The 219061-nt window shown below is 44.9% G+C and overlaps 5 protein-coding genes, 1 long non-coding RNA gene and 1 pseudogene across 36 annotated transcripts; 3 read left to right on the top strand and 4 right to left on the bottom strand.

Moving 5' to 3' along the window:
- Positions 1-3405: 3405 nt before the first annotated feature.
- PRKAR1A (protein kinase cAMP-dependent type I regulatory subunit alpha) lies at positions 3406-22765 on the bottom strand. 2 transcript variants are annotated; one of them, XM_070483499.1, is made up of 12 exons: positions 22374-22765; positions 21986-22191; positions 18942-19115; positions 13808-13978; positions 12676-12767; positions 12404-12465; positions 11246-11292; positions 10382-10540; positions 9060-9120; positions 7541-7662; positions 6247-6328; positions 3406-5896 (listed from the first exon to the last, which is right to left on the bottom strand). In XM_070483499.1, exons 3-12 carry the CDS (start codon positions 19107-19109, stop codon positions 5724-5726), a joined length of 1137 nt encoding a protein of 378 aa, XP_070339600.1. In that variant the 5' UTR covers positions 19110-19115; positions 21986-22191; positions 22374-22765; the 3' UTR covers positions 3406-5723. The 2 variants fall into 2 exon arrangements, with proteins under 2 accessions (XP_070339600.1, XP_014703157.1); XM_014847671.3 differs by lacking the exon at positions 21986-22191 and having other exon boundaries at positions 22374-22724.
- A 12660-nt stretch (positions 22766-35425) lies between these two features.
- LOC139040074 (uncharacterized) lies at positions 35426-53845 on the bottom strand. Of its 2 annotated transcripts, none has more exons than XR_011493907.1 (3): positions 53464-53843; positions 53082-53235; positions 35426-38878 (listed from the first exon to the last, which is right to left on the bottom strand). It is a non-coding gene; the product is annotated as an uncharacterized lncRNA (long non-coding RNA). The 2 variants fall into 2 exon arrangements; XR_011493908.1 differs by lacking the exon at positions 35426-38878 and adding an exon at positions 43447-45160 and having other exon boundaries at positions 53464-53845.
- On the top strand, positions 45174-53074 carry LOC139040073 (AMSH-like protease pseudogene; annotated as a pseudogene).
- A 5339-nt stretch (positions 53846-59184) lies between the features above and the next one.
- Positions 59185-91762, top strand: WIPI1 (WD repeat domain, phosphoinositide interacting 1). 4 transcript variants are annotated; one of them, XR_011493906.1, is made up of 13 exons: positions 59185-59378; positions 63197-63279; positions 64884-65053; positions 69136-69232; positions 79265-79362; positions 80045-80137; positions 80842-80912; positions 81519-81626; positions 85896-86060; positions 86817-86924; positions 87581-87699; positions 88174-88597; positions 91233-91762. XR_011493906.1 is itself a non-coding variant. In XM_014847668.3 (13 exons), the coding sequence occupies exons 1-13, from the start codon at positions 59299-59301 to the stop codon at positions 91278-91280; spliced, it is 1341 nt and encodes a 446-aa protein (XP_014703154.1). In that variant the 5' UTR covers positions 59186-59298; the 3' UTR covers positions 91281-91762. The 4 variants fall into 4 exon arrangements, 3 of the variants coding, with proteins under 3 accessions (XP_014703153.1, XP_070339591.1, XP_014703154.1); XM_014847668.3 differs by having other exon boundaries at positions 59186-59378; positions 88174-88274; XM_014847667.3 differs by lacking the exon at positions 88174-88597.
- Positions 90923-200283, bottom strand: ARSG (arylsulfatase G). Of its 9 annotated transcripts, XM_044745612.2 has the most exons (13): positions 199989-200283; positions 161366-161631; positions 160893-160980; positions 139494-139681; positions 136635-136682; positions 134565-134676; positions 131842-131979; positions 123500-123696; positions 122485-122565; positions 112084-112192; positions 105568-105688; positions 100487-100577; positions 90923-92784 (listed from the first exon to the last, which is right to left on the bottom strand). In XM_044745612.2, exons 2-13 carry the CDS (start codon positions 161406-161408, stop codon positions 92471-92473), a joined length of 1530 nt encoding a protein of 509 aa, XP_044601547.1. In that variant the 5' UTR covers positions 161409-161631; positions 199989-200283; the 3' UTR covers positions 90923-92470. The 9 variants fall into 9 exon arrangements, 8 of the variants coding, with proteins under 8 accessions (XP_044601547.1, XP_070339584.1, XP_070339586.1 ...); XM_070483483.1 differs by lacking the exon at positions 136635-136682 and having other exon boundaries at positions 199989-200251; XM_070483485.1 differs by lacking the exons at positions 161366-161631; positions 199989-200283 and adding an exon at positions 101936-101957 and having other exon boundaries at positions 160893-161249.
- On the top strand, positions 177162-195696 carry SLC16A6 (solute carrier family 16 member 6). 3 transcript variants are annotated; one of them, XM_014847665.3, is made up of 6 exons: positions 177162-177304; positions 184012-184250; positions 186451-186594; positions 189133-189261; positions 191788-192603; positions 193491-195696. In XM_014847665.3, the coding sequence occupies exons 2-6, from the start codon at positions 184019-184021 to the stop codon at positions 193739-193741; spliced, it is 1572 nt and encodes a 523-aa protein (XP_014703151.2). In that variant the 5' UTR covers positions 177162-177304; positions 184012-184018; the 3' UTR covers positions 193742-195696. The 3 variants fall into 3 exon arrangements, with proteins under 3 accessions (XP_014703151.2, XP_070339589.1, XP_070339588.1); XM_070483488.1 differs by lacking the exon at positions 177162-177304 and adding an exon at positions 177705-177726; XM_070483487.1 differs by lacking the exon at positions 177162-177304 and adding an exon at positions 183776-183913.
- Positions 200284-202139: 1856 nt separating the features above from the next.
- AMZ2 (archaelysin family metallopeptidase 2) lies at positions 202140-210630 on the bottom strand. 16 transcript variants are annotated; one of them, XM_014847655.3, is made up of 9 exons: positions 209998-210164; positions 209478-209575; positions 209083-209172; positions 208263-208545; positions 207765-207938; positions 207560-207688; positions 204669-204832; positions 203349-203525; positions 202140-202392 (listed from the first exon to the last, which is right to left on the bottom strand). In XM_014847655.3, exons 4-9 carry the CDS (start codon positions 208543-208545, stop codon positions 202213-202215), a joined length of 1107 nt encoding a protein of 368 aa, XP_014703141.1. In that variant the 5' UTR covers positions 209083-209172; positions 209478-209575; positions 209998-210164; the 3' UTR covers positions 202140-202212. The 16 variants fall into 16 exon arrangements, with proteins under 16 accessions (XP_014703141.1, XP_044601556.1, XP_044601553.1 ...); XM_044745621.2 differs by having other exon boundaries at positions 210053-210163; XM_044745618.2 differs by having other exon boundaries at positions 210047-210157.
- Positions 210631-219061: the final 8431 nt, after the last annotated feature.

Genomic DNA, 219061 nt, shown 5'->3' with positions numbered 1-219061 from the left:
AGTTTACTTTCTCAGCCTCCCTTAAAAGTGGACATATCAGGGATTCCATCTCCTCAACCGTCTCCCAACTGACTTGCTGACATTAAACTCCTTTAATAGGAGACTTTGTTTCTTATCCCATAATTCATGACTGAAAACACAAATGACAGAAATGTACTCATACTACGCAGTGACTGAGTCAGTCAACAATTAAAAATTCCTCATTTCATCAGATCAACTTTCCTGATAAAGGCCAGAGGCCAGAGGGCGGTAGAAAAAAGTTGTCACTAAAGAAGGTACAAGGTCAAGAACTAGAGATGTCATCCAAGAGTTCCGCACTGTGTCCAAAGACAGCCTCAATAGGTTCAACAAGGGGTGCCACCCTGGCACCCCACATTATTGGGACAGTGCCCCTGAACCTTATGTCTCCATGACAGTGACATCACTATCATTCACTGAGCTCCTACCATGTGCAAGATTGTACACACAGGTTGCCAATCCTCCTGAACACAGATAAACTCCCCCACATCCGATGTAAGGCTCAGAAAACCTAACTACAATCACACAACTGAAGGATTCAAACCTACTGCAAAGTGTTCTTTCCACGGTAACACAAAAACTCAATAGTATCTCAACCAATTTATTTTTCTTATATTTGTTTGCTTAAAAGAAATCAACTCCTTTAAAGAGGAACCTTAATCAGACTTCTGTTACAAAGGTGACTCTACCACAGCTCAGGGCTTCCCAAGTCATGAACTGATTCTCCTCTTTCAGGCCAGGATTTCCCTTTGGAGGACGGACTCGGTAATTACACACAGAGGAATGGAAGAAAAATATTCAGGCAAAGGCATTCAAAGAATAGCACAAATCAGTCTGGGACTTGCGAATTGCAGAGCCTCAGGAAAGTGAGTTACAGCTCCATCTCAAACCCAGCTATTTCCAGGACAACAGACTGGTTTTCAAATGGCCTAGTAATAAAAATGTTGCTGTATTTTACAAACAGAGAGTAACAGAACTGAGTCTGACCACAATATGTGGAGTACCTAGATACCTAACTATTCATTTTAATATTCCATTAACTTTTCACTAATAACAAAATTAAGACTCTATCATTTGTTGAAAATACCAGAAAACAAGATTCCACTCTTAGAACTATCAAGTTCTTCCAACGTTTTCATTTTGGGCCACTGTTAAACTTCCCATCACATAAAAATTCTCCTGTCTCCATGTAAGAACTTTTCACGTTACTACAGACAGCAAACTAAACACTGAAAGGGAACTGTATGGTATTCGAGTTTGTGAATGGGGTTTAGAGGAAATCCTTTTAGCCTTCTCAAAGGTGAGGACGACAATTTGAGTTGAAGACTAAAAAATACAGTTGATTCTCTTATTTGTGATAGTTTTATAAAGTCACCATGGACACTGAATTAGCGGATACTGAAGCGTTTGTTCCTAGAGGAAATACAGAGTTAAGTTCCTGTGAGCCTCTGGTTATATTTTTGTTAACCAACTAATACATAATCTTGCTTCATGCATGAAGGTGTGTTAAAGACACCTTATTTAATATGTATTGTTAATTCAATAACATTGAACTCCTGGGCAAACAGTACTGTAACTCACGCCTGAAAGAAGCTGATCAGATACACTTATTTTCCCCATAAGGCAGACCACAGCCTTCTTGCCCGTAGGAACCCTAGCGAATACTTCAGCACTACATTTGAGGGCCATTTTAACAGTGAAATCACCAACAAACAGCACAAAAATGCAAAAAGTGGCACTAAAGAGACCATGAAGAGGACATCTGATTACAGTATGAGAGCCAAAAGAAGGCAAAGCATTCGAACTCAGCTGGGCACAGAGAATTTGAAGACTCAAATTCTTCACCACTCCACTCGTCACAGAACAACTGTGAGAGGGCTGCAAATGTTGATTTTGGGGTTACAAATTTGCAAACACAGCACCCATGATTAATGAGGATCACTGTAACTCATTTTGAAATTAACAAAGATGGTAAAAAAGCTCTCCATCTAGTGGTGACTTTTAAAATCACAAAGCCACTGAAGTCACAGCTCTGAACTTAGGTCAATAAACAAATTTTAACTTTGTATGTACACAACAACACTGATTTCTATTTAAAGCTCCAGAGGGTAAGAAGGGAGAGATTTAGGATTCCCCCCTTTTTAACTCTCCTATCAATAGCCTTTACTGAGAGCTATTTTGAGAGAGACTTTGGGGGACACATTAAAGGGTGATGTAGTCATTGCTTCTCAATAATTGTTTTAGCTCATCTAGAAATACACTGCCAGAGCCTTAAGAAAATACTAAGAAGGTTCAGCTATTAATCTGTGGTTGGAGATAAAGCAGTATTAAGAAAACCGAGAGAGGGCAGGCCCCATGGCACAGTGGTTAAGTTCAGCATGCTCCACTTAAGCAGCCCAGATTTGCAGGTTCAGATCCTACACTGCTTGTCAGCCATGCTGTGGCAGCAACCCACAAATAAAGTGGAGGAAGACTTGTACGTGCTACCTCAGGGCTAATCCTCCTCAAAAAAGAAAAAGCAACGGGAGATTCAATAGAGCATGGCTGAAATCAATGACTGGAGGAAATAAAACCATTTTTTAAAAAAAGGAAAGAAATAAAACTGACATCATGCTACTTCAAGTTTAAAATGTCAATATTTAAGTCATGAAGAAACAAAAAACGATTCTATATGAGCAAATGTTTTAGAGGGAGAATTAAACTATAAGCAGTACAGTCAAGAGTAACTAAAGAAACAAAATTTTCTTCAGTTATATTCTGTTGTGACTCTAAAGGTTCCAACTCTGATGGGTTGAGGGAAGACTACTGAATGAGGACAAGGTGCATGTGTTATCAAGCAGCACAAATTAAAGAATGCTCTAGAATACAACATATCTCCAACTTCATTGGATGTAAAGAAATTAATACCAATACACTAATGAGTACAACTTAATTATTTCACTGCTCAGAAATGAGGAACATCAGAAATAAGACTTTATATACACAAAATATACAAGCATACCTAAATATCTAAATGCATCTGTTAAACTTAAACCAAAGAATATGGTGACAAAGAAATGATGTTCCCCCGTTAAGCCTGGGAAAGTTCCAAGGCCAGTGAACCAGTTTGTCTTCAATAAAAAGGAAATCTTTGCCTTTTGATTTAATCTTTTCCTTCCATTACTCAGTAAACAGATCTGCCACATCTCAATTACCCTTTAAGCAAGGTTTTCAGATTCATTCTTCGACAAACCAGCATGGAAAACACTGAAAACAAACATTTTGCTCTTGCAAAATACTGATCCTATAATTCACTTTCTATTTTCATTCTTGCCCACCAGATTATGAGATTCTGGGGGAGAGGAAGAAGGAGAGAAAGAAAGGAGAAAGGGAAGAAAAACTGATTCATTTAAGAATTTAAATTAATTTTTTTTATTACTTGACCTACCGTTAAGACAATCTATAACAAAAAGAATAGAGTATATTAGCACACAGAGTATAATCAGACTAGTAACCAGGAAACAACACAAAATGGTCCTTTGGCCATCTATACTTTCTACAGCAACAGATCTCAAAAATTCACTTACCAAGCCCAGAAATAATGACTTCTAAAGCTCTGGATATCAACTCAGACAAATTACGCCAATTGTGATTTCTCACATATACTCAGATTGCACAAAGATAAAGCTTTAAATGTGGTAATTTTTAAATTTAGACTTAAAATTTCTTAGATTAAAAACTACAAAAGGGAGTAAACAGCAAGCCAAATGATTTAAGAGGAAAACTCATTTAGAAAGCATTATACGTATCTAAATATACAAGAACATAATTATATACATATATGAAACTGTGCAAATTTATGGCATTCTAAATAATTCATTTAGGTACAGTTTGGCATTTAAACAAAGATCAAATCAAGCTTTAAGCTAACGAGAACATAATTTTTATTTTTAACTTTTTAAATATAAAAAGGTAGCTAAACACAAAATACAGATCAGAAAACCCTCATCTAATGTAGATTTTGAAAAATAAAAAATTTGTAATAAGGTGGCTTTCTATCCCACAATAATGTAAATAAAACCTCTTCCCCAGATTTATACTTCAAAGTTAGTTACAACCTAAAAACTGTTCATATCTATGAAAAGAAAACCTACCATGACCAATTTAAATTGCCTGGGAAAGAGTAGGAGACGGGATTCATAATGAGAGCCAATTGCACACAGATGGAAAAATGCTTGCAGTCACTCCCAAGTATAACTCTACCTTATATATAAACCACAATGAAAAGAAAAGTGCCCAGATTATGGAACTGTGAAATTTTGCTTAAAAAAATAATAAAAATAAATGGTTGGGTGTCATTGGTGCACATGGAATAATGTAACACATAAGGTTGATAAGGCTGGAAAATACTGAAATACAGTTAAGACTCAAAACACAAGTTTACTTTAAAAAAACAAAAAAGTTTGCCAGAGAAATAAATGCTTGATAGGAAAGCAGAACTTTCAGCAGGATGGCCTTTTAGACCAATTTGAAACAACACAGACACATCCTACCCTACCTCCTGCAGCACACCGTAAGTTCTAGCTGATGTACAAAGGAAGGAAAAAAGTTAAACCGAAGTAAAAAAAAAAAAACCCTCAAATCTCATGCCCCAATGAATTTAGTGGGGCAAAGTTCCCAACACTGAACTTTGTCCACCGGGCATTTCTCCCTTTAGCAACATCACCTCCATCTTTCTGTTATGACATTTGTTCCATCTATTCTATCTATCCCCAGCACATCCAATCTCCTTGATCAGTATTTAATGAGCACAGATTATCCTGCAGTCAACTGAAAGATGCACATTAACCAAAAGCTCCAAGTTAACAATCAAGAGTGTAGACCTCAAATTCTCATTCTCAATTCAGCATCTATAGTCAATATTTGGCACTAGCTGGATAAATAAAGGTCTACTCAGAATTTGTGAGCTGAGGCAGATGCAGTTAAATCATAATCCAATATTTGCAGCCTATGATTTTGGTTTCAAAAGGCAGGTGTACACAGCCACACCTAAACATTATTTTAGAATTGGAGAGGGAACATTAACAACATGATATAAACAAAACCAGGCAAATTTGCTCAACAAAAATTCTAGTTGAAAAGAAAAAACTGAACAGATCATATCCACCTGATAATTAGCAAAAATGGGCATTTTTCCACCTTTCAACTAGTTTAAACACAGGCAGATGTCTTTCTACTATACTAAGATTTTTCTACATCCATTTTTTTCTAATCCTTAGAGCTTAATGAGAAACCATTTATTCTATAAAGAAATACAGCACATATGGCCACAGTCTGAAATATGCTTATGATAACTGGGAAATTATGTCACTTAAGAAAAATCTTGCACTGTTACATCATTACTCTATGGTAATTCGTTTGGTGCAGGGATCTGCCCTCACCAAAAAGCATGGCACGCATGGCCCTGGCTGAACACTAACACTGCACAAAGAGAAGCAGTAACAGCAAAGTCTCCAGAGAACTCTTTCTATTTATTTAACTGTGTATGAGCATTTAGTTAATGCTCCAAATTAAAAACGGTGCAATAAAAGCAACTTTTAATATAAACAGACAAGAAGCTGCGATGCCAGTGGCCACGTGGCGCTGCAAACAGAGAAAATAAAGCAGTCTGCATGAGTGAAGCATGGACTGGGGAGAGGAGAAAGGGGAGGCACAGGAGGCAGACTTTAGACAGACAGTGACACGAAACTGTTGTACTGCTGGATGTTTCGTTTGAGGATATCTGAGCACGGGCCAAGAACACGTTCAAATCTAGGTCGGTCCAGCTTAACACACTTCAAAGGGCCACGAGCGACCACCGTGGCAGCACGAGGACGATTCATCAGTAGTGCAATTTCACCTGGAGAAGGGAAAGGAGAAGGGTAAGAGTTGGCTAACTCTGTGGGAAACGCTGTTTTGGAGGCGCCCTCCTGAGAAAAAAAGAGAACATAAGTCTTGATTCCTCTTAACAACTTAGTACAGGCCAATCACATCTACACTTCGGAAGAAACAACTCAGATATGAGACAATCAATAACTTAATTATTAACCGAGTAGAGGTCAAAATCTCACACTATTTCTCTGAGAGCCAAAAATGATGGCAATTAAAAAACAAAATTCAGAAGAAAAGACAAAATTATGGAAGACGACAATATCTCACAGAGAGGTGACTTAAAGCAACTATGTATTTACTGTAAGGAAATCCACATACCAAAGTAATCAGAAGGCCCCAATCTTCCCACTTCAACAAACTCTTCATTTTCTGACCGACGCTGCAGCACAGCAGCAGAACCCTATGATAAAATCAGCAAAAAACTAATAAATAAATACTTTCAAATCCAGGGATGGCATTTTAAATATCCTATGCAATTTTAGCTACTTTGCAAAAAAAAAAGTATTCGGCAGTTATTTCAAATCCTCTGTGTCCATATGACAAAAGGTGACTGAAACGAGTCACTACATGAGCTTCAATTCCTATTTACCCAGCAGCCCATTATGGGTTCTTCTCATCAAGCCAAGGTACTTAAAGAGTTCAGACTCGTCAAACTTCAGCTGGAGAGCCAAATCCAAGCTCACTGCCTTGTTTTTGTAAATAAAATCCTATAGGAACACCACACTATTTACACACTGTCTATGGCTGCTTTTGTACTATGACCACAGAAGTGAGTCTTCAGCACAGAAACCCTACAGCTCATAAAGCCTAAATTACTTACCATCTGGCCCTTTACAGAAAGAGTCCCATGATCCCCGGTTTAAATAAAACCAATTAGCATCTACTGAGCCTCATTCACAAAAAATCTGCTATTTGAGTCTGCATAGCAGATAAAAGTATCTGCTATATATTTCCATAGACTGTGAAGATATAAAACATAGTAACTTTTAGAATTTAAATAATCACCTTTGGTCCTGTTTGCCAAACAGCCTAAAACACATGATTTTAACAAGGATGGTGCAGAACCATAATAGTTTGTTATGCTAAATGGTTGAGTTTTGTCTGGCTTGCATGATAAGGATTAATTTTAATTAATTTGAGTAGGTCAAAATTTGGCTTTTATTTCATGAATAGCCCTTCCAGAATTCAGACTCAAACTCATTTAAAATGTGGTGGCCTGGCAAAAAACCAAACAACAGTAGTTCAAAGTGAAACACAATTTTTAAATAAAACTGTCACGTATTTTTAAAAACTAAAGCTATAGGGGCTGGCCCCGTGGCCGAGTGGTTAAGTTCGCGCGCTCCGCTGCAGGCGGCCCAGTGTTTCGTTGGTTCGAATCCTGGGCGCGGACATGGCACTGCTCATCAGACCACGCTGAGGCAGCCTCCCACATGCCACAACTAGGAGAACCCACAACGAAGAATACACAACTATGTACCAGGGGGCTTTGGGGAGAAAAAGGAAAAAATAAAATCTTTAAAAAAAAAAAAACTAAAGCTATACATCAGAATTACCCCCTTTTTCTCTCTTACGATGTACAACTTTTTAAAGTATCAAATGCAGAGTTCTTTACCTCTAAAATAATGAAGAACTCATCCCCTGGTTCTCCCTGCACCACAATCTTCTGCCCATCTTCAAACTGGACCGGTTCCAATGCATCGGCTACCGTGAGACGTTCCCACTTGTCCAGAGATTCTGGAAGGCAAGAAGCAAAAGAATTTCTCTACGTTATTTGGTGTTGCTAAAAATGCCAAAACAAAAAGTATAAAGACAGTCAACCAACTAGCCATGCCAATTCAATACTCTAGCAGTGTCTCAGATTAAACACAGCACCTTTCTTCAATTACCTCTAGTCTCAGCAAGATGCTCCTACTATCCACGATAACCCTTTGATCCTCACTTCAGTAGCCCAGTGGCCAGGTTAATTTATACCAACTGTACCCAACGGTAAACGAATAAAAAAATGCAATTGTTAAGTACTCCTAAAGACTATCATCAATGCAAACCAAACCTACAATTACAGGGCCCAAAAGTAACAGTGTCACCATCCATATTATTCCAGAGGTTCGGAGAAATAACTGATCTATGAATGGAATTTATTTATGAAACCCACAAGAAGAATAGAAAATAACTTTTGTTCCCAAACGCCAAATGAGCACCCAAGACACTAAACAAAAGTAACCATTTTAGAGAAAGGACAAATAAAGGGGGAAAAGTCAATTCACTAAAACAAAACAATGGCAGAGGACTATTATCTTATAAAAATTGCCATTTCTGGGGCCGGCCCCGTGGCCAAGTGGTTAAGTTCACGCGCTCCGCTGCAGGCGGCCCAAGTGTTTCGTCAGTTCGAATCCTGGGTGCGTACATGGCACCGCTCATGGAGTCACACCGAGGTGGCATCCCACGTGCCACAACTAGAAGAACCCACAACTAAGAATATACAACTATGTATCGGGGGGCTTTGGGGAGAAAAAGGGAAAAAATAAAATCTTAAAAAAAAAAAAATTGCCATTTCCCCTCCCAATGAAGAACAGGTTGTAACAATGTCTCTAACTCCACATAATAAAACATATAGAAATATCTCCAATTAATCTGCTTTGTTCTAAATTTCAAAAAACTTGTGGCATTTTTTCAGAGGAAGCAGCAAATGACACCTGATCTTTCTACAGAGGAAATGCACTCCTGGAAATACTCATTTTCATAAACCAATAAACTCACTGATGGACCAAGAAAGACAGAAGTCACAGGGTGAATAACTGTGACTGTCCATAGTCAAAAGAAGGACACTTCTAGCCTTTTGCTCTCTCCAGGAGGAATGAATAGCACATGATTCCAGAAAGCTTTTCCCAGGTCCAATCATTTCTAATTAAGACATCTGTCATATACTAGGCAAATTCAACACACTTGAAAATTATTTCTAACTTAGTCAAACTTCAACTCTATCAAATAAAAATTCCATGTGTTTTCACTACTGTTAACAAAAAGACGATGAGGTGATAACTAGAGCAGTTTTTATGAAATACAATAGAGTTTCCTTAACTATCGTTAACACTTCAATTTAACAATTCTCCATGCAGTTTTCCAAAACTTACCTAAAATAGACACTTTACTAAGAAACTCCTCATACATCTTCCGCTTTCTCAGTGTGCTTCCCTAAAAATGAAAAAAGTAACAAAAATCATCTCTCAAAAATGTGTACTTATCACATAATGTTGTGAAATAATAAATATTAAGTTTCAAGTAAATAAAAAAAAGAGAAGTCAAAGCTTGCTGCTGCTGCTTCTTAATATGTGATTACTTTTCTTCATTTGAAGATGGTAAGGCCCTCTCTTCAGCTCAATAAAAAGCTCTTACCAACTCCTAAAAGGAATACAAGGTATATGGCCAAAGAAGGGTCCTAGCACCAATTAGTGAAATGTCAAATAAGCAAATGATCAGTTCTCAAAAAAAAAAAAAACAACCCAGTAATATATATGTGATTATAGCTGAATATGTATTTCCAGCTGAATATTTTTCCAGCCTGGGGTCCTGCCCCACCACCCCAATCCTCCACTAAAGAAATATAACTGCTACCACAAGACCCAAAAATAAAAACAAAAAAAAGTGCCAAAGCCCCAAACTTAACCAAGTTGTCATATCCAGAAAGTTAATTAAATATATACGGGGGAAAGAGAGGGAGAAACACACAGTCCTCTATAGTAAACATGCCTTACAAAGTAAACTGCCTTGGCAATTTATATACTTATAAATATTTTTATACATACATGCATACACACACCCCCCCAAATACAGAAAATTTTCAAAGTACATCCAACTGCATAGTATCAAATCACCAGACATGCACTGCAAAAATTTAAGAAAATCATTCAAGATGACTAATGCCATTAGCTGGAACGTAAACATCCAAAGCTACTCTATAAATCTGTCACAAAGTTCTCAAAAAGTCTGACTTTAAGAGCAGAATGTTCCAATGGTTTTATTATTTTGTTTATTCGTTTACTGGGAGGGGACATGACATGTGCATCACTGATAACTCACTTTCAGTTTAGGGAAGCTGCTTCTGAATGGCCTTAAATAACTTTATGCACTTAGAAGCAGTACCTATCAGGCTATCTGTGATGTGCAACAATTAGGTAAGTGAAGATGTGCCTATGAGCAAATGGAGAGACTGCCAAATATGAGCTGACCATTACATACAGGCCACATTTGTTTCCCATGTTATTTCTGGCCAAATCTTTGTTCTAAAAGATCACTATCTCAAATGGCATAATAAAATGTGCTACACTGGACTTAATGCAAAGCATTCAATCACTAAAAGCAAGAAATATTATCATTTTAATTTGGTGCTGTTCTTCAAACATTAGCGTCACAGACTGGAATTCCAAATCACACTCCAAAAACCATGGTGTCTTACCATAAGGATTCTTCTATAGCTGTCTCGGTCGATGCCCCACAATTTCACATTTGTCTTTGCCTTGACAGTGGCTGCCCTCGGTGTTCCATAAATCAAAGCAAGTTCTCCAAAGCTCCCTCCTTCCCCAACACTGGTTGCCCATTCATTATTGACATAGACCTAAAATGCAAGTGACATAAGAGAATTGGTTTTTTCTACATACACAAATACGTGTATTAAAAACCCTCAAACATTTTTAAAGGGTCAGAATCCTGAACTTTGTTTAAAAACAAAGAATCTATTACGTTTTCAGTACACTGCAAAATAGCTGACTTCTGACAATGAGTTAAATAAGTTTAGAGTGTCTGTGATTTACCTGGTTTAATATCTGATAAGAAAAAGGTACTCTGTAAGGATGATCAGGGCAAAAAGGGTGAACTAAGCATTAACAACAACCATATACATTTACAGAGCACTGTGCTAAGCATTTTACCTGCATAAGGCACTGAGTTTCCTAATAATCCTATGAGAACAATGCTATTATTATCCCCATTTCATTTGTAAACAAAACTTACAGCATCAAGAAAGCTGTACCAAGTCTCATAGCTAATGGTTGGGTCAAGACTCTCCCTCACATCTGTTTTACTCCACAGCATACATGCACACCTTAATCACTACTCCAGCAAAAGTTTTTAACAATATGTATGGCTAAAGAAATTACTTTTAAAAAAAAGTTTCCCTGTCATTAAAATATCTGGCAAAAGGTGGTAATGGAATTTGACATACAAGGGCTCTGATAGCACTTCAGAAACTCCTAGAAATAATAAATATCAGTACACTGACTTTTAAAATTATCAACATATTTCTGCTATTATTAAATCTTACATCCATCTCCCCTTGATCAATCACATAGAAGTTATCTCCTTCATCACCTAAAAGAGAGGAGAGTAAAAAAAGTTAGAAGCATATTAATAAAATTAACACAAATCAAAACTACCAAAAGAATATAAAATAATAAACTTATTTTATAGAAGTGCTGTGAGGGAAGAGTATGTTATAAATTAACATAATCTTTCAGAAAAAAAATCCAGCAATATATTTTGAAAGTCATCAGACTGATCAATTTTTTAGTCATCTCATAGTGAAGAATACCTCTGAAAAACAAAACAAAACAAAGCCACATGTGTACAAGGTACTAACTGCTACATCACCTATAACACCAGACAAGAAACAACTCAAATAGTAAGCAACAAAGTATCAGACTGTCACTAAATAGAGGAATATATGGATCATGAAGACCCATGAAAATATCAAGAGTGAAGAAGGCAAAAAGGGGGGTTACCCAAAAGATTAGATCCACGTTAGTCTTCGTAGACAACGAGGTAAGAATCAGCAGAAGGCACAGAACCTCATAAATAGATGGGCTATACAATGAAGAATCTAAGTGCTTTGCTTATTTCCTACTTTATAAATGGTTAATAATCAATGTAAAAGATATACGAAATACACATGGTTCTCACATTACATACAATATTGAAAATAAAAACGCAGGAATTTCCTTTAAGAGTTACTATAAACAAAACTGTATTGATGTTAGGGACGTATTAGTCCCTTAGAGAGAGAGTACCTTTCAGCTCCAAGGATTTTACTTTAAAAAAAAAAAAAAGGAAAATCCAACAGTATAACAGAAGGAAAATGTAGGCTGAAAGGGGAAAACAAACCTCAATAAAAAAAATCTGGGGCTGACCCCATGGCCCAGCAGTTAAGTTTGCACATTCTGCTTCGGCCCCCCAGGGTTCACCAGTTCGGATCCCGGGTGCAGACCTATGCACTGCTTGTCAAGCCACACTGTGGTAGGTGTCCCATATATAAAGTAGAGGAAGATGGGCATGGATGTTAGCTCAGGGCCAAAGTTCCTCAGCAAAAAAGAGGCAAACTGGCAGCAAGTGTTAGCTCAGGGCTAAACTTCCTCAAAAACAAAAAAAATCCTACAGTTTCCTCTCCCATAATAATACTGCATGCCAGAGAAGCAGCAGCCCTTACCTTGCTGAATGACAGTCTCTCCAGCAATAAAGGAAACAGGAAACATAGCATCAAAAATATCACTGCAAGGGAGAAAAGGGCCCGTGTTACATTTCATGAGCCTCTTTTACAGATTTCAAACATTTACCTTAGAATTAAAGCTCCCAGATTTTCAGTGTGGATCGTCATCAGGTGAACGATTAGTCAGAGCCTTAAAACTTGCAACAACGATGAGACCAGATTGGGACCACGGCCATACTGGAAAAACAGTATAACACAGAACCGGTACCTACCTCCTCTCATTATCATCAAGATGTGAAAACAGCACATTCTTTTCAATGGCTTTGGCTAAAGCAGCCATTGTCTTATAATCTTTTGGTATAACCTGGAAAAGAACAGAAGATCAAACGACAATCCATAAACCAAAAACATTTCATGTTTGGAATCTGCAATTCAATTAAATGTCAAGTTACATTAATGTATTTAAACAAAACTGCTTTGAGTTAAATATTTTCAACACAACACACTTGTACTATCTTTGATCTACAAAGAACTCAACAAATATTGACTGACTAATCCCTTTGCCTACAACCAGACCTGTATTTAAAGGCTGGTATTTGATTCCTAGTCAACAACTAAAGAAGTAAATCAAAAACACCTTGACCAAGGTCATTATTCTGAAGCAAAACTAAGCATTTTATGACAGTCATTTTTAATCTTTATTCTTTTTTATTTTTTTGGCAGAGAAGGATTTGCCCTGAAGTAACATCTGTTGCCAATTTTCCTTGTTTTTCTCCTTTTGTCCCCAAAGCCCCTGAGTGCATGGTTGTATATCTTAGTTGTAAGTCCTTCCAGTTCTTCTGTGTGAGCCACCACCATAGCATGGCAACTGCCAGAAGGGTGGTGTGGCTCCATGACCAGGAAGTGAACCCAGGCCCTGAACTTTAACCACTAGACCATCAGGGCTGGCCCAACAAGCCCTTTGCCGGGACAATTCTCTTCCCCCTCAGGCTAATAGCATAATTCAAAATGGCAAGCTGGTTCTAAGGAAGAGCCAATTAGGATGAATGAAGTTTACAGGATTAAAGGTTAAAAGTTACAACGTGAATTACAGGATGTCAAAAAATGGACACTATGATTCAAGAGAAAAAGGAGTACCGCCTGCTTCTTCTACTGCAAAACAACAACATGGAAAAGAAAACCCCCAAATGCAATTATGCACTGTTTTATACTCACTATTAAGTTACTTCCTCTGATGGCATGTTACTACAGAAACCTGCTCCGTGGTACCCAAGAACTGTACAGGACGGAGTCTGAGCCATCCTGTTTGTGTAACCATTCAAAACAGTGCATGCACTCATCCAAGGCGACGAGATGACTACCGCATGAGTCCCGAAAACATTTCCCCAGTGTTTGGATACCAACCTTTCTAACGTAGGATGCAGCATCTTCCTCCGTGTAGACTTCAGCACTGATAGCACCTCGTCGCCTCCGGCCCTTAACCACTGGGTTGGGTGGAGGAGGAGAGATTTCATCCTCCCTTGAGTCTGCACGGGTGCCTGCTTTCTGCAGATTCTGAATCTGTTTTGCCTCCTCCTGAAAAAAATTATAGGTTTACAAAATGAGCTCCCTCAGCATCTAAAGCTGGTATTCTCATATTCCAATGACAGTCCATCTCAGTCACTTCACATCTCTTCCTCTATTACCAATGTAAAAGTTAAGAGGAAAAGGCCAATTCCAAACAGGAAAAAATGGGAGAAACAAATTTGCAAAGAAACACTCTGAAGGACAGTAACAGATAATAGATATTACACTTATTAATGAACAAAAACCATTAGTACAAGGACACGTAACATGCAAGTAAAAAATCAGATACTCAATATAATAATACATGGAAAACAATTTACATTGCACACAACAGTAATAAACTGCAAAATAGAATCCTGGGGACTGAGATTTTTTTGTATGCTGTTACAGATAGCATGAGACTCTCTGCTCCCCAAAAGAAGGTGATTTAGGAATAACCACCCAGGCACAGCAGAGAGCTTCAAGAATGTCTGGACTACTGGGCTATTTCATTAATGGAGGAAATATTCTCTGGATCTGCCACGCCAAGCCTACCCTAAGCAAGGAGAATATGAAAACCAACAGGAGAGAGTCCTGAGCCTGTGCAATTCATACTCTAGCTGGAGTCTCAGACATAAATAATGAAACAATGTGACAGTCACCAAGAATTCAAATAAGTTCAGATCTGACAATACTTCTCCCAGCAGACCTAAAAGTATTCTTTATTACTATCAGGGTTGACACTCCAAGTTAAAACAAGAAAAACTTTATCTGCTTTTAAAAACTTATTAAACCAATTCTACAAAAACTGAATGAACATTTTAACATTCTTATTTTTCAGATCTAGGGCCTTAAAAAGAAATTCCTCTCAGGTCTGCAGTAAAAAATGAGTTGTTATGCCCAACGTAAAACAAAGAGGAAAAAAACAAGAACATGTTATCTACTACTTTCTCATTCATGTGATTCATTCTCCATTATTTTTCTAAACCATCTTTCAAATCTAAACAAATTTTTAGCATTTACTGATTATTTCAGAAAGTTTTTTGATAAAAAATTAAAGAGATGCCTTTTTCTCCTGCATGGTACTCAGCTTGGCTTTTGGCATCAAGACAAATAAAAGAACTATATATATGTAGCAAGAAAAAGTCTAAAGCGATAACCATCAAGGTATTAGAAGTATTATTTCTATTAGAACCATGCCTGATTTTTTTTTTCTTTTTTGGAGGGAGGGGTTGGCTTTATTTTCCTCATTTCTCTGGATTTGCTCATTTTCAACTAAGAAAAAAACACAATAAAAAATATAACAAAAAAACCTTTAATATATTTGTATATTTAATTACAAATGAATTTACCTCGGCTGAATAATCTAGTAATTCTACTTCCAGGAATTTATTCTAAGATGTGCATATAGGTAAAATTACCTATATACAACGTTATTCATAACATATCATTGTTTTTAATAGTAAAACACTGGAAGCAATCAAAATGGTGATTAAATAAATTACAGCATAGCAATACAACGGAACGCCATGCACATACTGGAAAAGACCAGAAAGCTCTCTGATATATGAATTTGCCTGTAAATTTCCATACATTATCTGTAGAATACAGCCTGCATTCAAGGAACAGGAGGAGTGGGAAGAAAACTTTTTATTGTTATACCTTTTTGTACCTGCAGAATTTTGAAGCATGTGCAAATTTGTAACCAATTTAAAATATATATATATTTTTTAGAAAATGCACTAATTTTGGGGCTGGCCCCGTGGCCGAGTGGTTAAGTTCGCGCACTCCGCTGCAGGCGGCCCAGTGTTTCGTTGGTTCGAATCCTGGGCGCGGACATGGCACTGCTCATCAAACCACGCTGAGGCAGCATCCCACATGCCACAACTAGAAGGACCCACAACGAAGAATATGCAACTATGTACTGGGGGGCTTTGGGGAGAAAAAGGAAAAAAATAAAATCTTAAAAAAAAAAAAAAGAAAATGCACTAATTTTCATTCTAGTAATTCCAATAATGAGTAAGGTTTTCCCACTCCATATTAACACAGAACTTTAAAACTGAAGACTCCTCAAAGTTCGAAGTTTAAGAGTACAAATGAAAACACAAATTCTACCCCCAAACTTGTCACTGGCATTTCACAAAAATTTCAAAAGAAATTCACAAATGACATCGCATTTAGAACTGTATTCTATCCAACTAAATTTTTAAGATAATTTTGAAGTACCAAAAGCATTTCAATTTTAACAATGTTTCACGGGTTCTGGTCTTTAACAGCAAACAGATATAACCTAATCTTAACAACTCAGAGCCATTATTGAGATCATGGATTTCGAATATGTATTATGATACATTTTTTAATCCTTTTTCTTGCTATTGTGATTCTGCTGTCAGTCTCCTCCCTCTTAGTTCTCTCTCATTAAAACAAAAACCAAAAAAACCCGAAAACCCCTCCCAGTCTACTTACTGTTTAACAGCATTATGCTCTAGAGTTTTAAGTTCAGATTCTGTCCCCCTCACTTACTTAACATGTTTCCAACAATTACTTGTTCCCTCCCTGCCCTTATTCCACTCTTCCCTCTAGGCTAAGTAAACTTCCCACCCCACTGACTTGGGGCTTGGCCATATGACCTGCTTTGGCCACGGAACCTAAATGGACACGCCATACTATGTCTGCTTGTATGGTTTGGCTCTGTCCGCCTTGAGCACCTGATCCTTCCCTGCCTTGAGAACAGCATGGTGCACATAGTGCCTACTCCTTCCACTCAGCCCCAGAACAAGTCATATGGAGTCAAGAAGACAAGACGGGCTGAGGCCAGAAGAGCCTCCAATGACTGAGGAATAAGGCTTTTGTAGTAAGCCACTGAAATTTGGGGGTGGTATGCTGCTGCAACACAGGCTAACTACACTCCATGACCACAGTCGAGTTCCTTAAGTTCTCTTAGTTTTACCTGCTACCTCTGTAAAATGGTGGTCATCACCTACCTCATACATTTGAAATAACAAGAATGTATATATGTAAAGTGCTTCACACAGTACCTGGCACACAGGAGACACTCAATAGTCGTAGCTATTAAAATTCCTCTGATCTATCAGACAGGCAAGGTTCTAATAAATACATGCATAAAAGATGACTCAAATACCAAATGACAGTCTGAAGTAAAATGCAGAAGCTTTCAAGGACTGACTGTGAGAGGTTTTTTTGGCATATTTCTTACTGAGTAGTTGAGGGTACCAGAAACATGAACCTTGGTTAACATAGGGAAGCAGGTGACAAGAACATGACTGCATATTTTCAGACATACAAACCTAATACCTCATGTAGAGAACAATGACCTGTTGAAAATCTAGTTACTTCAAAGTCCAGATATCTATAATCAACCCTGGCTAAAGGAATTACGCAAGTGAACAAAGACCTCTGAATTACAGGAAAAAGTGTGTTAAGCTGTGATGTTTATTAAGAGGTAAAGAAGCCAACGCACATTAAATCTAAAAATCCCATCTGCAAAGAAAGTTTGATTTCTTGCTTCCCCCCTCGGTTAGAGCACAGGCTCTGAAACCAGCACCACGCATGCAATGCTCCCTATAAAAAGAGACACACTTAATGTCTCACCAACTTCATCCCATCTGACGGCTTCTACTGATGTCCAAAGAGAAAGAGGGATCGCCTTACAATGACCCATTTCAGAACCAGATCTCCAGGAACGCACTTTATTTCAAAACAGGGAACGCCCACATCAGCCTGGCTCTACAATATTTCACTAACTATTTAGAATTGCTTAAATAAGACAAAACTGCGCTTTCTACCACAATTCCAAGCCAGCAAGGCTACATTCATAGGGACTGGTTAGTCTTTAGTTGTTTGTTGTTGCTGTTTTTAATTATTCTAATCAAGGTACTAAACATCAATTTTAACAAATAGCTTTTCAAAAACACAGTAGAAAACGCTTGATCAATGAGCCACCCCAACATTTTTTAAATCTTAGTATAAACAGATTGTTACTAATAAATTATGCTGATTAAGAAACTGTCCAAACCAGTGTGATATAGTACAAATATTTCTATTACATATTAGATAATTAATGATCATACACCTAAGAAAGGCCCCTGTTGGTTTAGAATCATTATGAACCAATCAAACTTCAATATACATAAGAAAATCTGTAAATTTATCTCACTGACTTACAGAAGCAAATCAAACTACTCAAAACATTTACCAATCCAGACTTTCTCCTTCACCATTTCCTGAGGGAAATTAACTGAAACAGCATCCTTGACGCAAACAGCATTTTGCTTAGAAAAGCGTATGCCACTGCTTAGGCCACACATACACGCAATGAGGATGAACGACAAAGAATAAAAACTGGATTAATTTTTTTCAGGAGGAAACAAGTCCTGACCAAAACTGAACATAAAGCAAAATCCTGACAAGCATCAATCTTGATATCTCTGCCCAGAGTGGATTCATCTGAGACACATCCTCCAGGAAAACAGACGTTACTAACTCAGAACTTCTGACCTATCCGTCACAAGCTAGACTCAAATGGCTCACTACATTGGTTTTAAAAGGTGGGATAAGGCTTACAAAGTTTACTGTCTTTGTTGAAGAGAAAAGCATTAACTGCTTTCCAGTACTGCAGAATTTCTCATTTGATAGAACTGCTACACTACTTCTGATCAATTGTACCTAGTCAGTTATCTTATCTGGTCAGTTTTATCTATTAATTAAAACAGTTATAAGGAACCATGTTTACAAACTCTCTGTTAGCCAAGAAACTCAGCATACACATCCGTTTTCTGATAAATTCTACTGACCACAAAGTTAAAAATTACTACAAATGCCTTAACTGCATTTCTTTTTTGAAATTCTATTCTAGACGTCTTACTTGGTCAGAATTCCTTTTCTTTCAAAAGACACAAATTAGCAACACTCTACAGCATTACATTTAACAACAGTCAGGGTCACCTCATCATCTCCCCACGTTTATTTTTACCTTCTCCAGCCTCTCAAAGTACTCCCTGAGGAACGCCATGGGTCTCTCGGGTCGCGCAGTGCACAGCTGCACAATAGAATCCTTGAGCAGCGCCTGAATGTTGTGCTTCTGGACATAGAGCTCACACTCCCGGAGGCTGCGCTCCTCCTCAGTGCTGCCAGACGCCATGGTGCTCTACGAGGGAAAAACATATGCCTGAGAAAGCTATTTATGAACAGAAAATGCCAATTTGGTCTTCGACTTAACAAATTCACAACGATTTTCTTCTCTAAGTAGATTTTTTTTAAATAAGGACATAGGGCCTAGGGAATAAAATATGTAGAGAAATAGCATTCTTCCAAAGAAGTGTTTCATTTAGCTCCGGCTGAAGGATCTAGGTTCTGCAGGCAGCAACAGGGAGAGGCAATAACCTCAGCTCCTGGGAGGAAGTAGGAGCCACTATCCCCTGCAGAGGCGGGCTGCTGAGGAGTCAGGCCCTTGAGGGAATTTCATTCAGTTCTGCCCCTGCAAAAGAAATCACGATCACGTGGGAAGTGTGTAAATGGTAAATAGGACAGAGAATTACAAGGGCACACAAGTGCTCTAAGTGAAAGCAAGTGAGCACAACAAAGAACATCTGACATTCCCTATCTGTAACTCCTACCCCAGGGGAGTGTTCTCCAGTCTCCCAGCAAACCACTGAAGCAAAGGATCTGCTTAGCCAACTACTAGCATAATCAAAAATTTTGAAAACACATAAGGAACCTCAGATAAGTTTTAAAAGCAATCTTTTATTCCAGATTCCAGCCCTAAATGATAACACACTTACCCACTGGTAAGAGGGAAAATCCTTAAAAGAAAACAAAAACAAAAACCCTTGCCAAGTAAATGATAAAAGATTTGGAGAGGAAAATGTCACAGCATTTTCTTCATCTGGACAGGAAAATGTTAAAACATTAAGTTTTAAACTTACATGACGATTCAATAGATAAACTGCATTTAATGAATTTTAGAGGGTTCAAACTACCTTCCAGTGAAGCAAAATAAATAGATATATAATAATGAGAGGCTAACCGTACCCTGGAATTTAAAGTTTAGTAATTTAACGACAGAGTCACAAACTGTTTTCCTTCCAACTCCTAATTCCTGTACTAAGCAATTACGATTAGAAGATAAAATCTCTTCAAATCGAGGTGCCCTCCACTCTGCAAATGAATTCAATACTAATCCGACTTTTCAGAATACAATGCACACAAAACCGAAGTGAAACTTTCAATTTAAAAGGGGAGAGAGAGAAATACCCGAGTAAGAGCTAGTGTGTTACACTGTTACTCATTTTGTTTTGACAACTTTCATGACAAAGGTCAATAACGAGTAGACTAATTAACAGACCGTGAGAAAGTGTGTAGCTCCCTGACACGCACATAAATTAGAGGCAAGGAGAAAGAATTATGCTGTTATTCCAGAAATAAACGCTCAAGAAAAAAGTTCATTAACTTTAGGATGCATTTCTATCAGCCACTTTTCCAAGTCAACCATATGAACTCAGAACCCACTTCAGTAGAATTTTCTGCATTTCAAATAGCACGGAAGGCCCCCAAAAACACTAAGTCAGATCTTTTATGCTTCAAAACATTCAGACATATTTCAGGACTATCAATACATGTATTCAACTGATCAGAGAAATCATTCAAAGATCAGGTCTTTGGCTGATAAAAATTAGCAGTGGGTCGAAGAGATGAAACTGGTTTTCTGTCTTAAACGATGTCTTAAAAAGACCAAAAAGACGACACTGGTAATAAAGTAGCATGTTAACGAAAATGCCTCAAGATTAATGCAGTCACTATATAAACCACTGAATAGCCAAATTTCATGGTCTTCATATTTTTAATCTAATGTACCTAGATTCTGTACTTGTAGTTTTTAAGAGCCCAATAATTTAGCTTCTTCCCCTCAAAATTATTCGACTACTTTAAGACTTCCAATGCATTGTTTCTACTCATAAGAAAACACTCAGATTCTTTCTCTCGGGAATTCAGTTGTGATAAAATTCAGTTTGAAAAGGATTACACGCGAGGAAATATTTAAAACACTGAGAAACTTGCTGATTCAGACCGCAGCCCCTCAGACCAGCCAGGAACATTTCCTTGCGGTCATCGTGAGGAAGCGTTAGCTTTCTATCCTCTGCTGAAAAGACCAATCTCTGGGGAATCCCTCGCATAGTTCAGTCGTTTGGCATCGCACCTGCCCTGAGCGGGAGGGGTTAACAGGTACCGCATAATTTTCGAGATAAAGGACAAGAAAGTGCCCTTCATTTCGCTTATGCCACAGTCAAGGCCACAAAATGAAGAAGGGAGGCCGATCCTTCATCCTACGCTAGTCGGAAGGCCACAGTGGTGGCCACGGCCCCAGAGAGAGAAAAAAATCTGGAAAGGAGGTGAAAGGAGACAAAAGGAAATTTCTGAACCAGGCTAATAAGATCATCGTGGGGGCGAGATGGGGGGTGAGTAATCTCGGGAAGGAGAGGGAAGGCAGGCGATTGCTGGACATGATACGGAGGAGACAGCAGAGAGGAAAACAAAAACTGCTGGGTCTCAAGATCAGCCAGAAACGCTAGGGGAAGCGATGGCGGATTCCGGTAAAATCGAGAGATCGTCCTTCAGAAAGAGTGGGAGGGCGAGCGAGGAGGCCGCGGCGCGCGGGGGCGGAGGCGGCGGGGGCGCGAAGGCCGAGCAGAGCGGCCGAGGGCCGGGGGCCCGGGCGCCGCGGAGTGGGGGAAGCGCGCAGCGGAGGAGGAGGGGGCGGGGCGGCCGGGAAGCCTCGCACCCGAGCGGACGCCCCGGCGGCCTGGGCCACCTCGGAGGTGCAGACTCGGGGCCGGGGGCGCGGCCGGGGGCGTGAGGCCTGCGGGGAGGCGCGGGCCGGGGCCAGGGAGGGGCAGGGGGTGCGGCCGTTCGCCTGCAGGTCGCTCCCCGTGGCGCCATCTTGGATCGGTCCAGCGCCTCCAAACGGGCGGCGGGGCGGCGAAGCTCGCCGCGCCGGGGCCCTCGGTCCACCCCACTCACCTGGGGACGGGCGGCGGCGGGCACGGGGCTTAGGGTCCGAGGCTGCGACCGGCTGAGCTCTTCCAGCGTTTCCCTCCCAGCTCAGCTCCACTCTGCGATAGCTGCTCCGCGGCGGCTCCACCGGAAACGACCTGGCCGCAGCCAATCAGCGCTCGGCTGCTGACGTCAATGCGCCTCGCTCTGGCCAGAGCCGTCGCCTTGGCAACCTTAAAGGCGCAGCCGCAGCAGTTCTTCCCCCGCTCCTCTTCCTCCTCGAATCTTTCTCCTCCTGCTCTTGTTTCCGCCTTACCTGGTCCCTTATCCGCAGCCCTTGCTTCAGTCCCGCTCTTCTTTCCCCACTCTCTCCAGCCCGGTGCTTCCCTCCTTCTGTTCACCTGACTCTCCTTACCTGTTCCTCTCTGGATGCCTCAGGTCCCCTTTAGTCTTCCTCTGCTCTTCGCTCGCTCTCCGCGCGGCTATCGAGAGCTCCCCTGTCTCCTCCGCTCCTCTCTCCTCCCCACTCTCACTCCTGGCTCGCTCGCCGCCTCTGCCTTTTCTCCCTCCCTTCAACCCCCACCCCCCACCCGTGCCGACCCACGTGGGGCGTCTCGGATGACAGGTGGGCGACTCCGCCCCGTGGCCCCTGCAAGGGGAGGACGCGGGGCCGGGGAGGGGAGATTCCTGCCGTTTCCAGACCCCGGAGGAGGCGGCGGCCCCGGCGGATCTGCGGCAGCTGCGCCGCGGGCCGAGAGCCGGCGGATGCCCGGGATGCGCACGCCCGGCTGTGCATCCTGTGCCCGGCCAGCGCCGCGCGGGCCTCTGCGCTCGGGCCCGCCATCCGGTCCAGGAAATCTGAGCCATGCCAAGTGTTTGCTTGGCAGACCGAGCTGCTCTCCCCTCCGGGGGTGCTGTCGTCAAAGGAGGCCACACGGTCCTTGTGGGCACAAGGCACGGGAAAGGATTTTGCAGGGTCCGAGAGAGGGCTCAGTCCTTCTAGAACCTGAAATGCTCCCATCATCACGCCTGAGCCCTCATGGTGAGAAGTACAAAGCGTGCAGGTTGGCATAAACCCTTTGTGACCACACAAGAAATCTCAACTGCCCTCAAAAACTGCCCTGGTCAGGGATGACTGAGGGAAAAAAGGCGGCTTCTTTACTGCTTCAGCCATTTTTTTCCATCAGAGTATCTGCCCGTGCAGGAAGAAAGGGGAAGCAGGGGACAGTTTTAGGCATACAAAGTCGCTAAATGAAGAAAGGAGGACGGTATCCTTGTGTCTGGCTGGCATCTGCTATACTTGCATGGTATATAGCTCTAGAGCTGTATGTGTAAAATACACAATGGATTTGGCACTTAATACAAAACATATATATACAATCTCAATAATTATGTATTGTTTCCAGGTTGAAATGGTAACATTTTGAATTTATTCGGTTAAATAGGATTAAAATTAATTTAGCGTTTGTTTTTTACTTTTTTAACATAGCTATTAGAAAAATTTTCATGACATATATGGCTGGTGTTGTATTTCTCTTGGACAGCACTGCCCTAGGAGGCCCACTGCTCCCCTAAATCCACCAGTATGAGGGTCCTGCTCACCAGAGTGTTTCTTTTATTTAGTACTCGTTAGCCTCTGCTTTCTGAAAGTCAGAGGAAGTATAGGCAACATCAGAATCGCTGATTAGGCCCACAAGAGGAGAATGCGGGAGGGTAGTTTCCCCTCCCACCAACTCCTCCCCAGGGATAGGAGGAATGGGGATTAAAGACAGAGCCTCAGTCATATAGGATTTCACCCCTCTCAGTACACAGGTCTAATAAACTGAACCCTAAGCTGGCAAGCAGGGGAAGGAATTCGATAGCACTGAGTACGCCCGGTCGTGTTCTGAGAAGAAAACACTGCCGTCAGATAAATCTGAGTTTGGTTTCAGGCTCTGCCATCTCCGGTAATTGAGTTAATCTCCATGAGCCTCAGTTTCTTCAATCGTAAAAGGATAAGCAGGGCTCTGTTAAAATTAACTAGTAAAGATAATAATGACAAAGACGTATACAGTACTTATATGTTCCTGGCGCTGCTCGAAGTCCTTTTGACATGATAATTAGTTTAATCTCATAACTCTGTGGCATAAGTATTATTATTATTGTTATTGTTACAGAAGGAAAATGAGGCACGATGAGTTAAGTGATGTGCCCAAGGCTGTACAGTTAGTGTGGCTCACATCTAGGCAGTGATCTTTAATCACTCACTTTCCTATGCAGCATAGTATATATAAATAAAGTGCCCAACACCGTGTGGGATGCAATAAATAAATGTTTACTTCCCAAATCTCCCTCTTCCTAAAGAGCCACGCAAACTACAAAGTTAAGACTGAGTTGTACCATGTCCAGCCATTAGTGTTACCTTCCTAAGGCAATCAAGACACTTGGAATAAGGAAACAAACTGGTGACATTGAGCCCAGTGCTTTGAATGACAGCTGCTTCCTTGCCTTAGCAAGGGTGTGTGTCCCCATTCAGCTGCATTTAGGCGCCAGTCCAGCCACGGGCCTGTTTCCTGTGTCAGTCGCGCTCAGCCTTGTTCTAGCTGCCAAATCCTCATATGCTGGGGCTTTAAAAGACAAAAAGGGAAATGGGCAGGAGATAGTTGAGCCTGGGGAAGAGTTCACTGAGACAGCTGTTCTGAAAAACCAAACAGCCTCAGTGGTTTCCAAATGGTGTGAATGCTCTTTCACTATCACCCTGCGCTGTGAGAACAACAACTTGTAAATTACATTTCAGAAATGACAGTTGTTCCACTGTCATTTCTGTGTGGCTTCTCCTTCTCCAGAGCCCTTCTGCCCTTGCTTCCAAGGTCTCTTGTCCTTTCCTTTGGCCTGTGTCCTTAAAAAGCTCAAGAAGTAGGTTTCTAGGATAGTGGGGTTGTAAGTAAATTTTTCTCCTTAAAACAAAATTCCTCAATTGCTGTTAACGATGTTTGCGAAACAATAGCAATCTTAAAGCAAAATAAACATCAGTGGTGCATTTAGGAAGCAGAAGTAGAACTAAGAGAGTCAATACATAAAAGGGAGGAATACTTTGGTGGCCCATTCTTAGTGTTCCTTATGCCTGAGGTTTCCATTGGCTAAGGACAAATCCACATATTTCAGGTTTCCAACGAGAGGCTTCTAGACCACCAGCACCTCTTTGTGATGTGCAATGGTGCTGAGTATTGATGCTTCCCATGGAACCCAAAGCTGTGGTTTCAAACATAACCCAGTTCCAGCAAGCGTTGAAATGCCAAAAGTCTTCCTACTTTTTTCACTGGCAAATGCTTATCTAAACTGGGAATGAGTGTTTTCCTTGAGCATTAGTTGAAACTATTAACCATGAAACAGAAGTGTGGCAATCTTGGGTCTAATAAAAATATCTTCATCCAAAATAGCGTATTTAAATCCAAATGTTCAACAGGAGAGATAGAGTTGTATTAGTCAGATTCTCCAGAGAAACAGAACCAATAGAATGTGTATCGAGAGAGGGAGAGAAAGATTTACTTTAAGGAATTGGCTTTCATCATTGTAGAGGCTGGCAAGACCAAAATCTGGAGGGCAGGCCGATAGGCTAGAGACCCAAGGAAGAGTAGATGTTGCAGCCTGGAGTCTGAAGGCAGTCTGGAGGCAGAACTCCTTCCTCAGGGAACCTCAATCTTTTCTGTTAAGGCCTTCAACTGATTGGATGAGGCCCACCCATTAGGAAGAGTACTTCACTCAAAATCTACTGATTTAAAAGTTAATTACATCCAAAAAGCACTTTCAACAACATCTAGATTACTGTCTGACTAAAAACTGGATATCAGGGCCTAGCCAAGTTGACACATAAAATTAGTCATTACAAACAAGTCAAGCCCAGATATTTGTATGACTTGCCTCTAAATATTCTCCCTCTGATATCAGTTTCCTATGCCTACACTATTTTTAACTAACGCTCACCTTAAATCAGTAGGTTATGGATTTGAGGCTTTAAAAAACCAGCGACGGGTCTGTCACCCACACAGACGTTTTGAGTGTGTTGATTAAAATCAGGAACTTTGATTCTATCAAAATAACTAAGACAACAGATCTTGTTAGTGTAGCCCCCTGTTAGTATTTTACTGACCCTGTATCTATACCTCTTCCAAGAAATCTTAATTAAAAAAATTTTTTGGGGGGGTGTCATATTCACCATTGGGAAGTTCATGCAAACAATGGGCTTTCTCCCCAGAAAATGTGCCCAAGCAGACACACATGTGATATTTATCATCTGATTTCAGGGGTCTCACAGATCCTGAAGCCCACCTCTTCATGGATCCCAGGTTCAGAAGCCTTTAAAAATGTTTCCTGAGCCTCCACACAGCAGATACCAGGAGCCGGGGATGCAGAGATGAATGAGTCATGGTCCTGCCCTCAGAAACTCACAGTCTTAGGAGGATGGCAAGAACATGGGTGCTTCTACAGGAAGGCCAAACTATAGGGGGGAGGGAGGTCGAGGGGCACTGAAGGGGTAGGTAACCTGGCTTGGGAGGTCACAGAAGGCCACCCAGAAGAGGGGCTGGGACCAGTAGAACCCTGTCTGAGTCTTGCCTGGTCTTTCCAGTAAAGAAAACGGATGGGCAAGAGACAGCATGGCTCTTTAGAGAAAATATTTTTCAGGATTGCTGAAGGATAAGATGAGCGATGGTGAGGTGAAGCTGGAGGAGTGCCAATGGCCTGATGCAGAAGGGCTGTCTAAGCCTTAGGCTGGGGGTTGGCAGGGTTTTTTTCTGTAAAGGGCCAGAGAGTAAATGTTTTAGACTTTTTGGGTGATCTGGCCACTGTGGCAACTTCTCAACTTGGCCATTGCAGCACAAAACCAGCCATAGATAGTATGGACATGAATGGTGTGGATGTGTTCCCAAAACACTTTAGAAACACTGAAATTTGAAATTGATATTCTTTTTAAATTCATAGACGTTATTTTTTGAGCAGTTTTAGGTCTGCAAAAAACTGAGCAGAAAGTACGGAGAGTTCCCAGACACCACCTCACTCCCGCCTATCCTACATTTTCCCCTATTATTATTGTGGTACATTTGTTGCAACTGATGAGCCAATATTGCTGTACTGTTATTAACCAGGTGCATAGTTTACCTTAGGGTTCGCTCTTGGTATTTGACCTTCTACAGATTTTGAAAAATGTATAATGACAGGTATCATAGAGAATACTTTCATATAGAATAGTTTCAGTGCCCTAAAAACCCACTGTGTTCCACCGGCTTGTCCCCACTTCCTTCCCCAAGCTGCTGGCAACCACTGATCTTTTTACTCTCCCCATAGTTTTTTGCCTTTTCTAGAATGTCGTATAGTTGGAATCACACAGTACGTAGTCTTTTTATACTGGCTTCTTTCACCTGGTTTTACACATTTAAGATTCTTCCATGTCTTTTCATGACTTGATAGCTCATTTCATTTTAGCACTGAATAATATTCCATTGTGTGGATGGACCACAGTTTTTTTTTTATCCATTCACCTACTGCAGGACGTCTTAGTTACTTCCAAGTTTTAGCAATTATGAATAAAGCTGCCATAAACGTGTGTGTGCCGATGTTTATGTGGAGCTAAGTTTTCAATTTCTTTGGGTAAATACCAAGCATCACGATTGCTAGATCATACAGTAAGAGTATGTTTAGTTTTGTAGAAAACTGTCTTCCAAAGTGGCTGTAGCATTTTGCACCCCCACCAGCAGTGAATGACAGTTCCTGTTGCTCCACGTCATCACTAGCATTTGATGGTGTCAGTGTTTTGGATTTGAAGCATTCTATTACATGTTTAGTGATCTCTCATTGCTGTTTTAATTTGCAATGCCCTAATAGCCTATGACATTGAGGAACTTTTTATATGTTTTTTTTGCCACCTATACATCATCTGGATGAGATATCTGTTAAGATCTTTCGCCCATTTTTAATTGGGTTGTTTATTTTCTTGTTGAGTTTTAAGAGTTCCTTGTATATTTTGGATAAAGTTCATATAATTTTCGCATGTCACATTGTTTTGATTTTTTTCAACAATTTAAAAATATGAAAAATTATTCTTAACTTGTGGTTTGTACAAAAGCAGGTGGGAAGCCAGATTCAACCCACAGATCATAGCTTAACAACCACTGCCTTAAAATTTTGGATTTTTTTCCTTAGAGCCATCGGGGATTCATTGAATGGTCACATGCAAGGAGGAGACATGACCAAGCACACACCTTATCCTCTGCCTATAATCAAGCAAAGACAGGAGTGGGGAGTGTGAGGGAGGCTGGAGCGGGACAATTGTTAGGAGTTTGTCACAATGATCCAGGTGAGGTGTGGTGATGGCTTAAACTAAAAAAGCTTTAATGCAGATGAATAGAGCTGGGCAGATTCAAGAAACATTAAGGAAACAGGAGTGACAGAACCTAGGGATTGATGTGGAGGATACTGAGGAGAGGGGACTGAAGGATAATACCTAGTTTTCTGACTCCAACAATGAATTAATGCTGCTGCTATTCACTGATGCAGAGAATACAGCAGGAGAGCAAGATAGGATGGTGCTGGGTTCAGTTTGGAACGTGTGAAGTTTGAGGACCCATGGGACATCCATGAGGAACTGTCCAGTTGCTTGCTGGTTGGAAGTTCAGGAGAGAGCTAAGGGCTTTGAAATCATTAGCTTATTAATTACAGAGCCATGGGAGTGAATGAAATCCCTTCCGGTAGAGGGTGTTGAGAGAGAAGAAAAGGGAAGAAGGAAGATGGCTGAGTGCAGAACCATGAGGAGGGCCAAGAATGAGAGGATAAAGGGAAGAAGGGAACAAAAGGAACATTTAGAAAGCAGACAGCAAGCCAGGAGAGAATGGGGGTCGTAGAAGCCAAGGAAGGAAGTGTTTTAAGGAGACAGATACAACCAAGAGATGGAGCAAGACATGAAGAGTTGGGGCAATTCACAACCCAGGTGGGATCTGGAATCCAAGATGACATTTCTGATCTGTCATCAAAGGGGGAGATATGCTCAGAGGTGTTTCTCTGCATGGACTTATTAGCATTGACCAGCTAGCAAGAGATTAGAGAATAAATAATCACAAAGCTGCCAGGCTGCTTAATTTCATTTGAAACTTGTATCAAAAGGCACAGGGAAAATATACAGAATGTTAAGGCTGCATTGTTTTCATTAACTGCTTTTCTATTCACATTGCATGAGTGAATCCTAAATAGTGTCCTTACCCAATCACTTCCACAGTGTGATTATGAGTGTTGTCCCCAGTTGACACATTCCGCAAGTCTGGTTCTCATGCCTTCCCAGAAGTTCTATGAGTTACCCAATATGCGTTCAATAAATTCCTTTTCTATTTAGATCATCTACGGTTTATTTCTTTGCTTACATATAAGAATTCTGGCTTATATAAGTCCGTTACCCTGTCTTGGAAAATAACAATACAAAAATCTCTGGGGTCATGTTTGAATAATTAGGAAATGACCTACTAGTTAATGTGTAGTCTTCATGTCAAAGACCCATAAGAGAGTGACCATGGTCACACAGTCAAAAGTCACACCTGTGCCCAGACTGGCTGGCCACACTTTAACCAACCTTGATCCACCCTGCCTTAAGGTGGCCGCCCAGAGCAGGGTGCTCTGATCAGTGGCCATCACTTATAACTCTGCACTTTCTAGCACAGTGGTCATCTCAACTGTAGAGGGGACCAACACAAAAAATTCTCCTTTGCAAGCTGAAGGAAAGTATAGAAAAATTTCCAACACATATACTAAGAAACCCTGTGTGCTTTTCCCACCTCGAAATAAACATCCCATATGCAATAGTTTTAATGTTGGTTATTGGTAAGCCTTAATGAGCAGCTCTGTTGGCTGGCTCTTCTGGACTGAATCCTGACTTGCTGCCCCAGCCCTGCCTGCTCCTAGATTTGGATCCCAGGATGGAATTCAATTCAGTGTCCCACTTCTGAACGTTTCCTTATCCCGTATTGCTGAATTGGTCTTATCTACTCATATCCCTCTCCTTTCTCTCTCTCTTGCCTCCATGACACCTCTGCCCTCTGAACTGAGTTTGGCGTTCTGGATTTGCAGCTGGCCTCCTGGCCATGACCCCAGGTTCTCACAGACCTTTCCTATCCTCCAATCCCCTTGATGCAGTCCAAGGTCCTGTCCCACATTCCCTTACTCTTCCCCATTATTCTACCATCCATCAATAGTATCGATCGTTCTTCAGCCCTAGTCCAGCATATCAGGTGTTAGCGTTTTCTGCAAAGCACAAATTCCTGTACCTCTCTCATATTTGATTCTGAGGAAGGCTGGTGTGTCTTGTTGGTTACCAGCTAAAGTGGCGCCACCAAGTGGCAAGAGTATAAACAGAGTTTAGAATTCACTCCAGCTTTGAAATTATGCAGCCAGGACTTTACATCAGCTTATTTCAGACTTACATAATTCTAACACCTACATTTTTTGTCTACCCTGTGCCTTGACGTGACCAAGGCAATCATCCATTCATCCAATAACAGTTTAATGTGTTCTTACTCTACCAGGAACTATGATAGTCCGTACAAGGGTGTGCCAAACACAGTCCCTGGTCTCTGGGGGAAAAGACAGAAAAATATACATGGGGGAGGGAGAGTGGAGAGCAGGCAGAGAAGGCTTCCCAGAGGAAGTGGCATCTAAACTGAGTTAAAAAGAATGAAGAAGAGTTGGTGAATAGGGGCAAGGAACACTTTTCAGACAGAGGAAACATGTGCAAAACACCTAGAGGGAAGATGCTGAAGGGCATTTGGGGAACTGCAAGTAACTCGGACACATGGAACCAGAGACTGCAGGAGGGGAAGTGGCAAAAGATGAGTCAGAAGAGTTTATAACAATAAGTCCAACACACATGTAGAGTTCTTACTGTGTGCAAGGAACTGTTCCCATGTTTTCCATTTGTTAACTCAGCCAATCCTCGCCACAGCCTACTGAGGTAGGTCCTACTGTTATTCCCATTTTACAAGTGAGGAGTCTGAGGCATAGAGAAGTTGAGTAATTTGCCTAAGTCATGTCGTTAGGAAGAGGTAGAGCTGGGGTGTGAGCCGGGACCTTCAGCCAAGCTCATGAGCTTGGAAGAGGGCGACTGAAGACCTTCAAGGAGGAGAGGAATCTGGTCATGGTGTGCTTTAGAAAGATTATAGGATGCCAGCGTATTCTCTGATGCCAGCAACAAGAGTGAAACCAAGGATGTTTGGGAGTTAACACTTGAAGAACATGCCAACAGACATCAGAACCAGTCCAGGAAGCAAGGGGGCACAGCAGCATGGGATGGAATTACGGTCAACTGCCAGGTTTCCAAGAACTGAGTGGGGAGCTGCGGGGATGCCAACCAAGGCTCCAGGAGAAAAGGGCATGAGGATTGCACCTGGCTGGCTCAGGGCTATTTCTTCAAGGTGGAAACATCCATATCCATGACCCTGCTTGAGCCTCCGCTACCTATTGCCTGACACTCACTTATCTTTTCAGACTGACCTCTTATCTTTTCAGACTTATCTTCCCACATTCACCCCAGATCCTCACCCAAGTGGAACCTACTTTGTTATTTACACCCAGACACATCACAAAAGGACTGAAGGAGCATTACAATAAATAAGCATATAATGAAATTAAGTTAAAACATGAGTAAGAATAAAGACTAAGACCAGAAAAAAACAATAATTAGAGCAGAAATCAAGCTTGGGTGGGAGAGGGGAAGAGGAAACACAAATATTCAAGCTGTAAGGTTCTCCTACTGTTGTGATAGTTAAGCTCAAGTGTGACACTAAGCTTCCAATCAAAGCAAAAAGGGAGACAAGGTCATTTACATGGCTGTTATTGATAGAAAAGAGGAAGTGCGCCCGTCTGTCAAGAAAACTTTTGTGGCTCTTGGCTAGTGAAGTTCTGACACACTGGACTGCTCTCCAATCCCTTAACAACCCCCTACATTCCCAACGCCACACCTTTGTCTCCTCGCTTGTAAACCCATGGCTATCAGTCAAAATCCTGCCCAAAGGTCAAAGCCCAGCTTAAGACATTTGGCACTCATGAAGATCTCTCTCTCCTCCCTAGTCAGATGTCCTTCCCTCATTTATTTCCCTGGCTTGTTTTCACTTCTTTCATAGCACTCATCACATTCTGTTATATTTTATAATTCAACGTGTATGTCTTATCTTTCTGAGACAATATAACTTAGAGGTTACAGTGACAGCTCTGGAGTCAACCTACCTAGGTTCCGCCTCTGCCACTCACTAGCTATGTGATCTTAGGCAAGTCACTTAATCTCTCTAAGCCTCAGTTTCCTCATCTGTAAAATGGGAATTCTAAGAGTGTCCTCCTGGTTCTCTTAGCATGGTTCCTGGCACCTGGTGAATTATCACATCATTATTAGCATCTTCATAATCTTCATCTCTTCTAGTACAGAGATGTCCAATGCAGTAGCCACTAGCCACAGGCGGATCTTTAAATTGAAATCAGTTACAATTAAATAAAATGTATAAGTCAGTTCCTCAGTGGCACTAGCCTCCTTTCAAGTGCCACATGTGGCTAGTGGCTACTAACAGGACAGAGAACATTTCCAATATCACAAAACTTCTATTGGACAGTGCACGTCTAGAGTAAGGATCAGCATTTTTCTTCTGTAAAGGGCCAGATAGTAATTGTTTTAGACTTTGCAGCCATGTAGTCTCTGTCACAACTGCTCAACTGCACCAATGTAGCATGAAAGCAGCATAGACAATGCATAAATGAATGTGTGGCTGTGTTCCATAAAACTTTATTTATGGACACAAAACTGAATCTTTATGATGTTCACATTTCACAAAATAGTATTCGAGTTGTTTTTAACCACTTAAAAACATAAAAATCATTCTTAGCTTGCAAGCTGTACAAAAATAGTCAGTGGACCGTAGTTTGCTGAACCCTCCTCTGTAGTATGTAAGCTCCTTCTGGATAAATTTCCCATCTTATTCATAGCTCTATATCCTGGAATACCTATTATTGAGTGCCTACTATGTAGCAGGCTTCTGTTATGCTTTGGGGGAGAGTCCTGCATATGTCACAAGCTCCGTCTTGTAAGAACTCACAGACTATAGTCAGCAGAAATAATGGCCCCCACAGATGTCCACATGCTACTCCCCAGAACCTGTGATGTGCTGTTTTATATAGCAAAGAAGAATTAAGGTTGCACATGGAACTCAGGTTGCTGATCAGATGACCTTAGGATAGGGAGATTATCCTGGATTGTCTAGGTGGTCCCAGTGTAACCACAAAAGTCCTTAGATATGGAAGAGGGAGGCAGAATAGCCAGTGTCAGAGCAATGCGACGTGAGAAAAACTCGACCAGCCATTGCTGGCTTTGAAGATGGAAGAGAGTCACAAGGCAAGGAGTATGGGCAGCCTCTAGACAACGTAAAAAGCAAGAAAGTAAATTCTTCCCTGGAGCCTCCGGAAAGGAATGCAGCCCTGCCAACAGCTTGATTTGAGCCTACTGAGACCTATTTAGGACCTCCCAAACTCCAGGTAATAAATCTGTGTTGTTTCAAGGCACTAAATTTGTGGCAATTTGTTACAGTGGCAATAGGAAATGAATACACAGACTAACAGAAGAGATAGACAAAAGAACAAATGTGACAAGCAGATGAGTACAACAGACACAGGTACAATGTACAACATGAACACAAAAGAGAAGATATGGAACACTATGGGAATAGGGGGTAGAGAAGAAGTAAGCCTTTCTAGAAGCACCATGGGAACCAGATTTTGAAAGATGAGCAGGAATCTAACAGGGAGATGGAGGCGTTGGCAGTGTGGGAGAGAGGTGAGGACAGAGGGAGGAGAGTACGGATGAGATGGGGCAGGCCAGGCAATAGGAATAAATGAGAAAAGAGGCCCAGCAGCTAAGCGGAATCAGACAGTGTTTGTCCTTCTGAGACTGGCTTATTTCACTTAGCATGTCAAATTCCACTTATATGAGGCATCTAAAATAGTCAAACTCATAGAAGCAGAGAATAGAATGGCGGTTGCCAGAGGCCGGGGTAGGGGGAAATGGAGAGTTGTTGCTCAATGGGTATAAAGCTTCAGTTATGCAAGATAAGTAAGTTCTAGAGATCTGCTGTACAACACTGTGCCTAGAATTAACAATGCAATATTTTGCATTTAAAAATTTGATAAGAGGGTAGATCTCATGTTAAGCATTCTCACCACACACACACACACACACACACACAAAGGGACACAAGGAAACTTTTGGAAGTGATAGATGTTTGTTACCTTGATTGTAGTGATAGCACCACAGACATGTGCATAGTCCAAACTCATCAAATTGTATATATTAAGCATGTGTAATTTTTCTATATATCAATTATACCTCAATAAAGCTGTTAAAAAAAAAAAGAAGGGGCTAGCCTGGTGGCATAGTGGTTGGGTTTGCAGGTTTGGATCCCAGGGGCAGACCTGCACACCGCTCATCAAGCCATGCTGTGGTGGTGTCCCACATACAAAATAGAGCAAGACTTGCACAGATGTTAGCTCAGCAACAATCTTCCTCCAGCAAAAGGAGAAAGATTGGCAACAGATGTTAGTTCAGGGCCAATCTTCCTCACCAAAAAAAAAAAAAAAAACGAGGCTCAGCATGGACAGTGGCACAGAGGGTAAAGACCATAGTGGGTTCAGGAACCTATAACAAGTCTGAGATTACAGGAGAACACAGTAGGTGGAGAAGGGTAAGAGATGAGGGTCAAGGTAGGACCAAATCTGGGAGGACCTCAGCCCTGCTGAGACTCTTTTCTTTGTCTACTGGAATTCCAGTTATTTATCTCGAGCTAGCAAATGAACCCAATGCTTACAGCAACAATCATTGTGTCTCATGATTTTGTGGATCAGGAATTTTGGTAGGACTCAGCTGGGTGATTCTTCTGCTCCATAATGTTGACTGAGGTCACCGGGTGGTATTCAGCTGGAAGATGGGCTGGGCGAGGATTTGGATGGCTTCACTCACGTGTCTGCTGTCATGGTGGGGAGGGCAGAAAGACTGTTCCCTGCTGGGGCTGGTGACTGGAGCATTTGCAGTGTGGGAGTCTCAAGGTGACAGACTTCTTCCATGATGGCCCAGAGTGCCCAGAGAAAGCGTCCCAAGAAAGCCAGGCAAAAGCTGCATGGCTCTTTATGACCTTACCTTGAAGTCCCAGAATATCATTCCTGCCACATTCTCTTGGTCAAACACGTGGCTTCAGCCAGCCCAGATCCAAAGGAAAAGCCTTGAAGCTGATCTCAAGATAGAAGGAGTGTTAAAGCTCCTTGGCCTTCTTTACTCTGCCACCACTAGAAACAGAGAGCCAAACTATGTGGTTTGTTTGCTTTTTTTTACGTTTTTAATATGGAAAAATACAAAAAAGAACATTAAAAATCACCCATAATCCCACCACCCAGAAACTATCACATAACATCATGAAGAATTTTCTTTCAATATTTTTGATGCTCTGTCCTTTCAGACTCTCCATGTATTTTTGTACTTTTCCACTGAAAGACTTTAAATAGGAAATTGACATTATTACATGTGCATGTTGAAAAATGACTTTGGCGTCAGTGTGGAGAACAGTTTGGCAGGGAGACAGATTGAGCAGCTATGGCTGTGATGGTGCAGTGACCCTCCAAGGCTTGGCTGCAGAAGATCGGAGAGGGCGTAGGGAGCAGTTCAACTATTCCAGGAGCTTCTCCCCACTTAGTTTTTTTGGTATGGATAATTTAATTTTTAAAAATATTGTATCAAGTGTTTTGCAAATACAACTTCAAGACAAGCTCAATCCAGTGTCAACGAAAATAATCCATAACCAATCTATAAATGAAAATTTGGGTGAGTTTATTCTGAGCTTAAATCTTAGGATTATAACCCGGGAGAGTCTTTCCACAAAGGAAAAGAGCACTCCAAAGAAGTGGGGGTACATAGGGCGGTTATATACCCTCAAAGAGGGTGTTTCACATATGATTGAAATGTCCCTCCCACAATAGTCACAAGATTGCCCTGTCTGCACAGCGCTTGATGGACACAGCAGGTAGTGGGTCTGCTATCTTCGTGGGCGTAGCAGGAGGCAAGTCTATTGCCTCGAGCTGGGCGGTCACAGGTGAGCACAGCAATCAGTTCCTAGCCTAAGGAAAGATGCTTAATCCTTAAGGAGACGCCAATGTTGGGAGGGGGAGGGAAGTTGCACCTTTGTCTCAAGGGCCATTTGCTCTTGCCATAGGGAATCTCTAAAGCAGATATACAATGCATGCTCAACGGCCTCGGTCAGGCCCTTTTGGAAAGACAAGGTCAGGCCGAATTAGGTTTACACCAAAACGGCTTCCTCATATATTCCAATATATCCTATTACTTGCCATTTTTATTTGACACCAGAAACAGGCTGGAACAAGAGCCATCTGAAAGTTTATTTCTCATTCACATTACATGTCCACAGGTGGCCTGAAATTTGGTTCCATATTGTCTTCACACCAGACTTCCGGTTTAAGAAATGACCTCTTTCTAGAACATTGTAGCAGAGGGAAAGAATATCAGAGAAGCACTTGCTGGCTCTTCAAGTGCTGGGGAGGAAGGACACACATCAGTTTCTCTTGCATTTCATTGAGCAAAGCAGATCACAGGCCAACGAGGTTGTACATGGGGCAGAGAAGACTTGCAATGTCCTACAAGCCCCTCTGATCTGGCCACTACCAGCCTCCGATCTCAGCCCTGATCTCTCCTGGTCACACATTACTCCAGGGACACTGATATCCTTGCTGTTGCTCAAACAAGCCAGGGCCACCTCCACCTCAGGGCAGGCTGTTTCCTCCACCTGAAACCCTGACTTCCCCAGACAGCCTCAGGGCTCGCTGCCCCACCTCTCTCAGGTCTGGGCTCAAATGACACCTGATTGTTTTGTTTCAAATTGCAGCCTTCCTCCCACCTCCAATGCCAGCCCCCATGCTGCCATTTACTCCCTGTTTATCACCATCTGACATAGTATATATATTTTACTTGTTTGTTTATTTCCTCTCTCTCTCCCTCCCTCTCTCTCTTTCTCTCTCTCTCTTTCTCTCTCTCTCTCTCACACACACACACACACACAAATGTAAGCTTCATGAGAGCAAGGTTTCTGTTTTGTTGTTCACTGTTGTGCCTCCAATACTTGGAAGAGTAGTCTGGCACATAGAAGGTGCAAAAAAATCTTTGAGCCAGTGATGAATAAGTGAATACTAGAAAGATTATTAGCACAGGAGAAAGTCAGAAAATGTCGACTTAAGTTATAACTATATGCCTCTCACTACATAGCATCATGTCGGGCCAAATAAATATTGATTAACTAATTTAGTGGCCTTCGTTTGAAGACTCTAGAATGTAAAAGTGTACCTGGAGGTAAAGTTTATTTGCCAGCAGTCAAATTATAGGTAGTTTTAATTATCTATATTTTCTGATTTTTATTAATAAAACAATATTTTGAGCTCTCATTGTGTGCCTAGCACATATGTATGTCCATGCATGTCTTATGAAATCCACACAACCTCAGCTCTGGGAGGTAACTAGCATTAATGTACCCATCAACACTTGGGTACCTGAGATGTATTGGATGAGTGACTTCTGTAAAGTAAAACAGCTAGTCAGCAGTGGGACCAGAGTTTTTCAAACTTGTTTGGTTCCAGAGCAAAAGCACAGCCACACCATGTTGCTACTTTCCACAGTGAGTATAATTTATTTTTATAATATGGACAGGAAAGGGGAAAGGTTATTCAAAAGAAGAACAAAGAAAAGAAGAAGAAAGAGGAAGAGGAGAAGGAGGGGGGAGGGAGAAAGAGGAGAAGGAAAGGAAGAGAGAAGAATCTCCTTATAATCAAGAACTTGTGTGTCCTGACACTATAGCAGAATTCAGCCCAGTGATTTTCAGAGAACAATCCCCTGGAAAGCCATTCATGCTTTCAGACTCCATAATCATGCCGATTTTAAAAACTCTCCTGGGCTCTTCTCTGCCTAGGCCAAACATCAGTCTGACTAATGTGAAATTGATTGCAAAGTTGGCTGGCTCCTGAGAGAATCTTTTCTTTCATTTTGATCAACCAACAGTTCACTGAATCACTGAACATGCTATGAGCCATAAGACTTGATTATTGAGCTTCAAGTATGTTTCTTTAGAGTCAATGGAATGAACACAATTTTTTCAAATGAAGAAAATGTAGCTCTTCAGGCTTTGCAAGAATAATTGGAATGTTTCCTCGTTTATTCACCATGAACCTTCATCTCCAAACGCTGTGGATGCAAAAGGAAGTCTCTTCCTCTGTGGTTCAGCATTATTACCATTTTAAAAACATGAGGAGGGAAGTAGGAGAGTTTCAAAGGTCGTATTTCCAGAGTAAAAGATCAAAGGTCAAAATAACAAACGGTCACTAAAAGGGAAATATTTTTAGAAGGCTTAACTGACTAGAAGTAACAGATGTCTTCTCCTTTTTACTTTGTCCTCTCTCTTTTACAAAGCAAAGCTACGGCTGTATTATTACAGTCCAATCCCAGGACAGGGAGTGACTTGGAAGTCTAGGAGAAGATGCTTGTACAGCAACAGCTGGTTGTAGAGGTCGCTCAGCATTCAACTCTTTGTGAAAGTAAAGTCAATCACAGTCTTCCACTCTCCATCTGTGTGGAGCTTACCTTTAATTCTAGACAAATAGTACTATGTGCACAAACTACTGCCTTTTTCAGGATTTCTCCAAGATGATTTGGTGGGTAAAATAATCTAATTAGCAGAAAGGCAGCCCATAGTCTGCCCTTGAATCCAGCAACTCGTAGAAGTTCAGGTTGATCGTCGAGGCCTTGGTAAACAGATACATCTGTGATGTCTTTATCTCAGGTGTCTCTTACAAACTAGTCTGCTAATTTGTTGGGCTTTGCTGTTGTGGTAGAAAATCAACATATTTTAAAGTGAATAGAGCAAATATAACTTTGCCTTGAACAATTAAATTTAACATTGTCCAGTGAATCATCACATTTATTTTCATGACGAATTCAGGGACATTTTCTTAGTTTGAACGTCCCCAGGATCTGAGACTTCACCTACGCTCTGCTTGCTTTCTGCATCGTAGTGGAGGACGCTATTCTGTTTATCAGCCCTTCCCTGGTAAGTTTGATGGGCTTCCAAAACTGACCCAAATAGAGCATCCTCAATCTGATAAAGGGCATCTATGAAAAACTTATGGCTGGCGCATAGTGAATGCTCAATAAATATCAACTATTACTATTTTTATACATAAGTTTTAAATTGAATGCAGTCAAAACTGTCAGTCTCTTTCTTTATGGCTTCATCCTGCTGACTGCAGCTCATCTTTCAAAATTCGACTCAAACATCTTGAATACTTCTGTGCTCCCCTGGCAGCCTGTGCCTCGCCCACTGGAGCACACAGCACTTGCCATGCTGTCATGACCCATTTCCTCGTCTGGCTCTGGCTCTACCCTCTCAACTATAAACTCCTTGAAGGTAGAGCTTTCCTTCCATTTTGTACCCCAGAACCTAGAACAGCGCCTAGCACATACTGAGCACTCAATTCACATCCATCTCCTTTCTTTTAATCTTCATGGCTTAGCTTAAGTTCCACCTCATCCAAGAAGTTTTCCCTGTCAACTCAAGCTTCCACTGGGGTTTTTTTTTTCCAGTTTTATTGAGATATGATTGACAAATGAAAAATTGTAATACTTAAGTTACACAATGCGATGTTTTGATGTAAGTATACCTTTTGTAATGATTACCACAATCAAGCTAATTAATATATCTGTCACCTTACATAGTTACCACTGGTGTATATGTGTGTGTGTGTGTGTGTGTGTGTGTGTGTGTGGAGCCATTAGTTTTTATATGTTCCAATCATCTTTGTATCACCAGTGCCCAGCACATATTAGGTGTTTAAGTAATATCACGTGAATAAATGAATGAATGGCTGACTGGATGAGTAACTGTGAAGATGGAAGAATGATAAAGAGGAAAATCTCTGGCTATCATCACCTGGAAATTTTGAATCAAATACCACAATTTTTTAATGACTAGCTAAGCTCTCTAAGAAGAAAGGGAACCCTCAGGAGCCAAAAACATGGCACAGGCAGATAGAAATCACAAACGAATAGGACACTGAAACCAGACCTACAGGGGGGTGAGCCAAGGCTGTGAGTGGGTAGGGAGAGACATGGTTATTAAACCTGGTAAATGACAGGTTTAGATTTTATTGCCTACATAGACATAGGACATGAAACCTTAGACCTACATGAGGCAGAGAATTGACACTAATATCCCCTCATAAAAGCAGAGTCTTTGAAGGTCTACCCTGCAGTAAAAGAGTGGGGAACTACCCAATAGCTCAGGAAGACAAAGAAGCTTGTCTTTGTCTGAGTTCTTGGTAAGACAGAAAATCTCCCCTGAGAAACTGAAACCTCAAGCCTGTAATGCAAGTGGTTTCTGGCCTCAAGTGTATAGTAGCTGGGTTATCTGGGAACCCTTGAACTGCATAAATTAACATTTAAAGAAGTCCCAGGATCTTGACATCTCTGGCGTAAATTAATGTAGCCACTATGGAAAAGAATATGGAGGTTCCTCAAAAAATTAAAAATAGAACTATTATATGATCCAGCAATTCCACTTCTGGGTATTTATTCAAAGGAAATGAAAACTCTAACTCAAAAAAGTATATGCACCCCTATCTTCATTGTAGCATTATTCACAATAGCCAAGACATGGAAGCAATCTAAGTGTCCATCAATAGATGAATGGATAAAGAAGATGTGGTATATATATACAATGGAATATTATTCGGCCATAAAAAAGAAGAAATTTTGCCATTTGCAACAACATGGATGGACCTTGAGGGCATTTTGCTAAGTGAAATGTCAGACAGAGAAAAACAAATACTGCAAGTAACGTATGATCTCACTTACCTGTGAAAACTTAAGAAAAAGAAAAAAAGAACTCATAGATACAGAGAACAGGTTGGTGGTTTCCGGGGGGGGGGGGGTGCTGGGGGTGGGGGAGACTGGGCAAAATGGGTAAACAGGGTCAAAAAGGACAATCTCCAGTTATAAAATAAATAAGTCATGGAAATGTAATGTACAGCATGGTGACTATAGTTAATGATACTGTATTCCATACTTGACAGTTGTTAAGAGATTGTATCTTAAAAGTTCTTGTCATAAAAAAATTTTAACTATGTGGTGATGAATGTTTACTAGACTTATTGTGGCGATCATTTTGCAGTATATACAAATATTGAATCATTATGTTATGTACCAGAAACTAATGTAATGTTATATGTCAATTATTTCTCAATAAAAAAAAGACAAGAGGTATACCTAAAATGACACTAAAAAGTTGAAAGCAAAAAATGGAAAAAGATATATTAGGTAAATACTAGCCAAAAGAAAGCTAATATAGCTATATTAATATTGGAAATAAAACGTAGTATTCAAGACAAAACGGTATTAGGAATAAAGAGAGATATTATGTAATGATAAAAGAGCAATACTCTAGGAAGCTGTAATGATTCTGTACATATTCGTACCTAACCACATGGCCGAAAATATATGTAACAGTGCAACAAAGACATGAAGGACCTACAAATAAACGTAACAAGAAGCATGCCAGACCCACATGGAGAAAACTAGGAATACCACTGAAGGACTCAAAAGAAGTTTTGAACAAATGGAAAGGCATATCACTGTTTGGGACATCACAACAGTGTTGATGTCCCCTATGTACATTTGTAAATTTAACTAATAAATAATACAAAGCCTTATATTTTGTTTTATGCTTTGTTTGATTTTGTTTTGCAAAAGCAAACAAACTAATTCTAAGACTCATATGGGGAAAAAGTGTATAATTTAGAACAGTCTGGAAAATAATGAGGAGGCACTGCCCCTTGAGATATCAATATATTACAAAGCATGGCATATGAATACACACACACACAAATCAAGGGTTCAAAATACAAAGTATCAAAATAGACTCCAACATATATAGGAATTTTGCTTATAATAAAGACGGCATTTCAAATAGATGAGGGGAAAATGAATTATTCAATAAATGATTTGACACAATTGGCAAGTCACCCAGAAAAAACAAGATGTTCATACCTTTGACCTATCATAGGAATTTTTTCTCCAGATACACACAAGACAAATATAGGTGCAGGAATATTTATTGGAAACACTACAAATACCCATTAATGGGAGTAGTTAAGTAATATATAAAATATAAAGAGGATATAACAATATATAATGATATATAATATATAAAGATTTTTTTCTCACAATGGAAAAAGCAGCCATTCACAAGATGAGCCAACTCTAGGTGTTCTAAAACAGTGAGAGTTTTTGCTGACCATCTCTAAAAGATTAAAAACGAGGTAGAGAAAAGAGAATATATACTATGGTAACATCCTTGTTAAATAAGAAGAAAAGGAGAAAGACAGACAGACAGACAGACATCTCTGGAAGGATTCACAAGAAACTGGTAAAAGCAGTTGTCCCAGGTGAGGGAAGTTGGGTGGTCACAGCCCAGAGGAGGGACAAAGACTTACTTTTCACTATATGCCTTTCAGTACATTTAAATTTTGAATCATGTGCATATATTATCTATTCCAAAAAAATATCTTTTATAATTAAGAAAAGGGGGGAATGGAGATTTCTACTCATCTCAATGTGACAGACTAGATATCCTGAAATCCTTCTGGCTACAAATGCCTGGTAATGCTGAGTGGAATATGGGAGCAACAACTCAGGGCCACAGTGAGCGATTTTTGATATACTGTCTGGTAGAATTTGTTCAGTGAAGAAGCTCAAAATATTAGCAAGTAGAGACAAGGTTTGAACAATGTAATTTAAAAGCTTGATCCAATGGATATATGGAGAGGGCTCTGCACCAACAATTAGCGCACTCGCATTATTTTTAAATGCTATAGAACATTTACCAGAATAGATCAGGCCATACACACACAAATGCATTAGGCTACAAGGTAGGCGTCAACAAGATCAAGCAACCCGGAAAATTGACATCACATCACCATGTTCTCTGCAAAATTTGAAATCAACTTTAAAAAGATAGCGGCAACAACAACACAAACTTGACATGTTAGAAATTTTAAAATATTCCTTAAGAAAAAAAAATATATATATATAGAAGAGACTGTAATGGAAATTAGAAAATGTTTAGAGGGGCTGGCCCCGTGGCCAAGTGGTTAAGTTCGCACACTCCACTTTGGCAGCCCAGGGTTTCGCTGGTTTGGATCCTGGGCGTGGACATGGCACGGCTCACCAAGCCATGCTGAGGTGGCGTCCCACATGCCACAACTAGAAGGACCCACAACTAAAATATACAACTACATACTTGGGGGATTTGGGAAGAATAAGCAGGAAAAAAAAAAAAAGATTGGCAACTGTTGTTAGCTCAGGTGCCAATCTTTAAAAAAAGGAAAGTGTTCAGACCTAAGCAACAATGAAAAGAATATGAACTGAAATGGCTGGGCTGAAGCTAATGCAAGATTTCAAGGAAATGTTTTATGCTGTGCACATCCTTTTGTTACCTGCTTTATTTGCTCAATATTATGTTTCTTGAAATTTTATTGACGCGTGAAGATTTAATTCATCCATTTAACTGCTGTGTAGAGACAAAGGGCAGATAGATCTCACTCCAAGGAAATCCTTGCTATGTTTCTGCATTAAATATGCTATTTGCTAGAAGTTTTTGGTATTGAGTTAAGGAAGTTCCCGTCTATTCCCAGAGGGCTGAGGATTTTTATCATGAATGAATTCGAATTCGTCAATCCACTAACAGATCGACTGAGAAGACTGAGCTTTCCCTCTTCATCCATTAATATGTTAAAATTGCATTGAATGTATTAATTGATTTTTGAATGTTAAACTATACTTTCATTATAGAAATAAATCCAATTTAGATTTTAGAATTCTTTTAAAGACATTTTTAAAATGTTTTATTTACTTATTTAAGCAAATAGGAAAATGGGGGGGGGTGAGGCGTTGATTTTGAATGTTGGTGTTCTTTGGTTTTTGTTTGATGAGCTGATTGAGAAATCTTGATGCAGAGCGGCGAGAGACACCACCTGACATCCTGCTCTGTGGACCATTCATCATGTGGCCGGAGGTGGCTCTGCCGGCTGCTGCCAGCCTTCTCACTATGGGTGACATCAGGCCACCGGAGATCAAGCAGGTCCTGGGGCACTGCTGTCCAAGTCACCTAGCCCTTGACTCCTCCTGTGCACGTACGGGATGTCCAACACAGGAAATAGCTTTCTGTCGGCATCCTCTTCATTCGTTAGGAAGCACACTTCATCTTTTTAAAAACAGCCACAAAATGACAGCTGACTCCCTACCTGTCCAAAGACTTAGCCCCAAGAGAAACCAGAGCGGATCTGACTTAATGCTCTAAATTTGGAAATTCACCAGGCTTAGCATTTTTCAGCTGAATTGAAGATGCTAACCTATATAAAGCCAGTATAATGTAAACTGAATATAAAAATATATTTAATGGCTTTAGAAAGATTAGCAAGAATCAAAACATTACCAATGAGTAACTGAGTACTGAGATTGTAAGTCAATATGCATTTCTTTCTCGAAGAGTTCCTTTTCTCGTTAAGTGTTAAAATTAAACAATTTAGTACCTGCACGTGTTTAAAAAGCCAAACAGTGGCAAATTCTACAAATAAAGAGTAACTTCCTTCCTACTCCATTTCCCCAGTCCCCAAGGTTTTGGGAATGGGAAGAAAACTGGAAATTACCATTTTCAGTTTCTCTCGATCTTCCCAGAAATCAACAAAGCATATCCAAGAGAGATAAGTCAATCAATTGGTAGATTGACAGATAGATCAGCAGCTAGGTCAAGAGTTCTGTCTCTTTACACTAATCAGTTCTGTATAAGTCTGAATTTAAGTACAAATGTAAATTTGTAGCGTGACATTTTTTTTTTATGATTTTATTTTTTCCTTTTTCTCTCCAAAGCCCCCCCAGTACATAGTTGTAGCTTCTTCGTTGTGGGTCCTTCTAGTTGTGGTATGTGGGACGCTGCCCCAGCGTGGTTTGATGAGCAGTGCCATGTCCGCGCCCAGGATTCGAACCAAGGAAACACTGGGCCGCCTGCAGCAGAGCGCACGAACTTGACCACTCGGCCACGGGGCCAGCCCCTGTAGAGTGACATTTTTAATATTTCTTCTAACGTCTCCTATAATTTGTAGAGATCATACAAGAAACCAAAACTTGCATCCACAGAATAATCCTTCTCAAAATTAAAAATTATTTACAGTCTGGCATTCTCCAAGAGCAGTGGACATCACTTTCAATTATATCGATTAAAAATGAAGTTGCTAAAAGTATCAAATTTGATGACATAATAAGTGAATTTGCAGAAAAGTGAGCCAGAAAAACCTAATGATCGATCAAGATATCACATTAACAAATTATTGTTATATAAAATTGTGATACTAAAATGTTATTTTTTGCAATTTGTAAGTTTATGCTGAAACTCATGTATCTCTTATCCCCATTTTGTTTTATAAGTAATGAAACATTTTTAAAGGAAAAAGCTTTATATTTTAGTGCCTTTAACAGCACTTGTTCCTGCTTTTTGAACAAGGGACACTGCATTTCCATTTTGCACTGGGCCCCATAAATTACACAGCTGGCTCTAGTTGGAAGTTCTTGGGAGTTTGGCCTGTGCCCCCTAGAATGTGGGAGGAAAAGATGTGAACACAGAACCCAGTGCCTGCTTCCTACCAGAAGAGAGTATAGCAGTGGGGGAGTTTCTACTTCAGCCATGCTAAGGTGAGGATTCATGAGCTCCTGGAGTAACAGAGGCTGGAGGAGTTATCAAAGCTGGAGCCACTGTGAAGGGCCCCACCTGTCACCTGCCAGAGCAGCGGAAAAAAGTGGCAGAGGATGGGCATTAGGGAAGAAGATGAGGAGGAGAGCCACAAGATGTCTGCCAAAGAGCACATCACCCAAATCTGGAACCAGGCCATGCAAAGGGTCCCATGAGAGCCCTCTGAATAACCTCAAATGGGGCCCATGAGAGGCCTAGGCATTTGGAGACATTTGGAGAGCCACTCTAATGGGAAAGTGTTAGGCAGAAAAGAACTACAGGGGTGTCACTGACGAGTGTCACCCTTTACCTTGTAGGGGAGGAAGACATTTCCTTCACCCACTCTAGGTCCTTCTGGCCAGGCTACGAATTAAAGTGATGTGAGACAGAATAACAGGAGAAAATCAAACATAGCTTTATAACATGTATACATGGGAGAGACTCAGGCAAACTGAGTGACTTGCCAAAAGGGTAGAGGCTCTCATCTTAAATACTATCTTCAGCTAAAGACAAAGGAGGATGTTGGGGGTTGGGGAAGTCAGTTATGGTAGATTACCAGAAAAGGCACGGTAAATAAGAATAAGGTTATTATGCAGATTTAAGTCCTTGCCTTCTCCATTGATAAGAGTTTCTAGAGATAAGGTCATCCCCTCTTCTTCCTGGTACAGAGGGGTGACACTTTTAAAGATGGAGATTTCCCTTAAAAACATAAATGTCTCTTACAAAGGGTAAGTAAATTCTACTTTTCAGAGTTCCTCTCATGTCTGCAGTTTTTCAAAGTGACCAGCCCAAAATAATCCTCATGCCAAAGAGGCACATTTTGGGGTGGACAATTCCAATCCCCCACAACCTGCTACTTCCCTGTTTGGCCCCAACTTAGAAGATGGAAGGAGGAGTGGGAAGGAAGAGATGGGGAAAGAGGAAAAGAAGAGCTCAGAGGTTTTGAATTGGCTGTGAGAGGGAAGTTTTCTACTCTCTGGAAGGACTTGAAAAGTTAGGATATCTTCCCATACCACACCTCAAAGTGTACATATGGAGGAGGAAGAGACTGTAATTATAAAAATGTAATCTATCTCCTGTTTGTCCCTCCACTGAGTTCATGGAAGAAACTAGTTACATGTTCATATTAATACACACATGTTTTAATAGAAATAGACCTAGTGCTAACTTATTTTTTCATATAACAATATATCTTAGAGAGGGTTCTATGTCAGTACTAACAGAGCTAGTTGGAAGAGATGGGTAATAAACATGTAAACAAATAAAAAAAGAAGATAATTTCAGCTTGTGATACTACTTTGAAGGAAATACATAAGCTAATGTGTTAAGAATCCCTGGGGGTGGAAGGAATTGGGCTATGTGGTACTGGGAAATTAAACACCCAGGTTAAGAGGACCTAAGAATCTATACTATGTTCATGGATTGCGAAAAAAGAAGAATGGAAAGTCACAGGCTACCATGCAAACAGTCAAGGCACAAAATGGTGCAAAATAGGTGATCGTTGTCCTTGGTGTGTGGGATAAATCTCTTTTTAAAAAATAACTCTTCCACCATTCCCTAGGAGTTGCTGAAACAGGATTCTCTCAAGGGCTCAGGAGAAAGAGATCTCATCAGGAATGCCAGCGCAAGTGCGTGTTGATGTGCTCGGGGATGAAAGTCAGAGGCAGGCAGAGCATTCCAGAGAGGGAGGTCAGACAAGGGTCATCTGTAGATAGAGGCTGACTTAAACCACCATCTGCAGGACAGCCCCCTGGGGAGAAAGCGGGGAGAGAGAAGAACTGAGGGCCTAAGACATCGCCACTTTAAATACTTTAAGATATGTCTTGCCCACTTGATATCTTTCCTAAAGGTTCTTAAATAGCCTCTGGAACTAAAGTTTCATAAAAAATTAGAAACCCACCAAAGAACGTTTCTGACCTCAGAGAAATAATGAAAAGTCTAAATCACATCCATCTCAGACATGCGGCAGTGAAAACTGTCAGTCATGTTTTTGGAAAACATGCTAGCTTTTTATTCCTTGTGCTTATTTGCAACCAATAAGGGAAAATAGGAGATCATGTAGATAATAGGTACCGAAATAAACTGTGCATTCAGTTTTAGCCAATGAGCACTTGCCAGTTCGCATTTCCATTTATAACAGAGGTTCTCACTCATCAGCAATGTGTGACTGACTTAGAGCTGCTGCAGCCAGCTCAGCCCACAAGCCAGCCTCCTTTCTGATAGTGTTCCTAAAATTAAAGGAATACTCAAAACATCAAACCAGGACATTTCATTCCAGTTCTTCACCAACTGGCACATTTTCCATTACGTGTAGTAATACTTCCTCTCATGGCTTCAGCTACAACTTCTTCACCAGTGATTCTGGATCTCTCTCTCAATCCGATTTATCTACCCTATGCCCAGGATACAGATATCAACTGCCTTGGAGGCATTTCCTCTTTCATGTCAGACAGTATGTTCACAGTCAAAGGAACCAAAGGTTCTCGTTTCCAAAGCTGTTTGTGTTTCTGTATCAGCTGTGTGATGGGCCCCACTCTCCACACTAACAAGAAACCTGCATAGTTGATAACTGCTTGCCGAACAGAAGCTGGGGTGCAATTATGCCCCAGTATATCTGAAAAACTAGTGGCGCATCAAGGAGTTTTAGCTAGAAGAATGAAAGATAAAAATGGAAAGAACAAGCCGGAGAGGGCAGCCCAGGGTCTGCTTCAGAAACTGATCCTGTAAGGAAGTAGAATTTGCCACCTCAAGATGTGTCTCTTTGGCATGAGGATTATTTGGGGCTGGTTATTTTTTTAAAAACTGCGAACACAGGAGAAGCTCTGCAAACCAAGCAGAAGTTACCCTTTGTAAGAGACATTTACTTTGTAAGAGAAATCTCCATTTGTAAAGATGTCTCCTTCTCTGTAGAGGAAGAGGGGAATGACCTTATTTCTAGAAACTCTTATCAATGCGGAAGGCAGGGGCTTAAATCTACATAATAACCGTATTCTTGTTTACTGTTCCTTTTCTGGTAATCTCCCATAAGTGACTCACCCTAACCCCAACATCTTCCTTTGTCGTTAGCTGAAAATGGCATTTAAGGTGGCAGCTTTGGCCATTCTGGAAGTTACTCAGTTTTCCTGGATTTCTCCCATGTATACATGTTATCAAACTTTGTTTGATTTTCTCCTGTTATTCTCTCATGCCAATTTAATTCTTAGACCAGCCAGAAGGACCTAGAGGGTAGCGGAATTCTCTTCCTCCCCTACAATCCCTTGACCAATCTCCTTGGACTCACATTGTGTTGAAGCTGAACAAATTTCTATATGATGCCAAGCTTTGTTGCCTAGGTGTCAGAGTGTGACACAGAACGGGAGTGGGAGTCTTGAGAATATAGCAAGACTTTGGCTCAGTGAGAGCACTGGGGGACCCAGCACTACTTGGATGTCCCCAGAGTTTGCCACTTTGCAGGCACGGCATAAAACTTCAGTGTTCTTCACACCCACGGGGATGGCTATACCAATTTTAAAACACAAAACCAAAAAATAACGAGTGTTGGCAGGGACATGGAGAAATTGGAACCCTTGCACATTGCCATGGGAATGTAGAATCATTCTGTTTCTGTGGAAAACAGTTTTGCAGTTATTCAAAAAGTTAAACATAGAATTATCTTATAACTCAGTCATTCCGGTTCTAGGTATATGCTCAAGAGAGTTGAAAACAGGTACTCAAATAATTATATGTACACACATGCTCATAGTAGCACTATTCACAACAGCCAAGAGGTGGAAACAACCCAAATGTCCATCAGCTGATGAACTGATAAATGAGTTACGGTATATACATTCAATGGAATATTATTCACCCATAAAAAGAAACAAAATACTGATACACGTTACAACACGGATGAGCCTTGAAAGCATTATGCTAAGTGAAAGAAGCCAGACACAAAAAGTCACATATTGTGTAAACCCATTTGTATGAAATATCCAGAATATGTAAATCTATAGAAACAGAAAGCAGAACGGTGGGAGCTGGGAGTGGTGAGGAATGGGCTACCATTTAGACACCACTGAGGAATGAGAAGTAACTGCTTAATGGGTACAGGGTTTTCTTTCGGAGTGATGGGGATGCTTTGGAGCTGGATAGAGGTGATGGTTACACAATAATGTGAATGTACTAAATGTCACTGAAGTGCTCATCTTAAAAAGGTTCATTTTGGAGCTCCCGAGTGGGAGAACATGTGGAGGAGCTGAGAGAGTGGCGTGTGGAGAGGGCATGGAAACTCTGCACCCCTTCCCGCGTGCCTTGCCCTATGCATCTCTTCCATCTGGCTGTTCAGGAGTTATAGCCTTTTATAGTAAACCTGTAATCTGATTCTTATGGTCCACTGTATTTCTGGTTAGATTGAAATAGCATGGTGAAGGAATTGAGAAGAAACAGTGAACACCTTTATGTTGCAGACAAAACAACATGAAGCGGCCATTTACCGCCAGTTCATCGGCTCTTTGAGATACAGAGTAGAAACGGAGAGGACGGCAGCTGTATATTTGGAAGAAGGAAACTTGGAAATGCCTTTTTTCTTTATAATCAACCTATACCTTGTTTGTAGAAAAGCTTCCCAGCCATCAAAATTACCAGCAGTGTGCAGTACCTGAAAAGCAGGATATTATGGAGAAACTGAAAGAGATTGCATTCCTAAGGACAGATGAATTGAAGAAGGAAACATAACATGAAATACCCAGAAGATTTGCAAGCAAAATCAAATTTAAAGCCGAAATTCTCAAAAAACTGGAGCATCAGAGATTGAGGGAGACAGAAGGGATGCAGATCGTTCAAATGGGCCAGTAGCAGCTGAGTGGGAGCAGTTTCTGTTTTTCAAAGATCAACTTAAGAAGCAAGAATTAGCCTGAGGTCAGATGCAAGGCCAGGAGCCTCCAGCGCTCTTGGACCGCTGTGTCCTGCTATTCCACACACCAGAACAATTCCTTGCTGAATGTATTTGCAGATCAGCCCAACAAAAGTGATGCAATCACTTATGCTAGCCACTCTCCTCCTGTAAATATGGCCTTAAAAGCAGCTACTACTCCAAATGCTGTTCGGAATTTAGTGGTTAAAGTGCTGCGATGTGTAGTTTTTATCAAAAGATCTTGGCCGCAAACTTCTGCAGCAGGCAGAATCTAATACAGTGAGAGGAACAGAAACCCATGAAATATTCTGTGGAAAACTCATGCATAATGAATTCACTATTACCCACATAATTGCGCCAAAGCAGTCTGCAGAACTTGACTGCTGCGACATGGAGAATGTAGAAGAGTTATGCCATGTTCAGGATCAACACAATCTCCTCGCTCTGGGATGAATCCCTGACCTAAACTGCCTTCTTATCCAGAGTCGGTCTTCACACTGTTCCTATCAGCTCACATCACCCGAGGCTATTGACATTGTTTGTTAATGAAAGCATAAAGACATTGGCATGTTCAGGCTCACCAGTGCTGGCATGCTTGAGATTTCCTCTTGTAAAAAGAAGGGCTTTCATCCGCATGCCAAGGACTCCAGGCTGTTCAGCATATGCAAACACGGGTTGGTAAAACACAGAAAGATAATTGTTCCGGACTGAGGTGATATCTCCCGAAATCTACTCTTCGACACGTGGTTGCTAAATTTTCTTAAGATGTTTCCAGAAATGACTGATATTTTATATTTATACGTTTTAGATCAGAAAGTTTGATATTTATTGCTCTTGCACATTTTGAAGTTTTGTTTTTGGGTTGCTCTGTTTTAAGAGAGGTCACAGTGGTGTTAAATCAATACCTATTAATGTACCCACATACTACGACCAGATAATACATGGTGCTGCAAACAAACAAAAGGTGAATTTTATATGAATTTCACCTCCATAAAAAAATTGTTCAGTGTAATTCACCACATTAACATAAAGTCAGAGGCAACATAAATGATCATTTCAATGAAAGCAGAAAAGTATTGGGAACAAAACACTTAGGTGTCACCACAGCGGACACCAGCAGTCCTGGCATTAATGAAGCCTCATCCTCAAGGGCCTCCAGGGGCAGGAACAAACATGCACGTGCTCATACCCAAAAAGGCAGGTCCCTGCACGTGTGAGGCATTTCCAAGGACTTCCAGTCATTCCTGGGGAAGGCTTTGAAGGGAACGGGGTGTCCTAGTGAAGGTAGGGGTGAGACCCAGGGAAATTTGGAGAACTGATGACACAACCTCATTTCCACTAAGAAGTCAGCGAGGCCTGAGGAAACTAGTTACACTCGACAGCCACTCTACATGTTGACCTGTTTCTTCCCGTTCCCACATCTAATAGGTCCATGAGTCTATAGCTTCCACCCCCATGCCCCAGCCATCACCTGAGTTCAGGTCTAATAATCTCCACCCTCCCACCTCGTCTCTGCCTCTACTTACCCACCTCTCCTCTGCATCCTCTACTTCCACTGCCACCACGGGCTTTCTAAGAGGCAAGTCTATCTAGTGGATTGCCATTGCTTACGTGCTTGCTACAACTCAAGAGTGCTGAGGAAATACACATGATTTTGCCTAGAACCAAACTGGTTTTTCTCCGGACATCTGCACCTTGCCTGAAAAATCCAGGGAGGCCCAGGGCGGGAGGGAAGGGCAAGAAGCCCCAACCAAACCAAGTGGGCCCACGGCCAAATGTTCAGCCAAAAATATTAGCATCAGGAGGGACTAGACAAACAAGATCAATTTATAAAAATAATGCACACCTCCTATTTTAAAAACAAAATCCAGTCCTCACCCCTTTCGATGATCATACGCTGTTTTCTAATTGGTACACAAAACATTTTAGGTGGGGTGCAATGTCTCAGCTTTAGATTCACAGAATTTTATAATAGGAAGTAATCATTTTGTCCAGCTTTTCTTAAACTTTGTTCTACAAAACACTCATGGCTGATGACAATTATAAGTAAAGATCACCAGCTTCAGCCAATCAATGTTAGCTTTATTAACTTCCTGCAGCGAGGCACTGTGAACACCCAGTGAACCATGGGGTGTCTCAGTAAGAGGCTGTGGGAAGGGGCTTTTTGTCAGGTTTGAGTTTGTGCTGAGTGATTCTAAGGCGGGAAGGGTAAGAGAAACTGGAATCAAGCCAGGGTTGGATCTGGACATGAAGCAGGCGGTTTGATCATCGAGTATCTCAGAAATCTTAGTTCAGGAGATGGGAGGAATGGGGACAGTCTAGGGGAGGCACTGACAAGAAAGAATCAGTCACTCACTGTTAGTCATTCTGCAGCTGTGGTGTGGCGTTGGGAAAAACACTATTTTCTGTTGGCCTTGCGCTGGCCCTGTTTATGACCGTCGGGAACTTCACAGTCAGCTTATCAGGGCTGATTCACTCTCTCAGATCCGACAAGAAGTTAGTGGGTGTTCCTGGAAGAAAGAGATGAAAATAAGCCTGGAAGGTACTCATTAAACAATGTTAAATAAATATAATTCTGGGCTTTCTGGAGCTTTTAATGTGCTAAAGTGAATTTTGAATCTCCCCAAGACACCATCAGTTTATTCTCAACACAGCTGCCTGAGTGATTCTATTCAAATATAAGCCAAAACGTCCAGTGGTTTCTCATCCCTCCCACCCCGCAGCATTACCATTCTGACCTCTTTTCCTATTTATTCTGCCCCCTCCTCTCTCTGGTCCAGCCACCTGGCCTCCTCCGTGTTTCACAGGCGCTTGTGTTCCTTCAGCCAGGAATGCCGTTCCCCACACTGCTGCATAACCTGCTCCTTCCTCTCCTTCAGGTCGTTCAAGTGCAAGCTTCCAGTGAGGACTTCCCTGCCCACTCTCTATAAAACCTACCCTGCCCCCAACACTTCCGAATGCCCTTTCATTATTCTTTCTTCTTAGCACTCGTCGCCAGCTAAGATACTGTCCATTTTATTGTCCCCGTTTATGGTCTCTCTGCGCATGTGGGCTGGGATGTTTATTTATTTTCTCCCACGGTGCCGCCCCGGGACCTGGAACTACGGCAGGTGCATAAAAGGCACGTGATACAAACTTGTCAAATGAGTGACTAAGCAAACCCCTTCCAAACTTCTCCCCGAGCAGAGGAAGTGGTGAGGGAGGCCTCTGTGTTTTCCACGTATAGACAGTAAAGAGGTTGTGGAAGAACACATGGGGAGCCTGGGGGACGACCCTGCCAGGGCGTAAGGATCAGCTCTCCTATCTTCTCACTCCAGCCTGAATAATTACCGCAGATCACTAGATGGCACTGTTCACCAAGAATCGCGGGATTCTGCTCACTCTCCCAGGCTCCCCTATGGCCTTTAAAATCACTGATCCCAGAGATGAAAAATTCCAAGGAATAGTTACTACTCCCTATGCCATGGCTCTAGATCGGGAGGAAACCCGGAGTCTACAGCACCACTATCAATTGGCCACCCCCAACCATGAGCACAGGTTAACCCTTTGCTTGGGAGCAAAAGATGTTTTTAAACACTTCTAGTAGTACCCCTGGCAAATGTAAGAAAGCTTTGGCCCCCGTTGAAAAGCTGCAGGACTCCCCACTGGACTTGACCTTGGCCTTCTGGGCACAGTGCTGCCACTTTTGCTCTACCCTTGCATCCCTGTCCCTTTGTAGGATAGAGTACAGGTTAAGATGCCAATTCTATTTCTAGCCTTGAGCCACAGCAGTCTGAGAGGCAGCATGGAATGGCAACCTGGAAATCTGGTGGAGGGGACTGAGTGCAAACTACATCTCCATCACAAACTGCCCTGGGACCTTTAGCAACTTATCCAATCTCTCTCAACCTTGGTTTACACAGCTGTGTAATGGGGATAAAATCTCCTGGACAGGACAGACGTAGTGAGCATTCAATGAGAAGATGTATGAGGCTTCAAGCCAAGCTTTCTATAGAGTTTTGTTTTCTATTTCTATCACCTACATATATACTCTAACACCAAAGTCAGGGTGATTGGCTGGCCTGATTAACCCTTCTCTGTCATCTTGGCTGGTCTTAAGATGTTCCAGGGAACAAAAATTCCGTGATTGAACCTTTCTACATGGTCTTCAATAATAGACCCTTAGCTCCAGGTCTGTCTGCAAATGCACACATGGAACGCTAACGTCTTCATGAATCTCAGCCCATCAGCAAGTATTTGTGGAGAATTTGTGATTTGCCTTGGTGTTTTAGGAAGATAATTCTGGAAGCAAAAATGAGACAGACGGGGGAGAAGATGAAGACGAAGACATCAGTTCACTCTTTAGTGAAATATCATTGTTTCTTACTCTTGAGAGGAAATATATAAGCCAAGGAATATTAGAATGGTTGTTGGGTTTTGCTCCCTGCCCTCCTTTTTTAATCAAGAAAGCCAGAAATAATGGTTCCTCTCTGGGGACACATAATAGGGACTGTTCATGCACTGCCACCACACTCTTCCACACAGACGGTGCCTATGATTAGTAACAAAAAAGCCCAGATGTGTCTGCTGCCCAGCCATACCTCTGGCTGGGGACTTTCTGTTTGCCAACTCAATCATCTCCTTTTCCAGAAATCACCCTACAGTTCAACCCCTCCCCTCCTACTCTAGAACCATCTAGCTGGCTCCTTGAGCTTCCTGCGCATTGTGACACATCATCCTTCCTTCTCCCCAACCCCTAAGTCTTACCTATTCTATATTGTCCCCAGAACCATGCTCCTTTACTCTTTTCTCAAAGTTCTACCATACACTTGTCCATTATGACTCTCCTCTTTCCCAGGTCATGTTCTGAGTGTGTTGAAACATATCAGAGAAGAAAAAGGAGATTGTTTCCTGTGACTTGATTTTATAAAAATAGAATGGCTTTTATAAAAAGAAGAGGACAAGAGTGGTATTTTCTCACCTAGTAGTTACTCTAATTATAGACAGTTGGGTGTTATGGGCAACCATATTGGGTGACATGAAGGTTGCATCAGACAGGACGTCTCATTTCCAACTTCCCCTGTTAATGCCCTGTGCGTGCCCTAATCACCATTTTAAAATTACAACCTCATTGTTACACAAATAGGAAGCCTTCCCATTAGCTGAATTGTGGCCTGCCACTTTGTATTACCAAGGATGCTTGATTCCCAGAGCTCGGCTTTATTCTTCCAGATTTCGTTGATTTACTGTTTCCCTAGAAATAATGGACATTTTGTCTGGGAAAACATAGACACTTAGGAATTTCAACTGGAAGAAGGAGAGAAAGCTGAAATCTTGTTCCCAGTGTGGTAAAGTGCTGTGTTCCCTCCTTGCTCCAGATATCCTTTACTTCTGTTATTTCACATTGCAATTTCCGTTCCAAGAACATGGAAGGACTAGGATGCCATAAGCCCAACATTCAAATCAGGAGTTTCCTCTCCCATAGAATGATCAGCTTGACATGAAATGAATTTAGACCTCTGAACTGATTTATAACCTTTTCCTTGGCTTTTTATACAAATGGACTTCTGAGAATTCTTTGTTCCAGGGTGGAGCCTCTCAAAGAGTCTGCTCATGCCTCTAACAGAGGTCACAAACTGGCCCTCCACAAACCACATCCAGCCAGCTGATGTATTTAGTTTGGCCCACATCGTGTTTTTTAAAAGTAAGAATTAGTTGTCAACATTTTAACTTTTTACATAAAAATAGAGGTTTATATAAAATAAAAATAGATTTCTACAAATATAAATTTATATAAAAATACAGATTTCAGTATTGTCTTGGGAAAAATAAAACCAGGGGAGGCAGCCCTGGGACGTTATTTCCACATGGGTAGTGGTGGATGGTGGACCATTAACCCAGAAAGAAACATACAAGAGGGATCATTCACAGGAAGGGTAGAGCTGGGAAGATGATCTGTTTTCTCCCTGCCTACATCTCTAGGTCTGAAACAGTTTCAATGAGCATTCACTTCTGCCACCTTAACATGTCTGAAACTAAATGCATCTTCCTAAATACCTGGCCAAACATCCGGTTTCTGAAAACAGTGCAAAGGACTTCCCCTTTCCTAACCATGGAATCAGCTTTGACTCTTCCCTCTTCTTCCCCGCCACGCCCCCTCCCCATCGGCCACCGTACCCTGTGGTTTATTCTCTCAAAACTCCACCGAGCAAGAAGATATCTACCAGCCACATGAGCACTTAAAATGTGGCTAGTACAAATTGAGATAGGCTGTAAGTGAGAAAAACACACTGGGTTTTAAATACTTATGCTAAAAAAATAATAGTCGAAACTAGTGGATTAATAATTTTACATTGATTACCTATTAAAATGCTATTTTTGACATGGTTTAAATATATTATTAAAATTAATTTGCCCATTTCTTTTTACCTTTTTTAACGTGGCTTCTAGAAAATTTAAAATTACATTTGGAGTTCATATCTGTGGCTCACATTATCTTTCTATTGGACAGCATTGCCTCAAAATATTTCCTGGTGTGACGTGATCGAGGTGCTAATTATCACTACAGTGGCAATCATATTACAATATATAAATGTATCAAATAAATATGTTGTAAACCTTAAATTTACACAAAGTTGTATGTCAAATACATTTCAATAAAAAAGAATCTCTCTTGGGTTTGTCCTAACATCTCTGGCATTGCTGCCATCCAATAATGTAGTGTCTCACCTCCCTTCACTCCTTGAATTTCACATTAGTATAGGCTTTCCCTCCTTCTAATCTGTTCTGCACACCCTGACCGAGCTTATCTGCTTAAAACGTTGCTTTTATCTTAAAACACTCCTACTCAAAAACTAACACCAGCTCCCAACTCTACCCCACAAAGTCCAAACCCTTGGCTGTAACAACTTCCACTTTAAAAACCTTATTGTGCACTTTATGAAATTCTCCCAACCACCTAACACCTAGCATGCCAGACCATTGGCTTTCTAAACAGAATAGAAAGGACTGCGGCATTTGGCTGAGCTGGGAGTGGGGAGGAGAAGCACTTTTGATCTGAAAGGTTACAAAAACGATGCAGTTAAAGCAACCAGACAGCAGCTCTTCTCACCAGAGATGGTTTATACAACACTCCACAACCAAGTGAAGAATAATCAACATCTGTTCATCTATGAGCTGAACTATTTTTACATCAGTTTAGAGAATGAATAATAGCAGTGAGAGAAGAAACTGTTATATTTGCATTTCAGAAAACCAAAACTGAAAATCCAACCAGAAAAGCTGAAGTAAAATAGTCCTCATCACTCATCCATTGTAGGTCCAAGTTTCCTATATACATATATATAGCCTTGTCACAAAATAGATAAATTTGAATTACGCCAATTTGAAATGCTGTGGTATAAAATAATTAAAATATCATTTCAACTCAAAATTTGAAAAGCATGAATTAAAAACTCATCAGGAATTATATAAATCCAAAGCTAACAGAGCTACTGATTCATCAGCTGTGTGGGTAAGTCTCCATGGCAACATGCATTTAGCTTGGGCAGAGAGACTCTTGTCAGGATTCATCCCAAACTGTGGGAGTTTTGAATTGTGTTGTCTTCAAGACTTCATCCCTTTCATAAAGCCATCATCCTATACACATGTTCTTTTATTTTTTCAGTTACAGATCAAACAGGGTTTGCCAAACACTGTCTAGCAGAGTCATTGGGTGCACGGGTCTTGAAAGGAGACAAATCCACATTCTACTATTTATTGTGTTATTGTAGACAGATTGTAGCAGTTCCAAGCTTCACTTGCCGATTCTTTAAATTGGGCATAATTATACTTTCCCTATAAAGTTTTATAAGAATTCAATGAGATAATACACACAGTTAATACAGTGCTTGGCATGTAGTAAGAGTTCTCAAAGGCAGGGCAATTGTAAAGATAACTTCCTATCTGGCCTATGCATCCTTGTTTTAGAAACTTTTCTCAAAGTAGCTTGAAGACTCTATAAAAGGGTGGGGCTCCGGTGTCTAACGCTTCCTACTAAACTCTGTAGGTTGAATAGAAGGTCACACATGACGGGGCTTTGGGTGGGGTGGTAACGAGCGCGTCTGCCTGTCCCGTTTCTGCGGCAGCCGCGACTCAGATGCAGGATTGGAGCTAGCACGTCCGGGCCAAGCTGCACTCGTGCTTCCCTTCTCTGGCTTCGCCGGGCAGCTGAGGCAATGAAAACACCACCACGTGGCCTGCAGCGTCTGCGTCACGCGCCTTCGCCCAATGGTGAGTCGCGTCACGGAGCTGGGGGCGGGTCGCCAGCAGGGAGGTTCCGCCCACAGCCGTCGCCAATTGGCCAAGGGAGCGCCGCCGGCAGGGGTTCATGGCCAATAGCGGCCGGCGGTGGGGGCCCCGCCCTCTAGGCTGCTCAGCTCCGTGGGGGCTAGCAGGAGGGGCGGGGCGGAGCGAGGAGGGGTGGAGCGAAGCGGGGACGGGGCGGGGCTAGGGCGGAGGGGGGCCGGCGACCCGGCCCGCGGAGCCGGCGCCAGCGGGCTGCTGAGGTGGCTGTCGCCGGCTCGGAGTTGCGGCTTCCCCGGGTCGAGTCGCCGATGGAAGCCGAGGCCGCGGATAGCCCCCCGGGCGGGGTCAAGGCGGCGCTCAGCTGCTTCTCTTTCAACCAGGACTGCACGTAAGCCGCAGCGCCAACCGGGCCGGGAGGTTGGGGACAAAAATGTCGCGACCAGGGGTGTTGTCCTGTCGGCAACTTGTAGCAAGAGGCGCGGGCCGACGCCCCAAGAGGCCGTCGACGGGACAGCCGATGGCTACCCCGACGGGTTCGGGTCTTGGGAGCCCCCCGCTCCTTCCCCCTCCCCAGCCCCCACCCCCGGTGCCGGCGGAGAGCCAGGAGGGCCGGTCGAGGGTGAAGGGAGGGAGTTAGCAAGGGGAGTGGGGCTGGAGAAGGTTAAGGAAGAGGGGGAAGGGACGAGTGACCAAAGTGGGGGTCTGGGGAAGGAGGGGCAGTGACCAAAACAAAGGAAATGGGAAGGGAGGGGGAAGTTGCCAGTTGACCCAAGACGAGGTAGATGGGGCCCAGGAAGATGGGAGTACAGGAAAAACTTTCCCATTTGTCCTTGAGCATCTCAACGTGGCATTTGGGCAGGGCCTCGGACAAAGAGGCAGCCTATCCCCGCGGCCTACCCAGGGCCGGCCCCTGTCCCAGCCCCAGCGCTGGGCATCTCGCCTGCCCGCTCTGGATGTCAGAAACCTTTCCATTGCTCTCAGCGTGTTGTCACATAGCCCACTCAGCGAGGCAGAGTCTCCTTCTTGGAGTCCAAGAGCCCTTTGCCGGGCCCAGGCTGCCTTCTTCGAGAAGCGTGAGCTCCACCCTGTTGCTTTTTGAGTGACTTTTTAATGTTTCACCTTGATGTTCACATTTGGACTTTGGCCAGAGAGCTCGCAGTTACTGAACTGTGTTTCAGACATCTGGAAGATTCCGTCGCTGAGAAGCCTGTTTCCTTCTCTCTTTTGGAATTGTGGGACGCCAGCCCTGGGGAACCCTATGGAATAATCTGTTTGGAATGTGCACCCAGAGCATCAGGCAGGGATGACCACTTCCCAGTTTCCCACTTCCTGATGTACCAGTTTCTCTTGTGTTCCTTGTTTGAAGTCGGCTTCAGACTTTGGCTGCCAGGGACTGGGCTATGCTAATATTGAACATTCGGTCGTGTAATTAAGGCCATCATGTACCATAAGCAACTCTGGCTTCCATTCCTTTTGTGTTTCTGTTTAAAAACACCCTATGCCAAACAATATGCCTTTGTTCAAAAAAAAAAAAACTGTGTAATCGGATAGCTGGACAGCTTAGTTTGATGAGTGACTTTCAGGCTTTCCTTGACTGCAACCCACAATGAGAAATACGTGTAGCAACATTGCCCGGTATCCATATCGTATAATATCACTGAAAAGCTATTCACAAAATGGTGTTTACCTTTGTTATATGCAAAACCCTCTGATATTTTCTATTTCCTTTCCTTTAAAGCTGTTTGTGACTCACTGAATTGTTTTTAGGATCCACTCATGGGTTGAGACCCAAAGTTGACAAAAATGATGGTCTAGATAAAATTCTGATGTTTTGTAAGAAACATTTTGCAAGAGGGGCTGGCTGTTGAAATGCCTGGGTGTTTTCCTTCCCAACTGAACACAGGTTAAGGAGGGGAGGGGAGTTGGTTTGCTTACTGATAGTAAATGTTGTAAATTCTGCTTTATTAGTTTTTTTTAAGTGCTGTTAATTTTCACTCTAGTTAAGTCCTAGGTTTCTGTAGCAATTGGATAAGAATGTTATTTTCAAAACCGTAGGGTGCTTTGAAAGTTAATTTCCTTAGTCCCTACTGTCAGTTCTGTTTTCTTGGATGAAGGTTCTGCTGGGCAGCTCTGTCTCACCTATAAATAAAAGTTTTTGTCACAGCCAGTTGCTTTGCATCACAGAGGACATGACATTGGATTTTAAAGTAAGGCAAGCCCCTTACTGAATCCATTTAGGAATATCAGTGTGTCTTTTTCTATAAGTGTAGGCTGAGTTTGGGAGCCAGGATTTCTGCAGAAGGTGAATGAAGACAGCTAAACCTCGCCAGTCTCCTTCACTCACACTTCGTGCTTGGCACTGTGCTAAACACTCTCAGTACATTTTTTCATTTGATTGGTGATATGTATTTGTCCCAAACGCTATTTCTGTGAGAGGTAATGAGAATTTTTTTTTTCTTCAGAAAGGCCTTATGGATAAAATGAGGTCTAAGTCTGAATCCCTTGATTCAGTCTTTGGTAGCCATTGATCAATCATTCAAAACATAATAGTGATCACGCCACCATTTTCTCACATATAAAATTCTTCTGTTCCAGGAGCAAGGCTTATGTTTGAAAATTACCTTAAATTGCCAGCTCTTTTGCTTAATAAGACTCTAGTTACAGTATTTTTTCCCCTTGCAAGCTTTCGAGACCTCGGTTTATAACTAAATGCATTGATATTTATGTGAAAAGTTTAAAGATAGTCATTCCTACAGAGTATATTTTGAAGTTTTAAGAGGCTGCAGTGCCTTTCCAGTGCAGTTTGTCATCACTGACGCTGTGGTTCGGGATGCCAAACCCAGTTCTAAGTGCACTGCTGCTCTTATGCAAATATCTGCCACACCAGCTTAGCCGCTCAGCAGACTGGAGAAGCAGCTACCTCGCTGAGGAAAAGTTGACTGTAGTCGCCTCTCCCTGTGTCCCAGAGAAGAACTAACGTTTGGGTAGAAAAAAAAGATCCCAGGGAAATCATGTGACCTTCTCTTTTTTAGGCTAGTGAAACCAGAGCTCTGGTGACCAAAGGTTGTGGCAGTAAGCTGCTTATTTTAGCATATGCTTTCCTGTGAAGAACAAATCTCAGCTTTTCATATATTTGTTTTAAATGAGGAAGTTGGACTAATTTTTAGTCCCACAGGGACCATTTCAAAGTCCATTATCTCCGACATCCATTTTCCCAGGATGGAAATGCTCAGGGTCAGAGTTCTTCTTCTGAGTGTGCTCTGTGTAAGAGTTGTTCATCACTTAGGTGTGGGGGGCAAAGAAGGAGAGAGCCAGACAGGGATGCCAAGCCGCTGAACAAAATTGACTCGCTGATTTCATCCTGAGGCCAGGGAAACCTGGGTTCACACTCTGTCTTCATCTATTGGTTGAAAAGTGAAAAGTTAAGAAAACAAGATTTTTTTTTTTAGCCCACATTGTCTCAGATAAGTGTTTCGTTTGGTCTTATTTGTTGGTTGTGATGCTAGCTTTGTGGAACAGAGAATAAAGCAGAGTTCTCAACTCTGGCTGCACACTAGAATACTTGAACTTGAAAAAAAAAATCCAATTAAATAAAAAGCTCAGGGTTGGGTGAGCAGGGGTAGACGGTCATGAGTATTTTTTGAAAACTTTCCAAGTGAGTCTAATGTTCCTCTAGGGATGAGAGCTACTGATATGAAGTAGCCAGGATATTTTCATGGAAGCGATGAAAGGAAACATGTATTAAATTTTACCTACTATGATTGTGTATTTTCTAAGCCAAAAAAAGTCATCAAGAAAATAAAAAATAATTTACCTCTGGGTAAACTACCTCTCAAACAACCAAAAGACCCCTAACTATGTTTGGGGTGGCGCTATAATGAATATGGTTAAACTTTCTATTTTTCCTATTTCTGTCCATTTGAGAACGCATGGGCTCTAGTAGGTTTGACATTTCCTTTGATGATAGAGCCCATACATTTTCGGGTCTCTTAGCCATTTCACGTCTTTGACCTTTTCCTTTTACAGTACCTGCCCACCTGACAAGACATGCCTCGCCAGTTAGAAAGTTATCAAGCATCAAAGCTCCTGAGGGTGTGTGTTTGTCCCCTCTGAGGCCAGATGGAAAGAGGGTGTCTGTCTTCAGGCAGCTTTGTGGTTAGAAGATAGTACCTGTTGTCATTGCCATGCTGTCGTTATCTTCCACAGATCCCTAGCAATTGGAACCAAAGCCGGTTATAAGCTGTTTTCTTTGAGTTCCGTGGAGCAACTGGACCAAGTCCATGGCAGCAGTAAGTGTGTGTGTGTGTGAGAGATCTCAGGGACACCAAATCCTTCCTCTAGACTTTAATCTGTGGTGCTCCAGAACTTTCTGCGTGTCCCTCCCTTAACCGTCAAATTTGAGGAGTCAGTATTTTTTAGATTTGAATACAAATCCTTGCCTCCGCTTGCTTTAAAAAAACCACAGCAAAGCACTTAATAAGATTTGGCAATAGCTTAGGTAACATTTTCTTTTTGTATTAAGAAATCCTTTGTTTGAAACCCTATTGTTGATACTTTTTCATATGCTTTTTTCACAGTCATCAATTTTTATAATTGTCAAGCCAAAAAGGTCACTTATGGCATTATATTGGCACTGTAGAATATTGGTAACATTCATTCAGTCATGGAAGTATTTCCTTTGTTTTAATAAAGCAACACCATTCCATTTGCATAGTCTGTACCAAAGGTGTTAAAGTACTTCTAGTGAATATTTTTAAAAATTTAGTTTAGGAATGTGACTCTTATTTTCTCACGGTAATAATTTATGCCATCATATAGTGATGAATACACAATTTGTGGATTTCCTGGAAAGAAAGTGTTTTGGTAAATAATATATTGGGTTCCTAATTTATTTGTAAGATTTTTTTATTAGATCATTTTCGTGAATATTTTGTTCTGTATCTGTCCTATGTTGTTCCCTATGGGACTTTCCCAAGCACAAAAAAGGCACATATATGGAAAGAATGTTCTCAGAAGGACATGAGGCCTCCACCTGTGAGTGCTCAGGAGCCTTACTAATATACCATCTTCCTGAGTTCCAGAGTACTTCCCCGGTCATAACACGGATGTCCAGATTGTTTTCAACAGGAAAGGGATTCCAGAGAGGGTCAAGGAGCACAGCAAAAAGGGGAGGGGGGGACAGATTTAACTATGTCACTGCCACCCCCCATGGCAGTACCTGTATCTCCCAGGGACAAGAAGGATTCTGAAAGCAGAGGCTCCCAACAGTCACTCCTTTGAAACCTCCCAGAGAGGCCAGCCCTGATGGGTTGGTGGTTAAAGTTCAGCACTCTCCCCACCCAGATGGCCCAGTTTTGCTTCCAGGTCATGGAACCCTACCACCTGTCTATTAGTTGCCATGCTGTGGCAGTGGCTCACGTAGAAGAACCAGAAGGACTTACAACTGGGATATACTACCATGCCCTGGGTGCTTTAGGGGAAAAAGTTAAATTAAATTAAAAAATTTTTTTAAAAAAAGAAACCTCTCACAGAGAAAGGGTAGATTGAGGTTGTCCAAACCTTCCGAGTACGTTTTACAGAGCCAACAGTGGCACCCTAGGGCCTTGGAGGGGTGATTCCACCACACAGACAGCATCCAGGAAAGCTCTGGAAATCTGACTTTGTGTTCTAGTCACTAGCATTTTCTTTACTTGAGATATTTTAAAGGGCTTTGGAATTGCTACCTTGGGAAACGGTTAAAGCTTCACTGTAGAGGAAAAAAAATCATGGCAAACTCATGTTGGTGGAGGGCGCACAGTCAGCAAGACCAAGAGAACATTGACTAACTGGCGTAAGCTGCGCTCAGTGTGGAGGAGCCTGAGATCCGCGTAACCTCGGCTGCTTTCCCTCCCAGACGAAATCCCAGATGTCTACATCGTGGAGCGCCTTTTCTCCAGCAGCCTGGTGGTGGTGGTGAGTCATACAAAGCCGCGTCAGATGAACGTCTATCACTTCAAGAAAGGCACAGAGATCTGTAATTACAGCTACTCCAGCAACATCTTGTCCATAAGGCTGAACCGGCAGGTAAGCAGGGGAAATCCCTCCAGGTTGCAAGGCCTCTCCTCATTGGAAACAAAGAAAAAGATGAATATCTCGAAAGACGAGTGTGTCTACAACAAGCATCAAATTCCAAAGGGGATTTTAGCGCTCAGGTCTAGTATTATGGGGCTATCGTAAAGAGAGTCTACTCTCTTTATAGTTTCAGTGGCTTTTCCTCCCTGGTCCTTCTGCCTCGTGCTCTTTCTTGAATGTCGGTCAATGGCTAGGGAAGCCCTCTCCCCTGGTGCAGGCTGGGCAGAACTCTGGCTCTGGAACTGTCCCTCTGAGCTGTTTCAGGGGCTCCTTAAACCAGAGGGATGCCTCTCCGGTTTGGGCCCCAGACGGTGGCATCCATTGCAGACTGGCAGTAATGCCTCTCAGAATGAAACTTCTGCAGATAAAGTGTGGCCTCCCGGGTAAGTTCTGAAGCCAGTCAGTAAAATTGTCCCTTCTCTTGCTGTTATGTGGGCTTTCCCAGTGGGCCGGTACTCAGTTGCGTGCTTTCCCTTTTCTTTCTCCCAGCTAACCCTTGAAGATTTTTTCTTGTAGTGTTTTCCTTGGCGAAGGAAGAATTATTCTTATCTCAACGATGCAATATATTCTCTTTAAAAATATAATTTCTTGTTAAATAAGTATTTGGGGTATTAGCAGAGTTGCCCTTAAATATTCTGTGAGGACGGGGACTCTTGTCTGTTCTGTTCAGTCCTGTAAGACCTGGTAGATAAGACAGTCCCTGGTAGGAAAACACTCAATAAATATGTTTCCTGACTGCCTGTAACAAACAGATAGATCCTTTATATGACACACAGCTCTATCTATTCAATTAAATATTCCCAGGATGGTAGAGGTCATTGCATTCATGAGGACAATGTTTTCTTCTTTCTTTGTGCCTGAATTATTCAGTGCTAATTAATTTTTTTAACAAATGAGACAAAGTGCTTTCTTAAGTTTGTGAGCAGGAAGAGATTCTTCCCTCTTCGAGTTGATCCACTGTTTTGGTTGACTGTCCACTGTGGAAGTCTCCACAGAGAGGGTGACAGGAAATAGCCTGAGAAATAGAAGATGGGGATTTTTAAGCGAGGAGTAAAGAAGAAAATTAACCCAGGTTCTTGGCAAGGAAAGGAAAGGGAGTTTGAGAGTTTTTGACTTGAAGGCTTTTAAGCTCAATTGCTGGCTCAGGTGCTCTCTGTGAAGTCTTCGTGGCACATTAAATTCCATTGCAGAACTTTTTATCTTTGCATATAGTTAGTCACCAGGATGTGAAAATTAAATATCCTTTTTTGGCACCCGATTGACTTTTTCAGATTGTTTGGGTGAATGTTCTGTAAAGATCACAACCCTCAAGTAGTTATCTATGGTATTTAATTATATAATTTCTCTCTTACTCTCTAATATTTTCATTAGCAAATGGGACAAGGAAGGATTATTCAAGTGTCTGAGTCTGTTAACCTTCAGATGCCACCCTCGCCTCAGTATAACACTCATTAACTTTCAGGTTCTTCTCCCCTATCTTCTAAGAACATTCATGCGCCTAGAACTCCTCAGCAATTAATGGCCAAGCTATTCGGAACCCAGATGGAACAGGTCTCTCTTTCTTTGGCATTTCTTATTCTAAGATCATTCAGAACAGGTCTGGAAAATGTTTTGGGTTCGCTCTTCTTAAAACCTTACAGCTTGGGCCTTAACAACTTTTGGTTTAGGCAACTGCTGCAGCCCCTCCCTGCCAGTAGGGGTCCTGTGGTACTCCGGGCTCTTCCACCCAGCCATGGAGGAGATGAAAAGAGGGCCAAGGCAGGCCAGCCTGTTCTGTGGTGTCTCTGCTTCACCAGGCCTTCAGGCAGCTCCTGTTCCTTTTTAAAGAACAGGAAAAAACTAAAGGTTCGTGCAGGAAGTTATGTGGAAAGAAAAATCGCTATTTTCCTCTAAATATATAGAAAGGAAGAACACTTATTCATGGTGATATTTTTCATTATTAGTTGATGGTATTCCCCTTGTACTTAATTGAGGAAATGTATTTTATGGAATAAAGACAGTAAACCCAATGTATTTCGATATGTAAACTTTTGCAGTCTTCGCCCGTCTGTTCTCAACCTCCATCTGGATGACAAGGGCCCCTCAGAGCAGATGTGGCATCTACAACTAGCCTCTGAAGCTAAATCGGAATCTGTGGTGCTCGAGGACAGACACTGTAAATATTTTTTAGAACTGATAAAAAGAGTTATTACTTATAATACCTAGAAAAGTCGATGAGAACCAGAGTGACAGAAAGAGCTGAGTTGAAGGCCAGCCCATGATTCTGCTAAGATGGAGACTGGTTGTTCAAGGAGGAAGTTCCCAGGGTCATGCTCATCCTCAGAGGCATGCTCTCCCTTGAACTTAAGACCAAGAACCTCCTCTTTCCCTCTGAATGTTTTGTCTGTTTTCCTCCCATTTAATTCTTGTCTGCAGCCAGCACGGGGCAACCTGAAATTTGGCTGAATGGGCCACAGAGCAGATGGTGCTGTTAGAGCTGGTGGGAAAAGATGCAGACGAGGTCAGACAAGCTAGATGTAGATGCTGGTCCTGCCAGAGACATATGTTGAGGACCTGCTATTCTGGGGGTTGGGTGTGGGGCTGGGAGGGGTCACAAGAGGTTATCAGAAACCCAAGAACATAAACAAGCGTAGAGTAATATAGTCTAATCCATAGTAAGTGCTGGCAAGGGGCAAAGGGACCAGGCAAGTCAGAGAATACATATTTCATGGAGAAATACTAATACTTGTCATCACTTTTGAGACCCTGTTAGAGTTTGTTGCTCCTCAGAGCAGCCTCAGACCTGTGGCCACAGAGCCTTAATTAAAATTGAGAAAGGTGTTTCAATTTTATTTTTCTGCTTGGTTAAAGTGACAGTCTCCGTTTCTCTGAGCTGTGGGGCATCTTCCTGGGAAAACAGTAGGGCAGGCTTTTCCCAGGAGGAGAGCCTGCTGCTTTTTCGTAGTATTTTTAGGTACCTCCCTTTCCAAGTATTGTTCCTTGGGATAAAAACGTCTGGCTCAAAAGCGTCACAATCACCTGGGGCACTTGTTGTCCAACCTCCTGAACCGGTATCTCCCAAACCAGAATCTCCGGGGAGGTCCAGGCCTTGGCCTTAGGTGGTTGGGTGCTCATCAAAGTCTGGGAGCCACCAGCCTGGAGGGAGCCGAGTCAGGCATGTAGGCAGTAGGCGGCTGCCCAGAGGAAGGAAGGAGCTACCAGACCGAAAATTCCTTCCCAGCAGCTCCTCTCTGGTAACCAGCATCTGCACTTGTACTGAGCTACGCATTCCCTTCCTTTATGCATGCAGCGCGTTAACCCGGTGTCCTGTTTCCACTTGGGAGAGCACATGGCCATTGGGAAGAGGCTGTAAAGCTGACACTTCATTTGAAGAGGAAGAGAAGGGAGGGGGTGGGGAAGAGGAGCTGAGCACAGCGGAGCTGCAGGGGACGGCAGGCCCTGGAATGGGGTGTTCCTACCAGGGCTGGAGGCTTCTTGAATTCTCTTTACCAGGGCTGCAGAAAATGGGCAAAAGTGCGTCTGGAGGAGAGTGAGTGGAATGAAGTTAAAGCTGGTAATTATTTGGAGAGGAGTAAAACATAAGATTGGGTGATACAGAGAGAGCAAAGAAGCCCACATCTGTACACGAGGGAGACTTTGTTATGAACGTTGAAGGGAGCCTGTCAGACGGGAGTAAGGGACCAAAAAGCTTACCGGAAAGTGTCTGAAATGGCAAAGGGGGTCTGTTCAGGAAGTGTTCAGGTCCCTGTTCTAAGGAGAGGGGACAGTACAAAAAAAATAGAAACCTCAATTTCTAAATGAAATTTCTTAAGATCTTGTATTCTGTGCTTCTGTTCAGGTGGGTAATGATGTATATGTGTGCATGTGAGTGCATGCACATGTGCCTAACCATAATCTTCAAATGGACCCTCAGATTCTTCCTCCTTTAGGTTTAGAATCAAATTAAGACTCTCATGAAAGGCAAGTGATTTCAATTTGGTTGGTCCCTTTGCGAGGACTCAGTCCGGTAGATTGACGAGTCTGTGTGATTACAGAGGCTGCTGGTGTGCCTGGAGGAGTCCATTTACATTCACAACATTAAAGACATGAAGCTGCTGAAGACGATCCTGGATGTTCCTGCAAACCCAACAGGTGAGCTCCCAAAACAGGATTGATACCCCCAAATCTCATATCCAGGCACCCCTTTCATGAGCTGCATTTCTACCTACATTGAAACCTGAAGCGGTATTTATGCTTTACAAGTCTTACTGGTGGTTACCTCGAGGCTTTTTCTTAACGGCGGCAGATTCCAATTATATTAGGCTGTGTATCCTACAGGAGAGCTGTGTGGCCCTCATTGCAGCCTGTGAGAAACCCCTTTCATCTGGGACTTATTCTCAGCAAATGTGTCAAGGCGTTTAAGGTAGGCGTGTAGGAGATTTCATGCATCTGATATTAGAAGGTGTATACCCCTAATTATTTTTGGTGGTTGTTTAGTACAGAGTAGGTGTAATAATTAGAAGCAGGTTTTGACTTGGTGTGTCCACATGATTAGGAGAAAGACAATCCCAACCGTAAGGAGTGTGTTTGTTTACATTACAAAGAAATCTCTCTACTTGGATGATACGCTAGGATATTGAACTTGACTAAATTCTCGGGATGTAACCCTGTTTAATAAGTTTCCCATTTAAGAATGGGGATAGTTTGGATTTGTTAGACTGAAGTCGCAGATGATGATGTTTTATGAATTCTGGCTCTAGAAGTAAACGAGAAAAGTCCCTCGTTGTGTGGTAGGTGGGGAGTCGTCAAACCAGAACAATCTGTGTATCTAATGAGTCAGGTTAATATTTGTAAATCGTATTCCAATTTAGTGTCATTAAATGACTGCTGTAGTTTACTGCCACTTCCTAATTCTTTGACTTTCACTCAATTTCAAGATCTGTGCAGCCCAACCCAAGTCACCTGGACTCTTTGTGTCTCAGTGTCCTTATCTGTAAAATAAGATAATAATACCCGTCTCAAGGATCAGCTGAGAGTTAAACCAGGGAGTGTTTGTGAGAGTGACCAGCCCATGGCCTGCCGTGCAGTAAACATCTCCTCTGCCTCATTTCCTCCTTTCCATCTCAGTTGTGTAGATGGCCATTTGTTGTTGACTCAGTGCTTGAAAACTTCAGCCATGACAAAATATTTTTAAAAAACAACGCCATTGAGGCCGTTATAAAGTTCTGTGAGATAAGGACTTTTAAGCATATTTTACTAAATGAAGGATCTATGAGTCGTAAGTTTTTTGTTTTAGGAATGAGAGGTTGAACTAATCTGGAAAAGCATTTATTGAAGACCTACTGTGTGCGTGGTACCATAGTGGGCACTGTCAGGATCAGATATGGCAACGCATACCAGGAACCCAGAATCTGGCCACACTAGTTCCTTGAACCGGTGTGTTCTCTGTGACAGTACGAGACAAATGCTTGTACTGGGAGCAAAAGCAGCCTTGGGTAGGGCTAGGATCCGGTGTGGGACGTGGGGTACAGACAGTTGGAGTCTGATAGGGCGGGAGAGGAGCTTCAGAATGTGAGCAGAGCTCTGGGAGAGGTGGGGCTGAGCTGGACTTAGGTGGATTTGGAGAGGGGATGTGCCAGGCAGACGAGAGCTCAAAGCTGCCTTTGGCTCTCCATTTCTTTGAAAAGACAGGAGTTGGGCATAGTCACTGCCCTCTCCAGCAGAAAGACTGTTTGTCAGCGGAGTGGTCAGCTGTGCTCACTCCCAGAGTCACACACCCAGCCTGGTCAGGCTGGGGGACTTCAGGACTAGGCCTCTTCCTCCTGTGAAAAGTGAAGTTTCTCCCCATCTACTCTTTTTTGTTTTTTGAGGAAGATTAGCCCTGAGCTAACATCTGCTGCCAATCCTCCTCTTTTTGCTGAGGAAGACTGGCCCTGAGTTAACATCCGTGCCCATCTTCCTCTACTTTATATGTGGATGCCTGCCACAGCATGGCTTGCCAAGTGGTGCTATGTCCACACCCGGAATCCAAACTGGTGAACCCCAGGCTGCTGAAGCAGAACGTGCACACTTAACCACTGCGCCACCGGGCCAGCCCCTCTCCCCATCTGCTCTTAATTTTTAGCAAGTATAGCTTTTTTCCTTAGCTCAGAAAACTCACGTTTGCCTCACGGTTAGCAGTTTAAACAGGGAGAAAAGACTTTGAAAGCATGGGGCTGTTTGTACTTTATGTTAGAGAGAATGTGTATTGTTTGTAAAGGGAATAATTTTCTCAAGAAAAATTAAAAACAATGGGAGGTGTTTTCTCTGTCTCAGATAAACATTATAAATGGATTCAGGGCCAGATTTAGCTTTTCCTCCTGAAAGGCCACGAGTGGGTTAAAGACCAGAATGTGTCTTATTACACCTTTGGCGATCTTTGGAGAGTCAGCCCAAGACCTTTTCACATCCTGAAATTTATAATTATCATCTCAACTTTCTTCTTCAGTGAAATGGAGATGATCGTTTTTACCCCACCAAGCTATTATGGGAGGATGAACTGAGGGCATGGAGTGAGCGAGAGCACAGCACGTCTGCCCTGCACACGCGGGCATCTGCTAGGTTCACCCACCAGCCCAGCTCCAGCCCAAAGGCAGCTTCACACCCACCGGTCAAAGTCACGCTGCAGTGACATGACCAGTTCCTCACTCAAGAGCTTCAGTGGCCTCTGAGCTGTCAAAACCATGACCATCAAATCCTCAGAGGTCGGGAGTCTCCTTTATTTGTTCTCATTCTGTAATATATTTTCTGAACAAAAAAGATAAGACAGAAACTCTGGTTCTTGGTATTATAAATCTCTTAATGGGTACACAGGGAGATAGAATCACTTGTGTAATTGGCTTGAGCACACAAATTCTGAATGTATTTTGACCTAGTGAACCACAAATAAATGATATAAACAGAGTTCTACCATCGCTTTGTGCTCAGTAGCTAATACGGCTGTAAATTTCCTTCCTGTTGTCTGTATTTGTGTCTTGCCCATTCGTGTTGGGTCAAAGATTGCAGGCTGTTTCCTTTAAAGGGTTTGGCCAGACGGGGCTTGAAGTTAATTTCCTGCTAGCACAGCAGTCTGTGCACTGAGCAGTTGAGGGTGGAAATCTCCCTAAAAATTCTGCCAACCGCGGAACTTGGGCATGCCGTAGATCCTGCAGCCTTTTATGGAATATGGAGGGAGCAGGCTATACCACACAGCAATGTGTGTACTAGAGCAAAGTCAGATGTATTCCTCAGCGAGGGCTTTCTGAAATGGTAATACAGGTGGGGTAAAAGGCTCTCATCCTCAGTAGTGTAGAGCATTGGCAAGCACAAAGAAGATTTCTCGGTTTGAAAGTTGGAAAGCACATTCTGAGACATTCTTCAGCCCAGAGGGAGCCGCATTGATAAATCCCCCTTAACTTGCTTTAAGGTTGACGGGAGGATGATTTAGAATCACGGGCCTTCCTTCCAGTTCCAGCTGATAATGCCACTGGTTCTTGAATCGACAGCACACACTTCTTCTCCAGCTGTGGAAGAATTACAGCCAAACAATTTCAGTGAAATGGTAGCTGACAACGATTTATGAAAATGTGTGTCAGTTGTAAAACAAGTCCAAAAACCGTATCAATACCTGACTCCCACATAGAAAAAAGATTGGAATAAAATATGCTCAAATATTGAGGATAGTGAAAAGCCTCTGGGTTTTACAGTGATGGGTGATTTTTATTCTCTTTCTTTATGCTTTCTGGGCTCTGCAAATTTTTTACATTATCACTTTTATATTATAAAATAATATCAAAGAAAAGGCTTTGTGTGACACCTAGGACAGAAACAGAAAGCTAGTAGAATGGTTATATCTAAGCCTGAAGCAAACTCTTCACACTTTCCTGGGGGGCTTCACAAGAAGTGAAGAAGCATTCTTATAGCTAGGTGGATTTGTCTGAGAATTAGACCGTTAGAAATCGACGGAACTCATGTTAAGCATTTCTGGGGACTTGCATTAAGTCTGTGTGTAGGATCCCTTGGTTGAATTCAGATAGGTTGGCAGAGGTGCAAGGCCAGAGGCAAAACTGTCAAATTAGCGGCTATATGTCGGAGTATTCTGTCCGAGCCGTTATCCTTTGTCCCTTTCTTATTAGAATCTCGTGTCGTGTCATTCTCCATTAGGTATTACAGAAAGTGCCATGTTAGCTGAAGAAGTTGAAGTCTTTCCTCCTTTCTGTGATATTTACATATTAACAAAAAACTCTGATGGTCACCTCACACCTATTAGAATGGCTGTTATCAAAAAGACAAGAAATAACAAGTTTTGGTGAGGATGTGGAGAAAAGGGACGAACACTTCCCGCTGTTGGTGGGAATGTAAATTGGTGCAGCCACTATGGAAAACTATATGGGGGTTCCTCAAAAAATTAAAAATAGAACTACCATATGATCCAGTAGTTCCACTTCTGGGTATTTATCTGAAGAGAACAAAAACACTAGCTCAAAAAGATGTCCATGTCCCCGTGTTCATCGCAGCATTATTCACAATAGCCAAGATCTGGAAACAACCTAAGTGTCCATCAATGGATGAGTGGATAAAGAAAATGTGGTATAAATATACAATGGAGTATTACTTAGCCATAAAAAAGGAAAGATCTTGCCATTGCAACAACATGGATGGACCTTAAGGGCATTATGCTAAGTGAAATAAGTCAAACACAGAAAGACAAATACTGTATGATCTCACTTATATGTGAAATTGTTAAAAAGAAGGAAAGAAAGAAAGAACTACAGAGAAGAGATTGATGGTTGCCAGAGGCAGGGAGTTGGGGGTGGGCAAAATGGGTAAAGGGAGTCAAAAGGTACAAACTCCCAGCAATGAAATAAAGTCATCTTGGGGATGTAACGTACAGCGTGGTGACTATAGGCGATAATACTGTATTGCATATTTGAAAGTTGCTAAGAGAGTAGATCTTAAAAGATCTTGTCACAAGAAAAAAATTTTGTAACTATGTATGATGACGGATGTTAACTAGACATTTTGGTAGTCATTTCGCAATATATGCAAATATCCAATCATTATGTTGTGCATCTGAAAATAATATAATGTTATATGTCAATTAGACCTCAATTGAAAAAAAAACCCTGGAGGGCAATGGGAAAGAATTGTCCAAGCCTCCTGCTCAGAGTCCCAGCTTTCCCTGCCCCAAAGATGGGCCCGATACTCTCAGATAGAAGAGGCACATGAAGACGGGCGGCTTGGAATGTTGAAGCTGGAAAGAAACCCAGATCACCGTAGCCCCCTCATTTCGCGGGTAGGAAATGGGCCTGAAAAGGCCACGAATAACTCAGCCAGAGAATAGTAGATGGCAGACCTGGGTCTTGAGCCCATATCATCAGCCTGTCTCTGCCAGATAAGTATTCTTAAAACACTGCCTTTCTTTCCTAACAGTTTTATTGAGATGCAATTCACATGCCCTGTGATTCACCCATTTAATGTGCACGATTCAGTAGCTTCTAGTATATTCAAAGAGTTGTGTCATCATCACCACAATCAATTTTAGAACATTTTCATCACCCTAGAAAGAAACCCCATACCTCTTAACCATCACCCCCTCTGCCTCCAGCCCTAGGCAACCCTTACCTGCCTCCTGTCTCTATAGATTTATTTATTCTGGACATTTCGTATAAGTAAAATTCTATAATACGTGATCTTTTGTGACCGGTTTCTTTCACTTAGATAATATTTTAAAGATTCATGCATGTTGTAGTGTGTATCAGTACTCATTTCTTTTTATTGTCTAATAATATTCCGTTGTAAGGAGATATCGCATTTTATCTATCCATTCATCACTTGATGGACATTTTGGTTATTTCTACTTTTTGACCATTATGAATCATGTTGCTTTGAATATTTGTATACAAGGTTTTATGTGGTTATGTGTTTTCATTTCTCTTGGGCATATACCTGGGGGTGGAATTTTTGGGTTATAGAGAAGTCTATATTTAACCTTTTGAGGAACTGCTAGGCTGTTTTCCAAAGCACCGCCCCATGTGACGTGCCCAGCAGCAGTGTATGAGGGTTCCGGTTATCTGTCTTTGTGATTATGGACATCCTGGTGGGTGTGAAGTGGTATCTCTTTGTGGTTTTGATTAACTCTGCTCTTTTTAATCATATGTACTCAGAAGCCTTCAGCAGTTACCCGCTGCATTTGTAAGATCTTAACTCTTTGGTTTGGTGCGTCCTTCCCCAGCTGCCACATTCTATCTTAACATCCTTTCTGCTAACCACTCCTGTGGGAACCCACCGTGCAATCTCCTGATTGTCTTCCCTCCCCCATTTCTCAAGGCCAGATGCCTTCTGCCTGCCTAGCTGCTTTTTTTTTTTTTTGTACTTTTCAATATTTAGCTTTTTTAAAAAAAAATTCTTTATTGTGGTCTAAATAATTTATAACGTTGTGAAATTCCAGTTGTACATTAATATTTGTCAGACACCATATAAATGTGCCCCTGCACCCCTTGTGCCCACCCTCCTCCCCCTTCCCCCTGGTAACCACTAAATTGTTCTCTTTGTCTGTAAGTTTGTTTATCTTCCACATATGAGTGAAATCGTATGGTGTTTGTCTTTCTCTGTCTGGCTTATTTCGCTTAACATGATGCCCTCCAGGTCAATCCATGTGGCTGCTAATGGAATGATTATGGCTAAGTAGTATTCCATTGTATATATATACCACATCTTCTGTATCCAATCATCAGTTGCTGGGCACTAGGGTTGCTTCCACATCTTGCCTATTATGAGTAATGCTGCAATGAACATAGGGGCACATAAGTCTCTGTATTGTTGATTTCAAGTTCTTTGGATAAATACCCAGTAGTGGGATAGTTGGGTCGTATGTATTTCTATTTTTAATTTTTTGAGAAATCTCCATACCGTTTTCCAAAGTGGCTGCACCAGTTTGTATTCACACCAGCAGTGGATGAGGGTTCTCTTTTCTCCACATCCTCTCCAACATTTATTATTTTTTGTCTTGGTGATTATAGCCATTCTAATGAGCATAAGATGATATCTAAGTGTAGTTTTGACTTGCATCTCCCTAATGATTAGTGATGTTGAGCATCTTTTCATGTGCCTATTGGCCATCTGTGCATCTTCTTTGGAAAAATGTCTGTTCATATCCTCTGCCCACTTTTTGATTGGGTTGTTTATTTTTTTGTAGTTCAGTTGTGTTAGTTCTTTATATATTATGGAGATTAACCCCTGATTGGATATATGATTTGCAAATATTTTCTCCTAGTTAGTAGGTTGTTTTTCATTTTGATCTTGGTTTCCTTTGTCTTCCAGAAGCTCTTTAATCTGATGAAGTCCAACTTGTTTATTTTTTCTTTTGTATCCCTTGTCTGAGTGGACATTGTATTTGTAAAGACCATTTTAAGGCTTATGTGAAAGAGTGTATTGACTATATTTTCTTCCAGAAGTTTTATGGTTTCAGGTCTTACCTTCAAGTCTTTGATCCATTTTGAGTCGGTTTTTATGTATGGTCTACTTTCATTCTTTTGTGTGTGGCTCTCCAGTTTTCCCAGCACCATTTATTAAAGAGGCTTTCCTTTGTCCATTGTATGTTCTTGGCTTCTTTGTCAAAGATGTGTGGTTTTATTTCTGGGCTTTCAGTTCTGTTCCATTGATTTGTGTGCCTGTTTTTGTACCAGTACCATGCTGTTTTGATTACTATAGCTTTCTAATGTGTTTTGAAGTCAGGGATTGTGATGCCAACTGCTTTGTTCTTTTTTCTCAGGATAGCTTTAGCTATTTGGGGTCTTTTGTTGCCCCATATGAATTTTAGGATTCTTTGTTCTATTTCTGTGAAGAATGTCATTGGGATTCTGATTGGGATTGTGCCGAGTCTGTAGATTGCTTTAGGTAGAGTGGACATTTTAACTATGTTTATTCTTCCAATCCATGTACATGGAATGTCTTTCCATTTCTTTATGTCATTCTCGATTTCTTTCAACAATGTCTAATAGTTTTCCTTGTATAGGTCTTTCATCTCCTTGGTTAAATTTATTCCTAGATATTTTATTCTTTTTGTTGTGATTGTAAATGGGGTTGTATTCTTAAGTTCTTGTTCTGTTAGTTCGTTATTAGAGTATAGAAATGCCAGTGATTTTTCTAAGTTGACTTTGTGTCCTGCAACTTTGCTATAGTTGTTGATTATTTCTAACAGTTTTCTGATGGATTCTTCAGGGTTTTCTATATATGAAATCATGTCGTCTGCAAATAGTGAGAGTTTCACTTCTTCACTGCCTATTTGGATTCCTTTTATTTCTTTTTCCTGCCTAATTGCTCTGGCCAAAACCTCTAGTACTATGTTGAATAAGAGTGGTGAGAGTGGGCACCCTTGTCTTGTTCCTGTTCTCAGAGGGATGGCTTTCAGTTTTTCCCCATTGAGTGTAATGTTGGCTGTGGTTTTGTCATATATGGTCTTTATTATGTTGAGGCATTTTCCTTCTATACCCATTTTATTGAGAGTTTTTATCATGAATGGGTGTTGGATCTTCTCAAATGCTTTCTCTGCATGTATGGAGATGATCATGTGATTTTTCTTCCTCCTTTTGTTAATGTGGTGTATCTATCACATTGATTGATTTGCCAATGTTGAACCATCCCTGTGTCCCTGTTATGAATCCCACTTGATCATGGTGTATGATCTTTTTAAAGTATTGCTGTATTCGGTTTGCCAATATTTTGTTGAGGATTTTTGCATCTGTGTTCATCAGAGATACTGGCCTGTAATTTTCCTTCTTTGTGTTGTCCTCGTCTGGCTTTTGGATCAGGGTGATGTCGGCCACATAGAATGTATTAGGAGTATTTCCATCTTCCTCAATTTTTTGGAATAGTTTGAGAAGAATAGGTAAGAAAATTGTCTTGCCTAGCTGTTCTTGAAATCACATTTGGATTGCAAAGAACTCAAATGAGATGGGGAATTGGGTTCCAAGAGCAAAACTGGGAAGATATGAGTGGTCTCTTCTAAGGCTGGAGCCCAGGGTGACCTTGTACAGGCAAGAGGTTGCAGGGTGCCAGATCCTGCAGGTAAGGGCGCCGGGCTCTGTCCCTTTCCCCCACAGGTCTGTGTGGCGAGTAATAAGAGCACAGCCAGAGCAGGAGTTAGGACCTTGGTTCCAATTCTCAACATTTGATTTTTTTTCTCAGCTCTTCCTCCCAGCAGATTAGGTAGAGTACATTTTTGCCTGATCTAAAGTTTTTCTTATACTTTTATAAGAAACCCATTTAACATACTAACTTGTAATGAAGATGTCAGTCACCTTTTTATTTAAAAACATGTGTCTCTGACCTAAACATGTAGTTCCTGTTCTGATAATGCTTTTGGTTCTGGTAATTCCTTGAATTCACTTCTATCCTGGACATTTCTATTAATCTAAACCATTGTTGTGAAAATCATTTACATAAATGCTAATGGGATTTTCCCCTTGGAAATAAAAATAGCTTATGTTAGTTCAATGGTTTGATTGGCTATTTACTCTTCCAGAATATTGTCGAAACATCTTAAATCCAAAATGTCCTCTTTCTTTCCTTTGTGTCAGTGGCAGACACACCATGTTAACTGCAGGTGAAGCCTTGAAATGAACTTCCACCTCTGGAGGCGCCCGTTGCCCTTATCAAGGCAGGACATTGGCTCAGAATTGAGCGATTTCTCAATAGGTCCTCACCCCCACCCCCCACCTCCTCTTCTCCAACTTGAAATGACTGGCCAAGTGTATTTAATCACCTGCAGAAGGGCAAACACACACTGCCCTTTCACAGTAGGAAGATTTTTTTCAGTTAGGAGTCGATCCTCTTATAGCCCTTAAAGGTAATGGAATCGGAAGAGAAGCAGATGTTGTTTCAGAGCTCTGGGTAAAATGTGAAAAAGAACATTTTCAGTATTCTAAATTCTCATTGCTTAGCTGTGGAGAGAACGTGGGCAGTGTCAAATCATGAAGTTTTCCCCTGTGAATTTACTTTATAGGAGTCTTTGATTAGAACAATCAACTGAAAGTCAATGTCTGCAAAGCCGTTCCTCCCCTCACCAGTAGGTGGCACTGTGGCTGTACTGTTTTCAGATGCCCTTTCCAAGCACGCTCTCTCCCACGGACACTGGCTTTTCATCTGCTCTTTATTCTTTGCCAGGTCTGTGTGCCCTCTCCATCAACCATTCCAATTCTTACGTGGCCTACCCTGGAAGCCTGACTACAGGCGAGATTGTGCTTTACGATGGACACTCCCTGGTAAGTTGACAGTGACCCTCACCAACCCAGCTCACCTGCTTGGCTGTGTGGTCAGTGGCAGGCGATGAGCAGGCGCTGCCACAGTGGGGTGAGGTGCGGAGGCGGAAGCAACAGTGCGGAGTTTGTTCTGGCCACAGCGGTTGTGTGGAGGAGAAGGTAATGATATTTGCCATCATTGCCATCAGTCAACATAACCATGAGGCAGCATGCCAGGCCAGGGCAGACATCTGCAGCATCATGGAAACTTGCCAGCTGGTGGCCTGATGTTGGACTGAATGTGTCATGCTGTGCCATGTCCCGGCATGTGACAGTGTGCAGCTGTTTCACATTTCTTGTCCTCTGCTCTCCGAGGCTTCACAGAGCGGAGCACATTGCTGCAGGAAGTGCCCAAAGATGCGTGCGTGAAGAGCCACAATGACTTCACTCTGCATTGGGCAAACTGTTGGTTGTCCATCTTCCCGAGGGCAGGAGAAGGGATAGAAACAGAGAGGCCCTTGAAGCAGAATCTAGAAATACCAGAAAACAATGTACAGCTTCTATGTAAATGGTCTGGTGGAAAGAGAGAGACAGGGAAGCTGGCAAATGAGGGAGAGTGTCTTGTAAGAAAAGAGGAAGGAGAGGGAGGTGAAATCCATCTTCCCTCTTCCCAGCATCAGTACCCGTTTCCCCTTTTTACCAACAGAAAACCGTCTGCACTATTGCTGCCCACGAGGGGACACTGGCTGCCATCACCTTCAACGCCTCAGGCTCCAAACTAGCGAGCGCATCTGAAAAGGTGAGTGGGCTCCGGGGCATCCTCGTGGGCTCTCCTCCTGTCGGGGTTTGCTGGATGGCTCCCGCAGTGCCAAAGACCTGATGGAAGGAGACTGGTGACACAAGGACTGACTGGTCTCTGGGCCCACTCAGAATTCATTTCAGAGGGAGAATTTGGCCCTACCTGTTGTGATACAGTGATGCATTTATTAATTCTTCACGTCGAAGGCCTGTGTTGTGCAAGATACAAGATACTTTGCCCAAAAACTTAAAGTCCTATTAGAAATGTGCATGCAGATCCTCATAGGTAGAGATAGATGCTGCATTTCGTGAACATGGTCTAAACAAAATGCTTTGCTGTTTAGCAGAAGAGATTGATCCCTTCTGACTAGAATAATTGAGGGAGATGATAAAGTTGAGTTTCAAATGCCGTGAAAAACAGGTGTCCTTTGGCAGGCAGAGACTGAATATTCTAGGAAGCCGGAGCAGTCTGAGGAGCACTCACAGAGCCTCAGGCTAGGGTGGGATGAAAAGGGAGCAGAGAGTGTTTAAAACACATTCCAAGAATTACTTCTATGGCGCATATACAAACAAGAAGGTCTCTATGCTTAACACTTGGTGTTTCCTCTTCAGAGACAGATATTCTGAACCAAGCTCCTCTCTAAAGGGACATGTCCTGTGCGAAGCCATTCATGGTATGAAATGTCCACCTGCTTTCTTTTCCAGGGCACTGTCATCCGGGTGTTCTCTGTACCTGATGGGCAAAAGCTCTATGAGTTTCGGAGAGGAATGAAAAGGTCTGTGTTCACTGTAAACCCATTTTAAAGTACCCACAGAAGTCCTGCAGTGGACAGCTGGCCGCCATCTAGGGAGAGGCCGAGGGTGGCTCTGTGCCCTCCACTCCCCCGGAGGAGGTATAACTGTCCTTTCTCAGGTAATTGCCTTGGAGGCCCCCACGTAGTGCATAGTACACCTGAGAAGGTAGACACCATTTTAACACAGCGTTCAGCCATGAGAGTCTTTTTTTGATGTGTGCACGGGCAGCCGGCAAAGGAGAAATGAGCGAGTGAGGGAGTCACAATCCAAAAGTAATTTCTGATCCCCTTCCATGGAAATAAAAAAGTGTCATGGTCTGAGATCCTATTGGCTGTAGGGTTTGCAGCTAGAAAACTTCCCCACTGACAGGAAGGAGCAATGCTGTGTTTCTTCTCACCCGAGACCGTGACCCTCTGTGGGTCCTTCCAATGTTAATTCCTAAATATGAATGACACAATGTTAAAGGGATTTTAGAATACTAGACTCTTCAGGATACGTGTAGTTTTCTTGCAAAGCTGATTTTTGGACTATAAGGAAGTTACCCTCATTTTCCTGCCTCACTCGTCCGTATGTTGCTGTGTTTCTAGGTATGTGACAATCAGCTCTCTAGTTTTCAGTATGGACTCACAGTTCCTCTGCGCCTCCAGCAACACCGAGACCGTGCACATCTTCAAGCTGGAGCACCTCACCAACAAGTAAGTACAGCGCCAGACGCAAAATACTCATTAGACGAAAGGAATCAGGTCCGGGTTATTCTGCACTGCTGACCACTGCCAGCATAAGTGATTTCTTCTCTTTGTGAATGCCATAAACTTGGCTGTACTGGTTATGCCTTCACCAGAGTGGTGAGTGGGTGTTGGTGTTAGTGGTGAGTGGGTGTTAGTGGTGTGTGGATGTTAGTGGTGTAATGCATGGAAGCACAAAATCTGGTGCCACCCTCCTGAGTTTGCACCGCAGCTCTGCCCCTTATGAGCTGCGAGGCCTCGGGCAGATAATTTAATCTTTCTGTGCTTCAGTTTCCTCATCTGTGAAACAATAATCATTGTGGACGCATCTGAGGCCTGTTGTGAGGATGAAGTGACCTCCTTGACCTCAAGCATTCAGTGTAGTGCTTGGCACGTAGGACCCACCGAGGAGTGTTGGCCAGTCTAGCCGTAAGTGCAGCAGTGTAGTCATCCTCACTGTTACCCCCTCCACCGGGTGCTCAGTGCCCGTGGCTGTAACTGCGGTGGGAGTGGAATGAGGGTCGGCCGTATGAAGCATGGGTGAGATTGTCCAGTCGATTGCCATGCCTGCTGTAATAAATTACCACAGACGTAATGGCTTGAAACAGCACCCAGCTATGATCTCACAGTTCTGTAGATCGGTGGTCCAGGACAGTGTGGCTGAGTTCTCCGCTCAGGGTCTCATGAGGCGGAAATCCAAGTGTCAGCTGGCTGCGTTCTCATCTGGAGCTCAGAGTCCTCTTCCAAATCCTTCCTGTTTTTGGCAAGAACACAGGTCCTTGCCATGTAGCAGTGAAGCCCCCGCTTCCTCGCTGGCTCTCAGCTCTGAGAGGCGGCTGCATCCCTTCTCACTTAGCCTTCAAACCAGCAAGTCACATTGATTCCTTCTCATGCTTCGATGTCTCCGCTTGCCCTTCTGCCACTAGTTGGAGAAAGCTCTCTGCCTTTAAGGCTCTTGTGATCAGATTAAGGCCACCTGGATAATCCCCCCACCTACCGTCATCTGGGCCGTATAACACAGCACAGTCTCAGGACTGCTGTCTCATCTCCGTCACAGGTTCCAGGGACCAGGGCGCGGAATCTTGGGGCCATCCCTAGAAACGCTGCCTGCCATTGGTGTGTGAGCACTAGTTTATAGTGTTAAGTACCCGCTAGGTGCGTGCCATTGTCCACTCTTGGAGACATCTTATACTAGAAAGTGGTGAAACTTTCCAGAAGAATTCTCCTCCCATGCCATCATCCATGGCAGTGTCACCCTGCCCAGCCCTCCTCCCAAGGTCAAGATCCTGCTTCTAGTAGCACAGTAGATGGCTCACGCCTTCTCAGGCGACTTCAGATACCTCATGTCTCCTGACACTTCTCTTTAGTGTCATTATAGGAAATGGAAACGTGAAGAGTACTGATGAGCTCAGTTACACTCAGAAAACAGGCGATAGAGTCAGCAATAGCAACACTTGTACGTTGACAGAGCGCTTCACAGTTCATAGAGCATCTCAGACACTTCCTCCCCGCATCCCCTCAACATTCCTAGAAGCAGGAGAGTGGGAGTTTCATAAATGGGGAAACAGGTCCAGAGAAGTTCAGAGTCTTGCTCAAAGCCAGGCTCTGTCTCCACATCCAGGGTCTACATGTCAGTGCCACATTTTATGCCCCCGCCAGGCTTCCAGAGCCGCTCCAGAGTGGACGTGTCCCAAGGACATACTCCTGTGCCGGGTTCACAGTTGTACCAAGAAAGACCCATCTTCTGGGATGGAAGAAATTCTTCTCCTCATAATATGGTAGAACTTTCATGAGAAAAACACTTTTTCCACCTAATTCGTATGATACAGTACCCAGGCTCTGTCACGTATGTATTCGTGTGTGTCTGACATGGTATCCAGCCTCTGTCCCCCCACTTCTGAAACTCCATCCAAGGGCACCAGCGTCCAAGTCCCTGTGCCCTGGATTTTTCGGTCCCAGTTCTGACTTCCCTCCATAAGCTGGCAGAACACTCTCTCTCGGGAGACCTTGTCCCCCGCTGGTGTTTGAACACTAGGAACTGCTCCCTTCTCGCTCCTCAGTTTTGCTGGAACCCTTCAAATGTCCATCCCTCTTTATATGTATCCCAAAGCCTATTGTTTTCCCTGTAGTTCTTACTCTGCACATTTTCCCCAAAGATTATATCTGTTTTCTAGACTTTTCTGTAACTTCTCAGACAGCTTCTAAAACTTAAGCCCTCATCTCTTCTGGAGCTTGAATCCATCATCCGCTGTGGTGGGCTGGAGCACTGGAGGGTGGCTGAACTTTTAAGATAGCCTTTGGTCCCGAGTTCTGCAATGGAGTGATCCCAAACCACCACTTTAGTCGTCTCCATCTAACTTTATTATTGGTGCTTAAGAGAGGAAATTGCCACTTGAACCCATTTCCCTCTCCAGGCTCTCCTGTTTCTGTCAGTGATCTCAGAAAACCAGGAACAAAACCTCCAAGTCGCTCTTGACTCTGCCCTCAGCGGTCCATGAAGTGTTAATGCGTCCTGTATAAGGTGGCTCACATTTGCCTCCCCTGTCCCATTTCTCAGGCCACTGCCCTTAACCAAGTCTTTAACATCTCTTGTCTGGTCCACCTCATTAGTCTCACTCCTTCTAGTCTCTTCTTACCCATCCATCCTATATCTTCTCATTGGACTAATCTTCTGAAAATCTTCTTTGAACATGACCCTTCTTCCTCAGACACCTTTATTCTCCTTTGTCCTTGGGAATAAAGTCCCAGATCCTCCAGCCTGGCACTCAAGGCTTCTCTTGCTCCACCTTATCTGCTGCTGTGGGCTCCCTGCCTCTTCCACCTCAGCCAGACCAGCCTGGCTGTGACTCCCGGTTGCATTGCTCATCTGCGTCCCCCTCTGAAGTGCCCTTGTCCCGCCCCCACCCCAGGCCCTGAGTCAGACCTACCTTCAAAGCCCAGCTCAGCGGCCACCACCCCCAGGACCTCTTCAATCACACCAGCCTTAGAGACACCATCTTGTAAAATAGCATTTGCCGCGTGCCAGATGCTATGGGAGGCCCTTGCTGTACGTTCCCTCTTAGTTCTCACAGGGAGTGACTGTGGTTATTTCTGCTTTCCAGATGAGGAAATGGGAACTGAGAGCGAAGGATGCTCACCCCCCACTCCCTCCCCTGTGGAACTGGAGTAGCATTGCCTGTGTCCTTTATGTGGCATCTTACGTTAACTGCTCATTTTCTCTTTTTATTTATTTGGACTATGTCTTCACCTTGAACTCAGGACCTGGATATTATACCTCTTTGTAAATCCCTCCCCTGCTTAGCACAGAGCTCTTGGGCAGGCAGTAAGGTACGTGTCACCACGCTCAGGGTCACAGAGTGATGGTCGTATGCCTAGAAGGGCCTGTCATCTTCATATGAGAACATCGAGGCCCAGAGAGGTTTGTCGAAAGACCACCTAGCCAGTTGGTAGCAGTGAGACATAAACCCCAGAGCTTCTGAGCTGCGGTGTGTGTTCCCCGCCGGGACCTGGTCTCGTAGACAGGCGGCCTCTCAGCGGGTGCTCTGGGAGCGCGTGTGGCCGCCCTCGTCCTCAATGTGCTGCCCACTGTGAGGAGCACAGAGGCAGGTGTGTGTGCCCTGTCCATCTCCGCGTCTCTCTCGCACAGAGCAGTCACCCGCTTTGTCTGACGGAGTTGCTAGGATGAACTGTGATGACTGCAGGGGGCGCACCAGGTCCCTTTGAATTGTCTCCAGCACTATGAATCGCTGGGGACCTGGGTGGCTCCAGGACTGTAATCAGTGCCTCCCAGAGTGTCTGCCCAGAGGCCTGCTTCCCCCTCAGTCTGGCTGGGCAGCCTTAACGCTGAGATCAGTCTGTTCTGCCGTGAGCCCAGGACAAGGCTCGAGCTTATTTTACAGAGTCCAGATACCGATTCCGTCACATTCTCTACCCTAGCCCCGTTTAGAAATCTAGAAATCAGACTAATGATCAGACACAGCTTTTTTAATGTAGGAAAGCAGTAGCATTGGGTACCTCTTAACAGCTTGCAATGGCTCTTTGGAAGGACAAACAAGCCCTTGACGCCCTTTTGGTATTGCCAGAATGATATGTCCCGAGTTGTTCTAGGTGGGCAGAACATTATGCTACGGCACAGTTTCTCCCTGTTGCGCCGAGTACAGCTCACAGCGTTCAGATGTGTGGATGTTGGATCCATGCCGGTGCCTGCAGCTCATCCTGGCCTATGCATTGCTCCCCCAGTCGACCAGAAGAGCCTTCGACCTGGAGTGGCTACATGGGAAAGATGTTCATGGCTGCTTCCAACTACCTCCCCGCCCAGGTGACAGACATGATGAACCAGGACAGGGCCTTTGCCACCGGGCGTTTGAATTTCTCTGGGCAGAAGAATATCTGCACCCTCTCCACGTACGTATGGGACCACCCACCCTCAACAAGCACAAACTTCCACAAACTCAATTCCCAAAGCACAAAATCCCCAAAGACGAGAAAAGAAAGAAAAGAGAAGATGGCCAGGAAGGGTGAGCAACAGCCTGCAGTCTCCCCGTCAGCTGGTTACCGTCCTGTCTGATTGAAATCTGTGTTCTCAGGGGCAGCTGGAAGCTGGTGTGGGCGTTTCAACCTCTGGTTACAGTGGCACTGTCTTGAAGACAGTTTCTATGTTTATGTAATTATGTGAAAAGGTTCTAGTTCCAGAGTCTAGGTTCAGACGCCTATTAACAGAGTTAACAGAAATTTTATCTAAGAAATTGAACATTTGAAAAATGTTATAAAACTAGCCAGCCAAGATGGTGAGCCAATTTTGCCCTTTTTCCCTTTCTGTCACTGTTAAAAGCAGACACACATAAGATAGAGACTACGTCCCATTCAGGGGAGCTAATGTTTCTGCCGGCAGTAGCTTTTCTCAGAGTAATAGTGTACACAGACATCATTTTATCTCATCCACATAATTATGTTCAGAGACAAGGAATAATCCTCAAGGTAGATCGCTGGGTCAGAATGCAAAGAAAGGCCAGAAGCCCAGACTCTGGGGTCAGCGGGCTCAGTGTCTGTTGATGGCAGGAGAAGTTGGTGACAGCCAGGGTGAGCGCAGTTGTGTCATTTGAAACTGGTCCATTACCCATCTTTGTTGTAATCACAGCGCGTGTTTCCTTTGGCTCTTAGGATCCAGAAATTGCCAAGGCTGTTAGTTGCATCCTCCGATGGACACCTTTATGTCTACAATTTGGACCCTCAGGACGGAGGAGAGTGTGTCTTAATCAAGACCCACAGGTGAAGAGACCAGTTTTCAAACAGACAGCCTTCAGGAGCTGGTTGTGTAGAGTTGTCACTTGGCCAAGAACAATGACAAACTTTAGTGCTCTTGCTTTCCATTCTTCTTCACGGGCAGTCTCGGTGGCAGACCTCTGGCGGGCATCTGCTCTGTGTTGGGTTTGCCGTCAGGCGTCCTCACCCCGCTGTATGCTTCTGGGAAAGCGCCAGGATGAATAACATGCAAAACGCAATGTCTTCCTGCTCGGCCTTTCCTCCTGGTACAGGTCCTCTTACATGATGGGTGCTCAAAACTGTTTACTGAATTGAATGAAAAAGTTCTCTTGATTTCTGTGACCAAGTGCAGGGCGACCTCTTCCTGCTCCTGACAGGACACCCTGAGCTGCCCTCGCCCATGGAGCTCCCCTTGAGCGCGTGTCTTAGTGTCCTTGCCAGAGTGTTCCGGGAAGAGCAAAGGGCCAGTGTGTGTTTATTAAATGTAAGAGAAAGGAGTGGTTGTGGACTTGCGTGATTGACCCTGGCAGTTTCAGCGCTGAGAGGTCTGTACTTTAAGCTCAAGTGGCCAAGTGCGAGCTTCCTGGTGCTTTTCCTTTGAAAGTGTCCTGGATTTGTGATGATCTCCTTTTTCTCTTTCCCTTCTTAATTGCTGCAATTAGCTTGCTTGGCTCAGGAACCACAGAAGAGAATAAAGAAAATGACCTCAGACCTTCATTACCTCAGTCTTATGCAGCAACGGTAGCCAGACCAAGCACATCTTCAGCTTCCACGGTGCCAGGTGAGCGGAGGTACGGGGCTTCCGGGGGCGCTTTGAGGGGACATGTCTAACAGCAACCCTCTTCTCCCTCCACTGTTCTCTGGGATGCAGCACTGTCCCTGAACCAATTTTTTCCTCTCAGGTGAGGCCCTGGGAATAGTCTTTGAACTCAGGCCCCTAACCTGGCAGGCAGAGCACAGAACGGTCATTTCCCTAACAAGTAGCTCAACCCTTTGCCTCGCTGAGATTTTGCAAACAGGTGCAGAGCGTTAGGCGCCTGGGGTGGAAGGGTGGGTGAGACCAGCCCACCCGTCTCTCATGCTGAGACCACAAATGGTGGGGATTTGCCTCACCTGAAGCCCAGCCTCTCCAGTCGAAAGGCGAAGGCAGCCTCCGTGGTTTCCCCGGCTTCGCCCTTTCTCTGCGGTCCTGCCCTGGGTCACGGCGTAAGAACCGACCATGCGGCTTCTCTCAGGTCTCATTCTTGGTTTCCAGGTTATTCTGAGGATGGCGGGGCGCTCCGAGGAGAGGTTATTCCTGAACATGAGTTTGCGACGGGACCAGTGCGTCTTGATGATGAGAATGAATTTCCCCCTGTGAGCATTAGGAATCCTTAAAAGAGCGGCTCAGTCTGTGTGCTTGGAAGGACACCTTCGCCTCGGGCAAGAGGCGAGGTCTCTCTCCCTGTTATCTGGTCTATAACAACTAGTCCTCCTCTCTCACGGTCAGAAAGCCGTAGAATGTTTATTGTGCTGTGTGCTTCAGACCCTACCGGCTAGTCTTTAGGTGTTGTGCTAGACCCGACAGCACTGGAATAACTGAATCCTAATCCAGGGAGTCTCGGTGGCCTCGTTACACTCAAGAGGCCTGGAATCCTTGACCTTGCTTCTTTAGAAGCACTGTCTTTGCTGCTCAGAAGGTAGGAACTCATGTCTGTGTAACTCCTATTTTCCTGAGGCTCCTAAGGAGGCTCCTGCAGAATGCAGAAGCCCCGTCCTTGGGCTAAAGATGATAATCTAACAGGGCTGGGCCGCTTCACTCTGCAGGCAAGCTGGACACTCACCCCCACCTCCGGCCCTGACCGGACAGACCCCAGCTCCCCTGCAGCTGCAGGCAGTCGTTAATTAAGAGCCTAACAGCTGCGCAGAGAGCGGGAGCGGTGGTCAAAAGGTCCCCCAGACACCTTGAGCTCAGTGTCCCAGCATCCTGCCTCAGCTGTTCTGGCAGCGAGGGTCCCCAGGGTTGGCTGGGTGCTAGTCCTGGTTTCTTCCAGCATCCCTGCCTGAAGAGAAGATTCTCTCCCTGGGTGGCTGCCAGCGCCTCCTTAGCTTCTAATTCTTCAAGCTTCCACTTAGAGCAACATATAGACCCCTCTTGTGAGCTTCAGTTAGAGAACAGCCCAGACAGTCAACCTGAAGTCATTTAGAGATGGAAGCAGTGTTAGGGCCAAGACCTGGAGAGTCAACAGAGTGAGTGACCCTCCTGGAGCAAGGAGGAGTAGCCATGTGGGTATTGCCTCCATGCCCATTATGTCTTGGTGGATAACGTTTTTCTCTTGACTGTTATTTTGTATCAGTTGAGATTCCATTTGCAAGAGGATGGATGCAGGTCTGACTTCTTTCTTGCATAGATGTGTGGGACAATCCAGTAAGTGTAGTCAGCTGAAAAAAAAAGCTATCGTGGGGCCCTTTGTGCAGAACTGGAGGGCTGGGTTTGTGATTTCCCATAAAGCCTCTGTGGAGTGCAGGTTGAGATTTCCATTTCTGGCTTTTAACAAGCAGATTGCCAAATATGATGCTAACAAGGAAGTTTACATTTTAGGGGTGGAGAGCAGTGGTTCTTAAAAATACTAATTATGAATATAAAAGCATCCATTTGCTTGCTGCCCCCACCCCCCCACCCCCACCGAGAAACCAGTTGTTTTGCCTTTGGGTTCTCATGCCCCGGCTAGCCATAAAGGGAGTTTTTCTGTCCCTCCAAAGTTGCTGGTTATTTACCTGAAGTTGCATCTTCCAGGAACCAGAGCAAGTCACATGCAGTGGGGATAAATGTGACTGTCAAGGTTTAGAGCGTTCACTCATTAGGTTCCATTTCAGTAATTTTGGTAAATGTCTGTGACTGCTATAAAAGGTTATTAGATTATTAATTAGATCCTTAATGGTAATCACAGTAAACCTCACAACCTCTTATATTTACAGAATTAGGGTACTACTTCGGATATTGGCATTCAGGACATGGTTCCTTGCCAAACAAAACCTGTATAAAATAATAGGTACACTGTGTAGATCGTTTGTTTGCAGTGAAAAAAAAATTGGAGATGCTTAAGAACTAGTGCTGAAGCTTGTCAAGAGGCCCGTTCGCCTGTACGCTGCCAGGAAGCTGGGAATGAGCCAGCCGTTCTATCTCCCACTTAAGGACCAGATGAGTAAGAGTTGGTTTAAATTGCATCAGGGATTTTTATTTATACACGAGGAAGGCTTCCTGCTACTGAGAGTGTTGATATCCAGAATGGTTGTTAGACCCTAGGGCCAGTGGTCGGCATCACGGAGGCCATCAGACCCTGGCTCTGCCCTCGAGCCTGCAGGTAGTCAGGGAGGAGAGGGCTGTGCTCCTACGAGATACCAGCCTGGTAGCAGGTGGGCTTCTCCATCTCACTGCACGAGGGTCAGAGGTGTGAGTGCTACTGGGATCCTCTCTCAACATGGCCCATCTCAGTCATGCTCTTACTGGCGATAAGGTTCAACTGGAGATGCCAGACAACATCCCCTCTCTGCCTTCATGCTGGATCACCATGCCTATTACAAATATTTGCCCCGAATTCACATCTCTAGCCACACTCCTTAAAAACTTCCCAGATTGTGAAAGGATCTTGGAGTCTCAGCTTTGTTAAAATCACTTCTCTCATAGTTATAAACATGGGCTTGCTGCATAATCTCATGAGAGGCTCCCTGGGCCTTCGCCTTAAGAACATGGGTCATCACTAGTGGTCTTTTAAAAATAAATATATATATATATATATGTATATATATACTGACACTTCCTGGATAGGATCACTCTTATCTCCTTGGGATTTACTTTGCCCTATGAACAATGAAAGAAAAAAGAATTGATCATTTCTGGTACCTTAGAAAGATGCTGTATTCAGGAGGGTGAGTAGCTTTTGTTTCAGTAACAAGCCAGCCTTTACATTTTCTGACACCAGCCTTACTCTTGTGAGCAAGAGAAAGGGAATTGGGACCAAGGGTATTGTCTGACTTTTTTAATAGTGACTCAGCAGTCTGTGTTTACAAGTAAGATGAGCCCTTTTAAAAAACACACATATATATAAAAATACACACACACATATTTTATATATAGTCAATATTTTCTGAAACTGTGCCATACTCATCTATGCCTAAATAAGGTGGGTGAATTTTCTGTGGCCATGTGTGAGGGTCAGTCTGTGGACAACCTCCCCCTGCCGACCCCACGCGGGCACAGATCTGTTGATAATGCAGCCTGCCTAACAGCCTCTTCCTGGAAAGAGTAAGGCCATTCTGTTTTGATTTCGGTAGATAATCTTGTGCCGTGGAAGTCAGAAGGGCAAAACGAAGCTGTCATGATGAGAAGCACACCTCAGAAATCAGGACATCCCATATCAGGTGGTTTTGGAGAAAACAAGGAAGGTGGAAGAATGGAGTGCGATTGTGTGCGCAGAATTGGGGGGCAGGAATGCCAGGCGCCGCCTGCTTAAGCCCCGGGACAAGGTTCATGGCTCAGCAAGGCCTCCTCAACCCTGGTTCCCAGTGGGGGCGGGAGACTCTGCATACACATCCTGCTATTTAAAATATGTTACAGTTGTAGTGTCAATGCTAACTAACCATATTGGACTATAACCGGAATTTTATATTAAAAAGGGCATCCTTTTTAAATGTATGCTGTGTAAAAATGTACTTATAGGAAAATCTCTTGAAAATGTATTTCTTGTATGTTACATACACCGAGAGACGGTTTTAGCCAGGCAAAGTATTTTTGCAGTGATTGGAATAAATCATTTATTACCTTTGAGTCCCATTTAGGACACTAATAAAATCATGGCAATGCATTTTTGACGCTTTAAAAATTTATTTCTTCATGGCTTTAGGAAGCAGGAAGAACTCCTAAAATCTTTAAAATACAGCCATTTTACCTTAGAAAGGGAGTGAGGGGCGGCAAGTAGGGCCATGGACTTCTCTATGGGCTCTTCGCTCTGAGACCTGGAAACAGATCTGACTGTCTTGTCAACACCCCTGCTACTCAAGGCGGCCCTGGGAGCTTCCTAGAAACAGAGACCCTCAGGCCCCACCCCAGACCTACTGAGTCAGAATCTGCATTGTCACAAGATCCCAGGTGATTTTTATGCGTATTAAAGATGGGGAAGCCCTGCTCTGGATACCAGTTGTAATGAGTCTGTGCTAAAATGGCCAGCAAAGCTTGGTATTTGGAAAAAACCCTAACATGTATCGTGTGCCTGCTCTGCTTCAGGCAGTGTACCAGGCGTCTTCACGTATTGCCTTATGTCATCCTCAAAATCATCTTGCAAGTTATGTTAAATAATTGCCCAAGTTCAAATGCTAGGCCTTGAACCTGGTCTGACCCAAAGCCCGTGTGCTCTCCATTACAGCTGGGCACAGCTATTCTCTCAAGCCAGCATGCAGAAGGGACAGTGGGGGGGTGTGCAAAGTGGTGGCTTCAAAACAAAATCCTGAGACTTAGTTTCAAAGCATAACTGTGAAGAGGGTAAAACTGAAGTTGAGGTGTGAACTTGCCCATCTCATTTCCAGATATTTCTGCTTGTAGAAAAATCGGTCTGTTCCGTGGCGTGGCAGCGGCAGGCAACTTGGTAGGGGTTACAGCAGGGAATGACAGAAGGATCCTGAGTGTAATCTGCCCTGGAGATGTTGTCGTCAGCAATGTCTCGAAGGACGTCTGCAAGAACCTCCCTGACCTTGGGCAGTACGCGCTGGTATTCGGCACTGCCTCTCTCCAGAGGCACACCTTCTGCAATGTCATTTTCTAGATTAAAAATAAGAGGAGGCTCATGATGCTGCTCAGGCCCAGTGCTCCCATCACAGGCTTTGGCTCCACCTAGAGAGAGGATGACAAGAAATACCCTGTTAAACCCAACTTTGGCCCTGTGTTGGAAAGAGGAGAACTGTGATTGATTATCAATTAATTCAGCCCTTGAATATTCAAATCATGGCTCGCCCTGTCAAAGAAATTACCTTGAGAATCTATAGGCTCATTCCAGTGATGTCCCTGTTGTCAGAATGATCTGGAACTTCTCCTTGGACTTGCCTTCAGAGCCAGTAGAACATGTATTCAAATATCTTTCATCTTTGCCCTTTGGGAGTAAATTTAATGTTTTTTGACACTTGATTTCATGAATACCAAAGATATTCAATTTGGTGAATTAGGCAAGAAGGCAAAGTGAGTAATTTCACTTTGGGTTGAAGTTGAGATTATTGTATGAATTAGAATCTGGCTATTAAGGCAGTCCTAAAAGAAGAGTGACAAAAATGTCTGGAGTGATGGCAGCATCCTTGGCTGTTACTGATTCAGATGACGTTTTTTTTTTTGCCTTTTCCATAAAAATAAATAGTAAGATATCTGACAGAAGTTAATATAATATAATTGAATAAACAAAAGGAATTAAGGTAAAGGATAGCCCTCGGAAATACAGGAGTTCCTAGACACGTCTTTTGCATCTGAGCTTCTCAGCAGCCAAACATGTGTGAGGTAGAATCTTATCAGTTGCTGGGGGGTTGGCAGAGCTTTTTCTGGCTCCCCCTACAGGGGACCCTGTATGATGGAATGCTCAAGGGCTGTGTGATTAGTATGGTCCAACTGACGACTTCTGCTCACACCTGAGACTACCAGATGAAAGCATAATCCCGAAGGGCAGTTCAGTAAGGGCAAACCCACGGGGCCGAAGCCATGCTGAGGATGCAGCTTTCCTTCTGGTCCAATCTGAACAGAAATAAGATGTGAAATACGGAGTGAGCAGAATGGGTAGATCGCACAGCCTTTAGGGAGCCCTCCGTGAATGGTCCTCCTATGACTGAGATTCAGGTTGTTTACAAGAGAGGAAGAGTTAGTGCCGTTGCCTAGAGCTTGGAGTTGAATTCGGCTCTTCTTCATTGCCAAGAAAGGGCGGTGACATGAGGTTTGGCAATTAGTCAAGCGAAGGTTGGGATTGACTCCTCTCATAAAAATTAAAGACTCCCACTTAAGGGAATAGTGGAGTAGCTTACAGAGAACTAGCCCTTCTATAGATAACAATTATAAATTCTAGGCAACATACTAAAAAAAGAAAAACAACTAATTGAAGGCACTAGAAAATAACCAACGCAGGCAGGAAGTGAAAGGGATTTGATGCTTGAAAGAAGAAAGCTACACTGGGTTGGGTCCGTGTTTAAAAGTTTTTTTCCCTGGGGACGCCCCCAGTCTGTCCAGCGCGGAGCAGCCCAAGGAGAAGGCTGTGGTCTCTTTGGCTTGAGATGTCAGGGGACCGTGTTCAGGGCTCCACCACCCATGAAAATTGGTGGGTGAAATCCTGGGAAGGAGGGAGCCAGAGAGGGGAAGCCTCAAAAATCTGAGAATAAAGTCCCTTCAAATCCTTGGCTCACCCCTGAACTGTGCACACACAAGGGAGACAGATCCTAGCAACAGCTAGAAGTCTGACTGGTTCAGCAGACATTTCTGTGCTCCCCACTGCAGGGGAGGGAGAGTTTAGAGTATGAATTCTATTAAGTTAGAAAGGTTTGATAAACACTTCCTATTTTCCATTGAAGTACCAAAAGGTTCACGCTGGGAGTAAAGACAATAAGACAATGTCCCAAAACTAAGGCATTTACCCAAGATTAAGAACAAAATCTGAAAGAGCCAGTTCTGACAAAGTATAAAACCAAACTTCCACAAGTTTAAGGGGATTAGCTAGTAATTAACTGCCCATGAGAACAAACAATCAATGCTCTTCGGATAACAGAAGTCAGAATCTTTGCAATGCAGCATCCATAATGTCCAGGTTTTAAAAACTAAATAGGAAACTTCCAGTTTCTGATCCAGCACGCAAGGAGCTTGGAAGTCATCACTGCATCCTAACAAATAAAAATCTAAACAAACTGAAAAATCAACAACTCTTCTTAAAATTGTCAGAGAAGTAAAGTTACAGGGCAAACCACTGCTCCCAAAATTGGAGAGACAGACAGGTGAAAACAGAGAATCACAACATACTAGAGCAAAACCCATGAGCAGACACCTCCAGGGACCAGCACCCTTGTGGGGAAAGCTGAACTGTAAATGACAAACTGCTGGAGACTCAGTGTGGACAAGTCTGAGAGTTAAAAACCCCATGGGGGACGGAGAGGCAGTCATTTCTGAGATGGAAATTCTAAGAAAGAATCAAAAACAAATGCTAGTGCTCAAAAACACTATAAGAGAAATAAGAATAAGAATGCCTTTGATGGGCTCATTAGTAGAATGGACATGGCTGAGGAAGTAATCTCTGAGCTTCAGGATATCTCCAAAGAAGCTTCCAAAATTAAAAAGCAAGGAGAAAGAAAGACTGAAAGAAACAGAACAGAATATCCAAGAACTGTGGGACAACTATAAAAAGTGTAATAAATGTGTAATGGGAATGCCAGAAGGAGAAGAAAAAGAGAAAGGAACAGAAGAAATATGTGAAACAATGATAACTGAGATTTTCCCCAAATTCATGTCAGACACCAAACTGCAGATTAAGAAAGCTCAGAGAACACCAAGCAGGGTAACACCTGTGAAAGACACTGTCAAGAGAATGAGAAGGCAAGCCACAGACTAGAAGAAAATATTTGCAAAGACATATCTCAGAAAGGACTGTTATCCAAAATATACAAAGAACTGTTAAAACTCAACAATGAGAACATGGACAACCCAATTAAAAAGTGGGCAAAAGACCTGAAAAGATACCTCGTCAAAGAAGATATACACTTAGAAAACAAGCATATGAAAGGATGCTCAACACCATATGTCATTAGGTAGTTGCAAATTAAAACAATACCCAATTACCACTACACACCTATTAGAGTGGCCAGAATCAAAAACACTAACACCACCAAATGCTGGGGAGGATGTGGAGCAACAGAACTGTCACTCACTGCTGGTGGGAATGCAAAGTAGCACAGCCACTTTGGAAGACAGTTTGGTGGTTTCTTACAAAATTAAACATACTCTTCCCATATGATTCGCAAATTGCACTCCGTGGTATTTACCCAAATTAGTTAAAAACGTATGTCTACACAAAGACTTGCACATGGATGTTTATTGCATAACTGTCAAAATGTGTTCATAAGTCTGAAAACTTGGAAGCAACCAAGATGTCTTTCAGTGGGTAAATGGGTAAATAAACGGTGCTACATCGAGACAATAGAATATTATTCAGCACTAAAAAAAAGCTATCAAGCCCTGAAAAGACATGGAGAATAAATGCTGTGTTAGTCAGCACAGGCTGCCATAAAAAAAAATCATAGAAAATGACAGACCAGTATCCCTTATGAATATATATATATAGATAGATAGATAGATAGATAGATATATTAGATGCAAAAAACCTCAACAAATACTAGCAAACTGAATTGAGCAGCACATAGAAAGGATTATACACCATGACCAAGTGGGATTTACCCCAGGGATGCAAGGTTGGTTCAACATATGAAAATCAATGTAAAACAATGTATATTAATAGGATAATGGACAAAAAAAAAAATGATCATCTCCAAAGTGCAGAAAAAGCATTTAACAAAATCCAGCACTCTGCCATCAGATAAACACTCAACAAACTTGGAATAGAAAGAAACTTCCTCAATCTGATAAAAGGTATCTACGAAAAACCCATAGCTAACATCATACTTAGTGGTGAAAGACTGAAAGCTTTCCCTCTAAGATAGGAACAAGAGAAGGAAGTCCTCTCTCACTACTTTTTTCGGTATTGTACCCAAGAAATTAGGCAAGAACAAGAAACAAAAGGCATCCAAATTGGGAAGGAAAACTACCTCAGGGCTGCCACAACAGATGAAAATTGGTGGATGAAATCCTGGGAAGGAGGGAGCTGGAGACTAGAAGCTTCATAATCTGAGAATAAGCTCCCTTCAGATCCTTAGCAGACCCCTGAACTGTGCATGCACAGGGGAGGCAGATTCCAGCAACAGCTAGAAATCTTTGTAGATTTGTAAATGAAATGATCTTATATAGAGAAAAGCAAATGGACAAAACTCCCCAATTAAAAACCAGGGACTGTCAGAGTCAGCCCTGATGGCCTAGTGGTTAAAGTTCAGTGCACTCTGCTTCGGCAGCCCGGGTTCAGTTCCCGGGTGCAGAACCGCACCACTTGTCTGTCAGTAGCCATGCTGTGGTGGTGGCTCACAGAGAAGAACTAGAAGCACCTACACCTAGTATACACAACTATGCACTAGGGCTTTGGGGGGGGGGGGAAGAAGAAAGAAGAGGAAGATGGGCTACAGATGTTAGCTCAGAGTGACTCCTTCCCTGAAAAACAAAAACAACAACAAAAACAAAAAAGCAGAGACTGTCAAATGGGATGAAGTAGCAAGAGTCCAATCTATGCTGTCTACCACAGACTCATTTTAAATACACAAACAAATGAGTTGAAAGTAAAAGGAAGAAAATAGATACATCAGGCAAACAGTAAGCCTAAGAAACTGTGACTGTTAGTATCACACAAACTACACTTCAAGACATGGAGTAAGGAGATAACAAGGGACATTTCGTAAGGATAAAGAGTCCATTTTTAAGGAAGACAAAACTAAAGGGAAACATAGACAATCTACACCCTAGATGGAGATTCTAACACCTCTCTCTCAATAACTGGTAGAACAAATAACAAAAAGTCAGGAAAAATAGAGATGATTTGAACAGCTATCAACCACCTCCATCTAATTGACATGAATGGAACATCAGACTCAAGAAGTGCAGAATACACATTTGCTTCAGTTCCACATGATATTTTTTACCAAAACAGACCATATGCAAAGCCATAAAATAAATCTCAGTAAATTTCAAAAGATTGAAACCTTCCAGGATCTACTTTCTGACAACAATAAAATTGAATTAGAAATTACAAAGATAAGGTATCTAGAAAGACCCCCAAAATTTGGAAATTAAGCAACACATTTCCAAATAACCTATAGGTCAAGGAAGAAATTAGAAGGGACATTAGAAAATATTTCCAACTAAATAATAAAACATGTCCAAATTTGTGAGATGCAGATAAAGCAATACTTAGAAAATTGTAGCTGTAATTGCTTATATTTGAATATAAGAAAAGTTTGAAATTAATATCTAAATGTTCACTTCAGGAAACTAAAATAAAGAGGGTAAATTAAACTCAAAGTAAGGAAAGAATTAATAGAAATAAAGCAGAAATCGTAACAGAAAAGAATAAAGGAAATGAACAAAGCCGAAAGGTGGTTCATTAAAAATTTTAACAAAAGGATAATGGAGAATAATATGAACAGTTTTATGCCAAAAAATTTGACAACTCAGATGAAATGACAACTTATTTGAAAAACACAATTTGCCAAAGTTGATACAAGAAGAAATAGAAAATCTGAAGAGCCCCATACCTATTAAAGAAATTAAATTTATAAGCAAGAACTTTTCCACTAAGAAATCTCCAGGCCCAAATAGTTTCACAGATGAGTTCAATCAAACACGAAAAAAATAATACCAACCTGACACAGAACCTTCCAGAAAAGAGAGGAGAAGGGAACACTTCCCGACTTAATTTACAAGGTCAGCAAAACCCTGATACCAAACCCTGACACAGACACTACAAGAAAGGAAAATTATAGATAAAATCCTAGCAAATTAAATCCAGCGATATATAGAAAGAATAATACATCACAACTAACTGGGGTTTATCCAGGAATGTAAAGTTGACTTACTATTTGAAAATCAATCTGTGTAATTCACAGCATTAAGAGGGTACTTACACAGGTATATACATTTATAAAAACTCATAGAATTGTACAGTTTAGATCTGTGACTTTGTGTGTAAAGTTTGCCTTAATTAATTAAAAAAAAATCAGTAAGATACCTTAATTCTAGGCCACACATGAAAACAGACTAGTTGCCTTTTAAGGCCACTCCTAGTTCACGACCATAAAAGCAGGTCCTCATCATAAGACACACATCTTCCTCTAATCTAATGCAGTAGATGTCAACTCATCTACTTATCCAAAAGCAGTTTTAAGTAATTAGGATGCAGATTTTCCAAGGGTGGGGGGAGGAGGAATCAGAGCATGTCCGTGTTTCATCCTATTCACAATTTTCCTCCCATCTGTTGAGGTTTCCGCCTTCCCCACCCTGACTCTCCAGGGAGTTGGTGACTCCTCAGAAGAACAGACCTCCCCTGGGTATTATAATTCCAGCCTGATTGTGATCATTTTAAACAGTCCTATTACTTCATAGTAACATTTAAATTCCAATATTGCGGTGCCAAGGGCTTTCTGGCAGGGTTGTGACTTCTGAAATTAACTCAGCCTGGAGAAACCATACCTCTTAGATAGTGTAATGTAAGGACTGTAATCTAGAAACGTTCCATCTGAAAACACAACAAATATCTGACTGGTTTGCATTTTAGGTTTTGGAGAATCAAAGACTGTTGTGGCATTTTTAATATCCCTCAAGTTCTGAATTCAAAGAACTTGTTTTTATGCCCCATTTTCCTCGGGATCAGTTATTCACACTCGGGGAAAATAATCTGTGTTCTTTATTATATAATTCTTTGGAAAGCTCTAACATTAAATAACTGAAACAAACTGGGATCTGCATCAGGTCCTAGATTTGGGGAGGGGTGTTATTTTTTGTTTTTGATTCATTAAAAAAAATGTTCGGGTTCCTACTAGATGCAGGACACTGTGCCGCGTACTTCAAGACAATAAAGATAAACGAGTTTACCGAGCTCTGAGACTGGAGAGCTTAAATCTAGCAGAGGAAATAAAAGTTGTACATAAATGACTGGCATATGTGGCACAATGTGATAAATATCAGAGTTCTCCACATCCTACCCGGCTGGGAAGATGAGAGGGAGATTTCTGATCAAGCTGGCATTTGATTTGAGGCCTTAACAGGTGAGAGGACTTCAATATGGAAGCCAAGGAAGAGGGCCGTTGCTCTTGGAGGACTAAGACCGGAACAGTAGATGGACCCAGGATGGAGGAGTCTGAATTCAATTGGCAGCAAGAAATCATTGGAAGAGTTGAAGACCATCCTGATCCAGTATCTCATTTCTAAAATATACATTTAAGATGGTCACAGACTGAAGCCAGAAGCAGGGAGACTTCTGTCGGTTGGCTAAATAGACCTCTGAAGTCTATTTTCTGAAACAGTCTATTGTCAACTAAATTACACTTTAAGATATCTCTAAGCTTCCATTTAATGTTCAGCCAAACTGGCATTTAAAGCATAACAATGGAATGAAACATCCTTCATGTGAAAAAGAGCTATGTAAACGTGCTGAACGAAGTCTGAGCTTGCTGGAGATTTAGGCAAAGAGTAGAAAGACGTTGTTTGTGCATTTGTGGGTGTGGAGGGCCTGTGCTGGGCCCTTGGATGCTGGGAGCTTCCGCTGGACCTGGGTTTTGTGAGCGGCACTGTCAGCGTTGCTGAGAGCTCCCCAAAGGAGGGCAGTCCACACTCATTACTGAAGGCCTGAGTGAGAGTCTAGGTGGAGTAGGGACCAGGGGCCACCATCCAAGTGTGCGAGCAGGGGGGCACCTCCCAAACTCACCAGTGATGTAGAAAGCCTTGTAGTGCTCCAGGCGGACAGTCTGAAGCTCTCCATACTCTCCGGCTGCCCCGCTGTTGGGATGAAACAGCACCTGGGAAAGGGTGGCAGGGCTTACTACTATGAAACCATGCTAGATGTCCCCTGGAAGGCATCATTTTCTTTGTCATGGTCCTGCTTCTCCACCACCCTCACTATCCTGGTCCCCAGGCCTCCCCGACCCCAAACACTGACAGACACAGGCCTGTAGTCCACACTAGCCATCTCCCAGCAGCGTTTGAAATAGCTATTTTGCTATTGTGGGGGATCAGAATTAGCCACCCCCAAATGTGTCTCTTTGCCTTGATTATTCTTAAGAACAAAAGACTCTGAAAGAAATTTTAACCTTCCCCCGCACTGCCTAAAGGAATTTAAGATAGAAGGCCTGTTCCAGGAAGGAGCTAATACCATAAGATAACATTGTCTACAGCCAGCCCAGAAATCTCTTGTTTAACAAACATTTGCATTTCCATCTCCATGTAAATTGCCTTTCTCCCCTTTGAAGCCCCAAACCACTAACCCCAACATCCTCCTTTGTCTTTAGCTGAAAATGGTATTTAAGGTGGCAGTTTGGGCCATTCTGTCGAGTTGCTCAGTTTTCCTGGGTTTCTCCCATGTATACATGTTATAAAGCTTTGTTTGATTTTCTCCTGTTATTCTGTCTCATGTCAGTTTAATTCTTAGTCCAGCCAGAAGGACCCAGAGGATAGAGGAACTGTATTCCTCCCCGAGACTAGTTAATTAATCTGAGTGGGTTACAGCTCTGTTCAGATTCCTAGGCCCAGGACCAGCTCCATAATTTGCAGGCTCCAATGCAAAATGAGAACAAGAAAAGCCTTGTCCCAAAATTAAGAATTTCAAGACAGCCACAGCACGTGCACTGTAAACCAAGCACAGTGTCCTTCTAAGTGTGGAGTGGTCACACACCCAGGAGGCCACCCCTGCCTGGGCCCCACTCCTCTGGTTCAAGATAGGACCTGGGAACCTGCGTCTTCTACAAAAATTCCCAGGGATTCCGATGCAGGTGATCCTCAGATCTCTTCGAAAAATGGCTTCTTCAGCATCCCGTCAATTTTCTAACTCTCACTTGAGCAAAGATGGCATGAGAAGCATCCTTGAGAGGACAGCTCAGTGTGATTTCTCCAGAACTGGGCACAGCCCAACCTCTCAACATAGATGCCCTCACCTTTGACTCACTCCTACTCCGCTCAGACTGAGGAAATCCTTCCTCATCAGGTCATCGACGAAAGAAGCACTCTACAAAATGGAAACACTTAATTGAGGGTTCCCAAGGGAAGGATTTGGTAGAAAATAAATGACCATCGTCCTTGGTAGGTTGGTGGGTTTGGGCTGGAAGCGTGAGACTGCCCTGGTATGAATCATGACTGATATATATTGCTGGAAAGCACTTACGTGATTCAGAGTTTCCATGGGGCTAAAAAAAAAAATGAGAAACATCTGTCGGAGCAGTAAACAGCTGTCCCCCAAGTTTCCCAGCTCTGAAAGGACGCTGCCAAGGGCGGGGCTCCTCCCACACCTGCCGCTTCCGTGCTCTCGTGACAATCCCTGCAAGTTCCCCAGCCAGCGTGATGACAGCAGGCTCCTTCCAAACAGGAAAAGAAGTCGTAACTCAAAACGCTCACTTCTTCCAGCCCTGCAGGAAGCCAAGCCTCTCACCGCGGGAGGCTGTTTTGTTTCCTTCTAGAGAGGGCAGGAAGTGGGAGATTTGGAAAGCCTATTGTCAACTGATCTATGATGCACTCAGACCCCCAGAAGGTGGGAGTCAAGGTCCGCTGGTTCAGATCATTGACATTATGTGAGTCTCCATAACAGAAATCCCATAAGGGTGGGCTGCCACATTCAGGATATTTATGCACTGTTACCAGAGGCAACTTCCAAACTCCAGGAGGAAGCAAAACCTCGGGATGGCTCGCTCTCAGAAGTGTGGATGGATTTTGGAGAACTCGTATACGACTTTTTTTTTTTTCTTCCCTTGGAGCAGACTGATGATGGCGTTCTTGTTTATATCAACATAGGAAGGAGGTTGGCAAATTTACGCATGAATCACAGCTGAAGACATTTCCTCTCCAGAGGACTTCCGGTCCGAATTTCAAAGATAACTTTATCTTCTGCAAACATGTTGCACCTTCCAGGCTGCCTTTCTTACCTGTTGACTCTGTCTTATTTTGTTTTGCTTTTTTAAGTAGGCCAGCGTCTCCTTACATTAGGCCCTGGAGGCTGGTGCTTAGGTAGCATCCCCAGGAGGGCCCTCCCGCCCCATCAGGTGGGGGTGCACAGCTCTCAGTCTCCAAAAGGCTTGCCAGCCACTCCGGATGGCATCTTTCACCACTAGGGGCCTCCCTAAGAGAAGTGATCAGTGTTCCAGAGACTAAAACCCAGCTTCAGTTTCCTCAACGTATGGCCTGCAAGGGTGTGCCAAGCATTTTATGACCCACAGCAGCCGCAGACTGGTTTGGGCTGGGCAGCTGCAGAGCCATTTAGGAAGCCTTCCCTTTGCTGACAGTTTTTGGACCTGGTCCTGGCAACCTGGGGCTGAGATAGGACTTGACCAGTGGTGACAACCTCCAGCTTCCATGTGGGAGTCAGGCAAGCACAAAATGGGACATATGGTGCCAGGCTGTGCACCCTCTCCTTCCCGGCTCCCCTCTCCCTCCTTGGCTGCCCTCATTGCCTAGACACGGACCTATCTGGATCAGAAGCAGAAGTCTCAGCAGATGCAAGAACGTGCAGCATGGCATCAGCTGCTGTGGGTTTTGCACAGCACAGACATGATGTCCCTTGCTGTCGATAAAGTGGGTAGTGAGCAGACCATCCAGCAGGAAAACCAAGAGCCCATTATTTGCCTTGGAACCTCTCAGCATAGGGCCTGGGGAGGTTGCCAGAGACTACGTTGCTCTAGATTGCTTTAGCTCTTCAACTTTCGGTTACTTCATTTGCAAGATAGGGAAGAACCCAGTTGCTGAGAAGTATTTGCATACTGTTTCTGGATCACCACCTAGGAGTTACTTTGAGCTTCTTGAAACTGGAATGGTTTTCTAAACCGACCCATATTAGAATCCTGTAAGCCCAGGACATCTAAGAGTGAAGACAAATTGTTGACAAATACATGCGTGCACATGTATGTATGTGTGTCGATACTCATGGGTCTATGCGTGCGCATCTCTATAGTCGCTTGTATTTTTACCTCCTGGCCTCCCTTCAGCAAATTCGAGGCGATTTACTCTTGTCTCTTTAGTGGCTGACCAAAAAAGACCAAGGACAGATTCAGGGCCAACCACTACCTCTGTTGCCCTCAAACTCCAAATAGTCTATCTCAAGCATCTTTACTAACATTGCAGGAATCTGGTGCTCGGGGAGGCTGGGTGTGACCCACAGGTGCCAGCTCTAAACTGCTTTCACTCTTGACGATTACCATCAGCAGCTTCCGGCAAGCAGTAAGTTATAGCTGTTTCCTTCTGGCCCATGGGGTGTGGTTAGGGAGCAAATGAGCCCAGCTGCAGCTGCGTTACCACACATCATATGTCCCCATGAAAACCCCACATGGTGTTGTGGATTGTATCTGGTCCTTCTACCTGGTTCCTGGGCCCAACCCCTTTGGGCACTAGACCGATGGCTATTAAGCCCTGAAGATGGGGCCTCTCTGAGTGTGCAGAAGGCTGCAACTAGAGAAAGAGCGCTCTCCCATCTGAGAACGGAAGTCAGCTCACGAAGGGACCGGTTTCCACCGGCGGACCGACAACGTCAAGGAGACCGCAGTCCTTGAAGCACTTCCTGGTGACCCCAATTATTCTATTAGTAGCTATGGTAATAAACACTCAGGAGCACCTCTCCACTGACGTCTTCGATAACCCCCCAGGGTGACATACTGCAAACTTCCAGCCTGGAGGCGGAAACCATCTTCCTGCTTGGCTGTTGCTCCCGAGTAAGGCTCGGCCTGGAAGGGTCTGCAGCTCTAGAGGGTCAGATATTCTGGCAAGAAGCACTCCTTCTTCAGAGGACATTCCAGACATCGTCTGACAGCCCCTAGAAACTACACGAGTGCTCACAGAAGCACTGATGGCCCACTCAGGACCAGGGTGCTGGTTTGCTGGGACTGGCAGAGAGGGAAGGGCAGCTTCAGTAACCGCCACAGTACCTTTGAGCAGCACTTGAGTCACTTCCATGTGACCCTCGGTAAAGACATAAATAGACTCTTTGATGTGTGAGTCCTTAACTGAGAAGCCATGTATTCACAGGGCCTTACAAAGGGGGCCCTGGGTTCCGCCAGCCTCCTTCCCTCCTCCCACTTCCTCTTCCTTTTGGCAAAAGGAAAACACACGGAAATGACAGGGAAAGGCCATCAGGCCTGACATTTCCTGGCTGTTGCTGCCATTAAGGGCTTCAAAGCATATGAAGAGGGGACAATGGGATGCTGGGAGGCAGAAGCCCAAGCTAGTGCAGGGGCTGGAGAGTCGTGTGTGTGCTGAGCCCTCCAGAAGCTGGGGAACGTCCCTTCTTTCACTCATTTGTTTATTCATTCATTTATTCATCCAGTTTGCAGTTACTGCAAGCTGGCTGGATGCCAGGCACAGTGTTAGGTGCACTGAGAATTCGGTGGTAAGACCCATACCCTCAGGAAGCTTCTAGTGGGGGAGCCTCACAACACATATGGCACAGACACTGGTCAGCCATCTCATCTAAGAAAAGTGTGCCAGGAGCATACATTTTGTCAGAAAATTAAATATTTGTGAGAAAAAAACCCATACGTTATAGGGAATAAGCATCAATGTACACCCGCCCTAAGCCAAATTGTTAAATATAAATGTGGATTGACAAACTGGATTAATTATAGGGGAAGAGGAGGAGGGGGGTGGAAAGAGAGGTTCATCTCTAAGGAGTCACCCTTGAGGTTTCTCAAACTGGATCTTCAGCAGCCACTTGCATGTATCTTCTGAGGATGCTTGCTCACACAAATGCTCCCAGATGAGAGGTGGCAGGCCAACTTCGTGGAGAGCCCAGGCAGGGCACATACCTCTTCCACTTACCCGGTGCCCAGTCTGCAACCCACCAAAGAGCACCTCAGAGGCATCCAGACCATCAAAGTGCCGGCCTTGGGGCAGGCTGGCCCCAGCCAGAGCCACCACCGTGGGGAAGATATCCAGCACACTGCAGGAAGAACAAGACAGCGTTGGCCCCAGCTGTTCCCAGACTCTCTCCCTGACCATGCTGTGGTCAAGACCCACCTGAACCAGCCCAGACTGAGCACCAACAGCCTCTCGTATGGTCTGCCCCCTCTGCCTGCCTGTCCTTCCTTCAGGTTCCACCTGGATTTCTGCTCCTACAAAAGGCGAATGGCTCGGTGGTTCAGCACCCAGCTTCTGCGGCCGGGTGTTGCCTGGGCTCAAATCCCAGTGCTGTCATCTATCTGGCTTCTCAGTGCCTCAGACTTCTCTTCTCTAAAGTGGGCTTGATAATAACAGTGCCCACCTCACAGCATGGTCGTGCGGATAAAACACACAGTAAGGCATGTAGAAGAAAGCCAACAGGCAGAAAGGGCCCTTTGGATGTTTGTGTTATAATCATTCACAGAGACACCCATCTAAGAACTAAGGATTTCTACCTGCCACCAACCAGGCCACAGTCACTCGCTGAGAGGGAACAGTGTTCAACAGGTGCCTGCAAGAGAATGTTCACTTCATTTTTCTTTCCCTGGGTCTCTGTGTCACAAATACCTAGTCTTTGTTTAGAATGCCATGATATGTGAAACATTCCACTCCTTTATTTTAGCTCTTTTTTCCCATTAAAAGTGGTAAATGTTTATGGTAGGGGGAAAAAAAATAGGACATCCAGAAATATAAAAGCGAAAACAATGCACAAATAGTCCATCACCCAAAGGCAAGCACTGTTAACCTTTCGGTGGAGTTTGTTAATGTGATTTTTTTTTAAGTCATGTGCTACAAGTTTTACCCTGCTGTAGGGCACATCTCCCTCCAGGCTGCTGTGTTCGTGTCAGAAAAAACTCTTCCGCATGCACAGATGGGCCGCCCTGTCAACAGAGCTGTTTATCTGAGGGCCAGGCCAACTGAGAGCGAGTGGGACTTGATGGAGCCAGGAGCACAGGGGCACGCTGGGGGTGCACTTCCCCAGGAAAGAGGCCCTGGTTCGCTGAGACAGGGCCCAGCAGCAAACTTCAGACTCACTCCTGGGGAGGCCCTAAGGGCCACACCTCCTCTTTCCCCACCACAGGTCTGGGGAGGGGCTTTCCACCCTTCAAGACGGGCTGCAGGAGGGACCTGTCATTCGACCTGTCATGGGGCCCCTCTCCTCTCTCCTGGCCTCCTTCTGCTCTCCAGGACTCGGCTATGACCCCAGGCGGAATCTATCCTCTGACCACAGTACAGAGTGTTTCTGGTTTGCCTTTGGCTTTCACAGTCCACATAGCTGGTGGTTTATCTCTGAGATACGCGCTCCAGGAGCTGGCATCCCGCACTGATGCCGAGTCGAGAAGTGCAGAGTAAGCACTTGCAGGGTACAGCACAGTCCAGAAAGCTGTCCGGAGTCCAAGGTTCCTGCCACAAATCGGGCAGCATGGGGGGCTACAGTTCAGTCCCAAAGGCCATGGTGGTTGGGGCTGTTTGTTTGAGCTTTCTCGAAATTGCGTCCCTAAGAGAGACTGGCGTCACAGATGAGTCAAATCAATGAGCCAGAAAAACAGGATCTGCGTTAGATTTGGGAATATATGATCTACTTTCTTTTTCCATCTTATTTTTTTCCCCCTCTATCATGAGGCTTAGCATCCTAATTACATAGCACTGAGTCTAATGTTCACGGAACCCCAGTGTCTCAGGATTTGGCAGGAACTTCAGAGGTACCTAGTCCACCCAGAGCACAAGGAAAACCTCTGGCCCGTGAGAAAAGCTTCAGCATCTCTGGTGACTTGCCAATCCAGCACTGATTGCCAAGCTTGGGCTATGAAAAAGTCCTTCCTTGTGTAATCGAGGAAGCTAAGCCCCTGAGGTTAACCCTGGAAGACGGAGATCCTCCCCAGCACACACAGTCCCGGTGCCATCCCAGGGCCGGGCCCCCAGCCGAGGTGTGAACTTGCAGAAAGCAGTGCTTCTACTGGCTACCGAAGGGACCCCAGCTGCTCCAAACCTCAAATCTCACCTAAGAAACGGGTCCTGGGAGTCTTGGAAACCTTGGAGAAAGAGACAACCCAAAAATCTACATCTTCAAGTTTCCCCAGGGCTACATTCTGACTTTGGCGGACTTGGGTAGTTGGCCTTCGTGGGCCCCTTGCTCCATACAAAATATTAAAAATTATATTTCGCAACTGCATTGACATAATGATGAATATATAGAAAGACTATATGAAACCATTTTCTTCAGCCTAAAAGTTCTTTTCTTTTCTTCTGGTTTTAAAAGAAAATAAAAATCTCATGAGCCCCTAAATTTAAGTTTCCTGGGCCCGGGCACGATGCCTCACCGACCTGACAGAAAAATCAGCCCTGGCTTCTGTAAGGAGGAAACCCCACTTCACTGGGCCTTTTGATTACAAGAAGGGCAGCCAAGAGCCTGCTCATGGAAGGAGAGACTGAGGGAACCCTGTGCAATGACACAAGGGGCAGCCATCACTGTGGGCAGGAGACATCTTTGCAGGTTCTGTTGCCCATGTGAAAATATTTTCTTTTTGCTTAATATGGCTTCAGCCAGCCCAGGGCGCTGAAGGTCGTTCAGAAGAAGTGCATGGATTTGTGTTCTTATCCAAAGAGTGGCCAAAGGAACCTGGGTGCAGAGAGGAGGGAGGATGCAGGAGAGCCGTGCCCCGGTGGGGGGCCGTGCCCCGGGCGAGTGGGGGAGGCTGAAAGTCCGCACGGGGGCTGTCCCAGCAGAACAGCCTGGACCTCAGGACACATTGATGGGAACTGAGATCTTGTGCTGGCTCTGCTGGGGTGCTGTGCATCCTAGGGCAAAGGAAGGGTGTTTCCTAGAAGCGGGGGACATTCTATCTGGGAAGAAGGCGGATGTGATCTGAAGACGGGAAGTGAGAAAGGTGAGGGGTTGCTAGAGGAAGGATTGGGGGTGCATGGGCCTGGACACAGCAGAGGCTTTTCCCCTCCCTGTCTGGAGTGAGGGTGGGGAAAGCGGAACTTCCTCCAGACCATGGAAGAGTGGGAACTGTCCCCGGGACGTGGGGAGCAGTTCGTTTTTAGCATTTAGGTGTCAGTTTCTTCCTGCATTGTAGTCCCCTCTTGTTACCCTGGGAGAAGCTGCGTACCCACCCCTTCCTGGCCTAAGCCCCGCTGCAGGGGTTTGAGAGGCTGCAGTCTCCCCCAGAACTCCCCTCAGGTCCCTCTTAAAGGCCAGCAGGGCACAGCAGCACAGTTTTCAGGGAGCACAGGGGTCCCAGAGCATCAGGAACGCCCAAGAGCAAAGTGTGCACGTCTGGTACAGAGCAGGGTGTAGCCAGGAGCAGGGGTGGGTGTGAGACCACCTCCCATCTCCCCCTACCCCGCCACCACTGCCAGGTACAGGGAAGAGGGGGGCTCTTTGAAAGGGGACTTGTGGGTAAACTCTGCCTAGGGGGTGACACCTAAACCACAGGACACCAACATGAACATAGCATCCTTGTAGCTTCTATTTCCGGGACTTGGTTCTGTGCCTCAAGGCAGTAAAGAACCAGCCGAATCCGCCTTCCACATTCTGACTGCCTTTTGGATCGGAAAAGAGCCACGAGGCACCCCTGGGGGATCAACTCTGCTGGCTAAAGAGCAGCTATGACTGCTTTTCAAAAGAGATTGTTTCAAGTCCTTCAGACCAAACCATCCTGGTCACCCCGTACTGGCCCCGTAATCTCCACAAGAGAGGTCCTCTGTTCTGAACAAAGACGGGGGGTCCCAGCTCCGATGCAGAGCAGACTGTTCACCTTTCTGGCTAAGAGAAATCACGTTAAAGTGGTGGTTCTCAACCAGCGTGAGTTTGTCCTCCCGGGGGACATCTGGCACTGCCTGGAGACATTTGGGTTGTCAAAACTTGGCGGGGGGGCACTATTGGCATCTAGTGGGTAGAGGCCAGGGATGCTACCGAACATCCTGCAGTGCACAGGACAGTCCCCACAACAAAGAAGGATCTGGCCCCAAATGCCAACAGTGCCAAGGTTGAGAAACCCTACTTTAGAGTTTTAGGTTCAAACCACTAGGCTGTTTTCACACGTGCTGCCAAAGCCCGGCCGTCCTGAAGGTATGCTAGCTCCTCTCCACCAGGAGCCTTCTGACTGGTTTGCTTATTACTATGTCCCAGTCCCTACAGCAGCGCTGGACCCAGAGTTGAACACAACAATAGATATTTGTTGAATAAATGAATTTCCCCCACTCTGCAGTTGTGTCACTGGGCTTCGGGGTCAGGGCATGTGCAACACCTTCCTTTGATCTTATTACGTCACATGGGTGCGCACCAAAATATTAACACTGAGTGTCTCCAAAAGGTCACCAATGGCATTAGTGTGGATCCCGTCTCCCCTGCCCCTCCAACACACTTTTTACTTATCTGTATTCGTGTGAGTACTTATATCAACTTCTCTACTTTCTGATGCCCATAATTCCTCAGGGTCATCAGAACACAGGCTTAAGGGACTCTCGCCTTAGCTCTGAGTGGCTTAAGGAAGTTATCTCTGACCCGGAAGAAGACGTATATCCCTCTGAGGAATAAAGTACTAGAATAGGTGGTAAGCACTTTGGGAGGGAGTGCCTGGTGGGGCTTCCAAGAACGTGAAGCATTTGCATGAGTTTCTTGAAAATGGATCGTAAGGCCATTCTCCTGAGAGCTGACCCTGAAGGAGTCGTGGAAAGGGGCAGTTGACACACAGTAGCCTGTCCTGGCAGTAAGGACACTCCACCTAAGTTTCCTTTACATGAATTCATGTGGGGAAACAGCAAGAGGGTGAACTCTATGGAGACAAACTGTCCTGCTACAATCGAGAGTAATTTATATGCCAAAAAATATCCACGAGGTGCTGATATGGTATATCGGTATTGTCCTGGTAAAATTTCAGGGGCCCTCAAGCAAATACTACCTGTACCAAGACTCGCTTCCTTCAGTCACCAAACTATTCCCTAAGTCAGTTGTCACCTCTGAGCCCTAAATTATCCACGAGATGATGCAATTTCACCACAGCGCCGTAGCTGACTGTAGGCGCAAACGGTTCTCAAATGAGAAGTGCGTGCCTGGTTGTCAGTGATGTAACTTGAGAGATGGCCGAGGTATTTGTGCATGTGCGGCCCAGCCCGTGAACACTTGGCCTGACTGCACCAAGTCAGCCCCATAAAAAGCAGCCCGCCTGGCCCTCTTCCCAGCCAGCCTGACATCACAGACTCCAGCACGCGCTGTTGTTGTCACACCTGCTGGCACCCCCTGACAGCACACTGCCCCCTCCTGATTGTACAGGGCTGACCTGGAGTCCTGGGGGCCCACAGGCTGTCAAGGACAGTGCCTGCCCACGCCTCCTTGGCCATCAGAGCTGTTTATCCTTCCTTTCCCCTCGGCTTCAGCCTCTCCCATCCTTCCCACCCGGGCTGGGGATGCGGGAGGGAACCAGCGCAGCTTGCTGTCCTCTCCAAGGCTGTGTTCTTTAAGCTAGAACCCATTCAGCTAAGGGTGAGGAACCTTTGGAACTAGTAAATCGGTCTTTAACCAGACCAAAACCTCTCTGAGTACGTGAGCAAGCACCAGCTCCTATGGAGGGTCCCCTTGTCAGTGAATACAGGGGCAAAACCATGGAGAAGAAGTCCTCATCAGAACTCATGAGAAGTCCCCATTATAAGTCATGGGTACATAGCTGCATGGCGTTGCTTTCAGAAGGGCACACCACAGCCAAGATCTGTGCCAAGGAGATGGCCTCCTGGATGTGCCTGAATAAGGATGTAAGAGTGATGGTGAGATATTATCACATTTACAGTTGTCCTCCTAGTAAAGAAAGCACCCCATGACTCACCTCATTCTAGAAGCTTCATTGCCAGAGGTAGGAAGAATGTCCTCACCTAAGCATTCATTCTTTCCTTCCTGGAGTGGTGGGGCCGCCTCCCTGCTCCCTCCCTTCCATAGCAAGTGGACATTTAGATTTCTTTCTTGGGGCTGTGTGGCTGCCAGGGACATGCCTATCCCCAAGGATAGAAAAATTACGGCGCAAATGATCTATTCTCTCCCGTCAGCTTGCCCCAGCCTAAAGGGGAGATGCTGCTGCTGCTCTCTCTGCTGCTTGCTCTTCAGTGGGCACTGCCACGACTCAGTAATGAGGGCCGTGAAACAAGCCCAGTCCCCTCTGCCCTCGGACATTAACCCACAGGAGGGTCTGAAGAGTCCCAACCACACTCTTGCTTTAACTGGCACACGGAACTGCCTCCAGGTGGATCCACGCTGCTATAGTCAGAGTTTTGGAAGAATCTGAGAACAAAGTCAGGCAAAGTCAGGCAGTGGATGAGCTTCCCGAGGTCTCTAGCCACTCGAGCGCCCATGACTTTTCTCGCTCTAAACCCCAAAATCTCAAGGTAGGTGGGGTCTTATACCTTAACAAGGCGGTGCTGGTGACATTGACGGGGATTCTGCCAGGCCAGTAAGCCAGAGCTGGGACCCGGTGTCCTCCTTCCCAGGTGGTCTGCTTGGCTGGACTTCCCCCTGTGCAAGGAGGAGAGGCAGTTGGTAACTTTAACAGTGGTACCTCAGAACTTCTTTCCATGTAAGAGCTAGTCTCGGGGACAACAGTCCCTCTCCAAGAGGACTGTCTAAGAGTTTCCCATAATTCCAACAAAGGAACGACTTCTTTTAGTAAGCAGCTATTTTTATTCAATTAGCTAATGTCTTTCAACACGTGCTTTTGTGTTACTGGATTCAACCTATGTAAGTAGTCGCCTCAGTCACTCTCTATTGAATCGCATCAATTTGCTTTCTTCATGACACTTAACACTTTAAATCGTCTGCTTGCTTTATTGACTTGCTTATGGTTCATATCCCCTCCAGGAGACTCCATCGGTCTTGTGCACCCAATTCGTGGGTGCTTAATAAATATTTGTTGAGTAAATGAATTTATCTTCCTACTCATCATAATGTGACTGTTCAGGATGAAAAAATACAATTATTTAAAAACAGAGAAAAGCAGAAACTTGCCCAGCTATTTGATCTGCCCAACGCCCAACAACTGATCTGGCCTGGATTTTATTGTATTTTGTTCTGCTTTGCTTTGCTTTGTTTTTCCTTGAACTAATAAATTGTTCTGATGTTGTGGAGACAGCGTTAGTAATAGCTCTGACCTCTTGCCTCTTGCGGGGAGGTAAGAACAATCTATGTGCAATCTATGAATTTCCACTTTGGTAATTAAAGGAATTATTTTTGTAACCACTAAGTCCAAAGTGACCACCAGTATAATGATGACCAGCGGGGTGGAAGAGATGAGGTCATGCTTTATGGAAACATCCTGAATACATGTTGTGTTGAATTAACCATGACCATCCCCACCACTCCCACACACATCCCACCCTCATCCGAGTGGAGCCAAGGATTCCACAAAGTTAGCGTGTGGAAAGCCCTTCCAAGGCAAACGCTGGATGTGGCTCACACATACTGTGGTCATTCAACTTCCCAAGTTTGGCTGGTGCGAATAATGAAAGCAATGATGATGAGAGGGAGGGGGCAGAAGACCAAGGCTTCTGTCGCTCTGCGCTCACACTGCAGCAAACGGAACCTTTGATGTCCCTGGCCCGGCACACCACACCGGAAATGCTCAGCGTTCTTGAGATTTTCTCCTAGCCAGCTTTGGAGTCCCCCAAGTGTTGAAGTAAGAAACAAAACAGCTCACGTCGTATGGACTGTTTATGTTTAAGGGTGTGGGGCTCTCGAAACCAAGTGGAGTTGTTCAGGCTGAATGGGAAGCTCTTTGACCTGGCCCAAGATTTCTCAAATACATTCTTCACATTGAGAGCCACACCTCCCATAAAGACATACAGAGCCCACTCCCAATTATTCACGCACATGGAACAGAATCCAGAACTGCAGCAAGCATAAAACGCACTCTCATGTGGCTTTGGAATGCATGACTTATGCTTCAGCTTAAGGCCAAAGAGCAGGGAGGAAGCATCCACGACTGCACATGCTGGGGCTCTGAAGATCGTTCCTGCCCCAGGAGGGCATTTGTCTTGAAGCTTGGGGGATGGGCGGGCGAAAATACGGAGTCCGTTTGTTTGCATGTCCACGGTGCACAGAATTCAAACGGACTTGCTTAGCCTTTGAGGCCAGATGCTAAGGAAAGGTGAAGGCTTCAGTTCTAAGAAACAAGCCAATAGTTCTGACGATCAACCAGAAGGCAGGAGCTGGGTGCCTGCGCTGCGGTAGGCAATGGGCACCGAGTCAGCACACAGGATTTGGTCTCTGCCTCCAGGATGTTTCCAGAAGGGTACACTAGCCCCTAATTAATAAATTTGCTAATTGGTCCTCACCACTAAGGGGTCTGCTCATTTGTCACAGTCTCTTGTGTTGCTCTTTTTCAGAAGATTAACTTTCCTAATTTGTTTTTCAGAGAAAAATATTCCAACGTGTTCGCCTTATTTCAGAAGTGGGTTGAAAGCTGGAGGGGCTGGGAGGCATTCAGTCCGTTATAAAATGTGTATATGTCAACAGAGCAGAGAGTCCCATGCGGAGATTCAGGAATTAGGATAAAGAGAGGAAAAAGTTGGCTGAGAGAAGCCCTCAGTGTGGCCACTTGAGGGGCAGTCCCCCCTCTGTTGTCAAGAGCGGCCAGCTGGTAGTGGCTGCACTGTCGGTTCTTGCTTTGACGGACAGACACAATTACATATTCCAGCCATACCCACAGACCTTGGACTCTGAAGGAATTCCTCTTAAGAGTCCAGAGAGGGGGTAAACAATTATAAAAAATGTATTTCCCACAGCCTGGACACTGTCTCACTCCAAATCCCATGCCATTGCTTAGGGTGGACAAATGTTAAAAGATTCAACTAGCATCCTCTGTGGATCCCCAGGGTTGACGCTCGACAATCAAGTGTCTGATTATCAGAAAGCCCTAACAGTGTTCACTGTGGTTTTTCTGCACCAGCAAAGGCTCAATCCCAGAACAGCTGTATTCCCCCATACTCTTCAATGATACCCGCTCCTACTAATGGACACTCACCCCAAGTTAAACATCATGACAGTAACAACAGTATCTCCTATTTAGTGAGCCCTTCCTAAGCACCAGGTTAAGTACTCCTAAGCATGATGCTAAGTACTTCCCGGCATTGTCACATTTAATCCTTATGACGACCTTGCGAGCTAGACACTAGTATCCCCATTTTTCAAATGAAGAAGCTGAAGCTCAGAGAGGTTAAGTAATTTATCCAAGGTCACCCAGCTAGCAAATGGTAGAGTCAGGTCTAACTACACAGCCAGCACTCTCACCCATTAAAACTTCTAGGACAGCGGTCCCCATTCCTGAATGCGTATTAGAATCACTAGGGAAACTTTTAAAAAATATCCATGCCGAGGTCGCTTCCCCAGAGATTGTGGTTTAATTGGTCTAGGATGGAACCTGGACGTCAATATCTTCTAAAGCTCTCTTGGTGATTTAATGTGGAGAGGACCCATTCTACAGGAAGGGGGTCGAGAAGAAAGATCAGGAAGTGGACACAACGAATTTCAAAACTAAATATAGCCTCCATGCTTTTTAACCACAGGTTTTATATCGCCCACACCTTTATACCCTAATGCCATTGGATCATAAATGTGAATCTCTAAGTTATAGTAAGAACAATAGACAAGTCCCTAAATGAAACTTCTATGCACTTGTTTATTTCAAAAGCTATTTGTCAGTTTAGATAAACCTCAATACTTTGATCAGCGGCCCTGGCACATGAAAAGTGTTGGTTGCATTTGGCTTTCTGTTGAGAAATGCATGTCTTCTGGTCATGAGAATGCATTTCAATGCACTTGTGGTTAGTTATGACTCTAATTAAGGCAGAACCTCTTACTTAAAGCAATAAATATTTAGCTTCCGCAACCAAAATATAAACAGAATCATGATTCATGAATTTGCTTACTTGTTCTTGCCCTGCCGCGGAAGTGAAATGGCATTCCGTGATGCATCAAGACAGGGCAGACGGAGGAAGACTCCCCCCGGCCTACGCTTAGGAATAGCGGTTTTCCCCGGAAAGGACTAAAGGCCATGTTGCACTGAGTCAGAAGGGCAGTGCAGCTAAAGAGGAGGTTGGCAAAATTCTTGGTACCAAAGAACCCCCAGGAGAACTCCCAGAGACTCTGATCTAATGAGTCTAGGGTGCAGCTCTGATTCGAATGCCAACGGCCTGAGGACCAGAGTTTGAGACAGAGTAGCAAGGTAAGCAGGAGGACGCCCAGGGAGCCAGGCAGGTCTCAATGCCAGCTCCAGTGTCCTCCTCTGCATCGTGCGGCCCTGAGCAAAATTCCTAACCTCTCCCAGTCTCCATCTCCTGTGAAGGAGAAAAATGATTGTACTCATCTCATGGGGCTGTGGGGAAAGTTACCTAAGATAATGTATAGAAAGTTCCAAGCAGAGTCCTTCCGCATAGTGCCTGCCACAGAAGTACCCAACGAGTGCAATCAAAAAAACCCAAAGTCCCCTACAGACAGAAAAGAGTAGAATTTGCAACCTGGCAGCCCACACACTGAATTCAGCCCTCTGGCAGTTTGGCTTGGCATGCATGGGTTTTGGGTTTGTTTTTTTTTTAAGTAATTTTGAATGTAATGAGATAGGGCCCTTTCTCCAGCCTATTGAATCCCTAGCACGGCCCACCACTGATGAAGACGAGCATTTGTTCACTCACGTTACCTGCCTGGCCCACGAAGGCTTTTGTGTTTGCGACCCGGATAGAAGAACACGGCTGTCTGAGGAGTGCACATTCTATAACCTTCTAAAGAAGCAGGCTTCGTTTCTAAATATAAATACGTGCCCTTGCCAAACGATGCCCGCCGTGCATACTAGTTTTCTAGAAATACAAGGCAGTCAGGCCTCTGTTTGAACCAAAGACTCTGGCTGGCCTGGAGTGGCCTTGAGTGCGGTGATGGGGACATTCCAAGCCTGGTGGCCAAAGGCCCGGAAGGACACACAATTCGACTTCCACTGGGTCCCCACCAGCTGGCCCTGCCCCCAGCCAGGGCCAACAGCCAACATCCCTTGTCCATCCCTCCCTCACCCAACCCCATCTCTGACCTTTCTCTGCCCCACCCCCTACCCTAAATTGGACAGAAGGCCCAGGATGCGGAGCCCACTTCCCAGTGGGAAAGGTTATGCAACAACCTGATAGCATCAAATTACGAACAGCCAAGGTCTCCTAGAAGCTGAGGATGCCAAGTTCAACAGAATGTTTCCTCATCACCAAGGGGGAGGAAGGAACAGTTCTGCTCTTCAAATAAAACAAGAAAAGATTTTCCAGACAGAGGAGCAGTCAGTTAGGGGACAAACAAGGTGTTGGTTCTGTCCCGGGTAGGAAATGGGTCTGGAGTGGGGAGGGGAGGGACGGGGGCTCTGAGCCAGGCCTGTGCTCAGGCTGCAGCCTCCATATCAGCAGTAGGCACGCACCTCCTGTCCTCTTCTCCTCTTCGGATGGGAGGAGGCACAGCTGCTCTGCTCTGCCCCCCACCCCCAGGTCAGTTTCGTCTCACCCCTGCAGGGTGCAAGCCAAGCCCAGTGAGCATCCTCACTCCAGCACGGGGTGAAAAGATGACTCCAGGAGACGCTGCCTCATCCCATCAGCTGAGCAAGGCGGCTTGGCCAGGAAAGGAAAGGGAAGACAAGGAGGGGGGCCTGGGGGCCCCGGGAACAGGGGAAGGCAGCACGTGGCCTGACGTAGCAGGCTGGCTGTGGGGAGAAAGACGCAGGGCTCTGGGTACTGTTTGTCCTACTCCGTTGCGAAAACATTGACTGTCTTCTCTCTTTCATCTGCTCTCGACACTGGCCCCCTTACAGCAGGATGTGCAGGCATTGCATCCCCCTATGAGGGATATGGACGAGGAGGAGCAGGTGGTCCAGAGGGACCCCAGCCTGCCGTGACCCAAGCACCTGGCCACACTGCTTCCACACAGGGCTCTGCCTTCGCAGATCCCCCAGCGCGTTCCGGGCAGAGAGGAGAGGGAAGGCTGAGGAATAGTTGAAAGGAAGCAGGTTTGGAGCATGAGGAGGGGGAAGCGTTTACCCCAAGGCAAAGCTGGCCTTCAGGATCTCCTGAGAAAAGAAGAGAATGGCATCCAGCCCTCGCACACCACAAATTCAAGTGCTGTGCCCCACAGATACCACATCAAGCAGCAACGTCTGTGCAAGGCCTTGTCCAAAAAGAGTGTTCTCTTGAGATGACGGAAATCCAGCTTCAGAGCGAGGTTCCTGAGACAGAGGCCCAGAACGCTCATAAAGTCATCCACGTGTTATTGAAGAGGCCCGACTCCTGAGCAGGGAAATCTCTTTCGGGGCATCTTCCGCTCCCCTTCCAGTTCTCCCCTTTGTGGAGTGTCTCCAGTTCATTTCAGCTGGGAGTAAAGAAATGGGGTTTCGAGGGGGTTACTAGAGGCCAAACCAGCAAGGCTCGGTGCCTCCTGGATCCCAGGGGATCCTCCAACAGTTCAGGAAAGGGTCCACCACCCCACAGCACAGAGAAGGAAACTGGGCTGCAAGCGGGGAGGACCCGGCAGGCTCCAGGTCCTGAGCCGTGTCGAGATTCAAACCCTGCCTGGCCCTCCAAAGCCACTAGCTCTTTCCGCCTCCCTGTCTGAATTTAGAAAGATTCAGACTGTCACTGGGCTAAGGACATTTTGCTTGACAACCAGGCAGTCCAAAGAAGCAAGACAGGGCTTTCCAGATGGCGAGCAGGCTGTCGGTGTAATAAGGAGTGAGTAATAACAATCACGTGGGTCAAGAGGAATGAACTGGTGGTGGTCAAACCATGTGGCCCCCTCGGTCCATGGCTGGCCTCGGGAGAGCCCTCACCCTGCTCAGCCTCAGTTTCCTCATTTGGCCAAGAGGCTGGCTGGAATAAAGACCACTGAGGTCTCCTCCAACCCTGCCATTTGTGGGATGCTGGGATATTCCTGGAGATTCCACCACTCGCTTCTGTCATTTGCCGTCTTTGGCTCAGTGGAAGTGAGTTGAGTCCCAGCCCCTCTCTCTCCTCTCAGCCCCACAAATGTTAGAGGGGTCTTTTAAAGTTGAACAATGTGCCGGGAGAGTGGGAAATGGGGAGCTAGTGTTTAAAAGGTGCGTGGTTTTCTTTTGGGGTGATGAAAACGTTTGGGAACTCAGCAGAGGTGATAGTTGCCCAACATGGTGGATGTGCTAAATGCCACTGAATTGTACGATTTTAAATGGTGGATTTTACATTACGTGAATTTCACCCCAATTTTGAATAATGTCACTCTCACTCTTAAAAATCCTTCCATGATTCCATATTTCTTTAGAATTAAGGCCAAGAGTGTTTGCCTGAAAGAAAGGCCCTTTGAACGCTAGCCTCGGCTCTCCCTTCTGCCTCATCTCTCTGCTCAACCTGCTCCCACGAGCTCTGGACACAGACAGCCAGGCAGCTCCTGCTCTCTGTTTTTCCCTTTCTTGCCCAGGCTACGCAGAACCTCCTCCCCAGCAAATCCTGGCTGCCTCCTACTCATTCTTCAAAACTCAGACCACTAAGGAAGCCTTCTGCTCCCCCTCCCACGTGGGTGAGATGCCCCTGTGCTCCCCTCTACCACAGGCTTCTCACTTGTATTATAATCAGCTGCTTACATGTTTGCTCCCAGCACTGTCCAAGAGAACTTTCTGCCATGATGGAAATGTTCTATATTTGCACTATCCAACATGGTAACCACCAGCCGATGTGGCTTCTGAGCCCTTGAAGTGTGGCTAGTGTGACTAAGGAACTGAATTTTAATTTAATTTCAATATAAATAGTCCTGTGTGACTAGTGCCTGGTGTATCAGACAGTAGATAGACCAGTGGCTCTCACATTTTAATCTGTATTACAATCTTCTGAAGGACTTGTTACAACACAGACTGCCAGGACCGGTCCCCAGAGTTTCTGATTCAGTGAGTCTGGGGTAAGGCCCTAGAATTTGCATTGCTAACAAGTTCTCAGGTGGTGCTAATGCTGCTGGTCCTGGGGACACACCTTGATAAGCCCTGGCCTAGATCTGAAAGTTCTAGACTCAGATGACTCTAGACTCAAATGGTCTAGATGTGGATCTTCTAAATTGGTGGTTCTCAAAGTGTGGGCCCTGGACCAGCCGCATGAGCATCATCTAGGAGTTTGTAAGAAACGCAATATCTCCAACACCATCCCAGATTTCTGGGTCAGAACTGTGGTTTAGCCAGATCCCCAGGGGACTATCTGCACAGTAAAGTCTGAAAAGCACTGCTCTAGACTGTCATTCCTCAAAGCCAGGGGCTTGGTTGATCCTTGTGTCCCCGGCATTGAACACACTTCCCGGCAATTGTAGTTGCTCAACAAATGGAACAAAAGGAGAGATAGAGGTTGCCCAGTCAGTAAATGTGTTTCTCATAAGGTAAAGTTCTTCCATCGAAGAATGGGGTCCCAGGCCACATCCTTAAACCTGATTCACTGTTTCAAAACTGCCTCGTAAGGGGGAAAGAGACAAGATAAGGTAGGTCCTGAGATAAGGGAGTAGAGGTCATCTTCTTAGGGAGCAGAAAGCTCCCCACAGAGCCGCTCACTCACGGATCTTTATCCCCTCATCCTTGGTCTCCATGCCTTCTGGACTTTGACCCTTGAGAGTTCTGATTCTAGGCTCTTCCAGGCTTTTCAACTGAGCATTGAAGATGGCAGCCTGGCCCAAGGGTATCCCAGGTACAGGAAGAGGAATTATAATCAGCTAATGCACAAAACCACTCCCAGCTCACACTTGATTTCTCTAGGCTGCTGTCGCAGGTTTCAGACACATTTCTACCCAGCTCCAATCTTAGCACCTCTTCCTGACCCAACTCTCCAGGCGCCAGAACTAAACTGCGGCGTTCTTGATCTGGAGGGAACCAAAGAAATTGATAGAGAGAGAGAAGCACCGCGAGCTTGAGAGATGAAGTCATCTGGTCACTGCGTGGGTTGAGTGGAGGTGGCACCCAGTTTTCCCGACTCCCAACTCAAACCTCCGGACACGCAAGACGTGGCTCCAGTCCCAGCAGCCACTCACTTGTAAAGTTCTCAAGGGATCTGATCCAAGGGACACCAGGTTAAAAGTCGACAAATAAAAATGGTCGGCACTTTTTTCTCACCATGAGCTACAAGATGCGTCGATGTCCCAGTTTCTAGGTAACTACAAACATTCTGCCAGACTAATATGAAAAGGGGTTTGAGCACCTGAGCACCATCCTTTCACCTGGAGACAGTGGGCACCAGAGCTCAGGAGCAAGCTGGACCACAGGGAAAACCCAGCTCCAAGGGGTCATCTTGCCAAGCCCACCTCTGAACCCTTTGGATACAAGCACCTCCTAAAAAATTTATTTTCTTTTTCTTTTTTTTTTTTTTTTGAGGAAGGTTATCCCTGAGCTAACATCTGCTGCCAATCCTCCACTTTTTGCTGAGGAAGACTGGCCCTGAGCTAACATCCATGCCCATCTTCCTCTACTTTATATTTGGGACGCCTGCCACAGCATGGCGTGCCAACTGGTGCCGTGTGGGCACCTGGGATCCGAACCGGCGAACCCTGGGCCGTCGAAGCAGAATGTCACACTTAACCACTGTGCCATTGGGCTGGCCCCATATTTTAATTTTTTAGGATACAAATAATACCAGTTTGTTGTGGAAAAAATCACACTTAAACCCTCTCTCCCCTTCCCAGCGTAATTACTGCTAATCCATTGTTTATTGCCTCTCAAGATTTTTCTGAAAATAAGTATGCTTATTTTTATATAATAAAATCATAGTTTACACATTGTTTTGCAACCTGCTTTATTCGCTGAAAAGCATTTAATGTAAATGTTTCCAGGTCAATAATACACATCATTTCAGTGGTTCCTTAGCATTTCTTTAAATAAATGTATCATAATTTCCTTAACGCTCCTCTCTTGCTGGACGCTTGAGTTATGTTCAACTGTTTTTTTTTAAACCTACTGGAATGAGCATTATTTCACATACATCATTATGCACCTGGTGAATTATTTCTTTAAGACAAATTCTTAGAGGAGGAACTGATACATTAACGAGCATGCATGTTTTTCAAGCCTTTTGTCCAGATTGCCGAATGGCCTCCCGCATGGCTGCTCTCTCACAAAGTGTGGTCCTTGTGGGGTAACTGTCCCAGAGCAGATGGGCACTGGCCTAGGGGACCGAGGATGTTTAAATAGAGGGGGGCAGTATGGGGTCGTGGGGAGATCACCAACTTTAACTTTGGTAGCAAGCTTGGCTCCATCCTCACAAACTGTGTGACCTTGGACAAGTTACTTAACCTCTCTGAGCCTCTGTCTTTCCTCATCTATAAATGGAGTTATTACTACCTCCCACCTTTCGTGATTATAAGGTCTAGAGATCACATACATAGGAACCTTGCATAGCTGTGCAGTAAGCATTTCTTGAATGAATGAAATGAATTAATGGTTAGATAGATAGAGGGATGACTTTTCAAAGAAAGGAAGGAGGAAGAGCAGAGCAGCGGGATGAAAGAAAAGGCAAAGCATATTTGTTGGAAGGTCTGTGATTGGCTTTTCAGGGAGAGGGCTGGTCCCTTGCGGCAGGCCTGGGAGAGAAGGAGAGAAAGGGATGGTCTTGCTCCACAGAAACCCTCTCTGCCCCAATTTCTTTCTTCTTTGGGAGTTGGCGGCTGGTGAGTAACTTGTCCCTGTTTCACATTGATGCCCCGACGGCCTGGATACAAGTTGGTCCTCCCAGAGGAAGAACCTCACTCCCCAGCCCAGGCTCGGCACCCACAGCGGATGCACCAACCCCAGCAGTGCCCCCTACCTTGATGACTTTGCCACGATCCAGTGAAGGGACCCACGCTGCCTGCCAGCTCACACTTCTGAGCCCACGGGCCGTTGTCTCCTTGAAACCAAAAGAAGCAACAGGTAATGGTCAACAGGCTGGTGGACATCTCCGCCAATTCTCTCTCTGGCCCAAATCCTTGTGTACAGCAGGGGACTGGCTAGAAGAGGGGCTTGTGAAAACAAACGTGATCCCCCCTCTCGAAGAGCTCCCGCTTCCATGAGGCCAGCCTCTGCTGGGCCTTCAGAGAGGGAGGCCCCGGCTTGAGGTTCTTGTCTTACAGGCTTTTGCCTTTTTATATAGTTTTGGCAAGCCCATCACGTGTCATCAGCCCAGCAGCTACTTACTGCGCACCTATGACGCGCCCAGCGCTTCGCGTATATTCTCTCACTATCCTCCCCTTGCTGTGGAATGGATTCTAGCACAGCTCAGTTTTGCAGATGAGGAAACAGAGGCTCAGAGAGGTTAAAGGAAATTTGCCAACAGTAGCATATAGATTCGAACCCAGGTCTCCACTGTCCTCATTCCAGACAGGGACCTGAGACCCACAAAGCCTGTGTGGGCCCTTTAAATGGCTCTCTAGTTCAGCTCCACTCAGCCAAAAGAGGTGACCCGGTGAGCCAGGGCAAACAGAGTCTTTGGGACCAGGGAGGAAGGTGAAGAGGGAATCTTTGAACTGCCCTAGGACCATGTAGGTTCACAAGGTCAGAGTCATTCATTAACAATTAGGAGCAATACCCAGCTGGCCCTAATCAATACACAAGGGGCCGGCAGGGGACCTCTCTCACTGTGCAGACCTTTCCAGCAGCTCAGGCTTGGAGGCCTCAATGGACAGGTGCTCAGCATTCAAACCAAAAAACACTAGCCAGTCCCCAGGTTCAAAGCAAGCCCCTGCCCTGATAAGGAGGATCACTTGGCGAGACTCTGCTCTTCAGGGAGCGTGCGCAGGGTTATCCATTAGATCTGTTAGGCTGGCTGGGTTTTACTACTTAACCTGTAAACCAGAGGAATGTGTTTTCTTTTGCTATGCGGTCGACTTTGTCCTTGATCTGGCCCACCAGGCTGTCCATCTCCCGGAGACCTGCCCCATATGGCCTTTGGCTCCGTGGGTCCGCTGATAGCTGGGTCCTGGACAATGGCACGTGCATGTGGGCCAGGCCCACATAGAGCAGGAAGGGTCTTCCACTGGCACTGAAACAAGAGAGCCAAGAAGTCACTCTCCAGAAGATTCTCCTGGCTTGTCCAGTGTCTCTGCGGCTCTCCCTTGCCGCAGAGAAAACCCCCAGAACACCTGCTGCCCATGTGCTCAGGAAGTACACATCTGTCCCCAACCTTCCAAGGAAATGTGGAGATAATCTGGTTAGCAAGTAAAAACTAAGAGTAATTGTAATCATCGTTACTGTCCTCCAACATTCACTGAAAGCTTATTAAATGCGACTCATGTTGTCTAAATCCATCCTCATAATAACCCCCAAGTTCACTTTTCAGAGGAGGCATCAGAGGCTTAGGGGAGACGAAAGGACTTGTCTAAGTTTCTGCAGTTAGTAAGTGACAGAGGCTGGATCGAAACTCAGAGCTGGCCAAGAGCAAAGCCCTTGCTCTTAACTGCTGCCCGCTAAACCCAATGCAAACATATTTTTGGAATCTTATCTGCTATTTTGCAGCATCCAGGCCATCATATCCATTTCCCAGCCTCGCCCTTTCTAAGACATGAATGGATGACTCAAACTGACCACAGGGAATTCCAAGGACGCACACGGCCACCCAGGAACATCTAGATCAAGGCTCTATTTGAGGCCCAGGCACCTGGCTATCCCTTTTCGAACCCTGAAGAGCCCTCTGGAAGGCAAGGGGGAGCCGACTGGGCGACCTCTGCTTCCTGTCTGTCCCCCACTCCCATTCCCAGGCAAAGACAGGATCAAGGGCAGCTGCAGACCACAAGCTTCCCCTCCTGAAGCAGCAGGGCCCTCGTGGCGCCCCTCCCCCTATACCACACCCCTGGGGTCTTTCAGAGGACACAGCAAGGCTGAGGGGAGAGCTCAGTCAAGTTTGCATGGAGTGGTGATGGAGCGCGGCTCTTTCTACACCAGTTCCCCCAGAGATTGGACTTCCAAACTGGCTCCCATGTGCTTAGCTTGCCTGAGCTACATCGCCCCACATCAAGTTCTGAGTCCTCCCAGCCTCAGCTCTGCATCAAGCCACGCCTTGGAGTGCTCCCAGCTTCCTGACTCCCGGGGTCCCAGGGTTGGGACTGTGCCTGCACTCAGCTCTCTTTGACAGACGTAAAACCTAGGACACAAGTCCCAAGACAGGGGCCTGTCCTTCCCCATTTTAATCAACAGTTTCTCTGCAACATTTCTAGAGTGGTGGCGCCCAGTGCAGTAGCCATGAGTCATGGTGGTTATTTAGATTTCGATTAATGAGAATTGAATAAAATTAAGAATTCAGTGTCTCAGATGCTACAACATGGATGAGCCTTGAAGACATCACTCTGAAATAAGCCAGTCACCGAAGGACAAACGTTGAATGAGTCCACTTACAGGCGGTACCTAGAGTGTCACCTTCTAGCGACAGAAAGTGGAATGGTACATAGCCAGGGACTGGGAGAGGGGAAAATGGGGAGCTGGTGTTTCACGAGTATAGAGTTTCAATTTGGGAAGACGACAAAGTTCTGGAGATGGATGGTTGTGATGGTTGCAGAACAAGGTGAATGTACTTAAAGCCACAGAACTGTACACTTAAAAAGAGAAATTTGATGTTTGTATATTTTACAACTATACATATAATAATATAATAGAAATATAAATTAACATAATTACCTATTATATGTATTACATATATAAATTCAGTGTCTCAGTTGCCCTAGCCACATTTCAAATGCTCAGCAGCCACGGGTGGCTGGTGGGTACCGTCTTAGCACAGATAGAGAGCACTTTCATCCTTGCAAAGAGTTCTGTTGGGTGGTGCTGATTTAGAGTGTCTGTTGCCTGTTCTCCCAAAGACGATCATGTATAGTTGTGTAGGCTGTGTCCTGCACGAGGACATCCTGCTGAGAGAGTGAATAGGGGCTTAATTCCAGCCCACAATCCACTGGCCGAGCTGGGCACCCTGGCACAGATCAGTGCCCACCCAGAGGGCGCGCCTTTTTCTAATTTGCAGGTAGATCCCATATTGCAATGGCATGCTGGATAGAGCTGGCTCAAATTTCAGGAATTTTGCCAGCCGGTTGTTAAACACAGCCATCATTAAAATTTAAATTATATAAACTTACAATTAAATAAATTCTATAAGAAACAAAGGCAATACATTCTCACGATTTATCACATCCTAATTATTCTGCTGTATTTTACCATTATCTATGCTCTTGGGGTTATTTTACATCAATTGTACCTGTGTGGTGGAAATGCCCCATGATGGCGTGCTACTGCACACCTCTTCCCAACTCCACATTCAGTGACATCTCCTGGGTGGCCTGAAATCAGCCACAGTGAAAGTATTTACACCATGGAAACGAGCAGGGCTTTCTTCTGGGATTGCTGGTTGTTAAACATTTACCAGCTCACCATGACATATAGGCTGGGGGGAGGGTGGTCCCTTCTCCCCATCTTTGTCCCAGCTCCATCATCATCCTCCAAATTCCCACCCATTAGCAAAGTTCCGTTAGCTCCTTGGGACAGAGGCTGAAAGACACGTGCACTGGTGAGAGAAGGTGGCGTGGACTGATGAAACGCACAGGCTTTGCAGACGTATTCAAATGCCTGGAATTTTTATTTCATGGTTATGCCACCCTGGGCAATTAACTTAACCCCTGTCTTCTATACAGTGGAGACAATTATGCCTCCCTGACAAAGTTGTGATTATTAACTGCCCATGGTAAGCATTTAAAAAACAGTAGCCTTTTCATTAATAATAATGAATAATACATGCTAGCAATAGTAAGGATACATGGTACCCAGGGATGTACCCCCTTCTCCGCACCCTGATGCCATGCTAGAATTCAGAGTGATGGCATCATGCACATACTGGCTCCTGGGGGGCATCTATCCCCCAAGCCACCCCTTCGTTATGCTCCTGTGCTGAACGAAAATAAAGAGTGGAGGAGATCTGGTGCTTTCCAAAAAAAGGGCTGATTATAAGACAGTATGATTCTATTTTTGCTAAAAAAAAAAATACATATGTTTATACACCAGCACAGAATGATGCTAGAAGAAAACGCTACCAAAGGGTGTGGCATTTAGGATGATATTTTTCTGTTTGCTTATCTCTGTTTTCAGAGATTTCTAAAGGGAAGACATATTATATGTGTGGCCACACGAGAGGAGCGGTGAGCAGAGAGGAAGAAAAGAAGTAAGATGCCGGAGAAGACATTCCAGAAGAGAGAAGATGGGGCAGGGCATGGAGGTGTGCTCAGGATTAAGACCTGGGGGCAGCTAAGTGCGGAGAAAATCCCCCGATCTGAAATGGGAAATGGCAGGTGAGGGGCGCCCCGCTCTTATGAAAGGTCCCCAGTAGGCGCCTGCCCAGAGGGAGCCCGGCCCGGAGGTGGAGGCAGGGCTTCCCTCTAGCAGGGAGGAGTGGCACCTGCCTAGCGGGTTCCCAGCTCCTGGCCCTCTTGGCGTCCCCTGGGGTTGAACGGACAAGGAGTCTCTCTAGAATGGACCGCTGCAGCAGCCACGTGCCCCCACATCTCACCATCTCCCTCTGGGCCTCCGGGTTACAGACAACCATCTCAAACTCAGTTGCCTGTTTAGAAACCCACCAGGCCTTCATGCAGCCTGTGGTCTCAGTCCAAACCCTGCACCCAGTATACGAGGCCTTCCCAGCCCCGGTCCCGTCCAGCTTTGCGTTCCTTCCCCCACAGCGGCTCCGACGTGCCAGCTACCCAAACACCTCACCTCCTGCCTTCCTGCACTGCTCATGCTATTCCTCTCCTGGCAGTAACCTCCCTGGTGTCTTGCCTAAAAACACTGAATGAATTCTTAAGATCCAGCTTAAAAGCCACAACATCCTCCTCTGCATCCAGGCCATGGATGGTCTCCTCCTCCCTTCCCCACAGGATTGATCGGTGTGGATCATACAAACTCCCTAAGCCAGCGTTTTACGTATCTGTTTCCCCACTAGCCTGGGAGCCACTCAAAAGCAAGGACAGATCTAATTTCATGTCTGTATCCCCAGCGCAAACTGGCTCATCTTTGGGGCTAGATAAAGTAATTCACTCAGTCAATGAATATTTATTAAGCTCTAAGTAGGCCCCAGGCACTCGGGACAGAGCGATGAACACGATAAATATGATTGCCACCTTCTTGGAGCCTAACATCCAAATGGAAACAGGAGAGAGAAAAACGCAACCAAAATAGCAATCAGATAGTTATCTACAAACTGAGTATAGGTGACGGAGGAGAAACACATACAGGGTGGTGTGGAAGGGTACGACAGGGGAACCAAACGGGGTTTGGGGTGAGGAGGGAAGCAAGAGATCCCTGAGACAGTGAGGCTGAAGGACGCGGGGCTATAGGTGAGCTGTGCGCGGTGGCCATTCAAGGCAGACAACAGCATGGGGAGAAGACATTCGGTCCCATTGCCTAACCCTTCATCAGTTCCTTCGTGTCCTCGCCCATTACTCACCCGAACATTCAAATAGGAGAAAGAAGGGCACGGGGGTGAGCACGTCTTAGAGCTGAACCTGGAGCCCTGAGGCAGACGGCAGGTTGGTGGGTGTTAGTTGGGAGCTGGGTGAGGGAGCCAAGGAGGGGCAGCCCCTCAGGGGAGAGCAATAGAGTCCAGTAGAAGAGGGAAGAGAGACCCTAATGCGGGTCTTAGGCTCCAGCCCAGGAAGACAGGGCTTGTTTGTCATCTGTGCATCTCTAAGACCTAATACTTTTTTTTTTTTTTTAAGATTTTATTTTTTTCCTTTTTCTCCCCAAAGCCCCCGGGTACACAGTTGTGTACTTTTTCAGTTGTGGATCCTTCCAGCTGCGGCACGCAGGATGCCAGCTCAGCATGGCCTGATGAGCGGTGTCATATCCGTGTCCAGGATCAAAACAGGCGAAACCCCAGGCTGCCGAAGCAGAGCGTGTGAACTCAACCACTCGGCCACAGGGCCAGCCCCTCTAAGATCTAACTCTGAATGATGAATGCCCTGCAGTATTGGCCATGCACTCTGATTTCAAATACTCTGAGCCACTGCTCATGCCTATGCCCAATATAGTCATCCTTGTCAAACCTTATATCCTCTATTTAGCTTTAGTGTACAATCCCAGACCCTGTAAGGAGCAGAGGGCTAGCCAGCTGTGACCCAGGAACCCAGGCCATCTGCTCTCTCCTTTTTTGCCAATTTAGAGCTTTTCCTCCTGCTTAAAACCCCAAATCAAGGGCACAGTCTTGTGGTTCAGTGGTTAAAGTTTCACAATCTCCACTTTGGTGGCCCAGGTTCGTGGGTTCAGATCCCAGGCGCAGATCTACTCCACTCACCAGCCATGCTGTAGTGGCGTTCCATATATTAAAAAAAGTAGAGGAAGATTGGCACAGATGTCAGCTCAGGGCTAGCCTTCCTCAAGCGAAAAAAAAAGAGGAGGCCAGCGGTATAGTGGTATAGCGGTTAAGTTCGCACACTCTACTTCGGCAGCCTGGGGTTGGCTGGTTTGGATCACGGGCATGGACCTACACACCACTCATTAACCCATGCTGTGGCAGCGTCCCACATAGAAAATAGAGGAAGATTGGCACAGATGTTAGCTCAGCGACAATCTTCCTCAGCAAAAAAAAAGAGGAATATTGGCAACAGATGTTAGCTCAGTGCAAATCTTCCTCAGCAAAAAGAAAAAAAAAAATCAAGGATTAGCTTTCAGCATCACTGCTAGGTTAAGGGTCTAAATTCAAGTAAAGACCCAAGTAAAAACTTTCAAAGAAGTCCTGGGGGTGCCCCTTGCCAAGAAGCAGGAAAACAAAATTCAAGGGACCCCTGGTATTTCTGACAAACAGGTCCAGGAAGGGGGAGGGACTCGCCTGGGGGCGGGGCTCAGGAGGAGGAAGGAGCAGGGCTGGGGGCCTTTTCTGCTGACTTTTGAAAATCCGAGATGAATGGGCAAGTCAGATCCTAAAGAAACAGCATGCCTGAGGATTATTTTCTGTAAAGTTAAAAGGCAACAGGGGTCATGTCACTGTTCACTTAATAATTAGTTAATCAATTAGCAAACTCTTCACCCTTTTCATCTGATAAGGAGATTGTTCATTGATTTGTTTATCTTTTAACCAATTAACTAACTGGGGGATGAGCAGAACCATCCCCACTTCAGAGCCAGTGTTCTGGGGACAGTCCCTCGTGCCCAGCAGGCTGCCACCCTTCCTCTGAGAACACTGTGCTGTTCATGGCACTGCGAGAGCAGGAGTGGACTGTCCGCACCAGCCGTGGAGCATCACCTGTCACAGGATGCAGGAAAGGAGAGGGAAGACAAGGAGCGGGGCCTGGAACTATCTTGAAGCTCCAGGGAGTAGAGAAATGCTCGACTCTCCGGACCAGAGAAGAGACTTTGCCCTTTCCATATCAGCCATCTGAGAAAAGCCGGAGTTCTCAGAAAGCCCTGAAAAACTGGTCAGATGCAATCTCCGAAGCCCCAAGGGGCTGTTCTTGAGATTTAAGCCTTAAGTTGGTTTTATGATCAAGAACACATCGTAAATGGGTCTGCTACATTGCCGCCTCTCCCCTCCCTGCTGCCCTTCTCTCCAGAAAAGTCCAACGTGGTTGAGTAAGGGGTGGGGGGACTCGTGCACATTTGAGGAGCTGATGTGGTCGGTCATCCACAGACGGAGTCCATTTTTAATCCTGCAGAAGGCGACAGGCTCGCAGCACATTTTTTCCTGCCCACTTAGGCTGGGGCTGTGGAGACACCAAAGGACCTACTGGAAATTTCCAATGTCCTTGAGGAGTGTGCAATCTTAGGGGAGAGATGAGACCGGCAGATGTGAGCTCATTAAAAGACAGCACAAGGGCAGTTGTGAAGGGTCAGGACAAGGCCTGAGGCGGCTGGGGAGGGGAGATGGTGTGTTTGCACATGTGCGTGCATGTGCTTGCATACCATGCATGATCTATGCATGTGCACCTGAGTGTGCACCATTTGCGAGGTGTCTGCTTCCTAATACCCACTCTCTGCCCCAACCTGACAGAGGATGCAAACCAGCAGCCCTCACACACGCACAGCTGGGTAGAGACACACTGTGGCTTGGTTCTGTTTTTCGCTTTCTGTTATTTTTAATTGGTCGTTTCTAACATTTAAAGATCAGGAGATTTCACACCAGAGCCAGGCATCCTGTCTCTCGTGTGAAACGGAAAGAGCTGATAGTCCAGGCTCCCATTCCCATAAAGAAGCAGGAGCTAGGGAGCAGCTGCCCCCTTAGATGGGGCATGTGCTTTCAAGTTCACCAGAGGCTCCACCACTCCCTAATACCTTACACTCCACCTGCTTCCCTCTTTAAGGCTGCCTACCTGGGCTCTTTGGATGCTAGAATTTGTAACCAATGTGGGTAACACTGATCAACAATGTGGTCCCCAAAGATGCAGGGTCTAGTGCCTGGAATCTGGGAGTGTTACCTTAATGGCAAAAGCAACTTTGCAGATGCAACTAAGTTAAGGATCTTGAGATAGGGAGATTATCTTGGATTCTCCATGTAGACCCTAAATGTAACCACAAACATCCTTATAAGAGCGTGGCAGAGGGCGATTTCACTACAGAAGAGGAGAAGGCAAGGGGGCAATAGAAGTAGAGACTAGAACGATGCAGCCATAAACCAAGGAATGCCAGCAGCCACCAGAAGCTGGAAGAGGCAAGAAACGATTTTTCACTTGGAGCCTCCGAAAGGAAACAGCCCTGCAGACACCTTGATTTTAGCCCCATGAGACTCATTGCAGAAGTCTGAACTCCAGATCTGGAGGAGAATAAATTGCTCTTGTTTTAGCCAATAAGTTGGTAGTAAGTTTGTTACAGCAGCAATAAGAAATGAACATACCCCGCCAACTAACAAATTCAACAAAAGCCTTGAGTGTCCAGTATACAGTGGGCAGGCCCTGCTCCCAGGGAGCTTATACCCTAGTAGGAGAGGACAAAATGATGCTGACAGTAGAGCATGATCTGAGCAGGGATATGGGTGAGCCTCAGCATCTTGGGGAACACAGCTGAGGAACTTCTGACCCAAGCCTAGAGATTCCCGGGGGACTGTTTCCAGGCTTATTTCCAGGAGACGTGCGTACATCCATCTCTGCTGGGCAACGGAACTTTGCCACGGCTTTGAGGAGTGATGAGGCCAGGGGGCAGGGCAGGTTGGGGGCCCGGGCCTCCTTACCTGGCATGCTGAATGAACTGGGTAGCTTTCTCAGCATACTTCCGTGCAAGGCCGCTCAGGTTCACGGGCTGCTCCACGATGTTGAGGTTTTCATAGAGAGGAAGGGCCACGTCAGTGTAACAGGCCCTCTCAAGGTTCCTGTGCAGAAAGCACAGACGGCAGAGCATTCATTTCCATGACCTAAGTAGTCATGGAGCAGAACAAAATGCTTTAATGCAGCGAGACTCATAAAAGCAAAATACTGAATAGCCTGGCCCCAAATGATCTGTCCAGTCTGCTGTTTCCTCCAAGAGTAAAACCAATATAATACCTTCAACCACTCCCTTTGAGTAGATGCTTACCCTCCTTGGACAAGCCTAGCCATTCTGGAAAGGTGACAAAGACTTTCGGGAACAAGGGACATCATTACTCCCCTCATGCTGGGAGAAAAACTCAGGTCTAAACAACCAATTACTCAAGCAGCGTGGCACAGCCAATCAGTAGCCCCATAGCTTGCTTTTTCCACTGACCTCCCTAACGACGACTTCTGTCTATGGGATGCAACTCTTGATATTTTCCTAAGTCAACAATCGGGACTTCATGTGACAAGATGTCTGACAATAGGACAGATGGCCAGGAGCAATTTTAAAATTTCAAACCATGTTTGGAAAATTTGGAGAAACTTGAGCAGTTGGAAAAAGTGAAGGTCAAACCAATTCTATCTCCTGGGAAAAGCAAACTCAGCCCTTGAGCTTACAGATCGAAATGAACCTGACACATGAGTGCCCATCAATGTGGCTGAGGAATGACTCTGGCCATGATCTTGGGCAAATTGCCTGAGCTCTCAGAGCCTGACTTTCCTTATCCGAAACATGGGGTACCCATGCCCCCTTACAGGTATTGAGAGGACTAAATGAAACGACAAATGGCTAGTGCTTTGCACACTGCTCGGTATACTAGGAACTGAATAAAAACTCAAGCCCTCTGTCCTAGGTGCCACAGAGAACCAGGAGAGAAGCTGAGAGCAACGGAGACAGAAGCAAGGTAACAGGAGGCCTCGCACGTACACAAACTGTCCTCATGGTGCAGGGAGGGACTTGGGAGCACACGAAAACTCTCTGTCACCCCTATATACACACAAGTTCAGAATGGAAGCTCAGGAGACAAGGTCAGACTGGGGTAGGTCATCACCAAAGACCGCAATTTTTTTAAAAAAGAAAAAGAGTTTCTCTGTGCTGGGCAACACAGTGCTAATCTCATCATTTGTGTCAAATTTTTCAGCTTTTTAAGATCTCGTTGAGACTCCACCACCATTTACATTCTCTCCCTGTTTCCCTCCTAAGCCAACCTGTTTTTTCTATTCAATTTAATGTGGATTTAAGAGGAACTGGTTGACATCTGGCATACCGTGATGTGGCCAGGTGTGACCACAGGTGGGACCCCCCCAGGCCCCAGTGGGCAAGGAGGGCAGCGAGATGTTCTGTAGCCTCACTTCTCACACGGCAACGTGCACGGGAATCATCTGAGCATCTTGTTACAATGCAGCCCTTGGCGGTGGCCTCTGAACTTTTGCATTTCTATCAAGTGCCCAGATGATCCCACACTGCAGGTGCAGCAAGCACACTTTGAGTAGCCAGGATGTAGAGGACATGGACTCTGGACTCAGAGAGATCCAGGTCGGAATCTCTATCCCTGCTTCCCAGCTCCATGTATCCTGGGCAACAAGGTCAGCCTCCTAGCTGTAAAATCAGAATCAAGACCAGCCTCACACAGTGGTTGTGTGAATTGCGAGGAAGTACATACAGCGCCTAGAATATAACAACTTCTCAATAAATGGCCGTCGTTATATGAACGATTGTGTTATTAATGAGCCAGCTGAGACTCACCATCCCCTAGTGGCTCAGACATCTGTAACCTTATAAATAACCTCAGCGCACAGTCTGAGCAAAGCAGAGCACCTGGTTTGTGTTGTTTTATATCCTGAATAAGCTTTCTTACCTTTTTCTGATAATAAATGCATTGCATTCTCATTACAAAATATTTGGAAAATACAATGAGAAAGAAAAAAATGACAATCCCTTAGTCCCACAACCAGAGAGAATGAACCATTGTTATCATTTTGGCACGTTCCCTTTGAGTCCCTCTCGAAGGGGCCGTAAAGGTATAGATACAGAGGGAGTTAAGGTCACACTGATGATTTGTTTCCGGCTTTTGTCACTTACTATTATATCATGAGCATTTTCCCATTTCATTGAATATGTTTTTAAAACATCCTGTTTAGCGCCTACATGGCATTCCAAGGTCGGAATGAAGGCTTATTTGTTGGGGTAGTGGGTGACACTTGCAAGGAGCCCTGTGCACTTTCTCTCTCTCTCTCTCCCTCCTTGTATCCAATGTCTGGGCCGGGTGAGTGGTCCAGCAGCAAGGCCAGCAGCCAGAGGAGGAGAGAGGCCCACCTGTGCAAGACCTTGGCAACACCAGGCTCTCCCCAGCTGAGCTAAACAGTCCAAGGAACCTGGAAAATTCCCATAAAAGAATTTTGTTGACCTCATCTTGGTAAAAGTTTTCTTGCACTCCATGCAAACAATGCATTTAAATTTGCACTGAATGCACACTCTATCTTTTTTGGTGTCTTAACTGTGCCCTATCAGACCCCCTATTTACTCCTATTTACTCCTGATGGACACACTCTAAGGACTTCACCTGGCTCTGGAGCCCACAGCCAACGCCTTGGATAGCATTACCTTGATGATCTATCGCCTGGTGGACATGCTGGACAAGGAGGGAGGTTGTAGCCCGGGGTATCTGTGCAACCCATATCATGGCTGTAGGGAATTCCAAAGTAGTAATCAAAACCTGGAAGAAAAGCAACTGGTTAGCACCCCCACTTGGCTGCTGTTCTGTGAGCCTGCATTCTTACATGCAGGACAAAAATTTAATTTTCCATGATTTAATACTGCAGTGCTATGGAGTATGTAATTAAAAGAGGATTTGATTAATATCCCTTTGTAGTATGCAAAGAAAACACTTCACTGGGTTCTGGCTGTAAGACTAGATTTGCAATCTTGTGATTAGAGTTAACCCAGAGTGGGGAGAAGCAGAGAAAATCAATGAACAGCTACCAACCCCAGTGCAATTATAGACACATTCAGTAAATATTAGGTGAAAATTTACTATATGCAAGATACTTGAAGGGGTAAAAGAATAAACTCTGCCCTCAAAAGACTTCCCATCTGAAGGGGAGATAAGATATATAGGTTAAGCTATAAGAGATGATGTAGGAAGGGTTTGGAGGAGAAGCCATGAGGCTGATGGAGAAGCAGGCCAGTGCGCCATGGAGGAGGTGCAACAGGCAGGAGGGAGGAGGAGTGAACTTGGAGACAGGAATCAAGAAACCTCGGAGGGTCCAAGCCAGAAGGCTTTTAGGGACTGGCTGGTCCAGGGACAGCAAATGTATGCAAGGTGCTCTCTCTTCCCATTTGCCACTCCCTTCCCACTCCCATGGCAGACACGACAAATCCAAAATGGCACCACTTCCTGCTGAGCAGGACCCAGTCTCAAGATTCCCCCAGCACAGAATTCTAGGAATATGCTCTCAAGGTGTCAACAGTCAGATCTAGCGAAACCCCGCATGAGTCAAGTGAGAAAACTGAAGACCAGGGAGGAAAAATGAATTCCGGAGTAATTTTTAGTTAGTGGAAAAGCCAAGTCTTCACTTCCTCCATCTGCCATTTTTTCAAAAGCACACGTGGAAGATGCCATGGAAGCCCAGCTGGGAAGTAGGCACAAGGGAGGAGAGGGGGAGAAGGAGCACCACAGGGAGGCAGGACTTGGAGAGGATGTCAGCTGACAAGGCTGCTAGTGGGAGGCAGGGGCTGAAGGCTTGGTCCAGGCCAATTCTCTGTAAGTCATTCTCCAACTGCAAAACCCTTCAGGTACATGCCTTCCCCCAGATCTAGAACAGAGCACTGAAGCCCTTTTCCACAGAGGCAGAGAGAGATACTGGGGTTGGGGAAGGGAGAAGTCTGCAAAATATCCAGAGAACCACCTTTTAGGCAAAGGTCACCCATTTGCTTATAAAACGGCGGGAGCAGGAGGGAGGCACACACAGGGTAGGGGCAGGGAGAAGCCACAGAAGTTGACATAAGGATAAAGTGCTTTTAAGAGAAAGGCCACGGATTCCCATATGGAATGGAAGAGACAGGCCAGGGAGGGAGACCAGTGGCACAAACTATAGCTTTGAAAAACCACCGATAATTCAGTGAATTGGACATTCAGAGAACTCACCAATCAGCCAATTGATTTTCAGAGAATTGGTTCAGACATCTTAATCTTGCCCTATTCCCCAAGGCCAGAGAGTCAGAAGTCTGAGGCAGTAAACAGCTGCAGGAAGAAGCCAAGAGGGAGCATCTCCCGTTTGGGTTTGTGGCCAGGTTCCCTGCTTCAGTGAACCCATCAGACAATTTTTACTTCTTATTACACTAGACATGTCTGGACCTCATGGGGGCCAAATGTTCCCTGAGCCATGAAGAACTGGCTCAGGGAGAACATGGGCTCACAATGGGGGAGCCAGAAGGGCAGGCAGGCACCAAGGAGGGGGGCAGGGGCAGGTAAGGTGCCAGGCGAGAGGGATGTGAAATCAGAGGGAGCCCGGGGCACCCCAAATGCAAACAAGTGACCCTATGAACCAAGAAGTCCTAACTTAGGCGGGATGTCCCCCCAGGGCAGGATGGCTTCAACATTAATGGAGTCCTTTTACACAGAGATCCTTATTTTCTGTTTCCCAGGTAACAAATCCCCCAAAGAATTCTTACCACGGAAGTTGGGGTGATAAGAGCCGTGGTGCCCAAGATGCCATTTGCCTGCAGGAAAACAAGAGAGAGACTTTCAGAGGAGTCCCTGTGGGGGCTCCCAGCCCCTCTAGGCAGCTGATCACACACTCAGTCCTCCATCAGCCTTGCCCTTAATGAAGGACAAGTAAAGAGAAGCTGTGATATGGTGTGCAAACCTAGCCTTGCTCTCTGAGACCGAAAGGGAGTCCACAGGGAGACAGAAAGCAAGCAAGGATGACTCAGGACCCACACAGGAAAGCCTGCAGTGAAAGGGGAAGACAGGCCATTCCTGGAGGCCCAGAGAAGCCAGCACGCTAACCTTCGGCCCTTCAACAAGGGTTCAGTGCCCACAGCAACCCCACCTAGCCCACTGGGGTGGCCCAGGGTGCAGGCGCAGGCCCCGGACAGTCTCCAAGATGCCCAGTTCCTGCCCCATCTCCTCATCTTCCTCTCTGGCCAACATCAGCAGCCTTCAGAGGCTGAGCAAGAGACCACCTCCCCACTAGAGTTCAAGGCCAGAAAACAAGGAAACTCCGACACCGGCTGCTCCTCGCTCTATCAAAGTGTTCCATTGGGGGGAATAATTGGGCAATGGGTGGTGAGAGCTCTGCCAATGGTGGAACTCTCTGACCTGCTAATTCCGCTCTAAGGAGTAAAGACCCCAGGGAATCACCCACAAGGCAAGGGAGCAAGGAAAAGAATGTGGCACAAAGATCTGAAGTGGCAGCACTAGGCAACACAGAGGAGAGAAATCCACAGGCAACCCCAAGAGCACAACTAAGTAAATTATTTTATGTGGCCTCAATAAAACACTTCCACACTCTCTTTTAAAGATGGATGCATGTAGTAAAAATAAACACTCGGTGACCGTAGGTGAAGAGTATATGGTGTCTATTATTTCCTCTTGCAGCTGCTCCAAAGGTTTGAAAAAATATGTAATAAAAAGTTGAGGGAAACGGATTAAGCGTTATGAGGAATGTTTGGATTATGCATTACACGGAAATAGAAGATTCTATTGAAATTTTAAAATTATAACAACTATAATAAATGTGTAAAATTATATTACCTGCAAATATAAAATAACATGAAGGGGAAAAAGGAGGACCAAGTGGTATGCACGCAACTGGGTGGAAACACATTAACGTGGATCACGATCGGCAGGAAGCTGTGAGTGGTGTACGTGGACTTGATGCTCCTGCAGGATTTTGATTTTTCCTATAAGCGTGCTTATAGGAAATTCAGAATCTCAGCAAGTGGATGTGTAAACACCCTCACCGGGACACGCCAAAGGGGCAACTAACGAGTAGTGATGGGGGAGGGGAGCAGCTAAGCACTTCATCTGCAATCAATTGCCTCCTTGGAGTTTAAAGGCGTGAAGAGGGAGGGAAGAGCAGATCAAATCCAGCTCAAGAAGAACCCAGCCCCCTGCTGCAGCAGGAAGTTTTAGAGTCAGAGAGCCAAACCCTTCCTGGCTGTGAGCATTACATGGATGACTGTAATGGGGCTAGTAATGCCACTCAGCCCATAGTGGGAGTGTCGCAATAATTAATACCTCAGGGTATGGAGACAAAGGGATTGAAAAGTAGAGAAAGCTTGGGCCTTAATTGGTACTTCCCCCTACCAACTGGGGCTTGCCCTCCTGGGACAATGAATGCCACACTTCAGTTTGACCTAGTGTAGAAGTATGTCAGGATCCTTGATCCAGAGGAGGAGGCAGGGCCAACATCACAAATGCCAGCCTCCTAGAGGCTAAGACGGGCTCTCCAAGCGCCATCCAATTTGTCAGCACACCCTCCCTTGCCACTTCATGAATGGTGGAGGGAGACAGGAATCCCACTGGACTCAGCTCTTGGAGAGTCAGAATAACAAGCACAGGCAGCCTAAGGATGCTGCAGGGACCGCTGGGTTGTCTCGGCCTCTGGAGGGGAGACAGGTGGTGCAGCAAAGCATAAAAGCCCGTCCAGGTCTGGCCTCCACCCGCTCCAGGCTAGGCAACAGTGAATGAGTCTCTTCGCCATCTGAAATTGTTTTCTCACCTAGACAATGGGGGAAACCGTAATCTCAGAAGGCATCACCATACCCTGATGCAAATAAACTCAGCCCAGTGTCTGGCACCAAATAAATGCAGAGCAAGAGGTCCCTACAAAAATTTAAAAGGAAAGGAAGCTGTTGGACAGTGTGGCAGACACTGCTGTTTGCCTACCCTACACCCATGTCCCCACTTATCTGGCTAATAGAACCTTAGTTTTGTTCAGGGAGTCAAGGACCCGTGCCCAAGTCCAAATCAACCATAATCAGGACCCCAGTTTCCCAGCCTTCCTTGCAGTGAGGGGTGGCCATGTGACCCAGCTCCACCAATAAGATTTAAGTGCATTTCTGCTGGGGGGAGGGGAAGTGTCTGAGAAAAGATCTCTTTCCTGGTAAAAGTGAACAGATAAGGTTGGCACTGCCTCTCCTCTCTTTTTCCTTCCTTGAGCCAATTTATAGTGAATGGTACTGAAACTGCTACACTGCAATCTACAGGTAATAAGCACGAGGACAGAAGCCAGCGTAGTAAGATCAGCAGAGCAGAAAGAGAGAACAAGCCAATGACAGCAGTCACTTACCTCTAAGCTTGTTATGATGGGAGGAAAATATCTCCACGTACGATTTAGTCCACTGTTAGGTCTTTTCAATTGCTTATCGCTGAAAGCATTCCTAACTTATACAGCAAGAAGTAAACGAGAAAGCAGACATAGCAGAAGAGGGGGCAGCTCGTTGAGGCTACACAAACATGAAGCAGCCATCACAGTAAATGCAGCGGGGGAGTTGGCGGTCTGGGCTGTGGGGCTCCAGTGTTACCTATCATCGCAGTGACATAGCCAGCCTGCTTCAGCACCTCCGCCAAGGTGGTCTCATTGAGTGGAAGGCCCCCCACAGAGGTGACTGCGAAGTTGTGCGTGACTCCATGGCGAAGGCCCAGCCGGCCGGTGAGCAGGGAGGCCCGGGATGGTGAGCAGGTGGAGGCGGCGGTGTGGAAATCCACAAACCTGCGGCAAAGGAAAGTGATCAGGGTCCCTCCAACCACGGGAAGCCAAACGGAAAGAAAATTCAATTCCCACCCAGTCCCTGGGATTCCAGCACTGGAAAAAAACTTCAAAGTTCACCCAGTCACAGGACAGGTAAGGTAAGAGGAAATGCCACTAATCCATGGGCACACTGCTAATTCAAACTGATTTAATCCAACACATTTAGTCGATCCTCTTTATCTGAAGATTTCATGTTTTGAATTCACTTACTCACTATAATTTATTTGTAGTCCCCAAATCAATACTCGTAGCTCTTAAGTGGTCGTTCAGGGACTCAGGCAGACCCTCCAAGGAGTTGCCCTCCGTGCACGATCCCAGCTGAAGTTGAACAAGGCGACCTCTGTTTCGGCTCTCACACTGTAAGCAAGTGTCTTCCTTTTCAGTCTATTTAGTGCCATAGTTTTTGCATTTTTTGCCCTTTCTGTTGGGGATTTCGCTGTTTAAAATGCCCGCCAAGCATAGTGCTGAAGGGCTGGCTAGTGTTCCCAAGTTCAAGAAGGCTGTGAGGTGCCTTACAGAGAAAATACACACGTTAGAGAAGCTTCGCTAGGGAATGAGTTCCAGCGCTGTTGGCCGTGAGTTCAATGTTAATGAATCAGAAGTATATTTTAAAGAGCATGTCTTTAAACAGACACACACATGAAACAAGGTTCTGGACTGATCCATTGAGGAAAATGGTGCGACCAGAGGCTCACAGGAGCCTAACCCTGTATTTCCCCTAGAAGCAGTGGCTCCATGTTCCCTAATTCAGTGTTATCGTGACTTTGTAGAACATGGTGACCGCCAATAACAAGAACTGACTGTACCTATCATGCATTACCGTACGTTCAGCCTTTTTTCGCACACTATGGGGAAATAGAAACGGAGTCTAGTAATTTTCCTACCCTCAAGGAACATTATTAAACCTAATGTCACTAATAATGGGACAATCTGATCTAGTGTGTCTCCTGGTGGGATGCAATATGAAGTTCGTAACATCAAGGACTCTTGCGAAAAACATTTAACCTGAATCTAATCAGACCTCTGGACTTAATTTCCAGGTTACAGGAAATATAGCTAATAGAAGAACAAATTAAATGACACCATGCGGAAATAATTTAACAAACCAGGATCCAGACATTCTACAAGACAACTGCTCTGGCTCTTCAAAAAGTCAATATCTGAGGGAAAAATGGGGTGGAGGGGGATATCCTACATTGAAGGAAACTAAAGAAACAACCCAATATAATGCATGATCCTTGATTGGATCCCAGTTCAAACACACTAACACCACATTTGGGGGGTTAATTAAGGAAATTTAATACAGACTAGATATATAAGATGATAGTAAGTGGTTATTTTTCATTTTTTTGATTATGGCCACATGAAAGAATATTTTTATCCTTTTTTTCTTCCAGTTTTATTTAGATATAATTGACATCTAACATTGTATATAAGGTGTATAACATAATGATTTGCTATATGTGTATGTTGGGAAATGATCACCACAATAAGTTTAGTTAACATCCATCACCTCACATAGTTACAAAATTTTTTCTTATAAGGAGAACTTTTAAGATCTACTCTCTTAGCAACTTTCACAGATGTAGTACAATGTTCTTAACTACAGTCACCAAGCTGTACATTACAGCCCCAGACTTATTCATCTTATAACTGGAAGTTTGTGCCTTTTGACCATCTTTACCCATTTTGCCCACTCTCCCACCCACCATCTTTGGCAACCACAAATCTATTCTCTGTTTCTGCTTTTTTTTTTTTTTAGATTCCACATATAAGTGAGATCATACGGTGTTAGTCTTTCTCTGTCTGATTTATTTCACCAAGTGCAGTGTGCTCAAGGTCCATCCATGGTGTCACCAATGGCAAGATTTAATTCTTTTTTTATGGCTGAATAATGTTCCATGATATATAGTGTATATTACATTTTTATTACATTAATAATATATTTTATTATATTAAAAATGTATTTTACTACATTAAGAATATTTTATGAGAATATTTTAAGAGATGCATGCTATAGTATTTATAATAAAAGGTCATGATGTCCGCACCCTTCAAATGATTCAGGAAAAAAGATTATAGATAGAGAAAATATAAGCAAAAATGTCAAAATGTTAATGGTTGAGTATATGCGTGTTTATTTGACTAGACTTTTCATTTTCCTTTATGTTTGAGTTCTTTTTTTTTTTTTTTTGAGGAAGATTAGCCCTGAGCTAACATCCACCGCCAATCCTCCTCTTTTTTCTGAGGAAGACTGGCCCTGAGCTAAGATCTGTGCCCATTTTCCTCTACTTTATAGGTGGGATGCCTGCCACAGCATGGCTTGATAAGCAGTGCGTAGGTCTGCTCCCGGGATCCAAACTGGTAAACCCAGGCCACCGAAGCAGAGTGAGCGAATTTAAACTGCTATGCCATCGAGCCGGCCCTTCTGTTTGAGATTTTTAATATTGAAAAGGTTAAGAAGGATGGTAGTCCGGAGTTTGGAATGAGCAGGGCAGTGGCCAGGGGCCATGCTGGAGGAGAGGCAGGGGTGGCTAAGATAGAGCAAGGCATCTCGAAACCGTATGTGTCCAGGCTGCCCAGGAGTCCAGCGGGCAAGCTCAGCCACGACCCTGGGCAGAGGGAAACCTGATGTCCAGGAGGATAAGGGACTGGCCCACAGCCACAGGGTCAGCCGGGGAGAACAGTCGCCATGCCTCTCTCTTCCCTGTATAATCTGTCCTCCCACACAGCCAGGGGGGCTCTCAAGTGTTCCTCTGACCACTGCTTATCACCCTAAAATGACTGCCCTGAGTACTCGGAAACCCTGCTCCCCCACGGCCCACCTTTTGGGCCCCTCGCGCCCTCCCCAGCTCAGGCGGCGGGCACTGGGGTCCTCTTTCAGTTCCACACCCATGCCAAGTTCCTTCCCAGCCAGGCCTCTGCACCGGCCAGGCCTCTGCCGGGCACACCCGCCATGATCTTTACATGGGCTTTCCTCACCCCTCAGGTCTCCCCGCATGGAGGCCCCCTCTGTCCTCCTCTAATCAGGGTAGGTATTTGGTAGCACGGATGCCAGCCTGAATTACCTTCTTTATTTTTGAGTTCATCCATTTCGGATCTTCCTCCCTCCACCAGAACACAAGGAGGGCTCGCCTGTGCTGTCCACGGCTGACCTCGGGCTCCCACACCAGGGCTCTATAAATAGAGTGGGGAGCAGAGGGGAGGGAAGTGGCAGGGGGTGGGGAGAGGAGTCTCCCTCCCAGTCACTTCATCTGAAAACGTAACCAAACCCCAAAATAACCGTCACTGGGCAGTGTGATGAAGCAGGGACGGCAGCAGTGGTTTCCTTGAGCTCATTCACCAAGAGCAGCATCTTTTCAATGGTTTTAAAGATAACATGCTAATGTGGAAGTTGCATGCATAAGTGTCATGATGTGGAGTGTCATGAAGAGATGTGACATCAGGGATCCAGTGTGAAAGCAAGGGGAGAAGGTCGCGGAGGGCAGGTTGTGTTTGAACACACCCTCTGCAGAGCCTGCCACCACCACAGCTCACGCTGGTCACCACCTGCCGTACAGCCTCAGGCCTCGGCCGTAACCCCCGATGCGGACGGTGGCAGCTCCCAGAGCCCACTGACAGCACCTCTGAACTGGGCCCAGCCATGTCCCCAGACAGCCTGGCCATGGCAGTGCTGGCTCAAGGGCTAAGACCAGTCGAGGGACATGTACTTGTTGTCTGTGCCCTCACAGAGGCCAGCCCAGAAGAGGAAAATGGGGAAACATACGCAGATCCCTGTTTCTCTGTGCAAGCAACTCTGGCCAAAGCGCAGGGCCGAGGGCACGGAACGATATTCGAAAGGGCCTCCAGCGGCAAGTCACTTACACAACCTCTCTCTGGCCACCAGGACTGCCTGTAAACTAAGGTCCCAGGAGTTTCTAATGCTCTCAGACCCTCGGAGACAGCGAGCAGGGCCCAGAGCCTCTGCCCTTTACTATGACTTTGGGGGTGGCCCTGGAGGACAATGAGGTCTGCAAAGTGACACAGAGGATTCCTTTCTTTTCTTGCTTCTTTCTTCTTTTTTCTTTTTCTTTCTTTTTTTTTTTTCCCCAAGATTTGTCTCAATCCTAGAGATCATCAGGAAAAAATATTTTAAAACCTTACAGACTAATTACCATATGACCCAGCCACTCCAGAATGCTTGATCTCATGGGGGTCTGCCTGAAGACAGGAGCCTTGAGGTCTCTTGAGCAAGCATTGCCATGCTTCCAGAATTCACACTTCTGGAAAAAGAGTCTCCACCGAGCTTCCTCATCTCCCATATCCTCAGCCCACGTCCGCTGGTTCCCGGGGTCCACTCCACAGAACCCGCCCATTCAGAGAGCTCTCTTCCTCCAGAAACCTTGCTCCTTTGCCCTCCAAGAGGCCTGTCTTCATCCTTCTGCCTCCTGACGGCTCCTCTTCTACCTCCATTGTGGGCTCGTCTCCTTCGTCCACCTCTAAGATATTGGAGGAGCCCAGAGCCCCCTCCCCAGTCCACACCCTCTTCTAGCCCTTACATGCCCTCTGGGAAGTCTCATACAGTCCCTCTGCCTCAACCAATGCCTGAAAGCTAACGACTCCCAAATCTGGATTCCCAGCTCAGACTTCCTGCAGTGCTCCACGCCTTTACCCGAACCCCTCCTGGGCGCCTCCACCTGGCACCGTGACGCAGTAATCCAGGGCTGAGCTCACTATCTTCACCTCCCAAACGTGCTCCCATCTGCCACCTTGCTGAGTGGCACCACCAGACACCCCATCACTCCAGCAGAAAACCCCAAGCCCTGCCTGGACTCTTCACTCCTGCTCACTCCTCACGTCAAACTGGTCACTAAGTTCTATCGATTCTGTCTCCTAAATAGCTTCCAGATCTGTCCCCTCTCCGATACCCATTGTCACTGCCTCAGTAGAGGCCCTGGGGAGTTAAGAGTCAAAATTATTACAAGGGGTTGGTCTTCCTGCCACCCCACACCGTCCGCCATGCTAATGCAGAGGTCTTTCTACAAAGCAGATCTGATCTCACCAATCCCTTACTGAAAAACACGACCTCTCTCTGCCTGCTTCTCTGGGCTCATCTGCCTCCCCACCCTCCCACAGCCTACGCTCAACACACCATATTCCTCCCATAGTGCTGTGCCTTTGCACATGCTGTACCCACCACTGGGAGCCTCCTACCATCCTACCTTATCATGATTGACAACTCCCAGCTGTCTCAAGACCTAGCTCAAATGTTCAAATGTTGCCCCCCTATGCCATCTTCCCTGACTCTCCCCTCCCCTAGCCATCTACAACCATCCCCCCTCACCGATGCCTGAATAGAATCAGGGCCCCCTCTTCTCTACGTAATTACATAGCCTTTGGCATATTCTTTACAACAGTGAACTGTAATTCTTTGTGTTCATGCTCAGGACAGCTTGAAGATGGCCGTAATTGCTCAAGATCCTTGACATGCCTTCCATTGAGAGGTGGGATCTGAGTCCCCTCCCTTTGACTCTACGTCGGCTTCGATCACTAGAACAATGTGGAAGTGACACTGTGCCAGTGTCTGGGCTCAGGCCTTACGAGTCTGGCAGCTTCTGCTCCTCCCTTGAAATACTCTGTGAGCTGCTGTACAAAAACTCAGGCTACACCAAGATTGTCCTGCAGGTGCTCCAGCCGATGATCCCCAGCAAAGGCCATCCGCATCCAGATGTGAGACCTGTGAGTGAGGCCACTGCGGATCTCTCAGCCCTCCTATTTGCTTGCTGAATTTCACAGAGTGACCTTAGTCAACATGATATGGCAAAGAAGAATTGCCCAAGCAAGGGATGCCTGAATTCCTGACCCACGAAATCATGAGACAGGAAAAAATGGTTGTTGTAAGCTCCTACCTTTGGGGGTAGTTTGCTACTCAGCAACACACAACCAGAGTGATGTCTGTCTCTCTCACTAGGCAACACTTGGGTCACCATTAACTCCCCTGACCAGCACAGAGTGGGCGCTACCTAAGGTGTGCTGCATGGATGACGCCACTGTCCTCTTTGCTTTCATACAACATAACAAGTCTTGCTAAAGAAACCTAGGCCTCAGTCCTAGAAGATGGGTAAATTCCCTGACACCATTTCTCAAGGTGACAAACAGCAAAGAAGGGACGTCATCAGGGAGCAGTGACATGGCACTGGAAGATCCCAGCGCTGCTGATCTGGAAGCGCTAGCCCCAAAGCCGCACTCTCCAAAGCAGACTGTGCGATGCCTCCATCTGACAGAATGAGGGCAGGGAAGGTGCTGGGTGAAGCCTCGCTCCCGGCCTCCGGGGGGGCCTCTGGGATGCCCAGCTCTGGCTTCTCGCCCCCGCCAGCACTTTCTTCCTGACCCTGAGTTCCGCAGGGCTAGAAGAAGCACTGGCAGCCTTCCTTCTCTCAATCACTGGGTGCCTGGGGGACTTTCCCAGGCACAGCTTCTCTCAAAGCATTGCCACCTGCCAGACACACTGGGGCAGTAGGTTGTCAAACTGCTGGGGCAAAATCCAGGGCCCTGGATGTTGCAAGGAGCTGGCAAATGCTACCCTTAGAATTCCAAACTGAGTTCCACCTCGGTGCGCACACTTTTGCTTCCAAGACAAACATTCATCTCTAGGCAGCCTTTTCTGTTCTCTTCCTCCTGAGACTAAAGTACAAGGACCCTCTTAGCCTACACTCCTAAATTTCCTTATAATAATTCTTATTACTATCACAGCTAATGCTTACAAAGCACTTCCACAATCCAGGCTCTTCTCCAAGTGCTTTACATATGTGAAGTCATGAGCATCTCTTGCCCCCGGATTCATTCTGGTTTGAATTTGTAGTTCTGTATGGGCGGACCCAAACTTGCTGGCGTCATCTCTTTATCCACCACAGCAGGAGCAGCTGCGCAATTTTCAGGGCCCAATGCAAAATACAAATGCAGAGGTCCTCATTCAAAAATTACCAAGCAATTCAAGATAGCAACAGCAGAGCATAAAACCACCATTGACACCGTGCTCTGGAGGTGAGCAGTGCACAATCCACCCACCTGTTTGTGGCAGCCCTGCTCCCCGTTTACAATTCCTGTTCCCAATTCTTCCTCCTCCCATTTTCCGTGGGTCAGCCAAAGTAATATTAAAAATTGTTTATCAGCTAATATCAATTCCTGGCTGGAAACCCTCTAATGGGTTCTCATTGCAAGCTAAGTAAATCCAAAGTCATTATCACGGTCTACAGGCCCTCCATCAGTGCTTCCCAGCCCGGGAGCTGGAACTCACAGATAGGGCTAAATGGGGCATAGGTTTTCTGAAATCGGGTTCTCCTCAGGCCCAGGGCAGCCAGATGGGGCCATGGGCAACTGAAGGTTCCAAGGCAGTCTTACACAGGCTCTGTTTGTGTCCTGAACAATTCCAGGGAAAGCCACCACCCAGAGCACAATATGGGAAGAGCCCTTAGGCTGGGGCATCAGCTGTCCTAGTTGGAGCCCCAAACTGCCCACCTCCAGCCACCAGTAGTCTCAGCGGAGTTTCTTGGAAAGGGGCACAAACATTAATTTCCACGTGGGACCACACAGGAAAGGTGGGAATTCAGTGCCCCAGGTTCTGTCTGACGTCCTCTCCCCAACTCTCCCCCAGCTCTTCCCCTCCAGCCACACTGTCCAGAGTTGTTCTTTGTAGAACACCCCAAGCTCGTTCCTGCTTTGGACACTTTTTGTGTCCCCTCTGGCTGGAACGCTCTGTTCTGGTCTCCACATGGCTGGCCCTTTTTGTCACCTCAGCCCTCATTTCACCTCCTCAGGAAGGCCCTTCCTGATCTGCCCACTCTCCACAGCATCACTGTTCTCTTTTGTCCTTAGCCCTTATTATCTCTGACCTCCTCTTGGTCATGGATTCGTCTCCTTGCTTCCTGTCGGGCTCCCTCATCTAGAATAGAGTTCTACAAGAGCATGGGTGTGTCTGCCCTCTCCCGCCACTGCCCCTGGGGTCTGGTTCCAGACCTCCAGAAGGCTGTTTCTCCACTGTTGGCAGCTGGGGTCCTGTACTCTGCTGGTGAGACAGTTCTTCCCATCTGGTGGGACAGCCGTAGCTTGCACCTGGTTGCTTGCATGCTGGTTTGCTCAACCACATTCTCTGTGGGCACTAAGACTCCATCTCTCCAGCAGCTGGTTATGTAGACACTGAGACGCCATTGGACATTCCTCCCCTTGCTCATCTTTCTGCCTCCCAACAGATACACACACACACCCCCTGCCACCTCAAACCCTTCACCTGCGTGCTGCCGGTTTAGTGCAACCGACCACAACAGAGGTGCCAGGGGAGCTACAGGGAGGAAGCCACAGCCCTTCTATCAGGAAGCTCACACTTCAGCAGAAGTGTCAAGACACATGTAGATAATAAGACAAAACAAGATGAGCCCCATCAGAGAAGACAAGGGCAGTGCTTTGGGAAGCAGAGTGGTAGGAAAGCTCAAAGCACGGACAAGCCAGCTTAGGTTCAAATCAGGCCCCAACCCCGTCTAGTGTGAGATGACACAGGTAACTTAATCTGAGTCTCAGTATCTTCATCTGCAAAATAGGCATGGCCATGCCCACCTCGCCATGTTATCTGAGGGATCCAGCGGCATGCTGTACATAAAGCACTTCACAGAGCTCCAGGTACTGAGCAGGGTTTTTTTAAGTTCATGGTAGTCAACGTGATTACTATCATCACTAGCTAAACGGGAGAAAGAGAGCACTCCAGGTATGATGGGGGGGGCAGTGAACAAGGCAGTAATGGATGGAATTCCAGGGGTGAATGGCACTTGGCTGCTGTTGGTACCATGCAGGCATCATAGTCATTGCCACAAGTAAGTTACAAGCCACCTTGGCCTCAACTTGCATCCTTCCTCCAAGAGCTTGTGTCCACCCACTTCTTGGTCAACCTGACTAGAAGCTGAGGTGTCACCTTTAAGTCTCTGCCGCTGTCTGCCTCCTTCAGCTCCTCCCATTCCAAATGATACCACCCAGGATCAACATTGTTGTTGTCCCTCCCCTGAATCACTTCAGTGACCTTCTGAGATGCCAGGCTCACTCTCTCCAGCCCATGTTAGCACACTGATGGGTCATACCATCGCCTGACCCCAGGTCTTCAGTGATTTCCTTCTGCTGGGCCATCATAACCCACCATGCTTTGGTTCAATCCACCTCTGCAGCCTTCTGAGTCATTGCTGCCTGCTAAGGGTTGAATCGTGTTCCCTAAAAAGATATGTTGAAGTCCTAACCCCACACTTCAGTATGTGACCTCATTTAGAAATAAGTTCATTGCAGATGTAATTAGCTAAGTAAAGATAAGGTTGTACTGGAGTAGGGCAGGTCCTTGACCCAATGTGGCTGGTGTCCTTATAAGAAGAGGAGAGAAACACAGCGAGGAGAATACCACGTGAAGACACAGAGACAAAGGGATGATGGCCATCTGATGACAGAAGCAAGGATTGGAGTTTTGCTGCCACAAGCTAAGGAACACCTGGGGCGACAGGAAGCTGGAAGAGGCAAGAAGGAACTTCCTCTAGAGCCTCAGAGGGAGCTGGGCTCTGCCAACACCTTGCTTTTTAACTTCTAGCCTCCAGAACTGTGAGAGAATGAATTTCTGTTGTTGTAAGCCACTCCGTTTGTAGTACTTTGTTACAGCAGCTCCAGAAAAATAACACACCACCTTATGTCTTCCCAGAGCTCAGCCCAACAGGACTCTTGTTCCTGGAACATCTCACATTCCTCCCTCCCTCACATCCGACACTCAACTCTCCGCTTGACACCTCGACTCTGCTGTATCTCAGCCCGGAACACTTTCCCCCTCTTCTTGCCCTTCCAAATTCCTACCTAGCCTCCAAAACCTACCGTTGTCACAAGGGCTTTCCTTATCCCTCAGGAGGATGAGTCTTGACTTTGACTTCTGGAGCGTGTGAAACGTCCTCGCAGCCTTTTCATGTCTGAATGTAGACATTCAGCTGGCAAGAGCTGAGCACTTACCGAGCGGTCATTGGTTGGGTCTTTCTGTGGTGCATCCACCCCTTCTCCACCCATCCCTTCCACATGACTCTTGTGGGGCTGCTGATGCTCATTCCCTGCCCCACACCCACCCTCCCCAATGTGGGCCTGAGACACTAGTGTGGGCTAATCAGAGTAGCACAACCTCCTATCCTCCATGATGGGCCTGCGAGCCGTGACCCAGGCAGGGCTGCCCAGAATCCAAACCTGGAATTTTCTGAACCAGAAAGGGAGGAGTAGCTCTCTCTTTCCCCTTGACTCTCAAGCTATGAGGATATAACTCCAGAGGGCAGGGGTCACCTCTCCCATCATCGGGAGGAACTGAAAGCATGGGCCGGCTGCTCAGAAGCCCAGACAGAACAGGGCGTCTCCAAAGTTTAGTTCAGGAGCCAGAGCTCTGCCCCTTTGTGCTCAGGCTGCTTGAGTTGGGTTTCTGTGCCTACAACCAGAGTCCTGGCTATCACACTGCAGGTGAAACAGGATGGAGCCCAGACTATAACAGCAAACAAGATAAATCCCCGCTCTCAAGTCGCTCGTGGTTCACTAAGAGAGGTGGGTAATTCCCGTATGTGGAAGGGCTCCAAGAACAGTAAGCACAGGGTGTTCCGAGAGTGTACCAGGTAGGCGTCCATGTGCACTGGGAAGCAAGTGCTTCCCAAAAGCAGTTACACGTAAGCTGAGACCTAAAGTATAAATAGGCATTAACCTTATGTTTGTCTTATAATAATAAAAATAGCTATCATTTATCAAGTGGCTACCACCCAAATCATTTTACATATATCATTTCAAATCATCAGAATTCCCATTTTACAGATAAGGAAGGGGAGGCAGAGAGAGTTTAAGTAGCTTTCCCAAGGCCATGTGGCTGGTACGAGCGCGGATGTATCTTACTCTGTCAAATCACTGTGCCTTATGCAAGACTGTAGACCCCTACACCTAGGAAATGACAGAGCTCAGACTTGAACCCAGGCCTGCCCAACCGAAACCCCATGTTCTTCCCACTTTCCTTTCCATTTGAGAGAAGGCTCTCTGGAGCCAGGCCAATCACAGAGGGAACCATCTTAACTAGGTCACTGGTCTGAGGCTGGGGAGGTCCAGAGTCTCACTCTTGATGCTGCCAGCCCCGAGAGCCTGACTCACACCCACGAAAACCATGTGAGCTTGAGAGAGACGCAAGAATGCCCACTTCCCAACAGACTTCCCGGGACGGACACAGGAACCAGAGTGTCAGTGTGGTTAACGTGTTTTCTTCCTGTGCACGAATTACAGGGGAAATCAGAATCTGAAGTTTGCCTGGATGAGTGTGGAGTTAATGAATGCTAAGAAAAATTCAAATAGATCATAGAAAAAGTCCTTCAGTTTGCTACGCTTCGGGGACTTCTGTCCACTGTGCCTTGAGCTTTGTCAGCAGTCTAGGATGCTCCAAGGCTTCTGACCACCATTTCTTCTTCCCTGGTGCTGTGGACTGAATGTTTGTGTCCTCCCAAAAATGTATACATGTTGAAGCCCTAACCCCCAATGTGACAGTACTTGGAGGTGGGGCCTCAGGGAGGTGATTAGGTTAAGATGAGGTCACGAAGGTGGAGCGTCATAGGGTGCTCATAAGAAGAGGAGGAGACCAGAGCTCTCTCTCTCCTCTCCATGTGAGGACACAGGGAGCAGGTGGCCATCTGCCAGCCAGGAAGAGGGTCCTCAGAAGAACCTGACCATGCTGGCAACCTGATCTTGAACTCCCAGCCTCCAGAACTGTGAAAAATAAGTTTCTATTGTTCAAGCCACCCACTCTATTGTATTTGTTATAGCAAATACAATTTGTTATAACAAATACAACATAGCTGACTAATACACCCGGGCAGTGCCAAAAATACATTGCCTAAATACTATCCTTGCTTGCCTGTTTCTAACAACTGTCCTGAATGTGGTCTCTCCTTGAACATGTCATCCATCACCTTGGGAACAGCTCTAACGCATTTGTACAGCAAGATGAAGCTTCGAGTTCCATCCCAGACCACAGGTTCTATAAGGGTGGGGCTTAGAGATGCCACTCCAGCCCCAACCAGCCCCACACAGGGTGCCTTGGTGGGATGGAGCTGTTCCAGCCAAATGTGGTGAACGAACAAACAAGACATAAAGAGAGAGGCCCAGGTCATTTGATTGGAAAAAACACATTAGTCCACTTTTCACATAATCACTTAAGCTGATGCTTTTAGGGCTCAATTCCTTCCCCGTGGTGTGTTAAAGTTCATAGCTTAACTCTCAGAAACAAGCTCAGATCCTTGATTTCCAAGTCTTTGGAGAGCCCTGACTGTACCCCCTCCCCCCCAAAATAACCCAACAACCCCCCCACGCAGCCCGATAAATGGGCCCACACGTCACCTTCGCCCCTCTCCCTGCCTCTGCCTCCGTTTGGCAGGCACTAATTAATAAGCAATAAAATGGTCTTGCTGTTTGGAAAGCTTCTTTTGTTTTTCCCCAAATCTTTCTGGGCAGGCTCAGGCCAGTTCACCAACAGGGGTCCTAATTAAAGTCTGAAAATACATTCTACAGCAAAGCTGGAAATACAGATCCAGACATTACAGCCGCCTGTTAACAGGAAAATCGACGCAAACTAAGACACAGCCAGACAGAAACCAAAGCAACTTGCCATTGCATAAATTGCGTGTATTAGGATCAGGGAACGCTGGCGTTGGAAGCGCCACCGCGAAAGCCCTGGAGAGACATAACATGGCAAAGTTAAGTGCGTCCAACATTCATTTATAAGGAATTTTAAATAGATGATGAGGCCTTCTGTGGCAACTCTCTAAATTGCTATGTGACTGGAATAAAAATGATCTTTGCTCCATTCATAATTTAAAGGCTTGGAGGTAGAAACAGATTCTAAAAATCATTTGCTGCGGCCTCTGAGCACAGAGGGACCGGGGTGGGAGGTGAGAACTGGAAAAACGCTGAAGTAGGACTTAGAAAAAGCAGCTCAGCTCAGCCTCCAGGTTGCCTTCTGTTCAATGGGAAGACAGCTGAGTCATCCCTCAGAAGGTTGTTGAGTGGGATCATTGAGATAATGGATGTGCAGGCCCTCTGTCAACTACAAGCAAATGTGGCAGCAAGCAGTGAACTTGGCGTGTTTTGTTTACTCATTCACCCATTCATTCATTCATTCATCCATGCATCCATCCACTCACACTCCTGTTCTTTTCAAAAAAAAAGATTTCCGGCAGCTAAGCTTGGTATGATCCTTGGCAATTTCCCCTTTCCTCTTCACATTCTCGTTGTGGATGTGCGCACATTCACACTCAAGGAAGGACGCACATGAGTTACCCGACAAGACGCACACACGGGCATCTCGGTACCTCCTGGATCCGACACTTCTCCCATTGTCAACAACTCTGAGCCAAGCCATCCTGGAGTTCTGGCAATACCCTCCCTTCCCTCCCAGCCACCAGTGTGGGCCACCCCTAGTAAGCTGGAACAATCCATCTCAAATGCAGGTCGATGATTTCAGTGCTCAGGACCCCCACTGACTTCAGGATCAAGTCCAAACACTTGAGTATGCGCATGATGCCCTTTACCAACTGCTCCACCCATGGGTCCAGCCTCACACTCCCTATCCCAGCCATATTCAACCACCAGAATGCAAGCCAGCCCCAGGAGAGTGAGGGCTTTTCATCATTAGGGTCTCTTTGGAGCTATTCCCAGCACCTAGGACAGTGCCTGGAGGAGCCTCTGTGAATATTTATCAAGGGAATGGGTACCTTTCCATTCTGGGTCTTTATTCATACTCTTTCCTCCCCTTCATCTGGCTAATTCACGCTCATATTTAAGGTCTCAGCATTCGGGTCCTAACAGATAAGCTTTATGGAATACCTCTGGGCTTCACTCTGGAGAAATGGCCTTTCTCTTCCTGTGGTCTCACAGCACTGTCTCTAACTCTCCCTCCTCTGAGCTTTATCACCCAAAAGGTGAGAAGCCCAGCACAGACGTTCCCCGTTCTTGACTGCGACGACTGACCACGACTGACAACCGACAGTTCTGTAAGTAATGTGCTAATTCTATGCCTTAGGGTGTCAATTCAATTACATCCAACTCAGGTTACAAAAGCCCCAGGGGTGGGAGAGGCATCAGGAGTTCCCACTCTCCCAGCACACTCCCTTCTGCATTCTAAAAGCTGGCTTTCCTATCCTTATGCGTTACCAGGCTGTAAGTCTCTTCAAGGCAGTGCTGGCTGGGGTCCCCCAGCATTTGTCTCCTGACCTGCTCTTAGTAGAGATTCATTGCTGAATGACCGTAGTTGGGAGGCTTAAAAGGAGAATGAAGGAGAGGCACTGGATGGGCTATTTTGAACTTGTAGTTGCAAAGCAGGCTGACACCAAGGCCTCACTGGTTAATATTTCAGTTCCTTTTCTCTAAGATTGGCTGACATCTGGATCACGGTGTTCCTGCCTGTCCCCATCTATTAAACAGAGCCACGAGGATAAAACCTTCAGAACCTTTGTTTAAGCTTTACCTTGCTCCAGTTGGTAGATGGGCAGTACATGATTTTTATGTCTATCTGACCTACTTACCGAAGGACAAAGCTGTAAACCTGCCTGTCCCATGATGCTGAGAGCTTACAAGGCGAAGATAGGATGGGGTCCCCAAAGTGAACATCTCAGAGTCAATGGCGAAGGGCAAAGGACAAGAGGACTTCTCCCTCATGAGGGTCCTCAACTCTGAAACTGAACTACGGGGGGCGGTGGGAGGGATAAAGCTGGAAGGGGATTACATGGTGGGAGAAGCCTTTCTCTTGCTAATAGAAGTCTCGTTCAGGAAGTTCTTTTGGCCCTACTAGCTCTCACAGTGTCCCCAGACCTCATTACAACCCCCTGCAGATTTGAGTGCCAGCCTGGTTCTCATCCTCCTTCGGGTTACTGCAAAATCCCAAAGGTGGGGGCGATGGCTGAGAAAGTCCTGAGAGGTAACAGGGCAGATGAATTTTCGCAAAAAGCCAATTCTGAAAACAGAAATCACTCTAGATGTTTGACTGAACTGACAGCTCAATTCATTCCTCCCCAACGCCCTTTCTAGAAACAGCCTCAAGCCCCTGGGAGCCTCTGACCTTCCAGCGGTGAATATTGATCTTTGAGGCCTGGCTAAGCCACTGCCTATGACTCTCAGCAGGAGCACTGACTCGTCTCAAAATTAAATTGGGAGCAGAGAAGGAGTGAGGCAGGGAGGAAGAGAAACCAAGGTGCAAAGTTGACATATTGCAAGTCAATTTACGTAAGTAAACGTATTTACAACATACTGTCAACTTCATTTCTGAGCCAGCCAGGCAGACAATTTAAGTGAGCGGGCAGCATCTGGGTTTTGCTGGCTGAGACCACTTCCTTCTCACTATTACCAGTCATTCTCTTCTCCCCTCAGGACACAGGGTCATGATCCCTCAGGTGCTCAAAACTCCGTTTGGACATTCTAAGCCATTGTTTGAATCCAGCCACCCAGCCAGGAGGCGTACGCACATTACTTCTCAACCCGAGAATTTCAATAAATACGCTACTTGTTGATCACAGGTGAAACCAGCATTGGCCTTCCCTGGGTGTGCTGCAGACAAACCAAGCTAGTGTCGCATTATCAAGGTTATTCACCGGGTTCTCAGAGTGATTCAAACATTTCTCAGACTGCTGGCAATGCTGGAAGAGATGCCAACGAAATGCACTTGTTCTTTTCTCTTTTTGAAAGCAACGAGCAATTCATTCTTCTTTCCCATATTGTAAGGCAAGTTTTCTAATTGCTTGAGAAAGTTAAGTCTTAGTTGATTACTAAGTCCCTGGCATTTTCATTTAAATTCCAACATTTCAACTTTCTCCTGGTTATCATGTCGTTTTTAATCTTTCAAATGTTCAAGAGCACTGCCCAGCTCAGATTTGCACAGGACACCGGGAAACGACAGCCCACGAGGTCAAGGGCAAAACATGTTGGCTGCAAAGCTACTGACAAGGGCAGGGGCCTGGGCGCCTTGCACCACACACATACGCAGTCACGGAGCAACAGAGAGCCCCTGAGCCATGATGCCCTCTGATAGGCACAGGCTCGCTGCTTGCTGGGGGCTTTCACTTTTTTTTCACAAATAAATTGTTTGTCATTATTTTTAACATGGCGAATCTGTAAACTAGATAACCTGTCCCCCACCTGTTAGCGAGCTGACTATAACAGTAAAAACATTTCAATTCTCTCTGGGCCTCAGTTTCCCCCAAGCAGTATGTGGTGTGGATGCTCTTTGACCTGAGCTACTGTAAATGAACTCAAGGCTGTGGGGGTTCAGGCCACAATCCTTATTTTATCTCCATGGAAATGGAGTTTAAGAAGCCTAAAAAGGCACACCAAAATCGAGGCACTGAAAATTCTGCTTTTCTTCCTCCTTTTTTTCCTGAAACAATGATAACATCACAATTATGTTGTAAATGGTGCCCTTTTCGTCCACAGAAGTGGCAAATTGCATCTACCATAGGCAGGTTAAAGTGAAAACAGAGGGGCTGGCCCCGTGGCATGGTGGTTAAGTTCACGTGCTCCAGTCTGGTGGCCCAGGGTTCACAGGTTCAGATCCTGGGCATGGACCTACACACCACTCCTCAAGCCATGCTGTGGCAGGATCCCACAAAGAAGAACTAGAAGGACTTACAACTTGGAATATACAAGTATGTGCTGGGGTTTTGAGAAGAAAAAAAAAAGGGAAGATTGGCAACAGATGTTAGCTCAGGGCCAATCTTCCTCACCAAAAAAAAGAAGAAGAAGAAATTAAGAAAATGGAGTATGCCGGCAGGGAAGTAAGAGGGAAACGTTATACAAACATTTAAATGTGGCCTTGGGGACTTGGTCTAGGAATGAGCAGAATCAAGCTGAGTTCTACGGCCCAGCTTGGGGAAGGATGGGGGTCAGGGCACAGACTGTTGGAACATAAGCTGAATGAATCAGCATGGCCCTCCAGCCAGGGCAGGGGGACACGGTGGGGAGCAGGGCAGTGGAGCCAACGTTACAGCAGAGAATACGAGCTACACCTACCAAGCTCCAAAATGTGCCAGGGACTCTCCTACAGCCCGGCATGACTTAACTTATTTCCTCCTCAAAATGACACTGTGATGTAGGTGCCATTATTGTCCCATTTTAGAGATGAACAAACTGAGGCCCGGTGAAGTTTAGTGATGAGCCCAGTGTCCCAGAGCTAGCAAGTGACAGACCGGGGCAGCCTGGTTTCAGATCCCACACTGTGGTTAACGCGTCTGTGCATGTCCAAAAGGTTAGATCCAGGAGTCTAAATATGTGAGCAAACATTTTTTGAGCCCCTGCCATGTGCCAGGCTGGAGCATGAACAAGATAGATAAGGCTGCTCCTTGAAGGAGCTGACGTTCCAGTGTGACATGCAACAAAGAAGGAAACAAAGATCACTTCAACAGTGATAGAGGTCATGGAAAAAAAGCAGGAGAAAGGGTAAGAGACACGCATGGTGAAGGGAGGCAGTGCTGGAGAGAATGGTCAGGAAAGGCCTCCTGAAGGATGTGAATCTGAGTGGAGACCAGGAGGATGGGAAGGGACCAGCCGCTCGAATCCTGAGGGGAGAGCTTGCCCGTAAGAGGGAACAGTCAGTGCAAAGGCCCCGAGACAGGCAAAAGTGCTCGAGGAACAGAAATAAGCGTAATGTTGGGAGCCTGGGGAGGGGCTTGGAGATGGGGCTGGAGCGGGCAGGGTGAGATCGTGGGCACCTGCAACCTCAGCAACCGCACACCCTGGCTGCTCGAGCCTGCTGCCCAGTGGCTACATCTTTTCCATGATCAGCACCACATTTCTCAAAGTGCCTCTCGTCCCTGGACAGCACAGAAATCCTTTGTCAGCCCCAAAGGGAGGAAAAATGTTGCGACTCCAATCTCCTCTTCAACAGTCCCCACGGCAAAGCAGGCCCGGCCTTAGAGGAAACTCTTTGCTAATTCCTCTCTTCCTCCCAGCCCTTAATGATAAGGCTCTAGAAGGAGGGACTGCGGACGCGGCCACTCACTAACTCTGGGTGAGTTACTTCACCTTGATTTCCTCATCTGTGAAAGAAGGTAACCCGAGCCAAATGGGGCAATGCCAGAGCCGGCCCCATGCAAGCACTCAGCACAGGTTAGCTGTGGTGGCAGCTGTTGTGTTTGATTCAAATACAGGTGTCGGCCCAGGGCGCACGGTCCACGTAGAGATTAACAGGGATTTGTCCCTGGAAACCCACTCCTCCTTCCACGATTGATCATTTAGACCTTTCATAATGCAGAGTAGCCAATTCTCATTGACAATTCAAATGGATATCATTTCTAATAACAATAACAGAAATAGCCATAGCTAACATATGTCTGTCTCTACTGTGTGCCAGGCTCTGTGCTAACAGCTTACAAGGATTGCTTAACTCAACCCTCACAACATCCTATGATGTGAGAGGATAAATCTGTGTCGTGTTAGGCCCCTCAGTTTGTAGTAGCTGGTTGCAGCAGACCTAGGAAACTAACAAGCCAATAAAAAGAAGACGATACAAAAGACACTTTCTCAAGTCACCCTGAGACCCTGTTTGGCAATGAGTTCTCATCTGAAAGTCGCAGTTCCCCACTGGCCATGAGTAGGCAGTGGGAGAAGCCAGCGATGAATCAATCCGTGGCCTCACAGGAAGCTGGCTTTCCTGTCAACAAAGCACAAAGTGAAAAGCTGTCGACCTCGGGCCAGAGGGCCGTCCACCTGGCCCCTGTCACAAGGCTCAGATGGAAAGAATATTTTCATAAAGAGGAGAAAAAAGCAGGAGAGGCCACCAAACTGTGTTGGCATCTGGTCCCCGAGATGCCCTTTCTGCTCAGGTTGAGAGCGCGCTGGTGGGGGCAGCCCAAAGAGGAATGTCCAGGCCTCGCAAAATCTCGGTTTAAATAATGGGCCAGATATTTCCCCACAAAGTCACTCGACACTAAAAGCAGAAGATCCTAAGCATTTGGCAATCCAGTTCCCTTTGAGGATCTGGTAAATGCCGTGGATGAACTCTCTACCTAGAGAAAATGTCTCCGTGCAAACGTCGGAGTGACATTTCAGGGCATCCTGAACTCCTACAGCCCACTTATTGATGAACAAATATTTACCAAATGCCTACTATGCGCCAGGCACCGTGCTGCATGCTAGGAACATAAAGGAGGAGTAATAGACAAGGCATTTTCCTTCCTGAAGCCCAGAGCTAAAAGTGAGGTATATGAATTTTCTGTGGCTGCCACAACCAGTTACCACAAACAGGGTGACTTAAAATGACAGAAATTGATTTTCTCACAGTTTCAGAGGCGAGAAGTCTGAAATCGAGATATCGGCAGGGCTGGTTCCTGGAGGCTCAAAGGAGAATCTGGTCCAGGCCTCTCTCCCAGCTTCTTGTGGTTGCTGGCAATCCTTGGTGGTCTTGGCCTACAGACGCTTCACTCCACTCTCTGCCTCCATCTTCACATCACCTGCTCCCTTGTGCGTTTCTGTGTCCTCTCCTCTTCTTATGAGGACACTAGTCATTGGATTTAGGACCCACCCTCAATAGATTATGATATCGAGATCCGGAACCAATCACATTGGCAAAGACCCTGTTTCCAAATAAGGTCACGTTCTGAGGTTCCAAGTGGACGTGAATTTGGTGGGGACGCTAGTCAACTCAACACAGGTGGTCAGATGGTTCAACAATAACCAGGCAGAGCAGCAAGGGCAAGAGCAGAGGACACCTGACGCGTCTGAGACAGCTTTCCTGAGGACTTCATGTGGAATTGGGACCCAAAAGATGAGTAGAAACTAACCAAACAGAGGAAGTGGAAAGTGCACCTGGAAGAAGTAGGTCCGCAGGTGAGGCCCAGGCTCAGGGAGGCAACCAGTGCAGAGGGCTGCAAGACGGAAGGGGCGGTGCAAGGAGCCAGTGAGGAGAACGGGCTGGTCTTGTAAGCTGCTACCCGGAGTTTGGATTTTATCCTTAGGCTCACAACCTACCTTTGAAGGACTGGAAGCAGAGGAGTGTTTCTAGAAAGTTCCCCCTGGCTGAGGTGAGGAGGATGGACTGGAGTGGGTTAGACCAGATGTAGGGAACCCAAGGGCCCCTATCTCAGGAGAAAGCTCCCAGCTTGAGGAGACAAGTGGCTGAAACTCTGTGGAGATGCCCCATGCGCTGTCCTAACCAGCTAGGCGAATGACTCCCATGAGCCTAAGGGAGGAGTTTAACCCAGTGCAGGTGGGATCAGAGCAGGCCGGTCCAATGAACGTTAGCCCAGAAGTCTGAAAGCTCTGACACCTGTTCTCTGTCCAATGGGGAAAGGGGCTCAGCGTTTAAACAAAAACAATTTATTGGGGGCTGGCCAGTGGCGCAGTGGTTAAGTTCACACGTTCCACTTCAGCAGCCCGGGGTTCACCGGTTCGGATCCCAGGTGCGGACATGGCACCACTTGTCCAGCCATGCTATGGTAGGCGTCCCACATACAAAATAGAGGAAGATGTGCACGGATGTTAGCTCAGGGCCAGTCTTCCTCAGCAAAAAGAGGAGGATTGGCAGTGGATGTTAGCTCAGGGCTAATCTTCCTCAAAAAAAAAAAAAAAAAACCAAGAAAACCCAATTTATCAACACTTTGACCCGTTCAGATGCACACTTCTCACCCTTTGCTGTGCCTTCAAGGTAAATGTGCCTAAATGGATCAATAAGTCTCGTCTGCTCACACATAAGTGCTCTTGCTTTCGTGTGCTTCCCTGACTCGCAGTTGTTCTTCAAAGGTCACCTTCTGCCTTGAACACCCAGGCTGGGTTCCCCACTCCAAAAATTCCTGCCGCAGGCTCAGGTACTAGATTGGAATTTTTATTTGCCTTTTAACCTGTCTCCTCTACCAGACAATAAGTACCTTAAGGGCAAGGATTTTTATCTTGTTTGCCTCTGTATTCTCAGCTCCTAACACACACACACAATAAGTCTTACCAAAGGTATGGATGGATGGATGGGTAGATGAATTTCTTCATGATGCTGTACTGGCTTCAAACTGAGTAATCGATTAATTAAATCAACATGGACCCATCAATTGCTCTTTCAGTGCCTTACACTCTCCATCCCCCCAGACGAGGCAGGGTAAGCCATGCAAAGAGGTGCTGGCTTGGTATCCTCAAGACTCACCTCATTCCTTCTGCAGCCATCTTATCAAGGTTGACAGTGTCCTTCGTTTCTGCCCAGTTTGCTCCCAGGTCACCCCATCCCATGTCATCTGCCAAAATGATGACGAAATTTGGCTTCTGGCCTCTTGTTTCTCCACTGAAGCAAAAATCCACAAGAGGATAAAGACATCCCAAGAAACTCACCCCCGCCAACAAAACCTTTAGAAAAAGCCAGCCCATCGTGGTAAGGGGAGGATTGGGACTGTGTGGAGTGATGGCAGGCCACAGCTAGAGACTTCTCGGACAGCTCACTTTCAATGCCGGGAGTCTCTTGAGAGCAGTAGTAGAGTTTGCAAGAGGATACTGGTGGTGGTGGCAGGGGTGGTGGTGGTGATGCCTATAGGGTTGGTGAGGGCTACAGAAATAGGGCCCCCATCTGGAATCCTAATTCAAAAGAGTCAGGAAATTTGCAGCCCCGAATTTGGCTTTCCTCACCGCAGCTCCGTAAGAAGACTGGCTGTGCACAGCAAGGAGACATCGGTGTCAACAACTGCTCCTTGGCCACTTAGAAAATGACCCCTCTGTGCTCAGGGATGTTAAAGCCAGAGCACCAGCCTTGCATCTGTTCAGGACTCCAGCTGGCGAGTGCAGGACAAATCCTCACATGTGCAGAGCACCTGGATGTTCTAGAAGCCGCAGTCAGCCCCGAATGAGTTTCTGAGTTCCAGATGGTTAAGGGCTTCACGTTTCTCTAAGATTTCCTAAAAGAACAAAAATTGACAAGAAAACAGAGTTAAAACTGCCAGTGCAGCTGTGTTTTACTCAGTAGCTTAGGAAATAATCACTTTTCCATGCCAACGCATATTTTCCTTCTTATTCGAATATTTAACTGGCTCATCAGTTTCTCCACCTGAGAAATAGTGATGCCAATAATATTTGCAGTGGACCTATAATCACAGGGTTGGAAGTGACCTTGGAGACGATGATGCTCAACCCACTCACAATATAGATGAGGATACGGAGGTCAAGTGTTGTGGAGGGAGTAAGGGCCAGCACCCAACTCTGTGAAATCCCAGCACTCCCCACTCCCACCGCACCATGCTTCTCTGACTCACAAGAAATTCCTAAATTAACTGTGACCTTATCAAATCCAATGAGGATTCTAGAAGAAAGGGTGAGACCCTTGCTGCTAAGACATCAGTGAGACCCATGCTTCCTTTATAACAGTCATGCTGTAAACTCACATTTCTATATAAAATCTGCAACAGAAATTAATTTGGGGAAAAAAGGAAATGCAAGAAAAAAAGCTAATGGTAGAATCTAGGTGAAGATTCTATGGGAGTTCACTGTAGAACCCTTGCAATTTTGCTATATGATTGAAATGTTTCCAAATAAAATGTTAGAAAAAATTTTTAATGGAAATATGTCCCTTTACATCTTGACGATGTAATGTTTAATACAAAAATCTGACGACACTCTCAATCAGGGCTTCTCACACTTGATGTACATATGAATCAGCCGGAGGTTTTATTAAGATGCAGATTCAGTAGGTAAGGCTGGGGCCTGGAACCTGTATGTCTTTCTTTCTTTTTTTTTTAAATTTTTTTAGAATTTATTGTTCTTTTTTCTCCCCAAAGCCCCCCGGTTAATAGTTGTGTATTTTTAGTTGTGGGTCCTTCTAGTTGTGCCATGTGGGATGCCGCCTCAACATGGCCTAATGAGCAGTGCCATGTCTGCCCCCAGGATCCGAACCAGTGCATGAACTTAACCACTCTGCCATGGGGCCAGTCCCGGGACCTGTATTTCTAACAAGCTCCTTGGTGAGGCCTAGACTGCTAGTTCTTGGACCACACTTTGAGTAGTAAGATGCTTAGAAAACAAAACATCATGATTCTGGACCTAGAGGAAAACTAACCTAACTGGAAATGATTAACCTAACTGATGCTTAACCCAAATGGAGATGATTCAGCTTCAGTGGATAAACAAGAAAGCAATAAATCTGGTTGAGTTTTGAAAGACAGGAATTAAAGGTTATGCTTTCAACTGCAAGCTGCAAATGGAAACCATAGAATAGAACCATATTACCCTGAGTTCACTTAACAGCCCTAAATTTACAAAGTTAGTAAGGAGACACAGATTTGAAATTCTGGACCAAATAAAAACTTCAGTTGAACACCCAACCCATGGAGAGGATTCAAGGAGAACCAATTTGTAATTTATGAAGATGCTACCAGGGTTGGGGGTATGACAGATGCTATTTCCAGTTGTGTATTCCTGCCCTTGAGGAAGGAATGCACAGCTGACAAAGTCAGCCAGCCAACCTAAAGGCCAACCCCAGTGGATGGGGGTGGTTGGAGGTATGTAAATTCTGGAAGACCTAGATAAACTCAAAAGGATGGGCAGATACGTACTTAATCAAAATAAAAGGAAGTCCAAGTAAACAGTCATGGTCCTCTGGAGGCCAATGAATCAATTGTTCAGAAATGCAAATTCTTCCGTTTTCCAAAAGGAGAGTTATTATTTCAAACTCAATTAGATTCAACTGGTATTTGTTGATCTTGAGGCCCAAAAGACTTCTCTTTTTCTAGAAGAAAGAACCCTTGCACTAGGAGGGTGCCTAACAAACACTTGTTGACCTGCTGTTTGATTCCAAACCTCATTCTACTGGCTTCTGACCATGAGCAACAACCACAGGAGGCTTTTCTTCTTAAAGCTACTTAGTTTGGAACACTAGAGTAGCCCCATTCTTCATCCATAACCTATTTTGGAAAGACCCAACACAAAAGATTTCAGGGAAAAAAATTCACTTAAGAAAGAAGCTAAAATTAAGGTGGGAACATAAATAAACAGATTGTTTTTCTTAAGAGTTCCATGATAAAACATTTCTTTGAGGATTTGCAAAGAGAATCATTAATACTTAAATGATTCATAGACTGGAAATAAGCTAATTTTAGCTAGTACACCATCGCATTATCCTTCACGCCCACACCGCCAGGGAGACGTTTAGTCCTTTCCCCGTTCAGTTTTTTTAACTAAAAGGAAAAGGCAAGCCAGACATTCAAAGAAGGGACTCCAAGCCATGGACTTTGATTAAGATCAAGGCTGACATGGAAAACAGTATGGAGGTTCCTCAAAAAATTAAAAATAGAATGATCATATGATTCAGCAATTCCACTTCTAGGTGTTTATCGAAAGGAAATGAAATCAGTATCTTGAAGAGATATCTGTGCTGCTGTGTTTATTGCAGCATTATTCACAACAGCCAAGATATGGAATTAAACTAAATGTCCATCAATGGATGAACAGATAAAGAAAATGTGCTGTTATATAATATATATAAGCAATGCCATATTATTCAGCCTTTAAAAAGAAGGAAATTAGGGCTGGCCCCATGGCCGAGTGGTTGGGTTCGCGCGCTCCACTTCAGAGGCCCAGGGTTTCACTGGTTCAGATCTTGGGTGTGGACATGGCACCACTCATCAAGCCACACTGAGGCGGCATCCCATATGCCACAACTAGAAGGATGCACAACTGAAAAAAAATATACAACTATGCACTGGGGGCTTTGGGGAGAAAAAAGAAAAAAAATCTTAAAAAAAATAAAATAAAAGAAGGGAATCAGGGCTGGCCCTGTGGCTGAGTGGTTAAGTTCGTGCACTCCACTTTGGCAGCCTGGGGTTCACTGGTTCGGATCCTGGGCAAGGCCCTACACACTGCTCATCAAGCCATGCTGTGGTGACATCCCACATAGAAGAACTAGAAGGACCTACAACTAGGATATACAACTATGTACTGGAGCTTCGAGGAGGAAAACAAAAAACTAGGAAGATTGGCAACAGATGTTAGCTCAGGGTCAATCTTCCTCATCAAAAAAGCAAAAAAAAAAACAGGAAATCCTGTCATTTCCAACAACATGGATGAAACTGGAGGACATGCTGCTAAGTGAAATAAGCCAGGCACAGAAATACAAATACTGCATGATCTCACTTATATGTGGAATCTTAAAAAGTTGAATGTATAGAAGCAGAAAGTAGAACGGCCTTTGCCAGGGGCTGAGGGGTAAAGGAAATGGGGAGATGTTTGTCAAAGGATAGAAACTTTCGGTTCTGCAGTATGAATAACTTCTGGAGATCAAATGTCCAGCATGGCGACTATAGTTAGTAATACTGTATCACATCCTTGCAATTTGCTAAGAGAGTAGATCTTAAATGTCCTCACCACAAAAAAATTAAAAAGGTAACTACGTGAAATAATGGATGTGTTCACCACTGGGGCAATCGCTTTACAATGTATATGTATGTCAAAACATCACACTGTACACAGTACATATATACAATTTTTAATCGTTGATTATACGTCAATAAAGCTGGGGGGGGATTTTTTAAAAGATCCAAGCTGAGACTCAGAGTTCAGTCCCTTATCTGAGGTTGCTTTCCAACTTTTTCAGTGCACACCTCCCTCCCCGTCTCAGAAGGGAGAGTAGACACAGGAAGGAGCACTCCTCTGGGCTGAGGAAGAAAGGCGGAACCTTTGGCAAATACAGCATTCACCCATCCTTCCACTGGGGTGGAAGGTACCTGACCACCCTATTCAATAAACCCCACGAGGAAGGCTCGTCTGTCCCATCCGAGCAGAACCCACTGGGATAGACCCTTGCTGAGCACAAGCATGAACCAGCGCCCATGTCTCAGGGCTCCTCGGGCAGCAGGAGCGAGAAGGTTTCGTTGCATATCAGATTTAGCACTGATTCATGTCCATTTCTACGACCCCTGTTTCAAAGCAGGGCTGCTGGGTCTATCAAAGTGTGAGCTCCCTTCAGGTTCCGGGCTTGCTGCTAGGTCAAGGCCCTCCTAAGCAGCGAAGTGACCAAGAGAGAGGTTGCCAGCCAGAAGGGCTGAGAAGTGGATGGAACGAGGCAACCTGAAGATGCTCTTTGTGGTGTCTGGAGTCCATCACCTGACTCTGGCTCCCCGTGGGCCTCCCTGTGGCCAAGCAGCCTCAGAGAGCCTTGAAAACAGCTGAAATAACAAGAAGGTCGGCAGACCTTTCTGGCAGAGGGCTCTGTCGGTTTTCCAGAGACAAAGCTTCTGATGAGCTGAGGCCAAAAAAGACAAAGGCGCAGGGGAGCATGATCTCTGGTCGCAGAGCACTGTTGTTCCACCCGCCAAGTCAGAACACGGCCGCGGCGCTGGCTGGGGCCAGCAGGCACACGCAGCTGCCAGGAGGGGCCCGGGGTGCCAGCTGCCCACGTGCAGTCTGAAATGATTCCCCCAGGCCTTGTCATCCACCCAGCAAGCGTGGACTGAGTGACAGGTCTCCATCTAGGCACCGTGCACACAGCAGAGAGTGAAACCCCAAGACCCCTGTCCTCACGCTGCTTCCGTTCCCGTGAGGGGAAGAAAGGAAATGAGTAAAATAAAATTCCAGGGGAAAATCAGATCAGGAAGGAGATGGAGGGTGTGGGGGCGAGCAGGGGCAGAGTTAAAGAAGGTCAGAGACAACCTGGCTGAGCAGGTGATCTTTCTCTAAGACCTGCAGGAGGGAAGGGAGGAAGCTCGGCAGCTGTCGGAAGTGGTGTCTGAAAGGTGTGGCCTGCAGAGAAGCCAGCAAGGGCAATGGGGCCGGCTCACATGAGGGGCAGCAAAGATGCCACTGTAGACACAGTGCAGTGAGGGAGGGCGAGGATTAGGTGGAGTCAAGAGGAAGACAGGCTTTCACCGAGCAAGAAGGGAGGTTAGAGAAGGCTTTGAGCCAGAGCAGCAAGTTCTGACTCCGGTGGTAAGAGAATCTCTCCAGCTGCTCTGTAGAGACTTCACAAGTGTACTGCAGGGTGGCAGGTAAGAGAAGAAGCGGAGGAGTTAGGAGTCCATTGCATCAGCCCAGGTGAGTCCAGGTGAGAGACAGCGCTAGGGTGAGGCAAGCCAAGCGCCTGGGGCACGAAATTTGAGGGTGTGGCACTCCCTCTCAGGCACCCATCCAGCAGTCCCACGACTGACGGCGGGCACCTCCTTAAAATTTTGCCGCACCCTAATCCAGGCCCAAGTGAAGAGGAGAATCCAGTTACCGTGGCAGCCAGGACAAATGGTTATGTGGGTTATTTAATGCCTGTGTGTAATAAACATCCTTGTGCCCCTTTCTTTGCCCCTAGACCCAAACATACCAGTTTGGGGCTGGCCCAACTCAGAAAGATTGCTTCCTCAGAGTGCACCTGGGGGCCCTCAGTCTTAGCTCAACAGAGAATGCAAAGGAAATCTTTTTTTTCCTATTATATTCTTTTCTTTTAGTTTTATTGACATATAATTGACATACAGCACTGTGTAAGTTTAAGGTGTACAGGATAATGACTTGACTTACACATGTTGTGAAATGATTACCACAATAAGTTTAGTTAACATCCATCATTTCATATAAGTACAAGAAAAGAAAAGAAGAAAACGAGTTTTTCCTTGTGATGAGAACTTTCAGGATCTACTCTCTTAGCAACTTCCAAATACACCATCCAGCAGTGTTAGCTATAGTCGTCACGTTGTACATTACATCCCTAGTCCTTACCTGTCTTATAACTGGAGCAAAGGAAATCTTTGCTTGAATGCCTCTATCCAAGCTGGGAAAGCAATTCCACCTAGATAATTAAAATGCTTCTTCTTTTTTTTTTTTTTAAAGCTTAAAGACCTCAAGCCAGACCCTGTTGTTGGGAATACCATTTCTGTGAACCCAACAATGCCAGGAAACTCATCCACGGGGGGCATATGACATCCTGCCTGGCTTTAGGCTGGAACCACCTGTTGGGACTGTCACAGAAGGAAGCCATGTGGCAGGAGCCAATTTGGGAGGGCAGAGGTGGCATCATGCCATGTCTCTGAAAACGCGGTAGCCCTGAGGAAATTGTATGCGGGTCCTTGAACACAGGTCAGAAAAACAGAGAGAGTGGTCGGGCCTCTGAATAACATCCTTTCTCTAAAATTCTGTCCTCCACTTGAGAAGAAAAATCCTGAGGGGTGTGGTCAAGTGGAAAGGGCTCAAGGTCAGTTACCCGAAATCCACTCCCTGAAACCCTGTTTGCCAAATTTTTAAGGACTTTTTACCAAGTGGTATTTACTTATTATTTATTAACCATTTTATTATGGGAGTTGTCAAACACACAGAAGTTGAGAAACTCACGCCTAGCTACCCAAAATCTAGATTCAACGATTATGAACATACGGCCAGTCGGGTTTCATCTGTCTCTCTCCTGCCTCCCTTCCCCTCCTCCTCCATGAACGCTGGATTATCCTGAAGCAAACCTCAGATAGCACGTCATTTCATCCATACACACTTCTATCCGGTTCTCTAAAAGTTAAGAATTCTTTTTAAATGTAACTACAATTCTATTAATAAGCCCCTTTTAAAATTAACAATAATTTGTTAGCATCATCAAAAATCCAATCCGTGCGTAAATGTCTTCCCTCGTCTCATCAATGGTTCTTTTACAGTTGGTTTGTTCTGATCAGGATCCAAATGCCACCACACATTGAATTTGATTCTTCTCTCTCTTCTCTTTTCACTTATAAGTTCCTCCTCTCTCTTCCCTACAATCTATTTGTAAATAAATTTGGTTGTTTGTCCTATAAAATTATTCAAATTTTGCATCTGATTGATTGTACCCCATGGTGTCATTTAAAATGCTCCGTGGACCCTAGTCTTCCCTGTGAACTGGTTTGCAGATCTAGAGGTGAGACCAGATTCAGGCGCGATTTTTTGGCAGGCCCACTTTACACATCCTATCTTTCTCCCTGTCATGTTAAGATTGATCAGTGGTTCATGTGTCAAAGTTTCTTCTCTTTTTTTTGGTGAGGAAGATTCCCCTGAGTAACATCTGTTGTCAATCTTCCTCTTTTTGCTTGAGGAAGACTGGCCTTGAGCTAACATCTGTACTAATCTTCCTCTACTTTATATGTGGGACGCTGCCACAGCATGGCTTGACAAAGTGTGTAGGTCTATGCCTGGGATCCAAACTGGCAAACCCTGAGCCGCTAAAGTGGAGCACAAGAACTTAACTACTACGCCACCAGGCTGGCCCCAAAAGTTTCACTGTTTTCTGGTCATTTTTGCATGAGAATAGGGAACTTTCTATTAAATTCGACATGCTATCTTTCCTATTTTTGCAGATTGACCCTTTCCCGGGATCAGTTCCACCTCTACAATGAAATACGTTAGATTCTGTTATGCACCGCATGTTGCATCCTCCCAAAATCCATAGGGTGAAGCCCGAAGTCCCAATGTGATGGTGTTTGAGAAGGGGCCTTTGGGAGGTCATTAGGGTTGGATGAGGTCCTGAGGGTGGGGCCCTCGTGATGGGATTAGTGCCCTTATAAGAGGAGAAAGGAGCAGATTTGTTCTCTCTCTTACAAGAGAAGACACAGCAAGAAGGCGACGGTCTGCAAGCCAGGACGTGAGTTCTCACCGGGAACCAAATCCGCCAGCATGTTGACCTTGGAGTCCCCAGCCTCCAGGACTGTGGGAAATAAAGTCCTGTTGCTTAAGCCACGTACTTTATGGTATGTTACGGCAGCCCAAGCCAACTGAGACAGATTGCAGCTAAGTTTTACCTGAGAAACTCTGAGGCCGAGGCAGAGGCAGAAGTAGGGGTAAGACCAAAACTTGGGGGAAAAAATGCTTAGTCTAGTGAAGCGGTTACTTGGCAAATTTGCCTTTTGGGGATGTGTTAACCTGTTTCTCCAGAAGAAGCTGTGTCCAGGATTCAGCATAATCATTCCCTAGCTGCGTGGCCTTGGATAAGTTACTGAATCTCTCTGTGCCTCAGTTTCCCCACTGACCTGGACTATAGAGCCACAGTAAACTTCCTCCACCCCAAACACAATGTGAGAATGAAATAACCCAACACACGTCTGCTCTCACTAAGTGCTCAGAAATGTCGGCTATTGTTATTCCACCTCTTGAGAGTTTAGAAGATAAAGAGATAACAAATATGAGAACACTTTGAAAAAGAACTAGGCAAGCCCAAAGCGTTACTAAAATTAATATTAAGCAAAACTGCTCTGAGTGTAGATGGTGAAATCCGGGCTCCCTGTAGTTATTGGCTGAGTCTTTGTCACAACTGTCAGTCAGCTTGCTCTGCTGTTAGATTCTGAACCCAGGAGAAGCTACCAACACCATGGTCATGAACAACACCAAAGGAAAGTGAAGAGTCACTCTGATTTGCATTTCCAAAGCTCCAAACTATAGGTCCTTGTCACACAACTCCATGGCTGTCTGTGTCATTTGGGCTAAACCTGAGCCAAGTCTCTCTGCCTGGGCAGACTCTGGCAATAGCTGGAATGGTCCTTGGAGTACATTGCCTACCGGTAAATCTGGTTTTGGATGATATAACAGTATGAGGTCAAGTCAAGATGTAGGCTGGGTGCGAGGAAAATCCCCCTTTGCTGACGCTAACTGAAAGCGGGAATTACATTTCAATATCGGATATATCCAAAAGGACTATTTGTCCATGATACTAGGTAAGGTGCTCCAGCAAGTCACAATTCTACGATGTCAATTCCATAAGGGCTGGGACAAATATCTGTTTTATGTATTGCATAATCCCGGTACCTAGCCCAGAGGGTGTTGAATCAGTATTTGCTGGCTGGGTGCATCCAACATCAACAACTATGGCCAAGCCTGCTCTGCCCCACCCTGAAAGCTCAGCTTCACCTCCTCACTTCCCTAAGCTCAGATGACTTTTCTAAGTTCTCCTTCCTCCAGGATTCTCACTTGTAAAAGTATACTTGTTGAAATGCTTCTGAACTAGACAGTAAACACTCTGAGAGGAGGGACCACATCCTCTGGGGTGTGGTTTTGTGGCCTGAGAAATGCTCACAAATGCTCATGAGTGAGCTGTGATGAGCAGAGGCTGCCCGGGTAGAGGAGCAGTGGGTGTGGGATGGAGGGATGGACGCCCCCACGCCCAGTCCCGCCATACACCCCTACTAAGCAGTCGGGCTCACCTAAGGAGGCCAGAGCCCTCCGCTGACCACCACAGGGCAGGGTCCCTCCTTGCCTCCACAACACAGTCCAGTAGCACCCTTCTACCTTCTTTGCATCATCCCCCAGCCATCTGGACATGTTTGAATGTTCTGGTCCTAAAGGGTTAAAACAGGAGCTTAACACCATATATTATCCCAGGAAGCCGCAGGACAGGCTGGGCATGTTGAGACAAGATGGAGAAAGCCAGCATCTCCCTTTAGGCAAGAAATGTAGCAGGAAAGCAGGTTTTTAGTCCCCGGCCTTGAGGAACATGGCGGGTGAAGCAACTTCAACAATTATCCAAAGAAAGCCTAATTTAACCGGGGTCAAACCCAGTGGTCCCATCCCCAGCACTTTCTAACATTTCCACTTAGATTTTGTGACCCAAAACTGTGTCACAAAATTTACTCCTGAAACCAATGTGATTAAAATCACTTTGTTTTGAGAATTTTAATTTCTGTTTTCCTGTTTTTAGGACTCTTGCAATAGGCTTCAGATATTTATAGAGGCCTCCTCAAGCTGATGTTTTCTCTTTCTTTACTTTTTTTAAGTAATAAGAGAATGACAAAGCTCCAGGAGCAGCAAACTATGAAGACTGAGAAGTCTACAAATACCAGTGTTGAAATCAAATAAAACTTTCTCCAGAGTGAATGATACACACCCAGTGATATACATCATCAACATTGCACTGATAGTAACCAGGCAGGCAGAAGTCAGATAACCAAGGCTCCTGCCGCCATGGATTGGGAGGTGACTTCTCTGTCCCCAAATTTGGCATGCTCTCCCTTGCCTCCTGCCATCTTCTCATGCTGTTCACCCCTGCCCAATCCCCCTTGCCAGTCCTTGCAAGGTCTTTCTGCCGGTTATATGCCTCACTGATTTCCATCCTCTTCAATCCCCCAGCCAAGAATCACGGGGCCTCATCGGGAGCCAAGCACAGCACTAAGCTGCTAAGCCCCTTACACACGTTAATCAGTTAACCTAGCAGCACAGCAGGGAGCTCCCCCAAGCAGCAGCAACCCTATGCGGTCGGTGTTATTATTATTACCCTCCCCCCTCTTCTTGGAGGAGCAGACTGAGGTAGAGAGAGGTTAAATAACTTGCCCAAGGTGACATAGCTAGTGAGGGCAGAGCTGAGATGCGAGGTGAGGCTCCAGAGCCCACGCTCACGTGCGTCTTACATTTACAGCATTTTACCTCGTACCTCTCCATTTTACCTCCCCTACCTGGCCTTGCACGGTCCACTATGGTGACTCTTGAGTTTGTTTTATCTCCCCAGAACTGAACCCATGACAGCAGGGACCACATCTTTCTTGGCCTCATATTAATATGGACCATACTCAGTGGCCTACAAATTGTTTTGCTTGGGTATCCCATAAGGGGATTTGGAAAAACAATAAACCTCATCCGTATCAGTCAGCTCAGGCTGCCATAACAGAATACCATAGACTGGGTGGCCTCAACAAGAGAAATTTCTTTTTTCACAGGTCTGGTGGCTGCAAGTCTGAGATCGGGCTGCCAGGACGGTTGGGTCCTGGTGAGGGAGTTCTTCCTGGCTCGCAGACAGCTGCCTTCTCGCTGTGCGTCCACATGCCATTCCTCGGTGTGTGTGCTCAGAGAGACAGAGATTTCTGTCTTCCTCTTCTTATAAGGGCACTAATCTCACCATGAGAGCCCCACCCTTAGGGCTTAATCCAACTCTAATTCCTCCCAAGGGCCCCATCTCCAAATACTATCACACGGGGGTTAGGGTTTCAACACATGAGTTTGGGGGTGGGGGGTGGGGCACAGACGTTCGGTTCATACCACCCTCACACAGTTTGGAGTTATCGTCAATGTTTATCATAACTTTAAATTAGTTGCCAAAGATATCATTTCAATTGAATCTGTAAATGTAGACTTTTATAATAAAACTATTAAACCACTCTTTTTAATATATACAATGTAATGTAAACACCAGAACAATTTGAAAACCACCATCATTCCTTTAAAAATTACGTGAGAACATTTCTCATTAAGTCAGAAATTTTCTATCATTTTTTTCAAAACTGTATTTCCATTCTATCTCAATACAATATATTTTTATGTTCAAAAGTACTTAGTTAGCTTGCCCCATTTCTCTGAAATACAGATTTTGCATATAAATTGAAATTTAATTTTTTACATTCTACTCCAAGCGTGAAAAAAATATCCCTTCTAGATTGAGTTACTATCACAATTATTATTCTAAGTGATAATTTATAATCAAACAAATATATTATAAATTTTGACAAGTTATTATTAAGCAGACGATAATTTTACTGCACAAGCATCTTTAACAAGATGGACGGGAAGGATGACTTGAAGAAGAGAAGTGTGACTTAAAGAGTCATACTGACTTGAAGAAAGGCAGTTTCCTTGACATCAATAGTTCGATATTCCCCCGGAGACATTTTAGCCGGAGCAGAGCACCCTGCTGAGGTCCCGGTTCTGATTAAGTGGGAACGGGCCACCTGTACAGGGCTAATGACGCACCAGGGCCGCAGCACCCTGGGTTCTCAGACAGATCTGCTTTAGGAAAGAGCTGGGTTCTGAAAACTGATTCCTCTAAAATGATCTGTGCCTTCAAGCCCTTGGGCAAATCTTCAAATTCCTCCAGGAGCATGCATTCCCATTTGAAGGGCCCTGCTTTCCTTCAAACTGTCAAATGTAGGGGTTGGGGGAACCTTCACGAACCACAAGATCAACTCAGCACATCTACCTGGAATATCAGTATTCCTGGATGGAAAAGCCTGTGAGGTTCTCCGCCGTCTGGAGAAGCAGATATTGAAGTTTTAAAGCAAGAATTTGCTTCAATCAGATACACGTGGGTCACCCAGCACACAGGCCCTCAGATGAGATAATGGATGGGTGGTGCAGACACAGGAAGGGGGAGTGTGGGTAGGAGGGAAATCAAGGCCCTCAGTAGAAGCCCCACCAAATGCTCCCCCTCTTCACTGGCTGCTCAGAAGACCCAGCCCCTAAAAGCAGCCTTGCTCCTCTCTGAGCTCCAGACAAGATTCCTTTCAATCTACTTACCCCAAGTTGAAGTTCTCACGGGCTGGTAAATGCAGTGAGCTTATTTGCAAGCCAGGGTCATATCTGCCTAGCAACCCAACGTGAAGACTAGAAGGACTCTAAATGTTGACAGAGAACAAGCAGGCCAACTTTGTACAAAGGAATCTGTTCTCATGCAAATGACCCTGAGCAAGATGGCTAGAAAAGAGAAAGCAGTGGGGATAGCTCTCAGGAGCCAATTTATTTCCCGAGAAGATGCTGAGGGACTTTTTAAGGGCATCATTATCGCCTTGCCCACCGTAAATGAAGGGCCGGAGGGCTCTGCTGACATGGGTTGCAACAGACACAACAGAAGAGGCTAAGAGGCGAGCTGAACCCTTGACTTAATTTCCAGATTTTTCTGGTTCTGTACTCCAGACTCCAAAGGTTCTTTTGTTCGGATTTAGAAGTAAACAGAGTTAGTTTTGTTGGGGGGGGGGGTTGATTAGCATGGTAATACTGTGCTCTCCCTCTCTTTGCTTTCCCTGGAGGAGTGAAAACAGCAGGGGTTTTCACGCTTCGTCTGACTAAGATTGAAGGAACAAGGTAGAGCCAGCCTCTAACCAGGGCGGGCAAGAGTCATCGGTCTGTGGCTGGTAAGGCTGGGCAGAGGTTGGATTTCCAGTCACCTCGCTGTTATCCAAACACAGGTGGCAAATGTCATCTGTGGATGAGCTCTGGTTGCAAAAACGGTCAGTGTGTCCATAAACGTTGTGAAACCTCCGGTGAATACCTCCAGTGCTCTGTGCCTCAACTTTTCTTGTCTGCAAAATGGGGATGAGTGTCAACTGCAGAAGGTTGCTGATGGGCTTAAAATTAGATCATACGTATGACACTTAATACGGTGTTGGAAACGAAGCAAATATGCAAAAAATTAATAATAGGTACAATTATTATTAATAAAAATATTATTATTATTATTATTATTACTGTTACAGTTATGCCCCCTCCCAACAGCCAGTGGTTTCACTTGGTCAAATACTCACACGTGACTTTCCCAATCATTCATTCACCTCCAGCGCTTCTGGTATTATTTATCTAATTTTTATTTATCTAATTTTTAAAATCAAACCGCTGAAGCACTAAGATCTTTCATGACTTGCTTAGAGTCATAAATGACAGTTATAAATGGTGGGCTGCACCCCTAGGTTCTCAAGCAAGACTCAACACAGTAAATGCTGCGTCGAATTAAGTATGACATTTCCATGCTGAGTGCAGTGACAGGTCCTAATGCACTGTAAGATCCTCAATAACAGAGATTAACTTACAGTCAGTCCTGTTTTAGCACTGCTTTTATTGTAGTATTAAAATCAGTTTCTAAAGATCATTACCTGCGGAATCTTCGAAGAACAACTCCAGAAAGGATCGCTTGCAAGGTGTGCTGGAGTCAGCAGTGGGACTTGGTAAGCCATAAATAATAATAACAATAAGACCTAATGGGTCCTGAGGGCTTACCATACGCCAGTCACTTTGATCTGAAGTTTACAGGCATCTAAATTAAATCTTTCAGTTCTGGGAATGCCACCATTGTCCCCATTTTACAGTTTGGGGAACTGACGCTCTAAGATGTGACTCCGACAAGGTTGCAAAGCTACTCAGTGGCCCCTGGCTGTACTGTACTGGCCGTAACGGCGGTGTACCCCAACACACCTGCTCCCACCTAACCCACGCTGGAGCTTGTTAACAGCACAGGGCGGCATTTAACTCAGCGGACCCTATCCCAAAATCATGAGAGAAATCAGGCAGCGAGCAAGGAGGGATTTTTATTAAAATTCAGATCGCCGGTTCCTCCCGGTGGCGACCCTCCGTGCACACACTCCCAAACTAGGCTCTCTTGAGTTTCTCACGTTAGAACCACATTCTCCAAACCCCAATTGCAGGGAGCAGCCGGTGCCAAAGCTGGGAGAGGAATTTGGAGAATAAGGCCTTTGCTTTCGAGCAGGTCCCAAATTGGCCCCGGGGATGTGAGGTGGAGACCAGGAAGCCAAGCCTGCGCCCCCGTGGGCTCCAAAATGCCTGGGATCCGGCACACTGCTTTGTCCCCAGGATGAGCTCTTAACCGAGGTTTCTCGTGAATCCTGTGCTGAGTCAACAGTGACCCTGGGGTCGAGGACTTAGGGATGAGGGGCACGTATTGCCTGAACATCAGGGTCCCTCCCCTACCGGGAGCTCCCCGCGGGCTAGGCAGCCATGCACCTGTGCGCACGTCGCCTTCCGCCCGGCAGGGAGGATGCGCGCGCGCCCGGGGCCGGGGATGCTGACTCAGCCTGGCGGCTCACATCCCTTCAACGCGGATGCTGTTTGTGTTGCTGCTGCTGCTCTTACAGCAAAGAGTGAAAAGCAGGGCACCCATAGCAGCCGGGCCGCTAGCTCCCTCGGGCCCATTTCGGCAGTCCCTCCCCCGCCAAAGGGGAACTTGGGGGGAGCACGAGTTGACGAAATTGGGGGAAGTGAGCGCTGGAGGAGGAACTGGGGTCCGCGGCGCCGCGCGCGCAGCTCACACCCAAACTGGAAGGAACCTGTTCTGCTCGCGGGGAGCGCCGCCGGGGAACAGCCCCAGCGCGCCCCCCAAGGCAAATCCCCAAATCCTCAGGGCGCGGGCGAGACTTGGCGGTGGGCGCGTCGGGGAGCTGAGGGAAGGGAAGCGGCCTGGGGACCCGCGCGCGCGCGCCCGGCTAGGGGTCCTAGCAGAGAGGGTGCAGGCGCCCCCGAACACGCCCGCGCTCCCACTGGCAGTGCGGCAGAGCGCCGGGGTCTGGTCGCGCCAGGGGTGCAGAGCCGCGCCTGGGTCGGGGAGACGGGGGTGGCGTGCCAAGGACCCCGGCGGCGTGAGCGGGGGCGGCTCCGAGCCGGACTGCGACGCCGTTACCTTCCGTGACCCCCAGCCCGGGACCTGAGCGGGCGCGCGCCGGGCGCGGCCCCGGTCCACGTGGGCCGGCGCGCGCGCGCCAGGCCGGCCCCTTCCTTGGCGGCGCTCAGCGCTCGCAGCACATGGTCGGCGGCGGCGCGCCCCCGAGGCCGGCGGAGACCGGCTGCAGCCGGTATAGGATAAGAGATAGGCAGCGACGCGGGGCCGGGGCGCGGGCAGCCGCACGCACGGCCCGGGCGCAGGCGGCCGGGGTGGGGGGCGGGGGGAGGGAGTGGCTGGGGTGTCCGAGGAGCGGGAGTGGGTGGGGGGCCGGCGCCGGGGCCGGGCGCCCGGTGCTCACCCGCCGGAGCCAACTTGGGATAGGCTAGGGCCCGCGCCCTAAGGGGTTAAACCTTTCTCATGTTACCGAGCGGCTTATAAGGAGGGGGAGGCCAAGCCTCCGCCTTATTGGGAGCCTTTTGGGGTTTATTCTCTTCCCTTCTAACTTGGTGAGTTGGTTTTATTATTTTACATGTTTAAAAGTTTGATTGTGGGGGGTGGGCTTTTTCTTTTTTTAATCTGTGTGGGGAGCTTTTTTTTTGGCGGGGAGGTTGGGGAGTCGGAGGAGACCACTAAACATCTTAACATTTTGGAAAGGTTATTCCGCAAAATATTTTTTCTGACAGTTGGGAATGCTCAAGGGCCACTGGGATGACGCGCTCTCGCCGGTGTGGACAGCTGAGAGTTGAATGTCCGTGGCCCTCTTAGAGTTGGGGTCCGGAAAATACCTAAAGGCAGACTTGGCCCTTGAGTGTCCCCGCCCCGGGTTAGGGGCTCCAGGCCGTCGGGCGAGTCGGGGGCGCCGCGCTCGGCCCCTGCGTGGATTTTCCGCATGAAGTTGCCTGCGCGTCACGAGAGCGAAATGTCAGAGGTACCTTCCCCAGGCTCGCGCGCGCATCAGGGCGGCCACGGAGGGACAGCGGGGATCCCTGTGTCCCCCAGCCCACGCACACCCCCGGGGCGGCCACCGTGGGGGAGGCAGGGGTTTCCCTGCAGAGCGCAGGTCCTGCACCTTGACCGTCAGAGCTGTCAGCTGCGGACGGCTGATCCCGCTCAACTTCCCAGGAGCCGTCAACCGCAGGAAAGCGCCCGTGTAGCCGAGCAGTTCTGTAGCGAGGGAGGATGATTTTGCAGAAGAAATGGGTTATTTCCTTCTGGATTTTTTCCTTTTTTAAAAAAACTAAACCCCCAGCGTCCGCCAGCAGACAGGTGATAGAAGTTTTAGGTGGCACGTAAAATGTCACCAAACACGGGGGGGCGTCAGTCTTAGAGAAAGCTCCTCGGAGCCAACCGGGGAAGAGCAGTTACAATTTGTCAACCTGGAAGCTGGTTTTGTTTGCACAGTTAGACACTCCATGCCAGCTCTTTCTCGAAGGAGATGGTTTCTACCCCGGGAATGAGATTTCTCAGTAATCTTAGTGTTTTGCAAATCATAGTAAGATGAGTGTCTTGTTTGCAAAAAAATACCAAGTGCTTATGCTGAAATCTCTAAATGGTGCACCTCCTGAGGCCCCAAGCATCATTACGTGGCATTTTTGGGGTCAAGAATACATCCTGCCTGGTGGATATGGGAATACCTCTTCTCATAATTAAGGGAAGGGTGGCCAAGATAGAGAGTTACACTATGTAAATAAACAATGCAGCCAAGTGGAAAGCTCCTTCTCTCTTAATGAGTGCCACTAACCCTGAGTTTTCCTCCTGTGGTTTCCAAAAGAGGACTTTCCTCAGTGGAACTCCCAAGGAGGACACAAATTAGGGGCTCAGGTTTTGACGTCATGATCTTGGAAAATGGGGGAATCGGTTGTACTCAATGATTCAAAGCTGCTGAAGCAGCCCTCCAAGTTAGGTTTGGGATTTTTTTTTTTTAAATAGAGAATTCAAATGAACTTCACCTAAATACAGACTGGTTTTGACAACGGGGGCCCGGAAACAACTTGTGGAAAGCTGTTCTCCAGGCTATGCCTTTAAGAAGAATGGACATTGGCAGTGCGTTTTCCAAGGCTTTGCTCACATCGGCAGCCATCACCGTTTCCATCCAAAGCCTGCATTTTGAATTTGCTCTGAACTGACCCTGGAGTAACACCTCGATGGTCTATAATAATCCAAATTTGCATTCTTCATGCCCCTGAGGCAAAGCTTTTCTCCACAAATCAAATCACAGTGAAATTCCCAGGTATAGCAGATTTCCAAGCCTGGGCAGATTACTCATTTATTGAAGGTTAAAACAACCAGATGCTCACAGGGAATACTCCAAACTCCCCAGCATACTTTGTCATTATACTTCCTTTGGAAGAACCTGAGGGTGAAGGCAAGAGGACCGCCAGGGACCCCCGTTCAGAATCATAGAATTTTACAGTTGGAAGAGACCCTCAAGGCCACAGTGTTTAACCCTTGCTTTTACAGATGATGAAATTTAGGGATTAAGTGATTTCCCCAAGATTGTACAGGCAGTTAATGGTAAACAGAAATTCAACAGGTAATGCCCGAGGGCCTCAAGGAGACAAACCCACAAGCCTAGTGTCAAAGGACTCCACCAGCATGGAGAAAGCTCACAGGGTAACCCAGAGCAAGGCAGAGGCAACGGCTGTCACGGAATCAGAGAGTCACAGGGCAGGAAGAGATCTGAGATCATCTGAGTCTAGTTCAACGCCCTGTTTGCCTGTTGGTGACACAATCAAGGAGCAGAGTGCTTTGCCCAAGGCCAAAGGGTCGCTCAACTTGCCTCACCAGTTAGATCCCACACAGTAAACGAACATATCTTCCCATCAGATAAATGCCATAAAACCAAAGCAGGCATTCTGGGATTCATAGAGGCTTCTAAGTAACAGTTCAGAATTCAGGCCTTAGTTTCCTGCTTTGTCTGTGGAGGCTGAGAGTTTGTTAAGCCAGGCGGCCTGCTGAGTGAATGGAAGAAAGGAAAGGACAGGGTCCAGGAAAGCATTTCTTCTGCATCTGGGGACTTCCTCAGTTGATGGCTGGGTTTTGTACAGATAGAGCAGTGTGGTGCTTCAGGAGCAGCCCGGGCCTCATACTTGGTTTAGTAAACTTTTATTGAGCACATACTGTGTGCCAAAACGCTGCCAGGCACTGGGTCTGAGAAGAGCGGCTGACTGCCCCGGAGGGGCCTGCCCTGTAGGATCTTAATGCAAAATGCAGAAGTTATCATCGGGAGGGTTTAGAAACCAGGTTATTCTATTCTTATTCTATATTGTGGTCTTATCTTCAAAGCTAAATAGAATAGGACAGAAGATGCGTCAGGATGAGAAAGGCATAAACTTTGGAGTCGGAGTGGCTTCTGAGGTGTCATCTTTCCTGTATGATGTTCCCAGTAATCATAATAAGAAAGCTTCTGGCCTCCAAAAACCTGAGAAGGCAGGTGAAAGTTATATTTGGATCTTAGCTTCCAGAGAGCGGCACAGATGTAAGGCAAAGTTTAAAAAAAACAAACAAAAGATTTGAACACCCAGAGGTGGCTCAGAAAATAAAGTAGAGCAACCAAAAATCTGCCATCTTCTAACCAGCTGTCTTTGCGAGAACCATCCAGCTTTTGCACTTTCCTCGGAGCTCCCAGGTTTCCTTGGGCGGCCAGGTTTGGCCTGAGGGATCATGATTAATAGGACTCAGTGCTAAATACGAAAGTGTCAGCTGTTAAAGTTGGATGGAGCCTTCAAGATTCTCGAGTCCAACCTCCTCATTTGACTAATGAGGAGCTCAGGCCCAGAGAGGTGCAGTGACTTCCTCAAGGTCACACAGTTAAATGGGGAAACAGCTCACAGACCTCTTTACATATGGAGGTCAAGAGTGTTTTTATCCTTGAAGGAAACCGTCTCCTCACTATATATAAAACACTCCCCTCCCTGGCCTTTTAGATGCTGTCCTGTAGGCTGATACAGCAGGGCCCTGGGAGGCAGGAGGTTTGATTCTGGACCGTTTTGGTCACGTCCCTTTACCTCTCTGGGGCTCAGTTTCGCCGTTTTGGAAAATGAGTAGCATTTTACAGTGAGATGGACGGAGTGAGCTCCAGATCCCCTTTCAGCTTTAACATTCTGTGATTCTGACTCCACTCCGGGGGTGCCGGTTGATGCTAATGCTGCTCATTCTGCACATCCACACCACTGATCCTAACGGGCAAAGAGAGAGTCAGATGGGTGCCCATCACCAGAACAGAAAGGCTGGCCTGACCCAGAGCCTTCTGAGCACGGGGAGGTCATTCCATCTTCATACAAGAGCAGCAGTCTAGTCCCGCTCATCTCAACGCAGTCCAGCTAAAGATGCTGTCTCTTGACCCTGCAGTGATTGTAGGCTAGAGAAAGACTCAGATTGTCTCTTTGGGGCTTTATCAATTTTATCCCAATATGTTTTCATTCAGATGGGTCCTGAGCCCTCTATTAAGACTCTAAGACCTTAGGGGCACCCTTCTGGGTTAGAACCATTGCCAACATGGCCTCGGACTTAGTAGCCACTTGGTCCTGAATGCTTGTCAGAAATGTGCCAAATCCTGGAGGGATGTGGCTGAATGGTTTTAAAATAGGATGCATTTCAGTCTTAAGGTTCCTTCTCATTAACAAAGATTTAAGTCCATTGAGGCAGAAACTATCTCTGTCTTTTTGCTGTAGTATCATCCCAGTACCTAGCATAGGGCCTGGCTCCTAGTAGGCACATTGTTGAAAACATAAATAAAAGCTGTGTGCAAGGTACTGGGGGGTGGGGTGAGGCGGGGATACAGGCCTCAGATTTTGTTTTCCATGAGCTTATAATTTAATTGAGCAAATATAATAAATGCATAAAAGTAAACAATACCCCCTTATTAAATGGCACCTGTCACATGAAGAGAGGCCCTTTGGTGGAGTCAGTGGAGGAGGCATTATGGAGGAAGGAGGATTTGATGGACCGAGGCCTTACAGGTGCCAGCTGTGGGTAGAGGGTGGGGAGCCATCCAGCCGGGAGAAAGGGCACGGCCACAGGCAAGGTGGTTAGAGACTGGAGGCCAAAGAGGAGTCCATTTTGGCCACGGCAGGTGACTCAGGTCTTAGAACAGGAAGGAATAAGGCTACAAAGATAAGTTGGGGTCCACTTATGAAGGACACTGAAAGTCAGGCTAATCAGTGGACTTTATCCTTCAGAAAGAGGAAAGAGAAAAATGTCCTGACAATGCAGCATTTCAACAAGATTATCCTACTGGACCCCTGGAGCCAGTTAAGAGGCTACTAAAGGAGTTGTGGGCTTCCTAAGGAACAATGCCAACTAATGGCCTGGGAGGGGGACGAAATGGAAGAGGTGAAGGCCAAGGACCTGAGCTGTGGGCTCACCACCTCCACTTCCCCTCCCTCCTTCCTACACCCCCTCCCTAGGTAGAAACACGATTCTAAAGCCAACATCGGGAAGGTTTTTGTGTTTTTTTGGTCTTCTAAATCTTAAGCTTACTGTTGTTGCTCATCTGGGGAGCGAATTTTGAAAGTCCAATGAAGGAGGGGTGTTGTGAAAACCTCATTTGCTGGAGGGCTCCGGGCTCCCATCTTCAATCAATTGCTTTCCATGGTGGGGAACACCAAGGACACCCTGCTCTCTAGCTGCTCAGCCCACATCTTGAGCTATGTAACTGTCCTTCCCACCTTTTCCCTTTGCCTCTCAGGAATGACACAGACCCACAGAGGCCTTTGCTGCAGAGAGCATAAGCTTCTTACAGCATCTTATGCCCTATTTTACTCAACCATATATTTAACAGTAATAGGGTAAAAAGTGAGTATATAGTCCTTTCAAAATACTAGGGTATTGTGGGAATGGTGCTATCAACAGGATGAACAATATTAATTTAGGTCAGATTTGCTGCTTTTTAAGATTTTTAGAGTAAATTCAAATTATTAGATCCTAATACCAGAAACTGGCAAGTCTACTGGATAGATGAGGTTGTGTCCTGTTATTTTTCAATTCCCCTCCATTATCAATAAAACCTGCCTTAGTCCTTGAACATGACAACTTATGGCTGGAAAAAGGATACACACACATCCTGAAAATTCACCCGTATGCAACTGTATGATTGTAGGGAATTCTTAAACTCAAGGTGAGTTGCCATTAAGAGCTCTGAGACCATGGGCTCATTTAATATTATAGATACTAATTTTTAGTTGGGCTAAAAACACATACACATCACTGTTTCAATGTGTATGTAATTGCAGAGGCTTTGAAAATGACAGTGTTGACGTGCGGGAGCCCAACGCTGAAGACTTAGGTTAAACTCCCCTCCCTCCAGGCATTAAATATAGTGTTTCCTCTTCATTAATGGCGACACTGCACAGGTCTGCTTGTTCCAATGTTTGCTGCAGTTTGAACAAAAAAGCATAGTGAGGTCGGGGTAACTTGGTTACATTCACTGGCTGCCCAGCCCCCACAAGTCGGTAGTGCCTTATTTGAACGCTGTATTCTAGAGTACTTGTTGTGTGCACAGAAATTCAATTGCTGATAACACCCAGTGGTGATCAACTTTGAGGAACTTATTCATGCTAAACAAACTCCCAGAAGACAAGCCCCACATTTTGATTTATAGTCACATTCTGTCCACCTAGGCCCATTCACATGGGACACTAGATCATAATCAGAATGCTGTTGAGTGGGAAGTGCGATCAAGGAGAGGTACCTGAATGACATGAATAGTCAGGGGCCTCGGGCAGAGGGAGTCATAAGCACTTATCTCGTGGAAGGTGCTAGATGTACTGTCAACGTTTGCCTCTTTGCCTCCTTTTTTCTAGGCTTCATTTCTGATCAACATTCCTTACGGTCAGTTCGATCTTCCTTTACCTACCTTGTCTTCAAGTTCAAGGGCAGCATCAGTACTTGGTCTGATGGCCATTCTGTGGCCTTCAAATTGCCTCTACATATTCTGTTCTGATTCCTTATGTTTGTCTGTTTTTCCCATTTAATTGTCACAGCTGGGAAGGTTTACTTCCAGATTCTTTGGGGGCTCCATATACAACACAAAGATTTTTTTATATATACATTATTTTCCAAAGATTTTCTACTAACTGCACATGATTTAAATATTCGTCAACCTAAGAGATGTGGTAAGTAGTTCTTATCTGTTCTGTTTGCTAAAGAGTATTAGAATCATCAACCTTCATGCTATTGCTGGTCTGAATTCTTTTTTAACTTTTTATTTCAGATTAAGAATGACCCAAAGGGAATCACAGCTTTGTTCCAGAGCCAGTGTTTATACTCAAGTGCCTGATGGAGGATGGGGCTGGGTAGTGGCTGTTTCTTTTTTCTTCGTGGAAGTCTTCACTTATGGAATCATCAAGTCATTTGGGGTCTTCTTTAATGACCTCATGAACAGTTTTGATGAATCTAACAGCAGGATCTCATGGATAGTATCAATATGTGTGTTTGTCTTAACGTTTACAGGTTAGTCCATCTTTCAGCTTAAACACTCTATGAGCAAATGTGTCTTTTAATTTGCCTAACTACATGTGTGTGATGTATTTCCTTATATGGCCTGTTGGCCCTTTCTGGCCTAAATTAAATAATATCGTTTGCCAGGAGGTTGGGGATGGCAAGAGACAGGAAGCGCTGAAGGAAAAGGCCTATTTGCCAACCTTGACTGCCTTCAATTTAACACATGAGTATGTAAATTAAGAGCATTAGACACTCTTAGGATCCTGTAGATTACTTTGAGGACAGCAGTAAACCCCAGTTCTATGGGAATGTAGTCCTTTTCTAAAGAAGCAACATCAAAAGTACTTGCCGTACTAGGCCTGGTCTCATAAAAACATGCTGAGGGAACCGGTTGGAAACATGAAATGTGGCTCCATGAAGAAGAAAGATGGGGTGTGTAAAAGGTAGAGCGTAAAATTACAAATATTGTCCAGAGGGGACACTCAGAGTCCTAAACACTGGCTTCCTGGAGGATTTCACTGGTTGTCAGTGTGCAGTACTCCCAAATCCAACAGCATCAAATAAAATGGGGTTTTAGTAGAATTTTTAACATACTGATTTTCACTTGGTCCCCTAGTCCTAATTTGACATGCCTATGAGGTCTCAGGATGGTTCATCTGTCTGTTAGGGGTCACACCAAGGGTTTTCTGGAAGAACAAGTCTTTTGAACCCACCTCAGAAAGTTAACCAGGCTGACCTTAAACTTCCCTAACTTTACCCTAATATACTGTCATGGAACTCTCTCTGAGGTCTTCTAAGCCCTTCTTTACATGTAGTTAGTTTTCAGCCATATAATGTCTTGCAGAGGCAGTCCAGGGTTCTTTCCTATTGAGTAAAGTAGGAATTTCTCTTATTAGGCTGAATACTGTCTCCTACAAGTTTCATGGGAGAACTCCTAGTTCCAGTTTAATGGACACTTAATTTTTTAATTGTGGGATGTTTACTTTCTCAGAAAGATCATTTAAATGAATTAGAACCAAAATTTTACATTTGGTAATCTAAATAAAAAGAAAATCCCGAAGCTTACCTTTTAGCTCTTTTATAACCAAAGATAATACAGTCGACAAAAAATTTCCAGTTAATACTATTATACCAGAAGATAATCCTTCTAAATGCTATTATTCTAGAAATTAATGCTTTGAGCCAACATGCTCCCTGAAAACGATGATAGTGGTTTCATTATGAGCTATATTCAATATGGTCACGTGCCACATAACGACATTTCGGCCAGTGACAGACCACATTTAAGACGGTGGTCCCATAAGATTATACCATATAGCCTAGGTGTGTAGTGGGCTATACTCTCTAAGTTTGTTTAAGTGCACACTCTGATGTTCACACAATGACGACATCGCCTAACCACACATTTCTCAGAACATATCCCCATCCTTAAGCAATGTGTGACTGTATTAGTTTACATTCAGCTAACATAATAGATATGTGTGGACTAACCGCAACAAAAGTTAGCCCTTTTTTCTTCAACCCCTTCTATCCAGCATGTTCTTGTTGCTCCTCCTGCATCCCCTCTCAGTGGTTCCCTTATCTCAGTATCAATGTTAGCCTAAGTAACATATACCTAGGAAACTAATTTGCAAGAGTTAAATGTCTTAAGGGTTATAAAGCATAGATGCCACACAAATTCTAATTCGTCAGCCACTTTGAATTGTCTATCCCATAGGTATCCTTCTGGTGTACACAACTGAGAAGTCACTGTACTTTCAGATCATTTTCAGAAAAGTCAAATGAAACTGAGCTAGAATTTGACCCTAATTAGAACTTTTTAAAAAAGACTATAAAGCAGTGTGTATAGAGGGGGAAAAAAGATTCCAGCAATCATAGGAAAACCCATTTTTATTACAGAATTAACATAAATTAAATGCTTACCTAATTTTCTAGGTGCTCATGGTGACTCAAAATCCTTCATCTAAAAATATAGATAGAAGTTTTATACTGTTACTCTGGCTGTCTCTTTAAGGAGCCCAAAGGATATATTGTCCAATTTGAACAAAAACTAAAATAACTCTCGAGCTGACTTAAGCAACCATGGCATACAGTGTATTCTGTATTTTACATCGTCTCTCTACGTTCAGGACTTAGAAGAAGGAATCTTAGCAAAGCTGACGCTTACGCCTCTGAGAATTAAAATATCACTGTATATTCTTTACCGCAGCTCCCCTCTCCACCGTCCTGAGCGCCCGTTTCGGACACCGCCTGGTGGTGATGGCGGGAGGGCTGCTTGTGAGCACGGGAATGGTGGCGGCCTCCTTTGCTCAGCAGGTCTACCACATGTACATTGCGCTGGGTCTCATCTCTGGTAAGTGTGCTGCAGAACAAGGAAGGAGGGGCTCCGACCCAACGTGTCTTTCTTTCTCTCTTTCTCTTCTTTCTTTAAAATCAGTGGGGTCCCAGATCAGCGGTTTTGAAGTGGGCTGAATGGACTCCAAGGGATATGGGAACCTGCTCTCAAGAGCTTTTGCTTGATTTTTTTTTTTTAATATTTACCAATGAGAAAGGTAACTTTTCTTTTGCAATCGTTTGCCGCCAAAAGATATCATTTTCACAACGTGAGCTCTGAATTGCTTTAGCCGGTATTTCTCCACTCGGGGTCTGAGGACCCTAAGCTGTAGGGGGCGTTGCAGGGTACTGCATTTATTCTTGGGAGTCTGAAAAAACTTTTGCCCCTTAAAAGGAGTCCGTATCCTACTCACAGATTATATATATTTATATTATATATATTTAGTTAAGCTTTGCACACTTTTAAATTTTTCATATATTTCAGCACATATCAAAACTCATTTATTTTCAAATTAAAGTCTTATATAAAAACTATATTCAGTACCAGTTCTGTCCGTTGTGAATTATATACATTTTTTTTATGTCGCTCGTTCTTGGTAAGGATTTACAAAGGATCTGTATGTAGCTGAGAGAAGAGCAAATTATTTAGAATCAGCTCCACCTTTTTTCAAATTTTATTTTTTTATTAACACGGCCATCTTTCTTGAAAGACAAGACCGTCCGGAAGTCTAGCCCTTACCCCTCCCAGCTGGGACCTCAGCTCTCTACCCTGGGGTGGCGGAGCACCGGATATGGGCAGCTTCTCCTTTCCGGGCCCCTCCTGCCCTTCGGTCACTGTCTGTAAGTCACACCTCCCCAGGACTAGCGCAGGGAAGAGGGTGGAGCGGGAAGGGAGATCAAGAAGTTACATACTTATAGGACTGCCCGGTAAAATACATAACGTAACATTTACCATTTTAACCGTTTTTAAGTGTATAGTTCCGTGGCATTAAGTATGTTCACGTTGTTGTACAACCATCACCACCACCTACCTCCAGAACTTTTATATCCTCCCAAACTGAAACTTCGCACCCGGTAAACACTAACTCCCCATTCCCCCTCCTCCTGCCCCTGGCAGCTACTGTTCTACCGTCTGTCTATGAATTTGACTGCACTAGGGACCTCACCAAGTGGGGTCGTACAGTATTTGTCCTTTAGTGCCTGGCTTATTTCACTTAGCCTAAGGTCTTCACGTTTTATCCAGGTTGTAGCATGTCGTAGAATTTTAACGTCCTTTTTAAGGCTAAATAATGTTCCATTGTATGTATATACCATGTTTTTTGGGTTTTTAAAAATTATTTTACTGATGTTATATTGGCTTATAACTATAAATTTCAGGTGGACATTATTACATATCAGTTTCTGTATAGACTGCATCGTGTTACCACCAATAGTCTAGTTTTTTTTTTTTTTTTAAGATTGGCACCTGAGCTAACAACTCTTGCCAATCTTTTTTTTTTCCTGCTTTATTCCCCAAACCCCCATACATAGTTGTATATCTTAGTTGTAGATTCTTCTAGTTGTGGCATGTGAGATGCCACCTCAACGTGTCCTGCCGAGCGGTGCCATGTCCACGCCCAGGATCCGAACCCTGGGCCGCCACAGCGGAGCGCATGAACTTAACCACTCAGCCACGGAGCCGGCCCCACCAATAGTCTAGTTTTTATCCGTCACCATACATATGTGTTCCTTTACTCCTTTCTCCTGCCCTCCACTCCCTCCCTGTCTGGTAACCACCAAACTATTCTCCTTATCCATATGTTTGTTTATCTTCCACATATGAGTGAAATCATACGGTGTTTGTCTTTCTCTCTCTGGCTTATTTTGCTTAACATAATACCCTCAGGGTCCATCCATGTTGTTCCAAATGGGACGATTTTGTCTTTTTTATGGCTGAGTAGTATTCCGTTGTGTGTGTAGGTAGCACATCTTTATCCATTCATCCATTGGTGGGTACTTGGGTTGCTTCCATGTCTTGGCTATTGTGAATAATGCTGCAGTGAACATAGACGTGCATACATTTCTTTGAATTGTTGATTTCATGTTCTAATGTTCTTTGGATAAACACCCAGTAGTGGGATAGCTGGGTCATATGGTATGTCTGTTAATTTTTTGAGAAATCTCCATACTGGTTTCCAGAGTGGCTGTACCAGTTTGCATTCCCACCAGCAGTGTATGAGGGTTCCCTTTTCTCCACATCCTCTCCAACATTTATTTCTTGTCTTGTTAATTATAGCCATTCTGACAAATAAGTTTTTTTTAATGCAGAAAAGTAGAGAGAAAAAAAACCGAAAAAAGTTTCTATATTCCTAGCATCCCAAAACAACTGTTGCAGCTTATCCAGACTTCTAATGAAACCCATCTTTCTTTGCTACTGCACCTCTTTCCAGAACGAATTACTGAGCTTCCAGAACTTACGATTTAAAAAATGAACACAGACATCCCAGATCTTTGAATGCATCCTTCGGGCATCAGTCAGGATGTGGTTCTCACTGTTCTTTTTGACCTTCCTTCACAGGTTTGGGATACTGCTTTAGTTTTCTCCCAACTGTCACCATCCTTTCCCAGTACTTTGACAAAAGACGCTCCGTGGTCACGGCCGTTGCTTCGACGGGAGAATGTTTTGCCATGTTTGGCTTCGCACCAGGTAGGTGGACCACAATGGTCCCAAATGAATGTGGAAGAGGGGAAGCCGCTCAGCTGTTCTTGCTGCACTGACTTGTGCCAGCATGGGCTCCTGGGTGACTGCAGCTGTATGCATAATAAAAGGTTATTTGCCTTCTTGGCTCCAGCACATTTTTAGGATCTATCCTCCCTAACCCCCGTTTGAGGAATTCAAACACTTTAATACTAGTGCAGGTTTACAAAAATAGGGAGACACATGGTACATATTCAATGGGAGGGCTTGAAACATCCATTCCAGGGTAAATAATTTATTGATTTGGCGTTGTTCATGCTATTATTTCTCTCCTTTGTTAAAAGAGCCATTAATATGTGAATTACTCTACAAGGAGTAGACCGTTCACCTTGGAGACCCAGATTCATTTCCGCGCTGCCGTTTCCTGATGAATGTGTCAGTGGATGGCACTTGTTCAAAGGAGATACGTGTAGAAGTATTTTGGGGTGACATGTCATAACGTCTGAAGCTTTTCAGATAGTTTAGAAAAAGGAATGTATGTGTGTGTATAAGCAGACAGAGAAAAATGTTAATTGTCGAATTGAGGTGAAGGGCGGGTAGGCACATCAGTGTCACTCTTTCCACTTTTCTATGGGTTTGGAATTTTTCAAAATAAGATGTTGAGGGGAGAACTGCGTTATCCTATTGCTTGTGAACGCCCTGAGGGTAGAGACTGTGTCTTAGTCAGCTTCTTTCTCCAGCACTGGGCATATCTCTGGCACCCGGTAGGCACTTAAGAAATGTTAAATGGAGTAAAGAAAATTAGCCCACTTATTGCCAGATCAGCGTAAAGCACCTTGAAATACCAAACCTAGAACATTTTGCAATTCTAGGTTTTCCATAAGAATGGGGGGAACAAAAGGTATGAGCCAAAGGTATGCTGCAGAAGTAGGTGGGGCCCCCCAGGAATGCAGGGCTATCTCACTAAGCATGTCTTCTGGGCAACCAGGTAACCACCTGCTCTCACACCTGTCAGCTCCTGAAGATGAGAATACAGAGAAATGAAATGCTAATAAACATCCTTTATGCTTTCTGGGACGATTAAGAAGATGCTTTAGGATCTTGTGGGGCCTGCATTATCCTATTGCGCTATGGAACTGTATGCTCCCTTTGGCTATACCCCTAGCCTCACATTCTGTGCCCAGCCTGCCCCTCTAGCTGCCTCTGGTCAGCAGCCTAGGACCCAACTTGCTGGCAGGAAGGAGGAGGAGTCCAGTAGTTAAGGACATTCTATAAAATAGAAACCACAGAACTGTATCATTTAATTCTGGGTGAATTATATGTTTTATTTATTTATTTATTTAAAAAAAATTCTTTTGAGGAAGATTAGCCCTGAGCTAACATCCACCACCAATCCTCCTCTTTTTGCTGAGGAAGATTAGCACTGAGCTAAGGTCCATGCCCATCCTCCTCTATTTTACATGTGGGACACCTGCCACAGCATGGCTTGATAAGTGGTGTGTAGGTCCACACCCAGGATCCAAACCCATGCACTCTGGGCTGCTGAGGGGAACGTGCGAACTTAACTTCTGTACCACCGGGCCAGCCCCCATACAAGCTTTTAGATTCTTAGTTTATGTTTTACTTAATCTATTACTACTAAGGACTGAATGAATGGATATATAATGATCTAGCTCAAAGGTTGGAAATTCTCTTTTTAAAAGGCCAGATGGTGGGGCTGGCCCAGTGGTGGAGTGGTTGAGTTTGCACGCTCCACTTCGGTGGCCCAGGGTTCACAGGTTTGGATCCCGGGCGCAGACCTACACACCTCATCAAGACATGCTATGGCATCATGCCACATATAAAATAGAGGAAGATTGGCACAGATGTTAGCTAAGGAACAATCTTCCTCAAGCAAAAAGAGGAGGATTGGCAACAGATATTAGCTCAGGGCCAATCTTCTTCAAGCAAAAGAGGAAGATTGGCAACAGATGTTAGCTCAGGGCCAATCTTCCTCACCAAAAAAAAAAAAAAAAAAGGGAGGAGGAGCCAGATAGTAAATATTTTAGGCTTCATGGACTAGAAAGTATCTGTCAGAACTACTCAACTCTGCAGTTACAAAAGCAGCCGTAGACCACGTAAACAAATGAACATGGCAGCATTTCAGTCAAGCTTTGTTATCACAAACGGGCAGTGGATTAGATTTGGCCTGTAGCCTGCTGTTTGCCAAACCTTGATGTAGGTCACACACCTGTTTCACTTCTTGTGCCTCTGCCTGGCAAAATGACCCCTCTAAAGCTCTTTCGGAGACCTGACCCTGAATATTTTTGCTTATGTATAATAATCGTCATGCACATTTTCTCCTTCTTGATTCGTAAGAGCACCAAAATCTACAATAACAGATAGTACAGGTTGACTGCCTTCACACTGCTGAGTAAATTTTTACAAAAATCATTACAAAATCTGAATCCTTATGTCTTCTCAATATTTTCTCCTGGGTCTTGAGTCCATTACTGACCTTCAATTTTATTTCTTCTTTGCTCCCGCCTATCTAAGCAATCACAGCTCTGAAGGAGAACATTGGCTGGAGATTCAGTCTCCTCTTCGTGGGCCTACTACAGTTAAACATCGTCGTCTGCGGGGCGCTGCTAAGACCAATTATTATCAGAGGACCAGACTCACTGAAAATAACCGCCCACGAAAATCGGAAAGAAGTGCAATATATGCTTGAAAATGAGAAAACACGCACCTCAATAGATTCCATTGACTCAGGAGTAGAGCTAACTACCTCACCTAAAAATGTGCCTAGTCACGCTGCCATGGAGCTGGAGCCAAAGGCTGACATGCAGCAGATCTTGATGAAAACCGGCTCCAAGCAAAGCGAGAAGAAAACCCCATTACTGGACTTCTCCGTCTTGAAGGAGAGAAGTTTCATTTGTTATGCATTATTTGGTCTCTTTGCAACACTGGGATTCTTTGCACCTTCCTTGTACATCATCCCCTTGGGCATTAGTCTGGGCATTGACCAGGACCGAGCTGCTTTTTTATTATCTACAATGGCAATTGCTGAAGTTTTTGGAAGAATTGGAGCTGGTTTTGTCCTGAACAGAGAGCCCATTCGTAAAATCTACCTTGAGCTCATCTGCGTCGTCTTATTGACTGTGTCTCTGTTTGCCTTTACTTTTGCTACTGGGTTCTGGGGTCTGATGTCCTGTAGCATATTTTTTGGTTTCATGGTTGGAACGGTTGGAGGGACCCACATTCCGCTGCTCGCTGAAGATGACGTCGTCGGCATCGAGAAGATGTCTTCTGCAGCCGGAGTGTACGTCTTCATTCAGAGCATAGCAGGACTGGCCGGCCCACCCCTTGCAGGTAATTGAAACACACGAAAGACAAACCCTTGTCTACTGTCCCCTTACTGATAGTGCTAGCTTCCTGTTCGAGTCTAATTTTTAAAATCTACTGATTCTTATACTTCCATAGAATGACAGAGCTGGCAGGATTAGAGATTCCCTGAGCCAGCTCTCTTGATTTAAATATGAGGAAATTGAAGCCCAAAGAATATAAGCCAGGTCAGGATTAGAACCTGTGTCTGTGGTCCAGCCTATCCTAGGCTTTTCCCACCACTTGCCTTGTAAATCCTAGAGGACTCGCACGGACTTTTAACCTCATTACCCTCTGACTTTTGGAGCAACAGAACTAAGGGACTTCTGTCCGTCATCTTCCCTTTTTAGGAAGGGAGTTAGGGCACTGAGCACAGGGCAGCCCTCTGCACATCCTTAACTGACTACTACAGAAAATTTCCCGGTAGGAAGGACACGGGTACGTTTCATATCTCAGACCTGGAATAGGTCCTGGAAGTTAGGTGAGCAGAAATCTTACCCCACGTGAAAACACACCTCAAGTTCGTGAACTCAAGTGAAAACAATAGCGCTCTTTCCTCTCTCAAGAATATTACCTTTTCAGAGAAGCATGCAGCTAACCATCCTGTGATTTAAATTCTCTATTAGGACAGGTTAGCCCATGAAGAACATGTTAGCGACATACCTTTCTCAGGTGCTAAGTACGTTGCATGTTCATCTGATTTATTTCTCCTCCCCCGTCTAGAAAAGATTCCTACCTTCCACACTCTTTTTTCTTTAGATAAACAAGATAAAAGAAAGCAGGCAGAGATGCTGAGAAGCTTCTGAATTGGAGGGGCGCATGGGGGAGAGAGGGTTTGTGTCCATGGTGCTAACAGATGTGAATGCCCTCCCCAGGTCTGCTGGTGGACCAGAGTAAGATATACAGCAGAGCCTTCTACTCCTGCGCAGCTGGGATGTTCCTGGCCGCCGTGTGCCTCGCACTGGTGAGACCCTGTAAAAAGGGACTGTGCCCGCGTCATCAAGGAGGGAGAGCAAAGGCAGAGAGTCGTCATGGGAAGGTTTTACAAGACATACCCGAAGACTTTCTCGAAATGGACCTTGGGAAAAATGAGCATAAAGTTCACATGAAAATGGAGCCAGTATGACCCACTTTCGTGTAACATCAGCCATCGCGTTGGCTGGGGAGGGGGGTGGGGGGGACACAGGGAGGCAGAGGAGCTGACGACTCTACCCACTTTCAAAACTACATTTTAAAGGGAATGTACACGGAACACCACTACCAACATCCTTTTTTCCTTTCTTTTAAGTTTTCCTTTTTGCTTGTTTTTTAAGCCAAAACAAAATCAACCAAACACTCTTCCATACATAAATCTGGCTGTATTCGGTGGCAGCACGGAGATACAGAGAAGGACTCTTTGGTTCACATTCCAATTTTAAAAAATGACATGAATTGGCAAAGTGGTTTTAACCGCTCTCACATGTGATAAATGACTATCTTATGAAACAACATGGTGCCCAGGTCATTGAAATGAAATTGGCCATTCAAAACAAAAATCTTAAATCATTTAAAAAATGTCTCATTTTCAGAAATATGAACAAATTGTTTAAAACCCTCTGAAAAATACTGAGGTTTCCATGAACAAATCATGGCCTCCCAATTTTCCAAATATCCCATGGAAATGAAGCGCAGTTGAAGAACAAACATTTGACTAATAAATAGAAATTTTAACAATATATGTAACTTGAACTTCATAAATGTGAAGATTGTCACTTCTTTTTATGGCCAGTCCTTACCAGAAGTATTTCAATATAGAGTATACAGAACGGCACTCAAAAATGTGTTTCCTGTTGCTGTTAATTATTCAGAAATATGTGATTGTCGTGTCTTTAATTTAAACCACTATTTATTATTAAGTTATTCTAGGATGATTAAAGTACTCAAAAGAAATAAAATCTGAGACATAAGCAGCATTTTTACCTCCTTTCTGCAATCGTTTAAATGCCTCAAAGAATATTTCTTATCTTGTAAAGTTACTCTTATAAAAGGCCAAGTTGTAATGATTGTCCAATTTGATTAAACGCAAAATGTATGCTATTTAAAGGGGAAAAAATGAGTAGCAAATCGCCTTAGCTTTTTAAAATAATTTGTTTTATCACCTAAGAATACTTGAGGATCTTCTTTGATCAGAGTTACATTTCATTGAATTGTTGAAGCATTTCTGATTCTTTTTTTTAAGAAAACATCTAATTGTTGAAGCATTTCTGTATTTCACTTGGGGTAGCAGAGACATTTATTTTACCGTCATGAGTTTCAAGTTGCAATTTACATCTTATATCATCCTTGATTGCTCTAAGTTGCCAGAGTTATCAGGTAACTGGTGGTTGCTGGTTTTTTTTGGAGTTACGCTACACGTATAGTATTTCTCATTTAGCATTTTCTGTAAAGAGGGCAAGTGGAGGATAACAGGTGGGCTCCTGACTCATCCGTCCTGAGTCTCACGCCACAGGTGATGGTCAATGCTTGCTGCTCCATCTTTATTCATCTTTACTGTTAATTTATGACAACTCAGGGGGAAAAAATATAACAAGCCTAGTTTGGTTACAGGTACACACAAGCTTGAATATTTCTCTGCACTGAAATGAAAGTGGCATAGTTCATCCCCACCTGCTACATTTGTATAGCATTTTATCAGCCATAGAAATAGGACAATCTGTAAAACTTTGGGGGGTGGGGAGTAAATGACAAAGTGTCTGTCAGACACACCTACCGCAAGTGGATGTAGCAAACCTCTGTCACTGCCTGAGAAGGACTTTGAGCTGGTGGCAGTTTTGCAGACTTTTGTGACTTCAGCACTTTACATTTTTTACTATGAATGTTCAATACAATTTAATATTTATAACTAATTTCTGAGAAACCTGCTCTATGTTCATTCTGTTAACTGCATGAAAAAAATGTATGCCAATTTCAGTATGTCAGTAATTGCAGTTTTAAATGTTTGGAAGAAAATTAAAACGGGATTGCCGATTTGTTCTTTTATGTATTAGTGACATTCTGGTACTTCTAGATTTGCAATAAATGTATGGCTTTTTTATTTACAGAGACTAATTAGTTTTTTATTGACCCGTCAGCATTCATCGTTTGATCCAATTAAAGTTATAAAAACTCAAGGAAGATTCATTTTGAATAAATAACTTTTTTTAACTTTTCTGCAAAATCTTTTAACTTTACTAGAAGACACATAAACATTTCCAAGAAGTATTTGTTGAATTATTTGTTAAATGAAAAATACATGAATGAAATGACATCATGGTGGCCACAAAGTAATAGCTAAACTTATCAATCTATATTCAGAATACTCCTGAGAACTATTCTAATCTCTAAGTAAACAGCACAGACTCTCCACGCCAGGAGCTGCCAAACTTTTTCTGTGAAGGTCCAGGTAGAAAATATTTAAGGCTCTGCGGGCTCTCTCATGACTATTCAACTCATTCATCATAGCACAAAAGCAGCCATAGACAATATGTAAATGAATGAGATGGCTGTTTCAATAAAAGGCTATGGATACTGAAATTTGAATTTCATAACATTTTCACACACCATGAAATATTATTGATTTTTTTCCAACCAATATGTAAAAACCATTATTAGCTCACAGGCTGTAAAGTGAGATAGGCAGCGGACTGGATTTGGCCTGTGGACTGCATTTTCTGACCCCTGCTCCTTGCATCTGTGACCATGGGGTGCAGAGGTACCCCCAGGGGCACAGCTCTGTAAATTAACAGTCCTGATGACAGGAAAGGGCCGCTGAGGTCAAAGTGGTCCTTAGATCACAGGTGCCAAAGAGGAAGGAGCGGCAGCTGATAGCATGTTAATTATAAAGTTTCATTTCCTGTGATTAGGGAGACTCACCTTAACCTTGCTGACTTTATATTTCAGTAGAAATGTAGGCTGTTTCCCTCCCAAAAAATAAAATTATTCCAATTGTAAAAATGAGTTCAGCTCATGTGCTCTTTTAAGACAAAGGCATCATAACCTGATACAATGTTTCCAAACCGCTTACCAAAGTTAGCAATTTTATACTCCAATAATGTGTAAGGTAGCTTTTGTACACTTATTTGCCTTTCTTTTAGCTTAATACCTGGGATAAGATAGAAAATGGATTCTAAGTCAGGATGCCCTGGCCCAGCTATCCATTCAAGTCACCTAGAGGTATTTATTACATTTAGATTTCCATACACCTCAAATATTCTAAATCAGAAGTCATCATGAACCCTTATTTTAAAAAGCTCCTAGATATGGGGCTCACTAATAGGAATCTAGAGTTTAAAAGCCATTGCCTTTAAAATTTTAAATGGTTATGAGCATTACTTAAAACGACCAATTTAAAGATAATTCAGACATGCTATTTGCTAAAAGGTCTACTGTAAATATACATTGCACTGAGAAAAGAGAAGCCGTCCTTGTCTTCAGATTTGTCTTTAACATAGATGTTAATGTAAGTGAGGAGTACCATTCCAACAGGTGAGCCAGCCACCGTGGTATAACTAAGGAAACTAGCTCCCTCTGGTGTTCGATTTCTGTAATGACTCCTCGAGGATGTAGAACAAGAAAAGCGGCAAGTTCAGGATTCTGCAACTTGGCTTTTCACGTAAGAAGAATTCTCACCTCCAAATCAAAATCACTTCCGTGACTATGAATTTCCTAGAGGGTAAATTGGACACAAAAACTGATATCCCAGACACTTTATCTATAAATGTTTTTTAAATATAGCTCACCAAAGATTATGGAAAGAAAACACAAATTCTGGCCAGGTATTTATTTTATTTATATATCTTTCCAGCAACTCAAGAAAAGAACAAGGATGCTAACTCTCCCAGCAACTTACTCCCCTGGAATTCAAGCAAAGCTTTAAGTACCTTCTCTACACTGATGATTCCCATTCTAAATCCCCACTTTGCCACTCAGCTCCAGGCTTATATACGCCTGTGTGACAGCCGTGGGTACCAACTTGGCACATCCACGTCCTCATTCCACATGTTCCATTAACACATCCTCAGCAGAAGCCTTGATCCTCCTCCCCACACCTGCTTCTCCACAAATCCTATTGGCTCTACTTTCTAAAGATATCCAGAACTGGACTCCTTTTGCCAACTCTACCAGCACCCCTGATCCACGCAAGTATCATCTTAGCTGGATTACAGCAACATAACGATCTTCTAGCTGGTTTACCCGCTTCCCCCTCTCATTACACACCCTCCCCACCTCACCCTCGCCTTAATTTCCCATAGAGAAGTCTTCAATAATCCTTTCAAAGCACAAGTCAGACATGATCGCATTTAAAACCTAAAATCCTTAATACTGGGCTCTTCGTGAACTGCCTGATACCATTACTGCCCCTTATGCCAGCTACTCCAGCTGCCTTATTCTTCTTATTATTGTTCCTTGAAAACACAAGCCTCAGGCCTTAGCATCTGTGGTGCCCTTTGCCTGGTACTCCCTTCCCTGAGATGTGTACATGACGTGACCCTTCAATTTGGTCCCCTCCGAAGTCACTCTCCTGAGGAGGCATTCCTGACTCCTCTACCCTAAACAGTGCTTGTTTCTCTTCCTTTACTCTGATCTGAAGTTATAAAAGTATGTGTTTACTCATTTATTATCTGTCTCTTCCACCTGTACATTAGGGTAGCAGTTTTTGGTTCACTGCTATAATCCCAAGGCTTGGAGCAGGGCCTGACACACAGTAGGTGGCGCTCCAAAAATATTGTTGAATAAATGAATGATTGAGTTATTTTACATAGACTTTTTTTTTAATTACACAAGAGAAAAAATTGGTATCTATTTACTATCACAGCTCAAGAGAATCTGGTGCTGCAACGAAGCAGCCGGACAGACAGAGGACAATGAAAGCCCTGTGATCGAAACCAGTAGGCCCAGCATCTGAGTGGGTCTCCAATGCCGAGGGGCAGTGTTGTATACAGGCAGGTCAGCTGTAAGGAAGAAAACATGGACCCCTCAGCAGAGACTAAACAAACAGTGGGAAGAAATTACCGTGAGGGTGGGTATGCCAATAGAGGGCCGGGAGTTGTAACCTACTGCTGGAGCAGATTTTGTTTTAACTTAACCTGTTTTGCAGTAGACATTTTTTTCATGATGCTTTTTTCACTGCCTCAACTGGCAGCAAGCTCTTTTCTGGGTAAGGAATGTCTCTTTTTTTGGTCCTAAGGCAAAGTACACAGACTATGATTTCTCTGATTTTGAGCAACCTCAGATGGCCCCACTTGAATACAAAAGAAGTTGAAAGAAATATATAATAATTGGAATAATTATCGGAATATTTAATAATAATATTAATATTAATTTAAATTATTAATATTAATAAACATTAAAATGGAATAGTTTCCCTTTTGGGGAGGGAAACAGCCTACATTTATACTGAAATATTATTGTCTGCCATATAATATATAATATATAAGAAATAATCTTATAACCCCTTCTCTAAACAATCTGAGAAAAATTGGTTACGTTTCTGGCCTGCAGTACTTGACTTCTTAGGCTATCACGCAGCACAGTGAAAACAAAGCACGACTCAAATTAGCAAGACTTGGGATGGGGGCCCACTTTTGCCTTTAGTTTACTCACAAGATTACTTAGCTACTGCAGGCTTGTTTCTGCATCTCTGAAATGGGCTAAGCAACATCCACATTATTAACACTATTACAATTCTGCTTTCCAAAAATAAAAACACATTCATAGGAGATACCAGGCCCTCGGCAATGGGAGGGGAAGGTAAAACAGCAATCTGCCACAGAAAACAAGAGCAAGATCCCAAACCCCCGATTCCGAATGCAGAGGCCCTTACAGCGTCCCATCCTTTCAGTCTGGATGTCAGCACTCACTGTACCCCTAGAGAAGCGCACGACCCTTTCCTTAAAAATATCTTTCTCTCCTCTTAACTCAGTTGCATGGGTGCGTTCCCATGTCTTCTAGAAATTGGCTCTAACCTAGAGCTGCGCTGTCCAATAGGATAGGCATGAGCCACGTGGAGCGCTGAGCGCCTGAAATGCGGCCAGTGGGTACTGAGATGCGCCGTCAGTGTAAAATACACACTGGAATTTGGAGACTTGGTACAAAAAAAGTATGTAAAATATCTCAATAACATTTATATTGATCACATGTTGAAATGATAACATTTTGGATGTACTGGATTAAATAAAACATGATTCAAATTAATGTCACCTGCTTGTTTTTGCACTTGCCAATGTGCCTACTGGAAAAATTCAAATTGCATATGTGGCTCGTATTACATTTCTATTGGAGGGGGCGGCTCTAGATTATCTATCAGAACGGAGGAAGTGACTAAGATTCAAACTCGAAAAGAAAGCACTTATTACATGCTCCGCTCGAGGGCTGGTTCCACTCGCCGCTCCGCTGCACCGCCATGCTGGTTTCCGCGGCCCTGCCTCGGCGCCCACGTGAGCGCAGCCGCGTGGGCGCGGCCGGGTGCTCCCTCGCGGTCCTGCGGTCCCCAGGCCCGGGGGGCGGGGGGCGAGCTGGCGACCCGCGCTTTGGGCGCGCGGGGGAAGTCCCGGGCGGAAGCAGGTGACCCGCGGGGCCCCGGCTCGCAGCTGCTGGGTCGCGGCGTCCGCCCCGCCCGGCGCAGCCGGGGACAGCGACGCCGCTTCCTGCGGGGGCAGGGCCGCCGGCGCTGCGGCAGCCGCCTGCCTGGGCTGCAGCCTGCTTGCTCCCGAGAGGAGCAGCCCGGCCGCCCGGCCCTAGAGGCTTCGAAATGCCTAAGTAGTCCTATCAGGGGGATTTGTGCTTTGGAGAGGGAGCTGGGCAAGAAGCCGCGGATGATCCTAGCCACCTGTTTCTGCTTCACCCGCCCCATCGAAAGTCTTTGCAGACTGAAACGTTAACACTTAATCCTTCCCTTGGCCGGAGAGATGCTGTGCAATTCCGCAGGAGCCAGCGTGAACAGCTTTACAAATTCACTTATTTCTAGAATAGTGTTCAGGCAGGAAGACTATTCTCTTTATTCTTAAATGCCTTGTTCGTTTATTCAGCATTTGCAGAGCAAGACCTGCATGCATTTGTTTGTTACTGAGTGAAAATCATAAACTTTAAAACTACAAAGATTTACCTATAGTACATAAAATTTAGTGCAGTAAACGAATTATATTTTTAAATTTAGCCCTAAGAAATTGTCCAGAAGTAAACAACAATGCAATCCATAGTTAGACACAACACTTAAGTGATGATTACTGAGGAAAGGCCATGACAGAAACTTAAGTGTCCAACTTTTAACAAGAGAGAATGATGGTTCTTTAATAGATCTTTTTCCTGGTCTCACAGTGGAGAAGGTACAAATGTTACATCTTGTCAGAATAACTATAATCCCCAATTTACACACCTCGCCAAATCTGAGTTCTTTTAGGTTTGTAACTAACACTGACCTACCGGACTAAAGCTGCACTTACCTTGTAGGAAAACGAAAGAAACTGAAGAGAACGGACTACAATTCAAAACACATTGTTTAAGGAGGAAATGAAACCCGTAACGGAATCCATAAGGCCCATGCTCCATTGGGTTCTCTTTTCAGTGTTAGAATGACTAGGTGTTAGCTCTCCAATTAGTTTTAGTGACAAACCACTATTTTCTAAAGAACTTACAGAGGTTTAATCAAGTAGGAGAGTGAATGTAAGGGAAACCATTGGTTCAGTTATAAAATGTGCTTTAAATCATACTGCATCAATAACAGTGAAAGAATTTAGGTTTCAAAGTTCAAAAGAACACTACCTTTAAGCTTCACCCTCAAGTTTTAGATGGGAAGGTGGGAAATGCGACGCTCGCTGGCATTCGGTCAAACGACCTGCTCTAATTTCTAGATTTCTGGGATACATGGATCTATCTGGCAGGGGCAGTTTCAATCTCAGACTGAGATTTTCAACCTGCTCCTCGCCATGCAAATCCAGCTGACGTTAACAGCCTGACAGGCGGTCATGGGCATTCCTGGTACCTGGACAGGTAACCCTACCACACTCTCTCCCACTCAAGTAAACTACTTAATGCCAAGAAGTGAGAAAGACATTATTGCAGGAATGAACCTAAGCCCTGCTCACTCTGTGCCACACTGTGCAACACTCACAAACCCAAGGACCACTATAACAAATTATTTGCAAGCCCCCTCACAATGTGTATGTCTGTTAAAGCTGAGACTTGCAACGTACTCCCACCACCAAAGTGGTGGTGCAGTACAAATACCACTGTTCTTTTCACTGGTAAGTATTCTTGAGAGGAGGTCACATTTTAAGCTGCTAAAAATCAAACCGAGCTGTGGCTTCTTTCCACGATATGAAAGGCTTAAGGTAAGGCAGCCCAGAGGGTGTGGAAGGGATGTGAATGGAGAAAGGGACTTGGGTTTACCAGAGGGGAGAAGCACTTCTTTCTAAAAACTGAACCAGAAATCACCTCCCGGAAATTATGTTCCTTGGAGACCCTCTCCTGGGGCATTTCCAGCTCTTTTTACAGTATTTATGACACAGTGCAGGATCAGTAAACAGTTTATTCCAGTGAAGGACTCCACCCAAATGAAAGCACGATGTGCAAGGACTGATTTTAATTACTCCTATTTGAAGGTTCTTCTTTTCGGAGAACAGCAAGGCATTTTATGATCCACTCTTTCCATTCCTTAAAGGCTTCCACAGGTTTTGGCAAATTCACATCATCCTCACGACTATGTTTCGGAGTGACTCGGGGTGTGTCAGCAGACGCACCATCAATCCACCGCACCAGGGCCTTGAAAAACAGAAAACAGATGCATCTTTGACCAAATCACAGCAAAACAGTTTTAGGCAAGAGGAAAGCATTGTCTCTAAATCAGGTTATCTAAATCAGTGACTTAGGTTCCCCCAGGAAAATGTTCCATTTGATAAAGATGGCTATGAATATGAAGCACCTGTGATGACATACTAAGTGGAAGAGCATATGCCCAAAAAATGCAAACTTTGATTACAAATTACAGTCACAAGTGTGCATAGGAGAAAAGATGAAAAAGAACACTAATCCTCACATGTCTTTTTGGGTGGGAGGATAATTATTTTATTTTCTCAACTTGCTAAAGGTTCCACAAGGTATTATACGGTGCTTCTGATTTGATGAGACTGTGTACACATGTTAGTGTACACACGGGTACAGGTGGACCTCTGTGTGTGAAGACACGTGTGGACATGTATCGCAGTCACATGAATGAGTGGCCATACCAGGGAGGAGTTACATGATGCATACTGTGGGCATGTGAAGACACACACATTCACATACATACTGAGATTAGGTACTTTCCCTCTTTCTTCTTAAAGAAAATCATCCTTTTCTCCTAAGGAATATCATACCTCTGTCCCATATTTGGAAAGATAAATCACCTCCTCCTATTTATATAATTCTAAAAAATGAATTTTCGCACACATATCAATATTCTGTTCTGCAAAGTCAAGTTCTCTTGCCCTAAATGAGTGAGAAATACAGAAACCTCTCCCACCATTTCTCATTGAACTATAAGTTATGGCACTCAGAGGCAAGTCAAAGTTTTTAAGAAAGATATTTCTTTGCATGTTTTTTTTTTTAAACCACAGCTTCCTGCTCACCTTTGCACAAATTTCCTCTGATAAATTATAGCTCCAGAGAAGGGCCTAATAGAAAATGGTAGTTTGCTACTTATATACCCACTTCTCCCTTTTTTCACTCCCTCCACTCACTTTGTATCTTTCTACAATGTTGAAGCCAATAGCACACTGCAACTTGCGTAAACAGATGGGGCAAAGGTTCAGGGGGCGCCGGTCAGCTTCTTCCAGGTGATTGGAGCCTTGCATCAGGCAGGCAAGCCACTGGCAGTGTCGAAGTCCAAATATGTGTCCAATCTCATGGGTTAAAGTCTGCAAGACATTCACATTGAGGCCTTGTAGCACCACCACACTATTGAGTTACACATCCCTTCTTTTTCTTGCTTTTCCAAGAAACAAATTTACAGGAATCAACTCCCTTACCATCATGACCAAAACTTCAATCTGCCCAAAGACTTAATCCCTTATTTCTCTAAATGTCTTACTGCCTTCCTCATTATACTTAATTACTTCCCTGGACTAGGGTTTCTCAAACTCTATACCACCAATACATTGGGTGGGATCATCCTTTATGGGGCAGGCTGTCCTGCGCAGTAGGATCCTGAGCAGCATCACTGGCCTCTACCCACGAGATGCCAGTAGCATCCCCTCCCCAGTTGTGACAACCAGAAATGTCTCTAGACATTGCCAAATGTTCCCTAGGTGGTAAAACTGCCCCTGGTTAAGAGCCACTATTCCAGACCAGGGGGGTGTTTGTGACAATACAGATTCTGAGACCCTTTCCCCAGTGGTGCTGAGTCACCAGCTATGGGAGGAGAGGGGCCTGACCTGCATGTTAACAAGCACACCAGGTGAAGCTGATCCAGGGAACATACTTTGAAATGATGATCTATGAGTAGTTCTCAACCCCAACCAACAGTATGGTAAAAGCAGAAAAATCTATGCCTCTGGCTATGGAGAAAGGGGAAAATGAAGAGGCGGGCTTTCCAAAGAACAGGGACGGGGAGATATCAGGAACCGTCGGAGAACTAACTGTAGTAGAAGGTAGCCTGGAGCCCGAGGAAGGCCCAGTCTCCTTGAGAGGCCAGAGAGCAGAGCTGCCCCAGCCCCAGAAGGGCAGCCTTACCTGACGACCACAGCAGCTTGAAAGAGCAGGTTACCTACTCACGCCAGAATTCTGGAATTAACCTAATGGTCAGGATGTGGGTACAGCCAAGGCTGCGTGTAACTAATAGGACAAAAAGCCGGCATAGATACTGTAAACTTCAATATTAAGGTATCCACTTAAATTGTTTTATTGATCATTTCATTCAAGCAATATTCACCAAAAGTACACAAATGATACAAGCTCATTTATAACATTACCTTAAGGATTTTTGATACACAATTTAGGGACTTAAGATCTCTTAAAAAAAAAAAAAAAAAAACTCCTGTGGATTTTTTTAAAGAACTCACCTTACAGGACCGAAGCAGCAAAACGCTAGTCACTTCGGGAATGTAATAGTTATCAAAAACGGAATAGTCACTGGAAGAGACTTTCTGCGGCTTCTTCACTCGGCCTTCGTAGCGTGAGCTATAGAAATCACTGCCGTACCTGGCGAAGCTGAATATCCCCACACCTACAAGGAGAGGACAAACAACAAGAGAATGAGGCTGAGATTCCTGAAGGAAAGACCAGAAAAGAGAGCCTGCTGGGGCATCTGGTCAGTGAGGTCTGTCCCACTGTGTGCGTCAGCTCGGCCGAGACCCAGGGGGGCGCCTGCCCCAGATCCCCTAGCAGAATCTTCTGCTGTCCAGTTCCCCCTGCCCTGTAAAACTCTACGGTCTTGAAGTCAAATTCTTAAGAAATTGGAAGTTCCAGAGAGTTCTGTTTCCCACAAAAGAAGTCTTTTTCTCATAGACCAAATCAAGTACTCCAAAAGGAGCAATGAAAACTGATCACATGAACAACACCCACTCATTTTAAGAACACAGTAAACAGATCTCTCTATCTTGTGTCAGTGAGGGTTCCTGTGCTTCCCTCCTGCCATGCCACTGAGGAAAACTGCCCTGCCACTGCCCCCAGGCCTTGGCGACCATGTTTTGGACCATGCTTTAGGACAGACGAACCTCTTCCCCTCCTCCTTCTCAAGCACAGCACAACTTTATCATGTGGCTGGTGTCGGGTGACCAGAATAAACACCCTTGGAACTGACTTCCTGTGTTACACGTCTTAACCATCTTTGCATACATGGAGAGCAGAGTTTAATGTGCAACTCATTCAAAAAGGGATTGCTTTATAATTCGATTTGTTTACATTATCACTTTTATCTATGCCTCTCTTTCAGTTGTTATTTTAAAGTAATAAGCAATTTTTTGGTAAGGAAATGAATTCCTAGTAAATTTGTCCAATCCAACTTGATTCAAAAAGAATCTCCACGCCCCACCCTTGGAAAGTGTCTGCTGGTACTTGAAATTTAGGGAAAGAGAGCATTTGGGAAGTTAAAGGAAAACTAAATCTACTCATGTGTCATAAGTGATCTCCTCTGGCCAAACAAGTGTGAGCATATTTAACTGCAATTCCTTTAGCAACAACACTTTTCTCTTCTAATAATCCTACAAATAGAAGACTGTTTTCTTTACTAACTAAATATTTCTCAATTTTAAAATACCAGTCTTTGTAAACTTCGTGAGAATAAAGTCACTTGTAGTAAGATATTGTCTCAATGCGTGACAGATCAATCCTGCTATCTTACCATATCTTCTCTTACATCATGCAATATTTAAGAAACTTACTGAAAAAAAAAAGGATAAACATTTTGAAGCATTTTGGGGAATACTTCCTGACCTCCTCAAATGCACAAGCTACATTAGCTAGCAATATCTAGATAAATAGTTTAAAAGTTTTTTTTAATGTTTCCATCTCTATCAGGTCAGTAATAAGACTGGAGGTAAGACTTTAGGTCATACATCATTTTTCTGAAAGTTAGATCATACAAAAATTAGGAAGACAGTAGTCTCCAAGAGTGTGTTGATAGGGTCAAGGGGTGGGAGGCTGTAAGAATGTAAATGAAGAATTGAGGACAACGGGGTAGGTGGGAAGAAGAGGCTCTACAGAGCCCTGGGCCCCTACTCTGATGAATGGGTAAGAGGCAGACACCGGGTAAGAGAGGGAGAGCCCCATGGCCAAGTGGTTAAGTTTGCGCGCTCTGCTTCTGTGGCCCAGTGTTTCACCAGTTCGGATCCTGGGCGCAGACACGGCACCGCTCATCAGGCCATGCTGAGGCAGTGTCCCACATAGCACAGCCAGAGGGACCTACAATTAGAATATAGAACTATGTACCAAGGGGCTTTGGGGAGAAGAAGAAGAAAAGAAAAAAGATTAGCAATAGATCTTAGCTCAGGTGACAATCTTTAAAAAAAGAGAGAGAGAGGGAGATATCTCAAAGAAAGAAACACTTGTCAGAGAGAGCTCCCCACCCTCAACAAACCCTGAAGTAACGTAACATCAGACAGGCCATACTCGGCACTCAGGAAGTGCAGTCAGTACGGCCCCAGATCCTTACTCCCATCCCCAGAATGCTAATGGACAACCACTCCCCTTAGTTCATTGGACGTCTCCCCTTCAAACCTATCTTAGATGCTGAGGGATGAGGGTAGAGAAGTAAGAGCAAAAATGGAGGGGTGGGGAGGAGTAGGGAAAAGACAAAAAGGAAAAGAAAGAGGCAAAAATATGATTTGCTTCTGGATCCTTTCCCACCCCCAGTATTACCATGCAGGATTCCTAATGAGTCAAAGTTTATTATATCCCAAGTCAAAGATTGAGGTGGACTTTTTAAATAAAACATCAAAATATCATAAGACACAGGATAAGCGGCAGTTGTTAATAAATCAGTCTATGGCTGCTCCATCTATGCAAGACAACTATGAAGAGAGTTGAAAAACAACTAGCAAGATTTTCACGTACATTAATGATAGTTCAAATATCCTTAATTTATTTAATACACTTTACTACTGAATGACTCACATTTACCATCTGTTGTCCTGAATGCCTATACATGTGCCAGGCATATATGCACACTTTTCCTGTATCACTACTTTTATGTAAATTACCTCAAAATGACTCCATGAAATAGGTATTATTAGCTTCAAGGTCATGTAGGAAGGGAATGGTCGACCTGGGGAGGAACTCAGATCATCGGAATCTATCAACGGCACCCTTCCCACTACAGCATGATGCCACCCCAGAAACATTACACAGTTTTAAGTATCAAAATTATAATTGGTTGGAATTTTTTCCCTCTTTCAACATCTTCAAATATTCTCAAGTTCAGGAAGTTTCTACCAACAATGTCAAAAAGGAATACCATCTGTCAAAGAGGCCTGTCCAAAGACAAAATTCCAGGAGTCTCTTGGGTAAAGATCAATCATCGTCACTCCCACAATACAAAAGGCATCTCCAGGTTTCTTCTTTTTTAAGAACTTCAGAATGTGTCCTATTTAAAAAAGAAATACATGTGTGAGATATATGTCTCCTTTACCCAATTCAAACTGTAAAGCTGTTTAACTCACCTGCATGAATCTGTAGGTTTTGTGTGCTATCATTGACTCTAAAGGAACATCTCGTTGCAGAGACAGGAACTGGTGCTAGAAGTTTTACTGTCAAGCCATAGAAAAACGCTTCACAGTAGCCCTGGAGCCATTTAATATATTCTTCACTGATAGCTCTGGTGTTTCCTAGAGACCCTATAATATGGAGAAAAATTTAAAGACAGACTTTAAGATGATTATCATAGTCACTCTTTACCTCATTCGCTAACTAGAAATTTGGAACTGGAAACAAATCAACTCTCAATTTTCAACACACCTTTATCATTCACTGACATGAAATGAATCACAAACAACTGTTCTCTTTTAAGGCAGTTTGGCTACAAAACTTCCACCACTGGAAATGAATGTTAAAAATGATCACCAAAACTGCCCACTTGAATGAGATCGACAGCTCAAACTATCACTGGCAATGGCGCCATTGCAAAACCAAACCAAATCCAGCATATTACCAATATATACCAATGCACTGGATATAAATGCTGCGTTTCTCTGGAGAGGGTGTCTTTCTGTAAGGATCACTGAAAAACTGTTCAAAGTCTTGGGGATCCTCCGGATGGGAGGTGATCCAATCTGACCGGGAATGCACGGTAATGGGTCCAAAGAGATCACTGTTTGGCTGGAAGGCTTGGTTCATCAAACGCCGTTCCCCAGCATCTAACTTCTCATACTGTGACACGAGCGCCGGGTTCTTTGAGATGAGAGCCGTTTTTAGTGTCTGTTCAGAGTGCCGGACTGTTTGCATCTACCAGAAATACACAAGTAGTCAAAGATAAAATGCATATCCACACTGGTGACTTGAATCTACCTATCCTCCACATACATCTCTCATTTTGCCCTAAAACGGAAGGACTGATTGCTAATGCCTTAGAGTGGCCACACCAGACTACTGTTTGTTTTTCCCATTTCCAATCAATTTCTTGGGGAGAATCCGAAAAAGTGAAAAGACAATCATGAAATTCATTCCTTTGTCTCTTAGGGAATCTGATCCCATCATAAAAACCAGTAGTAATCATAAGAGCATGACCTGATTTCCAGCTTCCTTCTGTCATCTGGGTAATAATTTCAGTATTATGAATAGACTCATTACAGCCACATGAAAAATACTCACTCTTTCCATTGTGACTCAAAGATGTTCAACACCAAACAAAAAGAGAACTAATGTAAGTCCTGCTGTTTCCGTAATTTGACTGCAGGCTGATAATAGATCTCAGCCACTGATGTTTATAAGTCATGTCACCCTGGGGAAGACATCAGGTGACTAATAAAAAGCCAGACTCACAATGACAGGTCTCTTCCATTCACATCATGTTCCTCTGGAGAGCTTCCATCCTTCCGTTTGAATGGATCAACCAGCTGTTCCAGCACGAGGCTTTTTGAATGAGAAAAGGAAAAAATTGGACTTCTCCGTCTGGAACCTATCATATTTTCTAATTATCTAGATTTTTCCAGTTTAATGATGGAGAACTGATGGGAAAATTTAAGCTAATGGCTGTTCTGGTTGGACATCTGAATCCTGGGGTTCCAGAGTGTGGAAGAAATTTCAAAACAGCTATCTTTATTGTCAAAGCTCTGCTACGAGCATGGACTCATCCCCACTACTCCACAACAGGGCTGAAATTTGACTTCTACTGGACAAAATATCAAGCAAGATGTGCCCTCCTAAATTCTACCTACCTTTAGGGAGGGAGGCTCCCACTGACGTTTTTACCTTACACGGACGGGCATGTTTGGGTCCGGTCGGGAAAGAGGTGCCGGTTGCCTTCACCCTATTACTAAAAAGGCAGTGTGAAGGGTCAGGAGGCCTCCTCCAGCCTCCCGGGTCTACTCTGGGTGGAGCCGCGGGAGGAAGACTAGGGTCACTCCAGTGGGTTGAAGGCCTGCAATGCTGTCAGCGCTAAAACCAGCACATCATCCGCAAATCGGAACAGGTTGGTCACCCTAGCTGGTTGCCTACAGCAACTCGCACCTTGGGCTCGGCCCGGTGCAAACGAGACCGGACCCCCGGTTGGGGATGGAGCGGGGATTTCCCCCCACCCCCGGGGACTCTTGCGTCCTCTCTCCTCCCCCAGGAGCCTCCAGAAAGGCCGGGCCTCGCTCCTCGGAGACACCCCCGCCCCCGCTAGCCTCCCTGCTTCCGCTGCGGCGGCCCCTCTCACATCCTCATCCCTCCCCACCGACCGCGACCGTCCCCAACCTCTACAACCGGGATACCCTGGCCCACGCAGACAGCGCCACCTCACTACCCTCACTCTGCTGGGCCTCGGCACCGCCCGCCCGCCTCCCGCGGCGGCTCCTGCGCGCGTGCGCATCGCACCCTGCGCCGTGCCACGCCCCCTCGCGGAACGCCACGCCCCATAGCCCCACGCACCTCTCCGTCGCGCCACGCCCCTCCGCGTCCGCCACGCCCCGCCACGCCCCCGCGCCGCCCGCCACGCCCCGCAGGGCGCTGGTTTCTCGCAGGCACGGCACACACGTCGTAGTAGGGGCCGCAACCCGGCGGCCCCAGCCGTCGCGTTTCTTCCAGCTGGCCTCGCGGGGCCGCCCTCGGGCGGAGCTGCGTCACGGAGCCTTTGGGGCGAGGCGTCCCCTCGTCGGTTCCCCCGCTGGCGTCGCCGGGTTTGCATGTTTGTAAATGTGCTCGCGGGCCGTGGGTTTGAGACGCGCCTTCGGCGTGACTGATGTAACCAGCCGGGGCCAAAATAAGTCAGCGGCGGCCGCGGGTGACGCACAGCCTCGCGCTGCCCGGGCGGCACCCGCTGTACTTTCCCCTCGGTGTTTGGTCGCAGCGGGTGCAGCGGCTGCGCGCAGGTGGAGCGCGCGGAGAGGCGGGCGGGCGGAGGCGGTGTCCGGGCCGAGAGACGCCGGCGGGCCTTCTCGTCGCCCAGGGATGCGTCTCTGTCCCTTAGGGTCTCACTGGTACCGAAAGGCCAAAATGCTTGTGCCAAATAGAGGCTGTGAAGTAGAACACAGCTGGACGGGCTTTGGGACTGAACTGGCCCTGTGGCCTTGGGTAGGCCGTTTAACCTCTCTGGGCTTCGCGCTTCTCATGCGGGAGAGAACTGACCCCTAAAGCCCCCTTCAGCCCTGGGAAGTTGAGTGTATCGAAGCTGAAGATCCCCTGACCCTCATGCATCCCAGTGCCCAGAAGACGCTGGGACATGGTCGATGGTCAGGCTGGTTAATGCCAAGGACAAATTGCGACCTGATCAGCGTCCCCTCTCCCTTCGAGCGTATGGGCGTCCAGCTGGCCTCCAAACAGCCCACCTGCTCCTCATACCCTCCTTGCCATCCAACTCAGTTCATCCTTCCCCAGCTTCGTCCCACCCTCTCCACCTCGTTGGTCTTAGCAGCTTCCTGCAAAGGAAGCCCTAGCCCATTTTAAACCTGTTTCGTTAAACCTCCACCTCTTTTCATGGGTTCTCTTCCAAGACCCCACCTTAAGGGACACCCAACTTTGCCCCTGGACATCACTTCTCTCCCAACCTTCGCTCAAAAATACTCCTAAGCACCGGTTTTCATTTCCAAGCCATTCTCCTACCACTACAAAGCCACCTCTCTTCTTTTAAGTTCAGGCCATTTTACCATACTCCAGTTTTTCTTCGTCCTAATTCTCCCTTCTCCCCACTCGTCTTCCCCCAAACACAGTTTTCTCCATGACTTGTCTAATTGTTGTTTTCCACCCTTAACCCCTTGTTGACTCTCCTTAGGGGATCTTACTTCATAAATGTTTGATCTTTTCAACTCCAATGCACACCTCAACCACTAACCTGGCATTCCACTAGAGATCCATTTAGATTAACAATCACTCATTTGTTCGCCCCTGTGGATCTTGAAATCTCAAAATTCATTCTTTGACCACAGTGCCAATATTCGCCCTTACCTGAACCCATCCTTCAATAAAGTGCGTTCATACCATGCTTGAGAAGTAGCGGGGTTTCTTGCATGTTGTGCCTTCTGAGTAAATACCTATATCTGGACATTCCCAGAGTCAGTGTAGCTTAGAGGCCAAGATCATGGTCTGCGTGTGAACCCTACCCCACTTGTTAGCATGTGACCTGTGTCAGCTGTGTAACCTCTTATGCATCTCTTCCCTGCTTGTACAACAGAGATAATAATAGCCCAGACCTTACAGAGTTTTAGGGATCAAATGAGTTACTTTGATGCTTTGCGTTTTGATTGACTGGCCTTCTGACATCCCAAGAGGCTTCTTTAGCTGTTTCACCTTTTCTGTTAAACTCTCCCTAACTCCACCCCCCTCAAGACAAAACTCCCTCCTCTGCATGCTCATTGCCTGAGCACACTGCTCTCATTGGCCTGATCACAGTGATTGTCACTTATTTCTTAAATGTCTCCCTTTCTAAACTGTGAGATGCTTGAAGGTAAACACTATCATTCAAGGTGTCTGGAACATAAAAGGTATTCATTAGGTTTTCATTCAGTTATTTGTATTCATTAACAAGAATTTTTGATTTTGCATTTAAATTGTTTAAATTTATTTTCTCGATAAAAAACTTTGTGATTGCCCCCAAATCTTAGGACACCATGTTTCTGCACAAAGTATTTAATGTATATATATATATATTTTTAAAACCTAGTACCTTGTGTTTTTATAAGTTTGTTTTTTAGAATAAAAAGATATTTTCTGTTGCCAATCATGCCAGAATAATAGGTGGTTTGGAGAAAAAGTACATATAGTCAGGGGATCCAGTAAGGACTGACAACGCTAAATGTAGGGTAGGATTCTAAGATTTTTTTGCCTTTTAATAGTATGCAGGTGCAGAAGGAACCATAGGATATCTATATTTCTAAGAGAACTACAGGTTCTGGTTTTTATATATGAGTGTATATATGAGTGACAGTCATCCAAGGTTAAAAAAGAAAATTTGTAACAAAACTAGAAGGTTACAGAAAGTGGGAAAGAAATGCAACATATATGGCAGATGAAGGATTTTTAGATGGCCTTTACAGATCTGTAGGGAAGAGATGAAAACTGTGACATAAGAATGAGCAAAGAACATAAGCAGACCATCCCAATGATCCATTAACATAAAAGTTCAACTTTACTAATAATTAAAATAAAGTGAAACCACTCAAATACTTTTTTCTTACATATCAAATTGACAAAACAGTTTATTTTGAAATAAGGTCAAGCTTACAGAAAAGTGGCAAGAATAGTATAAATAATCTCCACCAGGCTCCCCAATTAACATTTCACCTCATTTGCTTTCACTCTGTTTCTTTCTCTCTCTGTATATATATAACTTCCCCTCCAGCCATTTGAGAATAAGTTGCAGACATGATGCCTCTTTACTCCTAATTAGTGTATATTTTCTAAAACCAAGGACATTTTCATAAATAACCACAGTATGGTTAAAACATATCAGTATGAACTCATGTTGTGGTTGTACCACTTCAAACTTCCCCCAGTCCACCTCCCCTACAGTCTCTGAATTTTACTCACCCCGACATTTCGCTAATTAGAGATTTATTTAGATTAACAACCAATCTATCATTCTTTTTCCTAGTTCTTTCATTTTACTTAAAAATTACTAAATATATGAAAATATTCCAAGTCCATGTTTTTTGGGGTTTTTTTTTGAGGAAGATCAGCCCTGAGCTAACATCTGCTGCCAATCCTCCTCTTTTTGCTGAGGAAGACTGGCCCTGAGCTAACATCTATGCCCATTTTCCTCTACTTTATATGTGGGATGCCTGCCACAGCATGGCTTGTCATGCGGCGCCATGTTCGCACCCGGGATCCAAACCAGTGAACCCCAGGCTGCTGAAGCGGAACGTGTGCACTTAACTGCTGCACCACCAGGCAGGCCCCTCCAAGTTCATGTTTTTAAAAGCAAAGTAAGGGCCTAGCCCCATGGCTGAATGGTTTGGCATGCTCCGCTTTGGCTGGCCGGGTTTGGGGGTTCAGATCCTGGGCGCAGACCTACTCCACTTGTGAGCCATGCTATGGAGGCATCCCACGTACAAAAGTAGAGGAAGGTTAGCACGGACGTTAGCTCAGGGCAGATCTTCCTTAGCAAAAAAAATTAAAATTAAAAAAGTCAAATAATATTAAAAGAGTTGTAATGAAAAGTAACAGTCCCCACCTGACAGGCCAACTTCCAAGAAGCTACTACTCCCAGCTCCTCAGCTGTTTTGCCTGGTATTTATCTCTGCATTTCTAAATAGTGTGTGTATATTGAGATTTCTTGATCTGCTGATATAAGGTGGTATCTATTGATTTGTTGCCATGGTAGATGGGTCTTAACCCTCTCACCCACCTCCCATTCCTCTCAATGAAGTTATATCACAAGTTTTGATTGGATCCATAGTCAATGCTTCCATTATGTCCATTATGCACCGTTCACGGCAGAGCCAAGTAGTATACTATGACCTGCTTGCTTTCTTATAGAACTCTTTAGTTTTGCCTGGAGTTGATAATTTTCTTTCTGTTATTCTATTTATTTTCTTAGGGCCTCATCTCTAAATCTTTTTTCTTTTTTAACGCTTCATCGTCTCCGTTACACACTTGTCAGTAATCTTTTCTACATAGCCTGAGCCTATCACTTGCATTATTTTTTCTGGGAACTTTCATTCTGGAGCTCTCCATCCGCCTGTTCCGATCTGAACTCATCCTCTCCAGGCCCAGGACACACCTATCCCCCTGGGATGGCAACTAAACTCTGCTCTGTTGGGTCGCCTTTTTCTTAAATTCTTAAGTTCTGTATCTTCCTCTTTCTTGGTTTACTTCTTCCATTGTAGTAGCACATCCCCCAGAACCTTCTGGAATAAAGGTACATAGAGATAAACATTTTGAAATCTTGCATATCTGAGGGTGTTTTTATTCTACCCTCACACTTGACTGAGCGTTTCCCTGGATTGGGGTGGAATTTTAGGTAGAAAATCATTTTCCCTCAGAGCTGTGAAGAGTGTGTTCCATGTTCTTCTGACTTCCAGTGACGCCATTTTGATTACTAATCCTTTGTATTTTAGGAAGATCTTGGGATTTTGCCTTTGTGCTTAGAGTTCTGAAGAACTCTAAATTTTTTAAATTTATAAGTTTCTAAGTTTTTTAAAGATATGCCCTGGTCCAAGCCTTTTTTTTCATTCATTTTGTTGCTCGCTCAGTGGGCCCTTCAATCTGAGACTTAGCCTTCCATGGACAGAAATTTTCTTGTATTATTTCTTTATAATTTCTCTCTCTCCATTTTTCTTGATGTGGGACTTTCAGGACGGATCTACTAATTTTCTTATCTTTTCTTTCATATTTCCCATCTATCTTTTTGTATTACTGTCTGAAGTTTTTGTCAACGATCTTCTATCTTTTCTTTTGAATACTTATTTTCAAACATTCTACTCTTTAAGAGCCAAAACCCCTTTCTTGTTCTGATTGTTTATTTTGCACCTTTTCCCGTTCTGTGGATAAGTGTCTTCTCTTGTCTCTCTATGGATATTAACTGTACTACTTTTTGGTGAGAAAAGTGGGCCCTGAGCTAAACTCTGTTGCCGATCTTCCTCTTTTTTTTTCTCCCCAAAGCCCCAGTGCATAGTTGTGTGTCCTACTTATAGGTCACTGTGGTTCTTGTATGTGCGATGCCACCACAGCACGGCTGCCTGAGCCGTGCTAGGTCCACACCCAGGATCCAAACCAGCGAACCCCAGGCTGCTGAAGCGGTGCATGCATAAATAACCACTTGGCCCCGGGGCTGGCCCCTTAACTAGACTACTTTTGAAATTGTGTTGTGCTGTTTCCTCTGTTTTGATCTTTTTCTCCCATGTTAGAACTTTCCACAAACATGTGGTGATCCTTGGCTGTCGATTAAGATTTCATCATGAGACACAAAAAGCTGGTTGACATTTCCGTGGGCGTGAAATCGGCTTATCCCCGGGGTTCTCAGGGGTCATCTGGCAGAGAACCAGCTGATTGGCTGAGGGGAGATTCCCCAGTGTCTGAACCTGTGACCATCTGGTTTTTCCCAAGGGAGGATCATTTCCTAACTGCCCGCTGTGTTCTGGGTGCAGGGTGCAGTAAGTAGTCTGAGAGTCGCACTAACGACTGTGCAGATTCTGAATCCTTAACCCGCTTGTCTTCAGCCCCTCTACCTTACTGCCAACAATGACTCTCAAGTGTCACCACCAACCTGTTTTAACATGAGAATACATTAAGAGGATTTCCGTCATTGCCTGCTAGTATGAGTTCATATCTGCTCAGTTTGCTTTCCTTCTAGCTCTTAGCTGATAACAGCTGCTCTGAGGAAATGGAGTCTAATTGCTCAGGAAGTGGGTACAGGTGGGTAGTCTGGGGTCACAGAGTCCCTGAGCAGGACAGCAGCCAGGGCAGGTAAGACAGATTGGGGAAGGTGCTGTGATCCAGGGACTAAGGTCACTGGGACCTGGCGGCCACCACAGAGGTGGGAAGATGGAAAAGAGGTAACTTACATTTAAATTGTGCTCAGAGCCAAGGCTGCATGTGACTCATTTTTCCCTCCTGCTCTGCAGACAAGCTGCCTCAAAGACCCAGAGCCCAGGGACAGTAGGCGCTGGACGGTGCTGCGCAAGTGAGCCCAGCACGCAGTCACCCTGGCAAAGATGGTTTCCAAGGAGAACACAGTCTGCATTCCAAACAACCAGCTTATAAATGATCTTTTGGACCATGACCTGCTTGCAAACTGAGGCTCGATTTGCCTGTAATGGGCCAGCTCTGGGAGGGCCGAGGGAGAGAGGCAATTAGCAGAAATGAAAAGCAAGAAATCCTTTAGTCCATTAGGCTAAAAGAGGATTTTCTATCTTTTATTATTTATGGTTTGTGACTTCAGTTACTGTTTCCTGGAACAAACAAACTGTTACAGTTCTCCTCCGACTTGCTGGAGTGAATTGATGCTTATCACCAATTACGCTACAAGATGCTAGGCAGCTGCTGAGGCCGCGAGCTGCCCTCCCTGCAGTTCTTAGATGTCTTGTCAGCAGCTTATTTTCTGTGCCTCAGACAGTTTCCAACAGCTACTACAACCTGATGTGTGTATGTGTGTGTGTGTGTCCCTATATATACACACGTGTGTGTGTCCCTATATCTCTCTATCTTGCAAATGAATCCAGTAAACTCAATGAAATGAGCAAAAGCAGACTCGAGCTTTCGCTTTAAAAATGTCGCTCCCTGAAAGATAGGAATTGGGGTCCTGAGGATCTCCCGTAGCATTTAGGACTGCTTAGGTGGGAGCTAGGAAACGTAACACGAGGGGAGGAAGAAAGGCCAGGTGAGGTGGCCTCTGTGACCTCTGGAGGATGCCATGATCTCCCTGGGTGACTTCCCCAGCCCCTGCTGAAGGATGGCAGCATGGTGCCCGGTGCCTATAGCTACAGCTGAAATTTTCAGTTTTTCTTTCACGTTCCCCTTTTTCAGTCTCCAAGAAGGCAGGGGGAGGGGTAGCCCAAATGAGACGCAGATGAAAGAGGAAGTGTCTCAGCACTAACCAAACATGAAACGGCCCCCAACGTCAGTGACTTCTGTGGAAGTACCCAGGACATCCTCTGCGTCCTTGGAGATATCTGGGGGAGGGGACAGCTGCTGTCCGGAAGCAACCAACTTTCCTCTGGCCAGGTCACTGTGGGGAGAGCAGGGAGACGGCTGCCTAGACAGAGGAGCTCCGCTGGGCTTCTGACATGCCTGAGGCAGAGCAGGCCTCCTTGCCCCTCCGTGTCCCTCAAGGATTCTTCCTCACAAGCAGAATCCACTCAGCCCACAATGTGGGGATGCCTAGGCTGTATTAAAGGCAGGTGGCATCAGAGGGGGCCGCCCCAGGGCCATTACCACATTACCTCCAATTCACTCTCCAAGTCAGTCAGCAGCCCCCCACTGACACCTGTGGGGTCCAGCTGGCGCTAACTTAGGGACAGGAAGGAGGGACTGACAGCCCTCTGAGGGAGAGGACATGAAGACATATGATAGGGTGGCAAGTGATGGAAACAAGTGTGGAGCACAGGAAACTGGAAAGGGACAGTTCCAGAGGTGACAGTTGAGTGCTTAAGAAACACACATTTCTTATGCAATGTAAGAATACATTTCTACTTGAGTCAACATAATGAAAGCCAGTAGTAAGACATACTTAGAATAGAAAACGTTGGAAGAACAGAAGAGTAGGCAAAAGAAAAAAATCACTCCTGGTCCTTCTGCCCTGAAATAACCTGTGTGAACACTGGCTGAACTTTTAGACTTTTCTGAGGTGCTCATTTTTTAACATAATCGTATCATATGGGACCTTCAAAATTGTACATACTGATTTTTCAACCTATCTCTTTCCTATTCCAGAAAGAATACATATAAGGATGTTCATCACAGTGTTGTTTATAATCCTGAAAACTTGAAAATGAATGTTCACCATTAGCATTTCAGTCAAATAAATAAAGGTATAATCACACAATAAGATTTTATGCAGCCACTAAAAAGATTGATCATGTGCTATTTTTATTAGCATGGAAGGATGTCGCCAAGATCTTGCTGAATTTTTTTAAAAGGCTTGAAAACAGAATATATAATTTGAGCCTATTTTTATAACAACATGGGTGTATGTGTGTGTAAAGAAGATGCTCGCCAAAATGTTAATAATGTTTCTCTCTATAAGGAGGGCCTTCTGTGCTGTTTACTTTCTTCTTTATATTTTTTTAGTACTATTTAAATATTTTTGTGATAAGCATTTACTAGTTTTATATTTTTTAAAGCTATTTGTTTTGAGAAAAATTTTATGTAAATCTATACTTACTGATATAAAATATATCCATTACACAGTGAGTGAAAATGAGAGTAGCAAAACCTATACATACTATGATACTATTTTGATATTTTACATTTTTATACACAGAATTACATATTTTATATATAAAATTTGTGAATACAAAAATATATAAATTACACATGTTAGGTATAAAATTTACATATACATTTTACATATATATAAAAACAGGTTTAAAACTTATCTTGTGTTTTTTTTAAATAATGACTCCATGTTCTATTTTAAACAATAATGGTATTTCCATTGTAGGGAGAAGAAGGCAATATTTTGGCCTGAGTGTTGGAGGAGTAGGGACTGGTCAGTGCAGGACAGCCAGGCTGAGGGAACAGCATGCACCAAAGGCATGAAGTCACAACAAAACGTGGCACCTTTGTCAGCCGTATCGCCCCCGGCATCTGACACCACAGAGCAGTCCCTCCTTCTGGAAACTCTCCTCCTTACCTTTCTGGGTCACTGTTCTCTCTGGGCTACTCT

This window comes from Equus asinus, chromosome 13 (genome assembly GCF_041296235.1).
Source record: "Equus asinus isolate D_3611 breed Donkey chromosome 13, EquAss-T2T_v2, whole genome shotgun sequence".
Lineage (NCBI taxonomy): Eukaryota > Metazoa > Chordata > Mammalia > Perissodactyla > Equidae > Equus > Equus asinus.
This window is presented reverse-complemented; position numbering and strand designations above follow the sequence as displayed.

Bases quoted from the DNA above. Each gene is read 5' to 3' on its own strand.
- PRKAR1A (XM_070483499.1), bottom strand. From the start codon at position 19,109: ATGGCGTCTGGCAGCACTGAGGAGGAGCGCAGCCTCCGGGAGTGTGAG. The intron at 12,768-13,807 runs GTTGGTATCCAA...GTTCTTTTCCAG, and splicing joins CTGCATCCTACGTTAGAAAG to GTTATACCAAAAGATTATAA. The intron at 12,466-12,675 runs GTAGGTACCGGT...TCTCCCTTGCAG, and splicing joins CTTGATGATAATGAGAGGAG to TGATATTTTTGATGCTATGT.
- AMZ2 (XM_070483498.1), bottom strand. From the start codon at position 208,545: ATGCAAACAGTCCGGCACTCTGAACAGACACTAAAAACGGCTCTCATC. The intron at 207,939-208,262 runs GTATATATTGGT...TCCATATTATAG, and splicing joins CATTTATATCCAGTGCATTG to GGTCTCTAGGAAACACCAGA. The intron at 207,689-207,764 runs GTGAGTTAAACA...TTTTTTAAATAG, and splicing joins AAACCTACAGATTCATGCAG to GACACATTCTGAAGTTCTTA.
- ARSG (XM_070483480.1), bottom strand. From the start codon at position 161,110: ATGGGCTGGCTTTTTCTAAAGGTTTTGTTGGCGGGGGTGAGTTTCTTG. The intron at 136,683-139,493 runs GTAACACTGGAG...GTTTTCCTGCAG, and splicing joins CTATGTCACTGCGATGATAG to GCAAATGGCATCTTGGGCAC. The intron at 112,193-122,484 runs GTAGGGGGCACT...CTCCTTGCACAG, and splicing joins ATCGTGGCAAAGTCATCAAG to GGGGAAGTCCAGCCAAGCAG.
- WIPI1 (XM_014847667.3), top strand. From the start codon at position 59,299: ATGGAAGCCGAGGCCGCGGATAGCCCCCCGGGCGGGGTCAAGGCGGCG. The intron at 59,379-63,196 runs GTAAGCCGCAGC...TATCTTCCACAG, and splicing joins TCTTTCAACCAGGACTGCAC to ATCCCTAGCAATTGGAACCA. The intron at 63,280-64,883 runs GTAAGTGTGTGT...TTTCCCTCCCAG, and splicing joins GGACCAAGTCCATGGCAGCA to ACGAAATCCCAGATGTCTAC.
- SLC16A6 (XM_014847665.3), top strand. From the start codon at position 184,019: ATGACCCAAAGGGAATCACAGCTTTGTTCCAGAGCCAGTGTTTATACT. The intron at 186,595-189,132 runs GTAAGTGTGCTG...CTTCCTTCACAG, and splicing joins TGCGCTGGGTCTCATCTCTG to GTTTGGGATACTGCTTTAGT. The intron at 189,262-191,787 runs GTAGGTGGACCA...CGCCTATCTAAG, and splicing joins CATGTTTGGCTTCGCACCAG to CAATCACAGCTCTGAAGGAG.